General features: G+C 39.2%; 2 long non-coding RNA genes and 1 pseudogene across 3 annotated transcripts; 2 read left to right on the top strand and 1 right to left on the bottom strand.

Annotated features, from left to right (window-relative positions):
• Positions 1 to 33,399: 33,399 nt before the first annotated feature.
• On the top strand, positions 33,400 to 96,122 carry LOC135971960 (uncharacterized). Its single transcript, XR_010588406.2, has 3 exons — positions 33,400 to 33,782; positions 65,535 to 65,625; positions 91,685 to 96,122. It is a non-coding gene; the product is annotated as an uncharacterized lncRNA (long non-coding RNA).
• LOC135971959 (uncharacterized) lies at positions 48,625 to 221,818 on the bottom strand. 2 transcript variants are annotated; one of them, XR_010588403.1, is made up of 7 exons: positions 221,557 to 221,818; positions 216,439 to 216,616; positions 151,777 to 151,910; positions 150,217 to 150,374; positions 86,284 to 86,556; positions 53,255 to 53,346; positions 48,625 to 52,793 (listed from the first exon to the last, which is right to left on the bottom strand). It is a non-coding gene; the product is annotated as an uncharacterized lncRNA (long non-coding RNA). The 2 variants fall into 2 exon arrangements; XR_012415707.1 differs by lacking the exons at positions 48,625 to 52,793; positions 53,255 to 53,346; positions 86,284 to 86,556 and adding an exon at positions 144,928 to 145,192.
• Positions 160,012 to 161,097, top strand: LOC102116186 (interleukin enhancer-binding factor 2 homolog pseudogene; annotated as a pseudogene).
• Positions 221,819 to 234,147: the final 12,329 nt, after the last annotated feature.

The following is a 234,147-nucleotide window of genomic DNA, read 5'->3' as shown; positions in this document are numbered from 1 at the left end:
ATTATAGAAGTGAATGAATATAACCTTTTAGGGAGAGGCAATCATATATATCTATCCACATTAAAAATGTACATGTATTTTGACCCAGCAACTCTATCTCTCTATACATATATACACACACACACACACACATAATACATATATGCATATATATATATTTTAGTTTAATCACTCATCTTACCATCACAATGTCCTTGAATATTCTGTAGCCACTTCCTCATCTCCCACTCACTCTAACTTTCAGCGTGTGGCTTATCACCTTTACCCCAGCCCGATTCTATTGAAACTCCTCTGGTGGGAATCGTCAGTAACTACCTAATTGTCACATGCAAAGAAATATTTGAGGTATTTGTCCTATTTGTCCTTGAAATACTTGATGCTGTGGCCCATGCCTTCCTGGATATTATTTCTTCTTTTGGATTCTAAGGCTCTTCACTCTTGTTTTTCTTTATAACTCTGTCTCATTTGTTCACTCCTCTTTCTTTGATGGAGCCTTCAAAGCTGGTGCTCCCCAAGGATTATGGCTTGCCCTTCTCTTTCTTACTCTACATTATCTCATTAGGTGAACTCAACCTATGGCTGCTTACAGACTCAAGATTCTAAATCAATACTTTCAGCCCAGACACCTCTACTGAACTCTAGAGTCCTACGCCTCCACCAGAATATTCCACTGGCTTTCCAACAATCTCAATAACATGTTTCTTTCTATTCTTTGCCTTGATGAAAGTGCTACCATCTACCTAGTCACCATAGATAATTAGAATCTTAGGAATCATCTGAGACTCTTCCATCTCTCACCTCTCATATTCAATCTGCCAACATATACCATAGATTCTTTGTTATACCTCTCATATCTGTGATATTCCCTATCTCCACTGCTAGTGCATTGATTAATGCCCTTATCATTTATCCAAAGGGTTCTTACCTGGAATTCATGGGCTTTAAGAGATCTGTGAACCATCTGATAGTATATGTGAATTATATGTGTGTATACACATATGTGATTCTATAAAGGGATCTAAGGCCCCAAAAGGTGAAGAACATTTAGCTTTGTCTAATTGTTGATACAATCTCCTAATTATATTCTTCCTACTTCCAGTCTCACCCTTCTGCCCTGTCCTTTATCCTGCTGCCTTGCCTTTCCAAATCATAAATCCAATCATGGTCCTATTATTTTAAAATGCTGTTAACACCTTACTATTTTAAGATAAAACCCAAACTTCTTTGTAAGGCCCTCTGTGATCTGGCTCCTGCCAAATTCTATGGCTTTTTCTCCCTCAGAGTGCAGGGACAGTGTCTTGCCGTTTTTGTCGCCTCCAGCAAATAATGCAATCCTTGGCTTATAAATGATGACTGAATGACTTTAAAGGAGATACCAGTCTGGTTGTTTATCACCATCAATTTCCTTTCATATATTAAAAGATAAGAGTAGAAAGAGGGTTGGAGAGAGAAAGAGCATCTCAGATAATAGAATGTGATTAGAAATTTTGCTAAGTATAAACAGAATCTTATGAATATCAAATCCCCATTGCAAAGGCCAACAATTCTAAAATAATATGAAATAAAGTGAATGGAGAAATGTTCAACTTTTGATGTGAGCTCAACGTAGCTTTCTATTGCCTCCATTGAAATATGAATATTGTAAGATTCATGTCTCCTAACCTTTGAGTAATGTTAAAAGATGTGCTAGCCTAAAATCTATGCTAGAAAGTAGAATAAAGACATCACTGTGTGGAGTCTAGAAATCAAGTAACTGAAGGTTAGAGAATAGAAAATAGGAATAAAACAACCAGTTTTTATATTTAAAGTACACAAAAATGAAACAGGTAGTTCTGATTCTGATATTTTGATATATTATAGGTAAGATAATAACTTTCACAAAATTCCTTCACATATAAATGCTAAAAAATATGGACTCTTCAAGAATGTGTCATTATGTTGCATTTGTGTGTGATCAAACGTTGAAGGCAGGAAAGGAAATGGAGAGAGATGAAAGAAAATGCCATATATGTACCTGAGAGGGGAAAAAAGAATTTCTGAAAAATATATCGAGCTCTTGAAAAGGAAGTTTCCTACTTGCTTCAGTGAAATAACCATCTAACATAAAGAAGGCATTATCATTGCGTCATGCAAATATTGACTGACTTGGCTAATCAGGACTGTATATCAACAGCCTCTTTTTCCCTGGAGTCTGCAGTGACAGCTTTGTGTACTCTGCAGTCTCTTGTGCCTGAGCCAACAACTGATAGAGTATTAGATCAAAGCCTTGATACACAGATGCCAGGCAATTTGGTATTAAACAAGCGATAAGAGTACAAAAGAAGTCTCAATGTACTTTCACCACAATTTGAACAGCAAATAGTTAATTAGGTTGATAATAGATGTCAACATTTCATATGATGTCATGGTTCTAGAAGGTGTAACTTCTCTCACCCTGAGATGGAAAACTAAATGATTTTATTTTTAAAAAAGCAAATTTAAATATCATTTCATTATTTATGAATTTTCTCATCTAAAGCATTTGGTTAAACATACTTTTAATCATTTCTTCAAGGTTTTTTTTAAATAAAGGGACAGAATGTAATTTTTATCTGCATAATTTAAGTGAGGTGTTTAAAAGATGTGATCAGCCAGTAAAGGTTTGCATTCAATGCAAATAATCAAGGCCTGAATTCATTAAGGAATATGGAGATGTTGCTATTTCCAGATTTTTTTTAGGTTTCTTATACGTGAGTTATAAAATATCTTGCCCACTTATTCCAAATAAACAGTGATGTCATGAAATATGAAACAGATCTTCATGACTTTTTATCTAAATGAAAAGTAAAATAACCATAGACTTATTTTCAGCAACTAGATCAAATATCAGAAAAATTGAGTGCATTAGAATTTTCTTTCTGTATAAACATACAAACAGGTCAAAAGTATGAAATGTTCCCAAGAATATTTCTTTAGCTAAGAAATATATAAAATTATTAGACCTTGAATCCTCCCAGGTCTCTAATATTAACTGTAAGGTAAATAATAATTGACTTACCCGTACCAAATGAAGTACTAAACTCTTGGAGCCAAATTTATAAGTTGCATTATATGTGAGGAGTGGGGAGAAGCCAAAAGCAAAACCTCCACAGTCAAATCAGGTTAAGGGAGATGAAAAAAGTATCATAACAACTACAGACTTGATAGGACTTCACCAACATAAGTGAAGTATCACTACTTGAATTGGAACAACCACATAGTAAATCTCTGGAATACTACTTCCCTTTTCCAGATTTTATACTAAAATCAATGTATATTAACAGTGCCATCTACTGCTCTGCAGTAACACTACAGTGTCCCAAAGAGTCCCAATAATTCCAAGGTGGTTATTTTTATTTTTATTGGGACATCATGATTGCAACTGGTCCATGGTGCTATTCTGAGGGCGCTTGAAATATATTAAGCAATTTATGCCTGAGGTTGCAATTTTTTGAATTTTTCCAATCAGACATTGGTGATGACCTTGAGCAGTAGGATATAAATAACTCCCACACGCTTAGCGTTCCAATAATGGAACACTAGGCATAAGGCATATAGTCATTAACTGCCTTCTTTATTCTTTTAAAAAAGCCAGATTTGCTTCCAGATAGTGATTCATGGGAGCAACAATGTAGTGAAAAAAGTACTGGAGTAAAGGTCAGGAGAGCTGTGTTTTTGTTATTGTTCTACTATTATTTGACCCTGTTTTTCTCTTTAGCCTTCATAATCCTGCCTGGCATATTGTCAACAAGATGATCTTTAGGATTTCTTTCTTACAGAAAAAAAAATCCATCATGTTATCACATGGGATGTGAATTCTCTTCATCACGCTTTTCAAATACTTTTCAAACTTACTAAGGTTTCTTTAGTTGAGTGCAGGAATTATTAAGGCTTTCTAACACAAAATAAAAATTATTTAGATAGAAAGTAAAATATACAGGCAGTCAGTTTACTTAATCTAGAGAATTCCAGTACCTGGGTAATTTCCATTTGTTTATGGTCTTGTAGACAGACCTCAAATTCAGCGAGAATGGAAAAGGTTTCCCCCATAAAATTTACATTAACTTTTTTTTTAACACCATGACCTATGTGCCTCTTGATGTGATGCACTGAGAAGAACACAATCTCACTTAGTGTCGTATTCCTGATAAAAAGGTATAACTGGAATCTTATGAGGAAACATCAGGCGAACTCAAATTAATAGACTTTCTACAAAAAAAAATTGCCCTGTAATTTTCAAAAATCTCAAAGTTCTGCAGGACAAAGGAGACTAAGCAGGCATGACAACTATTAATAAATGCAATGTGTAATCTTGGATTGAGTCTTGGAGCAGGGAAAAAATTAATATGGAAAACATTGGGACAACTGGCACAATTTAAATATGGGCTATTAGATAATAGTATTGAATCAGTATTTACTCTCCTGAATTAGATAAATACATCATGGTGATGTAGAAAACATCGTACTTAGGAAATACATTCTGAAGTACTTGGGAGTAAAGGGGCACAACATCTACAACTCGTAAATGTTTCAGAACAAAAATTTTGTGTGTAAGTGTGGAGAGAGAGAATGTGAGCAAATCTTAACAACTGATGAATTTGAGTGAAGATAAACAGGAGCAGTTTGTACAATTCTTTCAACTTTTCTGTAGGTTCAAAATTATTTCAAAATGAAAAGACAAAAAATCATAGATACATTTTCTTCTATTTTAAACGTAAAATTTAAAGCTGGAAGAGACTAAAGAACACTATTTAGCCCAAGTATTACACTTTATGAGGACACTTTACCCTGAAGGGATTAAGAGGACTTCTTAAGGTCACATAAGCAAAGAAAGAACTCCTAGCTCCTGACTTCCTATCTAATATCCTTTCCAGCAAACCACACTGACTCTGTAAAAAGATTACAACACCGGTGCCGAAGTGCCAGTTCACTAGCAAATATGTTGCTGCCCAAATCTCCCAAGTTCCTCATAGTACAAACAATTCATCCTCAAACACTGCCCAGCTTGCTGGGCATGAAGAGATGACAATGAGAAAGACCTAGACCTCTCCTTCAAGGAACTCAGAGACCATGGAAGAGGTCACAGTGCACACATAACCCAAACTGGGGCCTTTGATCTGATTCTGAGCCTGAAATTACATGTAAAGGGGTCAACTCTTGGGTTAACAAAACAGTTACAAGTATTTTCTATAGATAGCACGCTTTGTTGGCTTATGTCTTTTGTTACATGATAAAAGATGATGGAGTCAAACGTACAAATGCTGGGGCTCTTAGGATCCAACAGTAATACCCCTTTCCAGACTTTAGGTTTTCTTATACTGCATAAAGCTCATTAGAAGACAAGATGAATGAGTCTATTTTCTACATTAAAGTGCCAGCAATTACAGAGATAGAAAAGAGAGGGAGAAAGAGGAAAAAAAATACATCAAGAAGTAAGGGAGACACAAAGTGAGTCTCTTTAATCCACATACTTCACTGTCTTATAAAACTTATTAAGCAGAAAATTCTAAATTGATAAAATGTTTTTAAATGTGTAAATTTTTGTCATTCTTTTTGTCGGTACCATAACTTACATGTTTATGTTAGCTATCTCAGCCTCTAGTGAGGTCTCACTTGTTACTTTCATATTAACTTATTCATTTAAAAGGCAATAATTGTTAAAGAAAAATGATTGTTTTTCATAATGCTCAAATGTCTGATTAATCTAGTCAAAATGCTACCAATCAACCAATGTCTTGTCTATATTTGCTTCAGTAGCGCTAACACACCAACTCACCTAATACTAAACAATTTGAATAACACTCTACTCTCGTGATTTTTTCCTCCTGAATTGGCAAAAACTTTAACCAACTTATAAATCAAAGAATGTAAAAGTATTAGACTGGGTCAGACCTATATTTTCGCCTGCCCAGGGCTCAGCCTACAACCAGAAAGCTTGCAATGTGTTGTGGACATGCGTGTCTGTGCCCCTAGGGGTTCTCACATCCCAACTTTGTTTCTCATTCATTGAAATATTTCCATCTATAAATATATTGAAAACTGAATAATAGAGGTGACAGTGCTATGTAGAATTCCCAGAAACCTCAAGCTACAGCTTCTGAAGTATCTGCTTGTTGAAGGCAACTAGTGGTAGAAGAGATGATCTGTGGTCAAGAGAGTGGATGGTGCATCAGACCACCTTGTATTGACTCGTGGCTCTGCCATTTACTGTTTTCTATGTCTCAGTTTCCTCATCTGGAAAATGGGGTAATATGGTGACCTATATCATGAGTCTGGGGCACAGAAGCTGATGAATGAATGTCGGCTATCACTATGCAAGGTTTACTAACAACTTAGACTTTTCTTTTGCATATGTTTTACAAGGCCCTTTCATGGACATCAGTGCTTCTTAACATGCTTCTGCATCAGATGCTTGGATTTGTTAAAATGCAGACTCCAGGGCTCTACCCCAGATTGAGTCAGAATCTAAAGAGGTAAGGCCCTGGACACAGGAGTTTGAGAACTAGAATATTTTTCATCTACATACAGTTCATTTATATTGCTGCTTTTTTGATTTAATTTTTAAAAAATTTCATTGTACAAACACTTAACATGAGATCTACCCTCTTAACATATGTTTAAGTATGCAATGCAACACTATAGGCACAACGTTGCACAGCAGAGCTCTAGAACTTATTTATCTTGCATTACTGAAACTTTATACCCATTGATTAGCAATTTCACATTTCCTTCTGCCCACTTCCCCTGGCAACCACCATTCTGCTCTGTTTCTATGAGTTTGACTTTTTTTTTTTTTTTTTTTTTTTTGAGACGGAGTCTCGCTCTGTCGCCCAGGCTGGAGTGCAGTGGCCGGATCTCAGCTCACTGCAAGCTCCGCCTCCCTGGTTTACGCCATTCTCCTGCCTCAGCCTCCTGAGTAGCTGGGACTACAGGCGCCCGCCACCTCGCCCGGCTAGTTTTTTTTGTATTTTTTAGTAGAGACGGGGTTTCACCATGTTAGCCAGGATGGTCTCGATCTCCTGACCTCGTGATCCGCCCATCTCGGCCTCCCAAAGTGCTGGGATTACAGGCTTGAGCCACCGCGCCCGGCCAAGTTTGACTATTTTTAGATACCGCATAGAGACTGAAGCATACAATATTTCTCCTTCTGGCTTATTTCGCTTAGCATAAAATAGTATCCTCAGGTTCAGCCATGTGCTATTATAGCATATCATAGGATTTCCTTTGTTTATGGCTGAATAATATTCCACTGTATATACATAACATTTTCTTTATCCATTCATCCATCAAAGGACATTTACATTGTTTTCACCTCTTGGCTATTTGTGAATAGTGCTGTAATGAACATGGAAATGTTACTATCTCTTCAAGATCCTGATTTCAATTCTTTTGGATAAATACCCAGAGTGGGTTTGCTGGATCATATCGCAGTTCTACATTTAAATTTTTGAGGAATCTCCATGCTGTTTTCCATACTGACTGCACCATTTTGCGTTCTCACCAAGAGTGTACAAGGGTTCCAGTTTCTCTGTATCCTTGTCAACACTTGTTGTCTTCTGTCTCTTGATAAGAGCCATTCTAACATGTATGAAGTGATATATCATTGTCATTTGATTTGTATAAGTGACATTGAGCATGTTTCCATATAGCTTTGGCCATTTGAGTAACTTTTTTGGAACAATGTCTATTCAAGTCCTTAGCCCACTTTTAAAGCAGGTTGTTGGTTTTGTGTGTGTGTGTGTGTGTGTGTGTGTGTTTTGTTTTTGTTTTGCTAACGAGTTAGTTTGAGTTTGCTGTTGAGTTAGAGTTCCTTATGTATTTTAGAAATTAACCCTTTATCTGAAATATGATTTGTGAAAATTTTCTCTCATTCTATAGGTTGTCTTTTTATTCTGTGGATTGTTTCCTTTGCTGTGAAGAAGCGTTTTAATTTGATATAGTCCCACTTGTCTATTTTTGCATTTTTTGTCTGTGCTTTTGGTGTGATATTCATGAAGTCATTGCCAAGACCAAGGTCATGTAACTTTCCCACTGTGTTTTCTTCTAGTTTTACACTTCATGTCTTATATTTGAGTTTTTGATTCATTTTGAGTTTGTGTACAGTGTAATATAGGGTTCAATTTCATTCTTTTGCATGTGGATATCTGGTTTTCCCAACACCATTTGTTAAACAGACCATCCTTCCCCCATTGTGTATTGTTGGGACCCTTGTCAAAGATCAATTGACTGTATAAGCATGGATTTATTTCTGGGCTTTTATTTGGTTCCATTGGTCTATATGTCTGTCTCTATGCCAGTTCCCACACTGTCTTAATTATTATTGCTTTGTAATATATTTTGAAATCAGGAATTCAGCTTTGTTTTTCCTTCTTAAAATTGTTTTGGCTATTCAGAGTCTTTTGTGGTTCCATATGAACTTTAGAATCGTTTTTTCTATTTCCATAAAAATGTCATTGGGATTTTGATAAGGATTGCTTTCAATTTATAGATCGCTTTGGGTAGTATGGACATTTTTAACTATGTTAAGTCTTCTAATCCATGAGCACAGAATGTCTTTCCATTTGTTTATGTCTTTAATTTCTTTCATCAATGTTTTATAGTTTTCAGTGTATAAGTCTGTCACTACCTTAGTCAACTTGATTCTTAAGTGTTTTATTCTGTTTGATGTTATTATAAATGGGACTGTTTTCCTTTTCAGATAGCTTGTTGCTAGCATACAGAGATGAAACTAATTTTTGTCTGTTGATTTTGTATCCTACTACTTTACTGAATTCATTCACTAATTTTAACAGTGTTTTTGGTGAAGTCTTTATGGTTTTATATATATAAGATCATGTCATCTGCAAATAAGTAAAATTTTACCTCTTCCTTTTTGACCTTGGGTGTCTTTTGTTTCTTTTTCTTATCTAATTGCTCCAACCAGAACTTCTAGTATTATGAATAGAGTGGTGAGAGTGGGCATCTTTGCCTTGCTCCTAATCTCATGGGAAAAGCTTTTTTGCCATTGAGTATAAGGATAGTTTGATTCCTAGTTTGTTGAGTTTTTAACATGAAATGGCTTTGAATTTTATCAAATACTTTTTTCTGCACTCATTGAGTTGATAATGATTTTCATACTTCTTTCTGTTAATGTAGTGTATCACATTAATTAGTGTCATATATTGAACCATTCTTGCATCCCAGGGATCAAACCCACTTCGTCATGGTATATGATCCTTTTAATGTGCTGTTGAATTTGGTTTGCTAGTATTTTGTTGAGGATGTTTAAACTTGTATTTATTATTTTATTCATTTCTCACTTAAATTTACTGCCTTGCAAACCACAATGCATAATGGTAAGAAGATGAAATGTAAATAAATTGTCTTTGCCAAGAAATATGTGTAATATGCCCAAGCCTAAAAATAATGCTCTAGCTGGCAAACATTTAGATGGTAGACTGATTAAAAGAACATCAGTTACGTCTGTTCCCTAGGTTTCTGAGAAGCCTTGCTTTAGGCTATACTAACAGCTGGTACTTACTACCAAAAATGATGTTCCTCCTCTAATAAGTTATGTGCTGCCCACAAAGCTAGCCTAAGAAATTTGGCTGGGTGCAGTGGCTCATGCCTGTAATTCTAGCACTTTGGGAATCTGAGGTGGGTGAATAGCTTGAGCTCAGGATTTGGAGACCAGTCTGTGTAACACAGCCAAACCCCCAAAACATACAAAAATTAACCAGGTGTGGTGGCAGTGTGCCTGTAGCCCAGCTACTCAGGAGGCTGAGGTGGGAGAATCACTTGAGCTCTAGGAGGTTGAGGCTGCAGTGAGGTGTGACTGTGCCACTGCACTCCAGCCTGGGTGACAGAATGAAATCCTGTCCTCCCACCGAGAAAATGGAGGCTGCAAGTCCCTATTTGAAACAGCTTCAGAACAACATTAGGTATCAAAACCCAGAAGTTCAATATCTGGCTCCTCTGGGGCAATTTTCATGTATCTTACACATATGGTTCATTCATTCAACAAATGTTTTTTGAGCACCTCCTATATGCTAGGTACTAGTCTTGCAGATGATGGATGTCCTAAATCTATTGGTCAAGCCCCTTTCTGCCACCACATTTGTAAATTCAACTATAGTTCTATATGAAAAGTTTGTGAGAGTGGGGCCTTAAGGAGTTAAGGGTGAAGGAGAGTAGAAGAGCAGCATATTTAAGAAGAAAGCATTTGCAGAACTGAAATAAACTGATATTAAAATCTGTTGTAATAATATATGCTCTCTGGTGAGTTCTCATCCTTTCTCCCTGATCATAAAACAAAGAGAACAGAGATACCTGGTGGTGCATGGAGTTGCACCTGCAGAAACTATGATGGGATTCTGCTGACAGCATTCTTGGACAGAAATGAAGAGGAGAGAATGCCAGTGGAAATATGCAACTATGTCCTTTCTAAATTTGACTGTATTCTCCTGCTGGATTTCCCTCATTCAGAAAAACAAAAATTCATGAGACCTTCTTTATTGGTCAGAAACAGTAGTTTATCCACTCCAAATTGTGACTGACAGTGGCACCAAGAGAGATTTGGAGGAATACCTGATGTTGACCTCAAGGGTGAGGAATGAACCCCAAGTGCCCTAAGTTCTTGTTAAAAGAAAGATTTAACTTGTTTATAGAGAATAGTTTGCTTAGTCTACAAGAAATAAACAACATCAGGGTTTTGCTGTTTGCTTGTGATTTTCCCTAGATAAACTCATTTGTCTGAGTTTAGAGTGCATTGTGTTTGTTCCTTCAAAAACATGAAATTGTGGTGGTTTCATTGAAAGGATGATTTAGCTTCCATTTGCCACAAACATTAAGTACTTTTCCTATTTACTTTTTCCAGTTGTATTTTTAGCCATCACTGCAAATTACCAGTGCTGCCAAATAGACTGTATGTACCTTGAAATATAAAACAGAAACCACAGTTCAGCTAACATAAGGTTCCATGAATTTCAGAAAATACACTGAAGAGGCCCCATTTCCCTCCTATCTCAGTTTCTGAGTTCTTCTGACATATTTGTCCTGGAATTAATAACAAAATTCCAGAAGGGCATGCTGCACTACCTCTTGTTTGGAAGTAAGAGGGATGAAGACTATATAAAAGAAATGCCAATTTCATCAATGATTTACCAAATTATTCTGTCAGGTGGTATTTGTAATCCAGACCACCTCTGTGCTCTAAATTAAGCCTATAGTTTGTTTACCTCTCCAAACTCGTAGATGAGTCTTTATCTGGCATCAATTTCATGCTTTCCTCTGTACAAATTGGCAGCCAGTGCTTATCCTCATCACCACATCGTGTATCACAGAATGATTTCTTGACATATGGCAGCTTCAGCTGTATTTGTTCCCCTTGTTTCATTATTTTTCTCTAGGGGATATATTTCACCTCCATACAATCCCAGTTTGCTCATTTCTATACTAATGGCTCCAAAGTATTTAGTGGGATTTTCATTCATACATAGCACAATCTGATTTTGTGAGAAGGGTATAGGAGAAAAATAGGATCTCATTAGATAATACAATAAAATTATGAGATTGTGTTTCCACATTAAAAAGGTGTTTTCCCCTTCATATCAACAAAATGAGATATTCTAAAAGTTACATTAGAAAAATTAAAGAAGCTGGCGATTTAATAAGTCAAATGGAAAGATTTGGTTGAAACCCTTCACCAATGAACTTTGACATGGTCTTCAGATACACAACTGGCAGGATGTGGGCTAGAGACTGGTTATTAGCTGAGCATTGTCAGTGATGGTGGAAAATATAATTGACTTGCTTATGCAAGTCGCCATCTTCCCCAGTTTTTAGCAATCAAATCATACCGATTCACCTAGAGCCCAACTCTAATCCCTCTTCTCCATGATACCTTCCTCGATTACCCCAAGCAACATGATTTTTCCTTTCGTTGCATTTCAGTTTTGTTGGCATCTGTTTGTAAAGGGTCCACATACTTAGGAGATGCCTACAGGAAACCAACACCAAAGAGGTTCTGAGATATAGTGCCAGGCGGAAATATGGCTGCATGGAAGTCCCCACTCTAAGCAAAATTGCAACAGGTGCCATTATTTTTAATCCTAGGAGTTAAGCCTTCACTATGGAGAATAGAAAGCTATGGTAATGAATGTGTTTACAGGGTACAATTTTTTAATCCCAAAGAACTATAGTTTAGCTATGGATCTGCATAGCTGATTTGGTTTCTTTTCCTCTGTCCCATCAAGAATAACTCCTTTTCTGGTCTATTTAGAAATCTTACTTTCTCCCTTATCATATCCTTCCCCTATTTCATCTCCAGGGAAGAAGACTAAAGGGGGGCTATGATCATCTTCTCTTCTAATCCATAGAGCTTAGGGTTATTTTGTCAAGTCCTCATGGAGGACTAGTATACTTTTATACGTTTTTATATATTCATACTTTTATATATTTCTTTATTGGGGCCTGGATACAACAGAAGCATGCCCCCATGGATTTTGGGGGGGAAGTGGGGTGAAAATGTCTAAACACTGATAATAAACTGAGATTCCCTTGCCTGGGATGTTAAAAAATAAGAGGGTAATTTATAATAAACTTTTACATTTATACCATTGTTGTCTATCAGTATTAAGTCTGGATCAAAAAGAAATCAGCTGAAATGGTAGAATAAGAAATGGAATTCATTTATTTAATTTTAACTTTTAGATTCATGGGGTGCATGTGCAGGTTTGTTACATGGCTATATTGCATGATGCTGAGGTTTGGGGTATGAATGATCCCATCACCTAGGTAGTGAGCATATGAACCTAATATGTAGTTTTTCAACCCTTACTCCTCTCCGCCCCTCCGCCCCTCCCACTTCTAGTAGTCCCCAGTGTCTTTTGTTCCCATCTCTATGTCTATGTGTAACCAATGCTTAGCTCCCACTTACAAGTGAGAGCATGTGATATTTGGTTTTCTGTTCATGTTAGGTCACTTAGGATAATGGCATTCAGCCACATTCATGTTGCTGCAAAGGACATGATTTTCTTCTTTTTATGGTTGTGTAGTATTCCATGGTGTGAATGTACCACATTTTCTTTATCAAATCCACCATCAGTGGGCACCTAGGTTGATTGCATGTCTTTGCTATTGTGAATACTGTTACAATGAACACATGAGGGCATATTTCCTTTTGGTAGAACAATTTATTTTCTTTCGGGTATTTACCCAGGAAGGGGATAGATGGGTCAAATGGTAGTTCTGTCTTGAGTTCTTTGAGAAATCTCTAAACTGCTTTCCATGGCAGCTGAATTAATTTACATTCCCACCAACAGTGTGTAAGTGTTCACTTTTTTCTGTAGCTTTGCCAGCATCCATTATTTTTTAAGACATTTTCAAAATAGCCATTCTAAGTGAGATGGTATGTCATTGTAGTTTTGACTTGCATTTCTCTGATTAGCGATGTTGAGCATTTTTCATACGTTTATTGGCCACTTGTATGTCTTCTTTTGAGAAGTGTCTCCATGTCTTTCACCCACTTTTTAATGTTATTTTTTGCTTGTTCAGTTAAGTTCCTGTATAGATTCTAGATATTACACCTTTGGCTGACACATAGTTTGTGAACATCTTCTCCCATTCTGTAGGTTGTCTGTGTACTCTGTTGATAGTTTATTTTGCTGTGCAGATGCTCTTTAGTTTCTTTAGTTCAGAAATTGAATTTAGATTAAAAAATTTTTTCAGAGCTGAAATAGAAACAAATTCCCCAAGAATATAGAACCTTCTTCATTATCGGTGTTCAACACAGTGGGTTTTCATTTGTTGGATATGGTTTAAATGGGGCAGAGTAATGTGTAAGACAATATTTTAAGATTAAAATCTATGAATCTGACAAACTTAATCAGAACTTTAACATCTAGTACATCATGATCACAATACTCTATCTAAAGCTGAGATTAGGAGTGAAAGCATAATAGACATAACTTCTTCCTAATCAGCGTTAGTCTGTATATCAAGGCTGTGATGTTGATCTAACTGGGAGTTTCAGCTGATTCTATCTTTATCAAGTTGAACACTAGTACCTTCTATTAGTTATTACATAGCTATTTTAAAATATGCTTTCTACAAGATAGAAAGCAAAAGAGAATGCTTTTGAATACATGTATGTGAAATTCTTTTGGATACCAACCAAATACCCATTTTCCTGTAACATGAAATGTATCATAGCATGGTCATAATAAGCAAATGCAATGAGTAAATCAGAAGAGAAAAAAATGAATGATATAAGGCAAATATGCAAAAAATTTCAAATGATGGCTTTTAAATAAACTTAGCCAATAATTAGATTCAACATTTTAAAAATATATATCATTATGAATTAGCAAATACTTTGAAAAATCTTTATTATTATTTCCTGTGATCACAAAAGCAATAAAGTATATTGCAAAACTTTTGAAGAATAAAGTATAACAAATATAGTAAAAATCATTTATATCCCCACTATCCAAAGATAAATACTGTTAAGATGTTAGAATCAATTTCCTCCCAGTTTTTTCTTTTTTTCCCATGATATAAACATTCACATCATTACATTTCCTCCTTAAACATTATTTTTAATGTCTACAAAACATTCCATCAAAGAGATGCACTATAAAATATTTCTTCTTTTATTGTTGCTGGAGATTTCAGTCAAGCCTCATGAAGAGTCGGGAGACAGAAGGCCCCCTACCTAGGTTAGGCAGAAAGACATTTAATACACGGACTGAGGAGCTGATAAAATTGTATAGGTTGTTGCAAAAGTAATTGTGGTTTTTGCCGTTGAGAGTAATGGCAAACACTACAGTCACTTTTGCACCAACCTAATAAATGGTTTGAAAGAGTAGATGCTAGGCTGCATCCCAGGAATGATTCCTGGGACACCACACAGAAGTGATAGACGTAGGGTAGCCGGAGACCCTTGACGAGACTGCTGACTTCAAGAACACACTGCCATACATAGCTATGAGCCAAGAAGCAGGGCCATTGCTACCACTGCTACGGTCTCTCTTGATACTCCCCAAAAAAGTAATGGACACTGGACTGCTTCTTCAGGAAAACCCAGCATTGCCCACCACCACGTTTGTCATCAGGAAAATCAAACAAACAAACAAAAAAAAAACAAGAAAAACCTCGGTTAATAGGAAGATATCTCTGCTTCACTTTTACCTCCTAAATATCATATGAGTGCATCTAGTGAGGGAAATCTAATTTGCAGGTGGATCCTATATGTAGGGTGGTGTGGGTTTTAGCTTTCCAACCTCTGCAGAACAGAGGGGCCAGTAAGAACAAGGTTGGAGGATGTTGACTGAACCTGATTCACCGAGTCCACCACAACTATTGTCAATAAGGCTGTGGAGGAACGTCTTTGACATGGATCTTTGTTTGCATTACTGTTTACTTCCTTAGGATAGATTTCTGAAAGTGAAACTACTTAAGCAAAAGAATAGAAACTTTTAAAGTGCTTGATTTATTTGTATATTGCCAAGCTACTTTCCTGAATAATCATATACACAATATATAGTAAGCAAAATGTGAAAATGAAAATCTCATCCTACCCATACCAGTATTGACTGTTGAGTCTTTTAAAACAAATCTTATTGACATTAATATTTTTAAAAGTCAGTATTTCTCCATATGAGAATCAACAATAACACTGCAAGGTAAATTGTTATTTCTAAATATATTCAAAATGAAATCTACACCAACTCTTCAATGAAGGTCCCCAGATTCAAGACCACCATCAATGGTGGCATCTGATTATAACAGTCTGGTTATCCCTGTGTTAGTAAGAAAAACAAACAATCTCTCTAGGATGTCCAAGGGCCTTTTATATTATGTATGCCCCTAAAGATCCATTACAGATGAAGTCCTCAACAACAGCATAGCCAATCATATTGTTTGCCCTCAAAAGAGGCACTTGACAGAGAGCCTGTGCAGGCCCTCTGAAGTGAAAGGACCTTGGTGTGTGGTGGAAGCAGGGGCTCTGCAGTAACAGTGATGGCTGAGGCAAAAGGCTAGTGATGGGATACAGGTATTTGAAGCTGATTTTCTCACTAAAAACCAGTGGCAGTGTGAAGGTTTCCTGTCATTTCCATCAGTACTTCTAAGTCACACCTATTAGGCAAATGATTTAAATAAAACTTGTCTCTTTTTAGACAAATACAGCTTCAAGGCAAGTCCTGGTTGCTCCATATGTGTTCAGGCTGTGGCCCCTAATCCCTTCCTATATACAAATCCTGGAATTGTCACTCTTGGCACTTTTAGCACTTCTACCTCTTTTAGAGTAAAAGTTAAAAAGATTCCCTAAAGAATCTCCAGCCCTAGCTGGGTTCTAATAACTCCAACTCTATGCAGCTCATAAAGCTAACACCATTGTTCTGAAAAATGACCATAATCATTATCTCTATGTAGAGATGGTTCATTTCATTCCATGAAAGCCCCTCAGGCTACGTGAAAGGAAGAGGCTCATAAAGACAATCACTTAAGTCTGCTCCAGAGGTAGTGCTGCACTTGCTGCTTATCTCTGTGAACTTCAGGGTTCATGTTCTCTTTTTTCCTCCCCTCCCCCTCCCCCTCCCCTCCCCCTCTCCCCTCCCCCCTCTCCCCCTCCCCCTTCCCCTCCCCCCTCCCCCCTCCCCCTCCCCCCTCCCCCTCCCCCCTCTCCCCTCCCCCCTCTCCCCCTCCCCCTCCCCCCTCTCCCCTCCCCCCTCTCCCCCTCCCCCTCCCCCCTCCCCCCTCCCCCTCCCCCCTCTCCCCTCCCCCCTCCCCCTCCCCCCTCTCCCCTCCCCCCTCTCCCCCTCCCCCTTCCCCTCCCCCCTCCCCTCCCCCCTCTCCCCCTCCCCCTTCCCCTCCCCCCTCCCCTCCCCCCTCCCCCTCCCCCCTCTCCCCTCCCCCCTCTCCCCCTCCCCCTCCCCCCTCCCCCCTCCCCCTCCCCCCTCTCCCCTCCCCCCTCTCCCCCTCCCCCCTCCCCCTCCCCCCTCTCCCCTCCCCCCTCTCCCCCTCCCCCTTCCCCTCCCCCCTCCCCCCTCCCCCTCCCCCCTCTCCCCTTCCCCCTCCCCCCTCTCCCCTTCCCCTTCCCCCTCCCCCCTCTCCCCTTCCCCCTCCCCCTCCCCCCTCTCCCCTTCCCCCTCCCCTCCCCCCTCTCCCCTTCCCCCTCCCCTCTCCCTTCCCCCTCCCCTCTCCCTTCCCCCCTCTCTCCTTCCCCCCTCTCCCCTTCCCCCCTCTCCCCTTCTCCCCTCTCCCCTTCTCCTCTTCCCCTCTCTCCCCTTCTCCTCTTCCCCCCTCCCCCCTCTCCCCTTCCCCCTCCCCTTCCCCCTCCCCTTCCCCCTCCCCTTCCCCCTCCCCTTCCCCCCTCCCCTCTCCCCTTCCTCCCCTCTCCCCTTCCTCCCCTCTCCCCTTCCTCCCCTCTCCCCTTCCTCCCCTCTCCCCTTCCCCCTCCCCTTCCCCCTCCCCTCTCCCCTTCTCCTCCTCCCCTTCCCCCTCCCCTTCCCCCCTTCCCCCTCCCCTTCCCCCTCCCCTTCCCCCCTTCCCCCTCCCCTTCCCCCCTCCCCTCTCCCCTTCCCCTTCCCCTTCCCCCCTCTCCTTCTCCCCTTCCCCCTCCCCTTCCCCCCTCTCCTTCTCCCCTTCCCCCCTCTCCTTTTCCCCCTCCCCCTCCCCCCTTCCCCCTCTCTCCTTCTCCCCCTCCCCCTCTCCCCTTCCCCCTCTCTCCCTCTCCCCTTCCCCCTCTATCCCTCTCCCCTTCCCCCTCTCTCCCTCTCCCCTTCCCCCTCTCCCCTTCCCCCTCTCCCCTTCCCCCTCTCCCCTTCCCCCTCTCCCCTTCCCGCTCTCCCCTTCCCCGTCTCCCCTTCCCCGTCTCCCCTTCCCCGTCTCCCCTTCCCGCTCTCCCCTTCCCCCTCTCCCCTTCCCCCTCTCCCCTTCCCCCTCTCCCCTTCTCCCCTTCCCCCTCTCTCCTTCTCCCCGTCCCCTCCCCCTTCCCCCTCCCTCTTCCCCCTCCCTCCTTCTCCCCGTCCCCTCCCCCTCCCCCCTCCCCCCTCCCCCTCCCCTCCTCCTCCCCCTCCCCTCCCCCTCCCCCCTCTCCTTCTCCCCCTCCCCCCTCTCCTTCTCCCCCTCCCCCCTCTCCTTCTCCCCCTCCCCCTTCCCCCTCCCCTCCCCCTCCCCCTCCCCCCTCCCTTCCCCCTTCCCCCTCCCTTCCCCCTTCCCCCTCCCCTCTCCCCTTCCCCCTCCCCTCTCCCCCTTCCCTCTCCCCCTTCCCCCTCCCCTCTCCCCTTCCCCCTCCCCTCTCCCCCTTCCCTCTCCCCCTTCCCTCTCCCCCTTCCCTCTCCCCCTTCCCTCTCCCCTCCCCTCTCCCCTCCCCCTACCTCTCCCCCTTCCCTCTCCCCTCCCCCTACCTCTCCCCCTCCTCCTCTTCCCTCTGTACCATTCTTCTTCTCTTGGCTTCTACACTCTCTTCTCCTCTTGCTGCTCATTGGCTAATCCCTCTATCAGATGTCTACTTCTGGACCAATTAGTGGTCACTCCTTTAAAAAAAAAAATGGTGTAGCATTGCTTCTGAGCTGAGGGCTTGCAGAAGGCGGGTGAGGTAGAACAGTAGTTCTCAAATTATGCCCTGATCCGGCAACCACAGCAGCATCTGGGAACTTACTAGAAAAACAAATTATCAGGCCCTACAAAAGACCTATTGAATCAGAAACTCTGGGATTGGGGCCTAATCATCTGTGCTTGAATCAGTCATCCAGGTGATTCTTAGGCACACCAAAGTTTGAGAACTTCTGAGCTAGAAGATATAGGTGTGAGTGGCACGATGATAGATACACATGGTATGGTATCCCTGGGGAAAATAATTTGGTTTGGATTCTATGATCAGGTGAGTGAGTCCAGGCAAAGACATTTTATAAGGGAAGAACAACATGCCCCAAATTATGGGACTCCATGTACTTCTGGGCAACACATTCTTCTTGTGAAAAAAAAAAAAAAAAATTTTTTTTTTTTTTTTTCATTCAAGGGCCAATACCAACAGCAGTGCAAAAGCCAGAATAAAGTTCAGGATAATATGCTAATGTGGAGTTCCATTTTTACAACTTGTAAAAGGATATAGTATTGGGCTTTTTCAAAGGGAGATTATAGCTATCTTTAACCCTTGAACTCCTCTCTGCCTGATATGGTAGAAAGAGTCCCAGAGTGGGAGGAAGAGGAGCTCAGCCTTGCTGTTGAGGGCAGGGCTATGTCATGTTATGATCTTGGGCAAATCGGGACCTCAGTTTCCTCATTTGTAAAATGAGTGATGACTTCATCTTCTCTCAGGTCACATTCAGTTCTAGAATTTCTTCATCATCTTATGTAACTTTTTGACATGGACCTAAAAACTACCTTGGTAGTTTCTGCCACCCTTCAGATTTGTGATTTTACATAGCGGATGGAGCCCTCCAACTGGACATCAGGGCATAGGTCGTACAGAGTTCCTTTTGTGTGAAGCCATAAAGATCAGAAGAAAAAGAAAAGCAGGACAAAGTGGTATCAGGAAAAGAATGACTAGATGGTAATTTGAGTCTGGGGTAGGGACCAGAGGAGAGAGAAAAAAGAAATTGCAAACATAAGAACTCTGAATCTGGGCTTTAGAGGTAGAGTACCAACTCCCCAGTAAATGAGCCTGGTTGGAGATTCCTTTGGGCAAAGCCTGGAGACACCAACAGAACATGGAAGGAAGGAGCCTGCAGGAGAGGAGCAACATAATGGAGTGAAAAACACATACAAATCAAGCATTGACTATTTCTGTCCTAGCAAAGCAAATGGTTGATTGAGAAGTTCCTTGAGACTGTGCCTCCTTTCAGAAAATGAGAAGTCAAGGTTAAAATGAAGGCAAGTAATGTTTCTAGCACTGTTCCTTGCACAAAGTATCCTCTTTCTCCTCCCAACCCCACAAAACAGCAACTTGTCCAAGGCCACAAGACTGAACGAGGATCCAGTGCCAGCCTCAGGACTCTCAGAACTTCTTTCCAACAGCACCAGCCTATACCCATTTTACTTTCCATGCTATTATCCACTTGACTCAAAACATCCTGATTTAACCCTGTTTTGGTTTAAAACACACACAAATTCAACCTTACCGGTACAATCTAAAGCAGTAATGCAAATACTGGCTTCCTAAGGAAAAAACAAATCATATATCTATCTCATTGTCATAACTGTCCATTGTAGGAAGAAGTACATTAGTGTTTGTTTATATCAAGATTTAAGATGACTTCTTCAAAGGCTGAATTTTCTCTGAGAAATTTACTTGGATTAGCAATTCTAAAAAGTTGTTATGCATTTATTTTAATCTCTTGCCTGAGAGAATAATTTTTGCACAGATAAAAGCATAAGTGAAAAGCAGCTATTGTGTATTCACAGTAGCATATTTTTAAACCTTATCCTATTAAGAAAGAAAAGATAACAAAATGTGCCCTAAGAATCAAGGTCCCTACTTTATATTACCGGAAGTTATGCCGTTAAATCAAGACATGCTGGGTGGCAACTTTTCTCCTAATGTATGTACAATTTTATAGGTTCCTTCACTACAGAGCAAAAATGCACAAGTACAGTGTGGCTTCTGAAGTCTATAATTCTTTAATAGCTTTTGTTTTTCATGTTTCTCTCCCTGTTCAGTAAATGGTTCATTTTAGATTGAAAGTCAAAGATAATTGAGCATGAAAGCACTGACTCGGTGTTCCTTCTTAAAGGGTTAAATGGCCAATAAATAGGCAGCAAGTCAAAATTTGTGAGATAGAGGGGAAGGAGATGCTGGCCTGTATCTTAACATTTTCCATTTTAGGGGAAATTGACTGTACATCTGGTGACCTCTGAACCAAAAGCATTGCTAATATGTGATGTTGAAAACCAGACCCTGACAAAGGAGGCACGATCTCTTTCTAGTCTCTTTCTCTTAAGGTGGTCATGGGGAACTGAGATAGGTTCGATACTGAAAAACAAGGATGATTAAAGGATGAATAAACAAAAAAGGCCAAAAGGGCTTTCAGATGAAGACAGAGATCCAATATGTCTATTTCTGCTTGGAAATAGCACGGCCCAGAGCTCACGTGGTATTTCCTAAACTTAGTTGGAAAAACTGGCTAAATTAAAAGAATAAAGAGGTATAAATTTGATACAAGAGCAGGAAAGAGTAGTGTAGGTAGGAAAAATGACAGAGAATGAAGTAAGAGAAAAGAGCTAGAGATTCCTACTGAAGAAGAGGAATTGCCAAGGTTTTCAAATGAGTGAGATCACATTTATCTTTAAACTTCCCCACCTGTCAAATGAAATTTGAAGAATCGTGGCAAACATTTCCAAAGATGGCCTCTAAAACAGCAGATTTGAAAAACGACTTCCTATCAAAACCAAACACCTAATGGGGTTTCTCTTTTCTAAGATCTAGAGATCATTCTTCTGGGTGGAATGTTCAGCTCTAACCAGCCCAGAGCTACAGATGTCTGAGAGCTGAAGAGGCTCCAAGAAGCAAGCTGACAGCCAGCCTTAGCAAACGCAGCAGTGTTGATGTCCAACCTTCAGCGGGACAGGTTACCCGCCAGGCCAGACCAGTTCTTAAAGAGATACAGGTGTTCAGTGCAGGAGGAAGGGGGAAAAAATCACTGAAGGCAGAAATGGGGAGTTTGGGCTTTATGTTTAATTATTTATCCGTAAAGCCCCAAGAACTGACATGAGAATGCTTTTGCTTCGCTCTCTTTATATATTAACAGTACTCTTTACTCTTTTAGCCACATTCTTTAATGAAAAAAGAAATAGGAACTAGAGAATTCAAGAGAAGAATTTTGACTGTCAACATTTTTCAAACGTAGTGCTGTTTTTTCACCTGTGCCCAGCTGAATCCTGTCTGTGTTCTGAGAATGAATGAACAACCAGGCTTGGGTACTGTAACACACAAAGGGAAGTTATGAGCCCTGGGATCCTCTTTAGTTCCATTCTTGTCTTTGGTTCTGTTCTTTGTACCTATCATTATATTAAAGATTCTATCCCTTAATTTCTCCACTGGAAAAAAATATGGTGTCATTCCCTACCCTGCCTAACTTACAGAGATGTGAGATTTAGGGAGCCATCACTCACAAATGCCTTGGAGTTCTTGATAAAAAGGTACTGAATAAATTCAATATTACTGTTAGTATTTTCATTGTTCACATTCTTCCTTTGAGCCTATGGATAACATATATTTATTGTTGCTTTAGGTTAATAGCAGCTTTGTCCTTTTTTCCCTCCCTCCTAGCACCCATTACAGTAATAAAATGCCTGCGTATTTTCAATCTTTTTCCTACCAGTTGCCATTAGGCTATGCAGGCCTATAAAAGTATCAGAATTAGATAGAACTATCAAATACATTAACCCATTAATGAAAATAAATAAGATTATAGCAATCAGCTTTTTCATCTCTGACCCATAAAACAGTTTTTGAGAATATGCTGATTGTAGATACCTGAAAAATATGGATTTTTTTTTGGCACAGTTTCCTGAAAGATCTGTCTTTTGGAATTTGGTTCAGAAAATCTAGATTCTTTTGTTCTACATGAGACAATATATTCATCCCTGAAGTCTCCAATTTTTGAAGATTACGTTAGCCATAAAGGTTTTATTAAGCATGAAAAGTACCCATGCACCTCCATTGGAAGAAATTGGACCAATTCTAGTTGCCAGGTAAAAGTGAATGCACACCGATATCAAATATCGGTTTGCAACCCCCAGAGGGCCAGTTTCTCAGGGCTGGTCTATTGAAACACATTCAGCAGAATCTCCAGGGGAGCTAGTTAAAAGGCAGGTACCTGTTGCCCCCCACTCCACCAGACCTTCTGAATTCAAAACTGTGTTGCGGTTTAGGTTACCAACTTTAACAAATAAAAATATAACACAAATATTAATAAACACACAAACAAGCTCTAGTTGGGGCCTAGGAGTCTATACTTTGACAAGCACCCCAGGTGACAAGCACACCAAAATTGGAAAACCACTGACCTAGAAAATGTAGATGCAAATCACAATGAACCATCACAACACACTGTCCAGGATGGCTAAAATTAAAAAGGACCAATTACACTAAATGCTGGTGAGGATGTAGAATCACTGGAATTCTCATACATAGGGAGGGAGTGTGTGAAATGGTATAAGCACTTTGAAAAAAGGGCTGCAGAGTTCTTATAAAACTAATATACACTTACCCTATAATTCAACAATTCCACTCCCAAGTAATGACCCAAGAGAAATGAAAACATTTCATTCACACAAAGATGTGTACAAGAATATCTATAGCAGCTTTATTCACAATAGCCCCAAACTGAAAACTCCTGTATTTGCCAGTAGCAGAATGGATCAACAAACTGTCATATATTTATTCAACAGGAATACTTGCAATAAAAAGGAATGAATTATTGATTATGCAACAACAGGGATGAATCTCAAAAACATACTGAGAGAAAAAAGCCTTATTTGAGAGTATATATTATATGATTCCATTTGTGTGAAGTTCTAGAACAAGCAGAACTGTTCTATGGTGGAAAAAAATTAGAATAGTAGTTTCCTCTGGTGGGGAGGAGGTGGGAATTAACTGGGAAGAGGTATAAGATACCTTCATTGGGTTTTGGTAATGGTCTGTATCTATTTTTTTTTTTTTTTTTTTGAAACAGGGTCTCACTCTGTTACCCAGGCTGGAGCTCAGTGGCTCAATCTCAGCTCACTGCAACCTCCACCTCCCAGGCTCAAGCAGTTCTCCTGCCTCAGCCTCCTGAGTAGCTAGAACCACAGGCACGTGCCACCATACCTGGCTAATTTTTTTGTATTTTTCATAGAGATGGGATTTTCACCATGTTGCCCAGGCTGGTCTCAAATTCCTAAGTTCAAGCGACTCACTTCGTTCTTTGAAAATTTTACTTTAAAAGAAAAAAGTAAATCAATATTCAACTCTATGATGTACGTATTGAGCTCTTTAAGAAATGCACTGATGTCTAAAACCTACTTTTGTTTGTTTTGTTTTTAACTTTTTATTGTGATAATATGACAGAATTTACTATATTAATCATTTTTAAATGTACAGTTCAGTGGCATTAAGTACATTCATATTGTTGTACAGCCATCATCACCTATCTCTGGAACATTTTCATCTTCTAAACTACAATTTCATGCCTGTTAAACAACAACTACTCCTCGTTTTCTCCTCCCCATGGCAACCTTCTATTTTCTTTTTTTTCCTAAATCTTTCATTTTAGGTTGAGGGATAATGTGCACGTTTGTTATAGAGGTAAATTGCATGTCATGGGGGTTTGGTGTATAGATTATTTTGCCACCCAGGTAATAAGCACAGTTACTCAACAGGTAGTTTTTCTGTCTTCACCCTCCTCCCTCCAACCTCAAGCAGGTCCCTTTTTCTGTTTTTCCTCCTGTGTCCATATGTATTCAATGTGAAAACCTACTTTGAAATGCATAAAAAATAAGATGGATGGGGGTTGGAGATTTTTACACACACACACTAAAATGTTAATGGTAGGACCTAGGTGGTGATTATATGACAGTTTACCACAATTTTTTAACCTTCTATATATTTGAAGTTTTCAAAATTAAATGCTGGGGTGGGGGTGGGGGAATCAGTGACATAGAGGAACAAGAATTTTCTGACTGAGTACACTCATTTTGAAGAGGCTGCTTCTCTCTGTACCTTTAGGCATCTCTCACCAACACTGCCCAGGAGAAGGAATCATTCTGATCCCCCTCAGCACCTCAAGGCACCTACACAAATCAGGGAAGCTCAGACTTACCCTCTAAGGGAAGACTTCTCCTCACCACCCTCTCCTGAACACTAACTTCCAGTCTCCTTTGTCTCATTGACTTGAACTTACAGCACTTCCTTTTGTCTTCTACTGAGGAACTCTTTTTTTTGTTTTTTTTCTTTCCACTTTGTAAGTCATAAGATATGTGTTCCTCAAACACTAGAGCCGTTAGCTTTAGCACAGTGACCAGCTTGCTTTTAACACATATATGAACGGTGCCTGCTCCAGGAGAGATGGCAAACTGCACACTGCAGCTTGGGCTTCCATGGCACTTAACTCTTGATCCCCAAGTAGGATCACAGCCTTGGAGGTGGCTTGCTCGTTCTCTCAGACAATCACTCAGAAAATTGTTTTGACTAATCACCTTCATACTGGCTCTGACTGACCAACCAACCACCCTTTGTACTGGTCACACTGATAAACCCATGGAGGGGATGAGACTTTAAATTCCGTTTGAGAATTGTCTTTCCTGGTCTCTCTCTTTAAGATTATGGTTAAGGTCGGGTGCGGTGCCTCACACCTATAATCCAGGACTTTGGGAGGCTAAGGTGGGTGGATCACTTGAGGTCAGGAGTTTGAGACCAGCCTGGCCAACATGGTGAAACCCCGTCCCTACTAAAAATACAAAAATTAGCCTGGTGTGGTGATGCACACCTGTGGTCCCAGCTACTCAGGTGGCTGAGGAAGAATAGCTTGAACCGAGGAGGAGGTTGCAGTGAGCTGAGATCACACGACTGCACTCCGGACTCCAGCCTGGGCGACAGAGTGAGTGAGACTCTGTCTCAAAAAAAAAAAAAATTAAAAAAGAGGCTAAATTAGCTGGCAATTGCCAGCAAAGCACAATACAGCCTCACTCTAATGGCCATACCATGGTGACTTATTAAGCAAAGAGGATTCCTGGATTCTTCCTGAATCAGACCCAGCCAGGTCTGTTTGTTTACCTGAGGTTCTAATCTCTCATTGTGAGCTGAAAGATTATTTTAGCAGGTAGGAGCTAGAAAAAGTGTAACTGTACAACAAGGGCTGCTGAAGGTCAAGTTAATGCTTTTATATTTTTGGAGGATGTAGCCCTGGTTAAGAGAGGTTAGCACAGAGAAGAGGATAGTCTTATTTGAAAGCTTTCTCATTTTCTGCTTGCATTTGCAACATTTACACTCTAGCTTTCCAGCTAATTGCAAAAGCATTACATGCCTGATACAGAATACTGGGAAAACACAGAAAAACACAAAGCAAAAATAATAAAATTCCCCTATCATTCCACCACTAAAGATAAGCATGTCTTTGACATATGTCATTTTACCTTTATTTGGACTATTTTGATTACTGCTATGCACTACCCAGTTCTTTTTTTTTATTATTATTATACTTTAAGTTCTAGGGTACATGTGCACAACGTGGAGGTTTGTTACATATGTATACATGTGCCATGTTGGTGTGCTGCACCCATTAACTAGTCATTTACACTAGGTATATCTCCTAATGCTATCCCTCCCCTGCAACCCCCTCCCCAAAATAGGACCCGGTGTGTGATGCTCCCCTTCCTGTGTCCAAGTGATCTCATTGTTCAATTCCCACCTATGAGTGAGAACATGCGCTGTTTGGTTTTCTGTTCTTGGGATAGTTTGCTGAGAATGATGGTTTCCAGCTGCATCCATGTCCCTACAAATGACACGAACTCATCCTTTTCTTATGGCTGCATAGTATTCCATGGTGTATATGTACCACATATTCTTAATCCAGTCTGTCACTGATGGACATTTGGGTTGATTCCAAGTCTTTGCTATAGTGAATAGTGCCACAATAAACATAAGTGTGCATGTGTCTTTATAGCAGCATGACTTATAATCCTTTGGGTATATCCCCAGTAACGGGATGGCTGGGTCAAATGCTATTTCTAGTTCTAGATCCTTGAGGAATCGCCATACTGTTTTCCACAATGGTTGAACTAGTTTACAGTCCCACCAACAGTGTAAAAGTGTTCCTATTTCTCCACATCCTCTCCAGCACCTGTTGTTTCCTGAGTTTTTAATGATTGCCATTCTAGCTGGTATGAGATGGTATCTCATTGTGGTTTTGATTTGCACTTCTCTGATGGCCAGTGATGATGAGCATTTTTTCATGTGTCTGTTGGCTGTATGAATGTCTTCTTTTGAGAAGTGTCTGTTCATATCCTTTGCCCACTATTTGATGGGGTTGTTTTTTTCTTGTAAATTTGATTGAGTTCTTTATAGGTTCTGGATATTAGCCCTTTGTCAGATGAGCAGATTGCAAAAATTTTCTCCCATTCTGTAGGTTGCCTGTTCACTCTGATGGTAGTTTCTTTTGCTGTGCAGAAGCTCTTTAGTTTAATTAGATCCCATTTGTCAATTTTGGTTTTTGTCGCTGTTGCTTTTGGTGTTTTAGACATGAAGTCCTTGCCCATGCCTATGTCCTGAATGGTATTACCTAGGTTTTCTTCTAGGGTTTTTATGGTTTTAGGTCTAACATTTAAGTCTCTAATCCATCTTGAATTAATTTTTGTATAAGGAGTAAGGAAAGGATCCAGTTTCAGCTTTCTACATATGGCTAGCCAATTTTCCCAGCACCATTTATTAAATAGGGAATCCTTTCCCCATTTCTTGTTTTTCTCAAGTTTGTCAAAGATCAGATGGCTATAGATGTGTGGTATTATTTCTGAGGCCTCTGTTCTGTTCCATTGGTCTATATCTCTGTTTTGGTACCAGTACCATGCTGTTTTGGTTACTGTAGCCTTGTAGTACAGTTTGAAGTCAGGTAGTGTGATGCCTCGAGCTTTGCTCTTTTGACTTTGGATTGTCTTGGCAATGCGGGCTCTTTTGTGGTTCCATATGAACTTTAAAGCAGTTTTTTCCAATTCTGTGAAGAAACTCATTGGTAGCTTAATGGGGATGGCATTGAATCTATAAATTACCTTGGGCAGTATGGCCATTTTCACGATATTGATTCTTCCTATCCATGAGCATGGTATGTTCTTTCATTTGTTTGTGTCCTCTTCTATTTCACTGAGCAGTGGTTTGTAGTTCTCCTTGAAGAGGTCCTTTACATCCCTTGTAAGTTGGATTCCTAGGTATTTTATTCTCTTTGAAGTAATTGTGAATGGGAGTTCATTCATGATTTGGCTCTCTGTCTGTCTGTTACTGGTGTATAAGAATGCTTGTGATTTTTGCACATTGATTTTGTATCCTGAGACTTTGCTGAAGTTGCTTATCAGCTTAAGGAGATTTTGGGCTGAGACAATGGGGTTTTCTAAATATACAATCATGTCATCTGCAAACAGGGACAATTTGACTTCTTCTTTTCCTAACTGAATACCCTTTATTTCTTTCTCTTGCCTGATTGCCCTAGCCAGAACTTCCAACACTGTGTTGAATAGGAGTGGTGAGAGACGGCATCCCTGTCTTGTGCACTACCCAGTTCTACACATAAGAATGAACTATTTCCCTGTCTCTACTAAAAATAAAAAAAAAATTAGCTGGGTGTGGTGGCGGGCGCCTGTAGTCCCAGCTACTTGGGAGGCTGAGGCAGGAGAATGGCGTGAACCTGGGAGGCGGAGCTTGCAGTGAGCCAAGATTGCGCCACTGCACTCCAGCCTGGGTGACAGAGAGAGACTCCATCTCAAAAAAAAAAAAGAATGAACTATTTGCTTTTATTATTTCCTGTTTAGAAAATAGTCAAGGCAATTTAAGTTCCCAAACTGAGTATGTGCATAATTTTTATTGATTATAAAAGTAGTATAAAACTTTGTAAAAGATTCAAATAATTGAAAAATATACTGGCAGAAAAGCATATCTTGCACAGTCCCACTCTATAGTGACATCATTAACAGATTGACAAATAGCTTTTCAGTTATTTCTGTTTATAAAACTACATGATTTTTATAAAAATGAGATTGTGATGTATATATGGTTCTGTAATGAGCCTGTGAATGGACATTAGATTATTTTAAATTCCCAGCTATTACAAATCTGCAATGGCTATCTTTCAACCAAATTAAATTGCAAGTTACAAATACGTTATTAGTCAGAATCCTATGGGTTCTCCAGAGAGTCACAACCAATAGGATATAGATATAAAAGAAGGAATTTACTAGAGGAATTGGCTCACATAATTATGGAGACTGTGAAGTCCCACAATAGTCCATTTGCAGGCTAGAGAACCAGGAAGTCTGTTAGCCCGGCTCAGTCCAAGTCTGGAGGCCTGAGAACCAGAGAAGTTGATGGTGTAACTCTGGGTCTCAGACCAAAGGCCTGTGAACCTGCGGGGCCACTGGTGCCAGTCCCAGAGTCTAAAAGCTGGAGAATGTAGAGTTCTAGTGTCCATGGCAAGGAGAAGAATGGTATTCTAGCTCCAGAAGAGAGAATAAATTTGCCTTTTTTCTGCCTTTTCATTCTAAGTGGGTCTTTAGCCAACTGGATGGTGGGTGCCCACATTGGGTGAGAGTGGATCTTCCTTACTCAAGCCACTGGTTCAAACATCAGTCTCATCTGGAAACACTCTTGCAGTCACATCCAGAAATAATTCTTTACTGACTATCTAGCCATCCTTTAATCCAGTCCGGTGGGCACCTACAATTAACCATTGCAACCAGTCTGAGTAGATACATCTGCACATATATCAGATCTGCTATAACAATCAACCTCAACATCTCAGTTTCCTAAGACAAAATAGTTTAGAGCTTGGTCACATCACAGTCTGATACAGGTTTCAAGCAATGATGATGGTGGGCTCTGATACACATATTCATTCAGGGACTCTCTCATCTCATGACTCCATTCTCCTTTTGGTCCTTGCCTTCCTCTGCCTTCTACCTGGGGAAAATCAAAAGGGCACAGAGAAGTCCCACACATGCACTCACAGTCACCTCAGCCTGGAGATGACCTGCATCACTTCCATTCACATTCCACGGTAATAATTGGTCACATGGCTTTATCTATATACAAGTCCAGATACACACCCAGAAAAGAGCACAGGCACTGGACAACACTAGCAGCTTTAGTACTTTAATGGCTTTATTTTCTACACTTGAAACTAATCAATGATCAATGTAAAAACTTGGAAAACAATAGAAAAAAGGAAAATCTCTGGCAATCTCACATTCAAAGATATCACTGTAAATATTTGGTGTATGCATGTTCTTATAAGTGGGAGTTGAACAATGAGAACACGTGGACACAGGGATGGGAACATCACACACTGGGGCCTGTCGGGGGGTGGGGGGCTAAGGGAGGGATGGATAGCGTTAGCAGAAATACCTAATGTAGATGACAGGTTGATGGGTGCAGCAAACCACCATGGCATGTGTATACCTATACAGCCTGCATGTTCTGCACATGTATCCCAGAACTTAAAGTATAATAAAAGTAATGAAAAAATATATGCTATCTTTGTACATGTGATTTAATTAAAATTTACATATTTAAAAGCAACAAATCTGCAGCTGCTTCTTGATTTAAAAAATTTGATGTATATCTCTTTGCCTATTTTTTACCACTATCCTGCAAGACTACCCTGCTGAAAAGACGTACACTGTTATCCATCCACCATTTTACATTGCTACATGTCCCAGAAGAGTCTTAAAGCAATTAGACTAAGTATATGCTATGAATAGATTTTTTTAAATTTTAACAGCTTTAAATGACTTTTTTCTAAACCTAAAAAATATTTATCACATTGTGGAAATATACAGAAAAATAATCCAACTAACAATGTATAGGAAAGTAAAGTTGTAAGTAGAAATGTTTGTTATTTGGTGATATTGTAAGAACTGGGAGAAAGTAAATCCAAAACAAGACATGTGCATGTGACTTCACTATATCGAACAACTTATCCTCAGTAGGACAAAAGTTTTTCTTTATTCTGACTCCAAAAACCTTATTACAAGCCGTTTATTGTTAAGTACTATTTCATATCTATTTTTAAATGATACAATGTATACAAACACAAATAGATATCTAATAAGGCTATGTTGACATTTATTAGGTGATTATATCTAAAAGTTGTCATACATTCTTTATATATTTGTAATACATGCCTTGTGTCTGTATCCTTGCAAATTTTTATACTATCTCCAGGTATTTTATTTTATGGAATATTGCCATATATTTCCCTTTCTCAGTGTCCTCAGGAACCCCTGAAATACAAAAGCACTCTTAACACAGTTTTTTTAATTGGCAAGATAATGGAACTTAGAATATTAGAATATTGTAATATCGGAAGTTCCATTTATTACACTGATTAAACAGTGTAGAATAACACTGAGGATGTAGATGTCATGCAGTCAAGTCTCAGTCTGCAAAGCCCATTCCCCTCCCTCCCAGGGCCATCATGGTCCTGAGTGGAATCCTAAGGTGATACCTGGAATGTGCTTGCCTCTGAGAGCAGCCTTTTGGCTCCCCAGGCCTCAGCTGCATTCCTGGAATATGAGAAGTTGCTTGGAATTCCTTCTCCATAGCCTCAGTTGAACCTGTGTCTCTCTCTGTGGATTATGGCTCTGCTCCTAGGTTACTTCACTTTAGAATAGCTTGCTTTTCTAGGTTTTTGTTTTTTTGTTTTTTGTTTTTTTTGGGAGGGGGTCTTGTTCTGTCGTCCAGGCTGGAGTGCAATACTGCGATCACGACTCAACCTCCCAGGCTCAGGTGATCCTCCCACCTCAGCCTCTGGAGTAGTTGGGACTACAGGTATGCACCACCATCCTGGCCAATTTCTTATTTTTAGTAGAGAGAGGGTCTCTCGATATTACCCAGCCTTGTCTTGAACTTCTGGCCTCAAGTGATCCTCCTGCCTTGGCCTCCCAAAGGACAGGGTTATAGGTGTGAGCCACCAGACCTTGCTTATTTTCCAGGTTTTGAGAAGCTGCAAGTTAGATAATTATTGCTGCCTGTCTAACCTACTCTCTTCCACACATTGCTGAGGTCACTGGAAGAAACAGAAATCACAAACTCTTTTTCTTCTATCCCTAACTTTTCCTGCCTCATCTAGAATCACCACTCTTGATAACAGGACCCTCCATTTTTGTCCATCACCTTATTAAATCTTCTGTCAAATCACTTTATTTAAAACTTAGAGAAACTATGGTTACAACTAAAAATTGTAAGCTGACAGTCATTTTAGCTGTTGCTCTACGAGGGTGGCAGAATTCCTCTTAAAGAGCAAACTGCGGCCGGGCGCGGTGGCTCAAGTCTGTAATCCCAGCACTTTGGGAGGCCGAGACGGGCGGATCACGAGGTCAGGAGATCGAGACCATCCTGGCTAACACCGTGAAACCCCATCTCTACTAAAAATACAAAAAACTAGCCGGGCGAGGTGGCGGGCGCCTGTAGTCCCAGCTACTCCGGAGGCTGAGGCAGGAGAATGGCGTAAACCCGGGAGGCGGAGCTTGCAGTGAGCTGAGATCCGGCCACTGCACTCCAGCCCGGGCTACAGAGCAAGACTCCGTCTCAAAAAAAAAAAAAAAAAAAAGAGCAAACTGCTTCTTTGTTGAGAAAGCATCCAGTGGGTTTTTCTTGATGTGGGGGTGAGCCCCAGGAGAGTCTAGGCAGGAGAGGGTCAGCCTGAAAAAGAGCCAAGTTTCTCTACACCATCAAGTTACAGGAATTTTGAAGTGGGTTCCACCCACCACTGCAGGGCTGAGGAAGGTCAGACCGTGAGAGAGAGACATTGAAAACAAAAAACTTTCTTAGAGTCCAGGGAGCAGGCCCCAGAAATACCCAGTGAGAGTGCCACCAGTAAGGACTCCTCAAGGGGGAGACTTCAGAAAACTTTAGCAAGAGTGTGACCAGGATTCAATTTTAAGTCAGTCCCTGTTTTGTGCTATCATTCCTCTACATTACTCATATAAAACAAGAAAATACAATAACACACTGCTAATCACAAGAGTACTGTTATGAAGAAAAAGGTGGTGAGTCCATATTTTGAAGCAAAGCAAACTAGAATGGGCCGGGGCAGCCTGGAGAGAGGCAGTGGGAAGATGGAGGGAAGAAATTGAAAAAGTCAGGAGCAAGAGAAAAATGGGAAGAACCAAGTCTCAACTCTAGAATCTGCTGGAAAATCGAAGAACATGTTAGACTTCCCACAATTTAGAGGATGGCTGTTAAAGAAAACGATGGCCTCAGAAGAGTTAAGGACTTTGGGGTTTTATGGATAATCCTTATGTGAAACATTACATGTTTTATTCACTGCTTAAACAACAGACTTCAGCAATGATGTATGTTGGAGAAATGGGCACAGAAAGTGAGGAAGGAATGTGTGCCTGCAGTTTGTCTCATTGTGGCAATGAAGGCAGGAAGCCTCATGTATATTCACACATAATAGTAATAAGAAAAAGATCAACAAAAAGTGATTATGCAACATTCAACATTTTTGCAGTACCCAAAGACTTCATGGAGTTGATTCATCTTAATATTGTCATTTTGATACAAAATATCTTTGCAGGATATTTGTAGGCATGGCTACCCCAAATCCCATTTGCATTAATCTAAAACAGCCTTGCAGGCCCAGTGCCAGAAATTCCTTGGGCAAGCCCATAATGTGCATTCACCTTGAAGCATGAAGGTACAGCTTATCCAGCAGAAATATCAGAGGCCAGGCTCCCAATACAAACTCCTTCAGACTTCTCAGTACTCAAGACATCTCAAGGTTTTGAACAGTAAAGTATAAAATACTGGCAGAGGTGGGTAGGGCGAACAAGAAAAACTGGTGACAGCCCAGAAAAAATATCCAAGGGGATTGCATTTTTCTTCTCCAAAGCAAAACAGAATTCATAACTAAAAGAGGAATAGAGAAAGAGGAAAAAAGTGATCTGGGACCTGTTGTTTTTCTTTTATCCCATTTCTACTCTGCCTGTGAGTGAAGACTGTTGTGGAAAAGTCAACTGGAGAGACCAGGTCAAAGGCCAAGCAGAAGAGGAATTAGGCTTAAGACTGCACTGAGAGGGAACACTAGACCACGGTGGTAAGTGTTCTTGTTGCATCTGTTGGTCTTTCATTAAATAATGGCATTTCAGCTGGGTTGTAGCCTCCTTAGCTCTCACTCATTGCATCTTTGATGTTTCGCCCAAGGGTATACCTATATTACATCAGTATACTGTTTTGGCCCATGGAAACCTTAATATTGCTCTCTGGAGAAAGGACAGTTTAATCACTCACATGACATTATGTACATATGTATGTATTTGTATCGTTTTTTTAACTGAAAGTCCTTCTCCCACCTCCTTGACACTCCCAAACTGCTATTTGCTACCCACACTTTTCTTCTGTTGTTGGTTCTTTTCTTTCTAAATGAATTTAATACAGTTATGGGAATAAAGCTCTTTCTGAAATTGGGAGAAGCCCTCCCAAGTTGTCATCCCAGTTGCCAACTTTGAAACCTGTTTAATTCTGGATGAAAACCACAACAATGATGTCTCATTTTGGAAAGTATCTTTCAGATGATATAATCAAAGCAAATTACAAATATAAATTTCCAACTAGGTTTTCTTCATGTTCAATGAAGTTACTCCAGTGATCCCAAACAAAGACATGTTAAATATAGTTGTAGGCCTAAGATCATAGAGTTAATTGGTAGATAAGTCCTAACTCTAAGGAGTGGGTTCTTCCTCCTTTTTTTCTGCTGTATCCAGCAAATGATTTAATAATTTATTTTTTTATTTTTTTTTAATTATTTATTTATTTATTTATTTTTTGAGACGGAGTCTCGCTCTGTCGCCCAGGCTGGATTTAATAATTTATAAAAATACATGCTTGTGTCAGGCATATCGGGCATTTTGCTAGGCATAGCCTACATGATTTTAAGCCACATGAACTTTTGAGTTTTTGCAACTGGCTGGGACTTACTTGATGACATTTCATAGAAAGTGCTGTGGTTCCTGTTGTTCCCAATGTGGAAATGTGACTTCAGGTAGGGTTGAAATCAAGATGTGACTCCTGAACTTCCATCTCTAACCATAATGGGATGACTACTGTACTAGCCCAAAACTACTCTAAAACTGGACAGAATTTGTGAAGCATTCGATTTCAGGCAGTGGATAACAAGCAATGTAAGGCTGTGATCCTTAAGAGAAGGGAAGCACATGAGGTGAGCTACGTGATTGCCTCAGCTCTGTGGCTGGAGACAGTGTCCTGACCATGGCACAGAGACCTGGAGTCTGAGCAGAGCATGGTAGTCCTGTTGAGCGGAGGAGGCAGACATCAGGGTTCAGGGCAACTAAACAAGTGGAAACTGTGGAGCCTGAATGGAGGGAGCTATGTAGAGAGAGAGGACCCCAAAACCCAGCAGGGATCTCCTGCAAATCGGTGGCTGAGAGTTGGATTGTAAATGTGCAGGGTGAGGCAACCTGAGCCTTACTAGATATCAGATGTTATGCAATTGAAAGTGGGACCAAGATTGTAGAGGTTGAGCAGTGCTTGGGGAAAAGCAGTGGCAGAGAATGTCAGAGTTCCGGCCCTGCCAGAGAGGAGAGATTTATTAACATCTTGTTAAAACTCCTGACATCCGGCTGAGACACCACAAAGTGCACATATTAGGAATAAGGAATATGCCCCTAGAGAAAGACCAACTCTAGACTCACCCTAACAAAGCCTAAAACCAAACCTAGACAAGATTTATAGGGGAGACACAGTTTGGAAAATGACTACTGAAAGGTTAGAAGAGCTTGAAAACACCTTGGACTGTCCACAGATCTATACTAGCAATGCAAAACACTAAGTCTATACATGTTAAAGTAATGAGTTATTAAATGAACTGCCTCCTTAATATGAATCCAACCATTTTTAGAGGAAGACTACAGAATCTAGACTCTCTACAGTATGTTGTTTACAATGTTCACTATTTAATCACTAGACATACAAATAAAATCACAGAAGACTCAAAAATATCTTAATGAGTAATCAAATGGAAAACAGCAGATAAATGGAAACTACAAATACAACTATATGAACATTCCAGAACTGAAAAATATAGTAACTGAAATAAAAATTGAGCTTAACAGCAGATTAGACTTAACATACAGAATCAATGAACTTAGATACAAACCAACAGACATGCCTGAATCTGGAGAGTGGAGAAAGAAAAATAAAGCAGAGTTTCAAGGAGATAATATCAAGCAGCCTAGCATACAGGTAATTGAGTCCTAGTAGAAGAAAATAATGTGAGGTGAAAATAATTGAAAGAAATCATGGCCCCAAACTCCCCACATTTGAAGAGAAACACTCACTTCCACATACAAGAATTTCAATGAACCCACACGGGACACACATAAGGAAATCTGCACGTAGGCACATTAGAGCCAAACTGCTGAAAACCAAAGATAAAGAAAAAAAATCTTAAAAGCAGCCAAAGAGGAAAAAAAAGGCACTTTATATACCATGAGACAAAAATAAGAATGATCACTGACTTCTCATCAGAAACAATGGGGTCCAGAAAACAATGAAATGACTTTTTTAAAGTACTGAAAGAAAAGGAAAACTGTCATCTCAGTTTTACATCCAGCAGAAAGAGCCTCCATAAACAAGAGTTAAACAAAGACATTTGCTGAAGAACAACAGCTGAGAGAATTCGTTTCCAGCCTGCCTGCCCTGCCTGAAGGATGTCTTTCAGGTCAAAGAGAAATTTAAATCTCCAAGATCAAAGGGCACCAGGAATGTTAAATAAGAGAAGATGGGCATCTTCTTCATCAGAAACATGAACAGTTTTAGACAAATGTCTTCAGGACCATGCTGAAGATAGATACCATTATAGAACTGAAGTTCCTATAGACTTAATTTCAAGTTTCTTCTACCTAAGAGTTAACTGTCTTAATATTCGGCCCTTGTAATCAGAATGGTGCTGAGAGTTAGCTGAAAAGTTTTTTAAATTAAAGCATTCTTTTCCAAGGTTGTCTGGAAATTTGACATTTAATTCAGCATTGAATGTGAACAGCTCAGAGTCTAGTCTCAGAGCTCCCAGCTACTTTTCCTTTGTCCAACAGAAGAGGGCTATGATTCAGAGTTACATTGTTGATTGCCTCTACCAGTACTTAGTGAAAGGGTCTGACTCATCTAATATGTGTAGAGTTTTACACTACCCATCTCCGTACATTTTTAAACATTCCTCTATATACTTGAAATAGTCATGAGATGTTTTAACTCATAAAAAACAAATGTAGGGGAGTGCGAGCAAGATGGTCAAATAGGAACAGCTCCAGCCTCCAGCTCTCAGCGCAAGCAACACAGAAGATGGGTGATTTCTGCATTTTCAACTGAAGTACTGGGTTCATCTCACTGGGGAGCACTGGACACTCGGTGCTGGTCAGCTGGTACAGCCCAACCAGCGAGAGCTGAAGCAGGGCGAGGCATCAACTCACCTGGGAAGCACAAGGGGGAAGGGAATCCCTTTAGAAACTGAGACACACAACACCTGGAAAATCGGGTAACTCCCACCCTAATACTGCACTTTACCAAGGGTCTTAGCAAACGGCACACCAGGAGATTATATCCCACACCTGGCCAGGAGGGTCCCACGAACATGAAGCCCCTCTCATTGCTAGCACAGCAGTCTGAGATCTAAGTGCAAGGCAGCAGCGAGGCTAGGGGAGGGGCACCTGCCATTGCTGAGACTTAAGTAGGTAAACAAAGCCTCCCAGAAGCTTAAACTGGGTGGAGCCCACCGCAGCTCAAGGAGACCTGCCTGTCTCTGTAGACTCCACCTGTGGGGACAGGGCATAGCAACAAAAAAAGCAGCAGAAACCTCTGCAGACATTAATGACCCTGTGTGACAGCTTTGAAGAGAGCAGTGGATCTCCCAGCACAGAGATTGAGATCTGAGAATGGACAGTCTACCTGCTCAAGTGGGTCCCTGACCCCTGAGTAGCCTAACTGCGGGACATCCCCCACTAGGTGCAGACCGACACCTCACACTTCACATGGCAGGGTAGACCCCTGAGACGAAGCTTCCAGGGTAAGAATCAGACAGCAGCACTCGCTGTTCAGCAATATTCTATCTTCTGCAGCCTCCACTGCTGATACCCAGGCAAACAGGGTCTGGAGTGGACCTCAAACAATCTCCAACAGACCTAGAGCTGAGGGTCCTGACTATTAGAAGGAAAACTAACAAACAGAAAGGACACCCACACCAAAACACCATCAGTACGTCACCAGCATCAAAGACAAAAGGCAGATAAAACTACAAAGATGGGGAAAAAGCAGGGCAGAAAAGCTGGAAATTCAAAAACTTCAAAAAATCAGAGCACATCTTCCCCTCTAAAGGAGCGCAGCTCATCGCCAGCAACGTATCAAAGCTGGACGGAGAATGAGTCTGACGAGTTGAGAGAAGAAGGCTTCAGTCCATCAAACTTCTCAGAGCTAAAGGAGGAACTACGCACCCAGCACAAAAAACTAAAAATCTTGAAAAAAGAATGGAAGAATGAGTAACTAGAATAATCAGTGCAGAGAAGGCCATAAACAAACTCACAGAGATAAAAACCATGACATGAGAAAAACGTGAGAAATGTACAAGCTTCAGTAACCAACTCGATCAACTGAAAGAGAGTATCAATGATTGAAGATCAAATGAATGAAATGAAGAGAGAAGAGAAGTCTAGAGAAAAAAAAGGAAAAAGAAATGAAAAAAGCCTCCAAGAAATATGGGATTATGGGATTATGTGTAAAGACCAAATCTACATTTGATTGGTGTGCCTGAAAGTGAGGGGGAAAATGGAACCAAGTTGGAAAACACTCTTCAGGATACCATCCAGGAGAACTTCCCCAACCTAGTAAGGCAGGACAACATTCAAATTCAAGAAATACAAAGAACACGACAAAGATACTCCTCGAGAAGAGTAACTCCAAGACACATAATTGTCAGATTCACCAAACTTGAAATGAAGGAAAAACTGTTAAGGGCAGCCAGAGAGAAAGGTCGGGTTACCCACAAAGGGAAGCCCATCAGACTAACAGCAGATCTCTCAGTAGAAACTCTACAAGCCAGAAGAGAGTGGGGGCCAATATTCAAAATCCTTTTTTTTTTTTTTTAAATTTAAGTTCTAGGGTACATGTGCATAATGTGCAGGTTTGTTACATATGTATACTTGTGCCATGTTGGTGTGCTGCACCCATCAACTCGTCAGCACCCATCAACTCGTCATTTACATCAGGTATAACTCCCAATGCCATCCCTCCCCCCTCCTCCCTCCCTGTGATAGGCCCCAGTGTGTGATGTTCCCCTTCCAGAGTCCAAGTGATCTCATTGTTCAGTTCCCAACTGTGAGTGAGAACATGCGGTGTTTGGTTTTCTGTTCTTGCGATAGTTTGCTGAGAATGATGGTTTCCAGCTGCATCCATGTCCCTACAAAGGACACAAACTCATCCTTTTTTATGGCTGCATAGTATTCCATGGTGTCTATGTGCCATATTTTCTTAATCCAGTCTGTCACTGATGGACATTTGGGTTGATTCTAAGTCTTTGCTATTGTGAATAGTGCCACAATAAACATACGTGTGCTTGTGTCTTTACAGCAGCATGATTTATAATCCTTTGGGTATATACCCAGTAATGGGATGGCTGGGTCATATGGTACTTCTAGTTCTAGATCCTTGAGGAATCGCCATACTGTTTTCCATAATGGTTGAACTAGTTTACAATCCCACCAACAGTGTAAAAGTGTTCCTATTTCTCCACATCCTCTCCAGCATCTGTTGTTTCCTGACATTTTAATGATTGCCATTCTAACTGGTATGAGATGGTATCTCATTGTGGTTTTGATTTGCACTTCTCTGATGGCCAGTGATGACGAGCATTTTTTCATGTGTCTGTTGGCTGTATGAATGTCCTCTTTTGAGAAATGTCTGTTCGTATCCTTTGCCCACTTTTTGATGGGATTATTTGTTTTTTTTTTTTTTGTAAATTTGTTTGAGTTCTTTGTAGGTTTTGGATATTAGCTCTTTGTCAGATGAGTAGATTGCAAAAATTTTCTCCCATTCTGTAGGTTGCCTGTTCACTCTGATGGTAGTTTCTTTTGCTGTGCAGAAGCTCTTTAGTTTAATTAGATCCCATTTGTCAATTTTGGCTTTTGTTGCCGTTGCTTTTGGTGTTTTAGACGTGAAGTCCTTGCCCATGCCTATGTCCTGAATGGTATTACCTAGGTTTTCTTCTAGGGTTTTTATGGTATTAGGTCTAACATCTAAGTCTCTAATCCATCTTGAATTAATTTTCGTATAAGGAGTAAGGAAAGGATCCAGTTTCAGCTTTCTACATATGGCTAGCCAATTTTCCCAGCACCATTTATTAAATAGGGAATCCTTTCCCCATTTCTTGTTTTTGTCAGGTTTATCAAAGATCAGATGGCTGTAGATGTGTGGTATTATTTCTGAGGACTCTGTTCTGTTCCATTGGTCTATATCTCTGTTTTGGTACCAGTACCATGCTGTTTTGGTTACTGTAGCCTTGTAGTATAGTTTGAAGTCAGGTAGCGTGATGCCTCCAGCTTTGTTCTTTTGACGTAGGATTGTCTTGGAGATGTGGGGTCTTTTTTGGTTTCATATGAACTTTTAAAGCAGTTTTTTCCAATTCTGTGAAGAAAGTCATTGGTAGCTTCTTCCTATCCATGAAGATGGTATGTTCTTCCATTTGTTTGTGTCCTCTTCTATTTCACTGAGCAGTGGTTTGTAGTTCTCCTTGAAGAGGTCCTTTACATCCCTTGTAAGTTGGATTCCTAGGTATTTTATTCTCTTTGAAGCAATTGTGAATGGGAGTTCATGATTTGGCTCTCTGTTTGTCTGTTACTGGTGTATAAGAATGCTTGTGATTTTTGCACATTGATTTTGTATCCTGAGACTTTGCTGAAGTTGCTTATCAGCTTAAGGAGATTTTGGGCTGAGACAATGGGGTTTTCTAAATATACAATCATGTCATCTGCAAACAGGGACAATTTGACTTCTTCTTTTCCTAACTGAATACCCTTTATTTCTTTCTCTTGCCTGATTGCACTAGCCAGAACTTCCAACACTATGTTGAATAGGAGTGGTGAGAGAGGGCATCCCTGTCTTGTGCCAGTTTTCAAAGGGAATTTTTCGAGTTTTGCCCATTCATTTGTCACGTATTTCTCATGTCATGGTTTTCATCTCTGTCCGTTCATTTATGGCCTTCTCTGCATTAATTATTCTGGTTATCAATGTTTCCACTCTTTTTTCAAGATTTTTAGTTTCTTTACGCTGGGTACGTAATTCCTCCTTTAGCTCTGAGAGGTTTGATGGACTGAAGCCTTCTTCTCTCATCTCGTCAAAGTCATTCTCCGTCCCGCTTTGATCCATTGCTGGCGATGAGCTGTGTTCCTGTCTTCTGTGTCGCTCGCGCTGGGAGCTGGAGACTGGAGCTGTTCCTATTCGGCCATCTTGCTCCGCCTGAACATTCTTAAAGAAAAGAATTTTTAACCCAGAATTTTATATCCAGCCAAACTAAGTTTCATAAGGGAAGGAGAAATAAATTCCTTTACAGATAAGCAAATGCTGAGAGATTTTGTCACCACCAGGCCTGCCCCTACAAGAGGTCCTGAAGGAAGCACTAAACATGGAAAGGAACAACTGGTACCAGCCATTGCAAAAACATGCCAAAATGTAAACACATCGAGGCTAGGAAGAAACTGCGTCAACTAACGAGCAAAATAATCAGCTAATATCACAATGACAGGATCAAGTTTACACATAACAATATTAACCTTAAATGTAAATGGGCTAAATGGTCCAATTCAAAGACACAGACTGGCAAATTGGATAGAGAGTCAAGACCATCAGTTTGCTGTATTCAGGAGACCCATCTCACAGGCAGAGACATACATAGGCTCAAAATAAAGGGATGGAGGAAGATCTACCAAGCAAATGGAGAACAAAAAAAAGTCGGGGCTGCAATCCTAGTCTCTGATAAAACAGAATTTAAACCATCAAAGATCAAAAGACACAAAGAAGGCCATTACATAATGGTAAAGGGATCAATTCAACAGGAAGAGCTAACTATGCTAAATATATATGCACCCAATACAGGAGCACCCAGATTCATAAAACAAGTCCTTAGAGACTTACAAAGAGACTTAGACTCCCATACAATAATCATGGGAGACTTCAACACCCCACTGTCAACATTAGACAGATCAATGAGAAAAAAAGTTAACAAGGATATCCAGGAACTGAACTCAACTCTGCACCAAGCAGACCTAATAGACATCTACAGAACTCTCCACTCCAAATCAACAGAATATGCATTCTTCTCAGCACCATATCACACTTATTCCAAAACTGACCACATAGTTGGAAGTAAAGCACTCCTCAGCAAATGTACAAGAACAGAAATTATAACTAACTGTCTCTCCGACCACAGTGCAATCAAACTAGAACTCAGGACTAAGAAAATCAATCAAAACTGCTCAACTACATGGAAACTGAACTACCTGCTCCTGAATGACTACTGGGTACATAATGAAGTGAAGGCAGAAATAAAGATGTTCCTTGAAACTAATGAGAACAAAGATACAACATACCAGAATCTCTGGGACACATTTAAAGCAGTGTGTAGAGGGAAATTTATAGCACTAAATGCCCACAAGAGAAAGCTGGAAAGATCTAAAATTGATACCCTAACATCACAATTAAAAGAGCTAGAGAAGCAAGAGCAAACACATTCAAAAGCTAGCAGAAGGCAAGAAATAACTAAGATCAGAGCAGAACTAAAGGAGATAGAGACACAAAAAACCCTCCAAAATATCAATGAATCCAGGAGCTGGTTTTTTGAAAAGATCAACAAAATTGATAGACTGCTAGCAAGATTAATAAAGAAGAAAAGAGAAAAGAATCAAATAGATGCAATATAAAATGATAAAAGGGATATCACCACCAACCACACAGAAATACAAACTACCATCAGAGAATACTATAAACACCTCTACACAAATAAGCTAGAACACCTAGAAGAAATGGATAATTTCCTGGACACTTACACTCTCCCAAGACTAAACCAGAAAGAAGTTGAATCCCTGAATAGACCAATAGCAGACTCTGAAATTGAGGCAATAATTAATAGCCTACCAACCGAAAAAAGTCCAGGACCAGATGGATTCACAGCTGAATTCTACCAGAGGTACAAGGAGGAGCTGGTACCATTCCTTCTGAAACTATTCCAATCAATAGAAAAAGAGGGAATCCTCCCTAACTCATTTTATGAGGCCAACATCATCCTGATACCAAAGCCTGGCAGAGACACAACAAAAAAAGAGAATTTTAGACCAATATCCCTGATGAACATCGATGCAAAAACCTTCAATAAACTACTGGCAAACCGAATCCAGCAGCACATCAAAAAGCTTATCCACCATGATCAAGTGGGCTTCATCCCTGGGATGCAAGGCTGGTTCAACATATGCAAATCAATAAACGTAATCTAGCATATAAACAGAACCAAAGACAAAAACCACATGATTATCTCAATAGATGCAGAAAAGGCCTTTGACAAAATTCAACAGCCCTTCATGCTAAAAACTCTCAATAAATTCAGCATTGATGGAACGTATCTCAAAATAATAAGAGCTATTTATGACAAACCCACAGCCAATATCATACTGAATGGGCAAAAACTGGAAGCATTCCCTTTGAAAACTGGCACAAGACAGGGATGCCCTCTCTCACCACTTCCTATTCAACATAGTGTTGGAAGTTCTGGCTAGGGCAATCAGGCAAGAGAAAGAAATAAATGGTATTCAGTTAGGAAAAGAAGAACTCAAATTGTCCCTGTTTGCAGATGACATGATTGTATATTTAGAAAACCCCATTGTCTCAGCCCAAAATCTCCTTAAGCTGATAAGCAACTTCAGCAAAGTCTCAGGATACAAAATCAATGTGCAAAAATCACAAGCATTCTTATACACCAGTAACAAACAGAGAGCCAAATCATGAAAGAACTTCCATTCACAATTGCTTCAAAGGGAGTAAAATATCTAGGAATCCAACTTACAAGGGATGTAAAGGACCTCTTCAAGGAGAACTACAAACCACTGCTCAGTGAAATAAAAAAGGACACAAACAAATGGAAGAACATACCATCTTCATGGATAGGAAGAATCAATATTGTGAAAATGGCCATACTGCCCAAGGTAATCCATAGATTCAATGCCATCCCTATTAAGCTACCAATGACTTTCTTCACAGAATTGGAAAGCTGCTTTAAAGTTCATATGGAACCATAAAAGACCCCGCATTGCCAAGACAATCCTAAGTCAAAAGAATAAAGCTCGAGGCATCACACTACCTGACTTCAAACTGTACTACAAGGCTACAGTAACCAAAACAGGATGGTGCTGGTACCAAAACAGAGATATAGACCAATGGAACAGAACAGAGTCCTCAGAAATAATACCACATATCTACAGCCATCTGATCTTTGACAAACTTGAGAAAAACAAGAAATGGGGAAAGGATTCCCTGTTTAATAAATGGTTCTGGGAAAATTGGCTAGCCATAAGTAGAAAGCTGAAACTGGATCCTTTCCTTACTCCTTATATGAAAATTAATTCAAGATGGATTAGAGACTTAGATGTTAGACCTAATACCATAAAAACCCTAGAAGAAAACCTAGGTAATACCATTCAGGACATAGGCATGGGCAAGGACTTCATGTCTAAAACACCAAAAGCAACGGCAACAAAAGCCAAAATTGACAAATGGGATCTAATTAAACTAAAGAGCTTCTGCACAGCAAAAGAAACTACCATCAGAGTGAACAGGCAACCTACAGAATGGGAGAAAATTTTTGCAATCTACGCATCTGACAAAGGGCTAACATCCAGAACCTACAAAGAACTCAAACAAATTTACAAGAAAAAAACAAACAACCCCATCAAAAAGTGGGCAAAGGATATGAATAGACATTTCTCAAAAGAGGACATTCATACAGCCAGCAGACACATGAAAAAATGCTCGTCATCACTGGCCATCAGAGAAATGCAAATCAAAACCACAATGAGATACCATCTCATACCAGTTAGAATGGCAATCATTAAAATGTCAGGAAACAACAGATGCTGGAGAGGATGTGGAGAAATAGGAACACTTTTACACTGTTGGTGGGATTGTAAACTAGTTCAACCATTATGGAAAACAGTATGGCGATTCCTCAAGGATCTAGAACTAGAAGTACCATATGACCCAGCCATCCCATTACTGGGTATATACCCAAAGGATTATAAATCATGCTGCTGTAAAGACACAAGCACACGTATGTTTATTGTGGCACTATTCACAATAGCAAAGACTTGGAATCAACCCAAATGTCCATCAGTGACAGACTGGATTAAGAAAATATGGCACATAGACACCATGGAATACTATGCAGCCATAAAAAAGGATGAGTTTGTGTCCTTTGTAGGGACATGGATGCAGCTGGAAACCATCATTCTCAGCAAACTATCGCAAGAACAGAAAACCAAACACCGCATGTTCTCACTCACAGTTGGGAACTGAACAATGAGATCACTTGGACTCTGGAAGGGGAACATCACACACTGGGGCCTATCACAGGGAGGGAGGAGGGGGGAGGGATGGCATTGGGAGTTATACCTGATGTAAATGACGAGTTGATGGGTGCTGACGAGTTGATGGGTGCTGCACACCAACATGGCACAAGTATACATATGTAACCTGCACGTTGTACCCTAGAACTTAAAGTATAAAAAAAAAACCCTAAAAAAATTGGGTATAGAAGGAACATACCTCAGTACAACAAAAGCCATGTGACAGACCCCCCCCCCCCAAAAAAAAACTAGGAACTACTACAGAAATAGATTTTCCTGTAATATGTATTCATAGTTGAGTTACTGCCTTTAAATACCTAATATTTCTATAAATAGATAGCACAAGACTAATTAAAATTTATCAGTGGAATCTGATAAAAGGGCCTACTATTTCTTTTGTTGCATTTATTCTGGTAATTCCATAATAATTTTTTCTATTCTGGCAGAAAAAGATAGGTGAGAACCTAAGAACTACTTTATTAAGTATATAACCGATACTTTTTTTTTTTAAAGCAAGTTTAAAGTTTTTATGTTAACAAGAGCCAATTAGTTTATGATCACAGAGGTATTTTGCAGCAAAAACAAATCAAAACCAAATGTCATAAATTCAGAAGGCTGGGAGGCTCTTTGAGATGGGAGAATGTAATAATTGACAGCAATCCTAAATTATTGGGATTCTGTGCTTGGGGAAAGTGAGGAGGAGACTGCATTAGACCAATCAGACAATGAGGCTTGAAAAACAGAGCACTGGAAATGGATGGGATATATGGGTCATAAATGAGGAAATCAAAATGCATAGTTTATGAGACACTATAAATGCAGTATTTAAAATGTAGTACTTAAAATTGGAAGGCTATGGGGTGATCATTTGAAAACAAGGAACGTTAAGCAAATGTTCGGAATTGGGGAGGGAGGATAAGAATCCTCTTCAGATATTACCATAATTTTCTATAAATTTCTAGTGGCTCTGGTAGTTACAGAGTTATTTACATATTTTTATGCTCTGGAAATTAAATGATACCATTTTTTATTTTCCTGTTAAGAAAAGAACTAATCAAAGATCATTAGAAAATTTTTGAGCTAGACACTGATACAAATTTTTAAATTCTAATTACTAAAGATCAAAATCAAAATCCTATATTTTTAGTTGGCAGAGTAGATGAGCACAATAAATAGCTAATACATTTTCATGGGCTTTTACATTAACTAAAAATACTAAAAACTGTCTAACCATCTATAGTTTTTAATATATTTACATGTCCAACCCAACCCCTGGAAGCCCACTAAAACACAAATTCAGATTGCAATCCAGCTACAATGCAAGCCAGGCACAAAAGCCTTCTAATGATCTTTGATTAGTTCTTTATTAAATTCATCAAGGGAGCAAAGAAAATTTAATAATCTTCACTAGTTGTCATCTTTCTGATTAGAGTTTTGATTAGAACTTTCAGCTTTTATTTTTCTCCTTCTAGCCTTCGCCATAGCTTTGCTATTGCTTCTAGTTGGAGAGAAAGAACAAGGCAGATGGGAAAGGTTAAATAACCTATGTTTGCAGAACATGCTAAATACACCCCACATTTGCTAATATTCCCTGGATTTCGTCATCTATGTCAAGAGCTTATTGAGGGAGAAGGTCAGTAGATCTCTAAGTATCCCCTCCCACCACCTAGCCAGCCTCTTCATGTGGCAAAACATTTCTTAAACAGCAGACCTTCTGCTTTTACAAGCTTCCTGTCCAGGAATGCATCTTGCTTGCCTTTGATAGTTACTTTCCCCCGGGGTGGAAACTGATTTTTTCCCTATTTTGTTAAATTTACAAATAAAAATTGTATTGGGGGTTGGTTAGTGATACTGTACACATTTCACGCATGAAAGCAATAGGATTATAGAAGCCACCATCCATAGGTATTTGAGAAATGCCCAATTAGATTGTTCAGAATAAAGGGCTCTGAAAGGTCACTCAGTCTCGAATGAAAGGAGTGAGAAGAACAATAATGATGTTTACATTTTTCTTCCTCATACAGCATATGGGAGAATAATGACATTCAGATTTCAATATAGCACATTTCTTCCTAGTATTCACAAATGTCGCCTCAATTATTTTTCTGCCACTGCTGAAAAGTAGGAAATGTGTAGCTATTATCTCCATTTCCCATTATATTATATCATGCTATTTTAGTATCTGCTACCTCAAAAGAAGGGCAGCTAGATAGTGTGTTTATAATCACACTCGATCACCATTAGACCTCAGCATTGGAAAGAGATAATAGGAAAGAAGGTAAAAAGAAATAATAATGCAAACATGGGAAATTCTTAACCTACAGAAAGATTATGTTCCAAAAGTTCATTTATCAGGCTATTGTTTAGAACTCAAAAATCTGTATTTCCACGGAAACAATATTATAATTGGTAGTTAGGTTCCTAGGATAGCCCATCACAGCCAATTTATTTATGTAGTTGAAAATATAAGTGCTACAAAAATTACAGTAGCAGAAAGCTATTAAGTTAGAAATATATGGTATTTTAACTACATACAAGGTTAAATTGCTTTTTTCAAACTAACCTAGTAGGCAAATGTATCTACATAGCCCCAAGTCAGTACTTCACACACTGGCAATACTGATGCTGTGCCAACCACTCAGAATCTGGGACTCTTGCAACCACAGGATCCTCAGAAGGAACTGTCTAACAGTCCATCAGATAGGTCACTTTCCCCTTTATTTCCTAGACCACACTAGACATTGGCAGCCTGGGAAAGGGCAACTTGGTGTTAAAAAATTTTTGAGTCCAGGATCCCAAGGGAAGTTCTCCTTCTCACTTCAAGTATGGTACAGGTTGCTGATTCAAATGGCACTTTCTGGTGAATTAAACTCTAGGTTATTTTCAAACTATGCTGGGCACATACAACATGCCAGGCACCACAATGCTGAATAGAATACTAAAAACATTAATTTTGAGCTCTGGCATGCTTATAGTAATATAAAGAACATGTGAAAAAATATGGTATATAGTATATTAGGAGTAGGGTATATTTAAGGAATGTCAAAGCCAATGTTTAGTTTCAATGCCAATGAGCAAATGAAAATCTTAAAGGAATTGGTTGATTCAATTGTTAAACTAATTGGAGTTCTTGTTCAGAATACTGAATTGAGGTTATTCTTTCCTTATTGCTACTGAGAAATCGGTTTGAACTCATTCATCCTCTTTCATAGGAAAGAAGGTAAAAAGAAATAATAAAAATGCAAACATGGGAAATTCTTAACCTACAGAAGAATATTTATTAATATTTATAAATATTTTATACACTTTATATATATTTAAAATATATACATATTTTAAATACTTTCTATTTGCAAGCAAGAACATAGATATACATTTCCAAAATGAAACAAACATAGATGATACCCTCTCCCAGCATCAGAAAATGTCTAGCCTTTTGAAAACACAAACATAAAGCTGAACATCTCAAAGAACACTGCCCATTTCCCAGGGCACACATTGTTATTTCCAGACACAGTTCAGCGTTCTAGAGCTTATGGTCCTAGATTTTTTGCATGTCTCTATTACAGCACTTAATGTATAGTACCATAAGTATTTATTACAAATCTAATTCATCCACTTTCCTTTGAGCTCTTAAAAGGCAAGGATTGTTGTATCTTCTGAACCTTGCATAGTGCTTGGACCACAGCAGGAGGTCAATATGTGTAAGAAAAGTGGCAATGTTCTTCCCCAACTCCTTGTTTCCTTCCATGGGCATAGAGCTCTACCGGGTGCTTTTCCTCTCCTACCTGGCTCTTCTATTTCCTTTCTCATTTTGTACAGAAACTGGGAGGACAAAGAAGTACTGTTTATTGTTCCCCCAAACACAACCAGATTGGTAGGTAGATGAATTGCAACAAATAAATTAACCTGCCCTACATCCCTACTTCCCATTTAAATTGCCATTGAATAATCAACAACTAGAGAAAGACAGCAAACACTACTAAACTTCAAAAAGACAGTTTGGGAGATTTTGATTGTACCTGAATCCATTTGCTCCATTGTCTCTCAAAGGTATTTGTGTACTTACACAGATATGCACACAACCATACTCATCAGAGATCTGAGACACCATGAATAATGGTAATGCATATTCATAAATGATTTTTAGAGTGTATAATTTATGTAATCGACATAAATAGAACTTTGAGTGCTATTCTTAATATTACAATTATATATTTAGGGCACATTTTCCATAGATTTCAAAATTTAAAAAAAATTTAAGGCAGTATGTCCCACAGCAGAGTTTTAACATTTTGCCTCCCATATTGAACATCTAAATTTGAAAGATCTCTGACTGAATCAAGTAGCAGGTGTGGTCCCCTCTAATACCCAGTTATGGGATTTAAGAGAGTTTTTTTAGTGTCTCTATAATTTCTCTTAACGGGTAAAATAAAGGGGTCAACTAGATAGTCTCTTAGATCTCTGTTTTAACTCTGAAGTTTTAAATTCTAATAATTGCATTTTTTAGTGCTCTTCTAAGCTATTCTTAAAATCTTTCTAGCCAGGCACAGTGGTTCATCCCTGTAATCCTAACTACTCAGGAAGCCAAGGAGAAAGGATGGCTTGAGGCCAGGAGTTTGAGACCAGCTTGGGAACACAGCAAGATCCCCATCTCTAAACAAAGTTATTTTTTAAGTTAGCCAGGCATAGTGTCATGTACTTGCAGTCCTAGCTGCTTGGGAGGCTGAGGTGGGAGGATTACTTAAGCCCAGGAGTTTGAGGCTGCAGTGAGCTGTGATCATGCCACTGAACTACAGCCAGGGTGACAGGGCAAGACCCTGTCTCTAAATAAATAAACTTTTATTAAAAACCTTTCTCTCTTTCCTTTCTTTTAAAATCTGAGTTTCTGCTTCTATTATTTCACTCCAGTGGACAGTACTCTAGTTATGCTACAAAGAAGAATACAGTAGACAACATAACTAGAATCCTTCCAACCTTAACTAGCTGGAAGGATTCTAACTCCAGCATATAATTAGAGTAACAGCAAAGTATTTCTGCAGCCACACAAAAAGTAGAATATATATATATTATCAGAATCAATAGTTTAACTTCCAATAATAGGGTTTAATGGAATGCAAAGGCATAATGTTTTATTAAAGAGAGGGTGTTCTTTTATTTAGGCAAAGATCATGGAAATGGAACTAGAAAGTGGTAGTTAATTCCATTTTCTAGAACACAGACAACACACATGAAACTAGCTTGACGAAAAAGTGGCCTATTCAGCCAAAGTCATATAGAGAAAATATCAAGATAGAAAATAAGCCATTCAGCAGCAACAGTTCTGAGCATCGGGAACAACAATATTACTGGCAAGAGCTTTCCCTTCAAGCTACCAGCATCCCTGGACTTCAAAAGGATACTTATTCACATGCTCTGGGAACATGCAGGCCAACAGCAGGGGAGGGAGGGGGTGTCCTTCTGTGAGAAAGCATGAAATTTTTCTAAGGTACATTATAAAATGGCTTGGCAGAAGCTTGGTGTGTAAATACTAAGGTTAGCATATTCTTTGTTGTAGCTCTACAGAACGTTAAGCACTGTATTTTTAAAATCTTAACATTTTAGAGTGCTTAAAATGAGTACTCTTCCCATTTAATTGGAGCGTTTTCTCCCCTCTGATGGGCAGACTATGAGGTTTCGTGAGTGCTTTCCCTAAGTCTCAGAATCAAAGAGATTTGATTGGTTCTTTCCTTCACCAGCTTATTTTATTGTGTTGGATGATGACTTGGCTTTTCATGTAACCCTGAGAAAGAGGGATTTGTTTACGCTCCCCTGGGCTTTGGGAGGAGACTGAGATCTTTGAGGAAGAAGGCAGCTTTGGACAACACCGAGAACTAGGATTTGGTGGTGAAGTTGTGTAATGACACCACATTCTACCCAGGACTGAACACAACTATTGAAGTCAACCTACCTGGAGGATTTGATACAGAAGTTAAAATGGGTTCAGTCTTCTTTGTAAATAAAACTGTATGTTTTTCCCTGTGGTTGTGGGATCCCAGTTAGAGTAAGCTGTTTATAATGACATAGTAAGCATGGCATCTCTAGATGTTATGCATCAACGTCTTTTCACCAGTGTGCAAAGAAGGGGAAAAAATAAACCTAACAGAGGACATGGGCCAGCTAGCTTCCTCTATTCCCAGTCATTTATTAGAAAATAATTAAGATTTCAAGATAAAATAAGTTGGTGAAACAGAAATAGGATTAATCATCTGCAAAGAGGAGAAAAAGTATTGAAATAACTTTGCACTCACTATTGCTGGGTTTAAAATGATTTCTCTTTTACAAATGTGCTTGCTCTAACAGCCAGGAAATTGACCTTCTTGGCCATAGATCTAATTAGCCATGAAAGTCATTATATCACAGAGAGAGAAAGATTATGGTATAGCCTCTATCATCCACCTTAGAATTCATGGCTAGAGTGTCTGAACTGCCTGTTCTCACCTGATTTGTTGGTCACTATAAAGTTCAGATGATGTTTTCCTTAGTGATCATAAGAACTCTATTAGGAGAACTGTACTTTTAACCTTCCAGTGCAGGCCAACTATATTTAGACTTTTGTCTGCTAACACTTCAACCCTTTAATAGAAGTGAGCAAAAATTTAGAAACCCACCAAAAATTGGCAATCCCTGCACAGTTATTTCATAATATTCACTATTAGGCAAGGTCTATATTATCATACCTTCTGTTTCTGCCTGACACATGAATATGACGGTTAAAACCAAAGATAAAGGTACTTTCCCTAGGAACCACAGAGATTTTTGAGACAACTGCAATGATAAATACCTCCCAGACGTATTAAGTGCAAAAAACTGGATGTAGCACAACACATATGATGTGAGTCTATTGATTTAAAAACCAAGTATATGTATGTATTTCAGTCTGGAAGGACACACATCAAACACATTGCTTAGAAAGGATATTTTTGCTTTGTCTGGAATATCTGAACTTTTATAAAGGAAATCTATTAGTGTGTTGTTTTCACTTAAAACAATTTAAAACACATAGCACTAAAAATTCAGACACAGTTGAGCCTTAATAACTTACACATATTTTACTTTGCTTTGTCAGGAACATGTTTTGTCCTTATATTCTCTGTAGCATATTTTATTAAAAAGTCATCGGCCGGGCGCAGTGGCTCACGCCTGTAATCCCAGCACTTTGGGAGGCCGAGGAGGGCAGATCACGAAGTCAGGAGATCGAGACCATTCTGGCTAACACAGGGAAACCCTGTCTCTACTAAAAATACAAAAACATTAGCCGGGCGTGGTGGCGGGCGCCTATAGTCCCAGCTACTCGGGAGGCTGAGGCAGGAGAATGGCGTGAACCCGGGAGGCGGAGCTTGCAGTGAGCCGAGATCGCGCCACTGGACTTCAGCCTGGGCGACACAGTGAGACTCCGTCTAAAAAAAAAAAAAAAGTCATGAAGCACTTAGGACTTGTCTGAAGACATAGGAAGCTTGTGAGCAAGCTGCTGCTGTAGGCTGCCTAGAATACTTTCACATATTACCTAGCATTAAATCCAGCACACAGTAACCGTTGGGTGGATGGATGGACAGACAGGTGGAAAGATGGATGGACAAAGCAACAATATGAAGACCTTTTGAACTTACCATTAATCTTGGCTGACTGATAAGAGGAGCATGTAAGCACTCTAGAACGACAGTTCTTTTGGGCAATTTTTATTTTGCAGTAGGTTTAGAATTGCTAGTTTTTATAGTGCCTCTGACTATTTAAAAGAGAACTTCTCATCCTGTTTACTGACAGCTTTTCAATATTTGATATGCACCACAAATCACAAAACCACTAAGCAAGTTTTCAAAGGCAGTTCCAAAAAGCCCTAACAAAATTGTACTTGCCTCACCAAATGTGAAAGTTCCTCCCATGGCTTCTTCTGCCCTAAATCATTAGTTTCATTATCATCCTGAAGCAGATATTCCAAGACACCATCAATTCCTACAAAAAAAGAAGAAAAAGAAATAGATCAGGAAACACCCATCTAACTGTTTCATTAACTTCCTCAGCTGAAACTACAGTTGACTTAAAGGTGATCAGTAAAATACCTAAAATGTTAATTTAAAAAATACTTGTGATATCATTTCTCTTTTTGACCCATCCTTAAATTTAAGTTCTTTTTTAATAGATTGGAAACAAGGGATTTATTTTTAACTCTCAATCTGTTGTCATTATGCTGAGGGTAAGTAAATGAGGGCAATGGTCAAAGTGAAAATAATCTCATAGAGAAAGGGACAGAGATGGAGAGAGAATGTGCCTTTAAATCACCAGAGAGGCCATAGAGGTAGAAAGAATATCAGACAAACATATAGCCAGGTCCTAACCTTAGGGGAGGGACAGCTATGCGTGGCTTGATGGGGCAAGCACACTTACCTGCTCTAAGAGTCACATATTGCTTTTTTACTGCTTCCTCTAATGTCTTTTCATCATGGTCTTAACATCGTCTTATAAACTGCTCTATCTACTGCTCACCCCTTCACTTCTAGTCTTCTGACTGCCTGCGGGGAGAGAGCAAAAATGACTTGGGATGGGAGAGATGGGCCGAGAATGATGGAATCCTGGAGAATATTCACTCATCAGCTGTGAGAAGAAGTCAGTGGACCGCTGCGGCTCTTTATTTGCATAATGAGGTTATTCCCCTGGATACCCCAAGGTTACTTCCAGGTCTAACATTTGATATTTTCATCCCTTTTGGTCAAAGATATGACACTGCCTGGAAAAATTAAGTGTCCTATGACATTAACTTAAGTAGTAGGAATTAACAAAGATATCACTGTTACAAAGATATATTACATTGTTACAAATATATATCTAGCAAAGATATATTAATAAAGATATCATTCTCTGTTAATGTTCTACAGGAATCTCTTCCTTCCAGTGTATTTATATTGTAAAAATGGTTCTGATGTCTCCTGGCAGCAATGCAGAACTACAATGTAAAGGAATGGGGATGTGGAGGTCAGTGGGGAAATGTATAGATTGTAGTATCCAGTGTTTTCAAATCATCTGTCTATATATGAAAACTGAGAATCTGTAAATGTTCAAGTATGGATGGTTGTTTTATATTTAAAAAATAGTTCTAACTTTAATACACTTAAGATGTTTTCCTGGAAAATTTTCTAATTTAGCATGATGAAAAGAATGACTGGTTTTTAAAGTGCAGTTGAACAGGCAAATTTCCTTTATAAGAAAATAACACATAAATGCAAGGATTACAACTTTGAAATTGCTTGAAATCTTTTCTACCAGCAAACACTTAAATTTATATCTATTTATATTACCTTCTTTCAACAAATGCTTTAACCTTAGCATTTTATAGCCCCTTCCTTTATATCCTCCTAAGCAAAAACTAATTTTGTGGCAAACGTTTAGTGAAATATGATTCATCTCACCTATTTCATTCTATCCATATGGCTTCTAAGTCTTGAGAGTACAGGTGGAAATTTTCCATAGCATATTGTTCTTGTCATTGTTTCCTGAATATTTCAGTATTCAATTAACCATAGTTTAAATTAGTCAGAACATCCAGGAAATGAACACTGGTGAGACTGAATGAGGCAGAAAATTTGATTGTGTTATACATGAAATTCAGCTATTCAGTGAAATTCTCCAATTGTGGTAATTCTGCTGTCCTGATTACAATTATTTCATCTATGTGGTGCATATATATTTTAATCTTCTCCTGACACCGTCTGTTGTTATAAATGAATTTGTCTTCCCAGCTATTCACAAACGCATTTGCATTATTGAGGTCATGTCTGACTATAGGTCTTGGTTCCATGATTTAAACAATACTTAATCTTACCTCCTGGGATTATTTTTGCATCAGATGATAATTGATTGGAAATCCCCTGACAAATAATAAAGATATCATTTTCTGTTAATGAGCTTGACAAAGGAGGGTTCGTGCCCTTTATTTTAAAAAGAAACATTTCTTGACCTTGAATACAGGACTAAAATTACCTTATATCACGAAACATTCACAATAGAATGTTAGTTAAGCTTAACAGTTTTCTGGCAAAAGCCCTTCTAGATACTTGCAGAATTCCTGTAAAATCGGGTTCTAAACATGTTTTCAGCCCATGTGGCCCTGACCTCTGGAAGTTAGTCCACTTACAGTCTACATCCAGATTTTCTTTTATATTTTCCTTCCTTCCTTTCTTCCTCCCTCCCTCTCTCCTTCCTTTCTTTAGTTCCTTAATGTACTTATTTGTTCTTTTTTTTCCTCCATGGTGTCTAGTTGCTTTTTTCAATTTCCATTGTTACGGCTGGGATTCCATAGGAAATAAAGGTGAAAAGAAGTAAAAAATTGCACCTTGGGGGAGTGCAGAGAAGATGTGGGAGCAGTGACATATTTTTTAGTGTCTCCTTTTAATTTCTCCCCATTTATGCTTATTTTATTCTTTTCAAATTTTTTTAAGTTTATTATTATTTTTAGAGATGGACTCTCACTATATTGACCCAGCTGGCTTCAGACTCCTAGGCTCAAGTGATCCTCCTGCCTCAGCCTTCTATGTAGGTGTGCACCACCTAGGCTGGCTATTTTTGTTGTCTATCTCACTCAATTTATACAACAAAACATGAGACAAGTAGTCTTGCTTTATTTTTCAGTTCTTAAGCAGCTATTATGTAAAGATAGCTAAAATTTTCTTCAAAAAGAAAAAATTGCCATCCATTTTTATTTTTATGGAAATTTTGGAAAGCTTAAAAACACTTCTGTTGAAGAGAACTGACATCCTATAAGCATGCGGTCTCAAGTCAATACCTAGAGGTTCCCAGTACTAGTCCAAACTCCATTACTGATGGCATCATGGCAAGATTTTGAAAATCACTTATTTTCTTAGCATTTTCCCCTAAATCAGGGACAATGATAACATCCTCTCCACGAAAGTACAAGGTAATCTATCAAGGATTGACTCTCTCAAAACATAAATTCCAGAAGGCAGGCAAGATGGCCGCATGGAAACAGCTCCAGTCTACAGCTCCCAGCGAGATTAATGCAAAAGGCAGGCGATTTCTGCATTTCCATCTGAGGTACCCAGTTAATCTCATTGGGACTGGTTAGACAGTGGGTGTAGCCCACGGAGGGCGAGCCGAAGCAGGGTGGGGCATTGCCTCACCCAGGAAGCGCATGGGGTCAGGGAACTCCCTCCCCTAGCCAAGGGAAGCTCTGAGGGACTGTGCCATGAGGAACGGTGCACTTTGACCCAGAGACTATGCTTTTCCACAGTCTTTCCAACCCGTAGACCAGGAGATTCCCTCCGGTACCTACACCACAAGGGACCTAGGTTTCAAGTGCAAAACCGGGCGGCCACTTGGGCAGACACTGAGCTAGCTGCAGGGTTGTTTGTTTGTTTATTTGTTTTCCATACCCCAGTGGCACCTGGAATGTCAGTGAGAGAACTGTTCACTCCCCTGCAAAGGGGGCTGAAGCCAGGGAGCCAAGTGGCCTCGCTCAGCGGATACCACCCCCACAGAGCCCAGCAAGTTAAGATCCATTGGCTTGAAACTCTCATTGCCAGCACAGCAGTCTGAAGTTGACCTGGGACACTCGAGCTTGGTTGGGGGAGGGGCATCTGCCATTACTGAGGTGTGAGTAGGCGGTTTTACCCTCACAGTGTAAACAAAGCTGCCAGGAAGTTCGAACTTGGAGAGGCCCACCGCAGCTCTGCAAAGCTGCTTTAGTGAGACTCCCTCTCGATTCCTCCTCTCTGGGCAGGGCATCGCTGAAAGAAAGGCAGCAGCCCAAATCAGGGGCTTATAGATAAAACCCTCATAACCCTGGGACAGAGCACCTGGGGGAAGGGGCATCTGTGGGTACAGCTTCAGCGTACTTAAATGCCCCTGCCTGATGGCTCTGAAGAAAGCAGCAGATCTTCCAGCACAGTGTAGAAGTTCTGCTAAGGGTCAGACTGCCTCCTCAAATGGGTCCCTGACCCCATGTCTCCTGACTGGGAGATACCTCCCAGCAGGGGCCGATAGACACCTCATACAGGAAAGCTCCAGCTGGCATCTGGTGGATGCCCCTCTGGGACGAAGCTTCCAGAGGAAGGAACAGACAGCAATCTTTACTGTTCTGCAGCCTCTACTGGAGATACCTAGGCAAACTCCAGCAGAATTGCAGCAGAGTGACCTATTAGAAGGAAAACTAACGAATAGAAAGAAATAGCATCATCAACACAAAGGACGTCCAGACACGGAAAACCCCATCCAAAGGTCACCAGCATCAAAGACCAAATGTAGATAAATCCACAAAGATGAGGAAAAACCAGCGCAAAAAGTCTGAAAATTTCTAACACCAGAATGCCTCATCTCCTCCAAAGGATCACAACTCCTCACCAGCAAGGGAACAAAACCAGACAGAGAATGAGTTTGACAAATTGACAGAAATAGGCTTCAGAAGGTGGGTAATAACAAACTCCTCCAAACTAAAGGAGCATGTTCTAACCCAGTGCAAGGAAGCTAAGAACCTTGAAAAGAGGTTAGACGAATTGCTAACTAGAATAACCAGTTTAGAGAAGAACATAAATGACCTGATGGAGCTGAAAAACACAGCACGAGAACTTCATGAAGCATACTCAAGTATCAATAGCTGAATCAATCAAGTAGAAGAAAGATATCAGAGATTGAAGATCAACTTAATGAAATAAAGCATGAAGACAAAATTAGAGAAAAAATAAAAAGAAATGAACAAAGCCGCCAAGAAATATGGGACTATGTGAAAAGACCAAATCTACATTTGATTGGTGTACATGAAAGTGACGGGGTGAATGAAACCAAGTTGGAACACACGCTTCAGGATATTATCCAGGAGAACTCCCCCAACCTAGCAAGATAAGCCAACATTCAAATTCAGGAAATACAGAGAACACCACAAAGATACTCTTCAAGAAGAGCAGTCCCAAGACACATAATTGGCAGATTCACCAATGTTGAAATGGAGGAAAAAATGTTAAGGGCAGCCAGAGAGAAAGGTCGGGTTACCCATAAAGGGAAGCCCATCAGACTAAAAGCGGATCTCTTGGCAGAAACCCTACAAACCAGAAGAGAGTGGGGGCCAATATTCAACATTCTTAACATAATTTTCAACCCAGAATTTCATATCCAGACAAACTAAGCTTCATAAATAAAGGAGAAATAAAATCCTTTACAGACAAGCAAATGCAGAGAGATTTTGTCACCACCAGGTCTGCCTTATAAGAGCTCCTGAAGGAAGCACAAAACAAGATAAGGAACAACAGATACCAGCCACTGCAAAAACATACCAAATTGTAAAGACCATCAACACTGTGAAGAAACTGCATCAATTAATGGGCAAAATAACCAGCTAGCATCATAATGACAGGATCAGATTCACATATAACAATATTAACCTTAAATGTAAATGGGCTAAATGCCCGAACTAAAAGACACAGACTGGCAAATTGGATAAAGAGTCAAGACCCATCAGTGTGCTGTATTCAGGAGACCCATCACATGTGCAAAGACACACATAGGCTCAAAATAAAGGGATGGACTAATGTTTACCAAGCAAATGGAAAGCAAAAAAAAAAAAAAAAAAAAAAAAAAAAAAAAAAAAAAGCAGGGCTTGCAATCCTAGTCTCTGATAAAACAGACTTTAAACCAACAAAGATCAAAAGAGACAAAGAAGAGCATTATATAATGGTAAAGGGATGAATTCAACAAGAAGAGCTAACTATCCTAAATATACATGCACCCAATACAGGAGCACCCAGATTCATAAAGCAAGTCCTGAGAAACCTACAAAAAGACTTAGACACCCACACAATAATAGTGGGAGACTAACACTGTCAATATTAGACAGATCAATGAGACAGAAAATTAACAAGGATATTCAGGACTTTAACTCAACTCTGGACTAAGCAGAACTAACAGACATCTACAGAACTCTCCACCCCAAATCAACAGAACATACATTCTTCTCAGCACCACAGTGCACTTACTCTAAAACTGACCACATAATTGGAAGTAAAACACTCCTCAGCAAATGCAAAAGAATGGAAATCATAACAACTAGAGTCTCAGACCACAGTGTAATCAAATTAGAGCTCAGGATTAAGAAACTCAAAACCGCACAACTACATGGAAACTGAACAAACTGCTCCTGAATGACTACTGGGTAAATGAGGAAATTAAGGCAGAAATAAATAAGTTATTTGAAACCAATAAGAACAAAGACACAACGTACCAGAATCTCTGGGACACAGCTAAAGCAGTGTTTAGAGGGAAATTTTTAGCACTAAATGCCCACAAGAGAAAGCAGGAAAGATCTAAAATCAACACCCTAACATCACAATTAAAAGAACTAAAGAAGCAAAAGCAAACAAATTCAAAAGCTAGCAGAAGACAAGAAATAATAAAATCAGAGCAGAACTGAAGGGGATAGAGACACAAAAAAACCCTTCAAAAAAAGAATCCAGGAGCTGGTTTTTTGAAAAGATCAACAAAATAGACCACTAACCACACTAATAAAAGAAGAATCAAATAGATGCAATAAAAAATGATAAAGGGGATATCACCACTGATCCCACAGAAAAAGAAACTACCATCAGAGAATACTATAAACACCTCTATGCAAATAAACTAGAAAACCTGTAATAAATGGATAAATTCCTGGACAAATACACCCTCCCAAGTCTAAACCAGGAAGAAGTTGAATCCCTGAATAGACCAATAACAAGTTCTGAAATTGAGGCAGTAATTAATATCCTACCAACCAAAAAACTTCGAGGACTAGATGGATTCACAGCCAAATTCTACCAGAGGAACAAGGAGATGCTGTTACCATTCCTTCTGAAACTATTCCAAACAAAAGAAAAAGAGGGAATCCTTTCTAACTCATTTTATGAGGCCAGCACCCTGATACCAAAACCTGGCAGAGACACAACCAAAAACGAAAATTTCAGTCCAATATCCCTGATGAACATTGATGCAAAAATCCTCAATAAAACCCTGGCAAACCGAATCCAGCAGCACATCAAAAAGCTTTTCCATGATCAAGTCAGCTTCATGACTTGGGATGCAAGGCTGGTTCAACATATGCAAATCAATAAACGTAATCCATCACATAAATAGAACCAATGACAAAAATCACATGATTATCTCAATAGATGTAGAAAAGACCTTCGATAGAATTCAATACCCCTTCATGCTAAAAACTCTCAATGAACTAGGTATTGATGGAATGTATCTCAAAATAATAAGAGCTTTTATGAAAAACCCACAGCCAATATCATACTGAATGGGTAAAAACTGGAAGCATTCCCTTTGAAAACTGACACAAGACAAGGATGCCCTCTCTCACCACTCCTATTCAACGTAGTATTGGAAATTCTGGCCAGGGCAATCAGGCAAGAAAAAGAAATAAAGCGTATTCAAATAGGAAAAGAGGAAGTCAAATTGTCTCTGTTTGCAGATGACATGATTGTATATTTAGAAAACCCCATCATCTCAGCCGAAAATCTCCTTAAGCTGATAAGCAACTTCAGCAAAGTCTCAGGATACAAAATCAATGTGCAAAAATTACAAGCATTTCTATACACCAATAGAAAAGCCAAATCATGAGTGAACTCCCATTCACAATTGCTACAAAGAGAATAAAACACCTAGGAATTCAACTAACAAGGGATGTGAAGGACCTCTTCAAGGAGAGCTACAAACCCCTGCTCAAGGAAATCAGGACACAAACGAATGGAAAAACATTCCATGCTCATGGATAAGAAGAATCAATATCATGAAAATGGCCATACTGCCCAAAGTAATTTATAGATTGATGCTATCCCCATCAAGCTACCATTGACATTCTTCACAGAATTAGAAAAAACTACTTTAAATTTCAAAAAAAGAGCTCACATAGCCAAGACAATCCTAAACAAAAAGAACAAAGCTGGAGGCATCACGCTACCTGACTTCAAACTATACTACAAGGTTACAGTAACCAAAACAGCATCATACTGGTACCAAAACAGATATATAGACCGATGGAACAGAACAGAGGCCTCAGAAATAATACCATACATCTACAACCATCTGATCTTTGACAAACCTGACAAAAACAAGCAATGGGGAAAGGATTCTCTATTTAATAAATGGTGTTGGGGAAATTGGCTAGCCATATGCAGAAAACTGAAACTGAACTCCTTCCTTCCACCTTATGCAAAAATTAACTCAAGATGAATTAAAGATGTAAACTTAGGACCTAAAACCATAAAAATGCTAGAAGAAAACCTAGGCAATACCATTCAGGACATAGGCATGAGCAAAGACTTCATGACTAAAACACCAAAAGCAATGGCAACAAAAGCCAAAATTGACAAATGGGATCTAATTAAAGAGCTTCTGCACAGCAAAAGAAACTATCATCAATCTATTCATCCGACATAGGGCTAATATTCAGAATCTACAAAGAACTTAAATTTACAAGAAAAAACAACCCTATCAAAAAGTGGGTTAGGGATATAAAAGCTCTCAAAAGAAGACATTTATGCAACCAACAAACATGAAAAAGAGCTCATCATCACTGGTCATTAGAGAAATGCAAATCAAAACCACAATGAGATACCATCTTCAGTTAGAATGGCAATCATTAAAAAATCAGAAAACAACAGATGCTGGAGAGGATGTGGAGAAATAGGAATGTTTTTACACCATTGGTGGGAGTGTCAATTAGTTCAACCATTGTGGGAGACAGTGTGGTGATTCCTCAAGGAGCTAGAACCAGAAATACCATTTGACCTAGCAATCCTATTACTGGGTTTATACCAAAAGGATTATAAATCATTCTACTATAAAGACACATGTACACATATGTTTATTGCAGCATTGTTCACAATAGCAAAGACTTGGAACCAACCCAAATGCCCATCAATGATAGACTGGATAAAGAAAATGTGGCACATATACACCATGGACTACTATGCAGCAATAAAAAAGAATAAGTTCATGTCCTTTGCAGGGCCATGGATGAAGCTGGAAACCATCATTCTCAGCAAACTAACACAGGAACAGAAAGCCAAACACCACATGTTCCCACTCATAAGTGGGAGCTGAACAATGAGAACACATGGACACAGGGAGGGGAACATCACACACTGGGGCCTGTCAAGGGGTGGGGGGCTAGGGGAGAGATATCATTAGGAGAAATACCTAATATAGCTGACGGGTTGATGGGTGCAACAAACCTGCACATTCTGCACATGTATCCCAGAACTTAAAGTGTAATTAGAAAAAGAAAAAAGAATGAATGAAGATGGATGATAAGTAACAATGTCAACAGATTTTATTCTTTTTGGTGATAAAGTAAATGTACCCATGCTCTCTAAGACACACCGTTTGATCAGGAGGAAGGCAAAAAGCATTCTAATCTTTCATCACAATGCCCTTCAGAAACATCAGTGTGTGTGCATGCATATATTGTTATCTTTTGAAACTAATAAAAATCAGTCACTGAGGAAACATACAAACATCCATCAAAAGTAGAGCCGTTCTCAGTCTGCAATGCTCACCAAGAGCAGAGACATACGGTGATGTACAGAAACTTACCAGGCAGAACCCATAGACCATATAGTCTTCACAAAAGCTAGAAAAACCAGTTTTGGATAATGTGACATTTTACAGAACACATTCAAGTTGGTACTTTCATTAGGGGAAATGCCCATAAACCAAAAGTTTCATGCAGAGCATGATTTGGAAAGAACAGAGAATAGTAAGATATGATCTATTGGATGCAGTAACATTTCTGCTAACGTGAAAGTCCAGTCTATATTATTGAATGAACAATAATCCAAAGGAGAGCTGCATTTTGTTAGGTTAAGAAAATGGAAATGACTTTGTGCTTTTCTCAATAAAATGTGAATTTTATATATATAAAAAAATCCCTTTCACCAACAATTTGGTTATATTATCAAACTTAACTAACCACTAAAAGATACTGCCAGCACAGCACAGGAGCATCCAAATCTTAGGATTATTTTGTGAAACTGTATAGGACACAGAGAAAGAGAGGAAGAAATGTTCAATCAAGCAAATTTAGCAAGATCTGGCAGACTCAATTGTGCAGATGGGCTGAAATTTGGTCTTCCATTATTACTATATCATTTACTCCTGCGTCATCTAAGGACAACCTTCTAATTAAGACTCTCTTATGCTACAAATGATTATAATTTAAAGGCTAGTGTGTGTATATAAAATAAGCTATTATATATGTGTATATATATAATATACTCTAATAAATACAAAATAAAGAGTGTATGCGTTAAAGAACCACTTGTGAACTCTTGGGGTGTTGGGGTAGCAACCAGCTACTTATACACCTATAGTAGTTTGTATATCATCATCTAACTAGGTTTTCTTGATAAAGTTTTTACTGTGGAACCTCAAAATTGTTATTAAGGCTTTTTTCTATCTCGATTTCTTTTCCCTGATTTACATTAGGTATACATTAAGGAAGAAAAATAATTCTCAGTCACTTAACTACCTTGGAGTTTCAATAGTGAATTCTTTGGGTTTTGAATGTTAGAATCTTTAATAATTAGGTAATTATAGCTCTTTGGCCATTTAATCTTCATCTTCTAAAGTTTAGTCATTGTCTTGCAAGAAGTTGTGCCTTTTTCCTGAGGTGTAATTTGTGCCATGAAAACTCACCTTAAAGGACAAAAAGCTCCAGCAGAGAATATAATACTCATCAGGGCACTGTTTTCTCATTTATATGATATACAAAACTAATTTGTGAATGCATGGGGCCAAGAAGGGAAGGTGTCACAGAAAAAAAATTCCTTAATTTGGTGACTCAATGTATTCAGATTGGGTCATCAAATGGTAGTGTTGAAATTAGACATTTTACATAATAATTAAAATTATTTACAGACATCTCTACTTGGATAAAAGGGAACCCAATCCTAACATGTTTAAAATTGAACTTCCCAAGCTCCCTGCCCCTCCCCCAGAGAGAGAAAGAGGAAAGAGAGGCCTCTACTCCTCTTGTGCTCCTGATTTCAACATAATGCACCACCTCCCTGACCACACAACCCCAGTCAGACCCTCATCACCTCTCACGTGGCTGTTACCAATGCCTCCTGACATTCTTGTCTTACCTCTCCCCAACCCATCTTTCACACAGTTCCTAGAGTGATCTTTACTGTAATATTTAATGATATTTTCTTTTCTTATCTTTTTTTTTTTTTTTTTTTTGAGACGGAGTCTCGCTCTGTCACCCAGGCTGGAGTGCAGTGGCCGGATCTCAGCTCACTGCAAGCTCCGCCTCCCGGGTTTATGCCATTCTCCTGCCTCAGCCTCCCGCGTAGCTGGGACTACAGGCGGCCACCACCTCGCCCGGCTAGTTTTTTGTATTTTTTAGTAGAGACGGGGTTTCACCGGGTTAGCCAGGATGGTCTCGATCTCCTGACCTCGTGATCCGCCCGTCTCAGCCTCCCAAAGTGCTGGGATTACAGGCTTGAGCCACCGCGCCCGGCCTAATGATATTTTCTAATCACAACAGTAATTTGGTTCATTGAAGTAAATTTGAAAAATACAACAAAATCACAAAAATGAAAATCTCACTACTCATTGATATTCACTGTTAACGTTTTGGTATCTTTTCAGGATGTTTGTGATATTGCCGTATAATTTTGGAGGGTATGTATTATATAACCTGTTTTTTAAAGTAAGTTTCATATTGAAGTAACAATGTACATAAGTTAACAGCTTCATTAATTTTTTCAAAGTGAACACCTCTATGTAACTACCACCCAGATCACTCAGCAGAAGCCCTCATTGTGTCCCCTCTCACTTATTATCTCCTTGAAGGTAACCACTATTCTAATGGCATTGACTATTTGTGCCTGTGTTTTAATTTTACATAAACAGAATCATACACATTTTATTTAGATTCTGTCTCCTTTCACTTAATATTGTAGCAGTAGTTTATTTATCTATTTATTTTTTGAGACGGTATGACTGTGTCACCCAGGCTGGAGTGCAGTGGCACCAACTCAACTCACTTGCAGGCTCGACCTCCCAGGCTCAGGTGACCATCCCACCTCAGCTTCCCAAGTAGCTGGGACCACAGGCATACACCATCACAACTGGCTAATTTTTGTATTTTTTTGTAGAGACAGAGTCTCGACATGTTGCCCAGGCTGTTCAAACTCCAGGGTTCAAGCAATCTTCCCACCTTGGCCTCCCAAGGCACTGGAATTACAGGTGAGGCACCATGCCTGGCTTGTTTATTTTTATCATATAGTATTCCATGTACAAATGTAAGAAGATTTGTTTATCCATTCCACTCTTATTAGAATCTGAATGTTTCTACTATTATAAATTATACTGCTATGGACATTCTCGAATGTGTCTTCTGGTGCACATATAGATGCGTTTCTGTTGGGTGTAAACCTAGGAGTGAATTTTGGGGGTCAAAGAATACATGTTTTAGTTTTAATAGATACTGCCAAAGAATGTTCCAAAGTAGTTGTACAGATAATCTCCTATTAGTAGTATGTGAGAGTTTCTATTGCTTAACACTGTGGGTGTCAACATCGTGTCAACAGTATAGGTTTTTATTGTTTTGATTTCTAAATTTGCCATTCGGATGGATGCGTAGAGTTATGATTTGAATTTGTGATTCCCTCACGGCTAATGTTTTCATAGACTCAATGGCTATTTGGATATTGTTATAAACTAAATATTTGTGCCCCTGCCAAAATTTATATGTTGAAATCCTAACCTCCAATGTGACAGTATTAGGTGATAGAACTTTTGGGAGTAATTAGGTCAGGAGAGTGGAACCGTCATGAATGGGGTTAGTGCCTTTATAAGATGAGATGAGAGATTATTTCTCTCTCTGCCATGTGAGGATACAATGAGGAGACAGCCATCTGCAAATCAAAGAGGACCACCACCAAGAACATAATCATGCTGGAATCCTAATCTCAGACTTCCAGCCTACAGAGCTGTGAGAAGTAAATGTGTATTGTTTGACTAACTAGTCTATGGTATGCTGCTATAGCAGTCCAAGCTGACTGAAACAGATGTCCTCTTTTGGAAGCACCTGCTAAAAACTTGGGTTGTCTTTTTTCTTTTTATTTCTTTTTTTTTTTTTTTTTTCCTTTCCATTTGAGACAGAGTCTTGCTCTGTTGCCCAGGCTGGAGTGCAGTGGCGCCATCTCAGCTCACTGCAACCTCCACCTCCTGGATTCAAGTGATTCTCCTGCCTCAGCCTCCCAAGTAGCTGGAATTACAGGTGCCCGCCACCATTAGTAGAGAAAGGGTTTCACCATGTTGGCCAGGCTGGTCTCAAACTCCTGAACCTCAGGTGATCTGCCTGCCTCGACCTCCCAAAGTGCTGAGATTACAGGTGAGAGCCACTGCGCCCTGCATTTTTTTTTTTTTTTTTTTTTTTTTAGTTCTCATATTCTGAATACAAGCCCTTTGACATAGGAGATCTTTTAAAATACTGAATATTAAGTTCTTATTTGTATTGTGAATATCTTTACCTACTCTGTGGTTGTACTTCCACTATTTTGATGTCTTTTTTTGATCTGATCTCATTATGTTGCCCAGGCTAGAGTGCAGTGGCTATTCACAAGTACAATTGTAGCACACAATAGCCTCAAATTCCTGGGCTCAAGCAATCCTCCCACCTCAGCCTCCTGAGTAGCTAGGACTAAAGGTGTGTGCTGCCATTCCTGGCTTCTCTTGATGTCTTTTGATGAACATAAGTTGTTTTTTTTTAATTTTAATAAAGTCCAATGTATTCATTTTTTAGCATTTTTTTTACCTTCAAATAACTTGTCTATCTCAAATCATGAAGATATAGTTGTATGTAATATTGTAGAAATTCCATTATTTTACCTTTTATATTTATATCTAAAATCCGCATAGAAGACTTATGGTTTCCATTCTGACATGTAAAGAGTTTGCAAGTCATCATTCCTGTCCTCACAACAAGAAGGCTGAAAATTTGAAAATCAACAATTCTTCTTAGATCCATCAGAGCATTGCAGTCATAAATCACAATGAAATGAAAAATCAATTTCTTGAGTTTTCCCTCGAAGAGACCCACCAGATTATAACAGTGAATGTCTGAGAAAAATTCCCTCTTGCTTCCAGCAAAGACAGTTATAAAGCAATAATAATAAAGACAAGGCAAAAGTACCCACTTTGAAATATGCCCAGAGCATTCTGGTCTTCATTCTGTCCTCTGTAACAAAGGCCGTCTCTCAGGGAAACTACTGCAGCCCTTCTATCTGACCTGATGGAAGGTCAATTAGCTAACTCCAGCCTTGGTTTCAGTCTCACATAAGCATAGGGGGGAAAAAGGCTAAGAAACTCTTCTAAAAGTCACAACCCAGGGAATATAGCCCACCAAAGAGAAGAGAAAGGAGAGAGATATTTTAATCACAAAATAATATAAGATTAAAATAAGATACTATGCCAGAACATCCAAGAACTGTGGGATATGACAAAAGGTACAACATACATATAATGGGAATACCAGGAGAAGAATGAGAGCAAGAGGCAAAAGAAATATTAGAAGTAATAACTTATCATAAATTTCCACAATTAATAAGAAACACCAAGCCAAAGATCAAGAAAGCTCAGAGAATACCAAGGAGAACAAATACCCAAAATTTAGGCATATGATATCCAAACTAGGAAACCAAAAACAAAACATCTTGAAAAAGCCAGAGGGTGGGTGGGTAATACCTTATCTACAGAGGAACAAGGATAAAGTTATATTGGTACTCTCTTCAGAAACCATGCAAGCAAGAGGAGAGTGGAATGAAGTATTTAAAGTGTTGAAAGAAAAAGACCACCAACAGAGATTTCTATATCCAGTGAAAATATCCTTCAAAAGTGAAAAAATTATAAAGGCTTTTTCACACAAACAAAAACTGATGAAATTTGTCAGCAATAGATTTACTTGCCTTGCAAGAAATGTGAAAAGTTCTTCAGGGAGAAGAAAAATGATATAGGTGAGAAACTTGGATTTACATAAAGAAAGGAAGAGTGTTAAGGTATAAAGGAAGGTTTTTTTGGTTTTTTTAACTGTCTTATTCATATCTTATGTAATATATAATTGTTCAAAATAATAATAGCAACAACATATATAGCTTCCCAATAAATAGAATAAATGCACTAATGTTATAAGGAATGAGAAGAAATTGGGAAGATTCTGTTATAAGGTATTTGCACTTCCCATGAAGCTACATACTACTATTTGATAGTGTACTTAGATTATTTGTAAATGTATATTGAAAACTCTAGATCAAGGCCTAAAATTTTTTTAACTGATTTCTAAGAAAGGAGGGAAAATGGAATCATATAAAATGCTCAATTAAAATCAAAGAAGTTAGAAAATGGGAAGATTTTTCAAAAGTGAAACAAATAGAAAACAATTTAAAATGTGGCAGATATTAATTCAACTGTATCAATAATCACTTTAGATGTCTGTCCCTTCAGGCTGCTATAACAAAATACCATAAACTGAGTAGCTCATAAAACAGAAGTTTATTTCTTACTGTTCTGGAGTCTGGGAAGTCCACAATCAAGTCATTAGCAGATTCAATATCTGGTGAGAGCACACTTTTTGGTTCATAGATGGTACCTTCTTTCAGGGTCCTCATGTGGTGAAAGTTGTGAACAAGCTTCCTTGGGCCTCTTTATAAGGGCACTAATACCATTCATGAGGGCTCTACCCTCATAACTTAACAACCTTCCAAAAGTCCCAATTCCTAATACCATCATCTTGGAGGGTAGGATTTCAAAACATGAATATTGAGGGGACATAAATATTCAGACCATAGTAGATCTAAATGATGTAAATATACCAATTAAAAGAAGTTATCAGAGTGGATCAAAAACAAGACCCAACAATAATCCCACTTTAGACACAGGTTGAGCATCCCTAATTTGAAAATCCAAAATCAAAAGTGTGCCAAAATCCAAAGTCTTTTGAGCACTGACATGTTGCTCAAAGAAAATGCTCATTGGAGCATTTCAGATTTTCAGATTAGGAATGTTCAACCTGTAAATATAATGCAAATATTCCAAAGTCCAAATAAGTCTGAAATCTGAAAAATTTTTGTCCTAAGCATTTTGGATACGGGATACACAGCTTGTGTAGAAACTTAGGTTAAAAGTAAAGGGATAGAGAAAAATGTACCATGTTAACACCAGTCAAAAGAAAGCTAAAGAAGCTATGTTGATTTCAGATAAAGCAGAATCAGGGCAAGGAAATTTATCAGGGATGAAGAAGAGTGTTACATATTAATAAAAGTGTCAATTCTCCAAAAAGACATAATAATCATTAATGTGTATTCAGAGAACCAAAATACATTATGCAAAACTTACAGAACTATAAGGCAAAGTAGATGAATCCACAATTATAGTTGGAGATTTTATCTGTAATGGACAGATCCAGCAAGCAGAAAATCAGTATAAGAATATAGTTTAACTGAACAGCACTGTCGGTCAACTGGATTTAATTGACATTTTTAGAACACTTCCCCAACCACGGCAGAATAAACTGTCTTATCAAACCCACAGGGAATGTTCACCAAGAGAGACCACATTGTGGGCCATAAAACACATATTTAAATATAAAACACATATTTAAATATAAACACATAAACACTAATTTAAAGAATAGAAATCATACAAAGTATGCTCTTAGACCACAATTGAATTAAAATAGAAATCAATAAAAAAATACCTAGATCTCAAATATTTGGAGATTAAACAACACACTTTTAAATAACACATGGGTCAAAGAAGAAGTTTCAAGAAAACTACAAAGTAAATGAAAATTAAAATACAATTCATCAAAATGTGCAGAATGCAGGAAGAACAATGTCTAGAGGGAAATTTGTAATACTGAACTTATATATTAGAAAAGAAGAAAGACCTAAAATCAGTAACCTAAGCCTTCACATTAGATAACTAGAGAAAGAAGAGTGATATAACCCTAAATCAAGCAGAAGAAAAGAACTAATAAAAATTAGAGTGGAAATTAACAAAATTGAAATTGGGGAAGAAATAAGAAAATCAACAAAACCAAAAATAGAGCAATCTAATCCCCTTAGCCAGGTTAACCCAGAAAAATGTAAAAATAAATTATTAATATCAGAAATGAAAGAGGAGACATTACTACTGACCCCATGGCCAATAAAAGGATAATAAAGACTATTTTGAACAACTCTATGCCCACAATGTGGTAATATTTGGATAAAAATGGACTAATTCCTCAAAAGATCTATAAAAACTCATACAAGGAGAAAGAGACCATCTGAATAGGCCTGAATCTATTAAAGAAATTGAATGAGCAATTAATAACCTTCCAAAACAAAAAGCACCAGGCTCAGATAGTCTCACTGGTGAATTCTACCAAACATTTAAGAAAGAAATGATAGCAATTCTTCACAATCTCTTCCAGAAAACAGAAGCAGAGGGAACACTTCTTAATTTATTCTAATAGACCAGTATCACCTTAATACCAAAACCAGATGAAGATATTACAAGAAAGAAAAATCCTGTGCCAATGTATCTCATGAATACAGGTGTTAAAATTTCCAACAAAATAGCAGCAAATCAAACTATCACAACCAGATGGCAGGTATGCGAGGCTGATTCAATGTTCAAACATTTATTAATATAATCTATAAAACCAACAGGTTAAAGAAGAAAAATCACATGATCATATCAATAAATGCAGAAAAAGCATCTGAAAAATCCAACATTTATTCATGATCAAAACTCTCAGCAAACTAAAAATTTAAGAAAATTTTTTCAGTTTGATAAAGAATAGCTACTAAAAACCTCCAGCTAACATCATACTTAATGGTGGGAAACTAGTTGCTTTCTGCCTAAGATAAGGAATGAGACTAGGATGTCCTTCTCACCACACCTATTCAACATTACACTGAAGTCCTAGCCAATGCAGTAAGACCAGAAAAGAAGACAAAAGGCATACAGGTTGGGAAGAAACAAATAAAACTGTCTTTGTTCACATATGACACGATTGTCTATGTGGAAAATTAAAAACAAATTCCTGGAACTAATAAGCAATTATGGCAAATAACAAGATTGCATGACACAATGTTAATATACTAAAGTCAATAACTTTCCTACATACCATCAATGAACAATTGGAATTTGAAATTCAAAGCATATCTTTCACATTAGCACCAAAAGCACCCAAAATAACTAGGTGTAAATCTGATAAAATATATACATATAAATATAAATTAATCTGGCATGATAAAATATATACATATATATGAGAAAAATATTTTTAGATAGATAAACTATATACATATATAGATAAAATATATAAATCTGGCCAGGCACAGTGGCTCAAGCCTGTAATCCCAGCACTGTGGGAGGCCAAGGCAGGTGGACCACCTGATGTTAGGAGTTCGAGACCAGCCTGGCCAACATGGTGAAACTCTGTCTCTACTAAAAATACAAAAATTAGCCAGGTGTGATGGCACATGCCTGTAATTCCAGCTACTTGGGATATTTATAGATATATATATCTATATATCTGACAAAATATATATGAGGAAAACTATAAGACTGAAAAACATCAAAGAAAATCTAAATAAATGGAAAGATATTTCATGTTCAGGCATTAAAAAAACATCAATATTGTCAAGATGTCAGTTATCCCCAACTTGATCTATAGATTCAATGCAATCCAAATCAAATTCCTAGCAAGCTGTTTTGTGAATATCAACAAATTGATTCTAAAGTTTATTTGGAAAAACAAAGCACTCAGAAGAGCCAATACAATATCAAAGAATAAAAACAATCAGAAAACTGACACTACCTTATTTCAAGACTTATTTTTAAACTACGATTATTAAGATGATGTGGTATTAATTTAAAAAATAGACAAACTGATTTACACTTATGAACAAAATAAAGAGTCCAGAAATAGACTCATACAAATACAGTCAACTGACCTCTGACAGAGGAGTAGAGGCAATCCAGCAGAGAAAAGATAGTCTTTTCAACAAATGGTACTAGAAAAACTGACATTTGCATTATCCACCCCCCCAAAAAAAATCAAGACACAGACCTTACACCTTTCACAAAAACCAACTCAAAATGAATCATAGACCTAAATTTAAAATTCAAAATGTTAACTTCTAGAAGATAACACGAGAAGAAAATCTAAATGATCCAAGGTTTGATAATGAGTTTTTAGAATATCAAAGGTACAATCCATAAAAGAAAAAAGTCAAGTTGGACTTCGTTAAAATTAAAATTTTCTGCTCTGTGAAAAAAAAAAACTCTTAAGAGAATGAAAAGACAAGCCACAAAAAAAGATAACCCAATTAAAAAATGGAAGAACTATCTGAACAGACACTTCATCAAAGAAGATATACAGGTGGCAAACGATCATATGAAAATATGTTCAGCATCACATGTCATTAGGGAATTGAAAATTGAGATACTACCGCACATGGATTAGAATGACTAAAATAAAAAACCTAACAATATCAAAGGCTGGCAAGAATGTGGACCAACAGGACCTCTCATCTATTATGGGTGGAAAGTGCAAAATGGCACAGCTCCTTTAGAACACAATCTGGCAGTTTCTGACGAAGGTAAACATGGACTTAATACAAATACCAATATGCTCCTAAGTATTTAACCCAGATGAGTTAAAATGTGTTTTGGTGGTATGGCCACACAAAAACCTACACACAATGTTTATAACAGCTTTATTCATAATTGCTCCAAATGGAAAGCAACTAAGATGTCCCTCAATAGATAAATGAATAATCCAAACTGTGATACATCCATACAATGGAACATTATTTAGCACTAAAAATAAATGCACTACCAAGCCATTAAAAGACACCAAGGAAACAAATGCATACTGCAAAGTGAAAGATTCCAGTCTGAAAAGTTTACATACTCTGTCATTCCAACTACATGACATCTTAGAAAATGTAAAACAATAGAGGCAATAAAAAGGTCCATGGTTGTGTGGATTCTTGGAGGGTGATGGAAGGGATGGATAGGTGAAGCACAGAGGATGTTTGGGACAGTGAAACTATTCTGTATGGTATTGTAATGGTGGATACCTGATATTATGCATTTGTCAAAACCCACAGAACTGTACAACACAAAGAGAACCCTAATGTAAACTATGGACTTTAGTTAATAATAGTCTATCAATATTGGTTTACTAATTATAGCAAATATACCACACTAATGCAAGATGCTGAAACCAGGGGAAACTGTGGGGAAGGGGGGATATATAAGAACACTTCATGATCCATTCAGTTTTTCTATAGTTTTAAGTTTTAGCTCTAAAATATAGCCTATTAATTTTTAACCCACGTAAAATTGATTTTTGTGTATGTTCTAAACTAAGGACCATAATTGCATATAGAATCTAGATTCACATATACATATGTTGTGTGTGTATACTGGGGGGTAGCGAATAATGGAGGAAGCTGGGAGGCTCTCATAATTATCCAGTTGCAGGATGATGGTGACTCAGATCTGGGTGGTAAAAGCAGTATAATGTGACACGCATGGATTCTGTATGTATTTTAAAACTAGAGCCCAGTTATTATTTTCTGTTATTACAGATTATTTTAGTCTGTATTACAATTTTCCAGAAATGCAGTTGTGCACTATATACTGTTTTACATCTGGCTTTGTTCTTTCAACATGTTTTTGGAGCTTATCCATGTTGTTTCATATGTCAGTAGTTTGGTCTTATTTAATTGCTCAGTATTACATTGCATGAATATTCCACAATTACCTTGAATTGTTTTCAGTTCAAGGCTGTTATTAATAAAGCTTCTATGATCATCCATGTGCAGTCTTTTTATGGACATATATGCATTTCTTTTGGGTAAATATCCACAAGTGGATTTGCTAGACTGTACAGAAAGAGAATGTTTATACTAAACTGCCAAATTGTTTTTCAAAGTACTTGTATAATTTTACATTCCCATAAGTAATGTATAAGAGTTCCATATTCTCACCAATACTTGGTTATGTCAATCTTTTAAATTTTAGCTATTCTAGTGGGTATGTAGTGGTAGCTCATTGCTATTTTAATTTGCATATCCTTAATGATTAATGATGTTGAGCATCTTTTCATGTGTTTCTTGGTCATTCACATATCTTCTTTTGTGAAGTGCCTAAAATTTTGCCAAATTTTTTAGTGAGTTGTCTGTCTCTTATTGAGTTATAACTGACAAAGGTTTTATATCCAAAATATATAAAGAAATGTTATATGTGCAGCAAATAATTTCTGACAGTCTGTAGCTTGCCTTTTCATTTTCTTAACAGTATATTTGAAGAGTAGAAGTTTTGAAATTTTGAAGTCCAATTTATTTTCTTTTATGACTTTGTGTTCTAAGAAATCTTTGCCTATACCAAGGATATATTCTTCTGTTTTCTTCTAGAAGCTTTATCTCATTTCAGATCTGATGCTTAGGTCTATTTTGAGTTAATTTTGTATATAGAGTGAGTTAAGGGCTAAGATTCATTTTTTCCCCACATGGATATTCAGTTTGTCCAGCACCATTTATTAGAAAAACTGTCCTTTTCTCCATTTGAATTACCTTGGTTTTTCTAATTTGGCAGCCACTTCTTCCTGTTCTCTCCTTTACTGTTTCTTCCTCATCACCCCAGATGTTAAATGTCAGAGTGATCCAGGGTTCACATTTAAGCCTCTTCTCTGTCTTCACTCACTCCTTAGGAAATCTCATCCAGTCCCAGGACTTTATTGCTATCAACATGTAGATAATTCTCAAATGCATTTCTGATTCTTCCCCTGAGCTCCAGGTTCATATGGCCAATAATCTACTCATCATCTCCACTTGTATGCCTAACAAATAAACATCTAAAATTTCACATATTAAGATATAAGTATTAATTCCCCATACCTCACCCACCATACCTGCTCCTTTTGCAGCCTTCAATGTGTTAGTTGCTCCACATTATGTAAGATCACACGTCTATCTTATAGCTGCTTCATCTCCATGTCAGAAACCTTGGAGTTATCCTTGACTCCTCTCTTTTTCTCACAGAATATATCCAATCCAATAGCAAATCTCTTGGGCTCCAAGTTTAAAATACACACAGAATCCAACCATTTCTCATTATGCCGCTCCTACCACTCAGATCTGAGCCATCATCACCCTGCAACTGGATTGTTGTGAGAGCCTCCCAGCTTCCTTCCTTATTTGACCCCCTCTCCAATGGACACATAATCTGTTAATTATACCCAGCACCATAATCATCATCTACTCAAAACCTTCCAGTATTGCCCATCTCATTCAGAGTATAATCTAAAGTTCTTACCTAAGCTGCAAGACCCTCCAGAATATGGTCCCCTTGATATCTCTATGATCTCATATTTTATTGTTCTTCCCTTGCATGCTGTGCTCCAGCCACACTGGCCTCCTTGTCGTACCTCAAACATGTCAAGCTGCTCCCATTTCAGGGCCTTTGTGCTTGTTTTCGCCTCTGCCTGCAGTGCGCCCACCCTAGATATCTGCATGCTCTACTCCTTCCTCCCTTTGTGTTTCTGCTCAAATGTTATCTTCTTTGTAAAGCCATCCTCATCCACCCTAATAAAATAGCACCATCCATTATTTTCTACCTTGTTACTCTTCTTTCTATAATACTTACAAAGAAAAAAAGAAACACTGCATGTAACTTTCTTGTCTTCCCCTTCCAGAATGAAAGCTCCTCAAAAATAAGGACTTTGTGTTGTTTAATGCTGTATTCTCAAGAGCAAGAATAAAGTCTGCCACATAATAGGTGCTCATTAAGTATTTGTTGTCAAATGAAAAAACTCCTACCCATTCAATATCTCTTTCCTGGAGACTTTCCTGACCTACTTAAGAATAACAACTTTCTTTTCTCTCTAGACTCCCAAATAATTTTGTATCTCTTCTATAAGTCTGTGAAGATCTCTCTTCACTATTTGATGATATCCTATTTGCATTTTATTCCCTGGCACCTAGCATAACATCAATTAACAAGTATTTGTTAAATAAATAAATAAATAAATGAGTTGATAAGGGGCCTCTATTATAAGCATAATTACTGGGTAAATAGAATAAATCCTGCCCTATCTCCCTTCCTCATACTTGCATTCTTACTCTTATCCTTTTTCCAACCACCCCACTGATACTGGCTACCCTCTCTCTTATCCATGCCTCCTCATAATCATATCTTCTTACTCTTACCTCTTATTAATCCTAGATAAGCAATCTTAGAAACTTACTTCTAAAGTATAAATAGAAAATTTAAAACACCACCAAAATTAAATGTCTAATGGTTAATCCTCATCCTGTCCTTTCTTTACAGAGAGTGCTCGGCAGGGAGTGTACCACTGTGATGGTTAATACTGAGGGTCAGCTTAACTGGATTGAAGGATGCAAAGTATTGTTCCTGGGTGTGTCTGTAAGGACGTTGCCAAAGGAGATAAACATTTGAGTCAGTGGGCTGGGAAAGGTAGACCCAGTTGTAATCTAGGTGGGCACCATCTAATCAGCTGCCAGCACAGCTAGAAGATAAAGCAGGCAGAAAAACATGAAAAGATTAAACTGGCCTAGCCTCTGAGCCTACATCTTTCTCCCATGCTGGATGCTTCCTGCCCTTGAACATCAGACTCCAAGTTCTTCAGTTTTGGGACTCAGACTCACTCTCCTTGCTCCTCAGCTTGCAGACAGCCTATTGTGGGACCTTATGATCATGTGAGTTAATACTTAATAAACTCATTTTATATATATAAAATATATTCTGTCCCCCTAGAGAAACCTGACTAATACAACCACTAATAAAAATTAGGGGCAAAAGACATTGATTGGGTATTGTAAGTAGGTTATGCTCACAGTAGCAATATCTCTTAAGGCTTTTTAGAAGACTTCCTAATAAAAGAGATTTAAAATACAACAAATATCAAGTTTGTGCATTTTCAATTTCATTATCAGTGCCACCTTCATTATCCAAAATTATTACTAAAGCTTATGACACATACAGCATGAGCAGCAGACAGAAAATTTTGAAGTCAGTGCCTCTGTGGATCACAGGTGCAGAGGCAGACATCACAGCTGTCAAGCAGTTATTTACAAGTGAGACACTTCTCCAGTAGAAATTGACTACCTTCTTTAAGGGAAAAGAGGTTGCAAAACTGTGGAATATTAGAACATGAAGCCAAAGAGGAAAACTGACTTGCCTAAGGCCACTCAACAAATTATTCAGCCAGAATGGGAGCTCATACTTGACTCCAACTACTTCTTCTTCCTACAAGTTTTCTACTACTCAGGGGCTCTTTAGGGTAAATTACCCATGAACACACACACACACACAAACTAAATTCCATTCATATTAAGATATGCTTCCTTTTTTCTCCCCTCATCCGTGGTAGTAATAACAAGAAGTAAAAGCTTTTTCATTATAAAGTAAACTTCCATTTTTCTTTCTTGATAGGTTTTCAGGTTTTCCTCTAAAAGTAATTAAAAGTACTACTCAAGTTGTTCCTAGTTGTCTAGAATGGTTTATGCTGCCATTAGCTTCTACAGCTCTATCATTAGAGAAATGGACTGTACTTCTTCTTAACCTTTCACAGGCAGCCACAATTGGGTGACTTTAAAAGGCCAGATGTCAAAAGCAGGTAAATCCTTTGTACTGTAATGAGCATAATGATGAATAATGGCACTTATGTTCAATAAATGATGTCCTGCCCATAAACAGCCTTTCCTCTCAGATATTCTATTTAATTCAATGATATATTCCAGGTAATTTGTGGAACAGAATGAGAAATTACCTTAAACAAGAAGACTTTGGAATTTACTAAAATACATCTTGTTGAAAATAATTAATGGAAGCAGAGTTTGCAGAAGTAAAATTATGGCTTTAAAATCCCTCATTGCATGAATTCATCTTCCAAGTGGCCTGCCTTGGAGCAGGTGTAGAGATAAGGGCATTGTGGCATGAACAATGTTGGTAATAAAAGGCATGCTATTGATATCAATGCGCCATGGTATGTGGTGCTTTTTGTGTGTTTTAAGAACAGAGATGGTAATCCGTATAGTGTTCATCATCTCCCACTTAAACTACTGATCTTGCTACCTATATTCCTTGGAACTATCCTAGTAATCTTTGGAAAACATAAATCACATCACACTACCCACCCACATTCAAACTACTAATGGTTTCCCACCATAGTTGAAATAAAAATCCAGATTGCTTTCCATGCTCTATAATACTCTAAAAAGACCTATCTCTAGCCTGCCTCTCTGACATTATATCTTCTACTATTTTTCCCCCTTGGTACTCCATACTAGTTACACTTGTGGTATTGATAGTTCTTAAATATTCAAAGATATTCCTTCCCCCAGGGACCCTGCATTTTTTTCTCCCCTGTATCTCATTTTTGCGTGAATTCCTTCCTCGTCCCATTCAAGAATCTGCTTATATATCATCTACAACTTCTATTCCCAGCAACACAGCAAACTACATACCTTGAAAAAAAAACTTTCCCAGCAGAGAACAGCTAAAATTGCTTTAAAAATACATTTTTAGATATTTTAATAGTTTGAGAAGTTTTTTAAAAAATCATAGAAACCAAAAAGTTAAAGCAAAAACATTAATCTCCAAAGGTAAGAGAATACTGAAAACAATGCCTGTCCTGGGACAATGGCTGATCCCTGATAGTCCAGAGCTGCACTGTTCGATACAGTAGCTACTTGCCACCTGTGACTATTTAAATTTTTAAAAATAATTAAAAATTTAATTTCTCAATTACATAAGCCACATTTCAAGTGTTCAATAATCACAGTGGCTGATGGATATCATGTTGAACAACACAAATACAGAACGTTTCCATCATTATAGAAAGTTGAATTGGACGCTCTCATCTCAATTTTTAAACAAAACCTAGAGCCCATTGAAAGAGAAAGTTAGATTGGAGACCTCCTCCTCTTTCAGGTACACAGATCCCCCTAAAGAAAAAAACAGTACACCTACAGGGAACATCTGAGCTAGAAAGAAAATCTTTCCTCCTAAAAGTAAAACAGGAAAAACAATGCGGGTCTAAGCCTTGACCCCAAATTGAAGAAAAAATGTTCTTTTAGAATACATAACAATCTGTTCTTCATGTATGTATGGAGCCAGAATTTTTTCTACCTCTATGATCCCATTAATTTGAAGCTGAGAAATTTCTTTAAGGCTGGAATGGGAGTTCACCATGTTCCCAACAGAAGTAAATGCAAACCATCTATTAAGGAACCTACCCTAAATCCCAGGCTTCAACAAAATCCCTGCAAAATGTATAAAAATATATATGCTCACAAAAAAAGATAAAATACAAGAGTAAATAAGATACTAAAAGTGATCAGAAATCACTGAAAGAGTAACTCTCTCAAATACTGTAGATATTAGAATTATTATATATAGAATATAATGGCTATGTAATAAATACCATTAAAATAAGAGTATCAATACTACAATTAATAACAATTAATAAATGATTCACTACATACAGCCATTATGGAAAACAATACAGAGCTTCCTCAAAAAACTAAAAACAGAACTGCCATATGACCCAGCAATCCCACTGCTGGGCATATGTCCCAAAGAAAGGAAATCAGTATGTCGATGAGATATCTGTACTACCATGGTTATTGTAGCACTATTCACACTAGCCAAAATATGGAATCAATCTGAGTGTCCATCAATAGATGAGTAGTTTTTTTTTAATGTGGTATCTATAACAATGAAGTATTTTTCAGCCATAAAAAATGAAATCCTGTCATTTGCAGCAACATGGATGGAATGGGAGGTCATTATGTTAGTGAAATGAGCCAATCACAGAAAGACAAACATCACATATTCTCACTTATATGTGGAAGCTAAAAAACTGAATCTCATGGAGGTAGAGAACAGAATGATGGTTACAAAGGCTGGGAAAGGAAGTGGGTATGGGGACTGAAGAAGAGTTGGTTAAAGGGTACAAAAATACAGTTAGAAGGAATAAGTTCTAGTATGTGATGGTATAGTATAGAAATTATAGTTAACAATAATTTATTATATATTTCAAAATAGCTAAAAAAGAATTTTAATGTTCCCAACATAAAAAAAATGAGGTGATGATATCCCAATTACTCTGATTTGATCATATATTGCATGCATCCGTCAAATTATCACATGTATCCAAAAAAAATGTACAACTATGATATATCAATGAAAATATAAGACACTACAAAAATGATTAGGTATTTTTTAAAAAATTAAATATCTAGAAATTTAAAATATAGTAAATAATATTAAACAGATTTGAAATGATTAAAGAGAAAATAACTGGAAAATAAATCTGAAGAAATTACACAGATTACAGCATAAGATTAAAAAGTGATTAAGTGACAGGAGACTAGAGTAATAAATCTAATTGAAGTTTGGAAATAAGGTAATAGAAATAGACAATATTTGAAAAGTAAATGGCTGACAATTTTCCCAAATTATGAAAGTCATAAATTCTCAGGTTCCAGAAGCCAAACAAATGCTAGAAGGGTAAATAAAAAGAAACATATATGTAGAGATATTGTAATGAACCTGCAGAACACCAAAGATAAAAATATTTTTAAATACACAGTAAAAAGGCAAACCAGCAACAAAGTAATATCAATTAGACTGATGCCCGACTTCTCAAAAGCAACAATGAAGCTAGAAGTAAATGGAATAACAACTTCAAGATTAGATAGTTATGACCTAGAATTATATACCAAGTGAAACTGTTGTTTCAAGAACCAAGGCTGTGTCAATCAAACTCTATCTTAGATCAGGGTCTCTAGAAACACAGCTTGAAACAGGAATCTCTATACAAGTGATTAACTGAGAGACTTTTCTCCTGAGTAAATTATAATAATGTAAGGGGAACAGGATAAGGCAGGGAAAGAAACTCAAGATGTGATTTCAGCTATAGTCTAGCCCCAGCCTGACCCCAAGGGAGTTCTGGAGTATGATTATCACCACGTGGTTGTCCCACCTTGAGGCAAAAGGCTTAGGCTTTTTTCAAAGACCCAGGTGGTGTTTATTAATTCCTTACATCAAGTATCTTCTCCATCAACAAGACTTTAACTGGTGTTTTAGAGCCATGTTAAGACAAACAACTTAGGCATTATTTATAAGCTTTACTATTTTCATTGTTCATTTAAATTTTTTTATATATCATGGCCTTAATATCTAGTCTTTTTAAAGTTATGTTACATTTACACTCAGGGAACATGATATTAATATATTCACCACTGAGATTGTCTGTACTAATATTTTGCTACATTCCCTTTAGCTTGTCCTTATTTTCAAAGAAAAAAAAACATTACAAATACAGTTACAGTCCCACTTTCCATCTCTTCCTCATTCCTGTCTACTCAGAAGTAACCCTTTTCCTGAAATAAGTATTATCATACTCATATATGTTCATTTCCTTCCTTTGGATAAACTTCCTAAATGTTTGATACTCTATATTCAACGTTGCCTTTTTTTTTAGCCACAACATTATGTCTCTGAGACTTGCTATGTTGATACATTCAAATCCAATTAATTCTTTTCATTCTTAGGCATTCTACTGGACCAACAAACAACAGTGTATATTTTTCATCCCCCTGCTGTTTGACAATAAAATTTTCTTAGCCTGTAACAATTAACAACTCAGAAATATACATCTTTGTATATGTCTCCTTGAACAAGAGTGTCTCCCTGATAAGCTCCCAGAAGTAGAACTGTTGGGCTATGGAGAATATGCATTGTCAACATTACTTGGTAGTTCCAACATAGCTTTCCAAAGTGTTTATACTTATTTTCCCTCCCTCCAGCCATGCCTTGGAGTTCTTGTTTTGTTAGCATTATCACCAACATTGGATATTATCAAACTTAATAAATTTGTAAATATAAAATGTTATGTCCTTGTTTTAATTTACATTTCCTAAGAAAAGAAGTTGGACATCTTTAATATATTTATTGGCCATTGTTTTAGTTCATTTTCACACTGCTAATAAAGACAGGCCTGAGACTGAGTAATTTATAAAGAAAAAGAGGTTTAATGGATTCATATTTCCACATGGCTAGGGAGGCCTCACAATCATGGCGGAAGGCGAAGGAGGAGAAAGGCACATCTTATACGGCAGCAGGCAAGAGCCAGCATGTGAGAGGAACTGCTGTTTATCAAATCATCAGACTTCATGAGACTTATTCACTATCATGGGAATAGCATGGGAAAAATCTGCCCCATGATTTAATTACCTCCCACAGGGTCCTTCCCATGACACATGGGGATTATTAGAATTCAAGGTGAGATTTAGGTGGGGATGCAGCCAAACCATATCAGCCATCTATCTTCCTCTGTCAGTTTACCATTATATATTTTAACAATATTTCTCTCTGAGAGTATTGATTTCTAAGAGCATTTTATATATTCTGCATATTAATATTTCATTGGTAATATGAGTTGCAATGTCTTTTCTCAGTCTACGACTTTTATTTTCATCTCCTACCTTTTATACAGAAGTTTTATGTTTCAGTGTGTCAGAATGTATTAATTTTTCCTTTTGCGCTTTCTCTGTTTAAGAATTATATCTTAGGAATAAGTTCAAGAGAGCTATTGTACAACATGGTTGTATAGTTAATAACATATTTTGAAAATCACTGGGTAGATTGTTTTTACCACAAAAAATGATAAGTACGTAATGTAATGTGCATGTTAATTAGCTCAATTGAGCCATTCCACAGTGTATACATATTTCAAAACAATGTTGTATACAATAAATACAAATATATAAAATTTCTATGGGTCAATTAAAAATTTTTTTTTCTAAAGGCATAAAAATATTCTCCCATTTTTTGATTGAAAGTTTTAGAGCTTTGCTGATCACATTTAGGTTTTAAGCTATCTCGAATGTATTTTTGTGAATGATGTGGTATAGCGATCTAATTTTATCTTGTACTATATAATGGCCAAGTACCTCAGCATCATTTATTGATGATTTTATCCCCTTTCTCACATATGAAACTCCCAAGTATATGGTCTGTCTTCTCTCTCTTCTTTATCGTCAATTTGTCTAGCTGGGAAAGTATCTCACAGTTTTAAATAGTGAGGTTTCATATTACTGCCAAGAATTTGTAAAATGATTCATCACATGATGTTACCTTAGCTAAGGGCTTAGGTTTTTGTATCCTGGTCCCTCCAATCAGTCAGCATTGACTACAGACTGCCCCCAGGGTAGGAGGGCCTAACTTCCCAGGAATTTCTGAGCAAGGTGACTCCCAGGGGCCAAAGGCAATTCTCTGGAGAAGACTGCAACTATAAGCCATATGCAGTCAATAGTCACAGTAGCAGGAAGACAGTTATACCAGCCAGGTAGAAGGGATCTGGTGGGGCACCAACAGGTTCTAGTACAGGGCCCAAAAGGAAAACAGATGGCACACTCAAATTAGGATAATTTAAAGGTAGTATATTTGCAAAGGACTAGTGATAAAGGTGTGCTTGGGGTTAGGTAAACTACAAGAGATAAAACTGTTACTATTTCTAGAGCTGGGGTATGAAGGGATAGCGTGGCTGCTGGAACCAATAATTAGAGGATCATGTAGAGAGAGCTGCCTTGGGAGAAGCAATGACCTTCAGCCAAGGACTACAATCAGTCAAGGTGACCACTGAGGAGAGTGAAGCAGAGAAATAAATATCCTAAGAGGTTCTGCACAGCAAAAGAAACTACCATCAGAGTGAACAGGCAACCTACAGAATGGGAGAAAATTTTTGCAATCTACTCATCTGACAAAGGGCTAATATCCAGAACCTACAAAGAACTCAATCAAATTTACAAGAAAAAAACAACCCCATCCAAAAGTGGGCAAAGGATATGAACAGACATTTCTCAAAAGAAGACATTTATACAGCCAACAGACTCATGAAAAAATGCTCATCGTCACTCGCCATCAGAGAAATGCAAATCAAAACCACAATGAGATACCATCTCACACCAGTTAGAATGGCAATCATTACAAAATCAGGAAACAACAGGTGCTGGAGAGGATGTGGAGAAATAGGAACACTTTTACACTGTTGGTGGGATTGTAAACTAGTTCAACCATTGTGGAAAACAGTGTGGTGATTCCTCAAGGATCTAGAGTTAGAAATACCATTTGACCCAGTCATCCCATTACTGGGGATATACCAAAAGGATTATAAGGCATGCTGCTATAAAGGCACATGCACACGTATGTTTATTGCAGCACTCTTCACAATAGCAAAGACTTGGAATCAACCCAAATGTCCATCAGTGACAGACTGGATTAAGAAAATGTGGCACATATACACCATGGAATACTATGCAGCCATCAAAAAGGATGAGTTCATGTCCTTTGTAGGGACATGGATGCAGCTGGAAACCATCATTCTCAGCAAACTATCGCAAAAACAGAAAACCAAATACCACATGTTCTCACTCATAGGTGGGAATTGAACAATGAGATCACTTGGACACAGGAAGGGGAACATCACACACCGGGTCCTATTGTGGGGAGGGGGGAGGGGTAACATTAAGAGATATACCTAATGTAAATGACGAGTTAATGGGTGCAGCACACCAACATGGCACATGTATACATATGTAACAAACCTGCACGTTGTGCACATGTACCCTAGAACTTAAAGTATAAAAAAAAAAAAATAGAGAAAGAAAAGAAATATCCCATTCTCACTCTTCTTCCACCCTCTAATCTCCTGCTGGGCTCCTCATTTGCTAAACCCAATGAGAAGCCAGAGGAAGTGTTTGTCACAGTGTCCACGGGCCAGCCTCCCAGAGAGGAGCTCTGTGGGAAGGGCAGAGAGTGAACCTAGAAGGACAAATGCACAATCTCCTGCACGAAGGCAAATAAAAGGTGTTTCCAACAAACAAATGTCACCTCCTCTGAGCAGTCTTACCAACCACGCTGTCTAAAATAATGTGCCCGCAACCCCTGTCCTTTGTTGGTTCTCCAAACTCTTACCCTGCTATTTGGCTTCAAAGCACTATATTCACATGAAATCATATAAAAAACTTCCACACAATAATGAAGTAAGTCAAGCATATGAATAGAAAGATGAGCAAAGATGAACAAAAATAAGCAATTCGCCAAAGAAAAATGTGATGTTTAACTACATTTGTAGTCAAAAACATAAAATGTATTATAAAATACATGATATAGTTTTCACCCATCAAACTGACAAATGTTTTAAAATAATTTCCAGTGTTAGGGTTTGAGGAAAACACACTAAGGTAGAAATATAAAATTGGTGTAATGTTTCTGAAGAGTAATCTGAGAATTTATATAAAATATTTACACTATTTTACCCAGCCATTTTACTTTTAGGGATGTATTCTAGGAAATGGTTCAAGATGTTCTCCAAGATGAGCATTATTTATAAAGGCTAAAAACTGCCAACAATTTATATGTCCAACAACAGAAAATAGCTTACCAATGTTTCCCCAACTGTGTTCCTTAGAGCACTAGTCTCATGAAATTCTGCTTGAAAAAGTGTTCCACAGTCAACTAAATGTGGAAATACCCTTGGAATGAAAGGCAAAATTTATAATGTAGCCCAATATGGTGTAACCTGTGATCAGGACAAAAGCAACTACTTGGGTTCAGAAGTGGGTCAAAAATTATAAACTTAGCCTCATTAGCCCTGTGTTCCAACCACCAGAACTCATTAGTCTGAGTTCAGTTTAATTATTGTTTTAACTTAAATATATTGTTGTTATAAATGAGGTAGTTCATTGTTTATCATTCGTTGTGTAACAACATTTGGAAGCTGAAAACAATGAAAATTTATTATCTCACATTTTCTGTGGGTCAGGAACCTGGGCATAGCTTAGCTGGATGTCTCCGGCTCAAGGTCTCTCATGAAATTCCAGGGAAGCTGTCATCTAGGTCTGTGTTCTCATCTGAAGGTTTAACACAGGAGGATCACCTTCTAAGGTTAGTCATGTCATTAGCAGGCTTCGGCTTCTCACTGGCTGTTGGTCAAAGGCTTCCTTCTGTTCCCTCCCATAGGACAGCTCAAAATGACACCAGCCTCCTTCAGACAGAGCAAGCCAGTGAAAGAGTGAGAGCCTAAAAAAGAAACCATAGTATTTTTGCAACCTAATCTCAGAAGTGGTATCTCATGATGTTTGTCATATTCTATTTGTTAGAAGCAAGTCACTAGTTCCAGCCACTCTCAAGCGGAAGAAAAGACACACAGGGACAAACACCAGGAAGCAGGGATCACCAGGGGCCATATTAGCAGCTGCTGACCACAGTCACAGTATGAAGGCCCTTGAAATTCTCAAGTGACAAAGGCTTGCTAAGTAAGATCTTCTCTAATCACAATGGAGGTCTGACAGAAGGGATGTGCCAAAATGAGAAGCTGAAATTGTAAAATACATGGGTAAATAGCCAACATCAGTTTCTTTCCAATTTAGTTTGGTGAATATTCTGGCTGACTAGGTGGGGTTCTTGGGTCCCAGGGTGGAAAAGCAGGGGTAAGTGGGGACTAACAGGAGAGAGAAAGGGTGGAGAAAATGATGGAAATGTCTTCAAAACCAGGAGAAGCGACAACCAGGACTGCTCCACAATTTTGCCAAGGGCGAATTCAGCTTTATTACTACAATGTCACTTCAACCTTTGATGGATAAGGGGTTCATTTCTGATGTAAATTATCTAGCCCTCTTATGTCTCATCAGCTTCTTCCTGATTTTACGTACATTTTTGCCATTTCTTGTTCTTCTCATGGCCTCTGGAAAATTTAGGAAGGAAAGGAGAAGTAGTAAAATTCAAACCAAGCCATTGTTATAGTACATTTTATCTCCAAAGAGAATATCATTTTCCTCTCAATGCTTATGTACTGACCCACATAACTGGATACATTAGTAGGAAAACCCTACTTGATTGCATAATTCAGCACAATCAATTTAGGGAATGTTACAGATTTCTTTTGATCTTAAAGTCCTCAAACGTGGGACCTCAGTCAATAAATTTGTCAATAAATTGCTACCCCTCTTTTTCAACATCTGTAGAAATACTGTTTTACCTCCTGAATTGACACAAACAATCTCATCCTGCCTCCAAGAAATTACTCCGTGAGACGTGTGAAGACTGTGGTCTAATTTGGACTCCCCAAGAAAAGCTGCATTAGGATATAATCTTTTTCTTTGCCCTTCCTGGGATGGGCTAGGTGACATAGGAAGTCTTTTCTATTTCCAATTTTACAACTCCTCTCAGCAAACAGCAGGTAAACAATTTTAATACAAGGCCATTTTCATTATGTGTCTACTAGAGAACATGCCCCTGCCTTAAAATAAACAGTAGTAATACAAAAAAAAGTTTGCTCATACAGTAATAGCAACCTTCCAGAATTACAGTGATTGTGCCGCCCAGCAGTAAAATACAAAATGTGGTTTTATCCCAGAAGACACAGAATTTATTATTTTCCTCCTACCTGGCTTTTTAAAGCAAGTGGAGCCAGATTTCTGAAAGAACAATTCAGTACATTAGCTCTCAAATACAAAAAAAATACATTTTCAACATTGAAATGAGTCATTTAAAGCAGCACTTCAACAAAATGCTGTCCACCCTGCCCTGGTAATTATGTCATGTCTGGTGTGTACTAATTTACACAGTGTATTGTTTTCCTGAATAATTAAGGCTATTAAGCTGAATTCAGAGGCTGTGATACATCTACAGTCCTTAATTAATTAAACAAGCACACAGAGAAGTTACTGACAGTGTCAGAGCCTGGTCTTCATGCTCCTGGTGGGAAAGATGCTAAAGAAATGGGTGAGAAGCATTGTCACCTGGAATGTTCCTTCATTAACAATTTTGGATTCATAGAAATTTGCATAGAAGGGGTGGGAGGGACCCAATCCAAAGTCATTTCCCAGAAAGTAGACATTTTCATTCAGTCCTTCACAACCACTTGCCATTAAACCACCAAACATGACAGTGTTTAAAAACAAAAGCCGGTAATGAAATTGACCACCACTTCTCAATAGTTTCATTGAAGTAAGGGTTTTCCAATATACTTACTTTGGGCTACCTTTAGACCAGGGCTGTCCAATCTTTCAGCTTCCCTGGGTCACATTTGAAGAAGAATGGTCTTGGGCCACACATAAAACATACTAATACTAATGATAGCTAATGAGTTAAAAAAAAAAATCCTAATGTTTTAAGAAAGTTTACAGATTTGTGTTGAGCTACATTCAAAGCTGTCCTGGGAAGCATGTGGCCCACAGGCCACGGGTTAAACAAGCTTGCTTTAGATAGTACTATGGCTCATAAACTAGATTAAATCTGGGAAAGATGCTTTCTCCAGACTTTTTATTCTCTTTGAAGCCACCAAAAAACACCACATTCATCCAGCCTACTAGATCTAAGCATTCTGTGAGTCAGCCACTAGCAACCACTAACACATAAGAAAAAATCCCAATTGGTGTGGGTTTTAAGGTCCTAAAAAAAATCATAACACTTCCGCTTTCTTTGGAATTTCACCCAATACCAATATACTACTTTGCACCCAATGCACCTGTGGCCAGTTGACTGCCCCAAAGGCAAGGAAGGGATACCCAAGAGCACTGATCTTGAATATCTTTTCTTCATAGTTACAATGTGGTCTTTTTCAAGCATGTCCTCAAAAACTTTTTAAAAAATCTTTAAACACATCTTTTAACAATTCTCCATTTTTAAAGAAACTTTATGTAAATGCAAATTTCTATTACAAAACAAAGGTGTATTGAGTATTTCATGATGACTTCATTTCTGGCAAATTTTACTTCTCTCTTTCACTACTCCTAGTGATTATCTTACTGGTGCAACCTATGTTCCTGAACACAGATGCTCTGTCAGGAGGAGAGGAACCCACTGTAAAGAGAGATGCTATCAACCAAGTGCCAGTATACGGTACTATTTTGTGTATGTTCCTGCAATGTAATTAGGAGCTAAGTATAAGAAGATTCAGAACTCTTTAATGCACTTAAAATCGCTGTCATGAGGCAATGGATGGCATATTTGCATGTGAAAGGACTGTGAACAGCACATAGGAAGAATCGTGAAATTACTATAGTATTTATTATTATAACTTGGTGTCATGCTAGTCTCATTTTAGAATGAACTATAAGAATAGATTAAATTAGTGCCATTTTCTTTCCTTGTTAACATCTTTGTCACAAGAACAAGCTGTCAGAATTTTTGTATCTAAAATAGTCCATGGATTATTCCTCATGATACTTGGCCATTTCCAAACCCTGGGTTTTGATTGGTTGCTCTCAGCCCTGTCCTTTGAGACATGTGGGTTGAACACAGGGAAATAATAATCTTTTAGGCAACTAATCAGGTTGCAGACAACCTGATAAAGGTAGGACAGACAGTATAATGTTACAATTTTAAAACATAATTTGATCAGAAAACATTGTCTCTTAAGAAAATGCTTTTGACCACTACTGAAAAATACTTTTTCATATGTGACTTCAGAATAGAGACTGCTCTGAGGTACGTAATCTTATTAGTGTCTGTCTGAGTTTTTTCACTGTCATAATGAACAACAAACATTTCTCTGAGGCATCGGGAGCACCATGGTCTTGTCGACCTTGAGACAAGTTGTGATCGGAAGTCTATGATCTGTTACTTCACGTGTCTGTAACTCGCTGGTTCTCTGGCCTCAGTTTCTATATCTAACATGGATTCCTCTTTCCACTGTGATTTTTCCTCAGCTACAATTCTTCATAACCAGGTGACTGCTTGGTCCTGATGTGCCCAGGGCTGCCCCACTTTATGTCTGTGGTCTTAGCATAATTATTAGAAGCATCTTCTTGCACTCTCAAAGCGTGCCAGTTTAGACAATATTTGATAGTATCACTCTACCCATCATGCTTCCTCGGAGCCTCTCTGGGATGTGTCACTGTTTATAATATGGTACTAAGTTATGAGTATGTCTTAGCAGCCCTGCTAAACTATGACTTGGAAAAATTTGGTCTCACTTGTCTTTTTGGTTCTCACAGGACCTTGAACAGGGTAGGTATTCAATAAATATTTTTTAAATTTATGAAATCACAGAGTGCTTAATTGCCTCAATGCCCAAACAACAGTCATTACCTCTTTTAAAGATTCATATTAGAACTGTGGTGTCTAGAAGAAGATAGTTTTACTTTTTACTGAGATCAAACCCACTCAAAACATCATATATAGCAGGTGACAGGCTGCTGTGTAGAATTTACAAAATGGACTTTGTGTGAGGTCACCCAGCCCAGGGAGGGAGCACAGCTGAAATTCAACTAGTTTATGTGTCATGCCATGTGCTGTGTGGATTAGTGGCGATCCTGCCTGATTTCCAGATACAAATCCAGACTTTAGGGGACCTAAAGCTTATACAATTGGTGTACAGAAAAGGGATTTCTTTAAGAAAAATAATTATAAGGAGAAAATTAGACATGAAAGTAGATATTTATTTAGAATAAGAAATATTAAATTTGGAAAAGTTACTAAGATACCACAAAATCCATTATAATAACATAATATTTATATTACATAAGGGCTTGACACACCTCTACAATACTTTTCCACCTATTTACTGCCTGAAGAATACTTTAGTGGTACTTTGGCATACGGGTGTTCAGTTTTCCTGGAACCATCTGTTGAAGAAACCATTGAATGGTCTTGTTGCTCCTGTTAGAAACCAATTACCACATATGTGAGGGTTTGTTTCTAAGTTCTCAATTCTATTTCATTAGTTTATGTTTCTCCTTATGCCATTACTACACTGTTTGACTACTGTAGCTTTGCAATAAGTTTTGAAATCAAGAAATGTGAGTCTTCCAACTTTCTTCTTTATCAAGACTGTTTTGGCTATTCAGGATTCCTTGGAATTTCATGTTTCATTTCAAATTTCAAATCAGGATTACAGTAGCTGGAATAATTTAAGAATATGCAGAAGTGACTTCAAGCCACATAAATGGATCCCACTGAATCCAGACGATATGCATATCCAAATCCATTTTCCCTTAGTCGCACCCCAGAAATGTTCAAGGCCATTATGACAATACTCTACCCAAGGGGAAGTGTGATGAATGGGAACTCTAAGTGGAAAGGGGCAGCAGTTTTACAAAGATATATGCCCATGTGAGCACATCTCTAGGGCCCTATGTGAGTGAGGTACCTTGAAATTTAGCTTCACTATAAATTTGTCTCTTATGGTCTTCATGTTTTACAGAAGTGGGAAACATGAAATAAAGCAGAATGAACTAGAAGAGAGACCTTATGAGGACCTGAAAACAGCCTTCAAATACCCAAGTGACATCATATAGAAATTGAATTAAGATTTAACTGAGTGGGACAATTCTGAAGATATTGAATGTATTTGTTTCAAACTCTGAGCATGATTGATTTCATAATCTGTATCCTGGTGTCTTCACACTAAAGCAGATTTTTGAAAGGTGAGAAATAAATCCAGTCAATGGTCCAAAAACCAAAGCTCAATTGACTATAGCAACTCCACAGTCCTGGATACCGGATGTGTAGACAGAGTTTGTGGCTCCTCAGCTTGGAATATCATCAGTGAAGAAATGCCGTTTTTGCATCTGTTTATGTATTTGTCTCTCCTCACTATCCTTGAACTTATTAAGAACATGAATTTTTCACCTTTTTATCTCCAACACCTAGCTCAGAGCCTGGCAGCATACAGGAGTTCCAAATACATGTTTTCTGAGTCAATCAAGAGATGAATAAATGCTTAGAGTATCAATTCACAATTTTTATTTAGTGCTTACTATACACAAAGCATTATACAGCAAAACTTCTTGTCCCCCAAGGAATCACATTCCGTTGAAGAAAATAAGAATTATGGGAGGATGTGACAACAATTCAAAAGTAATTGAATGGTTCTAAGTAAAATAATAAACAATCAGAAAATGTTGACCATCCGTTTCTGGCTAATGTACATTTGCTCAAGTTTATCTAAAACCTACAGAGAGCAGACACTATAGGCCCCCTTTAGTTAAAGAAGAATTCTGCCATCAGTAATAAATTGTGTGTCTCCTGGTTGGCAGGTACGATGCTCTGCCCTTAGGAACACAGTAAGACTGACACCCTCCCTTCCATGTGGAACTTACAGTCCAGCTGAACTTTGAAAGATGCACGCAATCACAGTCACAAGGTGACACTGAGATGTCAGCTGTGCCATTTGAACCATCTAATATTCTTTCACTGTTAAGTTGCTGAGGTCTGTATCTCATGGAGTTTTCAGGTGGCAGCATATGCCCAGGTAAAATCTGAGATCCCATCTAGGAATGAGTTATGAATACCAGACTGTGCCACCAGCCTGTTCTACCTGGGTGCTGACCGAAGACCCAAAAGGCAGAATAACGTGGTTGAATTCTTCTCAAATTTTCTTTAATTTCACCTTTTTAAACTGTCAAATTTTATCCTTCAAATATGAACCATATTTGGTCAATAGACATACTTTTATGGATAAGGACAAATAAAATATTAAAAACCAAAGATCAACTGACTATATAGCAAGTCCAAACCAAGTATCAGATATACTAAGAGTAGGATTAAGAAGGATAAACAATAGAAAAATAAAGCAACATAAAACTGCAAGTTGATTATTTGGGTTAAGCAGAAAAGAGATGGTAGTGTTAAATTCCCTACAATAAATTTGATCTAGTCAGTAAAATAGAATTTTAAGAACCTTAGTATTATAAATCTCAATAGTTTCAAGAGAAAATTTTAATGTGTAGCATTAATAAAAGATGTTTGTTAAGTTTAATTGAAACAAGAAGAGGAAGGTGTTATGGAGGTTAGAACAAAAAGTGCCCTCAGTGGTAGCTCATATGGTCAAGAGGATGCATGCAGGCTTTGGCAAAACAAAACCTGGGTGGGAATCCTGGCTCAGCCCCTTTCTAACTGTAAGTTTCAGCATGTAATTTAACCTCTCTGTGCCTCAGTTTCCTCATCTGCATAGTGAGGAGGAAGGAAGATAATAATATCTGGACTCTATATTACTATATGTAATCTCCTCTTTCTATTTTCACATGCTCATATGGTGTTGTGAGGAGCAACTTAATTTATGCTATTTGCCTGGCACGGTACCTGGCTGGCACTTAATATAGACACTCAAGAAACTCTCAAAAGAAAATCTGTCGGCCGGGCGCGGTGGCTCAAGCCTGTAATCCCAGCACTTTGGGAGGCCGAGGCAGGCGGATCACGAGGTCAGGATATCGAGACCATCCTTGCTAACACGGTGAAACCCCGTCTCTACTAAAAATACAAAAAACTAGCCGGGCGCGGTGGCGGGCGCCTGTAGTCCCAGCTACTCGGGAGGCTGAGGCAGGAGAATGGCGTAAACCCGGGAGGCGGAGCTTGCAGCGAGCTGAGATCCGGCCACTGCACTCCAGCCTGGGTGACAGAGCAAGACTCCGTCTCAAAAAAAAAAAAAAAAAAAAAAAAAAAAAAGAAAGAAAATCTGTCAGATTTTACTGACATTTTCACCTGGTTCTACAAACGCAAAGTTTTACTTTTCTGAAATGAGTTTTAAAAGACCACGATTATTACCAGAAATATTGACTGCCTATCAGTACATTATAAAGTAGGGAAGAGCATCTGAGTACCCTAGACACCAACGTTCAACATCTAATCAGATGAGGACTCCTGGACTCTTGCAATTTTCTCCATATAGTAATTTGTTATTAGGTTCATCTGGAGGCGCCATTTGTGGGACCCCCCACACAATAAAATCATTAGTCAGAATTAATCACGCAAGTAAGATAAAGCACATGGCCAGCCCTGGGCAAGAGCAGCCTATTACACAATCAGAATGCATTAAAACCATGGACACCACAATTTTTTTTAAAGCTCGGGGGTAAGGGGAAGAAGCAGACGTGTTTTAAAGATCATAGACAAGACACTCTTCAAATGAACCGAACTTAATGCCTCTTGCAAGGTCAGATCAAGGGTGAAGAAATGAGAATTGACCAAACACTAGAGCAATTTCCAGCTAAATAAAAAGCCAGATATTCTTTTCTTCACTGACAACAGAAAATACACTGGGAGACGAGAAGGGTTGATCACTGATGCCAAAAATGTACTCTCCATTCTTCAAGGCTTGTAAAGTCTTCCCTTTTATCCATTTTCTATTTTTCCTCGTATTGCCATTCTCTGTTTTTGTCAACGACCTTTCTTCAATCCAACTCAGCCTCTGTCTAATGGCCTGAAGAGGACTTCTTCACTTGATGGAAAGCTTCAGATTTAAGATCCCCCTCCTTCATTAGAGGGAAAAGTGAACAGCCTCTATGTGCTGGGTGTTAATGAATGTGAAGAAAGATTTTTTTGTATGTGTTTTACACATTATGTTCTTGACTCCTAGAGGTGCTACAATAAATTGCCGCGCTTCATTTACAAGGAGCCATAACAGGAGAAAAATGAGAATCTGGCGACAAATTGCTTCTCAGTCACCCTGGGTCAGGCTGTTGGGGCTAATGAGAAGAGGGGCTCTAATTTTAAACTCCTCCTCAACCAAGCCATTCCTGCATTAATGTTCACTGTGGTGAATTGTAAAGTCAAATGAAGGAGCACTGTTGAAAATTAACCAGTATTTTTATCCTTCGAGTACTAAATAGAGCATATTTTGGCTTCTGTAGCTAGTGGTTATCAAAGGCAGCTCAGCCTACACTGGGGTGCCAGCTCCTCAGTAAAGTCCCCCCTCCCCACACAATAGCACTCTTCTAATTTCTTCTCCTCTGACACCAAAGCCTTCCTTCTACCTTCACAAAGAAAAACCAGCTGGCAGAAGGAAGCACTGTAGGTTTTCAACAAGATTAGAATTCGGCCCATAGGAGCAGTGTTTGAAACCAGCCCCTTTTGTGGGTTCAGTTAGCAAGATAGTGTATACAGGCATTAAAAGTCAGAGAATCCTACTATCCAGTTAGGCCTGCTGCATGCTTAATGATTCATAATTGTGTATGTGGAGGAAGAGCCAGTAAATCACTGACCCCGTGAGGGCAGGAAGCACTTTGTCACTGGAAGCCTAAAGCAGGATTTGAGCAAATAATGAGAAACCAATGTAGCACCTGCCTCTCACAAAATACTCTCCTAATTCCACATTTTGCCAGTTTATAAAAGCAAGCAGCAGGCAAAAAAAGGGGCAAGAGAAAGGAAGATGTTTTATTAAACTGGGCAGAATTTTGATCCCACATGGATGTCCAGGCAATGACTCAAATTTCAAGGTGGAATTTTTTGGGGAGTTTTGGTAATGTGTTTTAAGTATGTATGAATGAAACGAAGTTCCTCTTGTGTGTAATGTGTCTGTCCGGGTGCATTCTTCCATGGAATCACTACATAAAATACAAATTAACCACACTACCCTAGTCTAATCATTGTAATCAGTTATGTTTTCATGTGTACATTACTGATATATAAGGCTGTTGTAGTTCTTGTGTGTGGTTTAATTGCTTGTTTTTGCATATCTTGTGTGATTGATGATGTTCTAGAAATCTTTTCCCCTAAAGGAGACTTTGTAAATTACTTTGTTTAGATGCTAATGATTGTATTTCATTAGTGGCCCTCTCATCCAGAATCATCTTTAAATGAATGAATATGCCATAATTAAAAATCTGAATTATGAATTACTTTGAAAGGAGACAACATTGTCCCGATTTCCCACTGCGACACAGTGTTATTTCAATTATGTAAATATGTTTAATCATTCCCCTTTTGTTTTTCTAATTATTTAATATTAATGTTGCTTTACCCCTTTATTGCTACAAGAAGGGATATGGCATCTTAAATGAGAGTACTTAGACAAGTGATACACAGATGACTAGATTAAAGCAGACATTTATCAGAATGCATAACCCATTTCAAAAACAAACATGCTATTAACATTCATACTAATATAGCAATACTGGCTATAATTGCACTTCATGAATGTTTTGTCTGTAGAAATCTAATGTATTCACAATGAACAATTTCCAATTATTGTTTTTTTTTTCTTATAGAAAGTCCAAAACCCCCGGTGAAAGTTTCAATTATCTTGAGGTGTACATCTGAACCATCCACAAGATCATTTTTTCTATAGTAGGAAATTTGCAGCTGCTCAAGTACTATGAAATATGACATATTTGACTTTCACCTCTCCACTTTTGAACCTTCAAAAAAATCTGCAAAAAAGGAATGTTTTAAGTCCCTCCCTACCCTACCCCACCCTTTTTCTTAACTCTCTACCTGAAGCAGGAGAAATATTAGGAAATTTACCCTCACTCTCAACAGCTCTCACACAAGCCTTCAAGAAGCTACACTTACAAGAGAAGCATGAACTGAGCACTGGAGAGCTGCAAGGGTCACGGTGTATGACAGTCAACTTTATACATTCACACTTCAGGCATCTTATTCTAACTAACTGCATAAGCCTGACTGGTTCCTTAGAAAACATGGCACTGACTTTAACTGAGACGTTTCTATTTTAGTGCAGCCAGACTACATGGGAGTCTATTCCTCTACCATTTAGTAATTTAGATACTTTCAATATTATTGCTAACTGACTCTTGAGGTATAAGAGCCTTAATTATGTTGGTTTAATATTTTATGCTTAAATATTGTTATTTATAAACTAACAGTGGGAAATGCTACAACTTCCCCATGTTTCTTTTTTATTTCAGTGCTATAATAAAATATGGTATCGCTGATTGAGGCTTACATTTCATTAATGATACTTGTAATTAGGATTATGATTTAAAATATTTAGTCTTTATCCACACATTACAGGAGTGAGCAATCTTTAAAGACCTCTCTTCCTAACCACCATCTTTTTCTAATTTGAACCTATAACTTTACCAACCACAAAGACAGGGACTAGGGTGTAATATCATATCTGGGTATAACTCGCACACAAACGTACAAATTACCTTGTTCATCAGGGGCTATGCCTACAAAATACTCCATGACATCACAGTATTTAGCATTCTACATAGACAAAAATAATGTGACATTTATTTGCAAGTTATTAAGAAAAATGTGTAAACTATATGCCACTAACAATTCTATTTCTGATATTTTTTTCCTCAGTGAGAGAAAAAAAAAAGATTCATCCTCAGGTAACTATTGATTTTCCCATAATTTAGATAAATCTATTAAGAAAATGTTTTATGATTAACACAATAAAGCTACTGATTGTCAAGATCAAAGAAAGAAAATTCCAAAGTTTTGTGTAAGTGATGAGAGATACAAATTCTTTTTGTCAATAACACATTGATTTTAATGACTTTTTGAATAATGATCCCTGCTGAATTTTACAGATTGGAATGAGTTTCTAATTGTTTCTAATTAGACACTAATTTAAAATTATTTTTTCCCATACATCTAACTGGAAATCCTGAAATCTCATAATACTAATATAGAGAAAATCCAAACAACCCCTTGAAATCAGTGTTTGAAAGCTGCTGAAACATTTTGCTTTTGATTAGCTCAATATTCTGTCAATGACCTGGGAATCCACAGGAGGGAAATTCACAGGAAGGGAGTGCGAGATGGAAATTCACAGAAATCTCCAGTTTAGTTTTTTAATCGTGATTCCAGTGGATTTTTAAAAAGTAGATGATTAGGATTTTGTCTAAATATTCATTATCAGGAAGAAAGATGAGGGAAATATTGGGAAAACCATGCCTATGTTATCACCTAAATTATGTGAATATTGCACTTTAAGCAAAAATGCAGCATAAAAAAGAATATGGAAAAGATTTTCACTGGGAGCTGAGGGCTGCTGCTGCCCAAGACAGAAGACAGGATTGGAGAGGCCTTGAAATAGCATGAGGGTGGCAGGTCCAGGAAATCAGTCATGGCAGACAAACTATGTCCCCTTAAAAGCATATTTTTATTTCACAACATGGCTTTTCACTGATGAAAGCTTAGAATGCAAATGGTTTTTCCATTCAGATCTTCCTCAGACCAAACTACCCTAGTGCCTTGACTTCAGTAGCTGGATGGACACAGGCAGTTAAAAACAAAGTTGCACTAAAGCCAAGCCCGTCATTTCAGGAAGGTAAGACTAGGATATAGACTCTTACCTGATATGATCTGAATTCAAAACAAAGCCAGAGCAAGCATCCTAACCTCAGATCCCTAAAAAAAATTCCTCCCTTAGGAGTACAAAAGCCATGAAAAATGATTTAGAAAGATCCAAGTTCAGACACCAACTCCTTCCCATTCACACTTGAAAAAGTCAGCATGAGGCAGTTATACCCTGATTAATGACCACAGATATGGGAAAGCAAGATAGAGAGAAGTCGTTTTCCTTCCCTAAGTTTTCTTTCATTTATTCAACAAATATACTGTGTATCTACAATCAGCAAAGCCCTTTTCTAGGGTCTTTGGAGTCTACATAAATGAAAATAACAATTCTAATTTCATTTACACAACTTACTCTAATGTAATATGTGCAAGTGTCAGAGATTGGTTGGTATAAATTCTCATGTACGTTTGTATCTAATTACGAGGTAATTTTTCTTGTTGTCACCCTTCAACATATATTTACTTTGCTCAGCACTCAATGTGTACTTTCATTCTGAATACTAATGTCCTTCTTCAATTTTGAAAGCTTATCAGTTATTATCTCTTTAGCTATTGCCTCTCCACCTTTCACTCCATTCTTTATGCCTGGGCTTCTCACTAGACATGTATTGGAGTCCCTCAAGCTATATACTACGTTTCTTAATTTTTCTTTCATATTTTTTATCCCCTTATCTGTCTTACGTTTGGGATTAGTTTTTCAACATCACTTTTCAATTTACTTTCTTTGGGTTTAGTAAAAAATGTATCCCATCTCTTGAGTTCTGTTTGTTCCAATGATTATAGTTTTTAAAGTGTTCTTGGCCAGGCACAATAGCTCACATCTGTAATCCCAGCACTTTAGGAGGTCGAGGTGGGCGGATCACTTTGAGACCAGCAGTTAGAGACCAACTTGGGCAACAGGACAAAACCCCCTTCTCTACGAGAAATACAAATAATTAGCCAGGCGTGGTGGCACATGCCTGTAGTCAGGGCTACTCAAGAGGCTGAGGTGGGAGGACTGCTTGAGCTCAGGTTGATCAAGGCTGCAGCGAGCCATGATCCCATCACTGCACTCCAGCTTGGGGAACACAGTGAGACCCTGTCTCAAAAAAAAAAAAAAAAAGTTATCAAAATAGTTATATTCACCTGTTTTTATCACCACCACTTTTCTTTTAGTATTTTCCTTTGAATTATTTTAAAGCCCATCGTGCTGTTTGAGCATTTTATGGTCTATCAAACAAGTATTTTAAGAGTACCTGGGATTCATGTAAAGACATTTTTCCCTTTTTAGTTGATGTAATAATTGTGCATATTTATGGGATAGAGTGATATTTCAATACATGTATACAACATGTAATGATAAAATCAGGTAATTAGCATATCTATCACCTCAAACACATAATTTCTTTGTGTTGTGAACATTCAAAATCCTCTTACTGCCAGTGAAACCAACAGGGCTTGCGGATTTCTCCTTCAGAACATTTTTAACTACAAATTCAATTACTTCAATAGTTGTAGAACTATTGAGGCTACCTATTCATCTCAGGTGAGTTTTGGGAGTTTGTGGTTTTTCAGAGATTAATCCATTTCATCTAGTTTATGTGAGTAGAATTATTTGGCATATTTCTTATTTTCCTTCTAATGTTAGAGTTGATAGTAATGTCCCTTCTTTCATTCCTGGTATCAATCATTTGCATTCTCTCTGTTTTCTTGCTAGAGCTTCACAAATTGCATTGATCTTTTCAAAGAACTAATTTTTAGTTTCTTTGATTTTTCTCTATTTTTTGTTTTCAAGTTCATTGATTTCTGCTTTTGTCTTTATAATTTCCTTCATTCTTATTGATTTGAGTTTAATTTGTTCTTTCTCAAGTGTATCATGGTAGAAGCTTAAGTTCTTTAAGACCATTTTTCCCTCTAAAATATGCATATTTAGTGCTATAAATGTCCCTCTAAACACTTAACTTCATCCTACAATTTGTATTTTGATTTTCATTTACTTCAAACTATTTTCAAATTCCTTTGAGACTTTCTCTTTTGCCCATTATTTTAAGATTTGATGATTAATTACCAAGTATTTAGAGATATTATCTTTCTGTTGTTACTTCTGGTTTAATTTTCTTGTAGCCTCGGAAGATACTTTGTACTATTTCAATGATGTTCAATTTCTCAGCCTTATTTTATGATCTATGAGATGGTCTATCTTGGTGAATGTTCCATGCACTCGAAAAGAATGTCTATTCTGCTGCTCTTGGGTAGAGTGTTTTATGACAGATCCAGTTGGTTGAACCATTCTGCAGTTCTTCTATATTCTTGCTCATGTCCCATCTATTCATTATATCTATTGCTGAGAGAGGAATGTTGAAGTTTCTAATTATAGATGTGTCTACTTGTACTTTCATCCCTGTTAGTTTTCACTTTATGTATCTTAAAGCTCTGTTATTGCATATATGTCTAGTATTTGTGTATTCTTCTTGAGTTAATCCTTTTAACAGTATGTAATAGTCCTTTTTATTTCTAGTAATTTTCTTTGCTCTAAAGTCTTCTTTATTTGACATTAACATAGCTACTCAAGCTTTCTTTATAGTAGTGTTTGCATGGTACATATTTTTCCATTCTTTTAACCTCTTATGTATCAAACTGAAGTGAGTTTCTTGTACACAGTACATAAGTTAGGTCATATTTTTAAATGTATTCTGATTATATCTGTCTTTTAATTGGTGCAATTAGATCTTTTACATTTAATGTAACTATTTACATGTTTGGGTTTAGATTCCCGTGCTTCAATTTATTTTTGTCACCCTTTTTTTGGGGGGAGGGGGGATTCCTGTGTTTTTTCTGCCTTCTTTTGGTAATTTAAGCCTTTTAAAAATATTTCATTTTAATGTATCTATTCTTATCTTGTATGGTATTTTTAATCATTTCACTTGAGATACATATTCAATTTTCTGCAGTTTTTTTTTATGAATCCATATATTACCACTTCAATTGGAACATAGAAACCCTACCACTTTGTATATTGCTTTAGCCTGTCCACTTACGCTACAGTTGTCTTGAATTACAACTGCATTCATTGAGAACCTCATCCCACAAATTTCAATTTTTGCTTTTAACAGCCAAACATATTTTTAAGAACTCAGAGGATGAGAATATTCTATTATTATGTTTACCGAGATGTTTTCCATGTCTTTTTCTTTTCTTTTATTCCTGATGTTCTACCTTTCCTTTCAGTATCCTTTCACTTTTGTTTGAAAAGCTTCCTTTAGCAATTCTTTTAGAATAGGTCTTTTGCCTATAAACTCTCTTTTTCTTCATTTGAGAAATTTTTATTTCACCATTAATCCTGAAGAGTATTTTAGCTAGAAACAAAATTCTAGGTTGACGCTTCTTTTCTTTCAGTACTTTAAAAATGTTGTCCCTCCTCCTCCCTGCCTCTTTGCTTTCTGATGACAAATCCAGTCATTCAAATCATCATTCCCATACATGTAATGCATTATCTTAATCTGGCTGTTTTAAGATTTTAGCAGTCTGATTACAATGTCTCTACACATGGATTTCTTTGAGTTTATAATGTATGAGATTTGCCCAACTTCTTAATAAGTATAAACTTAAGTTTTTGTCTTTCAACAAATTTGCAAGACTTGGGGCATTATTTTTTCAAGTGTTTTTCAGCATTGTATTTTTCCCTTTCTTTATGAGACTTTGACGATAAGAAAATTTGATTTTTTTATTGCTCCACAGGTCTCTGAAGCTCTATTAATTCTTTTTCCAGTTGTTCAAAAATCTTTTTCAGATTGAGTAATTTCTATTGATCTATCTTCAAGTTCACTGACCCTTCTTTCATCTCCATTCTGCTATTAAGTCCCTCCAGTAAGCCTTTTAATTTTTTTGATAATTGTATTTTTTAATTCTAAAATTTCCACTTTGTTTTTGTTTATATTATCAATTTCTTTGCTGAGGCTTTAACTGTTGTTGCAAGAGCATGACTATTAATTCAAAAATTTTTGAAATAACTGCTTTAGAGTCTTTGTCAGATAACTCTAATGTCTGTATACTTTTGGTGTTAACATATATTGTCTTTTTCCATGTGAGTTAAGATTTTTGTGGTTCTTTGAACACTAAATAATTTTGGATTATATTCTAGACACTTTGAATATTATATCATGTCACTCTGGGTCTTGTTTAAGTTCTGTGAAGAATATTGATATTTGGTTTTAGCAGGCAATTGACTGAGTATGTACAAGACACAAGTTTCAGTACACTCTCTATAGACTGTGATTCCAAAGTCAGTTCAATTTTCAAAGCTTCTGTCATGCTTTCTGGATCTTTCCTAAGTGTGTACTGCCAAATGGTCAGTCTGAACCCTGGACAGTCTATTAGTTCAGTTCTCAAAGTCTTTGGTATGCATATGAGGATCAGACCTATATTGGTGCAGCTTAAAGGTGAGCTTGGCGCTCATAAACAACTTTATGGGGTTGATTTCACAAGCTCCTCCCTTCCCAAGAGCTCTCCAATACTTTCCCATTCCCTGGGCCTCCCCTACATGGTCCACTAGACCAACACTTGGAGTTCTGGTTACCCTGCTGTGTCACACTCTGTGTCACACACTTTCATGACTAAACCTGTGTCCTGGCCAAAGCAGAGGGAGAACAGAGGCAGGGAATCAACAGGGGTTTGTCCCACTGTCTTGGAACAACATCTCCACCAAATGGAGAGGAGGGGTCCTCTTCCTCAAAGTTTTGGATTTTGGGGTTTTCATAGCTGCTTCCACTGTTACCATTCAGAATTGCCTGAGTGGGCTAGGAAATAACAGAATGAAGAAAACAGAACAGGAATGAGTGCATATTCACATTCTCCTTGAGCATTAGGGGATTCCTTTCCTAGGCTTCAAACCAAGGACAGAGGCTTCTCTTGGAGACCTTTCCACCTGAACTATAGTGCTCACTTCCAGGTTAACAGGCACACTGAGTTCACGTTGGGGTACATCAAAGAGGGAAAATAGTAGATTCACCATGAATTGGATTATACTTCAAATTCTGTTTTGTTCCAATCTACCTGCTCCTATTTACTTTCCAGAATCTTCCAACAATTGCCGCCATGCATTCTATTTGGGTTTTATAGTTATATTCAGTGTGAGAGAAAGGGTGAAACACGTTTACTCCATCTCATCTACAACCATAACTCCAGTTTCAGCCTTTTTATTAAAATGTCAGATTGAAAGTGATCTTAATAACTTTCTGTCCAGAAAGAAAAACAGTGTAGTGAATGGGTAGGATTTTGCTCTGCCCTTCTGGTCACTAAAATATTTCATTCTTCTTTCTACTCTTAAAACACTCCAATCAAAGAAAAAACCTACAAAGTCTCAGCCAATTACCACAACCAGCTTAAAATTTAGGCTTTCCAGTTGATATTCAGTCTTTCCCTGGGGGCTCCCCTTGGTCTGATAACCCATGAATTTAAAAAGTCAAGTTCTCTGCTTTCACCGCACTTAACATACAATACAGAAACAAGGACAGGATACTCAATGATAATTTTACTATTTAAAATGGGAAATAGGCTGGTGGCTGTGGCTCATGCCTGTGATCCCAGCATTTTGGGAGGCCGAGGCAGGTGGATCACTTGAGGCCAGGGGTTCGAGCCCAGCCTGGCCAACATGGTGAAACCCTGTCTCTCCTGAAAATACAAAAATTAGCTGGGCTTGGTGGTGCACAGCTGTAATCCCAGTTGCTCAGGAGGCTGAGGCAGGAGAATAGCTTGAACCTGGGAGGCAGAGGTTGCAGTGAGCCGAGATTACGTCATTGCACTCCAGCCTGACAAAAAGCGAAACTCCCTCTCAAAAAAAGAAAAAAAAAATTAATGGGAAATAATAGGAGATATACAGCATTTTATGATCCACAGCAATTCTAAAAAACATATTGGTAAAAATTGAGAGGCCATTCCACTACTCATCCTGTAGGAAGGGAAAGCTCCTTGTATGGAGCCTAAATTTGCACTCTGAGAAGTGCTCCCTTGTCCATTTTCCTCCATCTCTTTCCAAACTGCCACTTTGGCCAAGTACTTTCGGCAACAGCAGCAGATAGGTTCCAACCCAACAGCATATCAATGCTAGAAAGTGAATGGTGTTTGCGTTCTCAATTGGTTCCAATTAATCTGAAATAAGACTTGCTTACAGAAGAAATCCTTTATCCTAGTAAAGTGTTCATCTCAAGAAGCCAGAGGGAGAGGAATAATGGAGTTGGGAAAACGTATTCTGCATTTTTAAAAATGAGCCCAGGTCTTTTAAGTGTGTGTGTGTGTGTGTGTGTGTGTGCGTGCGCGCGCATGTGTGTATCTATATCCTCAAAAGAAGAAAAGCATTTGGTTTCAAAAACCTTTCCATGATTTTGAAACTACAGCTTTAGGACAGCACTGAAATAATTTAATTCTTTGAAACAAACATTCAAGTGTTCATCTTGATATTCAGGATAAACATTTCTGCTTGTAAATAATTTTATAGGAAAAAGTTCTTCAAAGCTTGGGTTCAGCTTTATGGAAAGTATTTATATCTTGTATTTTTTTTCTTTTCTAAACGTGAAATTATGCTATGTATGAGAATTAAGTAAAATAGGTGGATTATCTATTTTCATTTATTACTCTTCATTTATTCTTATGAGTATTTGGAATGAATGCTTTGTATTCTGTGAATCGTTTCGCTTGTATTTCACATCTTAGTACTTGGCACTATTTACTATGTGTTATATCACATGAGGACTAAACATTAGGAAATGATTTACTTGGTTTCACAAAATCTATTCCATATATGAAAGCAAAGCAATGTGTGGTAATTACGGATATGGTGCTTTTTATATTGTCTTATACTGCCTCTTATGAAAAAAAAAATTAGAAACTTAAGTTTTGTATTTTTTTTAACCACATGAGTACAGTTTTGACTTCACATGCTACAATCAGGCTGTCACATATACTTAAGATTAAAAAAGGGCCGGGCTCGGTGGCTCACGCCTGTAATCCCAGCACTTTGGGAGGCCAAGGCAAGTGGATCACGAGGTCAGGAGATCGAGACCATCCTGGTTAACACAGTGAAATCCCGTCTCTACTAAAAATACAAAAAATTAGCCAGGCGTGGTGGCGGGCGCCTGTAGTCCCAGCTACTCGGGAGGCTGAGGCAGGAGAATAGCGAGAACCCGGGAGGCAGAGCTTGCAGTGAGCCGAGGTGGCGCCACTGCACTCCAGCCTGGGCGACAGAGCAAGACTCCATCTCAAAAAAATAAAAATAAAAATAAAAAGAGAAACCAGATCAAGGAGATCCTGTGAACTGTACTGACTCTCCCATCCACTGACCAATTGTCTTGCTACACAGGTGGGAATGTTGATTAATCTGCACATATTCCCTTAGCTTAGAGCTTGTGAACAGTGAGGTAAGGTATTGGTAAAGAGAAAATATGACAACGTTTTTACAACTGGCTAATGTTTTCCAGATTATATCTTTAAAACTTACAAATAAGTTGCTTATTAATCTCTGTCCTATTCATCAGCCAACCACGCTTCTAGTGATTTTCTGAATCAGTTTATTAATCTACTCAGCAGTCAAAATGGAGTTGTGTCCATGGAAAATTAAACTAAATTCAAGTATGTACACAATCATGTAGGAGAAAATGAAAAAATGTTATGTCCTAAGAAAGTATTCCTATCACCAAGGTGGAAAATAGTATGATTCCATGGTAGAAATTAGTATGATTCCATCCTCTACAGCTATGGGAAAAATAGTCACATCTTGAACAGAAGATAGTAGTAGTACTTTTTATTTGCCCAGCGTTTGATACATTTTCTAGTACTTTTACATATCCTGATAATGATGGTGTGAGGCCAGAAAGAAGACCCTTGGGGTGCACATTCTACAATATGGTAAAATAAGGCTCAGGGAGACCAAGTGGCATGCCAAGTCACAGAGGGCCTGAGGTGGCTCCGCATTCCACTGGCTGCAGGCTCCCCCTGCACTCTGCTCCCATCCAATCATCCTTCTTCCTTAAATGTCAGGCTTCATTTCGAAACAAATTCTAGGATAAAACTGTGGAAATAAGTTAATTTCCACTTGATAAACTCTATGGCAGTATTCACATTCTCTCATTTAGATTTGGATTTGTTTTTTTAAATCGAATATGTTCAAAGTTACCATGTACGCCTCACATCTTCAATTAAAAAATTGACCAGTTTACAGAAACTGAAAACCTGTCTCATTCTTCAGGCCATATACTTAACTGGCATGGCATCAGGCCAGTTGCCTAACTCCCTAAAGTCTTGGTGTTTTGACCTGCAAAGTCAAGATCACAATGGCTGCTGTGGGGTTTAAATGTGATATTGAGTGTTAGGCACTCAGCTCAATGCCTAATGGCAACTGGTACAACTAGGGCTTGATCCAAGTTTTTCTTGCTCTCAACCAAATGCTTAACCTCCACACTCTAGCAGATTTGCAGGGACATATTGAGAAATAAAAACAGAAAAACAAGTTGGAAACAAACTGAGGAGAACATGGCACACTAAGCTAAAATATTTGGGCTTTAATCTGTAGGCGATTAGCGTCACTGCAGGTGTTTCAGCAGAAACTAAAATGTTAAATAAGAAATCTAGAAAAATTACTTTGGAGACATGCATAGGATGGATTGAAGAGATACCGTAAGAACTTTGATTTATTGGAAAGATACTTTTCCACTTTTCTTAATTCCTACTAATATAATCAAATTGATAATTATGAGCAAATGAAAATTTTTTGTAGCATGACAATATTTTCCTAATGTTCTAACAAGTCAAAATTAATTTATAACGTCCCTTAAATATCAATTTTTTTCCTTTAGTAGTTGGTCCACGAGTTATATTCTCTATAACACAAAAAAGCTAAGGAGAGAACAAACAAAGAGATACCTCATAAAAAGAAGAACCAAACATAATTTTGGAGATGGCCTTGATTTAAGAAGCCAGTTTCCATGAGGAATGTAAAAATACAATATAAAACTAGAACATTGATACCTAAAGATCACTTCTATTTTAATAACATTTCTAAAATTCATTTTGTAATAGTTAGAAGATTTAGTCCTCTTTTCGCCATTTAAGTATGAGGACCATGTTTTCATATTAAGAATATGTAAAACAATTAGAGTGAAGGTATCTGCTGATAAAGGGAAAGCATAATTATGAAAAATTACTGTGAAATTTATTCATGCTATTAAATAAATTGGCATTGTATTATTTACAGTAGCATCTACATATATTTTTTGAAGAATGTAGATATGTACACATATGTAAAGACATGTCATTTACTCAATCTACACAAAACGCCAATTTTTTTTTTTTTTTCAGACAGAGTTGTGCACTGTCCCCCAGGCTGGAGTGCAGTGGTGCACTCTCTATTCACTGCAACCTCCGCCTCCTGGGTTCAAGCGATTCGTCTGCCTCAGCCTCCTGAGTAGCTGGTACTACAGGCGCCTGCCACTACGACCGGCTAATTTTTTGTATTTTTAGTAGAAACAGGGTTTCACTATATTGGCCAGGGTGGTCGTGAACTCCTGACTTCGTGATCTGCCCGCCTCGACCTTCCAAAGTGCTGGGATTACAGGCGTGAGCCACCGCGCCCAGCCAATATTTATTTATTTATTTACTTACTTACTTACTTATTGAGGCGGAGTCTCACTCTGTCGCCCAGGCTGGAGTGCAGTGGCCCGATCTCTGCTTACTGCAAGCTCCGCCTCCCGGGTTCACGCCATTCTCCTGCCTCAGCCTCCCAAGTAGCTGGGACTACAGGCACCCACCACCATGACCAGCTAATTTTTTGTATTTTTAGTAGAGACAGCATTTCATCATGTTAGCCAGGATGGTCTCGATCTCCTGACCTCGTGATTCACCTGCCTCGGCCTCCTAAAGTGGTGGGGTTACAGGTGTGAGCCACCGCATCTGGTCACCCCTGGCCAATATTTTTATAAATTCAAGAATCCTTTGTGATAAGTTCAGGACCACCAGGAGCTCGAAAACTCAGTTTTTGTTTGTTTGTTATTTTAAATTGACGGGGGTTTTGTTTACTTTTGTTTTTTAGAGACAGTGTATCACTATGTTGCCCAGGCTGGCCTTGAAATCCTGGGCTCAAGCAATCCTCCATTCTTAGCCTCTCAAATAGCTAGGACTACATGCATGCACCACCATCCTCCACTTGTATAGAATAATACTGTCTTCAAAAAATATCAAGAGTGCCTATCACTGCAGAACTGTGAAAAATATTTAAAAAGCAAACAGAAGTCTCTTTCCAACACAATGAATCTATTAAGAATACCAGCAAGTGATATGTTCTCAGAGTTCTTTTCAAATAGCAATATTCTTCACCTATTTTCCCACCCTCATCCCGTCTTCCATCAATATTTATTCCAGGGACCAATTTAAAAACCTAAGGATCATTCATTTTATTCATTCTCTGAACATTTACTGTGAGCTTAGTATGGGCCAAATAGAGATATTGAGCTAACAAGCCCTAGTCCTTGCCTCACAGAGATCACATTCTAGAAGAAACAGACAATAGTCCAAGGATAATACAAATAAATGTTTCTGATAATGCCAGGAACCGAAGTGCAAGTTACTATGAGTGTGTGGAGAAAGAGGACTTGACAGAATTTCAGGTCGGGACTTAGTCAAGGAAAAATTCTCCAAGTGAAAAAGAAAAAAAAAAAAAAGGAAGGAGGGGAAAAGGGGGAAAGAGTTACTAGAGTGGGAAAAAACATTATATGATTGAGAAATTAAAAGAAGGTCAGTATGTCTGGCTTCAGTAGTAAGATGGGTTCATAGACAAGAACCAGATCATATGGGATTTTGTAAGGTATATTAAGGTATTTGTTATCTGTCTCAAAAGCAATGAGAAATCATTGAGTCTTGCATTTACTAACCATGGGATCAGGGCAATTTACCCTTTCTGTGACTTCTTCTTTTATTTAAAAAATAAAATGTTTCTTCTTTTATTAAATAAAACAATAAATAACTTATATAGCTGTAGTGATGATTAAATGAGATGATATGTGTCTAACTTTTGGCACAGTGCCAGTTACATAATAAACACCATTACATGTTAGCTTGCTTTCTTTCTCTCTCTCTCTCTCTCTCTCTCTCTCTCTCTTTCTCTCTCTCTCTCTCTCTTTCTTTCTTTCTTGAGGGAGTCTTGCTCTGTTGCCCAGGCTGGAGTGCAGTGGTGCAATCTTGGGTCACTGCAACCTCCACCTTCCAGGTTCAAGCAATTCTCCTGCTTGGCCTCCTGAGTAGCTGGGACTACATGTGCATGCTACCACACCCAGCTAATTTTTATATTTTTAGTAGAAGCGGGGTTTCACCATGTTGACCAGGTTGGTCTCAAACTCCTGACTTCAGGTGATTCACCCAAGTAAAGCCAAGTAAAGCCTCCCAAAGTGCTGAGCCACTGTGCCCGGCCATGTTAGCTATTTTTATAACAGGGCTATGCTTTCTCATACTGTCCTTGCTTATGAGCTAGTTTTGTATACCTTTTTCCAAGGACACCAATGAGATGTTTTCCTTCTATCCTACTGTTTTGGATATTCAGGGATCCACCTTCATGTTCTTTGATTCACAAAAGAACAGGAACCTTCTGTATTTAGGGAGGGAGGAAGTAAGAGAGAGGGGAGTTCAACTGATTTATGTTAGACAGTAACCCGCCAAAGTTTTTATACAGAAAGAGAGATGAGGTCTCACTATGTTGTCCAGGCTGATCCGAACTCCTGAGCTCAAGTGATCCTCCTGCCTCAGCCTCCCAAAGTGCTGGGATTACAGATGTGAGCCACCACACCCAGCCCCAGACAGAGTTCTGAAATACAGATGAGTGTTATAGCCAGTCATCTAGGGAGACCTACTGACTACTGTGAAAGGAACGTGTTCACAATATGCCAATAGGACCGACAAGAAACACAGCTCTTGTTGAACGGTAAGGCGAAGTTCTCCTAGAAGTAGACTGACTCTGAACATGGTATCCGCACCCCAACCCCTTCTCTCAAGCACCACAACCCCTCTATCTCATTTTATCCCCTCTATTGCTTCTCCTCCCTCCCCCAGACTAGAAAATCTCTTACAAGTATCAAGAGGCATATTAATTAGAATTATTAATGATTATTAATGCTAGCCATTGTAACCACAAAAATCTCAGTGGCTTCACATATCAAGGTTTTTGGTCGTTTTTTTGTTTTGTTTTGTTTTGTTGTCCTCTTTCACAGCACAGTCTCATATGGGTTATGTGGCTCTCTTGGGTGACTACCCTCCAAGCTCAGGGACCTAAATAGCTTTCATCTTGTGGCTACCCCATCTGGGGCATGTGGCTTCCAGTGTTACCAGAAAATGGGAAGAGAAGGTTAGCAGTTGATGCAGGACGGTGTTTGTTCGTTTGTTTTTGAGATGGAGTCTCCCTCTGTCTTCCAGGCTGGAGTGCGGTGGTGCAATCTCAGCTCACTGCAACCTCCACCTCCAGGGTTCAAGCAGTTCTCCTGCCTCAGCCTCCCAAGTAGCTGGGATTACAGGCACATGCCAGCATGCCCACTAATTTTTGCATTTTTAGTACAGAAGGGATTTCACCATGTTGACCAGGCTGGTCTCAAACTCCTGGCCTCAGGTGATCCACCCACCTCAGCCTCCTAAAGTGCTGGAATTGCAGGCATGAGCCACTACACCCGGCCAATGCAAGATGTGTTTAAGGATCAAGTCTGGAAATTATATCATTTTTACCTACATTTCATTTTCCAAATCATATCATTCCAGACCTACCCACCTACAAAGAAGGTTAAAAAATGTAATCTTTTGGGCCAGATGTGGTGGCTCACACCTGTAATCCCAGCACTTTGGGAGGCCAAGGTGGGTGGATCACCTGAGGTCAGGAGTTTGAGACCAACCTGGCCAATGTGATGAAACCCCATCTCTACTAAAAACAAAAATTAGCACATGTGCTAGCACATGCCTGTAATCCCAGCTACTGGAGAGGCTGAGGCAGAAGAATCGCTTGAACCCAGGAGGCAGAGATTACAGTGAGCCAAGATCGAGCCACTGCACTCCAGCGTGGGTGACAGAGCAAGACTCTGTCTCAAAAAAATAAAAAATTTTAAAAAAATTATCTTTCTGCAATGTGAGTAAAACACAGTGTAATGAACACTGAGCATTGTCTCTGCCTGTTGGAGAGGAAGGCTGGCTCCTACCGAGGACATTTTATATGTGCCATTTGTCTCTTTATTTCCAGCAAAGCACACTGGTAGAGTCACTAAACAGCCACACCTATAGCTCACTCTTACCATTCCTTACTCATGACAGATGTTTCATCTCCATTTCAAAAGTGGGAAAATAGGCCGGGCACTGTGGCTTACACCTGTGATCCCAGCACTTTGGGAGGCTGAGGGAGGCAGATCACAAGGTCAGGAGATCGAGACTATCCTGGCTAACATGGTGAAACCCCATCTCTACTGAAAATACAAAAAAAATTAGCTGGGCATGGTGGCATACACCTGTAGTCCCAGCTACTTGGGAGGCTGAGGTAGGAGAATGGTGTGAACCCGGGGGGCGGAGCTTACAGTGAGCCGAGATTGCTCCACTGCACTCCAGCCTGGGCAACAGAGCAACACTCCACCTAAAAAAAAAAAAAAAAAGTGGGAAAATTAAGATTCAGAGAGCAACACAGAGAACACAGAGTCAATGGCAGGCCTACACATGTCTGAGGAACTGCAAGTCCTAAGAAGAAAAAGAACCCTAGCCTTCCCCATGAGTGGCCATTGTCATTTTTAGAGATCTTTTTGTGTGACAATCTTTATGTCAACTTGATACTTGAATTCCATTTATCCAGTATTTATGGTTTGCCAGCTCTATCTAAAACTTCTATTGGCAACTACAGTTATACAACTGTACATAGGTGAAATATACGTAGACTGATTTGTTTAGATATTTGTCCCTGCCCAAATCTCACCTTGGATTGTAATCCCCGATTCTGGAGGCGGGGCCTGGTGAGAGCTGCTTGGATCATGGAGATGAATCCCTCGTGGCTTGGTGCCGTCTTCATGATAGTGAGTTCTCACGAGATCTGATCATTTAAAAGTGTGTGGCTCCTCCCCACACCCCATCACCTTTTGCTTTCTCTCTTTCTGTCACTTGCTCCTATTTTCACCATGTGAAGTGCTTGCTCCCACTTTGCCTTCCATCATGAGTAAAAACTCCAAGACCTCCCAAGAAGCCAAGCAATGTCGGCACAACGCTTGTACAGCCTGTAAAACTGTAAGCCAATTAAACCACTTTTCTTTATTACCCAATGTTGGGTAGTTCTTTACAGCAATACAAGAACAACCTAACACATAGACCCTGCCCTCAGGGAATTAATAGTCTAATGGGAGAGACAACATTTAAACAACTAATGTTTAAAACAGATTATTTCATCATTATTTAGCTGAAATATTTCTTTCTGTGTTATAATCAGCCAAAAATATACAGAGAAGCTCTTATCTCTAAGGACTGAGATTTCTTGAATATTCTTCAGGGCTCTTGGTAAAAGTTTGATGATAAGGGAATATTTTATTTTATTTTATTTTTTCATATATAATTATTATTATTATTATTATTATTATTATTATTATTATACTTTAAGTTCTAGGGTACATGTGCATAACGTGCAGGTTTGTTACATATGTATACTTGTGCCATGTTGGCATGCTGCACCCATCAACCCGTCAGCACCCATCAACTCGTCATTTACATCCGGTATAACTCCCAATGCAATCCTTACACCCTCCCCGGTCCCCATGATAGGCCCCGTTGTGTGATGTTCCCCTTCCTGAGTCCAAGTGATCTCATTGTTCAGTTCCCACCTATGAATGAGAACATGTGGTGTTTGGCTTTCTGTTCTTGTGATAGTTTGCTGAGAATGATGGTTTCCAGCTGCATCCATGTCCCTACAAAGGACACAAACTCATCCTTTTTTATGGCTGCATAGTATTCCATGGTGTATATGTGCCACATTTTCTTAATCCAGTCTGTCACTGATGGACATTTGGGTTGATTCCAAGTCTTTGCTATTGTGAATAGTGCCGCAATAAACATACGTGTGCATGTGTCTTTATAGCAGCATGATTTATAATCCTTTTGGTATATCCCCAGTAATGGGATGGCTGGGTCATATGGTACTTCTAGTTCTAGATCCTTGAGGAATCGCCATACTGTTTTCCATAATGGCTGAACCAGTTTACAATCCCACCAACAGTGTAAAAGTGTTCCTATTTCTCCACATCCTCTCCAGCACCTGTTGTTTCCTGACTTTCTAATGATCGCCATTCTAACTGGTGTGAGATGGTATCTCATTGTGGTTTTGACTTGCATTTCTCTGATGGCGAGTGATGATGAGCATTTTTTCATGTGCCTGTTGGCCATATGCAAGTCTTCTTTTGAGAAATGTCTATTCATATCCTTTGCCCACTTTTTGATGGGGTTGTTTGTTTTTTTCTCATAAATCTGTTTGAGTTCTTTGTAAGTTCTGGATATTAGCCCTCTGTCAGATGAGTAGATTGCAAAAATTTTCTCCCATTCTGTAGGTTGCCTGTTCACTCTGATGGTAGTTTCTTTTGCTGTGCAGAAGCTCTTTAGTTTAATTAGATCCCATTTGTCAATTTTGGCTTTTGTTGCCGTTGCTTTTGGTGTTTTAGACGTGAAGTCCTTGCCCATGCCTATGTCCTGAATGCTATTACCTAGGTTTTCTTCTAGGGTTTTTATGGTATTAGGTCTAACATTTAAGTCTCTAATCCATCTTGAATTAATTTTTGTATAAAGAGTAAGGAAAGGATCCAGTTTCAGCTTTCTGCTTATGGCTAGCCAATTTTCCAAGCACCATTTATTAAATAGGGAATCCTTTCCCCATTTCTTGTTTTTGTCAGGTTTGTCAAAGATCAGATGGCTGGAGATGTGTGCTATTATTTCTGAGGACTCTGTTCTGTTCCATTGGTCTGTATCTCTGTTTTGGCACCAGTACCATGCTGTTTTGGTTACTGTAGCCTTGTAGTATAGTTTGAAGTCAGGTAGCGTGATGCCTCCAGCTTTGTTCTTTTAACAGGATTGTCTTGGCAATGCGGGCTCTTTTTTGGTTCCATATGAACTTTAAAGCAGTTTTTCCAAGTCTGTGAAGAAACTCATTGGTAGCTTGATGGGGATGGCATTGAATCTATAAATTACCTTGAGCAGTATGGCCATTTTCACGATACTGATTCTTCCTATCCATGAGCATGGTATGTTCTTCCATTTGTTTGTGTCCTCTTTTATTTCACTGAGCAGTGGTTTGTAGTTCTCCTTGAAGAGGTCCTTTACATCCCTAGTAAGTTGGATTCCTAGGTATTTTATTCTCTTTGAAGCAATTGTGAATGGAAGTTCATTCATGATTTGGCTCTCTGTTTGTCTGTTACTGGTGTATAAGAATGCTTGTGATTTTTGCACATTAATTTTGTATCTTGAGACTTTGCTGAAGTTGCTTATCAGCTTAAGGAGATTTTGGGCTGAGACAATGGGGTTTTCTAAATATACAATCATGTCATCTGCAAAGAGGGACAATTTGACTTTTTCTTTTCCTAACTGAATACCCTTTCTTTCTTTCTCTTGCCTGATTGCCCTAGCCAGAACTTCCAACACTATGTTGAATAGGAGTGGTGAGAGAGGGCATCCCTGTCTTGTGCCAGTTTTCAAACGGAATTTTTACAGTTTTTGCCCATTCAGTATGATATTGGCTGTGGGTTTGTCATAAATAGCTCTTATTATTTTGAGATACGTTCCATCAATACCGAATTTATTGAGAGTTTTTAGCTTGAAGAGCTGTTGAATTTTGTCAAAGGCCTTTTCTGCATCTATTGAGATAATCATGTGGTTTTTGTCTTTGGTTCTGTTTATATGCTGGATTACGTTTATTGATTTGCATATGTTGAACCAGCCTTGCATCCCAGGGATGAAGCCCACTTGACCATGGTGGATAAGCTTTTTGATGTGCTGCTGGATCCTCTTTGCCAGTATTTTATTGAGGATTTTTGCATCAATGTTCATCAGGGATATTGGTCTAAAATTCTCTTTTTTTGTTGTGTCTCTGCCAGGCTTTGGTATCAGGATGATGTTGGCCTCATAAAATGAGTTAGGGAGGATTCCCTCTTTTTCTCTTGATTGGAATAGTTTCAGAAGGAATGGTACCAGCTCCTCCTTGTACCTCTGGTAGAATTCAGCTGTGAATCCATCTGGTCCTGGACTTTTTTTGGTTGGTAGGCTATTAATTATTGCCTCAATTTCAGAGTCTGCTATTGGTCTATTCAGGGATTCAGCTTCTTCCTGGTTGAGTCTTGGGAGAGTGGAAGTGTCCAGGAAATTATCCATTTCTTCTAGATTTTCTAGTTTATTTGCATAGAGGTGTTTATAGTATTCTCTGATGGTAGTTTGTATTTCTGTGGGTTTGGTGGTGATATCCCCTTTATCATTTTTTATTGTGTCTATTTGATTTTTCTCTATTTTCTTCTTTATTAGTCTTGCTAGCGGTCTAACAATTTTGTTGATCTTTTCAAAAAATCAACTCCTGGATTCAATGATTTTTTGGAGAGTTTTTTGTGTCTCTATCTCCTTCAGTTCTGCTCTGATCTTAGTTATTTCATGCCTTCTGCTAGCTTTTGAATGTGTTTGCTCTTGCTTCTCTAGTTCTTTTAATTGTGATGTTAGAGTGTCAATTTTAGATCTTTCCTGCTTTCTCTTGTGGGCATTTAGTGCTGTAAATTTCCCTCTACACACTGCTTTAAATGTGTCTCAGAGATTCTGGTATGTTGTATCTTTGTTCTCATTGGTTTCAAAGAACATCTTTATTTCTGCCTTCATTTTGTTATGTACCCAGTAGTCATTCAGGAGCAGGTTATTCAGTTTCCATGCAATTGAGCGGTTTTGATTGAGTTTCTTAGTCCTGAATTCTAGTTTGATTGCACTGTGGTTTGAGAGACAGTTTGTTATAATTTCTTTTCTTGTACATTTGCTGAGGAGTGCTTTACTTCCAATTATGTGGTCAATTTTGGAATAAGTGTGGTGTGGTGCTGAGAAGAATATATATTCTGTTGATTTGGAGTGGAGAGGTCTGTAGATGTCTATTAGGTCTGCTTGCTGCAGAGATGAGTTCAGTTCCTGGATATCTTTGTTAACTTTCTGTCTCATTGGTCTGTCTAATGTTGACAGTGGGGTGTTGAAGTCTCCCATGATTATTGTATGGGAGTCTAAGTCTCTTTGTAAGTCTCTAAGGACCTGCTTTATGAATCTGGGTGCTCCTGTATTGGGTGCATATATATTTAGGATAGTTAGCTCTTCTTGGTGAATTGATCCCTTTACCATTATGTAATGGCCTTCTTTGTCTCTTTTGATCTTTGATGGTTTAAAGTCTGTTTTATCAGAGACTAGTATTGCAACCCCTGCTTTTTTTTGTTCTCCATTTGCTTGGTAGATCTTCCTCCATCCCTTTATTTTGAGCCTATGTATGTCTCTGCCTGTGAGATGGGTCTCCTGAATACAGCAAACTGATGGGTCTTGACTCTTTATCCAGTTTGCCAGTCTGTGTCTTTTAATTGGAGCATTTAGTTCATTTACATTTATGGTTAATATTGTTATGTGTGAACTTGATCCTGCCATTATGATATTAACTGGTTATTTTGCTCTTTAGTTAATGCAGTTTCTTCCTAGCCTCAATGGTCTTTACATTTTGGCATGTTTTTGCAATGGCTGGTACCGGTTGTTCCTTTCCATGTTTAGTGCTTCCTTCAGGGTCTCTTGTAAGGCAGGCCTGGTGGTGACAAAATCTCTAAGCATTTGCTTATCTGTAAAGGATTTTATTTCTCCTTCACTTATGAAACTTAGTTTGGCTGGATATGAAATTCTGGGTTTAAAATTCTTTTCTTTAAGAATGTTGAATATTGGCCCCCACTCTCTTCTGGCTTGTAGAGTTTCTGCCGAGAGATCTGCTGTTAGTCTGATGGGCTTCCCTTTGTGGGTAACCCGACCTTTCTCTCTGGCTGCCCTTAAGATTTTTTCCTTCATTTCAACTTTGGTGAATCTGGCAATTATGTGTCTTAGAGTTGCTCTTCTCAAGGAGTATCTTTGTGGCGTTCTCTGTATTTCCTGAATTTGAATGTTGGCCTGCCCTACTAGGTTGGGGAAGTTCTCCTGGATGATATCCTGAAGAGTGTTTTCCAACTTGGTTCCATTTTCCCTCTCACTTTCAGGCACCCCAATCAGACGTAGATTTGGTCTTTTTACATAATCCCAGACTTCTTGCAGGCTTTGTTCATCTCTTTTTCTTCTTTTTTCTTTAGATTTCTCTTCTCGCTTCATTTCATTCATTTGATCCTCAATTGCTGATACTCTTTCTTCCAGGTGATCGAGTCGGTTACTGAAGCTTGTGCATTTGTCACGTATTTCTCGTGTCATGGTTTTCATCTCTGTCAGTTCGTTTATGGCCTTCTATGCATGAATTATTCTAGTTATCAATTCTTCCACTCTTTTTTCAAGATTTTTAGTTTCTTTGCGCTGGGTACGTAATTCCTCCTTTAGTTCTGAGAAGTTTGATGGACTGAAGCCTTCTTCTCTCATCTCGTCAAAGTCATTCTCCGTCCAGCTTTGATCCATTGCTGGCGATGAGCTGCATTCCTTTAGAGGGGGAGATGTGCTCTTATTTTTTGAATTTCCAGCTTTTCTGCCCTGCTTTTTCCCCATCTTTGTGGCTTTATCTGCCTCTGGTCTTTTATGATGGTGATGTACTCATGGGGTTTTGGTGTGGGTGTCCTTGTTTGTTAGTTTTCCTTGTACCAGTCAGGACCCTCAGCTGTAGGTCTGTTGGAGATTGCTTGAGGTCCACTCCAGACCCTGTTTGCCTGGGTATCAGCAGCAGAGGCTGCAGAAGATAGAATATTGCTGAACAGCGAGTGTACCTGTCTGATTCTTGCTTTGGAAGCTTCCTCTCAGGGGTGTACTCCACCGTGTGAGGTGGGGGGTGTCGGTCTGCCCCTAGTGGGGGATGTCTCCCAGTTAGGCTACTCAGGGGTCAGGGACCCACTTGAGCAGGCAGTCTGTCCGTTCTCAGATCTCAACCTCCATGTTGGGAGATCCACTGCTCTCTTCAAAGCTGTCAGACAGAGTCATTTGCATCTGCAGAGGTTTCTGCTGCTGCTGTTGTTGTTGTTGTTGTTGTTGTTGTTGTTGTTTAGCTGTGCCCTGTCCCCAGAGGTCAAGGATATATTTTAAAATAGGAGTACACTTTAAAAAAAAATAACAAAAAAAAACACGCCCATCTCTAATTGATATCTAGAATGCAAAGTTCAATTCTACATGACTAAGAGAAAAAAGGAGAAGATCCAGAGTCCCATTAGACAACTATAGAAGGGGCATGAGGGACCAGGGCCAGCTGAGAACTTGTATGTGAATCTCACCTTCTCTTCCTTTAAGAAAAGGAAGCTTATCATTGCTAAGTCAGTATGAAAAATGTAAGTTTTATTAAATCCTTCTAAGTAAACTTTGAGTTTCACCAACTGGTGAAAGCATACCGCTGAAACCAAACAAACTAAAATGCAAATGTCTGTAGGTGCTAACTGCACGAAGTGTGTCTGTATCCCAGAAGCATCAGCAGCATGTGTAAGCTTGTCACAATTGTATCATCTTGGACCCTGCCCAGGATTTACTGAATCAGAACTGCATTTTAACAAAAATCCCTTTGGTGATTCACAGGTACATTAAATTTTGAGAACCACTGGCATTTAAAAAAACTATGTCTCTATGGTAATTTTGGATAATTCTTCGAAGAACCTACAGAGATTTATAATCCCCAAACATGTAGACTGTATTTTGCTTCACTATAGCGTTTTGCTTTTGGTGTTTTTCTTCTATTATGAAATAGAATGAGAATTTCCTATACCAATAGACAATATGATTCAACTAAAGTTGGCAAAATTTTAGCATTTCTAAAAGCAAATGGCAAAATAAAACAAAACATTTTAATTCATGCAAACAGAATCAAATAAAAGCAAGAATATAAACATTAATGAAAGTAGAGGATAGTGCTTCCAGGTAGACATAGAAATTTGTGATCTCAAATACTGTGTATATTTTAATAAATGTTATTTCTTCCCTTTGATGGTCCTATTTTATTATTAAGGGCACAGAATTTTTAACAAATGCACAACTTAATTCATCTTAAGTGTTCAAAATTCCATAGGGATTTGTGGGCAATTGCTGAAAGAGGCTTAAGTTGATAAAATGTTAATGTCTTAAAGCATCTTTCCCTGGTGAAGCCATGTACTCAGACAGGAGGATGAAAAGGAAAATAAAAGGGAAATTTTTTCAAGAGATTCTTTTTCCTGGGAGAAGAGGGTGAGGGGAGAAGCGAATGGCCAGAAGTGTTGGAGGCCACCGGCCAACAATTTCCCATCCCTTTCATCACACCTCAAAAAGCGGCAAAGATTATGAAGTCGGTAGAGTAGATATTTCTATGGAGGATTTTTACAACTTGCTTCCACCGTCACATTGCCAGCTGAATTCCTCTTGCTAACGTGACACATTTTTTTTTAATTAGAGCAATTTGTTTCATAGGATGAGCGGTACCTTTCTCAAGATCCCATTCCTGCTGTTTCTGAGCCTCTTTGCCTTGAGGGCCCTTCTGTACCAGTGAGCCTCCAGTAAGTCTTGCTTCGCAAAGAAGCAGAGTGCTGCATTTCAATACTACAGACTACTTCAAAATCATGTTTTCATTTCCCAGAAAGAGTTTTTTAAAATGCACTACACTTCAGTGGCTGTATCCTGCCACAGCCCAGCACCAAGGAGCCAAGGAGGACCTAAACAAGCTCTAGAAGGAATTCACTTTCCTCCTTTTGTTGAAAGATAAAGGCAGGTCAAGCCGTGGGCCAGAGTGCTCTCTTGGAGAACACACAGAGTGATCCACATCAGGCAGGTTGTGTCTGGTTCTTTCAGAGGTCCCTGCCTTGCCCCAACAGCAACTGCAGAAATGGCTAACCCCACCCCACTTTCCACAGCCAATGGGAGCAGAGCCAGGGGACAGTTGCTGTGAGAGCCCCCTATGCACAACTTCTGAAAGAAACCCCCAAATTTCACCCTATCTCCCTCACCCCTTTCACCTCTGCCCCAAGGGGATGCCTTAAAATCTGACTTAGGAATAGGCTCTGTGGGAATTAAGCCTTACACCTTTAAATAACAAGAGAATGGTGAAATAGAACACTTTCATTCTGAAGAGTCTATTGTGCCTTCATGTCTGTTTTCTTCAATTGCCAGTACAGATGTCTCCATTTAACATTTAGTGGCAGGCAGCCCCAAAAGAGGAAAGCAAGGAGTAAGACAGGTCTACATTTTAAATGGAAGAAGCGGCTACTTCAGATGCCCCTGGCTGTTATACCTGCTTGGTAACAGTTTATTTTAGATTCGTGCTTCTTTGTTTACAGAGAGAGAAATTTACAAAGCATACAGTATTAAAAATTAAACAATTTTTACAAAAGGATATTCACAGATTTCTTTAAATAGAAAGTTTCTTTAGTAAATATAAACCTTTACAAAATTGTTTAGTATAAAGTAGCAGAGTATAATCTCCCAGCACTGGCAACATCTAAATAAAATCAAATCGAATACAAAATTATAAAGAAGTATGTTTTACTTCCAGGTATCTGATGAGCAAAAAGCTATTAAGCACCTACTATATGCCAGTGTTACTTAGATGCCAGAGAAACCAAGTCTAGTAAGATATGCTCCTGCCTTCAAAGCATTCACAAGGTCATGCGGATTCCCAGCATCACAGGCCACTAGACATGGTTCAAAGGCTGGTACTTCTGAGTGTTGCCAGGTCACCTGTACTGTGTCTACGGTTAGTTTTGAGGGAGAACCCCAGCAGCCCGACACACCTGCTCTCTCCCTGGGATCCTTTTCTTCAGGCCTCTCCATCAACGCTACAAGTAATGAGTTGGGACACTAGGATAAAGCCCACATGTCCTTTAGGAAAGGAAGTTAACCATTGCACTGCCAGTTCTCTTCACCTCTGGTGCCAGTTGTCTGCCATCTGTTTACTTCATTAGGAAGTTAAAAAGGAGAAAAGGGAAAATAAAAACACCCACATTTATTAATTAGCTTCTACTATAACAAACCTGAGGGTGGTGTTAGAACTAAGTACTTCACAGTAAGTTAGAACATTAGATTATTGGCGTAGTGCTTCTTTCTGCCATGTATTCACGATAGCGCACCCTGTAGTTGAGAAACTGCTTTGAAGGCCACGGGGCACTGAAAGAACTGTTCTTAAAATGAGGAATTGAACTATATTCAAAATGTGGTATTAGACACCCAAATTCACTAAATGTACCAATTCACTAAAAAAAAAAAACTAACAATTTTAAGCCTTAAAATTAATATGTAACATTTGTTGAACATTTACTGTATGTCAAACTAAGCACTTTACCTACCTTTTAATTCTCACAAGAACTTTCACATATCTCAGTCAGTCAGTATAAGAACCTCTGAGGTAGGTACTATTATGATCTCCATTTTACAAATGAGAAAACCGAGGCACAGAGAAATTAACTAACTTGCCCCAAGGTACACAGGTAGAGATTAGTGGAAGATGTTTGGGCCCAACCACTAAGGTATACTACCACATCATAAGAGAATATTTCTATGGAACCGCAGCGAGTCTGAGATTTGAAATCATCCACAGAAAAATACTGTGAATGCCGCTCTTTACAAAATATCTGAGCAAAGAAAAACAGAAAATCATTCCTGACATTTGTCGAACATTTACCATATTCTATGGTAAGCACTTCACATGCTCCATCTCACTTATCAAAACCCTACTAAAGGCCAGGCACGGTGGCTCAGGCCTGTAATTCCAGCACTTTGGGAGGCTGAGGCAGGTGAATCAACTGAGATCATGAGTTCAAGACCAGCCTGGCCAACATGGTGGAACCCCGTCTCTGCTAAAAATACAAAAATTAGCTGGGGGTGGTGGTGTGTGCCTGTAATCCCAGCTACTCAAGAGGCTGAGGCAGGAGAATAGCTTGAACCCAGAAGGTGGAGGTTACAGCGAGCCAAGATCGTGCCACTGCATTCCAGCCTGGGCGACAGAGTGAGACTATGTGGAAGGAAGGAAGGGAGGGAGGGGAGGGGAGGGGAGGGGAAGGGAGGGAGGGGAGGGGAGGGGAGGGGAGGGGAGGGGAGGGGAGGGAGTAAGGAAGGAAACCCTATTATGTACTATTATTATTCCAGTACCCATTTTACCAGTAAAGAAACTCAGGTATGGAGAAAGAAGATCTTGGTGGCTCAAGATCACAGGATAGATTTGAACTCAACTCTAACCGAGCCCAGAGCCAGAGGTTTTCCCACTGTGCTAAATAACACACCAGAATAAATATTTTAAACCAAAGCATTCGTGGGTGTAGATGGTGTTGAGTTTTGGGATATCTCAAACACTCCAAGGTTTCCTATGCAAACTATTTATGTTTTCTTATTTTAAAACTGCTGATACTTAGAAGCAATATAATCTCTTCCTTTCTCTTTCACTTAACATTCAAATAACCAGATTATTGCCTTTGGAGAGGCCTCCTATATCTAATAAATATTTAAATACATGTCTTTAAAACAAGAAAGTTGCCTAACCCAAAGTTCCATCTCTGACAAGGGTTCACTGCTGGTTTGCAGCGCTAACTCCTGTATGTCTGGTCAACACATGGATCTAGAAGAAACAGATTATATCAGAGGCAGAGGCTCTAGGAACAAAGCAGTCTAAGAAGAATGTCATATTTTTGTTAGGCAATGTTTTTCCTTCAGATAAATATAACCAAAAACAACACAATCTTTACTTTTTAAATAATATTTAAAGATGATAAAATTCTCACGGAAACGTCTAAGCATTGAGTGGATAGAACAGACTCTTATTTCCCCCTGAGTAGCTAGAACAGTCTCTCATGTGAGCACCTAAACACCTATTTAGATCATTTAAATGCCATACACGTCAAAACACTCCAACCTCACACTTCCTTTGAAGTCACGACAATCAGTTTTTTCTTAGTGTCATTTTTTAGCTTTGCTATGGCACTTCACTTTTGACAAGTGTTTTATAATTATTTCTACTCTTAGTTAACTCGTAGTTATTCATTTGCATGCAGTTAACTTTCCCAAGGAAATATAGATTTTTTGGCAAAAATGAACCTACCCATAACCAAGAGGTTCATACATCAGAATTGCAGATAATTGTGTATCCACAGGACAAATAAGGTCGATAGGCAGGTAGTAGGTAGGTAGACAGACAGACAGACATAAGAAACTAATTCCAAGAACCAGTAACATTCTTGTATTCTTGTCTTGCTGGAATTATCAGTCACATCCCTATGTTGCCAATAAGAACATGAACAAATGAGAGACTGGTATTCACATGTGAATTAATATTGATGGAGGAGTAAGTGACTGTGGCAGACACTGCTAGTTATCAGCCAGTGCCCGTTCTCTTTTTTCCTTTAAGTAATAGAATCCCCCACAGCCCATCTAGATAGTATATTGCCCAGCCTCCCTTCCAGCCAGAAGTAGTAACATGAAGTTCAGGCCAATGGAGTGTGAACAGAAGTGTTGTGTGTAGCTGCTGAGTCACAAAGCTCTTTGCCATGGACCTCCTCTGCCCTCTTCCCTTTGGCTGAGAAATGTCAATAATCAACACAGCTACCCTGGATGTCTAAAATGGAAGCCACATGTTCATCATGGCAGAGCTGACTCACCAGCCCAGATCCTCAAACGACCTCACAGGACAGAGCCACTGCATTTCTGGGTCTCTGTTACAGCAATTTAGCCTGTATCACAACTAATGGAGTAAACAAATAAGGAGGGAAAAACATATATAAACACACACACAAACCCATACACTACGAGACTGGTTTGACTAGCTCTTGATAACAAGGGTAGGTAATGATTAAGACGAATTTTAACGGAAAGTAGCTGGAAACATGACAGAAATGATTCTAGATTAAAGTAAGAACAAACTTCTAACTAAATACAAATAGTAAGTCCTATAAAATATATTTTGTACCATTACAAATGTAAAACAACTTCAAATAAATTAACAATTCTCTACTGAAATTGAGACGCTCATAGAGCATAAAACAAATGCACCAGTGTCCAAGATTTCCTATCATGTTGATGGTAGGCCTGAGCCTGTAAGCTCCCAGAAGGCAGGAATAATATCTTGTTCATTTTTGTATCCTCTCCCTTCTTCCTATCTCGACTCTAATATGTTGGTAAGCACCAACATCTTAGAATCATTTAAGGATTAAAAACAAATGCATGCTCTTCAGAATTCATTGCTGTTACCTTCATCACAATAATCCTCAACTTCTGCCATTTTCTGGTTTTGAGAAACACAAGCATATTTTTTTTTAATATTTAGAGCTATTGTAGAATCTGTAAAAACTTAGAGCTACAGAACATTAATATTTTTAGATGTAGAATTAACAAACATTGAGTTTATGCCTGGCTCTGTGTTTGCTTCCACATAATACTTAAAGTTAACATCATCACCTCCATTTTTTAAAATGAAGAAACGAAGATACAGATTAAAGTGATCTGCCCAAAATTATATAGCTAGTACACAGCAAAACTTAGACTGGAATTCAGGCTTCCTGCGTTACAGTTTAGTTCTGTTTCTTTTTGTTTTGAGACAGAGTCCCGCTGTGGCCCAGGCTGGAGTGCACTGGTGCGATCTCGGCTCACTGCAAGCTCCGCCTCCCGGGTTCACACCATTCTCCTGCCTCAGCCTCCTGAGTAGCTGAGACTACAGGCGCCCGCCACCATGCTCGGCTAATTTTTTGTATTTTTAGTAGAGATGGGGTTTCACCGTGTTAGCCAGGATGGTCTCGATCTCCTGACCTTGTGATTTACCTGCCTCGGTCTCCCTGGGATTACAGGTATGAGCCACCACGCCTGGCCAGTTCTGTTTCTGAGAGGTCTATTCCATTGCCTCATCCTTTTATGATACATTTCTATATATCAAATATTAGACCAAACAACAACAAAACACACACAAACAAAACACCTGCCAGCATAGTAATGGCTGCTATGTACTGATGAACAGGAAAATATAGAACAGGATCAGGAAGGACTACAGGTAAACATATCAGAGTAATTCCTCTGAATAAAAATAGGAAAACTTTCCAAGATGAAGATGAGCAACTGGATAGCACCATTAACATTTACATCTTATCCACTTTTGAAAACTATTACTTAATTCAACATAAATTCTTCACTATTGGTCTAACCAGAACCTGTTTGGATTCAAAGACACCAACAAATATGATAAGAATAGATATGGCAAGGTAAAGAAGTATCCAGCTATATATTTAGGACCACAAGTGGTTGAATTAATTGCACATCTTCCCATAAAACTTCACACTTTCTTAAGGAGAGATTCCATGTGCTCAGTTTAAGACCCCTTGATCTGAAAAGGTCCAGGGGGAAGAAAGTTAGCAAGTTTTGAATCTCCAGTTTGTTGTTTTGTTTGCTTATTATTTGTTATTGAAATTGGCTGTACTTAAAGCTAAAGAAAGTTAGGGAGAAATGAGACTGAGACAACCAATGCAATGAGTTATTTATGCAATTCTTGGCCCTGATAATGGAAACATAACAGTATCTAAGAATTTCAGAGGCTGGGCGCGGTGGCTCAAGCCTGTAATCCCAGCACTTTGGGAGGCCGAGACAGGTGGATCACGAGGTCAGGAGACCGAGACCATCCTGGCTAACACGGTGAAACCCCGTCTCTACTAAAAAATACAAAAAAAACTAGCCGGGCGAGGTGGCGGGCGCCTGTAGTCCCAGCTACTCGGGAGGCTGAGGCAGGAGAATGGCGTAAACCCGGGAGGCGGAGCTTGCAGTGAGCTGAGATCCGGCCACTGCACTCCAGCCTGGGCGACAGAGCGAGACTCCGTCTCAAAAAAAAAAAAAAAAAAAAGAATTTCAGGTGCTAAGTAATTAACAACTTGGTCTCACGTCTCTGAGATTAAACTTCTCACTGCCCAGATAGGAAAATTTGATGTGAGACCACAGGCAAGGCTTCCTAAAGGAAATTAGAGTTGGAGATGTTAAAATCCACGATTCCCAGTAGTGTCATGACGTGGCTTATAGCAGTGACTTTCACCCTTTCCTAACAAAAAACATGACTCTAATCAAGAAGGAATCCCATACCCTTTACCCACTCATGTGCTAAGGGCAATTTTGCCTTTCACAGAAGAGAGCTTTAAGAGTTTTAAATAAACACAATAAAGTATTCCCAGTAGTGAGTTAAATGCGATATTACAGGCCTTCCTCCAACTGTATACTTAAATAAGGGTGGGGCTAGGAAAGAAATGTAGGGAAATAACTGGATCACATGGAAAGACCTATGTGGGAGGCGCTTTGTTTGATGGACCCAGCAAGCACAAAGTCCCCTCCCATTCAGGGTATCTAGAGCACACCCTTGATTCTTAGTGCTTCTGATGAAGTTTCTGCTTCAATGGGACAACGGCTTTCTATCAAAGAGTGTCATAACATCTTATAAAAGACTGTCATAACACAGAACCCTTCTAATTGGTGTGGAGAGCTCTGCAAGAGCACAGTAGTTGTAAGCCATAGCATCACCTCTCTTTAGGGAGAGGGAACAAAATTTAATACACAGGGCGACAGAGAGATAATTAATTGCCTTCTTGGCAACCTACCACTCTACTGCCAATGGGATCACTGTGACAAGTTATGAAATTCAAGTCAAAATATTTAACTCAGCCACTTACTCAAGTGGTAGACCCAATTTTAGGCACCCCACAGTTAGGGTGCTCATAAAGAAAAGTCTTCTCTTCATTATTCTGCAGTAGCACATGTAACTGTTGGCATCTATGGGTGTTCTGTTGCCTCTATGAAGGATATATCTGTCTGTAAAGTACACTCATATATTTCTTTCAGTGTAAGGAAGGAATGAGGAATACAGAGAATTATAATAAGCTGAATAGTTCCAGGAAAAATGCAAGAACTAGATCAAAAATGAGAAAAGATTAGTACTGAAAGTCTTCAAAAATAACCTGATACAAAGTGGTCCATTCAAAAGGGTATAAGAGGATGAATTAGCCAGTTTTCCCAAAAGAAATGCTGATTACACCAACTGGATCCACAGCTCCTGGAAGATGATAGGTCACCCTAATAAAGTCTAAGGATGTGAATTATACAACCAAGGCAGGAAATTCTGTGACCTAAGATTCAAGGGTCAGAGCAGAGGACAGGAGGCCCTGGGGAATGGGTTGGAAGTAGGAAAGGGGAGGAAGGAAGAAAGAAAGTTGTGTCTCTGTATTGATTAAGCCAGGGTCTTCACCTCCTCACTGGGTCAAGGCTGACAGAGCCAGGTTACAGGATTTCTTTTTTTTGAGAGGTAACATCTCCCTAATGAGAATATACAGAAAGTATTTCCTGCTATGTTTTAAGATTCGCAAACAATAAAATACACTTATTTTGAGTACACAGTTTGATACGTTTAGATAAATGTATACATCCATGTAATCATCACCACAGTCAAGATATATAACATTCCCATCATTCCAAAAGTTTCCTCAAGCCCTCTACAGTACCACCCCCAACCCCTAGGCAACCACTCATCTACCTTCTATTACCGTCAATCATTGCCTCTTATTGATTTCCATATAAGTGAAGTTCTGCTTTATATACTCTTTTTGTGCCTATCTTTTGTTAAGAAAAATTTTTATATTAATTTGTACTGTTTATAGCAGTAGTTCACTCCTCTGTATCGCTTCATAGAGTTTCACTGCATGAATACACTATATTTATCCATTTACCTGCTGATGGACACTTCAATTGTTTTCAGATTTTGCTTCCAGATTTTTGGCCATTATGAATAGTTACTATGAACATTTGTACACACATCTTTGTGTGGACATGTTTTTATTTCACCCGCCTAGCAGTGGATCGCTGAATTGTATGGCCAAAAAAAAGTGAATATTTTAACTTCATAAGAAACTGCCAAGCCATTTCCAAAGTGGCTGAATCATTCTACATTCCCACCAGTGATGTGTGAGAGTTCCCTCACTTCACATCCTCGTCAGCACTCAATATTGTCTGGCTTTAATTTTAGCCATTATAGTGTATGTATGGTAGTACCTCATCAATGGTTTAATTTGCATTTTCCTGATTAATAATGTTGAGCATCTTTTTATATGCTTATTGACCATGCATATATCTTCTTTTGCTGAAGTGTCTGTTAAAATCTCTTATTTTTTAAATTGAGTTGGTTCTTGCTATGTTGACTTCAATGTTTTTCTAAGAATGACAGCACTTCTCATCAATTTGATTTAGAGCTAGTAATTTGAGGCTCTCTAATGGCACTGCCAGGCTAAAAAATTGCTAGCCAAAGTTCAAGTGAAAGGGTCAAAAATGGATGGAATGCATAAATCAGATCATATCACTCTCCTGCTGAAAAATCTGCCAATGGCTTTCCACGGCAATTAAAATAAAATCCAAACTCTTTATCTTGGTCCCTAAAGCCCCATGTGATTTGACCTCTGCATCCCTCTCCTACTTCATCTCTTGCCATCTCCCCTCACTCACCATGCTCCTGACACCTGCCTTTCTTTTTGTCCCTTAAACACATGTATTTGCTCCTGACGTTATCCCCTCTGCCTGGAATTCTACTCATGGAGAGCTTGATGTGCTGCCTCCTTCTAATGATTCAGTCTCAACTTTAACAACAGGGCTTCGCCACCTAATCCTGATAAACAGCACCCCTCAGTTCCTCTGTATGTTAGCATTTGTCACTACCTGCTATTATTTTATATTTTTATATGTGTTTATTGTCTGTTTCTTCCCAATATAATTCAGGCTTTACGAATACAGAAACTTTGCCTGGGTCATTGATTCATCTCTGGAACCTGTAAGTGATGCCAAGAATATAATATCAGCTCACTCTGGCTATTTTTTTAGGATAGTTGGTTCTCTTCCTTCTCAGCTGTTTCTCCCAACAAAAGTTCCCAGCCTCTAGCATCAGAGTAGCCTTTGCTGGAGTCATAGAAGCCATCACTAGAGTATGCAACAAATGGATTCAATTTGAAGGCATCATCACCTCCCTCAGTCAATCACAGGTAAGAGCAATTTGACTTGTAAGATGAGATGAGTAAGAGAAAGGGGGGTAGCTTTCCACCACAGGAGGGAAAAAGGACATTTCAGGTATTATTTTATAGACAATAAGTCTCTTTTTTTGGGTGGCCTCGAGTTTCTGGGGCATTATCTCTTCTCATTGTGGCAAAAGCTTTCAGTGTTCACAATGTTTTGATTGTTTCCTCTGAACCTCTTCAGTGGCAGAAAGCTTCAGCTTGCTTTCCAGGCCAGGTTCCCATCTGTCACTTCTAACCCTCATTTTTATTTCTTCTAATTCATGATCTGATCACATTGATCCTTTGTAAAATACTTTAAACTCCATTTATTTTAATTCAAATTGGAAATGTAGAGCAAATATGGTGTTTTGGTTTTGGTTTTGGTTTCAATTTTTTCTCCCGTCCCTCTGGGTTTCCCATCTTTTTCTTCTGGTCATTTAAAAATACGATAGATTAAATAGGTTGATTGATAGAGACAGAGAGAAAGACGTCCATATATTATTTGTGGTGTTGTTTGAGAGCATCTTTCAAGGCCCTCATGGCTGGTGACCACACAGAACCACTTTCCTATTTCCTAAGTGTTATTTTTCCAATGCCAAATCTGGAAAGCACACATTCTCTGCCCATGTCCCAACTAATGAACCAAGTTTCCTCTGCTTCCAATTATTATAATCTCTATAAAGCCACAGGCCTTCTCTTCATGTGTTTAGTAACTAATCAAAAATAAAAATTAAATTAAAACCATTCCCAAGTTTTGAGTCAACTTTATATATATAACACTTCCTAAATTACATGAAAGCCTTTTCCTTTAAGATCCCCCTCTGTAGAATTCATTTGTGAATTTAATCATTCATTTTGTTTTATTTATATTTTTTAGATGGAGTCTCGCTCTGTTGCCCAGGCTGGAGTGCAATGGCACTATCTCAGTTCACTGCAACCTCCGCCTCCTGGGTTCAAGCAATTCTACCTCAACCTCCAAGTAGCTGTGATTACAGGCATGCACCACCACACTGGCTAATTTTTGTATTTTTAGTAGAGACGGGGTTTCACCATGTTGGCCAGGCTGGTCTCAAACTCCTGACCTCAAGTGTTCCACCTGCCTCGGCCTCCCAAAGTGCTGGGATCACAGGCGTGAGCCACTGCACTTGGCCTATTCATCAATTTTATAAGTAGTTAGTGAAAACTTAGCATATGCCAGATGCTGGGTATAGGTAGGAGGGGGAGGCTAACACATTCAAGAAACAGTATACAGTTGCCACTTCTAAATGCTTTTGTTCTTAATGATGTACTAAATAATTACACATTATATGTTATATTAGGGTTTTCCACAAAAACAGAAGCAATAGGATGTGTATATAGAGAGAGATTTAAGGAACTGGCTTGCATGATGGAGGAGGCTGGCAAGTCCAAATTCTGCAGGGTCGGCCAGCAGGCGGGAGACTGCACATGTTGGTTAGCCATTTAGAGATCCTCTTTTATGAAGTGCCTGCTCAAGTCTTTTGCCCATTTTTCTATTGGGTTACTTTTTCATCAGTTTGGATGAGCTCTTTATAAATTTTGGATTTGAGTTTTTTGTAGGGTATGTATTAATATTTTGCAAATATCTTCTCCCACTCTCTGGCTTGCTTTTTCAGCCTCTTTGTGTTGCCTTTTGCTGAACAAAAGTTCTTAATTTTAACTTAGTCATATTTATCTATCTTTTCCTTTAGCTTTAGTGCATTTTAAGTCCTGTTTTTTAAATCCTTGCACTCTCAAGGTCATGAAGATATTCTTCTTTGTTTTCTTCTAGAAGTTTTATTTTTTACTTCTTGCAGACGTTTACTTTTCACATTTATAACTATAATCAACCTGAAATTGACATTTCCATATGATATGAGGTACTTATTATAAAGTAAAACATAGATGCAGAAAATATCACGAGGCAAATGTATAGCTTAATGAATTATTATGAGTCAAACACCACCCACGTCAAGAAATGGAACTTAACACATGCACTCATATGCTCATTGCAGCACTATTCACAATATCAAAGACATGGACTCAACCTAGCTGCCCATCAACCGTGAATTGGATGAAGAACACATGGTACATATACATCATGGAATACTATGCAACCACAAAATGAATGAAATCATGTCCTTTGTAGCAATGTGGATGCAGCTGGAGGCCATTATCCCAAGCAAATTAACAGAGGAACAGAAGACCAAATACCACACGTTCTCACTTACAAAAAGAAGCAACAATACATACTGGGAACTACTGGGTGGGGCGGGAAGAAAGGGGACAAGTGTTGAAAAACTAACTGTTGGGCAGTGTGCTCACTACCTGGGTGACAGGATCAACTGTACTCCAAACCTCAGCATAATGCAATATTCCCAGGTAACAAACCTGCACATGTATCCCCTGAATCTAAAATAAAGATTGAAATTGTTGGAAGGAAGGAAGGAAGGAAGGAAGGAAGGAAGGAAGGAAGGAAGGAAGGAAGGAAGGAAGGAAGGAAGGAAGGAAGAAAGGAAGGAAGGAAGGAAGGAATTTTTAGAAGAGACTGTTATGTTGCAATTAAAATTATGTTTATGAAGAGCGGGGAAAAAAAAAAAGAAATAGAATTTGCCTGCCAGTACTGGAGCTCCTCCAGGTGCCCCTTCCCAATTTCAATCCTCTCCCAGAACCTGACTACTGAATGCTGTCAGAATTCTCCCATATTGTGCCAAAATGGCCAGGAGTTTATACCTCACCTCATTCCATCATTGCATGTGGGCTGCCCTGGGAAGGTATGATCCCAGGAAGGCAGCTCTCTGCAGCTGAGACAGCTCCTGAAGTAGCTAACAGATCCTTGCAGCTAGGCAGCAAGCCTTCCCTGGGTGGCACATCTCCATCCCTCACATACCATATCACCTAGTTTTGGTATAAATACTGTCTACTGCAACTTTATTTGAAATCACACTGAACCTACATAGATAAATTTGGAAGAATTTACATCTTTACAATATTTAGTTTTCCAGGCCAGGTATGGTGGCTCATGCCTATAATCCTAGCACTTTGGGAGGCCAAGGTGGGTGGATCACTTGAGATCTGGAGTTCGAGACCAGCCTAACATGGTGAAACCCCATCTCTACTAAAAACAAAATATTGCTGGGCGTGGTAGCGGGCGCCTCTGTAATCGTAGCTACTTGGGAGTCTGAGGCTCGAGAAACACTTGAACTTTGGGGGCAGAGGTTGCAGTGAGCCGAGATTGAGCCACTGCATTCCAGCCTAGGTGACAAAGCAAGACTCTCCGACTCATCAAAAAAAAAAAAAATTACTTTTCCAATACATAAAAATGGCATGTCTCTTCACTTAGTTTTATAGTCTTTATAATGTTTTATAGAGAAGACTTACACATCTTTTGCTAGATTTTTCTTCTAGTTATCTAATGTTTTTGATGATATTGTGTTATTTTAAAAACTTTATTTTCCAATTGTTTACTGCGTTTTATATTGACATCATATATAAGGTCCTTTCTAGATTCACTCATTACTTCTAACAGTTTTTCTGCAGATTTGTTTGGATTTTCTACACACATAATCATGCCATTTGCAAATAATGAAAGATGTATGTTTGTTTATTTATTTTTATTTTTAATTTTTATAACTTTTATTTTATTTGCCTTTTTCTCTGTCAAGGATTCCCAGAAAGTGTTGAATAGTAGTGATGAAAGCAGTCTGTCTCATTCCTGATATCAAAGAGAAATCTTTCAATATTTCACCAATATGTATGAAGTTGCTATAGGGTTTTCTTTGTTTTTTGGGTTTTTTTTTTTTTTTTGAGATGGAGTCTAGCTCTGTTGTCTAGGCTGGAGTGCAGTGGCATGATCTCAGCTCACTGCAACCCCCACCTCCCAAGTTCAAGTGATTCTCCTCCTGCCTCAGCCTCCCGAGTAGCTGGGACCACAGGTGTGCGCCACCACACCTCACTAATTTTTTGTCTTTTGAAGACATATATTTTCAGATTAAAGAAGTTACTTCTATTCCTAAGTTTTCTTAACAATCATTGAATTTTGTCAAATGTTTGTTCTGTAACTTCTAAAATAACCATATTTTTTCTTTATTCTTTCATGTTATAAGTTACCTTAATATTTTTAATATTAAAGCAACTTTGGTGTAAAAGTAACTTGATTGAGATATAGATATTGTTTTATAAATCAATAGATTTGATTTGCAAATGTTTTATTTAGAATTTTTGCATCTTAGTTCACAGAAAGATTGGGTGTACTTTCTTACAATGTCTTTGTTACGTTTGGGTATGAAGGTTATGTTGGCCTTATAAAACACGTTAAGAATAATTACTTTTTTTCTACTCTCTGGGATAATTTAAGAATGATGCTTTTTTAAATGAAGGTTTGAGCATCTAGGCTTAGAGATTTCCATTTGGGAAGATATTCAACTTATTTTAATGGCTATAAGACTACTCAGATTTTCCATATCTTGTTGTATTATTTTTGCTAAGCTGTTATTTTCCAGCACTTTGTCCATTTTATCTACATCTTCAAAATTATTCACATAAAGTTCTTTGTAAATCATCTTATTTTCTTATTAATTTTGTAGAATCTGCAGTGATGTCCCCTTTTTCATTTCTGATATTAGTTATTTTGTGCCTTCACTCTTTCTTTCCCTGATCAGTCTTGCTAGAAGCTTATCGATTTGTTAATCTTTTCAAATAATCAAATTTGGCATTTTTATTCTATTGTATGTTTGTTTTTTACTTCTTTAATTTCTGTTTTCATCTTCATTTTTTTCCTTTTTTTTACATTCTGTGGGCCCAATTTTCTGTAGCATTTCTAATTTCTTTAAAATGAATACTTTGATCATGACTTTTTCAGTGAAATAATGTAAGCATTTTAAGGCTAAAAATTTTCCTTTCTGCATGGTTTTAGTTATATTCTACAATAAGTTGTGCTATATCATATTTTCATTATCATTCAGTTGAAAATATTTTCTAGTTTTCATTGTACTGTCTTCTTTGACTCTTGTGTAATTAAGTAGTGTATTTCCAAAGATTTGGGCATTTTGTTGTTATCGCTCTGTTGTTATCTAGCTTAACTGCACTGAGGCCTAAGAACATATCTGTAAATTTTTTTCTTGTCAAATGTGTCAAGAAATGCTATATGGCTCTGCATATGTGCAATATTGATGATATTCCATGCTCCGCAGTTGCTGGTTACAGTATTCTATCTGTGGATAACATTGATTTTGTTAGTTTCATTAATCATATTAATAAATCTTCTATATACTTAGAGTTTTGTGAGGTTCGTCTTTTAGTTCTATCAATTACTGATGGATATGTTTTGGAGTTTCTCACTATGATTCTGGAGTTTCTCACTATGATTCTATTTCTCATTTAGTTCTAAAAATTTTGCTTCCTATATTTGGGACCTAGGTTATTAGATGCACACAATTTTATAATCACTTTATTTGAGGGTTCTTTGACCCTTTATCATTTTAAAATGTCTTTTTTTCATTGATAGTAATGTTTGTTTTTGGTTGATATCAGAATAACTCCTTTTGCTTAGGTTTTCTATGGTATTTGTTTTATTTATTTATTTATTTTTATTTACTTTGAGACGGCGTCTCGCTCTGTTGCCCAGGCTGGAGTACAATGGTACGACCTCGGCTCACTGCAACCTCCGCCTCCCAGTTCAAGCAATTCTGCCTCAGCCTCCCAAGTAGCTGGGACTCCAGGCATGTGACACTATGCTTGGCTAATTTTTGTATTTTTAGTAGAGACAGGGTTTCACCATGTTGGCCAGGATGGTCTTGATCTCTTGATCTTGTGATCTGCCCGCTTCAGCCTCCCAAAGTGCTGGGATTACAGGCATGAGCCACCATGCCCAGCCTTCTTTTAACTTTCAATCCTCGTTTGTATTTACATTCAAGATGTATCTCTTCTAAGTATAATATAATTTGGCAGAGTTCATTTTTAATATGGTTTGGCAACTTTTCTTTTTAAATTGGAGAATTTAGTCTATTAATATTGAATGTACTTGCAGATAAATTTGGGTTTATATTTACCAACTTGTTTGTTTTCCTGTTTTACTTACCATTTCTTCAACTTGTTTTATGTTACTTTTTCTCTTCTTCTTGTCTTTAATGAATTACGTATATTGTTGTTCCATCTTCCCCTCTATTAACTTGTTAATTATATAGTATTTTACTATTCTTTTAGTTGTTACCCTCCTTGACAGCATGCATTCTTGACTTTTTTTTTTTTAGAGTACAAACTAATTATTTTATTATTCCCCAGACAATGTTAGGGTCCTTAGCATACTTTAACTCCATTTCCCCCCGACCACCACCTTCTTTATTATTTTCATTGTACACACATTTTAAACCTCATGAGCCCTTTGTTTGTTTATATAGCAAACATTCATTTATATTTGTTCTATTTGCCTCTTCAACTACTCTTCATTTATTCCTGTGCTTCTGTGTTTCTATCTGGAATCATTTTGCTTTTACCTAAAGACCTCCCTCTGGTACTTTATTTTTAGTAAAGCCTGTTTGTGAACAATTCTCTCAGGTTTTTGTCTGGAAATATTTTCATTCCACCTTCTCTTTGAAGGATACTTTTGCTGAGTAAAGAATTCTAGGTTGGCAGTTACTTTCTTCCAGTTGTCCTGGAGATTCTGAAGGCTACCTAATAACTTTAGCTAATTTTAGGCAGAAGGTAATTTATTAAAATGTGTTTTGTTGTCTGCAACTAGGAACTTTGATGACTACAGAGTTGAAAATCACTAGTCAGGTGTCCCATAATAATTGATGAGTTAATAATAATAATGATGAGTTGTAATTACACTTCTATCACATACAAATGTCTTATACATACTAAACTCTGCTTCTGAGTTTCGTATTACATTTTACTTATTATTCTTGCTATGGAAACAAGCTGTTATTTATTTTTAATTCATAATACATTAAATATCTAATAATACATTCTCACTTTGCTGCTTTTCTTTTTCAAAATTTTACTCATATATTCCCATCATTTTTTTCTTTCAGGTAATCTTAAGAATCATTCTACAAAGTTAGAAACAAAATCCTAAATGTTATTAGGATTTTGATATGAAAGTGCCATATTTATAAATTAATTTACACTAAATTTACAATATGTCTTTACTCCAGGAACATGTTGGCTTCTGAGTTATAGAAGTTGCATGTCTCTGAGAAGACGTGTGTGTGTGTGTGTGTGTGTGTGTGCGCGTGTGTGTAGCCTGTACATTGCATCTTATTTTTGTTCATAAGTATAGAAGCTTTTATAGATATAAATGAAGTAGTTTTCAAAATGTTTGCTAACTGTTTGGCATACAGGAAAGTCACCATGCAGAATGCTCTAGTTATAATCATTTTTCCTTAATCCTTTTGACTTTTCAAGGCACACAATTCTATAATCAGAAAATAGGGACAATTTTACCTTTAATTTCCCAAGATTCGTGCTTCTTTTTAAACTAAACTTTAAACAACTTAAAGGAAAATGTTAAACATTGTGAAACATGGTATAATCCTACAATGTAATATTATTCAGCCATAAAAAATAATGAAGTGCAGATAAATACTACAATCATGGATGAACCTTGCAAACATTAAGTGAAAGAAGCCAGTCACAAAAGACCAAATATTGTATGATTACTTTTATACTGAAATCCAGAATAAAGAAATCTATGGAGACAGAAAATAGATTAATGGTTGCTTAAGGGTGGGGGAGAGGGAGGAATGTGGCAGGGGAGGGAGGTGGGATGGAAGGTACAAAGCTTCTTTTTGAGGTGATGTCTAAAATTGATTGTGGTTGCACATTATCCATGAATGTATGGTATGTGAACTAGATATCAATATACCTCAAAAAAATAAGAGCTGTCTACAGAATGAGAGAAAATTTTTGCAAACTACACACTATCCAGCATCTAGAAGGACCTTAAACAAATTTACAAGAAAAAAACAACCCCATTAAAAAGTGGGCAAAGGACATGAACAGACACTTTTCAAAAGAAGATATACATGTAGCCAACAAGCATATGAAAAAAAGCTCAACATCACTGATCATTAGAGAAATACAAATCAAAACCACAATGAGATAGTATTTTACAACAGTCCAAATGGCTATTATTAAAAATTCAAAAAATAACATGTGCTGGCAAGGTTGCAGAGAAAAGGGAACGCTTATACACTGTTAGTGGGAGTGTAAATTAGTTCGACTATTGTGGAGATAGTGTAGCTACTCCTCGAAGACCTAAAACTGGAACTACAATTTGACCCAGCAATCCCATTACTGGGTATACACCCAAAGGAATATAAATCTTTGTATCATAAAGACATATGCACATGTATGTTCGTTGCAGCACTATTCATAATAGCAAAGACATAGAATCAACCTAAGTTGATTATCCTTAGCAAAATAATGCAGGAACAGAAAACCAAATACTGCATGTTCTCACTTATAAGAGCTAAATAATGAGAACACAGGGACATATAGATGGAAACAACACACACTGGGGCCTACTGGAGGGTGGAGGGTGGGAGGAGGGAGAGGATCAGGAAAAATAACTAATGGGTACTATGCTTAATACCTGGGTGATGAAATAATCTGTACAACAAACCCCCACGACATGAGTTTACCTATATAACAAACCTACACATGTACCCCTGAACTTAAAAAAAAGAGTTGGGATAACCTGAATCTTTGGCTTGTCCCTGACTTTTAAAAAGCTAGAATTTCAGTTACGTACGATTTTGGTTATAGGTTTTATATAGCCAATCATTTTGCTCTAAGGCCTCATTCACAAAAGTTTGTGCTTTGATATATATGGTAAGGAGACAGGAACACTGAAAACTGCATCTTCCAGACACTCTTCTGACTAGCTTCCAGTATGTTCTGCCAATGGAAGGCACTGGGAGAAGACTGGAAGACTGGAGGATGGAAGAAGCCATCCTCTTCCTATTTCTGGTTTCTGATGGTATATCTGATAGTGGCAGCAGCTGCAAGGACAGTCTAAACTTGATGCAGCGGCGACAGTAATACCAAAAGCAGTGGTAGCCAACAGCAGCAGCAACAGTGGGATGGCAGCTGAGGTTCTTGGATTCTGTCCAGCAGCTGACTCTTAAAGCAGGAGCCTCTGCGGCATGATGCCCTGACTGCTGGAAACCCGTGCCTTGAATACTAGTTGTTGACAGCAGTTACTTTTTCAGTAAACTTGTCTTCCTCCAGTCCTAGTTTAGGATCCCCCATAAAAGCAGAGCCTGATATAGGGACATTAGTACAGTAATGTACTTGAAGTGAGGGAGTGGAGAGATGAGACAGAGACAGAGGAAAAGACAATAAAGGGTACATTGATGAGCTATTACTACTGAGGGTAACTGGGGCTCCATTCCCCTTGGGGATCCTCAGAGGAACTGTGTACCATGCATACCGGAATGCCTCCTTATTGAGTTTTAACCCCGGTGGCTGATAGTTCTCTTTGGGGACACTAAATCCCCCGCACTCCTGGGCTGCTCCCGCATGCAGGCTGAGCAAGCTCCCCGGGCTTGGGGAAGTCTGAGACAGAAGAAATAACAGACTGGCTGTGGTGAAGTCAGAACCCACCCTTGCCCCGTGGGATGTGGGCAGGGCACCAAGGCATCTTTGTATGGAAGTTTTATATGTTGTTTTCTTTGAGCATCAGAGTGATTATAAAATGCATTGTGAAGCTTTGAAATATTTAAAATAGTATCTCCTTCATTGAAGTTTTAAGGAATCGGTTTGTAAAACTATGAATCCAGTGCTTTTCTGGAGGTAGATCTTTGTTGACTTTTTACATTTCAAGATGTGCCTTCTTTTGCTGCATTTAAATCAACTACAGAAATAGGACGTGATTAGTTGGAACCCGAATAATTGACCAGATAACTAGAGGTTGTAAAACCTGCAATTATTTTTGCACCAACCTAATAAAAAGAAATCTCAAAGCAAAATTTTCAACTGGGTTAGCTGCAGGCAGATATAGATCATAGACATAGATTTGGATTTTAAATATGCTCATCTCTATCAAGCAAAAGAATACAGAAAGAGTACCCAGAGATCCTGCCCACCAACAAGGCCATAAAGAGTGTCAAATTTATAATATTCACTGAGGATAACTGAATTAGTCATGCTTGGTATTTCTGATATAGCACATCAGGGCATATAGAATACTCTCTCTATGAATAAATAGAGAAATATACCTGAGCAAAGAGACAGCAAAGGTAGAGGGATCCCTGGGCCACAAACAAAAGATACTTAGAGTTAGAGAAAGTTCACTTTTTTCTTATTTTAAAAAACAAGTTATTTAAGATTTTGCATGAAATGTTTTGACTTTCCCTTCAGTGCAAAACCATTTTTCCCTCAAATGATTTACCTAATAGACATGAAGAACTGCTATCAAGGCTTTGCTCATGCAGTTATAACAGTGAGAAAATTATTTTACATCAGCTGCTGACAACTAGTCCCCCTCTCAGGGGCACATAATGAGAGAACTGTCAGGCAGATGAGTGTCCAGCGCGGAAATATTTAATTAATGAGCTCTTGTCTTGCCTCTAGGTAATTCTTCACAGTCCTAAGGATAGAGAGAGAGCACCCTCTGATCAATCCAGGGAATTAAAAAAACACACACATTCACTGCTGAAAGAATTTCAGTTTTCATTTTTTTTTAAATCCAAGTTACCTATAAAATTTCATGGACTTATTTAACATGCTTAAACTTTTAAAGGAGGAGACTGCCATATGATCTAGACTTAGCATTTCATATTTTAGATCTTAGGTCTTTAAGGAAAAATATAAGAGAAAGCTACTATGAATTCATTTCCACTTTTAATAACTGTAATTTGATCATTTAAACGGCACTTCCATAGATTAGAAAACAGTAGCGCAATACATGGGAGATATTTATTCAGTGCATTCACAGTGTCTGCTGTGTGTTCTAGAGCCACAGATCCCTGTAATATATTTCCACAGTCCCCAATTTTGGAACCACCCCATACTTCAGACTGGAACAATGCCAGGCTGCTCTGGAATCCTGCTTTCTTGTATCAAGGCCTTTTGACTCTTTCCTGGAGAATCTTAACCTCTGGTCATGAGCTTGCATATTCCCTTTAAGAATAACATATAGCATCTTATTCCTAGAAAGAGCTTCTTCCCTCTGTTGTTGCTGTTCTACAACAAAAGACTGGGGCTTGAGGGCAGGTGGGGGAAGGGGGAACTGAGAAGGTGAGGTGGGGGTGCAAAGTGGAATTCAGGGAGGTGTCACACTAAAAGCCAGATCTCTGGGTTTCTAATGCAATGCTCCCACCTTTAAGTAAGCAGAGAAAGCATTAAAAGAGTGGCTGGGCCTAAGCGTCTCCAGGATTTTTCTATCACCATTATTCCCCTTGTCCACCAATCCACAACCCACAAAAAGTTATTTTACTCCTGGTGAGATTAATAGAATATGTTATTTTTTTATTTGCACAAATTTGTGGGGTACATCAGACATTTTGTTACACATAATGGGTACTGAGTGACTCAGGGTATTTAGGGTGTCCGTCACCTGCGTACAATACATGTTTGTTAAGCATAATCATCCTACTCTGCTATCAAACATTGAATTTATTCCTTCTATCTTACTGTATGTTTGTGCCTTTTAGCCCACTTCTCTTCATAACAGTATATTTTAAAGATAGAATCCACCATAGTTGTAACTCCTGGAAACTGACTGTGGCTTCTTCTGGTATATTTTTAGCATGTTTAAATCAAATTGTAATATCACTCTCGACTTCATCTAATATTCTAGAATTCCTAAAGATTACAGGTATCCATTTTTGTAATATTAATCAGTTATCTACTTAATACATTTAGAATAATATAAGATCGTTCTATTTAAGTAAAGGCTAGGGATATTAAAATTAATTTTATAGGAGAACATTCTGAAGATTATTCTAAAAAAAAAATGAAGATGGTCACCTGACATGACAATAAATTAACCCTGTGTAAAAATATTGGGGCAAAATGGAAGTTTATAATTTATTAAAAAAGAAAGTAAGAGAACATTGTATCTTGTAAAGCACTAATGAAAGCCTCTTTAGCAAAATATGACTAAAGAATTCAGGCATATCATTCGCAACACAAAAATACTGCAGATCTTGTACCTACTACAAATGGCATCCAGGTGACCAAGGCTGGCGTTCCCAGAATGTCACTGTGGCTGGTGTCTGTTTTGACTGGTCAGCATCCATGCCATGCTAATTATTAAATGTTTTAATATTATTCTTGCAAGTCTCCCCAAAATAACCTCAGTATCTGTTCTGTTCCCAATGGTCTTTAGCAACAGTTGCAAAGCACCCTCCTGCTACAGTAAAGAATTCTCCTTTATATCAAATCTAAATTACTTCTGTATTAGGCAGAACCCTTTTAATTGCAAGTAGCAGAAACGATACAAATTAGCTTGAGCATAAAGGGACTTTATTGGCTTGTGTTCCTGGATAGAGCTGGCCTCCAGAATTCAAAGTACATCATCTAGTCATCCTTGTTCTCTCTCCCCCTTCTCCTTTCCTCTTTCTGCAGCTCTCAATGAATTGACTTCCTTGCCTCCTCCTGAAGCCAGGCTTCTCCCAGGTGTATGAGTTGGGAGCAGGAGAACCAAATCCCAGATAGGAATCATATCTAGTCAAATCTGGATCACATGACGACCACTCCTATGCAGAAGGTAGAAGGAATGTGATATGGAAGGTACTGTCTTTGGCAACCCCACACCCAAGCAGGATGAGGAAGGGAAGGAGTCCTGCCACTCCCAGCAGGCCTCACATCAGCAGCATTAGTAGCTGGTGAGAAATGCAGAATCTGGAGCTGCATCCCAGACCCACCAAATCAGAATCCAGAGTTCAATGAGATCCCCAGCTGACTCCCATGCACTTTATAAATGGAGAAGGTTTTTCTCCTGGGAAAGGTGCCGTGAAGGATGACATCATTACAGAAAGGGGAAGGAGGAAAAAAACAGATGTTCACTCACACACAACTGTGATGCCACGCAATTTCCTTTTGCTTAGTCTTCAGTAAAAATGATGAACTAATTATTATTCTAAGTATCACAAACATCAATACTCATTTTAAAAAACAGGCCAGGTGCAATGGCTCACCCCTGTAATCCCAGCACTTTGGAAGGCTGAGGCAGGCAGATAACTTTAGGCCAGGAGTTTGAGACCAGCCTGGCCAACATGACTTAAAATAGAAAAATCTCTACTTAAAATACAAAAATTAGCTGGGCATGGTGATGCACGCCTATAGTCCCAGTTACTCAGGAGGCTGAGACATGAGAATCACTTCAACCCGGAAGGCAGAGTTGCAGTGAGCTGAGATCATGCCACTGCACTCCAGCCTGGGAGACAGAGTGAGACTCTGTCTCAAAAACAAACAAAACATCTGTAGGTCTCCCTATAGTTTCTTGTTCTTTAAAATTCCTATTCTCCTTTATCAAGGCTAGCAGCTAACTTAGCTATTTTTAGTCTCACTTTTTATTTTAGAAATTATTTGCTATATAATGGCCAGGCACAGTGGCTCACACGTATAATCCCAGCACTTTGGGAGGCCAAGGCAGGTGGATCACTTGTGGCCAGGAGTTTGAGACCAGCCTGGCCAACATAGCGAAACCCCATCTCTACTAAAAATACAAAAATTAGCCAGGCATGGCAGCATGCACCTGTGGTCCCAGCTACTCAGGAGGCTGAGGCATGAGAATCGCTTGAACCCAGGAGGTGGAGGCTGCAGTGAGCCGAGATCGTGCCACCGCACTCTAGCCTGGCTGATGGAGTGAGACTCTGTCTCCAAAAAAAAAAGAGAGAGAGAGAGAGAGAGAGAAAGAAATTATTTGCTGTATAAGGATTGTTGTTAGGAGGAAATCAACACTATAACTGTTTGTTTCTGTCTTTGACCCTGGTTAAATTACTCTATATCCTGCCAGCATACCTGCTTGCTACTGATAGGGGTAGCACAACCTAGTAGTTATGAGCATGGATCCGAAGCTAGGGGCTGGTGTAAATCATGATCTGCCACTTACTAGCTACGTTTCTTACCTCTCTTACCTTGATTTCCTCATCTGTAAAAGGGGCTCATCATAGTTGTGAGGAGAATTAAGTGAACTAATATTTGTGCCTGGTATGCAGTAAGCACTATGTATGTTTTTGAAACAAATAAACGTTGTTGGAGTGAAACCACCCAACATATCTCTAATGCTGTTTTGTGACTAATGGATTAAGTGAGCACTTTGAAAATATATATATTACTTGAGTGATTAAATTGCCAAGCTTCCCATTTCATTTACATCTTATTTCCATTTCCAGTGAATCACTCCTTCTAAGCACAAGGTTGTGAAAGGAAATCTTCTACACTAATAATAGCATTACAAGCTACTATAACCAAGGCTTACTTACATGATATCACCAAAGCTCCAATAAATTTCTCAATTTAAATATTAAAGTAAAAATCAGTCAATGATCTGGAAATATCTGGGGTGAAAGAGTGATTACCACTAAAAAATAGATGGAAGTCATTGTTGCTTTTAGAGCCTAGAGAAATGCAAAGATCTGTTATTCTAGGTAATTTACTTACTCTCTCTGCCTCCTTTATGGGCTGCTGGAAAGATTAAATGATTAATGTGTGAGAAGTGCTTAGAACAATGCCTGGCTCAAAGTAAGTAATCAGTAAATGCCAGTTCTTATGATCACAGGGATTCTGAATACAGGTTGTGGCGATCAGGAGTTATGATGACCATGGCAGGTGGCGATGCCCCAAAGTGCAGAGGATGTCAGTTCCTCTTCCACATCCCCAGTCAACACGCACATTCCTCTCCACAACCAAGAGAAGTGGGCACTAAAGAAAGGAAGGGCGAGGAAAGACAATTCTAAAAGATCACCGAGGTGTATGGTCTGAATTATTTGGACTAGTTCTGCTGTGATCTTAGCCAATTGACCCTCTGCCCTAATTTCCCTACCTGAAAAAAGAAGGCCAATTTATTAAGGGCTTTTTGATGCGTGGGTGAAAGAGGCTGTTAACACTCGAAAGTATTATAGATTAACAATCTTTCTAACCATTTTAAATATTAGCAAATGTTCCAGCTCACAAAGTGCCATGGTTTTAGTGGCCTGGAAAACGCTGCAATTTGTTCTAACATCGGTGGGTGTTATTTCTGGATGTTAATCAGTACCATTTACCTTGAGAACCTGGAAAATGTGTGGACTGTGCAAGTGCGCCATCTGCTGGTCCTGGAGACTCTGCGCCGCAGGGCAGGGATGCTTGTCCAAAGAGGCCGGCACAGGAGCTCCTTGGAGAGCAGCAAACCAGCCAAAGCTGTTCCCACCACCTCAGGTCCTGGTGCTGAATTATCACAGTGAACACGTTGCTTTCCCAAAGGCAGATGATGTGTTTGAGAGGGTATGTGTGTGATCTTTAAATAGTGTTGTTCTTTGTGCTTACATTATCATCTAGGAACAAAAGATAATTTATTGCATCTCAGAAATGACACGACTCTGAGATGGCATCTATTTCAAATGCCTCATTTTACACGTGAGAAAAAAATGTGGTCCGAGAGTCAGACAACTTTCCCAAGTTACTCAGCCAATAGTGGCAGGACAGGATCCCCAAAGCTCCTGCCTGGACACTTACTCTCACTACCTTGGAGAAGGTGAAGGAGGGCAGAGGAATCTGCCAAAACGAAGAAAACTTCCCAGCCAGCGTCCTCGGTCACTGTATACATCTTACTGACATGGGCACTTTAGCCATAGTTTGCAAAGAGCTTTAACTTCTCTCTTTATGCCCATATAAAAACTTTCACCTCTGGTTGTAGCCAAAAGCCAAAGCCCTTTTATGCCCTATTGCACTTATGAAAGGGGAAAAATACAAGTGAGGATACTTTATCTTGGGATTATTTTCACTTCCTGAAAAGCCAAAGATCTAGCAGTTGAATCACAAAGTCTGTCCTGTCACTCAGCAGCAGGCGCCAACCTCTTCCCTGGCAGCCGCCAGAATAGACACAGGAACCCAACAGGTCAGAAAGTCTACACTCTCATTTCTCTACCAGAGAGAAGTTCCTCTTACCTTATACAGGCCAACTATTGTTTTTTCATTGGTCTTAGTCTAATACTGACATATTTGCCTGGGTCACCTGCCAGTCAACCAGAAGCGCTCATTCAGCCGGGGTGTGGGTACAGAGAAACTCTAGTGCCATCCAACAGAGGGCAGTAGTGCACAGACACATAACCACCCTGCTCAGCTCTCTCCTATCAGAAAAAAAGGGGGTGGGGGGCACAGGTGCATATTCTTGCTGCTCTGACTGTGTTCTGAGAGTGGAGCCAAACATTTTTCAGACGCCAAAATCAATCTTAAAAGTCAATGATCTGACAAGGACAAATATTAATCACTAATTCCTGTTTCCCCCACTTCACGATGCTCAGCTTCGTACTCTGCCCCTGAGCCTCCCAAACCAAAGTTCTTTTACCACGTGACAGAGACACAAGCCTTGGATCCATCTGAAAACAAGGCTGACAAGTTTCTCACCACCTAGCAACACAAAAAACTCTAAACACAATCCAAAGAATCCCCAAGGGAAACAGCTTCAAGAATCTTGAAAATCATACCTATTTTTGTTTGTAATGTGTGAAATTATTACAAGTATGTTCACCAAGAGGACTATTGATGGATGACTCACAATTTAGCTAAATTCAATGAACCACACACTGTGCCTATCCCAGTAGGTGACTCATGCATTTTTTATTTCAAGTATCAAGTGTTTGCCAAAAACAGTATTTAAAAAAAGTAATGAAAATTGTTCTGAAAGAGCTTATGAATAGAGTAGGACTACCCACCGACAGCCTCATTTGTGCTCTGACCACTTACATGGGATTTGGTGGGTCTGCTAGAGCAGTGCTCGACAGAGAGTGCGCTCCCCACAGCAACGCTGGCAGGCGGAGGGCAGGCTCTGCAACTCACCACGCGTGGTTATCTCCCTCAAACCCACGTCTCAGCAAGGACTCTAAAGCCCAGTGATGTATATGTGTTGGGGGGTGGGGGGTGGGTACATATAGGTTTTGCTAAAACATATTAAAAATAAATGCATACATACATTCAATTCCTGTTTGTCTTCTATTGAGCTTACCATTTCTCCCCCTACCTTTTGTAATTTAAGAAATCTAATTATCAGAGAAAAATGGAGGGAACGAAAGGTCACTGAGCAGAAATAATGAAAATGATTGCTGGTGAGGAACAGTTGAGGGGTGCAGACTTTATTCTGACCACTAGTGTTTTCACGTGCACCTGCTACTAGGCTATTCACAAAACCCTCGGTAAGATTCCCCCTTTCTCAGCCTGCTTCTCTGACCAGTCAAAGGAAAAGTTTTTAGGTCCCACTGACTTCCAAAAAAACCCTCAGGTTCACTGACCACCTAATAATACCCTTATAAAGCTCAGAAAGACATTACTGCCTACCGATTTGGATGTTTTCATAAATATTTACAGCTTTGCGGTATTTCAAGGGGAAAGGATTTTCACACTTACAAATGCCTTTTCAAAGGATGTGAGGATGAGACAGAGCTCCCAGTGCTGTCAGTATTTATTGCTAAAGCTTACTCTTCTTTTAAATCACAAACAGTGACCATTTTTCAGGTTATGTGTTGACTTTTTAGTTTGCTGATCATTGCAGGCAAATTATGAAGTGTACACTTTCCTTTAAGGTCCCAGGAGACTTTCCTCCCCCCACGCATTGTGGACATTGCTTCTTTCATAAGCAGGTTCTAAAAAATAAGTGCAGGAGGAACTTAGTTGGCTGACCCAATGCTTTGCATTATATGGTCACTCCTTATAGGTTTCTGATCTCTTGTTGCTTAGCAACATCTACACCGATATAATTTCCATCCGGTAGTGAAATCTAGTATTTTTGGCCTCTGTCAACATCAAGATAAGCTGATATCTAGAGACCCCACACAGCCAAGGATACTTGTTGCTATTTTAAGAGATAGAAGAGGCTCTCTTCTTCTTGCATGCCTCTTCTCTCTTCTATTTATTAATTGCTGCATAACAAACTACCCCCAAAACATAGTGCCCTAAAAAAACTCCTCATACAGTCTGTAGTTTGCCAAGGCTCGGCTGGATGGCTATGACATTTGATCCTTCATGCAACTGCAGTAAGATGGCAGCAGGAGCTAGATAGAGTCTTCTCAAAGCCAGACTAGGCTGGACATCCAAGATGGCTTCTTCCCTCAAGTGACTGGTGCCTAGGCTGGGATGGCTGGAGCAGCTGGAGACTGAGCAGACATCTCCCTTGCCACAGGGCTAGCTTGGGCTTCACAGCACTGGCTTGCAGGAGGCAGGGTGGGCGGAAGAGGCTATGGGACTGATCCACTCATGGGAAGGGATATGTTATCACTGAGCCTTGTTAAGAATTGCTGTGCATGCTGATAATAAAAGGAAGACCAACTTTTAGTTGGTTTTAGCATACTTTTTAAATTCTTTATAGACAATGCATCCCTTTAATCTCTGTACTTTTAAGTGGACCATTCCCACTGCCCCCAGCCTTGGTACACCACTGCCTCACAGCATGGCTGTTCCAGAGAGTTGGACTTGTTGCCTCATGACTAGCCTCCCCCAGAGCCTTCCAGGAAGAAAGGCAAAATCTGTGAGCCTTCTTATGGCCTAGCCTCAGAAGCCATATAGCACTGCATCCCCAGCACTGTGTGGGGGCAAAAGCAAGTTGGGAGGACCATCCTAGATTCATGGGGAGAAGATCAAACAAGTATGAGTACTGGAAAGGAGGCTTCCCTGTGTGCCATCTTTGGAGATGAGTGACCACATTCTCCATTACCATTTGCTCCATGTGGTTCAGAACCACATGATGATTTAACCAAAGCTGAGGTTGACTACACTTCAACTAACTGGAACCTACTACAATAGTAAGTGACTTTGCTGAAAGAGATTTTGAATTCAGAATTTCACTGAGCCTTAGGATCCTCTGATTGAATTTTCCTTAACCATTTCTTGCTGAAATAACAGAACTTCTGGTACACAGGGCTGGCCTACTGCCATGACTTCTGAGTCAATCAATTTAACTCATCTTAGCCTCAGGCCAAAATTCTCACAAATGGCTATATTCATACTCAATTCCATTTCTCACGTGTACTCATCTGACCAATTGGGAACTTTCCAGAGCCAGCTCTAGAGTCATAATTCAAAACTGGTCCTAGTCCAGCTGTGAATAGAATCTTCAGGTTTCCTGAACCCACAAACTATAGCCAACCTGGATGTCAAGACCCTACAGGCTTAACTATTTCTTAAAATAGCAATAGCAAGCCCTTCTTATGATCCAGACACTGTTCTCTGCTTTACTAATAGTAACTCCTCTAAAACTCATAACAACACTATGGGTAGTAACCATTATTATTCTTATTTACAGATGAGGAAATTAAGACCCAAAGAGGTTAAGGAATGTGTCTTAGATTCCAAAGATAGCAAGTAGAAGAAACATTACAGTCAGATTCCAGAACCCAAGCTCTTAATCATTACGGAATGATACTTCATAAGTTGTACAGTCAGTATGTCTGGCAATAAAGGACATTTATATAATTATGCACCATATCCTTGAAAAAAGTTCTTTTAGTCAACAATTACATCAGCCAAATGTCTTAGACATTGCTTTAGTCCATTCAGGCTGCTATCACAAAATACTATAAAAGGGCTGGCTTATAACAACAGGAATTTCTCACAGTTCTGGAGGCTGGGATGTCCAAGGTCAAGGGACTGGCAGATTCAGTGTCTGCTGATGCTCTGCTTCCTGGTTCATAGATAGCACATTCTCACCACGTCCTCACACGGTGGAAGGGATGAATGAGTTCCCTTGGGCCTATTGTACAAGATTGCTAATCCCATTCACAAGGATTCTACCCTCACAACCCAATAACCTCCCAAAAGGCCCCACCTCCTAATATTATCACCTTGAGGGATAGAATTTCCACATATAAATTTGTAGGGGAGGAGACACAAACATTCAGACCATAGCAGACGTACTAAGGGATACTAATGATATGATTTGCTCCCTCAACACAAAGAGTTCAATATGTTCTGGGAGAGGCAAGACTAACACCCAAACAGTAAATGAACAGTATCAGATGCTACCATATGTAAATAAGAACTGAACTGTGTGGTGATTTAGACTGCAATATTCAGCTGAGGTCAGAAAAGATATTGTGATGCTGGACACAGCACTTTTCCATTCAGCCAGATCACAAAACTCGTATTTTTTTTCACACATGCAATGTCATTCATGCCTTACGGTCTCTGTATAATGACATGATTAATACAGAGTGGTCCACTGAAAATCAGATCCATGGCATTACACAGCAGCCTGCCTTCAGTTGACTTTCCTCACGAAGAGGCTATCACTCTGTACTCTTAGGATGCCATGAAGCAATAACAAAGATGAATTGGTTTTTTAGATGTTTTCACAGGGGGCGTGACTTACTGTCCCAGAGAGCAGGTTTCTTGCAGAGGAAAAGCTGAGCCCTCCATTGATTCCTTTACTGAGGCAGAAGTGTGGATTGTCTCAGGGAATAAAGCACCCTAAGGGCTATCATATTCCAAGCTCCAAATCTGGCTCTTGCCTTAGGCTGGTCACTTAATCTGCAGACAGAGCAAAAAACTAAGGGTAAAGAACTTACAGGTAAATAACAACATTCAAAACATATTTTTCTGTGGTACAAAAATACTAAACAGACACTGCATTTGGGTGAAAACTATCCTTCAAGAGAACTGACCTATTCAAATATATCTACTTAACGGAATATTCTGGGTTCAGAACTGAGTGTGTTTTAAATTAAGGCCCATATTTTTACTAATGAAGCACAAACTGAAAAAAAACAGCATTGGGAAGAGAAAAATCAGATGTGCAGCATGCAAGAAGACTGCTTTGCTGCCTCTGCGGGGGAAATAAAGTTATGAGCATCATGCTAAAATTCAGTTAATTCATTCCTATCACATCTAATAGGACTACTTGAAGAGAAATCACAAAGTGTCAGCAAATAATGATTCTTACTTCAATGGTAAATAAATACCTGTCACAATGATATTAAATTGCTCAAGACTAGACTCTGACAGCATAAGTTGTTGCAGATCTTAAACTTTGAGCAAGAGCATATTTCAAGAAATACCTTCTTTTATGAGGAGATTTAAAAGAATCAGTTATATTAACTGAGACTTCCTTAAAAATGAATTCAGCAAATGCTGCTTATTGTTCTCTGAATATCTGATTAGCACGGACAGTTAATAGTCAAAATTCAAAATTCATCAACAGATTTTTATGACAACAGCTATCTTAACATCAGATCTTTTAATATTATATCTTCAAAGGCTTTTATGAAAATCCCCAGTTACTGAAAAATATATACTATTTTTCATGAGATTAATTTAACAAAACTCTATCTCAAAATTTTTGAAACATTAAAAGCTTTCTCACAAAGAAATCAGAATAGAGCTGTTGCAAAAACAGATAAAAAATCTGTAAAATCACCTAACCTATTAAAACAATTATGTAATTGAATAATTTCTTAGTATAATAAACAAAATTATGTGTTCTTGATGCCATTAATTGTGTCAGCCCAATTAATTAACACTAGATACTATAGGGGAAACAATCTATTTCTATTTAAATTTTATAAAAGAACAAAAAATTTTTATTTTAAATTCCCAATAAATACCACACACCAATGGTCTTAACTGACCTGGTTTTAGTTAAAAGTTAAAACTACACTTAGGTTCAACCACAGAAAAGAGGCCACTTTTCTAGATTAATTATTATGCTTCAATTATCTGGGAGCCATTAGTTCAGCTCTCATAATTCTAGGAAAGAGTTCTATCACCATGTCACAGAAACCTTAAATTATATTCTAGTCCATGCTTAGAATTGTCTTACTGTCTCTTCCATACTTTTAAAAGCTGCATTCAGCACTTGTCTTTGTGGTCTTTTGCTAAGGATCCGGGAGGCCCACAGGTCTGAACAAACACATTGTGGTCTTCCAACTGGTACCTGGCTTCTGCTACTGGATCTGCCAAGTGACTCCTCCCGTGACTCTGGAAGCCTTGAAAAACTTGGCATCATTCCTTCATCATAGATTAACAATAACTTTATCCATCTTCTTTCCCACAACTATGGGAAAGGCTCTGAAAAAAAAACAGAAATCATAACTTTGTACCTAATTTGTGATTTTTTTGTAGAAGGAAGTAAAGTTCTCTAGGAAAATTAAAGTAGAGATTGCACAATCTTTAAAATACTACTGATCATAATCTCAACAATCTCTTTGCTGTATTAAAAAACTTACAGGAATTTATAATAGCCTCAAACTGGAAACAACTTAAATGTCCATCAACAGGAAAGTAGATTCATACAATGGAATATTATTCGAGCATAAAAAGTATGAACTACTAATACATAAAACAACATGGACAAATCTCAAAAACATTATGCTGAATGAAAGAAGCCAGACTCATAAGAGTACTCATTGTATAATTCCATTCCTATGAAAGCCAAATACAGGTAAATGAATCTATGGAGCTAGAAATGAAATCGTGGTTGCCGAATTAGGGTAATTTACTAGAAAATTGCACAAGGAAAATGGCAGAGGGTGGAAATGTTCCATATCTTTTTAAGGGGTGATATTACACAAGTATATATAATTATCAAAAATGTGAGCACTTAAAATCTGTGCATTTTATTGTATGTTACTTATATATATGTTAATAAAAGAATCTTAGCAAAATGCTAAGTGGGAGCTGGAGAAGTAAAGATCTGGGAGGGAGAATTTGACATTTCTGAAGAGTTGCTAGTCGATATGAGAAGCCCCTACAGTACTTCAGGCCACAAAGCGGTTCAACAAAGGGGAAGCTGGGGGGAATCTATGGGAAGCTGTTTCCTCTGTGGGTCTCTAGCAAGGTGCCAGTCAGGAGGAGAAGTTGAACATGGGGCAAAGAAGAGTGAGGGCTTGCCAGCAACCACCAGCCTCTCAGAGTTTGTCTCCCATCCAATCTCCATGCCTTTAAGAGAGTAACAGGTGCTGTTCACTTCCACCTTCCAAATGTCCCACTAATTCCTCTTTTGGCCAATTCTCACTTAGAATCCTACAGGAAAGGATTCTGGGAAACATAGTTCTAAGTTTTACCCAGTTAACCTGGTACTGGTACAAACTACCATGATAGTATTTATTTGTATGGCTTTACCGTAATTTAATCAGTCACCTATTGATGAGCACTTGGGTTGTTACTGAGCTTTTGCTATCACAAATGGTGTTGCAATGAATATCCCTGTCAATTCCCTCCCTCCACACAGGTAGGAAGGCATCTGTAGAATACAACCCAGGTGAGGATTGGTCCAACTTGATCCAAATGTCCATACCTAGTCCCCCAAAATTGGACCCAGCCTTGTGGTTGCTGACTGTAAGAGTCAGAGAGCAGTTACTGTGGCTTACTCTGTAGGTATTATGTTGGCACTATGTATATAGTACACAGTATATACTATGACTACTAGGTAATTTTGGCTTCCCCAAAATTACACCATTCAAGTAAAGGAAAACAGTTCCCAAAAGCAAAATAAACAGTTTTTATAGATTGGGGTTTTTGACCCTCAGTGCTGTTGACATTTAGAGCTGAATAATTCTTTGTTATCACAAAAAAAATATCCTCTGAAAGGTAAACTCATACGTACACCACCACCCACCAATTGAGAACCACTGGAAAAACAACAGATTTTAAAATCTAGAAGTAGAGCTAAGTCATTTTGCATAATAGAGAAAGAAAGGACTGGGGTTTGGGGGTGATAACATAGGTAAAAAGGGGACTGAGCATGGTGGCTCACTACTGTAATCCCAGCACTTTGGGAGGCCAAGGAGGGCGGATCACTTCAGGCCAAGAGTTCAAGGCCAGCCTGGTCAATATGGCAAAACCCCCTATATTAAAACTACAAAAATAAGCCAGGAGTACTGGCAGGCACCTGTAATTCTAGCTACTTGGGAGGCTGAGGCAGTAGAATCGCTTGAACCCGGAGACGGAGGTTGCAGTGAGCTGAGATCGCACCACTGAACTCCAGCCTGGGCAAGAGAGGGAGACTCTGCCTCAAAAAAAGTGGAGGGGTGGGGGTTAAGAATATTAAACAAGGAAAAACGTAATTGAGAGAAGGAGTCAGAGAGAAAACAGCTCACAAGATAGGAAAGTAATATTGGACATTGGAATGTGTCCAAAGAGGATCTATTTTTAAATTTTTGACATTTTAATTTTCCCTCAGGGTCTAAGAACAATCATTTCAAACATTGTGTTAATTTTTTTCCTAATTGTAATTATCTTCCTTATCCTCAGATCTTCAGGAAAAGTTCTCTACATATAACCACCTTATCTATGTTAGTGGTATACTGAGGAGGTGTCCAGAGACAAAGAGACAAGATGGCAAACGCATGGACAAGATGCTATGAGGGAGTGGGATTCAGAAGAATGTCCCAGAACACACCACCACTGGGAATCCACAGAAATACTGGGGAAAAGGCACAGTGGACTTCCCACTTTCCGTGGATGGGGTCTTCACCCATTTTAAGAGGCTATTAAAGGAAAAATTGACTGCAGGAGGCAGGTCAACTTGGAAACATGGGATATATTTTTTTTAATTTTAGTCATGGAGATATGGGCATAGAGGCCTGGTATGTAACTAAGAGCAGGGACTCCGGAGTCAGAGGGTCTGTGTTGGAATCCCAACTTTGCCGCTTATAACCATGTGCTTTTGTGCAAGTTATTAAAGCCTCTGAGACTCCATTTCCTTCTCTGTAAATAGGGAAATAATAATACCTACCTCATAGGGTTGTCAAGAGGAGTAAATGAAGCACAATTGTAAAGTGGATGGACAAGAGCTAAGTGTATACAAATTGCTGTACAATGGCTTGTTAAATCATATAAATAAATATGCATCAAAATGTTAACAGTGATTCTTTTGAGGAATATTATTATGGGAGTTTTGAATTAAATTTAATATTCACCTCTGAATTGTTTAAATTTCCTACAAAGAGAATGTATTAATTATAAAATCAGGAAAATACAATAAAAAGATTCCCATTTAGGAAGAAATGCAAAGTATCCATGAGAATCTTCATGATAAGCATCAGAAGGAAATTCTTTTCTACAACAAATGATAACAATCTACTGATTATAAAGTTTTCTGTTAAAATATAACCCCTATGTTTTAAAGAAGTTCAAATCTGGACATGTGTCCAGCTCAAGATTCAACTTATCTATCATCAGAAGACAAGTAAGACTAATGAACACATTTGTTCAGGCTCTGGTTCAATGATAAGAGTCTATTACCTTCATAGGACTCATTAGTGTCTGTCTGTAAGAGAGAATATGCTTGAATCATACAAATCTTGCATTTCTTAAACAGGGACCAGGTTCATTCATTATGGGTGAATAATTAAAACTGCTGTAGCTGTGTCTTTAATAAGAGTATCATACATCTATAACTATTATAGATCTATAATAGAATTATCAATAAATAGGACTCTGCCCTCTTATTTACACTTGGAAACAATAGCAATGTGCATACTGCATGCAAAATGCTCACACTGGAGGAACTTTAAAAATCACAATGTAACTCAGCTACATCTCTTACATTTTTACACAGGTTAAACTTGGTTTAACATAAAATCTACAAATATGTGTTACACTTTCATGCTGTGTAAGAACCGTATTCAGAGATTCCCAGGATTTAAAGGCATGCATGCTATTGTTCTTGCCTCCTGGGTGGCTTGCAGTCTACTTGTGAGGACCACACATGTTCCTTGGCTGGTGGGGGCAGACAGGAGGGAGGAGTAGGAAAGGGACTTGTATTAGGAGACACTCAAATCTTCTTCTGCACCTACTGCAAATACCACCTGTCAGCCTATCCTTTCCCTCTTCTGTAACTCAGGCTAATCGATTACAAAAGCAGTAATAGACCCACCACACAGACAAGTGTGGGGCCCAGGAAACACTGGCAGTTTTGTTTTCCAAGAAGTAGACAGTGCAAGACCCCTGCAGCTTACATGATGGGACTATAGAACATCTAGCATAGAAGTCCCAACCTGCTATAACCAAGAGAGGGGAAAGGAGAATTAAAGCAAGGATAGGGTGCTACTCCAAACTATTTTATGGACCAACGCACTGGGAGTCCTTGCCCAGCCACGGGCCTCCATCTTTTAGCAAATGTATTCCTCCCTCATGATGGAATTAATTTCCCCCTTCCCAACTCCAACCACGTGCTTACAGGAAAATGTGGCATGTTCTTATATGATCCTGACCTTCTAGTCACAGCTGGCAACCAAGGCTGAGCAGCCACCTGACCCAGCCAACCAGAGTTCTCCCTTAACTTTTTTTAAAAAATGGATCTGGGAGAGTCAGTCTGTCTCTCTGATAGAAGCAGCTGTAAAAGGGCAACTCCCATGTAAGGTGTCAACAACCCCATTAACTGCCAAGTGGACAAAGCTGGTCTGCAGTGGGAGAAAATAGAGCCAGCACCAGGAGAAGTAGAAACCAAAAAGAGAGACAAAGTCCTGACAAGCTGGTTCCTGGTTCGAGGGTTCCTGAGGCCCCGCTGCATTCCTTCCTGCTCGGCTGGTGATTTGGTCGTCCTACTCTTCTTTCAGTCATGTCAACTACCCCAAGACCCTTCCATTAAATATCCCTTTTGCCTAAATGAGTTAAATATGGACTTCTGACACTTATCTAAAGTCTAGTAACTCAAATTAGTTTTTCTCAACCCAAATAAACTATGGAATAATCCTTAAATATGGCTTGGGTACAGACAGCATATTTCTTTACAAAAGAAATTCAGTGCTATGTTGATATTCTATTAGATTGATTGTTGCAATGGATTTCTCTAATTTGCAGAGATTTCATACCAAATTTGTATGACAGATTTTTATTACTGAATTATTAGACTACCTTGAAGGACAGACCTTTGTATCTGTATTTTCTCTTCTTTCTTTTCAATGATATTGTCTTATATTTGGTGGCAAGCAAAAAACCTCAGGAACAACTTGGTAGACTTCATTTTCCAAGTATAAATTGTCCTGTGTATACATTACTCTTGGTCATATTTCATGAGGTTATAGTGTTTTAGAACTGGAAGGAATTTCATTATCTTTATAAACCTTTTGTTAGAAGCCAACTGGAGTCTGATAAAAATCTTGAAGAATCAAATAAGTATATATTCAATCAATACAACCTCTTTAGAACACTTCTAAATTACTACTGTCAGTCCAAAAAACAGTAACACTATTTTCAATATTAATACTTACATTCAGTTTGGGAACCTTAATATCCCTTCTTTCTCAGTCCTTTAAGACAGAGACCAATCTGCCTTATATAAAAGGAACAATAACAATATTAAAACAAATTGGTAGCATAAATAAAAACCATACAACCTCATTACCTTTGTGGAGTAAGTGATTACAGTGCTGCTGGTCACCTGCAGAGGCAAAATGCTACCAGCGGCAATTTTGGTGAATTAACTGGGGTTTATTGGCATACTGTCAGGAATTTAGAATGACTCATGGAATGAGTGTTAATGGAGTGAAACCTTCATTCCATCTACTTGGCAAATGGCAAGGCAGTCTAATTGTTTTTCCCTAAAGCAACACAACAATCAGATATTTAGACAGCGCATTACTTCCTTTCCTACTGGAAGAAACAGGAGTCATGAGACAAGAGAAGAGATCTAAAAAGCACCGAGATTTTTCTTTGAGTTTTATAAGATTTGCTGAACATGCACTACATGTCTGAAACGCAGGACTGAACAAAAACGACTGCATTTCTAAGGTAAGCACAGTATCCAAGGGAGAAACTTTACGTTAATAAACAAATGTTACTGAGTACCCACTGCGGACTAAGCTCTGTGCTAGATTCTTCTCAATCGTATTACCTAATAAGAAAGCAACTATGAAAAAAAAAGTATGAGACCATAATTAAAACGAGTTTGTAGAGTGCTCATATCACGGAGGTACCTAAGTCATACAACCCCTTACTATTCAAAGGGCGGTCTGCCCATTGCCTGGGAGCCTGTTAGCAATGCTGAATCTCAAGCCCTACCCCAACCCATGAAATCAGAGCTACATTTTAACAATCTCTCCATTTGCACATTCAAGTTTAAGCAGCACTGATTTAACCAACTGTCTTGGCTTATAATTGAGAAAAATAAGGCTCAGGGTAGTTAAGTGATGTGTCTGACCAAACAGCTAGTTAGGAACCCAGCTGGGACTCCCAGGTCTCTCAGCTCGCAGGCCAGTGGAACGCAGGATACTGCAGGATTTCAGACAACAGGGACTTAAATGTGTGTCATTCCTTCAAATGACCACTGATTGTTCCCATCTTCTCTGTGCAAAGCACATACGTACAGAGAGCCTGAGTGAGCCCAATCATCCTGCCTCCTCCCAACACCTCCTCCCACTGATACTCCTGCACAGTCCTCCCTGGAGGGACTTCCCCTTTGCCTGTCCTCATTCTAACCTTTTCCAAGGCCCTGTTAAAGAACCAGCTGGCCCATGAAGCCTTCCCTAATGACTCCAGTCCTCTTCAGTTTCTGCCTTTTTAATTCAGATTTGCTCCTACATTCTGCATAGGGCATTCTAAAAAGTTACTTACTACACCGTGACACATTTTCTAATATTATGTACTAGACATATTGGCATATGGTTATATAACAATAATACAGATGCAATCTTTTTCTCGATTGTGCTTTTCAATAATTGTATCTATGTGTCCTTTCCAAAATAGATTACTTGTATTTTATCATATTAGACCATCACTTAACACAATATCAGAAATAACACGAAACTCTTGGTGGTGGAAGGGATCCTCTCTAAAACATCCCCAAGACATAGACATTCAGTGTTTTACTTGCATACGTCCTGTGTTAGGAGGCTCGCTACTTTTTAAAAAAACAGTACCTTTTTAATTCCTAACTTTAGTTATTAGAAAATATTAAGCCAAAATCTACTTCTCACTAACTTCTACCAGTGTCCTCAGTTCTGCCCTTAGAGGTAGTTTTGAACTGGCTGAATCCATCTTCCACAGGAAAGCACTGCAAGTATTTAAACTAATTTAACAAAAATAATTTGGAAACACAGAAGGTCTAGCAATTAGGAGCAATGAAGACCTAAGCCTGTATCCTGCATTTCCTATCTGTATGCTTCTTAATGAATTCATACTATCCATAAATTTGTGTTGAACACCCACTATGTGCTGGGCTCTATGGAGGACATGCCTTGTGGAGAGATTATAGGACAGAGGAAAGATGACAAGATCACACATACCCCTGAAGCTGCAGAATGGAAACAACTTCACAATGGAAACTTGAGCCCATCCCATCTGACCTTGCATTTCATCCAGGTCTTCCTAAGCTACCAAAGTATAAGCCCCTCTAGTCATCCCGCCCCTCCCACACACTCACTCCAATTTGGTTCTATGTCCTTCCTTAGCAAATAATCTTCCCATAGCTGCTCTTCTAGAATTCCAACTCCCAAGTTAATAAACTCCGCTGAACTCTCAGCCTTTTCCCAGAACACTAACTCCATCTGCGTGGCAGGATTTCCACTGAGGATGCTGCCTTCCTCTCTACTAAAGTGAAGGCTGCTTATTTTCCCAATGATGACTCACAACAGAGCAAGAGAAGAAGGAGCTGCCATTCTGTAAGCCTCCCAATGGCCTTTTAGATTCCTCACTTATTCATTCATTCATTCAAACTAGGTTCCTTCACCCAGTATACAAACACGTTTTCTAAGGCTAATGCATTCTAGTTACAGGAATAAGTAGAGAATCTTGTGACAGTCCCTCTCAGCTCTAACGGCAATTTGTCCTCTCTGGACAACTGTAACACTGAGTCAGGAAAGGCTGAGCTGAGGACAGATTTTAGATTGTATTTCTGAATTCCATATTTCTTCCAAGGGGAGAAAAGTGAGATCTTCTCTGCTATTTCATCATCACATTATGATTTGGAGAGGAACATTCTACCTTCATAAATGCTAGAGAATGAAAGATAAACAATGGAATGTGTAATGCTAAAGGCTTATAAAGTTTAAACCTACCATGATTTAAAACGAGGTATCTGAGAGGAAAGGGGTGGTTGGTGCAGACTCCAGTGTGGGGGATTTTAAGGTGCCACGAGAGATGACAGAGGACAGGGTCATGGTGGGCGCTTTGGTTCCAGAAGAGGCCCAGGAGGAGGGTTCGGGCTCTTTGTGCCACATATCCTATTTGATTTCTGTGTGAAATGGCCTTCCCCCGGGTTAAGCCAGCACCTGATGAAATGTCCTTCAGTGAGGCCTTGCTGAAGAGAAATCAGTACCTGGCTCCCAACTCTGCTGAACAGGACTCTGTCTTTTCTCTGGTGACAAAAATAAACAACGTGACTGATATTTGATTGTGGCTCTAATTTGAAGTGCAAATTCAAGAAGTCTGACAGGTGGGATCATACAAAGAGAGAACGATGGCTACAGGCCACAATGCAGCTGCCCCGGTGGTAATACTAAAGACTCTGCCAACACTGGAAGCTGTTACTGCCCTGGGGAACAAAGCTGTGGAAAGCCTCACAGTACAAGATCCTGCTGAAGTTTTGACTGTGCTGACCAACAAAACTGCCTTAAAATCTCCAGTGAAAATTCTCACTACAACAGTGTCACTCCATCTTGGAAAACTGGACCCCAAAGTCTATTTGGAGAGCAAGGTATTGCAGAATGCCTTGGCAGCCATCCCACCTGCCTGCTGGATTGAGAGAAATGCCTCTCAGTCCATAAAGTTCTCATCAGACTACTCAAGGACTTGAGGATTCGTTTTCCTGACTTTGAGCCACTCACATTCTGGATCCTTGAGCTACTGTGTCATTCTGCTGTGATGAACAACCTCACCAGACAGCCTTCGGCCCTGTTGCATATGAGCATTGCTTGCAGATTCTGGCTGAAGGACCGTTCCCGACAGGGTCAGTGGGTATCACTGACCCCCGTGAGAGTACACACAGTCTGTAGGACATGGTCTGCCCACTGCAGGACATGGTCTGCCACACGGCTCCGACTCTGGTCCGAATCCTCTCACATGGTGGCTTTAGGAAGATCCTTGGCCAGGAGGGTGATGCCAGCCATCTTGCTTCTGAAATATCTACCTGGGATGAAGTGATAGTAACACCTTCAGAAAAGGCTTAAGAGAAGCTGCCAGAGAAACAGGAAGGAGAGAAGAAAAGGAGAAGACAGAAGAACCACCTCAAGGAGAGAAAGAGGAAAGCATGGAAACTCAGAAGTGGCCTTCCCTTCACTCCCTTTCCTACCCAAGGGGGAAGACTGGAGCCTAAGCTAGCTGCCAGTGGGCTTTACATGGTGGCAGGCATTTTCATGGGTCAGGAAGACAACAGGAAGGAAAATAAACCCCGTAGAAGGAAGTGTCAGTCCAGTGGGTTTTGATATTGGCTTAGCAGCCAGAGTCTCCCATTTGTGACCTATGCCATCCATCTGTAATGAAATGAGATACCAACATTTCTTCCTCATACTCTAGAATCCCCAGCTCCTGAAAACCCCTTTCTCAACTAATAACTTTGCTGTTGAAATGTTGTGAGCTGTTAGTGTCTGGAAATCTTTTTCTAAGAAAAACAATGTAAGTACTTCCTAGTAGGGCATATATAAATAATAAATATAAAAGGAGATAACCTGAGATCAAATACTGCTTTGAAGATCTACACATTTCTGCTTTTTCCTTAGTGACATAACTCCCAGTGAAGCTGTTGTTTATAGATTTTCCCTTCATTAATTTGGATGATATGAGCGTGAAGACTAAGGGACTTGGTAGAGAAAGAGAGCAATGACTATGGATGACTTTTATTGTGAACTTTGCAAATTAACAAAGCCATCTGGCTACAGAGAACCCCACTGGCTGACACTCAGGCCATGTCAACTCCTGTCTTTAACCAAGCTTTCACAACTTAAGAGGTCTTCCAGCCTAACCTCACGGCCCGTCCTGGACTTCAAGAAGTATAGCTATGTAATTTGTTTATTGCATTCTATTTCATATTCTATTTTTATCCCCCAAACAGAGCTGCCTGAGAACAGAAACTGTTCTTCCTACTTCGTCTACAAAAAAGGCATAAAATCAATACATGTTAAGTTGAGACCTTTTGTACTTTCCTCATCAGAATACACAGTGTTTTAAGAACAGACTGCAAATTTTATCAGTGGAGTGTTACATATCAAGGAGGTCATCTTTTCTTTCACCTAAGATAGGGCTATATTAAAACAAGCACTTGATAAATGCCTTTTAGTGACACTATACTAAAAAAAAAAATCATTATAACGTTTAATAGATGCCTGCCACATGTACAAATATATACAGTAGTTTTAAAACAGTAGGTACAAAATAGAAAGGTTCCCATATCTTACCAAGTTGACAGCTAGCTTTTAAATAGCTGCAGCACACTGATAGACATTATGTAAGTGAATCCGTACTTCCAAATAGGCATGTTTTACACTTCTGAATATGTGAATAGAGGAATTGTTCTAAGGTATTCACTACACACGCATGTGTGGGCGCACACATGCGCACACATACACACACACACACACATTTTCATCATTGGCAACTTTTTCCTGGATTCCTCAGACTTGAGTCAAGTGTGTTCACCCTCTCTGCCTTTCACCAGTGCCATCTCTTCATACACCCGTAACTATCTGGCACAGGGTGAAATCATGATTTAGCAAAAGGGCAAGTAGGAGGCAAAATGGAGTGCTATCTTCCGTAATTGCTATTTAAAGGAGACAATAAAAAGGATGAAACAAATTAAATTAGCAAAGAAGCAAGAGCATCCCAATGAACTGGCCAAGATAATCAACTTGGAAAATTAGCTATTAAACCTTCATACATACTCATTTTCATAATTTTTTGTGTGTGCTTCTGAAATACAACCCCCCATTGAAACGGCTGGGATGAAGGTGCTTCATTTCCCTGAGATAAGTCATTTGCAATTGGCCTTAATGAAATTAGAAGTGAGGTTTTTTAAACGCCCTGGTTCATCATTTCCCATTGCAGTACTGGAGTGTTTTGATTGGAGTTGGGGAAGTACATAAAGGAGGTGAGAAGCTGGCTCAGACCAGTCACCTTTCTGAATTCTTCTACTTTATTTTATTCTCTTTTCCAAATGTATGTGCTAGAGTATGGATTTTGGTTTTCATTATCATTACCTTTATGTATCATCATCATCACCATATCATCATTATCACCATATCATCATCCTCATCATCTTTTAAAAGACCTGATTTTTACTTATTTGCAGACTATCTTCCTTAACTATTTAAGGGTACGAATTTCTATGCACATTTTTTATCTTTTAATCTCATCTTATGCTCTCAGTGTTAGTCCTTCTTATGTATAGGTCTTCATCCTTATGAAAGGCTAATCTTTATTACAGCAGTCATTGAAAAGACCACAAGCATTAATAAAATCTATAAAGAATAAATATCCACACTTACTTTTACCCAATAATTCTAATTTTTTAGTCTGTGAGCTGTTACTAAAGTACAAAATAAGTAGCCAAACACATTTATTTAAGATTCTTGTTTGGCACTTCCTTTCTATTCATTGGTTTGCTAAATTGCTACCTGGGGCAAAACAGGAATTAGAGCGCATATTTAAACAGGACAAATTTTAATAGGAAGAGAAGCAATGAATTTGGATTATGAATTTGGATTATTCACAATCAAAAATTGTGAGAGCCAATGTCCTGAAGATTAGCTATTCACATAAGAATGTTTCCAATGAAGATTAAGAACATATCTTTATATAGCAGATTATTAGTGTGGTCTACTCCTCTTTTCCTTGATTTCACTTTTTCTAATTAAATATTTTAATCTACTGCTGAAGAAAATAATTTCTATAAACCCTTTTCTCCACATGTGAACAGTGAGTGGCATTTCTGAACTTAGGCAAGATTTAATAATCCCAGAACTCTCAGACCAGAATTTCAGAGGCCCCTAGATGTGTTATGAGGCAGCTTAACAATATGATTTCACAGGCCTTGCGTGGCAGAAGGAGGTCCAAATGTATGCTTGGTACCTAAAAGGCCAATGTTCAAACTAACTAGTGCTCTGCATGTTCAGTCTTATTAATTCTTTATTTCTGAGAAAGAAATAAAAGACCAAATGAAAAGAGAAACTCTAAATCAGGGGTGTCCAATCTTTTGGCTTCCTTGGGCCACATTGGAAGAATTATCTTAGGCCATACATAAAATACACTAACACTAATAATAGATGATGAGCTAAAAAATAAAAATAAAAATCACAAAAAAATTCATGATGTTATAAGAAAGTTTACTAATTTGTGTTGGGCCATATTCAAAGCCATGTTGGGCTGCATGTGGCCCGTGGGCCGCAAGTTGGACATGACTGCTCTAAATCAAAGTAAGTAGATGGTACTTCAGGCCAAGTATTTGATATTCGTGTTAACTTTAGCTAAATGGAAAATGCCTGATGGCATACAATTAGATTAAAATACATTTTCACTAGAAAGACAAAGAGGTCTTACTTTTTGAGGTATCAATAAATAGCCCTTGGTAGATATACATCCTCGTAATTGTGCATTAATATTAACTTTGTATATTTTAAATTTATCAGAATAGGATGATGTGTGTCCCTGGTTCATAATTGTGTTAAAACATTTAAAATGAAAAACACATGTATTAAACTGTCACACCACCTGATGCATTTTTTCCTTTGTTAGGAATCAACACGTTAGATTTTCAAGTTGTTTTCTTGCCTGTTAAATTTCATTCCTGAAATATTTTTGAGTGCCTACTATTTCCCAGGTTACTGTATTTACTCTGGGAATTCAGTATAAGGGATGAATTAGACATACCCCCTGCCCCTACTAAAGAGACCACAGATACAGAGTTTGATGACAAACAACGAAATGTTACTATGCAACTTGGAAAATGAAATGTTTATGTTGTAAAAGATAAAGTAGACTATGTGGGTTTTATTGTTTTTCTGTTTTTTTGTTTTTGTTTTTGAGATGGAGTCTCACTCCATCGCCCAGGCTGGAATGCAGGGGCACGATCTCAGCTCACTGCAACCTCCACCTCCTGGGTTCAAGTAATTCTCCTGCCTCAGCCTCCCAAGTAGCTGAGATTACAGGTATATACCACCACACCTGGCTAATTTTTGTATTTTTAGTAGCAATGGCGTTTTTCCATGTTGGCCAGGTTGGTTTGAACTCGTGACCTCAAATGATTCACCTGCTTCAGTCTCCCAAAGTGCTAGGGTTACAGCCACGAGCTACCATGCCCAACCAATAAAGTAGAATATTTGCACTTAGAACAATCCATTTTGTTCTTCTGGGTTTTATTTGTTTATTTATTTAGAGACAGGGTCTTACATTGTTGCCCAGACTGGAGTGCTATGGCCCATTAGAGCTCACTGCAGCCTGGAGCTCCTGGGATCCAGGGACCCTTCTACCTCAGCCTCCCAAAGCACTGAGAAGCGTGAACCACTGCCCCTGGCTAAATTCTTTATTTATTTATTTATTTATTTTTCGAGAAGGGATCTCACTAAGGCACCCAGACTCGAGTATAGTGGCATAATCATGGCTCACTGCAGCCTCAACTTCCCAGGCTCAATCAGTCCTCCCACCTTAGCCTCCCTAGTAGCTGGGACTACAGGCGCACACCACCATGCCTGGCTAATATTTATATTTTTTGTAGAGATGGGTTTTGCTCCTGCCTCAGCCTCCCAAAATGCTGGGATTATAGGCATGAGCCACCACGCCTGGCCCTAATTCTTCATTGTTTGTTAAATCTTATGGTTGCAAAGAGCAAAAGGAGAAATGGTAAACATACATAGAATCCCAACTCTGTTCCAGGAATTTTATATTTTAAAATAATGCACCCTTGTCTCAAAGAATCATAAACCATAAGAGTTGAAAGAAAACATATTTTAAAAGTTAAGATTTTGGCCAGGTGCAGTGGCTCAAACCTGTCATCCCAACATTTTAGGAGGCTGAGGCTGGCAGATTGCTTGAGGCCAGGAGTTCAAGACCAGCCTAGGCAACATGGTGAAACCCCATCTCTATCAAAAATATATATATACATATATATATACACATATACAAAAATTAGCCAGTATGGTGGTGAGCGCCTGTTGTCCCAGCTACTCAGGAGGCTGAGGCACGAGAATTGCTTGAACCCAGGAGGTCAAGGCTGCAGTGAGCTATGATTATACCTCTGCACTCCAGCCTGGACAACAGAGCAACACTCTGTCTCTAAAGAAAAAAGTAAGATTTAAATTAAAACTAAACTGATAGAGGAAGAGGTTAAACATAAGTTTTGAGGAACATTAATCTAGGTCACATGGTAAATAAGTGGACTTTTATGGTCTATTTGGGGTACCTGTGGTAGATTAAGGATGACTGCGAATTCTTTGCCACTCTTTCCACTGAGAAGTAGACCACCTCTCCTTGAATCTTAATGGCCTCTATCACAATTTTGACAAACAGCAATAACGCTGTACTAGTTTTTCAGGCCCAGACCATAAGAAACTGGCAGCTTCCACTTTATATCTCTTGGAACACTCACTCTTGGAATTCAGCCCCCATCCTGTGAGGAAGCCTAAGCAGCCCCACAGAAAGGCCCTTGTAGAGAAGAACCAAGGACCCTGGCCAACAGCCCCCATCCAGCTCCCAGCTGACAGCCAACACCAAGTTGCCAGCCATGTGAGCCACGTTGGAAGTGAATCCCCCAGCCTCAGTCTAGCTACCTCAGTTGACAACAGGTAGGACAAATGTAAACTGCCCAGATGTGCCCTTTTTAAATTTCTGACCCATAAAATTGTAAGTAAAATAAAATGTGCAGGAGGAAGAGGGTAGATTGTTATACAGTAACAGATCATCAAAACAGAACCTAATTATGATTCATACCATCAACTCTATGTGCAAAGTGGGTAAGAAAACAGGTTCTAGAGTCAGACTGCTTGGCATCCAGCTATGTAACCTTGAACAATTTAATATCTCCATGCCTCAGATTCTTCTGCAAAATTAGGTTAACTATAATCTAAGTCATAGGATTTTTGAAAGAATTAAATGAGACAATTCACATAAGCACTTAGAAAGGGCCTAGCCCATAGCTAACATTATTGAGAATTCACTATTATCATCATAGGAAAATGTGCTGAAAAGTTAGAAACTACCAATTTTAAATGGCCTTTAAAACACATATGTTCACAGCTCGAGACCTATCTGTCTATCTATCAGATTCTTCAGCTTTACTCTCCTCAGCTTCCCATATAAAATCATGAGCATATCAGTGACTGTCTCCCTCAGGGTTAATTTGGTGTTATCCCAAGCTCTTATGTTTCACGTACTGTGAAAAATATTGTTTCAAGAAATGGTCCACTCACCAAAATCGTGTATCTCAATTGTGTTAAGTATATAATGACTTGCCATGTTAGCAAGATAAATCCAGGGTTAATTTAATGTGAGTATTTGAGATTTATTTTATTTTTTCTGGTTCTGGGAACTTAAACATTTCTTCCACTTGATTTTTTTTCTCCCTTGTTTTTAGTTAGAAGCAGCATTCCACCAAGTAGATCCACAAGATGAATTTGCAAATAGCAGTTTCCAAACTTTTGAATTGTTCAACCTGAGGGACAGTTCCATCCCCATGAATACTTCACATATTGTTTATCCTGCTCTTAAATGTTACCTGATTCTGCTACTACAAATCAAAGAACTGGTGATTTGTCTTGGGGTCTTAAATTAATTTTGAGCAGCTCTGCGAGTTGTGTCCCGTGAGAGAGCTTGTGGGGAGGAAAATCAAAGAAAAGCAAAAAAAAAAAAAAAAGGGGAGAACAAAAACAAAAGAACACCCACAGGTTTGCAAACAGGTCTGAATAATACACCAGTCCCATTGAAGTATGTTGTTAATCGCAAGACAATTAGTCTTCCTGTAAGAAGTGTATGTAGGAACACATTCTAAGTACATAGATTGTTGTCTGAAACTCAGAATAGTATCGCATATCAACCCAAAATGATCTCGCCACAGATCATAAATGACATTACTTGAAATATCTTAATTTATGCATCAGGTTCTTCGACATGGGAAAATTCCCTGAATATTTGTACAAAATGAAAGCGAAGAACACTATAAATTGAAATGCAATAAAAGGAGTTTATTTCCAAGCCACAGCTTGGAATCATCTCCGTTTTGAATGTTGCTGGCAAAGAATGTATTCTTGATTAGGCTTTGTTGATAGGCAAAATGTGGAGCATATTTCCAGTTCTATTAAGTCTCTGAGGCTCTAGAAATTCAATTCTGAGCTACATAAAATAGATCAGCACAATTTCTCCTCTCCTCTCCCACCAAGAGAAAAAGAAGCACCCAACCAAAATAGAACTGACGGTATACAAGAGAATTCACAATTTCTAGGATGATCTCTGGACATATATACAAAGATGAAATGCCATGGAGGGGAGCAAAGTTAGAAGGTCTTAAGAAACGGCTGGCCAATGCCAATGATATAGGAGAAACAAGCATAATTGGGAGGGAAGCAGGGAGAAATTCACGATGATATTACATCCTGTGTTAACAGAATTGCTTCTAGAGGCAACTGTGCCAGAAGTTGCTGCCCCCAGAATTTGCAGATATCTTATAGAAGTGAGAATGAGAACCCCAGGGGCCAGTTCCTCATTTTGCCACTGGCCAGCTGTATGATCTTAGAAATATTAAATATTCTGCATTTGTTTTCCCAGATATGTAAAAAGAGCAATTACCATATGTTCCCTACTTGTCCTATAGAAATCTCTGAACTAGAATTATTTGAAAGTCTATGCAACTTGTAACTTATATGATACAATTTCACAGTTAAAATTTTTGTCATCCCCATTCTAAGAACCTGTCCAAGGTGTAAACCTCATAAGCACTAAGGCCACACCTCAGCATCTTGGTTCTGCTTCTTACCTTGCAGGGAGGCTCAAAACCATCACAGAACCACAGAGAATGTCATTAGTTTTCTTACTTTCCTGGTTATTGTTGACCCTTAACTACAGGTCTCCTTCCTGGTGGGTTCCCTCCTCCATGGCTCCCCACGTCATGGGGCTGCATTTTTGTTGTCAGATTACCTCTAAACACACGGTCCCCCAGCAAACATTAAGTCCAAAAAAAAATTACCAAAAGGTATTAAAAGTTGAGCCTGCGTTTTTACATTTCCTCTGGAGTCTTATTCTTGATAATTTACATAACTGCTTCAGAATATTGAACATGCATTTTTAAATGTCACTGCTTGCAGGGATTATTTGTATATTGCCTTAATTAACTTCAACTTCAAAATCTGGTGATCAGAATCGGGGTTTTTTGTGCATTGTATCTCCTGGCCTCTCTAGCACTGGTTTAATTAGGTTCCCAGCTTGCTTTCACCTAGATCAAAAGCGCGAAGAGGGGACTTGAGGAGGATTATCATAATAAATAAAATACACTTGCTTGTTCTTTCTTTCCTCATTCTGTGCGCATTTTTGCTTTTTTTTTTTTTTTTTTTGGTTCATACTGTAGAAATAATGAATGCACAACATGCCTACTCTACATATGATTGTGTATCTAGCATTCTGCAGACATTTAACTTTCTTTTTTTTTTTTTTTGAGGTGGAGTCTCGCTCTGTTGCCCAGGCTAGAGTACAGTTGTGCAATCTCGGCTCACTACAACCTCCATCTCCCAGGTTCAAGCCATTCTTCTGCCTCATCCTCCTGAGTAGCTGGGACTATAGGCGTGCACCACCACACCCAGGTAATTTTATTTTATTTTTGTATGTTTAGTAGAGATGGGGTTTCACCATGTTAGCCAGGGTGGTCTCGAACTCCTGACCTCAGGTGATCTATCTGCCTCTGCCTCCCAAAGTGGTGGGATTACAGGTGTGAGCCACTGTACCTGGCCTGACACTTAACTATTAAACCAAGAACTGTATATTCCAAAAACTAAACCTACTTTCAAGCTCAACATTATGTCTCAAGGGAATGCAGAACAACTAACTCATACTATGTTTTCAGTGTTTTAGGTCTACACTCTTTCAGAAATGCTGGTATCAAGGAAGAAATGTCATCCAAACTATTTATTCAAAGTCATATTAGTTTTCAAATTGACAGAGAAATCACAAGATGGAATCATCTATCATCAGAATAGGCAAAGAGAAATGGGAAAGATCTCTGATTTATAGAAAAATGAAATCCAGATAAAATATTAACTAGAGGAAATCTGTATATATCATTCAATCTTTTGATGCTCATTTGGCCATTTTTCAAAAAATACAGAAGTATACAGTATAAAAAGTAAAAGGTTACCTATTCTCTCACAATCCTTCAACTAACTCCTCCTCCTCTTTCTTGGACAGCCATTGCTCAGAATTTACTGTGTAAATGTTTTCAAAACATTCTAGTACCAGATACACAATTGATATGTGTATATATATATATAATGTTTATAAATATAATCATGCAAATAATATCTATATGGATGTACACGGTTATACATCCATTTAATGATTTCCTTTTGATGAATCTTTAGGTTGTTGAATATCCTAGCAGATACATCTTTGGGCACAAGTTTCAATATTTTTGGAGTACGTATTCCTAGGCATGGGAGAGTGAGGCTCCTGTTGGGGGATTCCAGTTGGAAAGAGGAGAGAAAATATTGAGGAATCAAGCAAGTGGTGGTAAGATGAGAGAAAGCAAGTTCTACTATGGGTACAAGAATGAGAAGAGGCTGGGCGCAGTGACTCACACCTGTAATCCCAGCACTTTGGGAGGCCAAGGCGAGTAGATCACCTGAGGTCAGGAGTTCGAGACAAGCCTGACCAAGATGGAGAAACCCTGTCTCTACTAAAAATACAAAATTAGTCAGGTGTGGTGGTGCATCCCAGCTACTCAGGAGGCTGAGGCAGGAGAATCACTTGAACCCAGGAGGTGGAGGTTGCAGTGAGCCAAGATTGTGCCATTGCACTCCAGCCTGGGCAACAAGAGCAAAACTCCGTCTCAAAAAACAAACAAAAAAAAAAGAATGAGAAGAACCCTAAAGTTTCCAAGTGTTGGAAACAGGAGCAAACATCAGACTTTTTAGCAAGATGTGCTAGTGTCTAAGGATGCAAGCCCTCTTTAATGTCTGACATTGAACAAATGAAGTGCAACAATCTGTCTAATCCATCAACAAATCTTCATTGACCATCTCAGACGTACAGGCTTTAATCTGAGCTAGTGGTTTGCCTTGTCTTGGACTCAAATACTTGGCCTTATACATCTTTTTGTAAAACTCATTTTGGAATATCATGGAAGTCTAGTAGTAAGGTTTTACTGTTTTGTTTTGTTTTGTTTTTGAGACAGGGTCTTGCTCTGTCACCCAGGCTGGGATGCAATGGCACAATCACATCTCACTGCAGCCTTGATCTCCAGGAGTTCACCACCATCCTGAGCAACATAGAAAAACCCTATCTCTACAAGAGAATTTTTTTTTTTGAGATGGAGTCTCATTCTTTCGCACAGGCTGGAGTGCAGTAGAATAATCTCAGCTCACTGCAACCTCTGCCTCCTGGGTTCAAGTGATTCTCCTGCCTCAGCCTCCCGAGTATCTGAGATTACAGGCGCACACCACCACGCCTGGATACTTTCTGTATTTTTAGTACAGATGGGGTTTCACCATGTTGGTCAGGCTGGTCTTGAACCCCTGACCTCGTGATCCACCCACCTTGGCCTCCCAAAGTGCTGGGATTACAGGCGTGAGCCACTGCGCCCGGCCAAAACTTTTTTTAAAATTAGCTGGGTGTGGTAGGGCATGCTTGCAGTCCCAGCTACTCAGGAGGCTGAGGTAGGTGGATCACTTGAGCCTGGGAGGTTGAGGCTGCAGTGAGCTGTCATCATGCCACTGCACTCCAGGTTGGGTGACACAGTGAGACCTTCTAAAAAAAAAAAAAAAAAAAAAAAAAAAAAAAAAAAAAAGGAATGTCTGGGCCAGAAATAGGAAGAAGTAGGAATATAACTATGAGCAAATCAATGGTACAACATCCCTAAAGAAAGAAACTGTTGGTCAGAAGGAAGAATGGTTAGGTTGGAACATAGAAAAATGAATGCTTACCCATACATTTGACCAAGGAAAAGGATGGCCCACTCGGGGACCAGTTGTAAGAGAAACATTTCTTTATTATGGTTGCACGTTCATCAGACTCCCTGGCACTCTCATACAGAATTATGAGCCCTCCTTGACCGAATTCCAAGCTTCTGACTTTAAACCTTTCAAGGTACTTCTACACAAAGAGTGTTCCCCATCTCTTATATTTCTTAGTACAGATTATTAAATATCTTATCTATACAACCATCAACAGTTTGGTTAATATGACTTTTTCCTTGAGAAACTGAACCACTATTAGTATACTGACATAATCCTGGAATAAATCAAACACTTATGCATATGTGCACAGTATTTAATTTTTTGTAGGAAACTGATTTAAACATTTTAAAAGGTCTACCATGATAGACTTCAGCAATTTTATAAAGAACCCAGTCAGCCCCCTGTAAAGCAAGGGTCTAAAAGAAATTTCACTTACGTTACCTATACTTTCACCTAATTATTTGTTTGGTTGAAGTTTTAGACTTCTATGACCCTTAATGGAAACAAAAACAGAATAATCATCCTTGCTTCAAAGTGCGGAGCCACTTCAGGATAGAGACAGCATAATGTAACAAAGAACAAGCAGTGTGAAAAGAAAACTGCAAAAAGGAGAACTTTCAGAGCCTTCTGAAGCAGGTCTCCTTAGAATGGCTTGAAGAGAATATTAGGTGTAACCACATAAACAAAAAAAAAAGCTGGGTGTGCAGTGGCTCATGCCTATAATTCCAGCACTTTGGAGGCCAAGGCAGGTGAATTGCTTGAGTCCAAGAGTTTGAGACCAGACTAGGCAACATGGCAAAACCCCGTCTCTACAAAAATTACAAAACTTAACTGAGCCTCATGGTGTACACCTGTAGTCCCAGCTACTAGGGATGCTGAGGCGGATCACTTGAGCCCAGGAGGTCAAGGTTGCAGCAAAATGTGATCGTGCCACTGCACCCCAACCTGGGTGACAGAGCAAGACCCTGTCTCAAAAAAAAAAACAAAAAAACAAAAAACAAAACCAAAAAATCCCTCACTTCTACACTTCCATTCTTAGAAGTAACTAAGAGCTGGCTATAGTTAGAATGGCAAAAATATTCCAAAATGAGTTTTACAAAAAGATATATAAGGCCAAGTATTTGAGTCCAAGACACAGCAAACCACTAGTGTGTACCTGTATACTGATACGTGCTGCCAATGGTGTGTGGTAGGACTGCATATTTTAGAAACTGGAAGAGACCAATTACGTGATATAAGAAATAACAATGTTTAGCAAATCAAATGTGCTATCTGTACAATAAGATTAGCAGGGTTTTTAAAAGTGCTTTTAGCCTAAATAATTTTTGGGAAACTCTAGAGGAGAGTGGTGGAGGTTAGTGCTGCTGAGAGAGAGAGAGAGAAAAGGACACTTAAGGTTTAAACTTATTTAAAAGTTAAAAATATTTTAAAATATCAAGAAGAGAGAACAAGAACCTCAGAAATGTAAAATGGTAAGACTAGGACTCTCCTAATAAATTAAAAAGTGACAAGTATTTTAATGTAAAGGCATAAAAAATTAAAGATAAAACTAGGAATAGATATAGGCTGGGTGCAGTTGCTCACACCTGTAATCCCAGCACTTTGGGAGGCCAAGACAGGTGGACTGCTTGAGGTCAGGAATTCAAGACCAGCCTGGTCAGCATGGTGAAACCCTGTCTCCACTAAAAATACAAAAATTAGCCAGGCATGGTGGTGCACACCTGTAATCCCAGTTACTCGGGAGGTTGAGGCCGGAGAATCACTTGAACCTGGGAGCCGGAGGTTGCAGTAAGCCCAGATTGCGCCACTGCACTCGGCCCGGGAGACAGAGTGAGACTCAATCTCAAAAACAAACAAAAAGAATATTAAAAGATAAAATCATTGTGCCTTAAAAATAAAAAATAAAACCAGACAAATTAAAATGGGTCAAATATATTCAAACAACAAAAATTCCAAAGCAGGTTTTTAAAGCATTTTGGGGCCAATTTCTTTTTTTTTTTTTTTTTTTTTTTTTTTTGAGACAGTCTCGCTCTGTTGCCCAGGCTGGAGGGCAGTGGTGTGATCTTGGCTCACTGCAACCCCCACCTCCTGGGTTGAAGTGATTCTCTTGCCTCAGATTCCTGAGTTGCTGGGATTACAGACATGCGCTACCACACCCGGCTAATTTTTGTATTTTTAGTAGAGACGGGGTTTCACCATGTTGGCCAGGATGGTCTCAAACTCCTGACCTCAGGTGATCCGTTTGGGGCCAAACTTTTTTAACTTTTTATTATAGAGCATTCACATATATAAAAGGAAAGAAAATAGCAAGGTGCACTTATGTACCTCACCTGCTCAACAACCATCAACCTGTAACTAACCTTATTTCACCTGTACTTCCTACTTCCTTTCTCCTCCTCACTCTTCTACCTTCTTTCCCCAGCTTCCCCTAACCCAGATTCTTTTTTGAAGTGCTCTGTTAAACACCGCTTCTCTCTGGATGGTGTGCTCATTTAATGACACTTAAATGCCCAATTCCTCAAGCTTTCACTGTTCGATTATCAAAACACTCTCATTCTGGTTCTTAACACTCTTGTTCATCATAAAACTCCATTCCCATTTTCATTTTAAGACTTCCCTCCTACCCCACACCACCTTTGCCTGCTCTCTGTCCCTTTTTCCCTAGTGCAGACTAGTCTTGCCTCCCAAGACCTGGTGTGGGAGGAATCGTGGCCCACCCTCTCATAGCCATTTCTTCCAGATGCTTACCCAGCTGTGTTGGCAACATTCGAACAAAAACAGATTCCCATTCCCCAACTTAGTGAGGCAGGGAACCATTCCAGAATTGCCACTTCTCTTGGGGTGCAGGATAAGTGGATGACCCACGGCCTTCACCACTTGAGACAGGGGAAAAGGGGGGAAAGAGTTGTCACTCCTCGAACTGTGCATTCTCTCAAAAGGCACTCCCTCCTTGCCCCCAGTCCTCCTGGGAAGAGGTTGGCTGTGATGTTTCTGTTCGATGGCCACTATTCTCACTTAGAAGTGAATGATTCTACACCTTTTCCACTCAACTGTTACAGGACTGACTGCATAATCTGTAAGGCCCAGAGAAAAATAAAAATGCTAGGCCTCTCATTCAAAAATGATTCAGAATTTCAAGGTGGAGGACATTAGCAAGATGGTGGAATAGGAAGTTCCTGGCTCTAATCCACCTCACAAAAATACTGACTGGCGACTTCACAGACATGAATGCCTTTGTGAAAATCCCTGAATGCAGGGATGAAGTGGCTGAAGCATCCACTGTGGAGCTCAAAAATGTAGAAAAACTGCCTTAGAAGGAAAAGGTCAACTTCACTTTGACTACGTCACCCCTCCCTGAGGCCACACAGCACCACACCAAGTAGAGTTACAGTTTCTCCAGTGGGAAAAAGAAAGCCTGAGGTAGGCATCTAGCTTTCCCAGTATTCTGGGCCCAGGGAGTCTGGGAGACCCACTGCCATCTCACCTCACAGGGTATGCTAAGGGAATTGGCAGGGCTGGACCACCTAAAGTTAGGTAGAAATAAAGAGACAGAGTGGGACTCACAGCAACCAGTGTCAGGATCTTGACGGTGTCACCAAGTCCCTGCCATTAGCATTGCCCAACTAGAGAGCCCAGTCTGCCTACATCCAACTACAAAGCACAGCCTGTAGCCCTGCCTGACCAGGGAGCCAAGCCTACAGACCACCTAACTGCAAGGCCCAGATTGCAGTCATGTCAATCTAGGAGCACAGTAACAACCCTGACTGAGTACAGAGCACAGCCAGCAGCCCCCTACAACAAGAGAGCAGCCACACACTACCACACACTACCTTGGGCATGGGCAGCAGCCACACCCAACAGAGACCCAAGGATCAAGCCCCACTGGCCCACAGACACTATCAGCTGGCTGTTCCACAACCCCAGGCTGGGCTAACTGGTGAAGGTATTTCCCTGCCAAAGCAAACCTCTAAAGGCTAAAAGAGGGGACTGCTTCCTCAAATGCACAGACACCAATGCAAGGATAAAAAGATCATGAAGAATCAGGGGAGTGTGACACCACCAAAGGAAGCTAACAAAGTTCCAAGAGTCAGCCCTAAAGAAACAGAGATCTATACATTGACAAGCAAAGAATTCAGAATAATCCTTTTAAAAGTTCAATGAACTACCAGAAAACACAGATGCCAAAACTAAATTAGGAAAACAATATATGAATAAAATAAGAAGCTAACAAATAAATTAAATAACTAAAGACTTTCCCAGACAAATGAAAGCTGAGGGAGTTCATCACCACTAGACCTGCTTTATGATAAATGCTACAGGGAATTCTCCAATCTGAAATGAAAGAACACTAATTACTAACATAAAAATGTATGAAAATATAAAACTCACTGGTCAAAATAAGTACATAATCAAATTCAAAATACCCTAATTCTGTAATGGTGGTGTGTAAATTACTTATTCCTAGTACAGTCATACCTCAGAGATATTGCAGGTTTAGTTCCACACCACCACAATAAAGCAAATATCTCAATAAAGCATGTCACATGAATTTTTTGGTTTCCCAGTATATATAAAAGTATTATTTAATTAGGTTGCAATGTTTATTAAGTGTGCAATAGCACTATGCCTAAAAAAAATGTACAGACCTTAAAAATGCTTTATTGTTAAAAAAATGTTAACAATCACCTGAGCCTTAAGCAAGTTGCTGGTGGAGGGAGGGTCTTGCCTCAATGCTGACAGCTGCTGACTGATCTGGGAAGTAGTTAACTGAAAGTTGGGGTGGTTCTGGCAATTTCTTAAAATAAGACAATAAAATTTGCCACATTGACTGACTTGTCACAAAATACTTCTCTGTAGCATGTGACGCTGTTTGATGCATTTTACCCTTAGTAGAACTTCTTTCAAAATTGGAGTCAATTCTCTCAAACCTTGCCACTGCATTATCAACTAAGTGTATAATTTTTTTTTTTTTTTTTTTTTTTTTTTTGAGACGGAGTCTCGCTCTGTCGCCCAGGCTGGAGGGCAGTGGCCAGATCTCAGCTCACTGCAAGCTCCACCTCCCGGGTTCACGCCATTCTCCTGCCTCAGCCTCCCTAGTAGCTGGGACTACAGGCGCCCGCCACCTCACCTGGCTAGTTTTTTGTATTTTTTTAGTAGAGACAGGGTTTCACCGTGTTAGCCAGGATGGTCTCCATCTCCTGGCCTCGTGATCCGCCCATCTCAGCCTCCCAAAGTGCTGGGATTACAGGCTTGAGCCACTGCGCCCGGCCAATATAATTCTAAATTATTTGTTGTCATTTCAACAATGTTCACAGCATCTTCATCAGGAGTACTTTTCATTTTAAGGAACTACTTTCTTTGCTCATCTGTAAGAAACAACTCCTTATCTGTTCCAGTTTTATCATGAGGCTGTAACAATTCAGTCAGATCTGTAGGCTCCACTTCTCATTTGAGTTTTATTATTTCTACCATATCTACAGTGACTTCTTCCACTGAAGTCTTGAACCCCTAAAAGTCATCCATGAGAGTTTGAATCAATTTCTTCCAAACTCCTGTTAAAGTTGCTATTTTGGCCTCCTCCCATGAATCACAAATGTTAATGGCATCTGGAGGGATGAAACCTTTCCAGAAGGCTTTTAATTTACTTTGCCCAGATCCATCAAGGTAATCACTATCTATGGCAGCCTTATGAAATATATTTCTTAAATAATATGATTTGAAAGTTGAAATTACTCCTGGATCCATGGGCTGCAGAATGGATATCGTGTTAACAGGCATGAAAATAACATTGATTTCCTGTACATTTCCATTAGAGCTCTTGGGTGACCAGGTACCTTATAAATGAGCAGTATTACTTTGAATCAAATCATTTTGCTGAACAGAAAGTCTCAACAGTGGGCTTAAAATATTCAGTGAACCATGTCTAAACAGACATACTGTCAGCTAGGCCTGTTGTTCCATTTAGAGAACATGGGCCGGGCGCGGTGGCTCAAGCCTGTAATCCCAGCACTTTGGGAGGCCGAGACGGGCGGATCACGAGGTCAGGAGATCGAAACCATCCTGGCTAACACGGTGAAACCCCGTCTCTATTAAGAAATACAAAAAACTAGCCGGGCGAGGTGGCGGGCGCCTGTAGTCCCAGCTACTCGGGAGGCTGAGGCTGGAGAATGGCGTGAACCCGGGAGGCGGAGCTTGCAGTGAGCTGAGATCCGGCCACTGCACTCCAGCCTGGGCGACAGAGCGAGACTCCGTCTCAAAAAAAAAAAAAAAAAAGAGAACATGGGCAGAGTGGATTTAGCATAATTTTTAAGGGCCCTAGGATTTTCAGGATGGTAAATGAGCATTAGCTTCAACTTAGAATCACCATCTGTATTAGCAGATGAGAGTCAGCCTGTCCCTTAAGCTTTGAAGCCAGCATTGACTTCTCCTCTCCAGCTATGAAAGTCTTAGATGCCAACTTCTCCCAATATAAAACTGTTTCATTTACATGGAGAATCTGTTGTTTAGTGTAGCTCCCTTCATCAATGATCTTAGCTAGATCTTCTGGACAACTTGCTGCACCATCTCCATCAGCACTTGCTGCTTCACCTTGTACGTTTATGTTATGGAAATAGCTTTTTCCTTAAACCTCATGAACCAACCTCTGACAGCTTCCAATTTTTCTTCTGTAGCTTCCTCACTTCTGTCAGCCTTCATAGAATTGAAGAGAGTTAAGGCCTTGCTCTCCATTAGGATTTAGCTTAAAGGAATGTTGTGGGTGATTTGATCTTCCATTGAAACCACTAAAGCTTTTTCCATATCGGCAATAGGCTGTTTTACCTTCTTATCATTTGTGTACTCACTGGAGTAGCACTTTTATTTTCCTTCAAGAACACTTTCTTTGCATTCACAACTTGGCCATTTGGTACAAGAGGCCCAGCTTTCAGCCTGTCTCAGCTTTCAACATGCCTTCCTCACTAAGCTTCACCATTTCTAGCTTTTGACTTCAAGTGAAAGACTTGTGACTCTTCCTTTCACTTGAGCACTTAGAGGCCATTGTAGGGTTATTAATTGGCCTAATATCAATATTATTGTGTCTCAGGGAATAGGGAGGCCCAAGGAGAGGGAGAGAGAAAGGGGAATGGCCAGTGAGTGAAGCTGTCAGAACACATACAACATTTATTATATTCACCATCTTACATCGTGTAGTTTGTGGTACCACAAAATAATTATAACAGTGATATCAAAGGTCATTGATCATAGACCACCATAATAGATATAATAATGAAAATTTTGAAATATTACAAGAATTAACAAAATGTGACACAGAGACACAAAGTGAGCACATACTGTTGGAAAAATGGCACCAACACACTTGCTTGACAAAGGGCTACCACAAACCTCCCAATTGCAAAACACACAATATCTGTGAAGCACAATAAAATGAGATGTGTCTATATAAAGGTTAAATTACAAAATGGTTAAAAAAACTATAGCTACAATAATTTGTTAAGGGACATACAATAAAAAAAGATGCAAATTGTGATCTCAAAAACTTCATGTTGAGGGAAGAAGTAAAAGTACAGAGTTTTTGTATGTGATCAACGTTATCAGCTTAACATAGACTGTTATAACTACAAGGTATTTTATGTAAGCCTCATGATAAACGTGAGCAAAAATCTGTAATAGAGATACAAAAGATAAAGAGAATTGAATCAAAGCATATCTCTACAGAAAATCATATCACAAAGGAAGACAGCAAGAAAGAAACAATAGAAGCACAAAACAGCCAGAAAACAATTAACAAAATGGCAGTAGTTAGTCCTCACCTGTCAGTAGTTACCTTGAATGTAAATGAATTAACTTCTTCAATCAAAAGACATCGAAGAGCTGAATGGATTTTTTAAAATAAGCCAAACTATATTCTGCCTACAAGCAAGAGACTCATTTCAGCTTTAAGGATACACTTACACTGAAATTGAAGGAATGGAAAAAGATATTTTATGCAAATAAAACCAAAAGAAAGCCAGAATAGCTATATTTACACCAGATAAAATAGACGTTCAGTCAAAAACTGGCACAAGAGACAAAGAAGACCATTATATAATAATGAAGGGACCAATTCACCAGAGGATATAACAATTATATATGTATACACACACGCGCACGCGTGCACGCGCGCTGGGCGCAGTGGCTGACACCTGTAATCCCAGCACTTTAGGAGGCCAAGGTGGGTGGATCACGAAGTCAGGAGTTCAAGACCAGTCTGGCCAAGATGGTGAAACCCCATCTCTACTAAAAATACAAAAATAGCTGGGTGTGGTGGCAGGTGCCTGTAATCCCAGCTACTCGTGAGACTGAGGCAGAAGAATTGCTTGAACCTGGGTGGCAGAGGTTGCACTAGCTGAGACTGCACCACTGCACTCCAGCCTGGGCAACAGACTGAGACTCTGTCTCAAAAAAAAAGAAAAAGAAAAAAATATAAATATACACTCAACATTGGAACATATAAATGTACAAAGCAAATATTAATGGATCTAGAGGGAGAGATAGAAACAATACAATAATAGTAGGGATTTCAATACCCTACTCCAGCAGTGGACAGATCATCCAGACAGATAATAAGGAAACATTGAACTTGGACTACACGTTAGACCAAATGGACCAAACAGACATATACAGAACATTCCATGCTATAACAGCAAAATACACATTCCTCAAGCACGCATGGGACATTCTTCAGGCCCAGACAGTATGTTAGGCCAAAAAACAAGCTTAACAAATTCAAGAATAAATCATTCTGGGTATCTTTTCTGAACAAAATGTTTACTAGAAATCAGTAACAAGAGGAAAATTCACAAATGCATAAAAATAAAACTACACATTCCTGAACAACCCATGGGTCAAAGAAGAAATCAAAAGGCAAATCAAAAACTATCTTCAGGCTCCAGACTGACACCAGACACAGAGCCAGAACTGAAAATTAAAGAATTAAGGAAGGTTACATACAAAATGGTGGTACCCCCCACCAAGTCCCCTTCTCCCACAGAACCTCAGAAAAGCAACAGCCAGAGTTCTACCTCTTCTCCCCACGCCCAAATCTACTGTTCCAACTAACACACACCCAGGGCAGAACATGGAGCACCTGTCTCTGGAAAAAAATAAACCCAGACCTTCAGATCACCAAATAGCCTCACAGGGAAGCCCACTAGCCAACAAGCCTTACCACCGACACACACACACACACACACACACACACACCTTCCAATCAGCCTCCTGGTGTCTGACTAACTCTTACAATAGACAGCCTCAGAGACCAAAACAAACAGGTAAAAAAGAAAGAAGCCGAAAAAAAGAGACAAAATATAGAGCTGAAAATAACTCCAAATAAATCATAATACCTCACAGAGTTAAGAAAATAAACGTATCCATGAAGCAAGAACAATAAACAATCAGAAATTAAACAGCTCTTGAAAATTAAAAAATATACAGTAGTTGAAATATTTAAAACTTAGCAGATTTGAAAATCTAGGAAAAATACAGCACTTTGGGAGGCCGACGTGGGCAAATCACAAGGTCAGGAGATGGAGACCATCCTGGCTGACACAGGGAAACCTATCTCTACTAACAAATACAAAAAACTAGCCGGGCGAGGTGGCGGGCGCCTGTAATCCCAGCTACTCGGGAGGCTGAAGCAGGAGAATGACGTGAACCCGGGAGGCGGAGCTTGCAGTGAGCCGAGATCGCGCCACTGCACTCCATCCAGCCTGGGCGACAGAGCTAGACTCCATCACACACACAAAAAAAAAGAAAGAAAGAAAAGAAAAGAAAATCTGGGAGAAATAAGTGATACTCGATGCTCAATAAACATTCATTAAAGCATTTATGCATGCATGAAAAAAATGAATGAATGACTACCAATTATTTTCATCCCCATTTCTTTCATAAGATTTCATCTTGTATTTTAGTTGCCAGCTAAATATTCTTATCTCTTTGTTTGGCATATCAAATTCCAGAGGCATAAAATGAAAATTTCCAGCAAATGGCATTTCTCAGTTTCTCAAATGCAGCTCACTTGTAAAGTCTACATTTCTGATAATAGTACAATCCCTCTCCCAACCCTGTATGCTAGAAATCTTGAGATTTCCCTGGGACTGTTTCTTTCCCCTTTCCCTCTACTTTCAAAAGTCACTGGGTCTTCTCAGATCTTCCGTCACAGCATCTCCCATGCTTTCTTCCTCTTCTCTTACATCTCCATTCTAGTTCTTCCATTTAGTCTCACACAAACTGACACTCAGGCTAATGTAATTGAGTCCTAGCATCATCTCCCTGCTGCAGCTCAGTTCATTTCAAACTATCCTAATGTGGCTGCTGGACCATCTTCTCCACATGTTGACTGCCATTCTATTGCTCAAAATCCTTTCATTAAACTCCCTAGTACAATTCCTTTAGAGTCTATCCATCAGAAATCCATAGGATGGAAAACTATATATAAGTTTAAAATGAAATTTTCTAAAACTGTTTAATAATAAAGAAATGATTAAGATATAATTGAAATGAGAAAATAAGTCACCTAACTATATGAACAATACACTCCTAATTATGTATGTCTGTGTACAACAAAACCAGAAAAAGATACACCTGAGAACAGTGTCTGTGTCTGAGTTGTGTCATTATGGATAATTTTGTTTTTTTCTTTATGGTTTTATATATGTTCCAAGTTTTTAAATGAACTCTTACTATTGGTTTTGTTTTTTTTTTTTTTTTTTGGATGGGAGTCTCACTCTGTCACCCAGGCTGGAGTGCAGTGGCGCCATCTCAGCTCACTGCAAGCTCCGCCTCCCGGGTTCAGGCCATTCTCCTGCCTCAGCCTCTCGAGTAGCTGGGACTACAGGTGCCCGCCACCACATCCGGCTAATTTTTTGTATTTTTAGTAGAGACGGGATTACAGGCGCGAGCCACCGTGCCTACTATTGGATTTTTAAATTAAATCTATCCATCCTTCAAGGCCAATTGAAACATGTCTCCATTCATAAAGCCTCCTTGATTACTCATGTAATCAAATAGAAATATCTCTTTAATCTGATTTCTTACTATTCTTTTTTCATTCTTAAGACATTTGTCACAGACTGCCTTATACTATAGTTATTTTTTACAAGTCTTATATCACTTATTATATATTAAGCACTTTGCAGATACATTATGCATCCCCTAAAGAGCCTGGCACAGTGACGTGCATAAATAAATCCCTCAATAAATATTTATTAAATGATTTAGAGTATTTTCAGTTTATACAAAGGAGTACTAAATAATTCTCAAGTTGTATTTTATCACTAAATCTCTGATATTTATTTCCAACAGCATGCAAGTACAGAGTCAGCATCTAGTTTCATTTTATCAAAAGCCAAATTTGGATATAGAAACACTCCTTGAAAAGAATAGAACTTTTGCTGGGCATGGTGGCTCACACCTGTAATCCCAGCCCTTTGGGAGGCCAAGATGGGCAGATAATGAGATCAGGAGTTTGAGACCAGCCTGGCCAACATGGTGAAACCCCATCTCTACTAAAAATACAAAAATTAGCCAAGCATGGTGGTGCATGCCTATAATTCCAGCTACTTGGGAGTCTGAGGCAGGAGAATCACTTAAACCTGGGAGGCAGAGGTTGCAGTGAGCTGAGATCGCACCACTGAACTCCAGCCTGGGCAACAGAGTGAGACTCCATCTCAAAAAAACAAAATCAGATTTTTTGTATAATTCAAAAAATTGTGTCTTATTAAGAAATTGAAAAATCTGGAGAGAAAAACATTTTTAAAGTCTAAACCACCATATGAAGAAAGGCTTATTACAATAGAAATCAACTATGTATATAATTGTTTGTTTGTTTGTTGTATATTTTCCCACCAGATTGTAAGTTCCATGAGAGCAGAGATATTTGCAGCAACAATAACCAACAATTAGTTCGGTGGCTAGTACATACAGAGTGTTCAGTAAAATTTGTGAATGAATGAAAGGAAATAACATTAAATATAAAATTCCTATTGATGACAAAGATAGATATATTTTAAAGGGATAAACTTTGTAGATCAATGACTTTGTAGAAAAATAATAGAGAGGCTGTGTTCTGTTGCTAAGAAGTCAAACCTCTTCTTTATGATGCCAAGACCAAATCTCTTTATACTATTCCAATTTTCATTTTCAGTTACTAGAATTCAGAGATTGGACCCAAGTATTTTTAATCTCTAGTTTTCAGAGTTTTGTAAGGCTCTCATACTAAAAGAAGCATACTAAAGCATACTAAAAGAAGCTATGCCAACAGTTCTCTTGCTAGTTCATTCTTCTAGTTATCTGGATTTAACCGTCAATTAGAATAAAAAAATGAACTTGGAGGTTAGGAATAGCACTAACAGTAAAGAAACCCAGAGACCCTTGCATCCCAACAGACAATGAAAGGAAAGTGCCACTCTCCTTTCAAGTTCAATTGACAGCAATTAGTTCAGTGGCTAGTACATACAGGGTGTTCAGTAAAATTTACAGCAATCAGCAAAGGGATAAGCTGCCCATCCTACAATGTCTTTGCATAGGCTTACAGATCAGTGCTCAGCACTTCAGTAACAACGGAGTAAACCTTCGTGAGTTCTATATTTCAGCCATGGCTTTTCTTTTCCTTTTTCTTTTACTTTTTTTTTTTTTTCAATGGAGTCTTGATCTGTCACCAAGACAAGGGTGCAGCGGCATGATCTCGGCTCACTGCAACATCTGCTCCCAGGTTCAAGCAATTCTTCTCGTACCTCAGCCTCCTGAGTAGCTAGGATTATAAGTGTGTGCCACCATGTCCAGCTAATAGTTTTGTATTTTTAGTAGAGACCGGGTTTCACCATGTTGCCCAAGCTGGTCTCGGACTCTTGAGCACAGGTGATCCGCCCACCTCGGCCTCCCAAAGTGCTGGCATTACAGGCCACCATGCCCGGCCAGCCATAGCTTTTCATGAAACATTAGCAAAGGGCATTCCTCATAAGATTAAAAGTAAAAAAAATGAGTCAATTATCACATATATAATGAGAGCACAGAAACCTAGATTTAGTCTAGTACATATTACACATTTGCCTAGGCCTCTTCACCAGAAGAGACATAAAAACGCACAACACTCACCCCAAAATCACCAACAAAAGCATCATGTGGTTCCAGAATATGTCTAAGTTTAGAGTTCCAGTTATCATACCCGTGGGCTAGTCTAAACAACTGTGTACAATATCTGGATTCCTTGCTGGAATACTTTTCCCTTTTCCCAGAGTATCAATCAGGCATATCACAACCTATTTCGTTGAGGCCAGACATGGTCTCACCAGGTCCAGTATGGGGAAAAGGATACAGGAAAGCTTGCTCGTTAATTGCTTACCTGAGCTGAGAAAACAGAAAATGTCATTTTTCTAGTAGTGTATATTTAGCCACCCTCACCACCAATAAAATCGTATCTTTTCTTTTTTCTAAGACCTAAAGGGGTTGGAAGGAGTCAAGCAATATCCAAATAATTAACACTATTTCAAGGTGCTGAAAGTTTCAGAACTGCAGCAGGCAGCTCGTGAGTCAGGCTGGGACACTGGAACACTCTTAGAAGCCAATTTGAGACCTGCCAGCTCTACCTTTTCCTCCACAAACACTGTCACACCTTGCTCCCACCTCACTAAAATTCATCACCCCAAGGTCACAAGAGCTCAAAAAAAAACAAAACAAAGACCAAAAAAGATTACGTCAGTGCTTTTTGTGATTTAAGACATCCAGTTCACATCCTATAAATTATGAAAAAGAGCTTCTCTCTAGAGCATGACCTGGACAAATTAGGAGACGTTACTCTCTTGTTAAACAGCACAAATATGAGTACAACTTCAGAAAAATACCACTAGATTCACTCTGAAGCTACTCTATTAAGTATCAGAAAAATTATAAAGTCTTTGCCTCCCATAGGAGATTTAACAAACTATGCACTAACCAAGTAACTATTAGGCTAAAGTTGGGCATATTCCTGCGAGTAGTTGAGAGTAACTCAATTCCCTGCCCACACTATTAAGGCACCATGCATGGCTGAGGGTGGTTAATTGACTTGTCCCTGAAAAAGCTGTTTTCTTTACCCAAAGGATGGAGGTCCAATTATATGGGACCCTTAAAACAAATTGGAGTCAAATACCAGAAAGTATGCTGCAGAAAGCAGCCTTAAATGACAACCCAGGAAAGAACCTGATAGATAAATGTCCTTTGCAATGGCCATACTTTAGATGTTGCTACCCCATCGTTAAGACCTGTATGGTTGTTGTGGATGTGCAAGGCCCCAGAATCTAAGAGAGGTTGAAGAACACGATCACTTAGATTCACTGTTAGTAACCTGGATGGAAAAAGAAATAAATAATGGTACGTGATGAAAATTTGGAAAAAAAAAAAAAAAAAAAAAAAAAAAGGCCTAACCAAAATACTGAAGAGTCAAAAGAACCTACTAGGAGAACAATAAAAGCTTAAAAAATCATTGGCAAAAAAGCAAGATAAGTGTATTAATCTACTCTTTAATTTGGCACCCCTAAGCAAAAAGTTAATATAAATGTCACTTTATTTTCATTCTAATCTTGTAAGTGTGTTGAAAATAGTGAAAGATAAGAGAGGTGGGCAGGATTTTTTTTTTTTTTTTACCTGTTTTAGTATCATCACTACTTGACCAGGCCACTTAAGAGAAATGGGTGACCTGAGGAAAAGATAGTAAGAAACTGTTTATCAACAAAACACTCCTTCTCTATAAATTCTGGATTATATCCCAACATAAAGAATACATGGGCTAAAAGAATCATATGACAAATTTGATTGTCTTGCTCCATTTGGGCTGCTATAACAAAATACCTTAGACTGAGCAGCTTATAAAAAACAGAAATTTATTTCTCACAGTTCTGGAGGCTGGGAAGTCCAAGATCAAGGCACCAGCCAATCCAGTGTCTAGTGTGAGCCCACCTTCCCTAGATGGTGCATTCCATCTGTCCTCACAAGGTGGAAGAGGCAAACAGGCTCCCTCAAGCCTTTTTTATTAAGGCAGAGCCTTCATAACCTAATAACCTCCCAAAGGCTCCACCTCTTAATAGTCCCTCATCAGGAATTTAGGCTTCAACATATGGCAGTGGGGGTGGGGACACATTCAGGCCATAGCATTAACCAAACTCTACTTGATAAAAAGAATATCAGTATTTTTCTAAAATAATCAAAATCTTTATTACTACAGTTTCCTCTAAGTGGGATTGGAAGAATTGGAGTATTTTCCATGATCAGATTTAGATTTTTATACGAGCATTAGAGGTGCTAGAAAGAGAAGAGACTTGAAGGAGGGAGAAGTAGCAAGAGTAGAAGAAGCAGGGAAACTAGTTAGGAAACCAATGCTAAGTTCCAGGAAAAGGATAGAGATGGCTTGGACCAGTGTACCAGAAAAAGAAATGGTCACAAGTGATCAGATTTGGGATTTATCTTGAAGGTAGCACTACCAACAGGATTTTTTTAATGGAACAGATACATGATGTAAAAGAAGAGAAGAGTCAAGAATGATCTCAGATTTCTCTATTTATTTATTTATTTTTGTCATGTGAAACCAGGTAAAGAGTTTTGCCAGCTACTGAGATGGTAAACAATGGGTGAAAAACAGGTTTAGGAGTAAAAAATAAATCAACCTTTGTTTTAAATGTTAAATATGAAATGTCAATTGGACATACAAATGAAGATATTTAAAATAGTGTCTACATAAGGGGAACAACAGGGGTTAAAGATACAAATGTGGGTCATCTGCATGTGGATATTTGAAGTCATGAGACTGGATAGATCACATGAAGAGCAAGTTTAGATATGCAGAGAAGAGGCCTCCCAAGCATTTGGTATCACTAAGAGGAGGAAGATATGGTAAAGATTACTGGGAAGGAGCAGCCAGTGAAAGAAAGGAAAAGGCAGGGAAAGAAACAAACCACAAAACTAAGACACTACAATTCTCTGGAAACCAAATGAAGAAAATACTTAATGAAGTGGAAAGATTTTCTGTGTTAAATGATGCTGAGGGATTCAGTATGGTGAAAACCAAGAACTGAGCACTGGATTTGGCACCTTCCAGGTCATTGGTAACCTTGACAATGAAAAGAATTCTGTGGTAAAATACACAAATCATAAAATTTACAGTTTTAACCATTTTTAAATGAACAATTTAATGGCATTAAATACATTCACATTGTCAAGCAACAATGACCACCTTCTATCTCTAGAACTTCATCTTCCTAGACTAAAACACTGTATCCATTAAACAATAATTCCATATTCCCTCCCCCTGACAACCACCGTTCTACTTTCTGTCTTTGTAAAATATGATACTCTAGGTCCCTCATATAAGGTGACTAATATAATATTTGTTGTCTTGTGACTGGCTTATTTCATAATGTCTTCAATTTCCGATGTTTTCACATTCTGTCAAAGTGAACATTGGGCCAGGCGTGGTGGTTCATGCTTATAATCTCAGCACTTTGGGAGGCTGAGGTGGGTGGATCACTTGAGGTCAGGAGTTCAAGACCAACCTGGCCAAACTGGTGAAACCCCATCTCTACTAAAAATACAAAAAATTAGCCGGGCATGGTGGCAGGTGCCTGTAATCCCAGCTACTTGGTAGGCTGAGGCAGGAGAATTGCTTGAACCTGGGAGGCAGAGGTTGCAGTAAGCCGAGATCGTCCCTTCAGCCTGGGCAAGAGAGTGATGAGATTCTGTCTCCAAAAAAAAAAAAAAAAAAAAAAAAAAGAGAGAGAGAGAGAGAAAAGAAAGAAGGAAAAGAAATTTGAAGAAAGTGAGTTTAGTGACTTTCAACATTATATAAATCATCAAGAGCAGCAAGATCAAAACTGGAACCAGGTTCCTGTCCCACAATCTTTCCAATTTAAGCCTGAGTGATTTGCTTTCTCTGAAAAACATGTACATTTTCCCAAATAGGAAACATTTTAAATTGAAAAAAAGCCCATTTGATTGTTCTGAAATAAAAGAATATTATATGTATAGATAAATCTTTTAAATTGAAGCAATAATAAAATTGTCACTTTTGAGCCAAACAAGTACCAAAATAGTAACTTTCTTTTCACCAAGTGTTCTAACTTCATGCTTAAAAATAATGTTCACCTTATAGACTAATGGAACAGAATAGAGAACCTAGAAATTAATCCATACACCTACAGTGAACTCATTTCAACAAACGTGTCAAGGACGTACCTTGTAGAAAAGAGTCTCTTCAAATAAATGGTGCTGGGATAACTGGATATCCATATGCAGAAAAATGAAACTAGATCGCCATCTCTCTCCATATACAAAAATCAAATCAAAATGGATTAAAGGCTTACATCTAAAACCTCAAACTATGAAACTACTAAAAGAAAACATTGGGGAAATTCTCCAGGACATTGGTCTAGGCAAAGATTTCTTGAGTAATACCCAACAAGCACAAGCAAGCCAAGAAAAAATGAAAATCAAGTTAAAAAGCTTCTGCACAGCAAAGGAAATAATTGACAAAGTGAAGACACAACCCACAGAACAGGAGAAAATGGGTAGTTTGCCAACAACCCATCTGACAAGGGATTAATAACCAGAATATATAAGGAACTCAAACAATGCTGTAGGAAAAAATTTAATAATCCGATTAATAATGGGATTTTTAAAAATCTGAATAGACATTTCTCAAAAGACATATGAATGGTAAACAGGCATATAAAGAGTTGCTCCACATTATCGATTATCAGAGAAATGCAAATCAACACTATAATGAGATATTATCTCACCCCAATTAAAAAAGCCTGTATCCAAAGATAAGCAATAACAAACTCTGGCAATGGTGTGAAGAAAAGGGAACCCTCTTATAATGCTGGTGGGAATGTAAATTAGTAAAACCACTATGGAGAACAGTTTGGAGGTTCCTCAAAAACTAGAATATGATCCCGCAATCCCACTGCTAGGTATATACCCAAAAGAAAGGAAATCAGCACATCAGAGACATCTACAGTCCCATGTTTATGGCAGTACTATTCACAATAGCCAGGATTTGGAAGCACCCTAAGGGTTCACCAACAGATGAATAAAGAAAATGTAGTACATATACATAAGGGAATACTATTCAGCCATAAAAAAAGAATGAGACCCTGCCATTTGTAACGACATGGCTGGAACTGGAGGACATTATGTTAAGTGAAATAAGCTAGGCACGAGAAGACAAACATCACATGTTCTCACTTATTTGTGGGAGCTAAAAATTAAAACAATGAACTCATGGAGATAAAGAGTAGAATGATGGTTACCAGAGGCTGTGAAGGGTAATGGAGGCAGGGGGCAGAGAAGTGGGGACGGTTAATGGTTACAAAAATATAGCTAGATAGAATGAATAAGATTTAACATTTGCTAACACAACATAGTGATTATAATCGACAATATTGTACATTTTTAAAGAACTAAAAGAGTGTAATTGGAATGATTTTAACACAAAGTAAGGATAAATGCTTGAGGTGACAGCTCATTTAGCCTGATGTGATTACTATACATTGTATGCCAATAACAAAGTATCTAATGTGCCCTATAAATATATATACCTACTATGTACCTGTAAAAATAAAAAATAAAAATAAATCAATAGAAGATCTTCCAAGTGATCACTTAGAAGTGATCTTTCTAAAAAGCACTGAACTCTTCAGAAAAAAATAATAATGATGTTGATCTTAATGATCAATATTTGGGCATAAGTTTTGCTTTATTATGTTATTATTAATTAGATATAATTTTTCTAGGACTATCATAAAATAAAAACAGAAAATGCTCCATATTTTTAAACGAATTTTATTCTGGCCAAAGGATTACTTTGATCTTCTTTTAAAAGGAAAAACAAATTCTGGGTTAAAAGAATAATATGTAATTAGACAAACTGAGAATACAAAGGCATAGATCTGTTTCCAAAACACTTATACTCCATCAACGAATGTCATTAAATCTGTACCATAGGCCAAAGTTACACCATGAAATACCAGTATTTGAAATAATTCTGGACTAAGCATGGGGCTATAGAACTCACTTTAATTTGGGAACAAGTAAATACCTTTGTAAAAGTCTAAAATTCCTCACCCACTATATATTTGCAGTTTAAAGGAATATGCTTTGAGATCTCCTTAGTGATCTCCATAGAATATTTTCTCAAATTACACATGAAATCGGTGAAAAATGTAGTACAATTTGTCACAAAGCGTGCCAGATCAAGAGGTAGCAGGGAGAGAAATTAAGGGGGAAAGGAAAATATACATATGTTTCAGATGCTGTAAGGTTATTCATATATAGGTCAAGAACAACCAAGCCCAAATCATTGTATAGAAACAAAGACACGGATTCTTAATAGAAACTTAAAGCTCAAACAAATTATTGATGGTCAGATGTGTTTATTGTCTCCTATATCACATTTTAATCTCTGGACACTTTATGGTTCATGTAAACAAACTCTTTCAGTTCATTTTACTTTCTCTAGTCTAATGAAGTCCTGGGGTGTAGGGTTTACCATTCATAAAAGGTTTTTAAAGACAGCACTATCAGATTCAAACCTAATAGGCCCATCACATGTAAAATAGATCTCATCTTAAATATCCCTTCACCACATACCCACACAAACACACAGCTTTACTAATAGTATATTTGAAAATACTTTCCAACTCAGTGCTGGTGAACATCGAGAGTGGATAACTGGCTACCTTATACAAGCACAGCTGTATATATGCCCTTAACACTAAGCGTAATTTGGAGAAAAAAGTATACTAGACAGATGTCTGCTCCATGGTTTATAGGAGTATGTGATACCATCCGCACTTTTCACAGCTAAACCCTTGAAAACTGGGAGACAGACAAAGGAACCCAAACGTGAAGAGCATTCATTAAAAGATGTAAATAGCTAAGATCCGTGCTGTTTTGTTTCAATCTTCTTTATACTGCTGAAAACAGGAAAGCCTCCTGTCACACAGACTCCGGGATTCTCAGAGTCCAATAAAGGTTAGTGACATTTTCAATTCATGTTTGTTTTCATTCTTCTAATCATGAACCCTGTGTCAGCCTGAGAAACCAGCTGAGAGTAATCCATAACCTTTTATAAGTGAAACATTAACTCACAGCTCGTTCTGATGTCTTTTTAATGTAACACAAAAGCAAAAGCAAAAACACAATAATATACATGATAAAAACACGGTAGCCAAATGAGAAAGTTTGTTGAAACTTTCACAGCACAGAGTACCACCTACTTTAATGGCCAAATATTATTTACTAACTAGCCTAGATTGAGAATAAATATAAATACACCAACCAGAGTAACATCCAAATAGATATCAAGAAGAAATTACTAAAATATTTCAAGATTGCCATTAATTACCAATGCAGTGTCCATAATAGAATAGGCATGCACCACAGAAAATACTTTTTTCTTAATCCGTAATTTGTATTAATGCATCATTCCTTGGAAGGTAATAGTCTTCACTAAATGGGTGAGTTTCAAAGCTGATCAGAAACATACTGCTGTATCATCTTCCCTAATACCTACACCCACTGTTCTATAAGATGCTCAGCAACATAGACATTTAGGCTGAAATCTAAATTGTAATACAGAATATGGCTCCTGATTGTTTCGCTGATGTCGATAGTTTGAAAGACTGAAGTTGGGTCTCCAAAACTATCTTCTGAGAGACATGAGTGTAATTTCTCCTGGAGAGTACATTCCTAATCAGATATTTAAGAAACTGGCTTTGCCATCCCAGTTGAGACACTCTCTGTATCTGGGTACTAAGTGGCATGATCATCAAAGACTTAGGGACACCAAGGCAGTGACTAATAAGCAAAATCCAGTTGAATTACACAACGGAGAGGCACTAGACCTGAGCAGTTAACTCTCCAATATGTCAAGAGAGATCAATGTTGACACCAAGAAGTGCCAATTTCCTAACCCAGGTAAAGAAAAGACAGTATATGAAAGTAAAAGCTCTGTGGAACAAGGCATGATTTATTCATCAGAGGGAAAGGGGTACCTTGCTAAGAAATACACCAGACCATGAGAAGCCTTCTACAGGGATGATAGCAAGAAACATGCAGATAACGAAGGTTTCTATTCTTCATCCCTATAGCTTCCAACATACAAAGAAACAAGCATCAATGGCTGAAAAGATTCCAGTGAATACAACACAACTCGAAGTTTGGAGAAATTAGAAGGAGAAGGGAAGAAATGGGCTAGGGATCCTAGTCTTTATTAACGTTTATTTCATTAGCTCTAATTGCTTCATTATTATAAACATTATTATATTCATATTTGTTTCATCTCAAACTAATTTAATTGGTAGAATTGTGTCCTTGCTATTATGTGATACAATTAGCTCTCATTAGTTCACATTTCACTCATTTTCTCCTGACTGATTGCACTACATACTGATGCTCACTAATATCAATATGTAATGTAATCAGTCAGGAGTAAAATGTTGTTAGTGTCTCTAAAACTATCATACTTATCATTCTGATTGTTTTCAAAGTACCAATATTCTTTCAATAATTTCTGTCTTAATAATGTGAAATTTGGCATTAATAATACAATTTTTACTATACTTATTGACACAATGGTGAGCCATCATTTAAGTAATTAGAGAGAGCAAATGATTAATAAATTTAAAAAGACAAACTGCGATTGGCTCATGTAGCCTTTAAATCACAGAAAGTGAAGCGCCAATTATTTTTTTGGTTTTCTTCTGAATCATTAGGTTTTTCCCTTCCCCTCCCTAATCTTTTATTTTTCTTCATTGTTATGATCCTTCTATAATCGCGTGGAGAGCTTCAGGACAGCAAGAACCTGCAGCTGATGCTTTCTATGGGAGGTGAAGAGGTCCCTCGAATTGTGCTACTGTTAATTTGCCCTTTGAGCATCTACAGCAGGGAGTCCATAAAGACAGAAGCAAAGCATGGAGGTTTGTCTATCTGATTATCACGTCAGAAATGCTAAAGACTAAAAGGGAAGAAAAGGGCAAAAGGCTTTTTGTAATCAATTTTATAAAATCCACTGGGCTTTCAGTAGGGTCCATTTGGAAATACCCTGCTAGTTTACTCAGATGAAATACACACAGAGACTCTACGTTCTCCTCCTGGACTATTTGAGCACTATTACTTAGAATGTGAATTTGTACATACATTTCTAAATAAAACACTTGCTGTCCCTTTTTCCTTCACCAAGAATTACACCCTGTGGTTCCCACTAAACTACAGATCATTCTGAGAGATATAATGGCACAGCAAACTCGACTATATTATTCCTCGGAGCAGAGCTTCCCAACAATACATGTATTTAACAGTCTTTTCAACTGGTCTTGAACAAGATCATAAGGTATAAACACACACACACATCCACACACAATACTCAGTGCCAGAAAATTTAAAGCAGCAAATGGCTTAATGGTTTTGATTTTTGCAAAGTTCTAAACAAAAATCATTTTAAGTAAATTTTAAAAAGAAGATGAATCTACATTACTTTTGCCAAAGCTAAATCCTACCTCAAATAATGGCAGAAGACATTTAAATACCAGAGTTGCTATAATAATCCCTGTTTGAATCATGGTTTCCCTGAACTGGGTTAAGCCTTTAGACAGAAACTAATTGCTACAAACACTAATTTTCAAGTCCCTTTTGTTTCCCTTTGCAGGCACCTCTGGACACAGAAGGTACCCAATTAGCAGAATTCACGGTCCTGATTGTGTATTGTGGGGCTAGTGTGTGGGCTGTATAAACACCGTTGATTACCATTCCTCTGTAATGGCTGATTTTTTGATTGCTTAATAAGGCCATCTATTCTGCATCAGGGCCTGGCAAAGCAGTTGGTGAAATCAGTCAGGTCACTTTTTTTTCTGGTCCGAGTAGCAGGAGGAGTCTGTGATGGTGGCAGTTGACTAAAAACATAATTACAGGCTATTTAATCGCATCTGTTTCCCCACTTAACATTGTTTGTTCAAGTTAGACATAGTTAAGTAAATCAAAAGGACAATAACAGCAAAAACACTAAAAAATTACTATTACATAGTTAAAACTCTAGGGTTTGATATAATTACAGAAAACATAGCTTGCAGTGATTTTTTTAAGGTACTAATTTTTATTAGATTCTATGCACACATTTTGCTTATTTGGTTGTTGTTTTTTGGAATTTTTTTAAGATTCTGTGTTATGTAAATAACTATTTGTCTGACGGGACTGATTTCATGTGAAGGGTTCTACAGGGATGATATTATTTATGATGATGATTTTTATGTGCTCATCCAATGTTATAATTAGCAGTCAAGTAACTCCTATCCTGTTTCGTGATTAATAACTAATCCCATAAACACACCTTCCACTACATAGAATTGTCTAGATGGATGAGTCCAAGTGAGCATCAGACCCAAGGGCACCACCATTCACTCTGAGCTGCCCCCATCCTCCCTCTGAGTACCATACCTGTAATTTATCAATAACGCAAAACTGCTTGATAATCAAAGGGATAAAACTGAAAGGCACCCAGACAGCCAGAGCTGCCAACAGGCATCAGGCCCATGTTCCAACACAACTAAGCCAGCCACTGAATCCAGTAAATACAATGAATCAATATAGGGTCAGATGAAATGAGAGGCAGCTCCTCTTTCAGAAACATACCCCGTGCTCAGTACCACATGTAGCATGTTCATAAGATGACTTACAACCACATCCGGCAGATATTTTACTAAGCAATCTGCAGTACATGTTTTAGAATAACTGTCTTTTGTAAGTTGATGCAACAGAGAAAGTTGTCTTTTGTAACCTCCAACAAGACTGTTACAATTCAAGGCCTAACAGAGAAGGATTTGTAACTGAGAGCTACCCTCCACTCCTGGAGAGTCTGAAAGGAATCCTTAGGAAAGGAGGGTCATCTCCCTCAAAGTGTAATTGTCTTTATTAGAGATGTTTTTCAGGATAAGGAAACTACGTCTCAGTATTGATGTTAAATGAAGCAAGCATGATGCACATTATGAATAGAAGTTCTTGAAATATACTACCTACATGACAAATACCAAAGTATCCATTATGGCAGAATACACAGTTTACATTAATTTTAGTATTTTTGCATGATTTTAACTATTACATAGCTTTTAAATGTTTTTAAATATGTAAAGCTATCCTGAGGACAACTGGCACAGAGCATAGTTACCATAAATGCAATTAACAAAATCTTTCACTGATTTGCTATCTTATACAAAGACACAGTACCATTCCATGGAGCATCATGTTTGGCAGCTACTCATTATTTGTTTAGTGTTAAAATACATATTGAGGGCTTACTGCATATCAGGTACTGTGCTAGATATTGAGGTTAGAAGAGTAGAACACTGAAGAAGGCACAATCCCTGGCCTCAGGGAGCTTACAGTCTAGTGATGCAGACAGACAGACAAGTACATTAACAGGTAAATCACTGCCATCTGTGATAAGGTCTATGATGGAAACATATAATGCCCCACAGTGGAATGACCAGGGAATTTGATTCATAGAAGGCCTCCAAGAAGATTCCTTTTTAGCTGAGACTTCAGTGATAAGGAGCTGGCCATGTGAAGACCAGGGTGGATGATGGAGAAGCAGAGCATGTCAGGCAGACCTATGGCATGTGCACAGGCAGGCCCTGAAGTGGGGAAGACATCAAGTGTTTAAGGAAGTGCCAGAAGTTCTTTGTGACTGCATCAAAGTTAGTAAGTGGAGAGATCACCAGAGGAAGAAGGAGACGTGGACACAGAAGAACCAAGCAGACCCCAATAAGTCAAGGTAGGGGGTCAATTAAATTCAAAGTCCACCAGGAAGCTTCAAGTAAGAAAGCACCAAGATCTGATATAGATTTTTGAAAGGTCATTCTTCTATGGGAGAATAGACTAAAAGCAGCAAGATTGGACATGCTGGAATGAGGTAGGAAGCTGCAGTAGTCCAGGCAAGAGGAGATGGTATCTCAAATCGGGGAGCAGAGTTTGGATATGGAGAAAACTAGGGTATAGATTATGGAGATGGGAAGAAGAAGACACATTCGATAAATAATTTAGAGACAAAATAAAAGGTTCTGTGTATGTGTGTCTTGTCTCCCAACCAGATTGCAATCTCTTAGAGAGCAGAACCTGTCTTCAGACTTACACTGGGAAATCTCTGTCCAGTCAAATGTCAGACATTCACTTGGAACGAGGATTCTTTCCTCCTGGTTCTCACCTGCCTAGCCTTTCCATCACTGGGGCCAGCTGATTTGACCTGAACAAAACTTAATGTCATTATAATGGGAATATGCCAGGTTCTAAGGTATCTCAGGAACAAGCCCGATGAGGAGAGAGAGAGAATGTGTCTTAGCGGGACAGAAGCCCCAGGAAGGTGGCCAGCAGTCCAACACCTACTGTCATGGGTGCACACACTTGGACCATTACCACTGGCAGGAAAGTACTCTCTGGCAGGCAGTCACTGCCAAGGAAGGTACACAGGGTCAGGTTAGATTCCAAGTCAGGAGGATCAGGATCCATCATCCTTACATTTCCAATGTATTTCCTGCCCCTATGTTAATCAGAAACTGGAGTAACCCTAAGGAACACACATTTGGAAGCATGATGGGAAGGCAGGGAATTTATTCAACAAATATTTATTGTACAACTTCTATGTCCAGGCATTAGTCTAGGTTCAGGAGTAGAGCAGTGAGTAAAAGTCTTTGCCTTCAATGAGCTTATATCCTTGTAAGGAAGACATATGAAAGCAAAATAAGTAACACATTAGATTAGAAAGAAAGGCACACCACAAAGAAAAATAAACCAGGATAATTCCATTTGGCTAGAACATAGGATTTATGGCAGAAAAATAGAAGAGAGAAGACTTACATGAAAGGTTGATGGAAGGCAAATTTGCTGATAAGAGAACTAATGAGCTGCAAAAGTACAGAGAACTGGAGGTCATGGTGATGGCAATGAGGAAACTCAGCTGGAGTTGAAGAATAATATAATATTGGAGCTAGAGAGGGCCTTAGAGATTCTGAATCAACCCCCTAACTTTACAATAAGGTGAGATATAAGGGCTAGCTACCCAGTGACTTAGGATCTCTGCCATTTTCCTCTGCTCCTGTTGCTGTTCCAGCATCCCCTGCCATCCTACCTCCCCATGGTATGTTCTGGTTCTAGAGAGAAACTCCAGATTCAAGGTCTTGGAGGCAGAGCAAATTTGTGTGACAGGTGAGGCCCAAGGTGTGATTAACCCTGTGGGCAGCTGAAGTGTAGGGAGGGTAATGAGTATCACTAGTTCATCATCTGCTACATGCTAAGTGCTTTACATGCATTCCTAATTTAACTCTCTCAACAACCCTGTAATGTAGGTATTATCTCCCACAACAGACATAAAAACCCAAGGTTACACAGCTGGAAAGGATTTAAACCTGGGCACATTTAACTCCAAAGCCCCTGTTCTTTCTATTATGCCACACAGTCTCCTAGCATAGGCTCAGTGAGTTCAAAAGGGGGCAGGGTTAAGCAGGAAGGTGAGGGGTTGGGAGGTCAAGAGACAAATGTCACTGTTCATGTAGTCATGACCTCTTACTGCAGACAGAGGGTTAGGGGCAATGCTTCAAGAGGTTGGCAGAGTCGATGATATGGTTATTAAAGTTCCTGAGGATGATGTTTCTATGTGGAATACGCATGCGTGCGTCATGTGTACATATGCACACATTTACATGTACATGCAAGTGAGGGAGAACAAAGACCAAGATCAACATAGCTGGAGTTGAAAAGAGGCCTGTGAGCCCAGTACTCAAGTTCTCTGTGACTGAGGATATTAAAGTGAATGCTAAAGGGTTTATCATGCTTTGATTTTGAAAGTTATTAAGAAACCCCAGAGACGTGTATGTAAGAAATCCAATTAAATAACAAATGTTCTGGAATAGGAGAGCAAGAATAAAGCCCATTTGCTACCAAAGATACCAGTAAAAGTGTAGCTTTTTATGACTCTCAAGCCAAAGGGTAGGAACCTATTAACAATAACATGAGAGCAGACTCTTTATTCTCCAATATGAGAAGCCACTGACCAGAGTCCCACACAGCAGCCCCCACGAACACACGGGTGGCTCTGGACAATGTCCTCTGGCAGTAGATGCCTGGAGGCCCAGAGAGTCTCAGTCCATCTTGATTGTTTCTTTCTGGAGAGTAATGGAGAATGATGACTTTCTCAGTGACTCTCAAAATCATGGTCCCAAGCCCAGCAACATGTCCTATAACTTATGTAAGGTACATGGATGTGCTTTAGTCAAGGAATAGGCCGAGGCAGATATACAGGCCTGCATGACTCAGCGAGTCTGGCACATAAGCGCACACCTCCACTCTTACAAAACCTGTTTGTGTAAGTTCATACTTGGCTCTATGCCACTATTGTCTGTAAAAGGCATAACTGTCCTTCTGACGCTGTGCAGGGGCTCTTGGGGGCTTGGCTCAACTCAGCCAATATGGCTTAACATGGTAGGCCTGCTGATGCTCAGAGAGAGCCAGAGCTGTCCATCTTTGCAGACAGACAGGAGGGAGCCAGGACACAGCTCGACTGACTTGTGCCCAGAGAGAGAAAGAGTTAAGCTGCTGACCCCGAAGGCAAGGGAGAGCCGGCCACACAGCTGTGTGTGGGGGCGGCCAGCTCAAGCAGCTGAAACAGGGCAGACAGTGAGAAAACTGTTGATGGGAAAGCTTCTGGATAAAACTACATTTCACCCGCCTACGGCCCCCCAAGTGTTCTTTCTGCCCATCCACCCACTCCCTTGGACTTCAGCATGGGCTGGACCCAGACCCTGGGATCTGACAAGTGGCGACAAGGATGGGATGAAGTGAATGGGTCTTCAGCCTCCAGGGCTCCAGGCTCGGCTATGTGGCTGCAGCATGGGCTGTGGTACCCAGTGCTGCTTGGATGAGCCCTAATGGAAATATAGGAGGCAGTGGACGTATCCCCCACGAGTGTACAGAAAGCACGGAAGCACCTGGAAGTACGCAGCACTGAGAAGCAGCATGCCTTTACCAGCAGTCAGGGGGGCATTTGTGACTGTGCTGCGGGAAGTGCATGCCCAGTCCCTGCAGGATGCAGCGCAGGGAGGAGGAGGAACCTTCATTGCAGGCTCGCGCAGTGATCCGCCAGAAAATAGAGCATGAGCAACTGTTGGGCCCAAGGGTGGGCTCAGAGACCCCCATCATGGCGGAACACATTTCCTATGGTGCCTGTGCCCCCGTTAAGCAAATAATGTCTGCAGTCATGTACAGACTTAGTGCAAGTCATTCAGGAGGAGGAGGACATTGCTGTGCTGCCCGGTCCCACCGGACCATTCCAGTTCAAAGAGTACCTGCTGCAGTTGGCGGAAGTACAAAGCCTTTTCTGTTTGATAAGAAACTGGCCAAGATACCCGGCTTGTTGGGAGCACTGGACGACCAGAGTCACCTGTGGACTTGGCAATCCACTGGTCGCTGCACCCGGATAAGTTTCCGGGCAGAGCTGCATTTATCGAGGGCCATGAAGACTGGTCAGTGAAAGTGAAACCTGTGTCTTGGCATCTTGGCATTGGCCACTTGGCTCTCTGCTTATGCAGTGTGTATGTCTCTCCCATGCCTAAGGATGGGATTCTGGGGGTGGATGTTTTGCACGGCTTGGCAGCTGTGCCGTCTGTCACAGACTTCATGGACCACTGGACAATGGAACTGGGACAGTCCACTGAGAACCAGGAACAGTTTGCCTTCATGGAAAGATGACAATGGACTTTCTCAGTGTTATATGCATAGGCCTCAGGATCTAGGGGTGCCTCAGGCCCCATGGCCTTATCTTGCATTAGGACTGCAGGCCCCAAAACCTCTTGTAAATCTGCTCAGGGACTTGTACTTAGTGTACTTCACTGTTCTAAGTAGGTGGGCTTATGCATAGGCTATATGCATAGCCCCATCATATATCATGGTTTTGTTGATGATGTTATATTAACCTCTGATTCGCTTGCAGGTTTAGAAGTGGCAGTACCCCTCTTACCTGGGATTGGGATGATGCGGCTGAGACAGTCTTCCTGGTAGCCAAGCAGGCTATTCAACAGGTACAGGTCCTATGAGTAGTCAACCAGAGGTGCCCGTTTAAGCTAGATGTGCATACAACCACAGATAATTGCAGTTAGGGCCTATAGCAGTGCAGGGAGCACCTGAGTATGCTAGTAGGCTTTTGGTCCTGACTATGGAAGGGAGCTGAGCTCCAGTATCCTTTAATAGAGAAGCAGTTAGTAATAGCGGGATGGGTACATTCATGGATAACCACCCCCCAGACTGGGAAAGCAGTTAGTAACTGCATATGCTGCCCTTCAGGCTCATAAAAGCATGTCAGGACAGTTACAGTCATTGTGCAGACAACTTACCCAGTAGCAGGATGGGTGTGTTCGTGGATAACAACCCCCAGAGTGCAGACATCCACTTTAATGAAGTGGGGCACCTACTTCAAACAGTGAAGTACACTAAATGCAAGTCCCTGAGCAGATTTACAAGAGATTTTGGGGCCTGCAGTCCTAATGCAAGATAAGGTCATGGGGCCTGAGGCACCCCTAGGTCCTGAGGCTTCACTGTTAGGAAGGGCATCCCCCATTCCTAATAGGGCATAATATACAGATAGGTCTAGCTGGGACTGCTGTCACAGTCCAGCCTTGTACTGACGCCATATGGTTTGAAACCAGGTGTAAACAGAGTAGCTAATGAGCTAAACTCAGGGCAGTGTGAATAATAATCACCCAAAGGGTGACACCTATGGTAATCTGCGCCTATGGCTGGGCAGTTTATCAAGGCTTATGTATATCGGGCCTGCATGCCCAAAGCCTATGTATCATACCTGTGTATCCAAAACCTGTGTCTCCCTCGGCCTGGGGGGTAGAGTATAAGGTACATGGATGTGCTTTGGTCAAGGAATAGGCCGAGGTGGATATCCAGGCCTGCATGATTGAGTCTGGCACGTAAGCACACACCTCCACTTGGTATATAATCTGTTTGTATAAGTTCATACTTCACCCTATGCCATTGTCTGTAAAAGGTATAACTGTCCTGCTGATGCTGTACAGGGACTCTTGGGGGCTTGGCTCGACTTGGCTCAACATGGCTTAAAATGGCAGGCGCGCTGGCACCCAGAGAGAAAGAGAGAGAGTGCCAGAGCTGTCCGTCTTTGCAGACAGACAGGAGAGAGCCAGGATACATCTCAGCTTGCTCATGCCCAGAGAGAGAAAGGGTTAAGCTGCTGACCCTGAAGGCAAGGTAGAGTCAGCCGCACAGCTGTGTGTGGGGGTGGCCAGCTCAAGCAGCGGAGACACAGCAGACAGTGAGAAAACCACTGATGAGAAAGCTGCTGAAAATAACTGCATTTCACCTGCCTACGGCCCCCCCAGGTGTTCTTTCTGCCCATCCACCCACTCCCTCGGACTTCAGCATGGGCTGGACCCGGACCCTGGGATCTGACAACTTGTTACGAATGCAAATCCCGAGGCCCATCCTAGACCTACGGAAGCTGAAGCTCTGTGAGGCCCAGCAATCTGTGACTTAACAAGCCTCCAGGTGAATCTGATGCCTCCTGAAGCTTAAGAATCACCCCCAAAACATCTCCCAGGAACAAGAGACAGTCTGCAGGCAAGAGAGCTACTGAGTCAGCAATCAGGAGTTCCTTAGGGACACAAGAAACCCCTATGTAAGCGTCCTGTTTTCAACAATTAAGATTATAGAGATTACAAAAGTTATTTAATTTTATTAGACTCAGTTTTCAAGCAAAAAGAAAGCTAAAATCATTAACTGCCCACCTTACTCCCCCAAGAATGGCCATTATCAAAAAAATTGAAAAATAATAGATGTTATCAGGGATGGGGTGAAAAGAGAACACTTCTACACTGCTGGTGGGAATGTAAACTAGTACAACTATGGAAAACAGTGTGGAGATTCCTTAAAGAACTAAAAGTAGAAATACTGTTTGATCCAGCAATCCCACTACTGGATAGCTACCCAGGTGAAAAGAAGTCATTATACGAAAAAGATATTTACACTTGCATGTTTATAGCAGCACAATTCGCAATTGAGAAAATGTGAAACCAGCCCAAATGCCCATCAATCAATGAGTGGATAAAGAAATTGTGATATATATATATATGATGGAATACTGCTCAGGCATAGAAAGGAATGAATTAATGGCATTCGCAGCAACCTGGATGGGACTGGGGACCATTATTCTAAGTGAAATAACTTGGGAATGGAAAACCAAATATCGTATGTTCTCACTCATAAGTGGGAGCTGAGCTATGGGATGCAAAGGCATAAGAATGATACAATGAACTTTGGGAACTCAGTGGATGGGGAAAGGTTGGGAAGGGGGTGAGGGATAAAAGACTACAAATTGGGTTCAATGTATACTGCTCGGGTGATAGGTGCACCAAAATCCCACAAATTGCCACCAAAGAACTTATGTAACCAAATACCACCTGTTCCCCAAAAACCCATGGAAATAAAAACTTTAAAAAAATCAAATTAAAAAAAAAAATCCTTAACCACATAGTGATCAGAAAACTTCACATTTTATCCTGCAAGCGAGTCTCCCAATCACTTTCAGCAAGAGGCAGCACCAGCACCTAGGAGAGCATGCTGGAGAGTGCGGGGAGAAGCGCCTGCTGGGCATCAAAATGGTGATAAGAGACATCAAAATAAAACACAGCTGAGCAACTGAATGGCCACTGAATAGCAATTGCCCTTTCACCTCAATTACTCCAAAGGGCAACTGTGGATTCCATGCAATCATGGCAAAATAATTGATGCTCACACTAATGACACTACTTCCTCAAAGAACAGCTATGTTCAGCATACTCTTTAAGATGACCAGTTTCATTAAAAACGTTAAAGGGACACTTTAAGGGGTAAACTTTAGTTATCCAGAAAGCCGATATAAAACATTTAAAACATATTTCTCAACAATACCAAATAAATGAAGTCTTTTGTAATTTTTTTTTTTAATCCTAGGGAAAAAAGTGACAACGAAAATAATTGGGAAGGAATTTGAGGCCTGGCAACTAGTGTGACTCTAACACCAACAAACTGTGCGACAAGGGGCAAATTACTAAGCACTTGGACTGTAATTTCTCTGGCTAGATCGTTCATTTCTTGAAGGAGGGAGTCTAGGTAACCTCTTATATCCCATATTGTTTTAAAAATCTTAATCTATCATATAAGTCTATAGTCTCACCCCAGGCCCAGAAATTTCTTCCCTTGAAACTGTCTCACCTGAGAATCTACAAATTCCCTCAGGAAGCTGTTCTTCCCATACTGTCTGCCCCCAGAAGTTAGAGAATTTAACAGTTCACCTTAAGTGGTTACAATTCTGAAATTCAATATTCTTGGAAAAGGGATGTTATACTACATTGTATTTTTTTTCCAAGAAATTGTTTAATCTATATAAGTTATTTGACTCGGTCATTAGCAATCTTTGTGCCAAGATAGCTCCTAATCAAATTCTGGCAGAATATAAGTACCATTGAGAAGAAAGCATACAGATCTTTCTTTCGAGAAGTACGTATTTTTCTTTCTGGTTGAGCAATGTTATGCAACAAATGCTTCCAACTGGCTTTCTATCAAGGAAAATCATTAAAGATGAAATGCTCTAAGGGACATGATCATAGAAGCCTGAGATGCTTGTAAGTAATTACATTCATGCTGATAATTAGAAGAAATAGTCTGTGTAGTGGATATAGTACAATCACCTTTCACCACTGGTCTTGGATTTGATTTCTCCAAGGAATGCCAAGAAAAGCCTTTATTTAGCTGCAGTTTATGCTTCCCTCAATCCACTTATTTTGTAATGTAAAAAAGGAGAATCTGAAAAAAGAGAATGGGCACCTTGACATTTTAACTGCTTTGTTTTAATGAAAATTTGCTTCTTTGAAGTGAATATAAAGCAGGTATGGGCAACAAGCCAGGAAGTGCTTATTTATCACCGAATAGCCTCGCATGTCCTCAAATGCCTTAACCTAGCATTTAGAATACGCTCAGATTTCCCTGCTAGCTTGTATGCCATGCTTATACAAAGCAAAGCATTTCTTAACAGCCAAACAACAGCACACACACACACACACACACACACACACACACACACACACACAGTGTGCCCACAACCTTGGCAACAGGTCCCAATGCTCAGAACTTAAGAAAATCTGCCTGCAAAGCCATCACTAGGTCAATGTACATACATGGATAGAGCAATTTATCAGAACTGGTGTTTCTCCCCGACGAGCACATTGACTGTGGTGAGCTTGGAATAAAATTGACAGTAATTCTCTTTTATATTTTATAGTGAATCTGTTGCCTGTAATCACTGTGGACGAAAATTTGTTATAATTTCACTTCTTAATCAAATGGATGCTCAAAGAGCAGAGAGGGCACTAAACCAAAGAGATACTTCTAGGTCCTTAGCCTGTCTAAAATGGTTAATACTGTTGCTCTCCCCCTGCTCTTGAAACTCTATTTTGGATTTCCAGTGGCTATGTTTTCTAGTTCTCATTTCTCTCTTCCGCTTCACTGTCTCCCAGTGCCTGCCCCTTGAGCACACAAGTTCCTCCAGGGTTTTCTACCCAGCCCTTTTCTTTCTTATCCTATACTCTCTCCACAGGAAGAGGCGACATCTTCTGCTAAAATCAAAAACATCTGGATGGGAATCCCAGTTTTACCATCCACCTGTTATGTAATCCCAGGCCTCAGTTTCCACTCAAACTTTCCCTCACCAGGTCCCCATGAGGATCAAGTGAGAGTTCAGATATCTGAGCACTGAGCAGAAAGCCCGATCACAGGGAGGTTGTAGGGGGAAGAAATATCCTTTCTTCCCATCTTAGGTTCATGGCTGAGGCCCCTATGACAAAAGACAGATTAACAAGAGAAAAGCAAATAAATGTATTTAAGGTGAGTTTTACATAACACAGGAGCCCTCAGAAATGAAGCCCCGGGCCAGGTGCAGTGGTTTATGCCTTTAATCCCAGCACTTTGGGAGGCTGAGGCAGGCAGATCATGAGGTCAGGAGTTCAAGACCACCCTGGTCAATATGGTGAAACCCCGTCTCTACTAAAAACACAAAAATTAGCCAGGTGTGGTGGTACATGCTTGTAATTCCAGCTACTTGGGAGGCTGAGGCAGGAGAATTGCTTGAACTTGGGAGGCAGAGGTTGTGGTGAGCCAAGATTGCACCATCGCACCTCAGCCTGCATGACAGAAGCAAGACTCCATCTCAAAAAAAAAAAAAAAAAAAAAAAGAAGAAGAAGAAGAAAAAGAAAGAAGAAATGAAGCCCCAAAGAAAGTATATTTTTGTATTTTTTATGTTAGGTTTGATGAAGAGGTGGACAGCCGTGGAGAAGTATGATTGGACAAAGCATGCATGAGCTAAAAGTAATAAACTCAGGGGGGACTTGGCAAGGCCTGCTTAGATTCTTCTTGGCATCTCCACATTTTCCACTCCCTTCCTCCAGGTATAGGGAGGGCACTTCTCAGATGAGGATCTCATGGCCTGCTGCAGGGTAGAAGAATGAGAAGAAGGCAAGAGGGGGCTTTCTGCTTCTGCTGCCTTCTTAAATGCTAATGTGTCACATTTGGGGACAGCAGGTCCTCAGCCCCATCTAGGTACTCAATGTATTTATGTTCCTCCTCTTTTTCTTCTTCCTCAGGCAAATGCTTCCTCTCCCACAGCTATGAAATAATCCATGGACAATTCTTCAGTAGATGGGTGTTCCCTATATGTAGATAATGACCAAATCTACGTACACAGTTCATACCCCATTTCTATCAGCCAGCTGATGCTGGGCCCACAGGCACCTAAAACTTAGCACATCCAAAATTAAGTGTCATCACCTCACATACCCCTGTGGAGTTTAAATGTGTGCCCCCAAATACTTCATATAGTGAAGTTTTAACCCCCAGCATCTCAGAATGTGGCCTTATTTTGAAAGAGGTTGTTGCAAATCTAACTAGTTAAGATGAGGTCACACAGGATAGAGTGAATCGCTAATCTCGTATGACTGGTGAGCTTATAAAAAGGGAAAATTTGTACACAGACACACATGCAGGGGGAACACCATGTGAAGGTTAGAGTTATGCTACCACAAGCCAAGGAAATTCCAGAAGCTAGGAGTCAGGCCTAGAACAGAACCTTCCTTAGTGCCCTTGGAAGGAGCCAACTATGTTGACACCTTTGTCATGAACTTCTAGCCTCCAGAACCCTGTGATGCCAATTTGTGGTACTTTGTTATGGCAGCCTAAGACACCCACCCTGAGCTGCACCACACAGCTCTGGAAGGTGAAGTTCCCCACTTCACTGTGAACCACAAGGTCATCTCCCCAGCCACCTGGGCTTCGGTCACCTTTGACTTGCCCTTTTCTCTCCACCATCTCATCTGTCTTGCGCTAAATCCTTTCAGCTCTGCTCAGGAAATAACTTTCTGTCTTTTTCCCATCCTGCAGACATGGACAGAGTCTGCCTCATCGTCTCTCATCAGGCGACAACATAATTGGTTTTCTGACCTCACTGTACTTTGTCCACTTTAATCCTGCTTCCACACTGCCACCAGAGTCACTTTTTGAAATCACAGATCACCGATTGTAATGGTCCTTACGATTTAACCCCAATCTATCTTTTGGTTCCATCTTACAATGTTCTCTTTCAACCTCTCCTCTCACCCTAGAGTCCCTGCTAAAACATCACACTGCATCTCCAGACACTTCTGGGCAACTCCACCACCCCTAAATCTCCAGCCCTCTGTGCCTTTGCTGGTGCTTTTTATCTGGTTGGAATGCCCAGCATCTTTCTTCTTCAAAAATCAAAATATTACTCAATCCTATTAAGGATAGAGATAAGGTAAGAAGAAAACACTGGGTATTAGTGAGAATCAATCAGTGAGTAACAGTTAGAAGTAAAAGGTGGTTGACAGGTTTTCATTTTGATTTTAAGTATTACAGAGTGTTTTCAAAACACCTAAATCTCAACTATGTCTGGGAGATTATCCTGGTATATAACACTTTATAAATTAACCAACTATGATAGCATATCGTAGTTCATACTTGAATGACACGATCAAGGTTGAAACACTGAGTATAAGATATCTCTCTGCTCATTCAATGACAAAATCAGGAAAGAAACATTCTAGCAAGACTAGAACTTAACAACCGCCTAAAGTGAAATATGCCTTCTTGTTAGCAGGGCAGCAGCGTATTTGCCTAATTACATTACAGGAAGTTACATTCTAATCCAAGAATGTTTCATTAACATTAAAAATATAATATTCCTCTTATAAATTGTCCAGGTCCCATAGGAGGCATTCTATTTTTAGGTATTATCCTCATGTTTCTGATTTTCCCCGAACTCTACCGATTACAAGGTGTTGCACACACCCTTCTTGAGGAACATCTTAAAGAAGTTGTTTTCCCAAAACCTCTTTGACTCTTGTCAGCCCCTTCATTCCTCTCTCAAGCTTAACAAAAAATACACAAGTTGCTAAATCTAAAACCTAGACTATTTTACCAACTTAAGTCCCCATTTATGCTGTAGAACCTGGCTGAACTTCTCCCTAACACTTTGACCAACTCTATGTCATGGCTTCAAGTTATGTTATCTCTGGGGTCCTTGAAAAAACCCAACACATATATACCTTACATGAACACACAAAAAGGATTTGTCACTCGCATTCTACAAGCAGCTTTACTGAACTCCAGACTCAACCCTAAAGTCTCCAAATTGAAATCCAATCACTTTCCCACTGCAGAAAGTGAAACCATTGATATTGTCTTGTTCTTCACTAACCCCTCTCCCAGACATGCGCACTCTATGCGGCCTGCGCCCACCCACTTCTGTATCCTCTGAGTCCCTGCATGATTCAACACCAGTAATTCCCTTTTGCCACTCTCTGAGGGTCGGGGAGAGGGGAGGACTGAAGAAAAACTATTTTCCAAAGTAATTTTTCAAAGTGGCACAGTCAAAGTGGCAAAAGGTAACTATTTATCATAATTATGGTAATAAAGAGCATTATTACACTGTTGACCTTTGAGGTTGGAAGAGAAGCTTTCAGCTTACAAACGTGAACTAATGAACGATGAATTTTAAAACCACGTGCTCTTCTCATTCTCCCATCCCCTGGACCCCATGCCAATGCCCATTTTCCTCTTATTGGTTAAAGTTCAAGTGGGGGTAGCATTGTAAGCTTAAATTTGGTGCAAAATAAAACAGACATTCTATTAATTGCAAAATTAAAAGCTCTTCCTGGAAGGGGTCCATCATTTTCACAGCCGACACCGCCCTCGCTCCCCACACTGCAGAGCCTGCTTGTAGGGCTGTACGTGTTCTTCCTTGCCTTTCTTCACTGCTAATCATGGAGTCACGAAGTTAAGAGGAATACTTTTTTCCTTCTTTTTTTAGTATATCCTATTGTTTAAATTATTTTTGGCACATAATTGTTCATGTTTATTAGGGTACAGAATGATATTGTGATAGATACACATATACAATGTATAATGAGTGAATCAGGGTAATTAGCATAACCATCACAGGAGGAATACTTTTGTTGTTTTTAATCCAATTTTTGCTCCTTCTGTAGGAATACTTTTTAATTCAATGAATTTCAATAATTTCATTTTTTAACTCAATTCAGGTATATTTCCTTTTTGCAAACTATTTTTCCACGGGTATTTTAAAAAATCAGTTAAAGATTTTTCTGTTTTCAATACAGCTTCTCTCTGAATTTTTCAACAGCCCCTGGTTGCCAAATTGTAAAATCCTAGTTTGTTTACATATAACCCTTCACAGAGCCACCAAGAGAATCAAACCTAAAGTGTACTTCCACCTCACCATGAGGCAGTCCCAAACACTTCCCACCTTCACACTATACACAAACACAGGCGTACCCACATGCACATACATGCATGCATCTTCCTGGCATGTTTGGAGGCCTCAAAGGTTTCGAAGAAATTTGGTCAGGGCTCCAAATAGTACTAGATTTCACACCAACACATAATTTACTATTGTTGAAGATAGAAATCCAAATATGAATTTTTTTAATTGCCAGGATTTGAACATATGCTTACCTTAGACCTCTTATTACCTCAATAGACCTCTGTCGATCTGTAAAGTTATTTTCTCTTTTTTACATTTCTCTTTCTACCTGCTGATGGGTGCAAATTAAATACAAGTACTATATTTAAAAAGACAACCATGCCGTCATGCTTGAAGCACTCTGAAATGGTTTATTCCTTTTACTTTAACCTTTCATTCAAATTTACTTTCTCCAGTATAGGGGGACATGGTTCTTTATTTATTTCTGCCCTAGACTGCAAGGACCTAAATTGCAAGAATTAGTTATAAGAGGGCATTTAACAATACTGAAGTTTGCTTTTATACCATGCTCTACATCAAAGCACCAACCTTCAAGGGCCAGCTATATTCCTGTTATACAAATTTATGAATTGCTCTACATTTTGTTATATCTTCAGCTTTAAATGCAACAATTTCCTCATATAAAAACACTGAGTGGTCTGTGAAAGATGTTGAAACACTCAGGGTATGATTCTTCATTGCAGAGCACAAAACTTGTCTATGCCTTGGGCTTATTAATATTTCATCTTCCTATAAGAAATGAAGTTTGTGGCCAGGCGCGGTGGCTCAAGCCTGTAATCCCAGCACTTTGGGAGGCCGAGGCGGGCGGATCACGAGTTCAGGAAATCGAGACCATCCTGGCTAACACGGTGAAACCCCATCTCTACTAAAAAATACAAAAAACTAGCCGGGCGAGGTGGCAGGCGCCTGTAGTCCCAGCTACTCAGGAGGCTGAGGCAGGAGAATGGCGTAAACCCGGGAGGCGGAGCTTGCAGTGAGCTGAGATCCGGCCACTGCAGTCCAGCCTGGGTGACAGAGTGAGACTCCGTCTCAAAAAAAAAAAAAAAAAAAAAAAAGGTTTGCTTTCTTTCCATAAAATAAATGAAATGGACCCACATGAGCACCATGTGATACTATTATGTCTGAAAGGGAGACAAATGGAAAAGGATAGAATTTTTCATGTAAAACTTTTTAACCAAGAGTTTAAAATCAGACCATTGAAAAATAATGCGGTATGTATTACCATCTCCATTTACATGAGGACACTAAAGCTCAGAGATGGGACCACAGCTACATAATTTACAGGGCCCAGTACAAAATGAAAATGCAGGACCTCTTGTTCAAAAATTACCAAGAGTGTCAAAGCGACAGCAACAGAGTATTAAACTAAGCTCAGAGACCTGTGTGACTGCATAGATTGCACACATATGAAGACACTCCAACTCAGACATTAAATAACTTCTGTAAGATCAAGAGTTAAAAAGTAACTGGAGTTTGAACCCTGTAAGTTTGATTTCAAAATTTAGAACTCTCTTATCCTCAAACAATAAACATCGTTTCTTGAATCAAGCCAAACATAAAGATTATCTCAAGATAACCCATACAATAGTCTAATTACATCATCATTGATCCTCATTTTGCAGACAAGGAAACTGAGACTTACAAAGGTTGAGTAATTGTCTACTGAAGTAGATGGTTGCTATCTTTTGACTATCCAGCATCCACAACTCCTCCCTAATAGCACATCAATTCCCTTTTGAAGAATTACCTTTAGCAGAACATAAGCACCCTAAGGGCAGGATGTTTTCCTGTTCTCAGCTATATCCTCAGTGCTCATAACACAGGTATATAATAGATTATAAGTATTTGCTGACTGAGGTGTGTGTACTGTTTGCCCACCACAGCAAGGGGCCTACAGCCTCACATGCTCTCTCCCTCAGAGGTTCCCTCCCGTCACCTGTGCAGCAAGAGAGGGAGGGCAGCACATGCCCTAAGTTAGCACTCTCCAGAACTTTGATTCTTGAGTCCCATACAGAAAAGTTAGTGCCTGATCATTCAATGGTCTTGACCTGACAAGAAATATAATGGACCAGGCTTTTGTATAGGTTCTGTCTTGATTCCAAGCCTCACTCTCTAGCCTTCTTATTACATGTATGAGCTACTCACTACAATGCATACACATACATATGCAGATGTCAGGTGTCCCAAGCCCACCCTCAGGTTCCATGATTTACTAGAAGAACTGACAGAACTCTGAAGAACTGTTATGTATACTCATGATTATGGTTTATTACAGCAAAAGGATAAAGATCAGAATTAGCAAAGAAGCCAGCTGTGGTGGCTCACACCTGTAATTCCAGCACTTTGGGAGGCTGAGACGGGAGAAATGCTTGAAGCCAGGAGTTCAAGACCAGTCTGGGCAATAAAACAAGATTTTGTCTCTACCAAAAAAAAAAAAAGGTTTTTAATCAGGCATGGTAGCACCTGTAGTCCCAGTTACTTGGGAGGCTGTGGCAGGAGGATAGCCTGAGCCCAGGAGTTCAAGGCTGCAGTGGGCTGTGATTGTGCCACTGCACTCCACCCTGGGCAATGGAGTGAGACACCATTTCTTTAAAAATAATTAAAAGTAAAATAAAATCAGCAAAGGAAAAAGACTCCTAGGGTGGAGTCCAAGAGGAACCAGGAACAAGTCTCTAGTTGTCCTCTCTGAGCAGAGTTGCATGGACAGCACTTAATTCTCCCATCAGTGATGTGCAGCAACACAAGGGAAGCATTGCCAACCATGGAAGCTCACCCAATTCTTGGTGTCTAGGATGTGTCTATTGCCAGCTGGTCAGATAGCTAGGCAGCACCTGTGTGACCACTACTTTGCTACTCAGTGTCCAGCCCCCAGAGATCACACTGATACAACATGACACAAGGCCTCAGGAGTACAAAAACACTCGTCTCAAGCAGGATGTTCCAAGGGCTCAGAGGCTGTCTCCCAGGAACCTGTCAAGCGCCAATCCTCCTAAAGACAGGCCTTTCTTTGGAATGTTCAGGGCTTGAGCAATCTGCACCTGCTGGGTTAACCCTTGACTGCACAACATCCAATAAATCTCCTGGCTTTAATTAACTACAATTTATTTCTGTTGTTTGCAGCCAAAAACCTGTGCAATCACACAGCTAATAATTATAATAAGCAGAAAGTTCAGGTCTTCCTGTTTCTAAAATCTATGTCACGAAAAATTGGTTGTTATGAAACATCATTTAGCAAAGGAATTTATCAAGTGGAAGAAGACTAATGGGCCACAGAAGTTAAGGCAAGACTCAGCAGTTCTCTCAGAAACCATCCTAAGGAAATAGTGAATAAATACACAAACATGGGTTTCAGTATTTATATGTACAAATATATTTATTGCCATATTATTTTTATGGTACAAAATTAGAATCAATTTACACACTCAACACATATGATTGGTTAAATCAGAAGCTGATAAACTTTTTCTGTAAATGCGCAATATAGTAACATAGCTGTACAGCTTTCAGCTTTGAAGGCTATACATCATTGCAGCTTCTCAGCTGCCCGCTGTAGTGCTGAGGCAGCCACAGACAATAAACAAATGAGTGTGGTTGTGTTCCAGTAAAACTTTACCTACATGAACAAGTGAGGATTTGACCTGCAAGCTATAGTTTGCCAACCCTTGGGTTAAATTATAATAAGTATTATTATACACAACAGAATATTTCATTTTTAAAAATTAAGTACATCTATGCCTGCGATATAAAAAAAGCAGATCTATCTGTACAGATGTGAAAAGATGTCTATTGACATGTAACTAAGCAAATAAAACCTGTGGACTCATACCATACATATATTTTTGAGAAAAAAGAGATTTGTATATGCACAGGGAAAAATGTAGAAATGAGACTGTTAATAGTGATTATCTCTGGAAGGCTGAAATTATGTGAAAGTTTTACTTGCTATTTCATACATTTCTGTCCTGTTTGAAGTTTTTATTATAAACATATATATTTACAATCAGACAGAAATTTCTATTTCAGAAAAAATCATTAAGGCTGCAGCCAAGACATATACTTAATCCTCTACTAAATTATTCAAGCTTCTAGTAAATTAGAAATCCTGAATCCAGGACGACTTCTGTTTGAGGTAGCAGCTCTTCCAGCCCAGGCATTAGTGCCATCACTCCTTAAAGTTCCTTCCAAGCCACGGTTCCAGAGAATTTTTCAAAATCCGATTTATTTTTTCTCTTCCCATCACAATGACTATCCTACCAATAATCTTCCCTTAAAGGAAGAGATTTTAACCACCTAAAAAAATATGAGCCCTGATAGAAGAAATGTTATGTTTTGAGTGTGGAGGAATAATCTTTATATACAGCTCTGTCACACTACAGATTCTTGGAATTCCAGTTTTCACATTTCATTTCTAAAATAATACACAAACGCCTGAAGCCACCTTCTTAGAGAGAATTTACAGACAAGCAGCACTAAGAAATCCAGAGCCCTTAGAAGTTAAAAATATAACACCTTCTTGAATTGAATTTATATGCTGCATAAATGTAATTTATATACTATAATACCGAAAATATCCAATGCTAAGTTCCTTAGGATATACAAAAATAGATACAAACACACATAATCTCTTTCTTTCTTTATCACTTCTTTTTTCTTTTTGCATTTTAGATGACTGCTAAGTTTCCTGATATTTATAGAGAAGAATAAAATCAAAAAGACAAGAACCCAAGCCTTCCACAGACCTTGTTTATCTCCAAGGGGTCATTTTGCACCAGAAGCTGTCTTTCATAAAGAAAGACCACTGCTCATAGAAGGTTGGGTTTTGTCTCTCAATCACAGTGTCATGTAATATCAGAGTAATAAACCATGCTCTAGCATTACGTGTATCAGATATTCCTCAGGAAACAAGGATGGTCTTATATCTTTAAGTGCTTTTTTTTTTTTAAGATTGTCCCGAACTTTCTTACATGTTCATCAAAAGATGACAGCTTAGTATCTGTTATTAACATGAGAAAACTGATTTGTAGATAGTTTGCTTAGATCCAATCAAAGCAAGCCTCCCTTTCTGTTAATTGGATAATTAATGGCATTTTTCAAACCAGCATTGATCCAAGTACCTTTTATGCTCATTGGCAGATTGATTATCCATGAAGAAGTTCTGTTATATTTATTATCCATTTGGATGGGAAGGAAGGCCTTGGGGAAGGGACAAAAGGATTAGCTTTGTTTACTCCCCACTCTACCCTTTCAACATTCAGCCTCCTTTGTGAGTTGGCTGTGATTTGAGTCTTAGAAAGGATGAATCTTGACAAAAATCTTTAATAGAATTAAAATCTATTTCAGGCATCAAAAATAGAGTTTGATTATGTCTGTGCATTCATGGTTTCTTGGGGAGAGGGGCACAAAACTCTTGCCTATATTTATCTGCCAAGCCTTTTTTCTATACCCCTGTCTCCCGCCCCCACCTCCCTCTCATATTTCTGTGACTAAAAGACAAAACCATGGGCTGGTTACTGCAACAGTATCATTTATTTGTGTTCTTCAGGCAGCCTGCAACACAGCCAGAAGATAATGGACACCTCATTTATTCAAGCTCTGAATGATCATATTTAATTCCCTGTGACAGCTGTCTTCCCCACATTAGCATTGCAAATAAGTTCGGTTTTGTAATGGCCTTCTATTGAACATGATTCAATTATGTGTGGTCCGTATCGAGGCAGGATGCGGTCTTAGTATCTATAGCAATATTTCTGCAAGCTGCTGCTCTTTACACTGCTCACATTTAAGCTGCCTGTTTACCACAATGCTTTCCTTGAACTATGTTGAACTCCGTACACTTTCAAATAAAATAAAGAGGAATGAATGTAATTTGAAAAAGCAGTTACTGGGTGTATAGATATTATATACCTCCTCCCCTTTACGTATATAATCAACCTGGAAGCACTTGGAAAAAATTGCCAATTGTCCAATTTTACAACCCAGATAATAAAATCATTATGGCCAATTAAATGATTAGACAATGCTAGACACACTGGGGTTCAATGCCTGGTTTTACATATCACTAACAACACACCATCGGGCATTAAGGCAATCAGTCTGAATTCAGTCATTTTCTTGTAATGGAGGTGAGAACCCTGCGCCTGGAAGGAAAGCGGCTTCTTCATGTACTGAAGGAAGATTCTAAAGTAACAAGATCTTAGCAAGGGGTGAAATGCAGCCCTCTATCCTCAAAAACGTACACCTCGCCAATTGGCTCCTGCCTTCAGAAGTTCATCTGCAGATGCAGCCACCACCGGGGTTTCCATGGGGTCCTCCAGCCCTGCTAGCTGTGGAACCCACATGTGATGGAAAGAGGTCGCTGGGTAGGACGGAGGGGCTACTCACCCAGACTCCATAAGACATCATCAGAGACCCTATGTCACAGTGACTCTGAAGCCAGCTGAGCTGGCTGCCCAATGCAACTCGTGGTCTCCAAAGGGACAAAAGCTCTCAGAGTTTTTACATCTGATGTTAGGAAAGAGCACTCATTCCTCAGGCCTCGAGTTTCCAGGCAGAACGACTTACCTAGATAGGACTCCTGGCTTCCTCATTGCTAGGCGTGAGTGACCAGCTGGTAGGGTTGGAAGCAGGAACTTGGCGGCCTTGACTCAGCTCTTTTCCCCTTTGGCTCTCTCTGCCTGTCGAAAGGGCGCATTCTGGTCTGGTGTCTCGGCCGTGTAGAGAGCTTAGTGGGGTAGAGCTGCTAAAGAGGCCAGACATTTGGTAGGTTACATTCAATTCCGGGAAGAGTTAATAACTGTACTTGACTCAAGTCATGTCCTCCAATACAGCCTTTCTCAGTTAAAAAAAAAAAAAAAAAGCTGGTATCATCCATCTATCTGATTCCTGGGTCTGTCTCTCAGTTGGTTGGGAGATGAGGGAAAAGAGAGTTACCTATTGGGCTCAGCCCTTACACCTGCCAGCTCAATCCTTCCCCTGCTGTTTGACATTAGCATAATGTGGGGCAGTGCTTATCAGACTTTAATTGTGCATGCACATCATCTGTTAAAATGCAGATTCTGATTCAGTATGTCTGGGATGGGGCCTGAGATGCTACATTTCTAACAGGTGCCTAGGTAATGTTGCTTTGGTAGCAAGACCATGCTTTGGCAGCAAGAATTTAAAATGTGGTCTCCAGGCCAGGCGCGGTGGCTCACGCCTGTAATCCCAGCACTTTGGGAGGCCGAGGCGGGCGGATCACGAGGTCAGGAGATCAAGACCATCCTGGCTAATACGGTGAAACCCCGTCTCTACTAAAAATACAAAAAATTAGCCGGGCGTGGTGGCGGGCGCCTGTAGTCCCAGCTACTGGGAGGCTGAGGCAGGAGAATGGCGTGAACCCGGGAGGCGGAGCTTGCAGTGAGCAGAGATGGCGCCACCGCACTCCAGCCTGGGAGACAAAGTGAGACTCCTTCTCAAAAAAATAAAATAAAATAAAATAAAAAATAAAATGTGGTCTCCAAAACCGAGAGAATTCAGAGCAGACCCAGCTGCAATAACAAGTGGAGGCAAGGTGTTCTGTATCCTCTTCCTTCCCTTAAGGTGGGGATCTGCACATTTTATTGTGGATTATTATCATCTGGAAAGTTCGCAAACTCAGATTACTGAGACTTCCAAGAATTTTTGCTCAGCAGGCCTGGGGTAGAGCCCAGGGATCTGCATTTTTAAGAAGGCTTCACATGTAATATGTCTTCTAACAGGTTATTCTCATGCAGATGGTCCTAGAACCACGCTCTGACACAGGCTAAGGAGTCAGAAGATTCTTGCCTAGAACTACTCAATAATGCCACGTTGCTCTGTATGGCTCGTTACATGTTGCAAATTTGCCAACCATACATCTGATAAGGGGTTAATATCCAAAGTAACTATACATAATGAATCCAAATAACTCAGTAGCAAGGAAAAAAACAACTTGATCAAAAAATGGGCAAAGGATCTGATTAGACACTTCTCAAAAGAAGACATACAAATGACCAACAGGTCTATGAAAAAATGCTCAACATCACTAATCATTGGGGAAATGCAAATCTAAACCACAATGAGATATTCACCTCACACCTGTTAGAACAGCTATTATTCAAAAGATGAAAGATAACAGTTGTTGGCAAGGATATGGAGAAAAGGGGGCCCTTGTTCACTGTTGGAGGGAATGAAAATCAGTACAGCCATCATAGAAAACAGTTTGGAGGGTCCTCAAAAAGTTAAAAATAGAACCACCATATGATCCAGCAATCCCACTTCTGGGTATTTATCCAAAGGAAATGAAATTAGTTATGTCAAAGAGATAGCTGCACTCCCAGGTTCACTGCAGCATTATTCACAATAGCCAGGATATGGAATCAATCAATCTAGTCCATCAAAGGATGAATGGATAAAGAAAATGTGGCATTTACATACATAGGAATACTATTCAGCCTGATAAGGAAAAAAAAAATCTTGCCATTTGCAACATCATAATGAATCTGGAGCACATGGTAAATGAAATGAGCTAGACATAGCAAGACAAATACTGCATGATGTCACTTACATGTGGAATCTAAAAATGTCAATGTCATAGGAACACAGAGTAGAATGGTGGTTGCGAGGGGCTGGGATGGTGGGGGTGGGGGAGAGATGTTGGTTAAAGGGTACAAAGTTTTAGTTAAATCTGATGAATACGGTTTGGAGATCTCTTGTACAGTATGGTGACTGCAGTTAATAATAATATATATTTTAAAATTAAGAATGTTTAAAATTAAGATTTTAAATGCTCTTACCACAAAAAAATGTTAAGTATGTGTTAATTAACTTGATTTAATCATTTCACAACATATACATATATGAAAACATCACACTGTATACAATAAATGTATATCATTTTATGTCATTTATACCTTAATGGAGCTGGGGGAATCTTTTTTAAAAAAGAAAATTCTCTGTTATATTTAAGTCTGCAAACTAGACGTTACTGAAAGACTTCTCATAATACTTTGCCCAAACTGTCATTTATGCTCTCCAATGGCACCAGACAAAACTGTAGCCATAAGATTGCCCTTTCTTTCCTATGAGCTAGGGAAGCTTATTAGAGGGGCAAGGACACTGATATCTTGAAAAAAGGTCGCATTTTAACACACTAAGAATTACAGAGACAGAAGCAACATACAGCAAAAAGTGAGAATGTGAGCCTCTTTAACCACAGAGCATGAGTAAATAAGTAAATAGTATATAAACATTAAAATTTTACCATCTGGCTGTTCATAGCTCACTATATGCTGTATTCACAAGGAAATTTCTCATCCTAAAACACCAAGTCTATCAGAATAGATGAAATAGCTCTCTCTGGTAACTTGTGGACTTGGGGGATCCTTTGAAGGACGCCTCCCTATTCTATCCTAACTCCTATTTCCTGTATTTATTTTCTGCAGTCATTTTCTTAGGCATATAAAATAAATCATTCTACTTGGCTTCTCCAGACATCTACTGATAAGTCTACTCTAACTTGTTCAGTTTCTCACAGCTACACCACAATTCCTAGCAGAATCTTTAACTTTTCCAAATTTTTCTTTCTTTTTATTCTTCTTGTGACTCTCCGGTTGTACTCTAGGTATTCTAATCATACCCTCTCTCTTGTTAGCTCCAATGATATCCCATGTCTCAAACCATCCTGTATTTTTTTATTTTTTATTTTATTTATTTTCTTCTTTTTGGAGACAGAGTCTCACTCTGTCACCCAGGCTGGTGCAATCTCAGCTCACAGCAACCTCTGCCTCCCAGGTTCGAGCGATTCTCCTGACTCACCCTCCTGAGTAGCTGGGACTACAGGCAAACGCCACCACACCCAACTAATTTTTGTATTTTTTGTAGAGATGGGGTTTCACCATGTTGGCCAGGCTGATCTCAAACTCCTGACCTCAAGTGATCTGGCCACCTCAGCCTCCCGAAGTGCTGGGATAACTGGAGTGAGAAACCACACCTGACCCATTTTTTTCTTTCATCTGAGAGTTTCCTGCATCCCAGGATGGCATCATCCCAATGCCTGAAGTAATACATAAATTTAGTCTCTCCTTTCTCAAAAGGAAAAACACTTACTTTTTTCTTTTTTTTTTTTTTTTTTTTTTTTTTTTTTGAGACTGAGTCTTACTTTATCACCCAGGCTGGAGTGCAGTGGGATGATCTCAGCTCACTGAAACCTCTGCCTCCTGGGTTCAAGCGCTTCTCCTGCCTCAGACTCCTATGTAGCTGGGATTACAGGTGCACACCACCACACCCCGCTAATTTTTGTATTTTCAGTAGAGATGGGGTTTCATCACGTTGGCCAGGCTGGTCTCAAACTCCTGACCTCAGGTGATCTGCCCGCCTCGGCCTCCCAAAGTGCTGGGATTACAGGCATGAGCCACCACGCCCAGCCAGGAAAAACACTTCTTGAAAGGAAAATAAACATAGTCCCAAGGTGAACTCCTACAGGATAAATCCAAAGTATTTCTGCCATGTGTTTTACCATAGTATCTTAGTTCAATTGTGCTGCTATAACAAAATATCTGAGACTGGGTAATTTATAAACAGCATAAATTTATTCCTTACAGTTCTGGAGGCTGGCAAGTCCAACATCGAGGCACCAGCAGATTCAGTGTCCGGTAAGGGCTGCTCTCTGCTTCCAAGATGGTGCCTATCGCTGTGTCTTCAAAGGCAGTAGGCAGAAGGGCAAGAGGGCAAAAAAGAGGCCAAATTCCCTCCCTCAAGCCCTTTAAAAGGGTACTAATCCCATTCATGAGGGCATACCTCTCATGATTAATCACCTCCTAAAGGCCCCATCTTTTATACTATCACCTTGGTAATTAGGTTTCAACATGTGAATTTGGGAGGAACACATAATTCAGACCATAGCATACAGGAAGGGTGAGATATGCATATCTCTTTGACAGCCATGTTCTCCAATATGGCCAGAGTCCAGTTGCCCATAGCCCCCAATCTCCACCCCATCTCATTGCATTAAGCTGTTAGTCAATTTAGAGACTGAAGTTAAAGCCAGGTGCAGTGGCTCTCACCGATAATCCCAGCACTTTGGGAGGCTGAGGCAGGTGAATCACCAGAGGTCAGGAGTTCAAGACCAGCCTGGCCAACATGACAAAACCCCGTCTCTACTAAAAATACAAAAATTACTCAGGCATGGTAGTGCATGCCCAGCTACTTGGGAGCCTGAGGCATGAGAATTGGTTGAACCTGGGAGGCGGAGGTTGCAGTGAGCCGAGATTGTGCCACTGTACTTCAGCCTGAGCAAGACACCATCAAAAAAAAAAAAAAAAAGAAGAAAGAAAAAGAAAGAGAGAGAGAGAGAGAGAGAAAGAAAGAAAGAAAAAGAAAGAAAGAAAGAAAGAAAGAAAGAAAGAAAGAAAGAAAGAAAGAAAGAAAGAAAGAAAGAAAGAAAGAAAGAAAGAAGCTGAAGATAAATATGGTCATTCCTTTACTTGAGTGTCACTTAATAAAGGCATTCCTTTTGTTGATTACATTAGCAAACAGAAAACACAATAGGATAATGGGAGTTTGTTGAGTAAAAATGCAGAAGTCATCACAGAGAACATTCTAAAATTCTGCATTGCATACCACTCAACCTGTAAATCCAAAGGCATTTTGATTTTACCTCCCACCCATTACACCCCAGCTTACCCTTCCTGCACCTCACTGCAGCAGACCTTGGCATCTTTACCTCATGTCCCAATCCTCTCACTTCTTTACACTTTCCCAAGATACCTGAACTCAATAAATTGCATGCTCCCTGATTTGCAATTACCCTTGACTATGGCTTCTTCTGCCCTGGAAGTGACGATGACTGGAGTCTTTTCCAGACCCATCTCCTGCCTTTGCACTTCCATCACTGCGCATTCCTCCTCCAGGTCCCCTGCTCTGCCTTTCACATTCCTCTCCCAGTGATTGGGAGGTGGGCCACGGAGCTGAACCTCCTTTTCCCACACAATAACACACAGAAGCTGTCTTAGCAACAGGGCCTGGCATGAGCACAAGTCCTCATTTCAGAACCTACCTCTGAGGCCAGAGGAGTCCCTGGCAGGAGTCACTGTACCATGCCCATGAGTCTCTGGGCAGCCCCAAACCACTTCAGAATACTCCAAGCCAATCTTCCAGGCACTTCTCAGGAGGCTGGCTCCACTTCAGCAAAGTGCCCTGCACTGAAAGACAAATTTTCCATTGGTAACTAGTGCAGTTAATGAGAGCGCTGGACACTCTGGCACTAAGGAAATTAGCCAGAATTTAATTCTGCCAACAAATTGCCTTGGGCTTGATGTCTCACCACGAGCATCCCTCGGGCCTGTTTTAAATTGTGGGTGTGTTTTTAAGTCTTCAAAAAATCAGACTATATTGGCTCCAGGATTGTAATAAAATGTCCTTGCCATATAAAGCAGAATCTGTTCAGCACTAAGTATCTTCTGTGTAACAATTTGCCACACCCCAAGACATGCACATTTGCCATGGGTGTAAGACCAGCCAGAGACACACAGTGGCAATGTGTGCCACATGTTCAATTTCGTCCTTGGCCTCTCTCCATTTTTATTTCCTTAACCATCATCTCATGAGAGTACCTGTTAATGCAGTGAATGTGATTTGTTTGACTTAAAATCAGGTACATTTTCCACAGGTTAACAAATTGTTTGTAGTCATCACTTGGAAATTTCCTTTACTTTTAATAATTCTTTTCTGATTATGTAAATTTTATCCAATCCTCAAATATATAGTGCCGACAGTGTAACAACTAGAAATAAATGAATACATTGCATACACATTTTTTTATTTTGAGGAAAACAAGAGGGTTCAATTATTTTAGACCTCTAATTTTGGATCATTATCTTCCCCTGGAAAATAACGTGACATCCAGCACTTTAAGTTCATCAAGAGGCCTCAGTTACCACCCTCATCTGAGAAGCATCATGCTCTTTATTTTGAAGAACCTACTCCCATCTGCCCACACATGAGAAGTACCTGCATCCGGGAAAACAGTAAATGCAAGAAAGTCAATAACAAATGAAATTAAAATCTCAGCATTACTTCCAATTACTTTTTCCACACCTAGATACATGCAAATGCATCTCTGTGTATCTGTATGTAGACACATTACTTATTTGTTTTATAAGTTTGGGAATCATACTATATGTATTATTTTATAACTTGCTTTTTCCATTTAACAACATCTATGAGGACTTTTTTCATGCATGCTTATTTTTTATGTTTGCCTATAACTAGAAAATAGATTTAATAAACAGTTTTTTCCCCAAAGCAAAATCAATATACTACCTTAGCCAGAAATATATGACAAACCTAAAGCAGATGATTGTTCCATTAACTAAATTTTAATTTTTTTCTTTCTATTTAATAAATGATTAGATAATCAAGTTTGTTTTTTCTGTTAAAAAGAAACAGTGTTCAGAACAAGGTTATTCTCCCAAGAAGTCCTGGTTATGTTATTCCTGAAATTAAGAAAAAAAGGTTAAAAATTTTATATAAAGGTATTGAATGAATTTATATAAAAAATATTATATAATTAAATATCTAGTAATTCATGCATTATGCCATATTATGTGAATATAAATCTTTCTATGAAACTTGTGACATTTAATAATGCTTCTAAAATCATCCCCTGCCTGTATACAACATGATATTCCAACATGAAAATATTTTTCAGAAATGGTTACATACAGCGGGTACAAAGTGGAGCACTTTAACTCTGTAGACTTAGAGTCAGAAGTTACAGAGAGGTCAAAAATTATGTGTCCCTGTTCGCTTATTTTTTTTAAGTCGGACAAACAATTCAGCACTGTTGGAGAAACCCCCAAATCCATCCCAACATGGATGAAAAAATCCATTGTCTCTGTAAAAGAAATCCTTTTCTTGAAACAGCTGCCAAAAGAAGCCACCAGCTGGCCTGATGGTTTGGCCAACAAAGCCGGCTAATGTGGAGATGATTATCAGATGGCAATGTCCCAGGGACCTGGGTATCGCCAGCCAGAGCCTGCTGAATAGGTGACAAGCACCTTGAGTCCCCCAGGCCAAGTCCCCACCTTTCCAGGCTGTCTGGCATACAACACACACAACTGTTGGCAGTCAGCTCTGGTTATGGCCCTTTCCAAATAATTTTCCCACATGTGAATTCTGAACAGAGGCTTGAGTTAGTGAAGCAAAAGCCGGACACTCTATGGTACACAGTCTCCTTCTCTCGAAGCAACCAGGGGAACACATGGGCTTCAGTCCCGGGTCCAGGGTGCAGCTTCTACCAAAGGACAGAGAAATGATCATGCCATTTTACTGCCTCAAATATTATGTGCTGGTTCAGGATATGATGCCATTGTCCAGATTTTACTCTGAGGAAATTCTTTACCAAACTGTATCTAATATAGGATGTTCCTCATCAAAAACTACAACTTCCTACCAGACCAGAGTGATTCTCCAATTTGACCACCTTGTGCCCAGGAACAAAGCAAAGAGACTTAAAGCAGTCGAGATGTTCACTCTACACACAGCCCTGTCCCACATCTACTCACCATTTTCCCTTCCTGATTCACACAGCGTCTCCTCAAACTAGTGCAGGAAATGGCCCCTTCTCTCTCAGAACAAGACCTTATCTCCCACTTCACAAAGAAGATATGAGCTCCCTCAAGCCTAGTCACACTCATGCATACACACTCACACAGGCATGCGCACACACACACATCATACACTGACCACCTCCACACACATCTTTATCGCTTCCCCCTATCTCAGAGAAAACGTCCTCTCCCCTCATGCCATGCTTATTATTATTTTTTTTTTTTTTTTTGAGATGGAGTCTCACTCTGTCACCCAGGCTGGAGTGCAGTGGCACGATCAGCCCTCTGCCTCCGGCTTCAAGCGATTCTCCTGCCTCAGCCTCCAGAGTACCTGAGACTACAGGTGTGCACCACCATACACTGGTAATTTTTGTATTTTTAGTAGAGATGGGGTTTCACTAGGTTGCCCAGGCTGGTCTTGAACTCCTGGCCTCAAGGGATTCACTCACCTCAGCCTCCCAAAGTGCTGGGATTACAGGTGTGAGCCACCACACCTGGCCTAGACCATGCTTTTGTTCTTCCCCTACTTCAGGATCCCATCAAACACTTCCTTAACCTTAATCTTTTCCATTCTACTGGCTCCTTTCTCACTGCCCACCAATATATTCAGGTTCCTGACCCCCAGGCGACTTTCAGCCACCAGTTTGTTTCCTTCCCTTTACTGCCAAGCTTCCTGGGAAAAAACCTTACATCAGCACTCCATCCTTAACACCAGCCCTCTATCCTTAATCTTTTTATTCAAACCACTCAAGTTAAATCCTGCTTCCTGTCAGAGCCCTAAAGGTACACATTCTAAATCTCACTTTTCTCATCCTTAAAACCAGGATAACGATACACCATTACTTAGGATGAGGGCTAAGCCATTGTAACAAGGAGACCCCACATTAGAGTGGCTTACGACAGAGGTTTATGCTATTCTTGCTGTAACATTCCTAAAATGAGAGGAACAGTCATCGGGGAAGCCATGCTCCATGTGATCACTCAGAGAACCAGGATTTTTCTATGCTGTTGTTTCATCAGATTTTAATGTGCAGTGAATCATCCAGCTCTTGTTAAAAAAAATGCAGGTTCTGATTTAAGGTCTGGGATAGGGCTTGAGAGGCTGCCTTTTTAAAATTTATTTATTTATTTATTTATTTATTTATTTTTAGAGATGGAGTCTTGCTCTGTCACCCAGGCTGGAGTGCAGTGGTGCTATCTCAGCTCACTACAACTTCCACCTCCCGGGTTCAAGTGATTCTCCCGCCTCAGCCTCCTGAGTAGCTGGGACTACAGGCATGCACCACCACACCTGGCTAAATTTTGTGTGTTTTGGTAGAGACAGGATTTTGCCATGTTGACCAGGCTTGTCTTGAACTCCTGACCTTAAGCAATCCACCCACCTCGGCCTCCCAAAGTGCTCAATTTACAGGCATGAGCCACCATGCCCGGCAAGAGTCTGCATTTCTAACAAGTTTCCAGGTGATGCCTGGCTGCAGGGATATGAAGCGTACTCTGAGTAGGAGGAGCCTAGGGTGCTGCCCTTTCCTGTTTGATCAAAACTGGGTCATAGGCACCTCTGTATTCCAGCTCTCTAGAAGGGAAAGAGGGCATATGGATGAGTGCATGCTCAGGGTCCCAAGGCCCAGATTTGGGAGGCCCCATCTGCTCACATGCCACTGGCAAGCATGAGTCATATGGCCACACCTAGAGGCAAACAAGAGTGGGGACTTAGACATTATTTTTATCTATGGTGGTATTTTCTGGGAGGCACTGAGAACAAAGAGCAGATATATTTGAGTGTGGAACACTCGCCAAAACCAAGACAATTATTGGAATATCGTCAGCCATTCCAACTGCTACGGAGTGAAATGGTGTAGAATGGTGATGGCTGGAGCTGACAGTGGTTGGACAGCAGGGTAGAAAAGTGAAGGTGTGGCTTGAAGCACTGCACTATGACCCTAGGAAGGCAAGTACATCTCTAATAGAAATGACAGCCTGGGACACCACACATTCAGAAGTAGATATTGGAGTCATTTGCCCTTGCTGGTCTATTGTTGGCTCTCATGGAGGTCCAAATGTTCCTGTATAATTCTGGATATTGCTCAAGATGCAGGACCCCTGCAAGACTTGGTCCCATGCTGCCCAAGCTGAAGGCAACCAGAGTATCGCTATGGCATTTCCCTAAATGTTAGCTGTACAAAAGTGCATATTCTACAGCAAGACTTTCTAAGTTTAAATCCCAGTTCTGCCACTTCCTGTGTGACCTTAGGCAACTTACCTCATCTCTCTGTGCCTCAGTTTTGTCACCTGTAAAATGAGGATAGCTATATTACTCATGTCATGAGATAATTTGAAGATTGAGAGTAGTGATGTATTTTAGAAGCTTATACAATGCCTGATACACAGTAATTCTTTAAATATCATGCTATGTTTTATCTCGACTTTATTTTCTTAAACTGCTGTAACCATGCAGTGGGTTCTCCTTGTTTGCTGCCTAGACAGAACTGATTTATCAAGACAGGAGAACTGCAATAGCAAAACAGTTTAGGCCATGCACGGTGGCTCACACCTGTAATCCCAGTACTTTGGAAGGCTGAGGCGGGTGGATCACTTGAGGTCAAAAGTTCGAGACCAGCCTGGCCAACATGGTGAAACCCCATCTCTACTAAAAATACAAAAATTAACTGGGTGTGGTGGCTGGCAGGCACCTGTAATCCCAGCTACTCGGGAGGCTGAGGCAGGAGAATCGCTTGAACCTGGGAGATGGAGCGAGACTCCAGCCCGGTTGACACAGTGAGACTCTGTCTCAAAAAAAGAAAGAAAGAGTTTAATTCACGCAGAGTCAGCTGTAAGGGAGAATAGAGTTTTATTATTACACAAATCAGTTTCCCCAAGAACTCAGGGATTGGGGTTTTTAAGGATAATTTGGTGGGTAGGGGGGTTGGAAAGTGGGGAGTGCTGATTGGTCATGTCGGAGATGAAATTATAGGGAGCAAAAGCTGTCCTCTTGTGCTGAGTCAGTTCCTGAGTGGGGGACATAAGACCACATGAGCCAATTTATCCATCTGAGTGGTGCCAGCTGATCCATTGAGTACAGGGCCTGCAAAATATCTCAAGCCCTAATCTTAGGTTTTACAACAGTGATGTTTTCCCAGGGGCAATTTGGGGAGGTTCAGAATCTTGCAGCCTCCAGCTGCATGACTCCTAAACAATAATTTCAAATGTTGTGGCTAATTTGTTAATCTCGCAAAGGCAGTCTAGTCCCTAGGCAGGAAGGGGATTTGTTAGGGGAAAGGGCTGTTATTGTCAGCCGTAACTTTGTTTCAAGGTTAAACTATAAACTAAGTTCCTCCAAAAGTTAATTGGCCTACACCCAGGAATAAACAAGGACAGCCTGAAGGTCAGAAGCAAGATGGAGTTGGTTAAGTCAGATCTCTTTCACTGTAATAATGTTCTCACTTATAATTTTTGCAAAGGTGATTTCACTTCTGACTTCCTCAGACCGGTCCAAAATTCATTTCTCACCATTCTAGCTCCTTTTTCCCTCGGTCGCCCTAAGTTGAAGAACAAGGCAGCTCAGGTTCTGTGATGATCCTGGCAACCTCACATAGCCAAGTGTGGAAGAAACCCACCTCGAATTACACTGGAGCACAGGACACAAGAACAACTTCTCATGAATTGCTCTTATGGTCAACCCTAAAAGAGTAGAAAGAAAGCAGCACGATCACCCTGGAAACTCCTTAGGATCCAGATGCATTCCTAATAGTTCATGCCGAAGTTAAATCATCTCACTGCTCCCTTCCGCTGAAGACCTTTTGTGCTGTTGGGTTAAAATTCCAAGGGCAATGCTGAAGAGAAAAATAATTGCCAAAGGATTCCAATAAACATAAAAGGTTGAGTTTGATTGGACTATGGAGAAGTCCTAGCTATGGAGAATGCCAAGGAGATAGAGCAGGACTGTGCTTTGGGGACAATGGAGAGTACAGGGCTGATTGCTTATGGAAGCATTCTACATCTTATTTTAGCATCTTCTGACAAAGCCATCTCTTTATCCCTCTCATGCTTCTTCCGTAAACCACTGCCATTCCCAGAAGCATGCTACCACCCAAAACTGGAGCCCCTGACAATCAAAGCAACTGGAAGTGGCCATAGAAAGCTCTACGTGATGGAGTGAGAGCAGATGTCCATTCATTAAGGAACTTTCTCCATTACGAAGGGGAGCCCTGTAAGAGGATATGGATTGAATGGTTCCATCCAATCGCTTCATTTTACAGATTAATTTTTTAATCTAGACAACAAATATTTACAAATTCCTACTGTGTGCTGGGCACTGAGAGACGAGGAACTAATCTAGAAAATTTCAAGTCACATAGTTTTGAATGCTAGACCAGAGCCCATGTCTTTTGATCCCTGGCAAAGCATTCTCCATCTACATCCCGCTCCTCCTAAGGGTCCGCTGTGCTCTGAGAACATGGGTTAATGTCTGCCACAGCTTTCCATTCTCAGGCAGGGAAATTTCTGCACAAGCAAAACCACAAACAAATTTACAGAGAAGTTCCTCTTTCCTCAGGGCCTAGTGAGGCAACCGAGAGGCTGACAGAAGCAAAACCACATTTGTTGAGCGCTACCTATGTGCCAGGGCCTCTTCTAAATACTTTACCCACACTGTCCCATTTAATCCTCACAACCCCCTCACAGATGGGTACTATTGTAGCCCCATGTTACAGATGAACAAAAGTTTACAGAGGTGAAGAAGGAAAAAAAATCTTGCTCAGGATCTCATAGCTAATGAGCAGAGTTTCATGCCTTAAACTCAGCTTTTCCCAGCAACAAAGCCAGAATTGTTTTCCACAGTTCACTGCTCAGTAATTTAATGAAATAAACAACGGATTGTTTCTGAGATCACAAGAGCTTTGGCATATAGGAGTCACATGGGATTGTTAAATACTCTGTAACTACAATACCATCAGATGGGGGTGATTTGTTCTTATGGTTTGTGGACTCCCTTTGGCTCTGTCCACCAAATCACTTTTTGTGGTTTTGCAAAATAGGAAACAAAAGTGACAATATTTTAAATCAAACAGGATCTATGTATTAGTTATACTGTGCCTATATCTCTATGTAAATGTTAAGTGGTTTTCACTAATTCCCAGAGCCACCTTATATACCAGTTTCTCTCTAAAGTGGAGAAACCACATTTGAAGCAAATCAGGCACGAGCGAGCAGCATAATAGAGAACTCCACCACAAGGGGGTTTCTCGTGTGTCTGTAATGTTCCACTAATTAAACTTTGGAAGCATTAAAGACTGTCTTCAATGTGTATACATACCCACAGTGCAGCCTGACAGAAAAAAAAAAATCCATTCCAATGAGTCATGCACCAACAGTAGTGAACAAATGGATTTGAATTGTTAGGGTCCATAATTATGTGAAATATAGTTTTCTCTCTATGAAAAAGATTAGTTGTTCAGACATGCAGCTCATGAACCCAACTTTATGCAACATATATGGGTTTTTTTTTTCTTGCAATACATCAAGTAACTAAGCACACATGCCAGTGACTGACTGTGATGGTTTTATCAGGGAGCCCCAGAAGCTAAAGGGGCAAACTTTTTGGCAATGTGCTACAGGAAGTAAGAAGAGGAGACTTGTTTCTAAAAATAAAAGAAAGAAACACAGTGAAAACATGAATGAAAAACTTTCAAATCAATGCTACAGATTTGCTTTCCCACATCTGGATGTACCTTCAAACAAATCTCATTACCAAATAAAAACTAAATAAATTAAAACAAGTCATCTCTATGATGTTTCACCAGCTATGATTGTTCTGCTCCATTCAAAGATGCATAAAATACTTTTAAGATACAGGCCTAAAATGAATAAATAAGTAAATAAAAAGATACACGCCTAACCATGCCTTAGTGTAGTAAATCCAGTATGGTGCCAGCTTCACACCCATTCATTTAATTAAAGAGCCTACTCTGCAATCAAACCAATCCTGTGACTTAGCATGGGCAAATAAAAAGTGATTTAAGGTAAATATAAGAACCACGGAGCCTGTCATTCAATTTAAGCTCCGTGGATCCCACCTTGCTCATCAATTTAAAAAGAATAAGAACTTCAACCTGTAAGAGTTTTGCAAAGCAAAAATGATAATACCCATTAAAAGCACTTTTAACTGGGGAAAAACTATTCTGTTTAATATAGTGCAGGGCTTGACAACCACCAAAAATTAGAGTGTCCAGGCCATGCCCAAGCGTCACAGCTTCTCTAAAAAGAGTATGTTTCAAACTCCACCTTTCCAGCCTCTTCCTTGGTCCTACAGTGGTCAAGTGACTTCTGAGCCAGTTGTCTTACCACTCCAAAGATGAGGTTCTTCAGCAAAACTCCTACCTCACAAGGGAAAAAAATATATATTGGAAAACTGGAGTTGATCAAATAAGCCACATCAGAAAGGACTAAAGTGCTGATGACTGAATAAGAGCTAGGAGCTCATTGAACATAAATATAGGCTGGAGAATTTACAGAGATTCTTCAGAGACTGGAGACAGATATCCAAATCGTCTTCCTGTACCTGGCACTCAAGCTTACTATTGCCCCTAGCCATCAGAAAGCTTTGCACTGACTGTGAGGACAGGCTACCATCCCTGCAACTGGTTAGTCAACGTGTCTCTTCCTCACACACGGACCATGTGCTCATGAGAGCAGGGGCTGTATGTGCCTGTTTCATTCATACTTCTGGCAACATGCTTGGTATATGATTTGCACTTATAAATGTTTGCTGAATACATAAATTAACTACTTCATGCATGGGTTCATGCATCGCTATATAGAAAACCGTGACCTCAAGATACAGATACTTGGCTGGGCATGATGGCTCATGCCTGTAATCCTAGCACTTTGGGAGTCCAAAGCGGGAGGATTGCTTAAGTCAAGGAGTTTCTAGACTAGCCTGGGCAACATAGCACGAACTTGTCTTTACAAAAAAAAAAAATATATATATATATATATATATATATATGCGTGTGTGTGTGTGCGTGTGTGTGTGTGTGCGTGTGTGTGTGTACATATATACACATGTGTGTATGTATATGTATTTAATTAAATGTGTGTGTATGTATACACACACACACACGCGCGCACGCACACACACACACTCACAGATATTGGATATCTTAATTTCCACTTCCCAAATATATCGAGTTTTCCTTATTAAGTCAAAAAATACAAACAACTACATAATAAGAAAGTATAACAGCATTCTGCCCTCTTTTCTATTTCATTTTAGTTGGTTTTCATGAAATCTGTGTTTGTGAGAACACTATTAATGTGTTTGATGCATAAAGATTTTTTTTTCTTAGTTTAGTAAAATGGGAGAGGCTTCTATCTCCTCAAGTCCAAAGGAAATAGCCTTTCACCTGTGGTTTTAACTTCTGAATTATACAGTCACACATGAACATGAGTCTATTTCAAAAGCCATATTACAATGAAATAGAATGAAAGCTACCCAAAACATGTATCTAAAAAGAGCTAGATAAATCACGCTTGCTGATATTCATATATTTAACAAATTGTTATAATATTTTATAAATCATCTGCTTTCAAATCTAATTGTTTTTCTTCTTAACAAACAATATTCTTTTCTAGAATGAAATTCTAAACAAGTGAGTCCACTGCTTAAACTATGTGAGTGACTCTGCATTGACCTTTATGGCAGGTCTTACTCTGACCCTTGTTTACCTCCCCACTTGCATGCCCCACCATTCCTCCATAGATTCTGTGCCCCAACTAGACCGGACTATATTTAGCTCTACAAACATGTCAGGCCACTCTCTGTCTCCCCTGAGTGTTCATGTGTGCTGGCCACTGCCTCGACCTTCCTCTATCTCCTCAATCCTTCTGCCTTGGTAACACCAATTTGTCTTTCAGATCTTAGCGGAGACGTCCAGAAAGCCTTTTCTGAGCACCACCACTCTTCCGCAACATGAAGTTAGGAGTCTTCTCTGTGCCCCTTCAAATACCCAGATCATACCTCTGTGCTACCATATCCTTACCAAGTGATTGCTTATCACCTGTGTGTATTCCTAGATAGTAGCTACTCCATGAGTATTATTGAATGTATGCATGCATGCTAAAAGAGGTAAGATAGATGACAAAGTGGTCCTTTCTTGCTAAGAGTTTATGTTTTGTACCTCAGTCATGTGCATGAGTAAGAAAATCACCTTACATCATGGCCTCTCCCCATAACAATCTTTATAGTCCTTTAAACAACTTTACGTAATAATGATAGGAAGATCCTAGAAGGATTTGCCTTAACCTCATACTAATAGTCATCATCCAGTAATTGTTATCCTAAAATTACTTTTTTAATTTTTTTTTTTTCTTTTTTTTGAGACGGCGTCTCGCTCTGTCTCCCAGGCTAGAGTGCAGTGGCAAGATCTTGGCTCACCGCAACCTCTGCCACCCGGGTTCAAGTGATTCTCCTGCCTCAGTCTCCCAAGTAGCTGGGATTACAGGCATGCACCACCATGCCTGGCTAATCTTGTATTTTTAGTAGAGATGGGGTTTCACCATGTTGATCAGGCTGGTCTTGAACATCTGACCTCAAGTGATCCACCCGCCTCAGCCTCCCAAAGTGCTGGGATTACAGGTGTGAGCCACTGAGCGGGCCTAATTTTGTCTGTAAATTAAAAATATAGACAGGGTCTCACTATGTTGCCCAAGCTAGTTTCTTAACTCCTGGGCTCAAGTAATCCTTCTGCCTCAGCCTCCCAAAGTGCTGGGATTACAGGCATGAGCCACCACACCCAGTCTGTTGTACTAAAATTCCTTTTAAAAACTAATTTTTAGAATGTTTCCATTGCTGGCCAGGCACAGTGGCTCACATCTGTTAATCTCAGCACTTGGGAGGCTGAGGCGGGCAGATCGCTTGAGCCCAGGAGTTTGAGACCAGCTTCGGCAACCTGGTGAAACCCTGTCTCTGCAAAAAAATACAAAAAATCAGCCAGGCATGGTGGCACACGCCTGTAGTCCCAGCTACTCGAGAGGCTAAAGTGGGAGAATTGCTTGAGCCAAAGAAGTCAAGGCTGCAGTGAGCTGAGATGGTGCCACTGCATTCCAGCCTAGGTGACAGAGTGAGACCCCACTTCAACAAAAAAAAAAAAAAGAAAGAAAGAAAAAGAAAGAAAGAAAAGTCTCCACTGCTTATGTGAAAATTATAGATACTTCATCATATACAGATATCACATGATTAAATGAAACTATAAAAAGGGGCCTTAATTTTCACATTGTTTTAAATGTGCAGTTTACCTGCTTTTTTTTTTTAATCTCTGCACATGACATCAGTAAATGTCCAATGATGGTAGTGATCATGATGATAACAGTAATAGAAATAAATAATATAAAGAATGACATATCATTAAAAGCTCCAAGTTGCCCTCTAAAGGCTTGGAACATGTTTCATGTGAGGCTCGTTTTCAAAGCTGGACGCCATCGTGAAAGAAATTCCCAGTTTTAAAAAGAAAACCAATTCTGAAAGATGTTGTTGACATTTGTGACCCCATGGAAATTATTTCAATCTGTGGGCAATTTGTTTTCAGTCTTTGTGTACAGCACAGAAAATTCAGTCAGCTCTCTATCACACAACACCTATCTCTGCATTCACTCTCTTTTCTTGGCTCAT

This window comes from Macaca fascicularis, chromosome 7 (assembly GCF_037993035.2).
Source record: "Macaca fascicularis isolate 582-1 chromosome 7, T2T-MFA8v1.1".
NCBI lineage: Eukaryota > Metazoa > Chordata > Mammalia > Primates > Cercopithecidae > Macaca > Macaca fascicularis.
Note: the sequence above shows the minus strand (reverse complement) of the source record. Positions and strands in the feature narration are given on the sequence as shown.